The sequence below is a fragment of the Mustela nivalis genome (genome assembly GCF_964662115.1).
Source record: "Mustela nivalis genome assembly, chromosome: 6".
Taxonomy (NCBI): domain Eukaryota; kingdom Metazoa; phylum Chordata; class Mammalia; order Carnivora; family Mustelidae; genus Mustela; species Mustela nivalis.
The window spans coordinates 103219357-103505783 of NC_139025.1; the positions used below are offsets into that span (position 1 = coordinate 103219357).

The 286427-nt window shown below is 42.9% G+C and overlaps 5 protein-coding genes across 16 annotated transcripts; 2 read left to right on the forward strand and 3 right to left on the reverse strand.

Annotated features, from left to right (window-relative positions):
• Positions 1-11897: 11897 nt before the first annotated feature.
• CA12 (carbonic anhydrase 12) lies at positions 11898-67691 on the forward strand. 5 transcript variants are annotated; one of them, XM_082737280.1, is made up of 11 exons: positions 11898-12113; positions 17261-17281; positions 46216-46395; positions 47240-47382; positions 50546-50641; positions 51504-51567; positions 51747-51904; positions 53211-53337; positions 63383-63415; positions 64284-64371; positions 65131-67691. In XM_082737280.1, exons 1-11 carry the CDS (start codon positions 12029-12031, stop codon positions 65201-65203), a joined length of 1068 nt encoding a protein of 355 aa, XP_082593406.1. In that variant the 5' UTR covers positions 11898-12028; the 3' UTR covers positions 65204-67691. The 5 variants fall into 5 exon arrangements, with proteins under 5 accessions (XP_082593406.1, XP_082593407.1, XP_082593408.1 ...); XM_082737281.1 differs by having other exon boundaries at positions 11909-12113; positions 65134-67691; XM_082737282.1 differs by lacking the exon at positions 63383-63415 and having other exon boundaries at positions 11909-12113.
• A 350-nt stretch (positions 67692-68041) lies between these two features.
• On the reverse strand, positions 68042-117679 carry APH1B (aph-1 homolog B, gamma-secretase subunit). 6 transcript variants are annotated; one of them, XM_082737289.1, is made up of 7 exons: positions 116986-117679; positions 114976-115146; positions 108114-108184; positions 106690-106812; positions 93705-93832; positions 86062-86256; positions 68042-73190 (listed from the first exon to the last, which is right to left on the reverse strand). In XM_082737289.1, exons 1-6 carry the CDS (start codon positions 117096-117098, stop codon positions 86089-86091), a joined length of 774 nt encoding a protein of 257 aa, XP_082593415.1. In that variant the 5' UTR covers positions 117099-117679; the 3' UTR covers positions 68042-73190; positions 86062-86088. The 6 variants fall into 6 exon arrangements, 5 of the variants coding, with proteins under 5 accessions (XP_082593415.1, XP_082593414.1, XP_082593417.1 ...); XR_014313408.1 differs by lacking the exon at positions 68042-73190 and adding an exon at positions 87494-90338 and having other exon boundaries at positions 82523-87278; XM_082737288.1 differs by lacking the exon at positions 68042-73190 and adding an exon at positions 82523-84087.
• Positions 117680-122726: 5047 nt separating this feature from the next.
• Positions 122727-182586, reverse strand: RAB8B (RAB8B, member RAS oncogene family). Its single transcript, XM_082737293.1, has 8 exons — positions 182330-182586; positions 138345-138405; positions 135784-135844; positions 133382-133459; positions 132357-132446; positions 131095-131160; positions 128209-128259; positions 122727-127168 (listed from the first exon to the last, which is right to left on the reverse strand). The coding sequence occupies exons 1-8, from the start codon at positions 182451-182453 to the stop codon at positions 127076-127078; spliced, it is 624 nt and encodes a 207-aa protein (XP_082593419.1). The 5' UTR covers positions 182454-182586; the 3' UTR covers positions 122727-127075.
• Positions 182587-210253: 27667 nt separating this feature from the next.
• On the forward strand, positions 210254-214735 carry RPS27L (ribosomal protein S27 like). Its single transcript, XM_082737306.1, has 4 exons — positions 210254-211122; positions 212025-212133; positions 212848-212958; positions 214538-214735. Exons 1-4 carry the CDS (start codon positions 211117-211119, stop codon positions 214564-214566), a joined length of 255 nt encoding a protein of 84 aa, XP_082593432.1. The 5' UTR covers positions 210254-211116; the 3' UTR covers positions 214567-214735.
• A 9458-nt stretch (positions 214736-224193) lies between these two features.
• Positions 224194-240916, reverse strand: LACTB (lactamase beta). Of its 3 annotated transcripts, XM_082737242.1 has the most exons (6): positions 240489-240913; positions 239981-240047; positions 238323-238513; positions 237478-237829; positions 235675-235840; positions 224194-224979 (listed from the first exon to the last, which is right to left on the reverse strand). In XM_082737242.1, the coding sequence occupies exons 1-6, from the start codon at positions 240849-240851 to the stop codon at positions 224448-224450; spliced, it is 1671 nt and encodes a 556-aa protein (XP_082593368.1). In that variant the 5' UTR covers positions 240852-240913; the 3' UTR covers positions 224194-224447. The 3 variants fall into 3 exon arrangements, 2 of the variants coding, with proteins under 2 accessions (XP_082593368.1, XP_082593369.1); XM_082737243.1 differs by lacking the exon at positions 235675-235840 and having other exon boundaries at positions 240489-240916; XR_014313404.1 differs by lacking the exons at positions 224194-224979; positions 235675-235840 and adding an exon at positions 235918-236887 and having other exon boundaries at positions 237128-237829; positions 240489-240916.
• Positions 240917-286427: the final 45511 nt, after the last annotated feature.

Sequence of the window (286427 nt, forward strand, 5' to 3'; positions counted from 1 at the left end):
AAACTGAGAAATAAGTGATGTGGGAAACACACAAATTCATGGCCTGGGGTGGCCCAATCCATCACTGTGGCACCGAGATATAAGAAGGCACTCCTGCTCAGGCAGAAGAGAAGTGACAGTCACCATAATAATTGGCATTTTCGTAACAACAGGAAATTTGAGTGTTATTGCACATCAGATACCATGCTTGAGCTGACTGCACCTGTTAGTTCGTTCACAACCCTCTAAATACTATTTTTTTAAAAAGCGTCTATTTGTCTATTTGAGAAAGAGAGACGGAGCAAGCGTGAGTTGGGGGAGGGGTGGAGAGACAGCATCTTCGAGAAGTCTCCCTGCTGAGTACCGAGCCCTCTGCAGGACTCAATCTCATGACCCCGAAACAATGACCTGAGCCAAAACCAAGAGTCGAACGCTCAACCGACTGAGCTACCCAGGTGCTCCTAAAATACTATGATTATCTCCATTTTATTTGTTAGGAAACTGGAGCTCAGAAAAGTATGAGCCTCTGGTCCCAAGGTCATGGAGCTTCCGCAAACCCACATCTTCTGATTCCATGTATCAGATGCTATACCACAGGCTTCCTTTTCATGTAATTCTCAGCAGTCTCCCCTGAGATAGGCTTATTCTCTTCATTTTACAAATGAGGCACGTGAGCCGCAGAGCCCTACAATGACGGATCCTGCCTCTAATTCAGACCCAAGGGCCATGGTCTTTTCATAGCCACAGCTGCACATCTGGCCGTGCAACTCCTCATGCTACCGAGCTATCGTGCAAAGCCCTTCATGCTACCGATTCAAGCCCTGCCCAAAGGTCAGAGTTGCTGAAGGAGACGCAGGGACCAAGTGCAATGCATGGGCCTTTAGGGAGCACAAATCAAAGAAGTGGTTAGCAGAACCACGGAGAGGACCGCTGGGGAAACATGATGGTGAGGAATTACTCTAGATTCTTGCGAGTGGTAGTAACACTGTGATTATGTTTTCAATAAGGGCGTCCTTTCCAAGAGAGATGTGTGTCTAGATGACATCATATAGTGGTTGCCAAAGTGTGGGGCCTGGATCAGCGGCACCAGTATCATCCTGGAACTTGTCAGAAAGGCAGATTCTCAGTCTCACCCCAGACCTGCTGAATCAGAAACCCCGGCCGGGGTCTAGCAATCTGTGCTTGAACCAGCACTCTAGGGGGTTTTGATGCTCAGGAAAGATTAAGGACGCCGCTGAGTCTTGAATTTGTTTTAGACCAGCGCCAGGGGAGGGGTGCCGAGTTGGTGAAGGTGTAGAAGGAGCAGGGCTGGACACGAGTTGCCGATGGTTGAAGCTGGGTGATGGGTACATGGGGCTTCATTCTAACTATACTCTCTGGGTTTTTTGTTTGTTTGTGTTAAAGATTTACTTATTTATTTGAGAGAGAGAAAATGAGATAGAGAGAGCGTGACCAGGGGGAAGGGTAGAGAGAGAAGCAGACTCCCCACTGAGCAAGGAGCCCGATGCAGGGCTCGATCCAAGGACCCTGGGATCTTGACCTGAGCCAAAGGCAAATGCTTAACTGACTGAGCCACCCAGGCGCCTGTGCCCTCTGTTTGTATACCTATTTGGAAGCTTGCCCTAGGACAAAGTTTTAAAAAATCTGAATTGTTTTTCTGCAGTGACCCCTCCCACCCCACCCCACCTCCAACTGCTCTCTCTTTGCTCCTCTAGGTCCTTTTTCTCCAACTTTCTACTGTCTGGAGTGTTCCCTCTTGGCTTCAGAAATGGTAGCTACTCTTACTCTCCCTATTTGCCTTAAGTTTTCCAAATCTTAGAGGCTCCCTCTGCTCTGGTGCTGTCTCCTTTCCTCCCTGCTGATGTTTTTAAATGGCCCGTCTCTTCTCAGTCATTTCTCTCTTACGTGGCTCACTCTGTGTGTTTGCAGAACTGGATTTCTCCGAGGCATGGACCAGGACCACCTATCATCCAAGACCTTTTCTCTGCACTTGCCACTTGGGATCTTTCTGCTGCTTTTGTTGGCACTATTGACTCTTTCTTGGGTAGTGTGACAAAGAACCACAGGTTCAACATGGCGTCACTGAGGCCAAGTCTTGAAACAGGGACTTAACACCTAACCTAACTGTAGTTTCAACCTCTCCTAGAAAGATAGTCTTCAGTAGTCTGTCAGGGAGATGCAATCTGCCCTGTGGGTCCTCTTCATCCACCCCCAAGGGAAGATAAAGTACTCTGCAGGAGGAAACCCCTGCCCCCGCCCCTGAGGGAAGGTGTTCTTGCCTGGACCAATCCTTTCTTTTGTTAATAACCTCTTTGTCCCACTCTTTTCCCCATAAAAACCTTCCATTTGGTACAACTGCTCTGGGGAGCTCCCTTCCATTTGCAAGAAGGGATGCTGCCTGATTCTCTAATTGCTTAATGAAGCCACTTAGATCTTCAAATTTGCTCCAGGGAATTTTTGTTCTTCCACTCTGGTCTATTGCTTCTTTCATTTAAAAAAAAAAAAAAAGAAAAGAAAAAGAAAACATTTGCCTCTTGCAATGTTTTTAAAATTTAATTTGTGTAACACTCAATTTGTAACAGATTTGCTTAAAAAAAAAAAAGAATTAACCTCAAACAACACAGAAGTGTAACAAGTAAAATTGTCACCTTGTTTCTTGGGACACTGTTTTCAAAATTTTTACTTCCTGCCACCCTAGCTAATGCCTCCTCCAGGTCTGAGTTCCTCCCTCCCCTCTCTCTGCCTTAGGTTCCCCAGGACAGCTCGTCATCTATGGAACTGGAAGACCACAGCCCATTGCTTCTTCAGACTGAAAGATGGAGAAAGTTCAAGGGGGAGGAAGAAGTGAAATAGAGAAGAGAAGAGCAAAAGCAAAACCAGTGAGTAGGAGGAGGGTGGTGGGCAGCCTGGAAGTGGGACAAGGAATGAAGCATCTGTCCTGGATGTCTGACTCTGATGACTCCCCGAACTTTTCCCTTCACTGAGTGTCCTTGGTTCTGAGTCTTGGCTCTTGGGTCCTTCTAGGAGCTCTGAGGCCCAGAAGCTTCTTTAGAGGGCCAGTTGATGAAACACTGAGCACCACGTGAACTTAGAATGAAGATTCATGGTCATGCACTATGGCAGCTCCTGGCTGTGAACTTGGACCCCACCTTACGGGCTCACTTCCTGGCCAGTGCTATGTATACAATCACTTCCCCTTGTCCCCAAAGCCATCAAGCCACGGACTTACAATCTACCCACTGTCATATTTTTCTGAATCCCTCAAATTGTAACTTTGTTGCTCTTCCAGGAATTTCTTGACCCTCTTGAGGAAGTCCGTCAAGAAACTTGACTCCCTGTTTTAAATTGCTCGTCTTCCCAGGTTTCATGACTTCCTGAAACTTGTCTTAAGATGTCAGTGTATGGGGGGGGGGGGTGCCTGGGTGGCTCAGTGGGTTAAGCCGCTGCCTTCAGCTTGGGTCATGATCTCAGGGTCCTGGGATCGAGTCCTGCATCAGGTTCTCTGCTCAGCAGGGGAGGGAGCCTGCTTCCCTCTCTCTCTCTGCCTGCCTTTCTACCTATCTGTGATCTCTCTCTGTCAAATAAATAAATAAAATCTTAAAAAAAAAAAAAAAGATGTCAGTGTAGGGACACCTGGGTGGCTTGGTCAGTTGAGCGTCCGTCTGACTCTTGGTTTCAGCTCAGGTCCTGACCTCAGGGTCATGAGACTGAGTCCCACGTTGGGCTCCATGATCAGTACAGAGTCTGCTTTAAGCCCTCTCCCTCTCTCTACCCCTCCCTCCTGCTTGCTCTCTTTCTATCTGTCTTTTAAAAAAACAAATAAATCTTAAAAAAAAGATGTTGTTGATGTAAAAATTATTAAGATCATGTAGAAATGTAGAAAGGTGCTGTGATCCAATGCTAGTTTTTTAATTAAAAAGTTGTATATACAACTTAGCATATTTAATTGATGGTAACTGGATAAATATTTTTGTTGTCATGGACAAGAACAAGAATGGAATGTGCAGCTAGGATGGATTAGTGGACAATTCTTTTTCCTTTTATGAATTCCCTCTAAGCAATTGTTTTAAAGATTTTATTTATTTGAGAGAAAGTGAGAGCTAGAGAGAGAGAGCACGCACACAGAGGGAGAGGGAGAGAGATAAGCAGCCTCCCTGCTGAGTGGGGAGCCCAATGCGGGACTTGATCCTAGGGCCTGGGATCATGACCTGATCATGATGGGATCGTGACAACTGAGCCACCCAGATGTCCCCGTCTAAATAATTTTGTTCATAAAAATCATTTGGCCAATATGTTTCCCTGTTCTAGCTCGATGTTGAGAGTTCTGTTTCCTGTCCTGGCGGGGACTGCTTTGTCCAGCACCGGACTCTTGACTCTTCACAGAATCACCATGTTGCCCATCCCCCAGGTGGAAGACCACAGGTGTGTGTGTGTGTGTGTATGTGTGTGTGTATGCATTTATCTTACTCATGATCTCTTAATTTATTTCTTTCCCTTGAACTGTGTTAACATGGCTTTTCTCTCAGAGGTATAGAGACCTCTGAGATCTTTCTTATCACAGATCAGATGCCTTTGCTAAAGACAAACACCTTTACAGATGCAAGCATCAATATACTTTGTAATTATGGCGTATGGAATCCTCCCTAAATGTCTCAAAAGAATTTTACAAATTCTCACTGGAATTAAGTGGCATAGTCTCTGTTATAAAATGGACTGACTGAGGTATCTGAAGTATTTCTCTTTCCTGAGCCCCACCTCCAAGGGAAACAGAATTTGAAGGGAGAGAACCCCCAAGTTTCTGGGTTCTAGTTTTCTAATTCTCTGAACATCCTTTAAGGACTCTGTCTCTTGCCATCATTTCTACCCACCACGAAACCCTGTTGAGTCGAGAAAACACAGCTGTGTCTATCAAAAATAACTTTTGCAAGGGTGCCTTATGGGCACAGTCAGTTAAGTGTCTGACGCTTGGTTTCGGCTCAGGTCATGATCTCGGGGGTCAGGAGATCGAGCCCTGAGTCGGGCTTCATGCTCAGTGGGGAGTCTGCTTGTCCCTCTCTCTCCCCCTCTGCTCCTCCCTCTGCTCTCTGTCTCTCTTTCTCAAATAAATAAAATATTTGGAAAAAAACTAACATTTGCATGTCATTGTTAAAAAACTGAAATGCAGATGTACAGAATTTAGTTATAATTTATTCCACTGCAAAGTGAGCTTCAAACTCTTTTTTCTGTTTTCCCTAGCTCACCCTTTTATTACAAGAGGGTATAACTCAGGAACAGATGGAAGAACGGCACAGGGTGAGTCTGTGGAAGGGGTGCTGTGCCTCTCCAGGGCCCGCTGTTCCCCACATCTCCACGTGCTCACCAACCCAGAAGCTCTCCAAACCCCGTCTTTTTGGTTTTTTTAATGGAGGCTTCGTTACATGGGCCTGACTGATGAAATCATTGGCAACTGGTGACTGATTCAACCTCCAGCCCCTCTCCTCTCCCTTGAGCCCCACACTCTTAATTTCAAGGATGGGGGATGGGGAAGGCATAAAGGAGTGAGCTCCTTAGGTAAGACTTCTTTACTCTGTGAGCTCACCATGCAGCCTCTCCTCAGGGGAGTCTCTCTAGTTCACTGGCCGTGCTGTCCTGGGTGAGAGAACTCTGATGCCTTGGCTGCCTGTCCACTCTCCTGGTCACTGGGTACACCTGAGCCCTTTCTTGGGGCTTGAGAGGCAGCTGGATCCTTGCCACGGCTGGGCTCTGGCCAGATAAGCAACTCAACTTGAAAGGTTTGGAAGGAAGCTCCCTGGCCTCCGCCCGTCCATGCCTCGAAACCAGCAATGTTAACCGCACCAGGGTCCCAGCCCACTCAGCTCTCTGTCAGGCACTGGGGCCGAAGGAAGGTGGGGGTGGCTTGCCAGTTTTCTTTGAAAGGAAAGGAAATGAGGGATCAGGTTGTTGATTCCTGCGATTGTACCCAACAAGAGTATCTAAGCAAGGGGAAATTACCAGCTTATTATAATAGCATGCACTATCTCTGAGCTCAGGAATACCTCCCAGCTCCAAGATCTTAGTGCTCAGGCATTTCTTGTGATAAAGTAATTCAGAGTCTACTTGATTAAAAAGCATTATTGCCTCATTAGGAAGACTGGTTTGTTAGGGTAAAAGTGATACTCTTTGAGAGGCCAATGTGTAGAATTCGGAGAAAAGAGATGTCTGGAAATCATCATTCATTCTTCTCTTAGGGTTCATGGAAGTTGGTGTGGTTGCCCAAATGAGGGAAGTTGATGGGGTTGCCTAACCTAGGAACTATGGGTGAGACAGTCTCCCTTCAGCCATTCAAGGCCTTTCTTTCTTTCTTTCTTCCTTTTTTTAAAGATTTTATTTATTTATTTGACAGAGAGAGATCACAAGTAGGCAGAGAGGCAGGCAGAGAGAGAGAAGGGGGAAGCAGGCTCCCCGCCGAGCAGAGAGCCCGATGTGGGACTCGATCCCAGGACCCTGAGATCGTGTCCTGAGCCGAAGGCAGAAGCTTTAACCCACTGAGCCACCCAGGCGCCCCATCGAGGCCTTTCTATACCAGAGAACTACCATTAATATCACACTCCTTATGTGCCACTGGGCTAAGGTCTTTACAGGCCTAGCTTTTCATATTTATTTCTCCCTATTGCTCTTCGGGCAGTATACTTAGCCTAAGGCCCTCACCTCTTTAAAAAGGAAAATAGGAAATTGAAGCTCAGAGAGGTGAAGTGACTTGCCCAATTTCCCAGGAGTAGTGAGTGGTGGGGCTGATTTTCAAAACCCAGGTTCATGTGACGCCAAACGCTTTCCCCCTTGTCCCTGGTCCTTCCTAACTTCAGGCGGAAGTTGTCAGAATTGCTATCAGGGGGACTCACTGGAGGTTGGCACCGTGTGCTCTCTGGGATGTGCTCTGTGTCTGCTGGTTTGAAAGACAGCAGTGAGGGAGGACAGGGCTTCCCACTGAGAACAAGACCAGGATCTGGACCAAACCCCCGAGGTTAGAGAAGAGTGGGTCCAACCAGCAGCAGTGAAAAGAGATGTGAGAAAACTTACGCTATTGTAGTCTCATTATATCGCTTAAAGGGTCTCTTGTCAGCCAACAATGGTCTTCAGTTGACCTGGAAAAAGAAAACATATTGCACTGCTGTTTATTTTCACTCAAAATGCTAAGTTAACTGAGTCTCTGGGCAGAGAATTTTTTTTTTTTTGGCAGAAAATTTTAAATTATAGTCACTTTTTTTTTTATTATTAATCACGAAGAGGGCTTTATAAAAATCCTGATGGTGAGCCACAATTCCCCACACAGTGGAAGCAATCATGACAGGAGTCAGTGGACAAGTGGTTGGAACAGAGTCACAAGCTGCCATGGTAACTGGGGGCAGGGGCAGAATGAGAACTTACAGTCTCTTGTTGCAATCTGGTTTTTTGTTTCCTTCGATTGGTAAACCAAGGCTGAGATCAAAACCACCTTTGTTTCGAGCCCCCTCTCTCTCAGCAATATCTTGTATGTGTCAGGTCCTTTTATTTGGTTTTCCAAAGCACTTCCACATCTCCCGTCTCGCCGCACACTCACAACCCAGTGTGGGGTCGGACATTCTTATTTCAACTTAGAGATCCGAAAGCCGAGGCCGACGCTAGCCAGGAGGTTTGCTATGGGCCTAGAGATCGCTCCTGGCAGCGTCACAAGTTCAGCATTCTCTCCTGCAGGTCGCTCTGCCCGGCAGCTGATCCTGCCTGAAACCGAGCAGGGCACCCAGGGTTCACACAGAGGTGATGACTCCAGGCCACGGCTGTACAAGTGCAGGAGTGGATATGAATAAAGCTATAAAAGTGACTGCATTTTCAGACCTAGACATTTGCACGAGGATCAACGGAGCCATGCGAGACCTGTCACTATCTAGTCAAAGGAAATCCCTTGGCTTTTTCCATCTTTCTTCTTTTCCCTTCCCCTCTACTTCCCTTTCCTCCCTCCCCGCTCCCCCTGCTTTCCTCCATCCCCCTTTCCTTGGTCAAAGCAGAGTTCACTGACAAAACCAGGAACAATGCAGTCAGGCTCATGTTCTCACTGACTGGAGAACTGTGCAGAATCAGAGCTCTGTGGTCTCAGGCTCCTTGTCCCACACTTTGGCAGGTGTGCTCTGCATTGATCAGGGGGCAGAGGCTTTCAGTCACCCCATGGGGACTGGGGAGGAGGACACAGCCATGTCCCATGCTGAGCATGATTTCATAGAACTGGTGCACTGTGTCCCTCATCATCAAATAAATGATCTGAGCAACCTCATCTCAGCAGGTTCCAGAAGCAGAACAGCCCCATCTAAGGTATCTGCTAGGAGAGCTGTGAGAAGAGCTTTCCTGGGCAGCGGAGAGAGAATCATCTGGTTGAGGACTCAGTCAGTCTCTGCCACTCGAAAGCCTCACTCAAGGAAGGGACTGAACTTCTCCAAGCCTCAGATACCTGATCTGTAAAACGGCAAACCTAACAGCCTCCCCACAGGTTGTTGGAAGAATGAAGTCCCAAGCACAGTGTCAAGCAAACAGCAGGTACTCAATGAATGTTAGTTCTCTTCATACCAGTTCTTTCTTTAGGATTCCCAAATGAGTGACCCCATTTGAAGGGTTAATTCTTACCCTGAGAAATCACAGTCTCTCTACGGACTTTGTTATATCTGAAGGCCAAGGCTAGCTTGAGTGTGGGCAAGTGGGGCCAGCTTTGAGAAAGAGGAGCCCGGTATTAACTGTGCATTTCAAAGGTTTTATGAAGTCACAGAATCGAATTCTTACATTGGTGATGTCTCCCCTCACTGAACCGGGGCAGAGGGGATCCCTTCTGGCTATAAATCAACCTTGTATCACACTTATTCTGATCATAATTATATAATTGTTCATGAGACCGTTTTACATCTACACACTCTCCAAGAGCAAAGATGAAGCCTAGCACAGTGCCTGGCACACCCAGGGTGAATAATGAACAGAAAAGTTCCCACTTGCCTTATCTCCTTCCAGCCAGATCTCAGTTCTGTTAGTGACCCAAGAGCTGGGATGACAATCTGCACTTTAGAGATGAGGAAACTGAAGTTTCGAGAGGTGGTACCACTGTCAAGGCCATTCAGTAAGTAGTGGTGGGACAGGCCCTTCGGCCCAGACCTCCAGACACCACATCTTGGGCTCCTTTCCTCTGTACTCCTCTGCCCTTTGAGTCGTCAGCCTTGCCCTCTTGTTGAGGTGGTGGTGACACTGTATAGGAGTTCCTCTCCTTGGAGCCTTCTGTCTGGGCATGTCATTTGGTGGCCAGCTGCCACAGTTTGAGTGCTGAAGATCTCCTTTCCACCTTAGCCCATTGAACAATGGCTTAGTTATTGGTTGACGAGCGCCCCATCTGATGATGGCAAAGCGAGCCCAGACGTGTCTGGCTACACGGGCCTCAGGGAGCAGAGCCCCTGGCAGGAAAGATTCCCAGAGCTGGAACTTAAGTCGGTTAGGTTTGTGCTGTTTGTTAGGGGCAGGGGTGAGGGGGGTGCTTGACATTCAGCTTCAGTACTTTAGAAGATTGGCCATTCCATCCATTCCTGTTTGCTTTTCTACCCTTCTGATCCCCTGCAAAAACAAAAACAAACAAACAAACAAACAAAAAAACCAAAGCACTTAGGGCAATTGAGTCTCAGTTTATATCCTCAATTCTTTTTTTTTCCCTCAATTCTCTTTTAATTGCTATTCATTCTTTACTAATTAACCACATCTCTGATTCAGACAAGTAGTAAACATCCAACCCTCTCCTTTTCCCCAACAAACCCAGTTCACAATCTTGCCTTACTGTTCTATTACATCCATCCCCCCCTTTTATCTAATCTCCCCCATCTCTGGGGATTCTTTTTTTTTTTTTTTAAGATTTTATTTATTTATTTGACAGACAGCAATCACAAGTAGGCAGAGAGGCAGGCAGAGAGAGAGGAGGAAGCAGGCTCCCTGCTGAGCAGAGAGCCGATGCGGGACTCGATCCCAGGACCCTGAGATCATGACCTGAGCCAAAGGCAGAGGCTTTAACCCACTGAGCCACCCAGGCGCCCCTCTCTGCGGATTCTTGAAGAACACTTGGGGATGCATGTTCCAGGACAAATTGAACTTATGTTTACCAGACATAATGGGAAAACACGTGAACTGAGAGTAACCAAATGTGTGTACGTGGCCCAGTTTCCCTGTGTCTTGTCGTGAGCTGGGGATGAATGATTTCATCTGCTTGGGTTTAGTCAGTGCATCTCCAAAGCCGCAGGGGCTCTTCTCTATCTCTTGTGTCCTTTAAGTAAATTTCCTTAAGCCCTTGATGACAAATCAGGGGCAGGAATGTCTTAAGAGCCACAAGTGAACAGCTCTCTCACTGCTCTGGAGCTCATTCAAGGTTCTTTATCAAGAGTTGCAGGCAGAAAAGGTCATCCTTAAGCCTGCTGTGGTCTGGAAGTGCTGGTAACAAGATTGTCTTTGTAACTACTTCCTTAAAAAGACTTCGGAGCTCTTTATGAACACAAACAATCGCTGAGCTGATAGGGACAGAACAGTAGCACTCCTTCTAATGCGGATGGCATGTGCTTCCCGGTGACTCTCTCACGGAAGCTGCTCTATCCCTCCAAAACCTGCTTGGACAAGTGGTTTCCCTGGGCGCTGAGGCCGGCTTGAGAGTCCACGTAGGCTGAGAGTCAGCACAGACGGGAGAGAGCTGAGGCTGGTCAGGCTGCGGTGGCCAAGAGAATAGGGCAGGATGGGCCAAGTGGCAAAATCAGGGGTGATGTACCAGGGCTGGGTGAATACCCTTCCTCAGACCATGTGGTTGAGCAAGTCTATAGGCATGTCTATAGGTCAAGCAAGTCAAGCATGTCTTTAGGCAGCAAGGAGCCAAGAGAAGAGGCAAGGTCGCAGAGCAGGAAGGAAACCGGAGCCCAGCATGGGGAGCAGAGCAGACACTGGGAGGCCCAGGGAAGCCAGAAGCACAAGTGACAAGGATAATGGGAACAGTAAGTGGCAGTAACAGGTTTATCACTAGGTTAATAAAACCTCTGACTTAACAAGTGAACATGGACTGAATACAAAGGGGGATCAGAGCCACATGTATCTGACTCCATGTATGCTCCGTATACTTAATACACAAATGTGTGAAAACCGGGCAGAAATGAGCAACAGGTGATGATAATATGCACTGGAAGCCGAACCCAGACCCCAATGCAAAACGCCTAGCACAGTGCCTGACATATCCTAGGTACTCAATAAACAGGTCTTTTTCTTCCACTGCTAACCCTCCCCCAGCTTCCTAGAGAATGGACCGATATTGTGAAGCCACTTATGTGTTACTAGGGTCAGTCTAATTGCTTCGGAAAGCTGTTCACCGCGCACCCGCGCTGTGCTATTTACCTATTCTAAATGAATTTCTTTGTGTCCAAAGGAAAATGCAAGACCTTATCAGGCTGCACTGTACCATCTGCAGAGTTTGAGCTGGAACGCACCCTCTCTGCTCTCCTATCCAGTCCCTAACGTGGGCCTGGCACACGACTGAGGTGGGGGATCTGAAGGAGGTTCTTTTCCACGTGGCATTATATTTAGGGGGCTTGTCAGTAAGGGCTGCGACATACCAAGGCAGCGACCCCGGGAGCCAGGACGCACTCTTCCTGGGGTGGGGCGGGGAGGATAGGCGGCTCCCCCAGCCCTGCCCGCCGCTCCCACGGAGAGACCCGGGTTCCCAGGTGAGCGCGGTCCCGCGGAGCGCGGCTGAAGTCAGGCTACAACTCACCTCGCAACCGGGGCTCGGGACCTGCTGCGGGCAGGGCGTTCTCCACCCACCCCTCCCACCCCCCGCACACGGTGACATCATGTGTTTAGGGCTGAGTAGCTCTATAAAAGCGGCCCGCGCGGCGCCTGGCGCCCACAGAGCAGACGCGCTCGCACTGCGGGGCTGCGCACAAGGTCCCCAGCGCGGGAACAGACGCAGCGGGAACCCCGGCTGTGCGCTGGCCCTGACCCCGGCCCGGCCCGGCCCCTGCCCTGCCCTGCCCCACCACGCGCGATGTCCCGCAGCCTGCACGCCGCCGCCGCCGTCCTCCTGCTCCTCTGCTTACTGGAACAGCCGGCAGCCCCGGCCCCGCTCCACGGTAAAGTGTCCGCCTCCTCCTCCCTCGGTCCCGAGCGCGCGCAGCCATACCTGGCTGGAGGACTGCCTGCGGGGCTCACTAATGCAAAAGCAGAATCATTTCGGGGAAGCGTACTCTCCAGGGGCGTATTTTTGGACAAATTGGAAAAGGCGTTTTTGGAAAATTCGTTTTCCTTAGGCGGGCACGACCTGTTGCAGTGGGCGGAAGCTCGTTGTTTTGGGATGAAAGCATGCTCGTGCATTCTTGGAGCTCTCCCCAGGTCTGGAGGGGTGGTGGGGAGCTTCCTAAAGAGGAAGAGAAAAGGAACCAAGATTTAAAATGTGCCCCATCCACGATCCATGTGCAGGTGGTCGAGGAGTGAATGTGGCGTCGGAGCCGCCTGATTTAGCCCCAAGGCTTTGCAGGGCCCCAGCTGCAGCACCTTCCCACAGTGGTGGATGCTTTTCTTTACCATTTTTACCTACAAGTCAAGGGGATGATGCATCCCATTCTTAATCATTGTTTTTCTCCAGAAGGGCTCTACTATCTTGACCGTGAGTGTGTGTGCACTCAGAAGAGCATACACACCTCACTTCTGAGTGTAATTAGAGCTCTTAACCCTGACAGGCTGAGGGTGCCCAACGGGTTGGCAGGAGGAGGTGTGGGGACCTGAACTGGAGGCTCCGGTCATGGCAGTGAGTTTGGGTGCGTGGCCAAGGTTAAGGTTAGTTAATCCTTAGGAGCAATAAGAGGATGCCAAGCTTTTGCCTGCCTCTCCAACTGCTGGGGGAGCACTTTTCTGGGAGTAGGTAGTAACTTTTGTGGAAACTTCCCGGGTAACTAATGGTAGCTCCTGCCCTTGATGGAGTTTGTTTCAAGTTGTGAGGACATTTGTAGGTTCTACCATTCCTGAGTGGAGGTCCTGGGCTGAGGTTAGGCTGAAACATTTGTAGGAGAGCTGAAAGTGACTGTGATGGCTGGAAATGGATCTGCCCTTTCCAGACATGTGGTGTGGGAAATTGATCCTGCTCTGTAGCATGAAAACTCAGAGCCTCCCTCTTTCTCTGCTGGAGGTCACTGTGTCAATGAGGCTGGGTGGGAGGGAGGCGGGGAGCTGGCCTGTTGCAGTGTTGGCATTACTCTTAATTCAACTTAAATCCACTGGCTGGCAAGATTTGGTTGATATTATTTCCCTTGTCTGGTCCGGAAGAAAGAGAGGGTTGGGGGACACCTGAGTGGCTCAGTTTGTTAAGCACCAGACTCTTGATCTCAGCTCAGGTCTTGATTTCAGGATCATGAGTTCAAACCTTATGCTCAGCTCCATGCTGGCCTCCATGCTGGGCATGGAGCCTATTTAAAAAAAAAAAAAAAAAAATTTTTTTTTTGGTGGGAGAAAATGGTTATATGAAAGTGGAAATTAATTTTTAAAACTGTAGACTTTGACATATATTCCTCTTTTGAGAAAGCTGCACAGGAAGCTGAAGTTCTGCTAGAAATCTCTCTTGTAGTTACAAGGTGTTCAGAGACAGGCGAGAAACAGCCGTTCATTGGCTCTTTCCAGAAGGCCTGTTACTGCCTTCACTATGGGGCAGCTCCTCCCCCCTTCCCTCTCTTCCCCTGCCTTGTCATTCCCTCCCTCTCCTCCCTCTCTCCCTAGCCCCTGCCCTTGCTCCTGCCCTTTCTCATTCCCGCCCCTCCTTTGCCTTCCCACTCTCCCCATTCTCCAAGTTGGGATGGGGGACCTTGCAGGCAAAAAGCCACTTTCACCCCACACTGAGTAGCCAGCCTGCCTACCCCCAGGTTCTAAGAACACTGTTTTTATTCTGTTATTCCTCCTGGAGTTTTCTTGGCTGCTTAACTGCCTCAGGGGACAAGGTCAAAGCAAAGGTCACCGAGATGTAGCGTGTCAGTATTAACCCAAAGTGGGGAGTGGAGGGGGTTAAGCTAGGTAATGAGGCCAAAGTGTAGTCTGCCCTCCCTGAGCATTTAAACTCCCAACATTTGGCACCGGGGAATGTGTGAAAAAAATGACTGGAGTGGGGAGAAGGGAGCAAAAGAAGGTGAGGTCACATGTCTTCTGGAGAAAACCCTGGAATGCTTAGTTGCTGTGGGAAACATTTCAGTGATTTCTGTGGAGCCTGCTCTGCCTGAACCTGGTTGGAGAGCTGGGCAGTTTCTGGCTGCCCCCGTGACGGTTCCTCAGAGAAGGTTCTAGCATCCAGAGCAGGAAGCAGGCAGGGCCCTGAACCCCTGGCCTGGATCCTTGTCTGTCCCACTTCCTAGGTGAGCACTCAGACCTTCTCCCTGCCCGGTACAGAGTAGGCCTGCAGGTTCTAACAGGCATCATGCTGGGCCTCCCAGGTCTCCCACACAGAAGAGACAAAATGTCCCTCCTGGCAAAACCTGTGCCTTCAGGAAGCCTCCAAGGTGTAGCTGCATGGGCCTTGGCCTGGCCTGCCTCCTGCGTGTGGCCAGGACTCCTGCCCTAAACAGGAGGTGGGAACCGTGAGATGCTATTTCCAAATAAAACAAACACGCGTGCATATGCATATCCCTTAGGGAGTCTTCCTCTGGTCAGTTCTGAGCTGAAGAGAGACCAGGCTGGGTCCTGACCTTCATCTGATGGACCCCCCCCCCCGCCTTCCTTGGACAGAGCTGCTTCTCTCCAGCCTCCCGCTCCCGAGTCCTTCCAGACACTGTCATTTATACCCAAAGCACCAAGGCCTGAGGACCAGGTGGGCTTGCTCAGAGAGAGGAAGACAGGAAAGTTTACACCGGATGCTGCAACTTTTAAAGAATGCGTCCCCGGTCCTGTGTCACCACTGGAGGTCTCAGTCCCCGATGTCCACTCTGTGGCCCGGTCCCCGAGCTTCCTGCAGTATCACCTGGATGCCACACCTGAGGATGAGCCAAGACTGACAGGGGAGATGGCGTAGCAAGCTTTGGTAGGGAGAGCTCGGAAGAGGTGGAATAGTAAAGGCGATGATTTGATTCGGGGGCAGGTGCCGTTAAACTCCTGGCCCAGGCCGGACGGCTGGGAGGCAGCAGTCGTGTTTTTGGTGGCCGTGAGGACGGACTCCCGGATTACTTGTGAATGTTTGTGTGCTGAGCTTCCAAGTGCTCTGCCCAGCTAAGTGGCAATGGCCTGGATTCTTCTAGCTCTGAATTCCAGAACTAGTTCTGAAATCCAGAACATTTTCAGACAAAAATGCCTGGAGAGATTCAGAAAAGAGGTTGGAGCTTGGTTCCAAGGCAATGCCTTCCTTGTTCCTTTTCAGGGTCGTTTCAGCCAACGGGCTGGCAGTTCATTCCCTGGGGGGTTTGGTTCTGCCTGTCTTCATCTAATTGCTAATTCCGGTTCATCTTGGGACTCTTAACTCTCCTGGGGTGCATAGCAGGTTTTAGGGGGTTCTATGGACCTCTTGAAATTAATCATACATGAAATTTTGTGTGTCCAAGCCTATGGGCATTTTTGTGAGAAAGAGGTCTGGAAGTACTCACCAGATATTCAAAGGTGTTTGAACACCAGCCTCCTCACTCCTTGCACTACCCGAAAGATGGAGAAGGAGACTCAGAGAGTTCCCGAGTTTACTGGAGGGCCTGGCAAATGTGCAGAGACACTTCTTAGCAGACACTGGTCTTCCACTGCATGGCAGGGGACTTTCATTTGCTTATGGATAAAGCAAGGTGATGGCTGCAGGTGGCCCCTTGGGGACCTCGCTGCTTCTCTTCTGGGGAGGAGGTCAGTAATACCTCAACCTACACAAATCAGGGAAGAACCATACAGGCCTGTTTTATTGGGATCTGGAGATACTGTCCAAATTGAAAAAGGCTTCAAGGTGCCCTAGGGACCAGGAAACTAGCGAGGGGTTCCAGGGGTTCCAGGGGTTCTACAAGGCTTTATTAAAAAGCCTTGTAGAACCATCTGATGCTTTAAACCATGTCCAAGTGTAACTGGCTATTACCATTTTCAAAATTACCATTTTGAAAATTAAAAACAAAATTAATTAAAAGCACGGAGGCAAAGAAAGGAACCAGAACTACAGAAAACCATGAGATTAAACTAGCTTTGCGAAAGCAGCAAAATCCTCTTTTCGCTTTTAAAAATCACCATTGACTCGAATAGGAAATGCTCAGTTGTGGTTAAGGTTGAAGGTTGCTGGTCAGTTAGGTCTACTGCAAATCAGTTCCCAGGAGAGAAAGGGGAGGTGAGAACCTTCCACTTCTGACTGTACCCTGTGGTCCAGGCATCGTGGTGCCATGAGAAGCCAGGAGAGGCATTCGGAATTTGAAGAGTCCCTCTCACTGGGTGTGTCCTCTGAGACACCCTGAGTCTCAGGGTCTCTGTGAGGTGAAGAGGGAGGTTTCAGGCAGGGTACCAAGCATACAACCTGCAACATTTTTTTTTTCCTAAGTATGTTTGGATGTAGGAACGGGGGACTTGTGTGCGTGAAGGGTGTGCAGTGGGAGGTGGTAGGTGACTTCCGTGATATTCCTGGCAGAGCCTCTCCTACGCATTCTCTCCACCCCTGGAATTCTAACTCGGGGGAGGGTGGCAGCTTCCTCAAAGAAAAACTTTTCATTTGGAGGAAAGTTTTCTCCTCCTTACGGACTGATGTGAATGGCTCTCCAGGGTGTGTGTGTTTGGTGGAAGAAAGCAAGAGGCTTAACAGTGTTTCCAGTATGCTGACATCTGTGTGCAGAAATGGGCAGAAAAAATGTGATTACGTACGTGTGAGTAGTCACACTGTGAAAATGCTCCCAGCAGCTCATAAAACTGGCTCTCTCTTCTGGAAGCAGGGAGATTGAGTGGGAGGAAGAGCTTTTACTCCCTTTGGGAGTTTTTGGGTTTTGCAACTTGTGAATTTTTTTTTTTTTAAACACATATTCAGAAGATAAAATTTGGCTTCTCTAGGATCTGAAAGGCTTCTAATCAAGAAGCCCCCTCCTTCACTCGCGAGTCCCGGCTCCCAGTCACTGCCCCGTGCCCCCCTCTGGTGTGCAGTGGCTCTGGGAAGTGGCTGATCTGATGCAGACTCTGACAAAGTCTGCCATCTGGGCATCCGCCTCCTTTCCAGCCGCACCCATTTCAAAATCCAATCTATAGCATTTTCTCTCGCTGGCTCAAGCTCTGTGGTACTTACTTTATTTTGTTTTGTTCTTTGCAGGATCCAAGTGGAGCTATTTTGGTAAGTAGAGATCTTAAATACTTTTTTTTTTTTTTTTAAAGAGTGATTTACTTTAGAGAGCCCGAGCGGGGCGGGGGAGGGGCAGAGAGAAAGAGAATCTCAAGCAGACTCTGCATAGAGCACGTGCCTGACATGGGGTTCGATCTCATGACCCTGAGATCATGACCTGAGTCGAAATCGAGAGTTGCACCCTTCACCAACTGCGCCAGCCAGGCGTCCCCTTAGATACTTTTTGGAGGAGACCGTTGTATTTAATGAAAAAGCCCAAAATGCTGTGATCTGCGGAGGTTATCGCGGAGGTCGAGAATAGTGACTCTGATATCATGAAGAGAATAAGAAGGCTTCTTTAAAGAACTGTTTGCACAGGCTGTGTGTGGTTCTTTCTCCAAGCACAGGAGCCTGCCCTGTGCATTCAAACTGTGAATCCTAGCATTCGGCTTTCCAGAGTCCTGCAAGGATTTCTACCAAACCTCCCAGGTGACTGTGCCTAGGTTACTCCAGATTGCAGGGGCGTTGGGTGGGACAGAGATCTTCTCCTCCATATGACATTTATTCTACAATAAACAAAGAATAAAGGGCTCCTTTCTGGAAGTTTGGCTCAGGCCCCAGAATTTCAGCTGTCCGCGTGTCTAGAATTAACGTCTTGCTGCCATGTTCGTCAGTACGTGGAGTTCCGAGGTGGTGCGGGCCCATCCTTACTGGGACATCACGTATGCAGTGGGGTTTGGGGGGATTGGGTCAAGAACGACATTTGACATCTCGGGCAGACCAGCAAAATAAGCAGATTGCAATCAGTTCAGCTGGTGTGTGAAATGAACTGGGAACCTGGTCATCAACTGGTGTGGGAATGGGAGGTGGTGCCCTGGGTGCACGGACAAGTGCAAGGACATTCATGTCTTGTGAGGGGCAGTCAGGAGCACTGGGCAAGACAGACTGTTCCAGAAAGAGGAGGCTGGAACTGGCCTCCTTGACACAGGAGGAGGGATGACCAGCAGAGGAGTTGATCCCAGCAGAAGCAGAATCCACAGAAAGGTCTGACTTAGATTTTCAAAAGCTAGGCTTTGGCTGTTTATTAGCCCGGGAGGCACAGAAAATTCACTGCGCTAATTCACCAACCACCTACAGGCCAAGGTCTCCTCGGCTCCGGTGTTGCATGGCTCCATCGTTACTAATATCCCTTACGTACTTACTTGTGCAAGAAATGCCGCTACGTGGGTGGGTGATGAGAAGGGCTGTGCTCTGTAGTGGAAGAACTTGCAGCTCCCAGTTCAAAGCTGAAAATGGCAGGTAGGGTATAAAGGTTCAGTGCTCTGCTGGTTCCGAGGAAAGAGAGTGCTCGGGCTGGATGCCCAAGGAGGGCTTCCTGGAGGGGGAGGGCTTTCCTCTGGACCTTGGAGGATGGAGAGGGTTCAGTGGGGGTAGGAAGGAAGTGCTGATGGCCAAGATGATGATGGATCCCATGAGCTGAGGCAAGAAACAAGATGGTATTTGGGGGATGTGGCGCAACATCCACAGAAAATGTTCTAGGGAAGCGATTAACTCTAAGGTCAGAAAGAGACGTTGGGTCGAACAGGAGAAGACATGGGCAGGGGCAGGCTGGACCCTTCCCATTTTGTCCCAGAGATGAAGGGGCAGCGCAGGGAGTCATCTGTGTTTTAGGGAGAGTCACGTGGCAGAGAGGAATGGAGTGGGAAGGATGGGGGACAGGAAGAGCTCTGGCCTTTGCACAGTTCCTATTTGATGTCTTCCCATCCAGCTTGGGGATGGCAGGCAGATGGAAGGAGAGGCAGGACAAATACTTGACTCAGGAAGACTCAGCAGAGTCTGGACCATGTTGGGGGGTGACAGGAGCAGCGCAGAAGCATTGCTTTCTGACCGCTCACTCTGGCCGGCCCTCCCTCCCACATCCCCTGCACCACTGGAGCCGTGCTGAGGAAGCAGAGGGCAGAGTCTAATGGTGTGGGACATGCATAGGCTGAGTGCAGAGAAAATCTGGCTTTTGTTGAGTGCACTGAATGCACATGATGTGGGGTCAGCCCTCGGGGGGGCTGGGTGAAGGAGGACAGATGCAGGGAGGCCAGGGAGGCGGAGGCAGACAGGTCCAGGCTGGCAGCTGGCACCAGTGCTCAGAGTCATACAGGGAAACAGAGGGCCTGGCATAGGTGTTGGGGGGGAAACGGGTTCCAAGCCCTGAGGGCGGCACTGGCAAGTAGAGCCAGATGTCATGTGCTGGCTTTCCCAGGGTGCAGACCTCAGCTACTTTGCACGTAGATGCTGCTGAGTCATCCTGATCCAGAGGCCTCCCATGGCTTGGAACACAGGGTAGGACTTCCAGAAGCACATGGAAAGAGAACCGTACTCCTGTTTTCCCTCCACAAAGTCACCAGGCTGACTTCCTGGATGGCCTGCCTGGAGACAGGAGGACCTTCTGGTGGTCAAGCTGGGGCCCACCCTGCCCCTGTGCACCTCTCTGGGGTGGCTGAAGCAGCAGGTAACTGTGTCCTGGGTTTAGAATTGCTGAGCAGGCCATCCCCACCGGGAACCAGTCCCAAATCAGTCCTGCTGGGCCCCAGCAGCTCCTCCACCCTGAACCGGGGGGCAGTGACAAGTCAGGTTGCCCTGTGAGCAAATGATCAACTCCAGCTTGCCGAAGTGAAATCTCTGCTGTTAGAAGTCAAGGTCGCAGGTGCCCTCCTGCGGTGGGGGTGACGGGAAGGAGGTACAAGGTGGGTGCGGGCTATGTTTTGTTCCTTGGTGTGGGGGCTGTGTTCAGGTGGTGAGAAGTCATCAAGCTGTTCACTGTTCACTGATGACACACTGTTGGGTATGTCTGTTGTAGTCAATAAAAGAGTTAACAAATTCCAGCTGGCAGGGAGAGTCATCCTTACACTGGAAGGTTTTTTGGCCCTTCCCCACAAAAACCAAAAAAAAAAAAAAACAAAAAACAAAAAACCCTAGTGTGTACAAAACAACAGAGCAACCAAAAAGAATGACTGTGTTGGCATTAAGGACCTAAGAGCACGTCATGTGAGCAGAGAGTGGGCCCCGTGCTCCAATCCTGAGCACACCAGACGTTGCGTTGGGGCTCCCCAGATGTGAGCTCGCTCAGAAGCAGATGTCACTGTCTCTAGAGATCTGGGAGGAATAAGATAAGCCTTCGAAGGAGAGAGGATGGATGGGGAACAGGGAAGCCAGGCCCTCCTCCTGGAGACGTCCGCCTCTCCTGGAGTCCAGGGCCCTACCTGCAGGGTAGGTACCCCTCGGGGCCAGCCTCTCCATCCCCACGCAGGGAACTCAGGAATGATGGTGGCTTGGCCTGGGGATGCCAGACAGTGGGCTGCAGCCCCTCACAGGCCCTCCTGCCCAGCTTCTCTGCTGTGGTGGCAAGGTCCTGGGCTCCGGCAGGACTCCGCAGGACCCAGGCACTGCCGCTGCGTTCCTCGTGCTGCTCTCTCTCCTTCATCCCAGACCAGAGATTCCCGGTCTTAAAGGATTTCCTTTGAGAATCAGGAAGGGATCCCTCATGGAGCCAAACCCCTCTGGTTCTCCAGGCTCCTGCCTCCACCCACGTTCTGTCCCAAATCTGCTGGAATATTAGGTTGCCACAAACTTTCCCTGGCACGTGACATCCTTCCCAAACCCTAAGAACTAGATGTGAAACGTGGAGGGAGGCTGGTGGTGGTGGGGGGGGAAATCTCTCAACTTTCTATTCTGTAGTCGGGATAAAGGTGCCGCGTGGCCTCACACCCAAATGCAGTTCAGAAGGCAGACTTGGAGCTCAAGGGTGAACTTGAGACAGCAGTGAGGGGGCACGTGCAACTAAAAGGCTGATTTCATTAAGAATAGTTCTTGGGGTCGCCTGGGTGGCTCAGTGGGTTAAAGCTTCTGCCTTCGGGTGAGGTCATGATCCCAGGGTCCTGGGATCGAGCCCTACATCGGGCTCTCTGCTGAGTGGGAAGCCTGCTTCCTCCTCCCTCTCTCTCTGCCTGCTTCTCTGCCTACCTGTGATCTCTGTCAAATTAAAAAAAAAAAAAAAAAAAAAAGAACAGGTCTCGGCTTTACCCAAGGTAGAGATGGTCAGCCAACGGCAAACACTCCCGTGAGCTCTCCCCCAGTCCAGCTGCCGTCCTGAGGATGAATGTGAAGAGGCACAGAGAGCTCTGAGGACAGAGGCGAGAAAGGCCAGAACGTGTTTTTCATACCAGGGAGCTGAATCCCTATCCTTGTGTGTTGGGGGATTTCCCCTAAGGCTAGCAATCCAACCCACTATCATTTTTGTGATCTGTGCTGTAGTTCCAGTCACTGCTAATTGAAGTTGGGACATCCAGGCTCTGTTAGGATGTGGTGTGGTGTGGTGTGGTGTGGTGTGGTGTGGTATGGTTGGTCCACCAACTCAGAATTATTTCTCATCTCTTCCGAGCTGCAGAATTGAGGTTTGTGTGTTCTGGGGGCATCTTGGCCTGCATTTCAGTGTTCGCATCTGGCCTTCCCAGCAGGCTCAAACAACAGAGAAGCTAGGATTGGTTCCTAGAGGTAGGTATAGAGGCAGGGGAGTAAGGGGAGGCAGAACTGGAGAGTGCACAGAGCCCAGAACCAGGCAGACCTCCATGAATATCTGCGAGGCTGCTTTCTGGCTGAATGGCCTTAGGAAAGTAACTTAACCTGTTGGAACGTAACTTAACTCCCCTCTGAACTTCAGGGTTTTCACCTACCAAATGGAAGTTTGGCTCAGCAGCCTCAGTGTCCCCGGGGACTGGGATGCCCTTCCCGAACGAACTGGAAGAACTAGAAGTGAAACAGGTTGGGGGGATGCTGGGGAGAAAAGCCCAACCCCTTCACTCCTGCCCTTGAGCAGTCGCAAAGGCACCTTGTTTGATTTTGTTAGAAATGCGCATTCTTGGGCCCATCCCAGATCTACCACAAACAAAAAGCTGGGGCTGGGCGCCCCTGCAGTCTCTTTGCACAAGCCCACCAGGGGCTTCTGATGCCCCAGTCCAAGCCTGAGAAGCACCGGCCCGCTGTAGGGAGGATTAAGTAAGACAATGTGGGGAAAGAAGCTGGTGGTGCTTGGCACAGAGCAAGCACGTAATACAGCTAATCACCGTTTTCCACCCCTCTGCCCCCCGCCACATGGGGGTGGGATGGGGGTGGGGGGATTATAGTAGCTAATATGTGAGAAAATGCCTCGTAAGCTCTGTAGCCCCAGACAAATGTGAGCTGTGTTCGAAAGGGCTGGCTTCTTCATGCTTTACTGAATTGCCTGAGTTTTTAATAGCAAGGGGGTTACTGAACAAATAGGACATTTCCTTTGTAAGAAAGGGATTAAGCAAAAAATACAGACTCCTTACAGGCCAGGATGTTCTTTCTAGCCATGTCCTTCAGGCCACGGTGAAGTCAGACCTCATCTCCCTGGTGCTTTCTGGCCTCTAGGGACCAGTCCCTGAGACATCCTCAGCCTCTCAGTCCAGTCCCCGGGGAGCCTCACGGCTTATCCTTAATGGAGCCAGGATAGAGGCCCTGAACCTGGGAAGAAATCAGAGGTTGGACTGTTAGGATTTGGAGCTAAGTAAGCCCAGCCCCAGGCAGGAGCCCTCACCCACCAGAGGCAGAGTAAAGCCTTAGGACTGCAGGGTGAGAGTGGGCTGACCAGAGCAAGGAGCGGGTCCTGTCAGCCTCTGGCTTTGCTTAGACTTGCCCCTTCTGCTTCGTGCCCCCCCCCCCCGGGCATCCAGGTGAGGGCAGAGCACAGCCCTCCAGGAGCTGGTGAAAGCCCTTGGCAACCCATCCTCAGCACATAGAGAGATGAGCTCTGGGGTAAACTAGCTCCAAAGGAAGATTTAAGCCAAAAAGGCTTGACTTCAAAGCAGATGTGTGAAGGAGGCTCCAGGCAGGGACTGGAAAGTCTGGTTTTCCATGAAGAAGAGAATGGATCAGAGATTGTTCCAGCAATTTCCTGGGGAGGGAGGGAGGGCCCTCTTTTCTGCTCTGCTGCTGTCCTCCTGTGCAGTGGCCACCATAGGGGTGAAGGGTGCAGGTATCACTATGGAGCCCAGAAGCACAGCCAGACTTCCGGGGGCCACACCGGGTGGCCATGGACAAAGACGATAATTCATTGATTCTCAGATACACATTTTTTCCCTATATTTTAGTATCTCAAATAGGGGTAGATCATCAGTGGTGTCTGGAAGCAATGAAATAGGGTAGTTGATCCACGAATGCTCGCTGAGAAGCCCTCTGTCACAGGCCAAGAACACAAGGAAAGGAGCTGAAATGATTAATTTCCACAATTAAATAGTGAAAACAGTAAGAGCAAAGAGGTCGAAGACTAACGGCCAGTATGTACAGTGTCCAACACAGCACATAGCAATGATGGGGAACCATATTTGATTTTCAACTGTAACTTTTTCCAATTTTCAATTCATGTACACTTTTTGGTAGTGTTCAATAATATTACAAGTATATAAACAAAGTAATTTGGGTGCTCTGTATATGTGTATGTGTGTGTTTCAATAAAAGTTCTTCTTTAAGGACCAGGCAAGCTCCCTAAATCCCTGACAAGCACCGGATTTTATGCCAACCAGGAAGGAACAAATACAAGGACAGCACTTCCTTCTGTCTGTAAAGGTTGACTCAGAGCTGGTCTAGCCCTGCACAGTTTGTTAAGCTCCTCTTAACGTTTTAAACGGTGTTGCAATCATTAACTTGTGACCAGATCAGCGTGTGACTTCTGGGCAAACTGGATGAGACCCGTCTGGATCTTGGAAGGACACCTGGGCAGTCAGGGCAACGGGTTCATGCAGTCCCCCCACCTTCTGGGACAGCTGGCTCCGGAAGGCCTCCTTAGTTATGATGAAAGTGAGATTTACCTAAAGCAGGCAGCGCTGACATTGGCCAGTGATACAGCAGCCGCTCCCTGGTGGTAAAAAGATGAAAAGTATCACTCCTCTAAGGTCCCTTAGAAGAAGGGAAACCTGCAAGTGGAGTGGGGAAGGGAGGAAAGGTGACTGAAGGTTGTAGAACAAAGATACTCCGTAGCAAGTCTGAGGCAGTCATGCAAATGACTGTGTTTGCCTTTTAGTTTTGGCCACCAGGAACCCTAGGGCAAATTGATTTACTGTCTATTGTCCTATGACCCAGAGATCTAAAGAACCTTTCTCCTATTACCCTTCCAGGTTCTAGATTATTGTTCCTGCTCCTGAGCCAAATTGTTATAACAGATAGATTTGGGGAATTTTTAGCTAGAAGGGACCTTAGAAGAGTAATACTCTTCTTTTTCTACCACTCTTTTTTTCCACAGCCCTCTGTGGATACTGTTGTTTCAAAGATTTTCTATAACAAATTGATATGTTAGTGAAATAGTTAATTGTCCCCATTTGTTATTATTCAAAGACAGACACAGAAGCCCATCAAAGTTTTCAGTTAGCCCAAGGTAATGGGCTCACACTCATGCTACCATACTGATGAATCCTGAGGGCCGGGGACTGGACTAGATGCTGAAGAAAGGGTGCCTGAGGCTGGCATCTGTCATGCTGGGACTGGGAATCTGGGAGGACACCATGAATTGGATAGGGCCTTCCAGTACAGAAAGAAGCGGTACGGAAGAGACCCCACCTTGTGTTTGGGGAAACACTAGAGAAAGCTTCCTAGAGGAGGGGATATCTAAGCTGAGACCTGGAGGACAGATGAAAGCTCGCCAGGAGACGGGCAGGACGTGGAAGGGCACTGGGGGCTGAGGGACAAATTGTTCCGTGACCACCTAGGCTGGTATGTTCTGGGAACGACCAAGGAACTCGACATGAGGGGCTGGGGCAACAGGCTGGGGCCAGAGCGAGAGGAGCTCCTGAGCCGGCTGAGGAGGTGGGGGCCTCATTCTGGAGGCAGCTGGGGACTGCTGGAATGTTCTAAGTCGAAACCTGAGGGGATCAAATAAGCGTTTTAGAAGGAGGACGTTGGCTGCAGGGTGGAGAGTGAAAGGAGTGTGAAACGCTAGACAGAGGGAGTTCAGAAGGATGTGGGAGAGGGGCTTGGGGGTGCTGAACCAAGGGAGGGGCAGTGGGGGTCTTGACCTGTTGGTAATTCAGCTGGAAATGTTGACACCTCATAGAAATGTAGACGCAATGCAGCCTGCTTGTGGATGAGTGTCTGTCTGTTCCAACTGGCATCCAGACTGCCGTAATTGCCTAGGTGTGACCCCGGGATGGGGGGTAGGGTTGGAGGGGGCCGAAACTGACACAGCCAAATCCCAGCCCTATTTATGAATGAGGCAAGGGAAACTCAGGGTTCCGCAGTGGCCCAAACAGAGGATGAGGCGCCGAGCCAGGACCAGAGCCTGGGTCTCCGGAGTCCCATCGCACGTGCTTTCCTGGTCGTTCGGCAGATGCTTATTTCATAGCAGGTGTTGTGCGCCCTACACTACACATCATGACACTGTGTAAATGCCATTAAGGAAAGGCGAGGGTTTTTTTTTTTTTTTAAAGTAAATAATCGAATTTGCCAAGAACAAATTAGGCCAAATTAACTTGTTTTTCTTCCCCTCATTGGGACAAAAGGCTTAGTGGTTAAGAAAACACAATAGACTTAATACCTTTTGACACAGATAATAAACATTGGATACGGTTCCTTGTGCCACTCTCATGGGAAATGTAGATCAAAGACCAGTGTGGTTGCTAGGGAGAAAAAAATTAATAGATTCCAGCCCTTGTTACTGTTGGCAACACATGGATGTTACTCTGGTTGGGGTTCCTCTAGAGGTAACCCTGGATCTATTTCCTTCTCAGATTCTTTGGAAGAGGATGGGCAGCTACAGAAATGTGGTGGTGGGAGTCGGGATGGGAGTTGGAAGGAACCACCGTGGAGCCGGTCAGACAAGGGGGTCAGAGCGAGTGGGCTGGGCGGCGGGGGCAGAAGGAGCATCCCTGGGCGAGTGTGGCCGCTGCGGGACGAGGGCAGCCTGCAAAGACTGAAGGGATGTTGAATGCCAGGCTGCTGTGCTCTGCCGCTCTGGGTGCTGAGGGAAGGAGGGCATGTGTGTCACTCACACACAGACACACACTCGCACACACGCATGCCTGCGTCCGTAGTCATGTGCATGGCTGCATCCTGGGATACGTCTACATTCGCACACACGCCGACGGCCATCCCCTAGCCTGTGAACTGGGCTTCGCCTCTCAGCTGGCTTCTGACTTATGGCATGGGCGTTTCTATCCCCCTGCTCCAAGAGGTACTCCTCGGGTGAAACCTCCAAGGGACTCCTCAGTCCTTCCTCCTGGCAGCTCCCCAAGAGTCTCCCCGGCTGTTGGCAAACCTTTTGGTGATGCTGCCGCCAGTAAGGATGATGTTGGGAAATTTCCATCCCTGAGTGAGACTGAGCGTACAAATCACACTGAGTGTGCAAAGCTGCCTGGTCAGCAAACTTGTTACACCTTGGAGAAAACTCCGCTGTAGGAGCCTAACATTCTTCTTGCACATAACCGCTGTATGAAACACAGATACTTCTTCCATTAATAGCCAGGGGCTTGCTTCCCAGTGAGGATCAACTTGTCCAGTTACCACTGGACAATGGCGGTTTTCCTTTTTGTTTTGTTTTGTTGTGAGCATAAGCCCGCTGCAAGCAGGGCAGTGTTCCAGGGCCTCTGCTGGGTACAGGGGGGTGAGCAAGGAGCCCTTCCCAGCTTCAGGGAGAGTCATCCAGAAAAAGGATGTAGCTGCCCAGGGGCTGCTCAGGCAGATGCACAGACCCCAGCCCAGGGAAGGTGCTCAGGAAACATTTGTTGAGTGAATGTGGAAGAACGGTTTATCTCTCTGTTTATTTTTGACTCTGGGAGTCAGGGAAGGCACCAGGGAGAGGGTAACACTTGATCTGGAGTGATAGGGTTTCCGAGATGAAAGCAGGTAGAAAGCAATGCTGCATCACCATGCATATCTCATTCCAAGTACAGGGAGACCACAGGGAACCCTGGATCTGTTTTCCGGTGAGGTGAAGGGGAGTACTTGCTCTAAATGGTTGGCAAACAGCCCTCAAGAGAGAAATGAAGCATTGAGACAATTTAGCTCAGAAGGACGTGGGGCCCAGCATGTCTTGGGAGCCTATCACTTCTGGACAGCGTGCATTCCTCACCATGGGAACGGGGGAGGTGGGGGCCGCCGCTTTCCTTCTGTGAGCAAAGCTCAGGGCGACTGGGAGATGTGCCTGAGGTCGCACGGCTTGTAGGTGGCTGAGCTGTGATGGGCACCTTGGCTGGATGGCTCCTGAGCCCATGACCTTCCTGTTGTACTTTGTGCCTCTTGGGAGAGGAGATGGGAAGTAGCCTGCAGAAGGATTTCAGGTGAGAGAGACCCATGCAAAAGCCAGTTTTCTCACTAAAAAAGGAAAACTGGGGGAGTAGCTTTGCAAAACAGCAAGAGGGCAATAGGTCAGCTATCGGAAAGCACTTCCTCCTTGTGAAAGCTGGGAAGTGAACTGAGTCAACATCGGGTCCAGGTTTTGAGGCCAGTCACCCTTCGCTTTAGTTCAGGTTCCCCTGTGGGTGACTGTACAAAGTTCGAGTCTTTTATCAGATCCCTTTACTTCATTATTTCCAGAGTCCCCAGGGAATACTGACAAGGTCACAGATGCCTCCATCACTGTTCTTCCCCTCTGGCTCTGGACAGACACCCAGGGCGTACCTGTGGGTCACCACTCACCAGCCTGTAACTGCTGTCACTGCCCGGGCTCCGTGCCCGCTATGGCACTTTGGGAGCCGCCACAGTGGCAAGTGTGAAGGACTGGGGTCGGAGGCCATCCTTGCTGCTTACTGGCACTGTGACTTTGGGCATATATCATCCGACCTCTGTGCCTCTGTCATCTCCTCTATTTATTTATTTGACAGAGAAAGAGAGAGAGCGCACTAGCAGGGGAGAGGGAGAAGTAGGCTCCCCACTGAGCAGATGTGCGACCTGATCCCAGGACCCTGGGATCATGACCTGAGCCGAAGGTAGACACTTAGCCATCCACTGAGCCAAGCAGGCACCCCCTACCGCCTGTTTTTGTAGATAAAATTTTCTGGGCACGCAGCCATACTCACCATTCACACAGTTCCTGCGAGGCTGTGGCGACATGAGGCAAGGCTGGCAAGTAGTGACAGAAACCGTACAGCTCAGAAATCATAAAATACTGGCCATCTTGCCTTTTGCCAGAACATGGCAGCCGACCTCTGATACAGAATGACGCCTGGCACCTAGTGAGTGCTCCTTACATGGCAGCTTTAAAAAAACAAAAAAACTCATTAAGCCTTGGAATTGAGCAAAAAAATTCAGTTCGGACCCTGGGATGATAGTCAGTCTAAAAGAAAAATCTTCAACAGATGTGTCTGTGCACAGTACTCCCTGAGGGCAACGATCATTCCTTTGCCCATGGGTCCCCCACCATCACGTAGGCACCAGTCTTGCTCTCCTGGCCCAGAGTCCTCGTGTGCTCCCTCTTCCCTGTCTCCAGGCCTCTATTCCTCTTTCTGGCCCAGGATGATTCACAGTGAGAGCACCCAGTCCCTTCAAGAAAAATCTCCACGCTGTATGGTCTGGCCCTTCTTGCTTATGCCCAAATGAGGCAGTCCCAATAGTCCGTCCAGTCCAGGCCGCCTCAGCCTTCGCGCTACGAACATTCTGGGCAGGATAATTCTGTGTTGTGGGGGGCTGTCCTGCACATGACAGGATATACAGCCTCATCTCTGGCTTCTACCCCGTAGGTGCCAGTAGCACCTGCCAGCCAGGGCTCCAGAATCTCTCTAGACATGGCCAGATGACAATGTTGAGAATACGGACTTGAAGTCTGAAATACCATCACAAGTGGGACAACAACATTCCTGTCTAAGACACCTAAATACATATTTAGAAAAACAGTGTCCTGGGCATGGACGCAGACCTGTGAAAGATGCATCCAGTTTGTATCCCTGGATCACTAAATAGAACACTCAGCATCCCAGCCTGAAGCACCCTGTTTGGATGGTCTTGGCTGGGGCTACGGTTTCAGGGAGACCCTGGGTGGGGCCCTGCCTCACGTCCGTGTAGTGGAGAAGGCGGGTCAAAGTGCTCCACCCGGCAACATGGGGAGGGCCTCCCCGTGAACCCATTTCTGCTTCCTCCCCCAGAATCTGGAAGTTGCTTATGAACCCCATACCTGCCCTACCCCTCATCCAGGCCAGTTTTTCAGCTTCATCGGTTTGTACATCTGCCTCGACCTCAAGTGACAGGAAGAAAGCGCTGGTGGCTTGAAAAGAAGGGTTTATTCACCAATTCACTTATTCTTTCCACCTGCCCTGAACTTATTATTCTTGGTGGGCTGGTCCTGGGATTAGAGATAAGCATGACACAGCCCTGGCCTTCAACGGGTTGACAGCCAAGGGCCCAGCAGCCGTGTGAGCCAGCAATTACAGTGGGGCAAATTAAGTGCTGGTACACCAAGGCACTGGTGCTGTGGACACCAAGGGAGCACGAAAGGCCTCTGTTTGGGGGAGAGAGTGGCTGTCAGGCCTGCCTGAGGAGCGGATTCTTGAAAGACAAAGGAGCTAGGCAAGGAGTCTGTGGGAACGTTACTATGGATGGGCAGATGCAATTAGGGCAGAGCAGGGCTTTCCATGGTGGACCACAGAGGTCTGAAGAGGGAGTGAGAGCACATGGCACAGAGACACAATCAGGTGTCGGCTGCCTAGTGTTGGAGGAGTGGTGATGGGAGACTCTTACTGCTGGGTCTCTGGTGTTTCAGCAAGTCTGTGGGAAGAGGTGCATCTGATGGCTTTGGTTCCAGACTATCATTTCAAGGATGTTTACGTAGCAGATCATTTTATAGGCTAGAGGGGGTATCTCCCTGCAGGGCAGAGAGCAGATTTGTTTGCTGCCCAGTAAGATAAAGACAAGGTCTCCCTTGGGAGTAAAGTTGGGTGGGCTTGCCGATTGCCGCTCTAGAAGATTGGGATTTCCTAAACGGGGAGTTGCATGGCCATGATGCTGAGCAGTTGGCATGTGCAGGTGTCACCCAGCCCTCGCCGTGGCGCCCCGTGGAACCGGGCTTGGCAAACAGGCGCAAATGTTGCTCCGCTACTGCTGTGAGTAATAAACTGTCCTTTCTCTCCAACTCAGGAGTCTTGTGTCTTTGCAATGAAGCTGTGGCAGCATAACTTGTTAGCTTGGGTGAAATTTTAGCTCTCCGCCCCCCTCCACTCCCTGCCCACGGACCTCAGATTTTTGACAGGTGGCAGTGGGGAAAGCCAAGGTTGGAGGACGTGAGATCACAGCGGGCTGCACTGCAGATCTTGGGATAACTCTTAAAGCCTTGAGGAGCGACTGAAGACCTTTCAGCAAAGTAAAGTGCGAATGTGGTGTGCATTAGCGTGGAGAGGGGAGGGCTGTGGGGTAAGCCCAAAGAAACAGGGCCCGTGAGGGGCACAGATATGAGCTGTGGGTCTGAATAAAGGCTGTGCCAGTGGGGACACAGCAACGCCAAGTCTGAAAGAATCTTGATGTGACCCTTGACAGTACTTTTTCTGATGCGGAAGTCAATCCAGATAACTCATTCCATGCTTTTTGGAATCTCTTTAGACCTCTCATGCTGTGACGTTCCTGAAGCTCCTCATAGGTCCCTCAGTTTGGGTTTGTCCAGGAGTTTCTCATGAGATTCAGGTTGTACATTTTGGCATGAACATCACAGAAGTAATGTGTCCCTGCTTGTGCATTTCATCAGGAGGCACTTGATGGCATTGTTGGTGATCATTTTGATCATGTAGTTAAGATAATGCCTGGTAGCTTTCTCCATTTCATTGTTATCATGTTTCCCTTTTATAAATCATACATAATCTGTGGGAAGATCCTTTGAGCCTGGATGTACAAAATTTGAATACTGATTGAATTTGATTGGTTTGATTTGATTGATTGAATACTATATACCAGTATCGTATTAATCACTAAATTTCCTGACTTGGAGAATTGTACTGTGATTATGTAAGAAAGTGTTCTTGTTCTCAGGAGACAGCCATCTAAGTATTTAAGTACCAGAGAGCATGATGTCTAACACTTTTTCTCAAAAGAGAGCCCTGACTTAATGATGGTTCAACCTAAAATTTTTCGGTTTTAGGATGGTGTGAAAGTGACACACATTCAGTAGACACTAGACATGGAATTGTGAGTTTGGGTCTTTTCCTTAGCTAGTGATACCTGGTGTGATCCTCTCTGGGTAGAGGCAGTAACCCCAGCTCCCATGAGCCACCCCAACACGAGATAAACAACTGACATACTTATAACCATTCTTTATCCAGACAACCACTCTGTTTTTCAATTTCAGCACAGTACTCAACAGTTTACATGCGATATTCAACAGGCTTTGTGTTAGATAATTTTGCCCAGTTGTAGGCTAGTATAAAGCATGCTTAAGGTAGGCAAGGCTAACCTGTGATGTTCAGAAAGTTAGATGCATTTTCAAATTACATGGTATTTGCAATTTACAATAGGTTTATTGGGACATTATCCCATCACAGGCTGAGGAAGAACTGTAATGACAATAATAATGTACGTATAGATGTATATATTGAGAGAGTAATAAAGCAGGTGTGACAAAATGTTAACAGCTAGTGTTTTAGGTGAAGAGTATATGGGAATTGATTGTGCTTTTCTTCTAACTTTTTCTGTACGTTAAAAAATTTTCAGAATAAGCTTTTCAAAAAGACACATAAAACTAAAATCATTATTTCCCTGTGCCCAGCAATGGGATCAAAGGAGAAGATTCGATTCTAGGTTTTGGTGTGGTACATCCGTTGAGACAGAGAAACTCGAAGAAAGCGAGAGAAGTTTTGGAAGAAGGATGGTCAGAAAGGAAAAGATGGCAAGTTTGGTTGTTCTTTTTTAATCGTTTGTCTATCTGCCTCCCTCTGCAGCCATGTCTGGTTTCAGGAAGCCAAGGGCATCCAGTAGGGGCATCTAGAAGGCAGCAGTTCTGGAGCTCAGGAGGAAACTGGGTACGGCAGAGGTAGACGGAACCACGGGAAGGCTGACATTAGGGGACAGGGAGCTACAGGTAGTGGGAGAGGAAAGGTTTCAGAAACGGGGTGGTGGTGGACACTGGGGCCAAGGGCTGCAAGAAAAACAAGAACTGAAGAATCTGTTTGAATTCAGTGAGGCGTGGGCCTCAAGTCAGAGTCACAGAGCAGTGAGTCTGAATGGGAAGTAAAGAGGCACAAGCCAGCAGCTTAGGCAATTCTTGGAAGATGCTTGGTTGCAAAACAGAGGCGAGAGATCACAGTAAAAGCGAAAGGGGAGGTACTGGTTCTATTAACAGACATCAGAAGTCCACAGCTAAATTCCTTGTGGGGATCACATTCAGCTTAGATATCCAGCATTGTCCCTGACCTACTGTCTAGCCCCGAATGCAGTCATGGTGGGTTACCCCCAGCCTCACCCTTTTTTTTTTTAAATTTATTTAACAGACAGAGATCACAAGTAGGCGGAGAGGCAGGCAGAGAGAGAGGGGGAAGCAGGCTCCCTGCTGAGCAGAGGGCCCGATGCGGGGCTCGATCCCAGGACCCTGGGACCATGACCTGAGCTGAAGGCAAAGGCCTAACCCACTGAGCCACCCAGGCGCCCCCCAGCCTCACACTTTTTTTTTTTTTTTTAAAGATTTTATTTATTTTTTTTATTTGTCAGAGAGAGAGAGAGACGGAGAGAGAGCGAGCATAGGCAGACAGAGTGGTAGGCAGAGACAGAGAGAGAGAGAGAGAAGCAGGCTCCCTGCCGAGCAAGGAGCCCCATGTGGGACTCGATCCCAGGACGCTGGGATCATGACCTGAGCCGAAGGCAGCTGCTTAACCAACTGTGCCACCCAGGTGCCCCCCAGCCTCACACTTTTAACAAAGACGAGCAACCCTCCTCTGTCAGCTAGAGGAGAAGGCTATATCAATGATTCAAAGCACTTGAGACATTTCCAGACCTCTTCTTGCCAGGGAAAGAGCCAGGCACAGAGGCAGCTTCTGCCCACATCATTTGCTCTCCCACCAACTTCCTTCTACTGCCAGAAAACATTGCCACACCACCTTGTATGGAATACGCCTCTATTAGCATTATGACGTGAGGGTTCCCCTTCTCATTTGGGAGCCTGTTACAAATAATAGCCTCGTTGACCCCTAGACCCATGTTTCCAGGAAACCAGGCTGAGACTTCTTCATCTTGCCTTCACGCTGGCTCTAGTCATGGACCTTTTTTTTTTTTTTTTTTAAGATTTTATTTATTTGAGAGAGAGAGAGCGAGCGAGAGAGCGTGTGTGCACTCACACACATGTGATGGAGGGGCAGAGGGAGAAGCAGGCTCCTCGCTGAGCAGGGAGCCCGATGTGAGTCCTGATCCAGGATCCTGGGATCATGGCCTGAGCTGATGGCAGACGCCTAACCACCTGAGCCTACCAGGTGCCCCGTAGTCACAGGCTCTTCTAAAACGCACACAGGTGAAACACTGCTGCTTGATTCTAGTCAACAACTATTTTACAGACTAACAGGGCAATTTAACCAGAGTCAAATATTTAAACTATAGTAAGAAGCAATGATACAAATGGATAAACGAATGGTGCTATGTCCATACAAGGGGATAAGATTCAGCTATAAAAAGGAAGGAAGTACGGATGAACCATGAAAACACTGTACTATGTGAAAGATGCCAGACACAAAAGCTGCATATTGATTCCGCTGACATGAAATGTACAGAGCAGGCGAATCCATGGAGAAGACAGAAAGTAGATGAGTGGTTACCAGGGGTTGAGGGGAGGAGGGGCATGGGGACTGAGGTTGGGTTTTCCCTGTGGGGTGGTGAAAACGTTTTGGAGCTAAAGAGTGGTGATGGTTACCCACCTCTGTGAACACACCAAATGTCACTGGTGGTAGATTTATATTATATATATTTTACCACAAGAAAATATCGATTAATTAAAAATGTAAAAAGCAATCTTACCTTGGCGAGGGAGGGTAAAAGCTCTGGCTCTGACGTCAAGGCCTTTGATCTGAGGAGGGCTTTTCATCAGCTCTTCTCTTCTGTGGCTTCAGGTTAGAATCACCTGGACAGCTTTTTAAGGCTTCCTGTGTGTTGACCCCACCCAAGACCAATTAAACCAGATCTCAGGGGCTGGGCCGGAGGCAAACTTTAAAGCCCTCAGAGATGCTAGAGTAGGTCCAGAGTTAAGAAATACCATTCTAGGGGCGCCTGGGTGGCTCAGTGGGTTAAAGTCTCTGCCTTCGGCTCAGGTCATGATCCCAGGGTCCTGGGATTGAGCCCCACATCGGGCCCTCTCTGCTCAGCAGGGAGCCTGCTTCCTCCTCTCTCTGACTGCCTCTCTGCCTACTTGTAATCTCTGTCTGTCAAATAAATAAATAAAATTTAAAAAAAAATACCACTCTACACCAGCAGTTTTCAAAGTGTGGTCCCCAGACCAGCAGCATCACCTGGGAACTTGGTAAAAATGCAGAGTCTGGGGCTCCACCCCAAACCTGCCCAATCAGAAGCTGTGGGAGCAGGGCTCGGCAGTCTGTTTAACAAGCCCTCCAGGAGATTCTGATGCTCACTCACGTTTGACAACTGCTCTGAGGTTGGACTCAAGAAGAAATTAAGGAGAGCTTTCCTCAACTAGTGAGGGTTTACTGAGCATCTACTGTAATTTTGGTTCTGTGATAGGTGTGTAAATATGGAGACCTACCTCAGCTCTCCTTAAACATCTACTAGGTGGGGTTCTAGGAAAAGAAATTGTACATTAAAATGAGAGAAGTCTTTTTAGGGAAAAATTGTATCCCATTATATGTCTGTACATTTTGTTTATCTGTTCATGTGCTGATGAATGTGGACTTGGGGTATTTCCACCCTTTGGCAACTGGGAATAATGCTGCTGTGAATACTGATGTCCACGTATGTGCTTGAGTTCCTGATTTCAGTTCTTTTTGAGTATCTACCTAGGAATAGAATTGCTGATCGTATGGTAATTCTAACTTTTTAAGGAGCTACCACGCTGTTTTCCACATTGGCCGCATCATTTCACATTCCCACTGGTGACGTACACTTGGGGTGATGGAAACAGATCTGGAAACGGATAGTGGTGATGGTTGCAGAGCAGTGTGAATGTACTTAATGGCACGAATTCACTAAGAAATTGTTAAAATGTAAACTTTGTGTATATTTTACCATACTAAAAAAATTTTTAAAATGAACTGAGCCATAAAAACAGTTTGAGAAAAGGAAGTTATGTTCCTAATAACATTGAATAATTACCTCAAACACATGTTTCCAGAATTACACATCTAATAGTACATTAAAAAGATGATGTCTGCAGGCTTTTCTATTCAGAGATGCTTGAACATGGAGAAGAATATTTTTAATATTCTTTTTAAAGAGGGTGGAACAGGACATCTGGCTTGACTGTGGACTTTACAGTTTTACACCACGATTCATTTGTGAATGAGTCAAGGAAGACCGAAGGGAAGATCGTGGGTTGAGCATTGACCAGTAACTGGAGCCTGCCCAGATTTCATCACTGGGCTGAGGCTATTCCCAATGTAGCAACTTGTTTAACTTACTGGTTAGTTGCAGCTGTTGCTCAAGAACCATTTGTGGGACACTAGACTTTGCCAGGCTCTGGGGTAGGAGTCAGGGACCCAAGAGTGAGAGAGGCAAGCTGAAAGCCAAGTGCAGTATTCTCAGGCTCCAGGAGGAGCAGCATCACCTGGGGGCTTGATGACAGCCACTGGGTGCCCGAGGAGTGCCTGATTCAGGTGTGGGTTGGGGCCAAGAATCTGCATTGCTAATGAGCTCTTAGGTGACCAGGATGGTGGTGGTGATGATGATGATGATAATGCTTGCCCAGGGACTACGCTTTGGGAACCACTGGTCTCCTGGGGTAGGAAGATACAGAGTATTAACAACACAGTGTAGGTGTTGTTAGGAAAAGAGAAATACACAGAGGAGAGGGACAGTTTGTCCTGCTTTAGGGGGTGAGATGGGCAGGGAGAGGTATCTGCCCTTGGACCTCTCCTCTCCCTCACAACCCTAGCATTACTGGGGAGGGGAGTGCCTCCAGATTACTGGGGAGGGGAAAGGGCTTCTGAGGGCTAACAGAGAACTGAGCTGGTGGCCAGTCTTACAGCTCACCTCTTCCTCACAATCCCACCCCTCGCCCGAAATGGCTAAACCAGAAATGATCCCCAAACCCTGCTTCACCCCAATGTCAGCCCCTCCTCTCAAGCTGGCCCAAACACGAACTGAAATAACAAAGTGGAGAGTCTCACATAGAGTAAATATGAAAGCATCTTTAGAAAACTTCCCCTTATGGGGTGCCTGGGTGGCTTAGTTTGTTAGGCGACTGCCTTCAGCTCAGGTCATGATCCCAGGGTCCTGGGATCAAGCCCCACATTGGGCTCCCAGCTCAGCGGGGAGCCTGCTTCTCCCTCTACCACTCTCCTGCTTGTATTCCCTCTCTCTCTGTCAAATAAAATCTTAAAAAAAAAAAAGAAGAAGAAGAAGAAGAAGAAAACTTTCCCTTTTGTATTAACCTGTAGCATAAAATCCAAGAAAGCAGAATGGCCTTTAGCAATCTCCCTTTAAGCTTTGTAAATAACAAGTAACCCTGACTCTCTAGCCCCTGACTCACTGCATTGTCTCTGACTCATTTGCAACATTAACAAAGGAAAATGTCAGTTTGATTCCTTGGCCTCCACTTGTTTATAATAAAATCAAAAGACCTCTTCCATCAATCATTAACCCACACCCCTGCTAGCCTCCTTTCCTCCTGGACAGGATCCTGGTCTTTATGGCCATGCCTCTCCACTTGACCGGCAGGAAAACAGGCAGAATTGGCAGAATGTGGCCTTGTGCAGTGGGGACAGAACCCAGCCAGGTGGACTCTGCGGGAACTCGATTCTACTGATAGGCTGAATCCCCTGGACTTCTATGAGAAGCTGTGTCTTTTAATCAACTTCGGAAGTAAACTGCAGGAGCTATAAAGTATATATTAAACTTTTTTTTAAGACTTTATTTATTTATTTGACACAGAGAGAGAGATGATCACAAGTAGGCAGAGAGGCAGGCAGAGAGAGAGGAAGGGAAGCAGGCTCCCCGCCAAGCAGAGAGCCCAATGCAGGGCTCGATCTCAGGACCCTGGGATCATGACCTGAGCTGAAGGCAGAGGCTTAACCCTCTGAGCCACCCAGATGCCCCGATATTAAACATATTTTTAAACATGGCTTCCACATCCCAACAATAGCCTGAGGATGTGTGGTTTCAATATGGATTTAGAGGGGTCCTAAGGCTGCCTTCCCCTCTGAATGGGGTCCTGGGGCTTAGCTGTGTTCTGGGTGGCTCTAGGCACAGGACCGTGACTGGTGGCCCTCAGGGAAATAAATGTATCAGCCCCCTGAAAGGAGGACCTTTCTAACAGAGGAGTGTATGTGAGCAGATGATGCCGGGTGATTCTCTCTGCCTTGTCATAGGGCGATGCCCAGCTGGGGAAAGGGGAAGCCAGATGAATCCTCGGTTCTTTCTGAGTTGAAACATCACATGCATATAAAATACATAAGCTCTTTGCTGCAGCAAGGCCTCTAAACTTGCTATGCCCCGTCTCTGGAATGCCATTCCTCTGGTTTTGCTTATGGTTGGCTCAGTCCCATTCCTTAAGTCTTAGTTTTAATGGCACCTCCTCCAAGAAGCCTTCCTATAGCATCTGGTCCATAATGATCCTTCTGTTTTCTCCATCCTCATCCTTGCTTATTTCCTTCACAGCACTGATTGCAGACTGGAATAATTTTAGTTACGTATTGGTTTATTTCTTTGCAATTTATTGCCTGTCTCTTCCACTGGGATGTAAGCTGCATGAGGACAGAGACCAGATCTGTTTTGTTCCCCTAGCACATCTTCAGTGCCTAATACAGTGCCTGGCATTTGTTGAAGAAATGAATGAATGAACTTCCAAATTAAGCAGCATTCCAAGGAAGAGTATTTAGTCAACATCTGAGTATGCATTTTTAATGACAAATGTAATCCAATTCCCTAAATGTGTTTTCAAATTTTACACACTATCTGTCATCGCTTCCATTTAAATATACACGCTGGGACAAGGTCCATTTTTATTATACAGTCAGATCCCCTTAGAAAACAAACTTTGGGAGGCTAACCAAAAGCTCTTATTGGACTGAAACTTTGACTGTTGATCGAGAAAAAAGTGTGTCAACATTCAGAATATGTAAACCCTGACAGAGAGTATTTTCCGGTGGGGCAGGTTTTGGTCTGACGGTGTGTTCTGAGGCAGCTGTCTGCACACATTCATATGGACACAGGCAAGAGGGTACCTCAGAGAATGTGACCACAGGGAGAGGTCAGGGGCAACAGCAGATCTGAGGGACCGACTCAGGCCCAAAAAGACAAACCTCAAAATAGGATAACCACAAATGCGCTTTTGTGTGTGTCCAGACTCATCAGATAGGGTCCAAATTACAAACAATATTTTTATTGAAGTGTTAATTATTCTTGAGCACAGAGGATGTACAGTCGGTGAGAAAGTATGGCCAGTGGGAAACTAGCAGTTATTATTAGGTAGTTCTTGTCTTCTAAGGAGCTCTCTGTGCTTTTATGATTACAATGCATGTACCAGGTGTATAAGAAATCACTCAACTCATAAAAGTTTTTTACTTATCCCTATACCATGTCTGCAAACAGGTTAAAAGATAATAAAACGATCCTGCATTTTCTTGCATCAATGATTATTTGCCTGGGGCAGTAGTAAGTTTGTACCTATATTTGTAAAGAGTAAACACACCAGTACCGGGGAGGGATGAAAGCCGGGCCTGTAGACAGAGAGAAGCCAGGAGCCATACTAGCCAGTCCCAATACATGGACCTTCTCTGGACCCTGATTCTAATAAACCGTTCAACGAGTTTATGAGACAACTGGGGAAACCAGAACACTCACTGGATATTTGAGGACATTAAGAAATTACTGCCAATAGTTTTTAAGAAGTGAAAATCGTATTGTAGTTATTTTTCAAGACCTCTTATCCTTAGATAAGCATCCACAGATTTGCATTAACATAATCCAGTGGAGGAGGAGAGATAACACTAAACTCATTGTGGGTAGATAGATGGGTACATGGGGCCACTATATGATACTCTTTACTTTTTAAATTTTTAATTTAATTATTTTTTTAGAGAGAGGGGAGGAGGGGCAGAGGGAGAGGGATAAAGAGAATCTTAAGTAGGCTCCAAGCTGGGAGCCCAGTGTGGGCCTTGATCTGACCACCCTGAGATCATGACCTGAGCCCAAATCAAGATTCAGACACTTAACCAACTGAGCCACCCAGATGCCCCCATACTCTTTACTTTTGTACCTACTTTGAAATTTTCTGTAACTAAAATTTAAAAACAAGACACATAATATATTGGGGCACCTGGGTAGCTCAGCTGGTTGTGTCTGCCTTCAGCTCAGGATCATCTCAGGGTCTTGGGATTGAGCCCCACACTGGGCTCCCTGCTCAGTGGGGAGTCTCCTTCTCACTTTCCCTTGGACTCCCTACTGCTTGAGCTCTCTCTTGCTCTCTCTCTCAAATAAATAAACAAAATCTTAAAGAAAAAAAAACACAAGATGTTTTAAGAAAGTAGTGAAATATAAGTTCATTTTAAAAAAATCACATTGACTTTTTTAGGCTTATTGGTACACTTTGGTGCATTGTGGAATATGGAAAACCAGATGGCTTTGTCTTCCCATAGCCAATCCTCTCTGATCAGGTTCATAGGCCTATTGAGTTCCGGATTTCTTTTTTTTTTTTTTTCCCCTAAAGATTTTATTTATTTATTTGACAAAGTTCACAAGTAGGTAGAGAGGTAGGCAGAGAGAGAGAGGGAAGCAGGCTCCCTGCCAATGCGGGGCTTGATCCCAGGACCCTGGGATCGTGACCTGAGCTGAGGGCAGAGGCTTAACCCACCAAGCCACCCAGGCGTCCTAGTTCCTGGATTTCTGACTGGGATTTTACTTCCTGGGCCTCATTTCCAGGCAGGCTTCAGTGTTCTGCTTGATCCATATGATGAACATTCATTGAGTGCCTCACTCAATAGCCCAGAGTTAATTTCTGCCTCTGCTGGCTGAACCTTCCCCAGCCGGCTGTTTTCTCAGGGACACACTCTGTCCATAGGCTCCTCTTTCTCCGGGATCCAACCCTTCCTCTCTCTTTCCCTTTCCCTTCTGTATGGAAGTATGCTGAATTCTATCCCTTAAGAACAAATCCCTCCTTGTTACCCTCACCTTCCTATAACCACATGCACACATCCACACACTTCTCTCATCCCTTTACGTCTTGATTTCTGAAACTAGCTTAAGAAACCCTCCAAATCAATTTCTTAAGTGTTGCATAAGGGCCACAATGTCAGACATGTGGGAGGGATCTGACAAAAAGCTCTAGTCCCCCAAAGGACTTTGAAAGCTGCAGACAGAGTTCTAGTCTGGAGCAGGTTGAGGGGCTGGTCTGGAGACAGCGGTCATGCACTTGGCTTAAGGAAGCATTCCCGTCACTGTACTGCCGTGCAGACCCCCCAGCAGGCTGGCTAAGGAGTCCGTGGCAAGGAGAAAGCGCTGGAGTAGCTTTGGCAGGACTTGAGATGGACTTCAAGTGTGGACAAGATTTGGAAAGGAGAAGGGGAAAGAGGGCAGCATTTGAAGCCTTAAGAACATTTGTGAAGGTTGAGTTCACAGCGTGTTCTGAGGGTAGGGAAGCCGGGCTGACCATGGTGGCTGACTGGGAAGAGTCTGAAGGCCATCGAAGGCCTTCACCGGCTGAGGTGCTTCAGGGCATGAAAGATGGCTACTACCCCGCTCGGCTTTGTTGGGTGGGGAGGGCATGCTTCGGAGAAAGGGAGGGGCAGGGTGGGGCTGTGCCTCGAAGCAGGGTGACATCTGGTTAAACTTGGTCTCAACAAGAAAGGAGCCTGGCGGTGAATTTAGGAAAGGCTGAGGCAGGGACTCTGCAGGAAGCCTGCGTGGTATGACAAGACAAGGGCAGGTCCTGGGGTGGTAGAGGTGGTGATGATAACGGAAACGTGGGACTCCATGACCGAGTGAGGACAACTGGAGCCAACCTGGCTCTGAGATTATGAGCCTTGGAAGAAGGAGGGGCCGGGGGGCAGTGGTTCTCTGATGAGGCATCACGCCACCAAATTGAGATCTAGGCTGTAACACGTCAACTAACTGCAATATACGGACCTCACTAGAATCTTGAAGGTTACAAATAAACCATTACAAAGTGATGAGATAATTGGAGAACTGAATTCCAACGAGATTTGATAACCTTAAGGAATTGTTAACTTTTTAAGTGTGGTAATGGTAAGGTGGGTTCAAGAGTCGTTATGTTTTAGAGGTACGTACTGAAGTATGTACAGATGGAAATGATTTGGGTTTGTTTCAGGATTATCCAGGGATAGGGGAGAGTGGGTACGATACAAAAGAGGCTGATTTGTTTCTGCGGGTGGTTAGTTGTTGAAACTGGGGGATGTGGAGGTTCATTTTGTTGTTCTCTCTGCTGTTGTATGTATTTGAAATTTTCCAGGACAAAAAATTCTTGTCCTTGGATAATGCGGATCCGGTACCCTCAGAATTCCCAATCGGAGATCACAAGAGGCATTTTAAGCTAGGCCATGTTAATCTCCTGTCACATTTCAAAACAGAAGTTTGGCCCAACTCTGTTTTGCCTAAAGCAGAAAAACACGAGCTGGAAAGAAACAAGGCTTTGACTTTGCTTGGAAAAACAAACCGGGAGATAGACATGATCTCCTTTATCGGGATCATGTGAGGAATCCAATTAACTGAAAAGGCAAAGTCAAAACTGAGAAAAGTGGTGTGTTTACGGTAGCTGGAAATTAATGCCTCTTATGGAAGAATCAGTCCCAAGTGAGGTTTCCTGGCACCAGGGCACTTGGCATAAGTGTGAAAGTTGAGACCAAGTTGAAAAGCCACAGTCTGGGCTGTGGTTGCCTGCAAAAGGCCAGCGTTACTTTGTAGGCAGAGGCTAGGGGTGGGGGGTCGAAAGATGTCTCCTGACAACACCCTGATACTGCTTCCCTGGTGCCCACCCTCATGGCACCACATACCCCTCCCTCTCACTCACAAGCCACGAGGATGGGAGGCTGCTCTGACAAGGTCCCCAACCATGCAAGAAGGGGACCCTGGCTATCATGCTGGTGGTGGAGGGGGTTCCTATGAACTGCTATGAAGCCCCATACTTGGCAGGTCATCTCCCAGGCCACAGGGGAGTAAACCAGATTTCTTTCTCACTGACTGCTCCCAAACAGAACACATCCTCATGCAGGCAAATTAGGAAGCTAGGAAGGTAAATTTTGAACCTGAGCAAGTGACCTAAGTTTTCTTTTTTGATGAGAAAAAAAGTGATATGGGGTGGTTGGGAAACTAGGGGGATTAATAAAGTGGCATGTGTCCCTGGAGAGGAACAAGCAGACAATTAGCATCAGAATACGGCCCTGTAAACGGGTAAGGGCCTGCTCCGTGCCAGGCATCATGGGAGAAGGTAACATTGCCTTCAGGGAGAGCACGGGGGAGGGAGGACACAGGCCATGCCCCAGATCTCCTGGATAAATACTAACACAGGAGGCCATGGAGGCTCTGTGACCCAGGGAGGTTAACTCTGTAACTAAGCCAAGGCCTAATTAGGGCAAATCATTTAATCTCAGTGCTTCATCTATAATGGTGGGGAAGCCAGGCTGACCATGGTGGCTGACTGGGAAGGGTCTGAAGGCCACTGAAGGCCTTCACAGGCTGAGGTGCTTCAGGCCATGAAAGCCTGAATGCACCATCTATAATGGTGCAATTTTTACCTTGCTGATACTATAGAGTTGTAAGGGCCCAAACTACTACAAATAATGATAATAAAGCAGGAGTAGTAGAAAAGGCTTTTTAGATCCTGTTGCCGGTAAAGGGCTGTGGCTAGTGATCAAAGACAAGCGCCCCCTGGTGACGGCAGCTAACACTGCGGCAGCTTCCTGAGGTGGGTGGCTTGCGCGCCCTGGGAGAGGCAGTGCCCTGTGCTCTCAGTCCCACAGCCCCTTCCCAACAGGCACTTTGTCACATGCCCGGGAGCTAGCTGCCTTGGCATGAGCAGCTCTCTCCAAGTTGTTCAAACTTGCCTGATACAGAGGGTGGAGGCGCTTAGTCCTAGTAATCTCCATCCATCTCGGAGCTCAGAGCCAGAACGGAACTTCCCGAACACAGTGTTCAATTCTCTCATTTGAATGAAGGGTAAAGGAGACTCAGGCAGGGAATGTGACTTGCTCAAGGTCACTCACTGAGGTGGTGGGATGGCTGGTGCTGAAATCTTGTTTTCTGGACTCTTCTGGTCCAACATAACTGCTTCTCTTTCTGAAGAAGGTTTTGCCAACACTGGCTCTGTTGCCTTTTATATCCCTAGGCTTTCCTGTTCCCAAATACCCAATTTAGTGTCAGTTCCAATAAAGAGTATTTAGGGCACAATGAAAAAGAAAAATTCCTCCTGATAACCTTTTCCTAAGCTCTCTGTTCTGTAGGATCTTTTATTCTTTGGCAAAGTGTTTACCAAATGTCTGTTATTCATGTGGCCCTAATCACAATGTGAACTCACAGGGATCAAAATGAGATGTTCCTATCCCCAAAGAGCTCTTGGTTTAGTTAGCACCAGAATGCTCTCTTCATGAAACCTTTTGGAACCTCTGTTCTGGGAAGAGAAAGTCCTTCTAACCCAGTTACCTTTAGTCATGCATCCGAGGACAAATCATTTTATTGCTGTACCTCGCGAGTTTTTCCATTACTGCATGGCTGGCAGCTTCTGCCACCTTGTGGGTCCCTGTGGGTCCAAATGCCACTGTGAGCAGAAAAAAGGCTGGCAGCCTCACTCTAGAAGGCTTGTTCCTGGTATCTGCGCTCTTGCTGACCTGAGGGTTTGTGTGATACCTCAGGATTGCTCCCTCTCGGCTTCCTGCTGTCCCTAAGGAATTTGTTTTTGTTTTTGTTTTTTTAAAGATTTTATTTATTTATTTGACAGACAGAGATCACAAGTAGGCAGAGAGGCAGGCAGAGAGAGAGAGAGAGGAGGAAGCAGGCTCCCCGCTGAGCAGAGAGCCCCATGTGGGGCTCGATCCCAGGACCCTGAGACCATGACCTGAGCTGAAGGCAGAGGCTTAACCCACTGAGCCACCCAGGCGCCCCAGGAATTTGGTTTTGTCCTTAGCTGAGTAATGGTCTTACTTTGATGTCCTCCAGGCTCCCTCTCCCTCTGCCATCTTGGTGTAGTTGAACTGCTTTGAATCCAGGGCTCTGAGGTCTTAAAAATTAAAATACAGCTCAGTGAAGACCCTGACCGACATGGGCAAGTGAGAAAACTGGTGTCCAGTGAAAGGTTGGACAGGACATTTTGAAATCCTTTCAAGTTCTAACATTTCCAAGAAGGTATATCCAAAGGTTGAAAGCCTGAAAAATTAGTAGGGTTCAGACCTGTGCATGTCCAGACCTCGGATCAACTTCTCATAGCATTTTATATGAACCTGGACACCAAGTTTTTCTTCTGACTCTCCTTACTCTCAGATGAAGTCCCCTAGTTAGAGAACAAGGGGTAAGGAGCCAGGATTCTGTGAGGCCAGTGTATTGTGAAATAGTGCTGCTGTCTATGGATGGGGTCCCAGAAGAAGTAGTGTTCATTTCCTCTCTGCTTCAGTTACTGTCATTCCTGGTGCTGAAATACTGATGGACCCCAGATGGTAAAACTTGGGTCCCAACTCGGAGAGAGCCCACAGGGCACCATGGCTCTACCCTAACGAGCCATGACATGCTAATTATTTGCTTTTCTGGAGAAACCTCCGCCTGAAAATCCATTTAATTACCACAGGAGATAATCTTTTAAACACAGATTTACATTCTTTAAAGATTCTTTTCCCTGTGGGAGTGAGAAAGTTTATCTGAACATGGGGTTGGATTGTTTATTGCCATTTCCAGAGGAAGAACAATTACCCGGTAGTTAGCAAGAAGCCTGAGCCCTGGAGGATTTATTTTTTTAAGTCTCTTCCTGCTCACTGGTAGTTTGGCATTAGTTCCTAGTATTGTCACACTCTCTCAGTATAAACTTTGCACTTAGCTCTGTGATTCCAGCCATATAATTACTTGATATATTTTTAAATATTTTATTTATTTATTTCACAAGTAGGCAGAGAGGCAGGCAGAGAGAGGAAGGGAAGCAGGCTCCCTGCTGAGCAGAGAGCCCAATGCGGGACTCGATCCCAGGACCCTGAGATCATGACCTGAGCCGGAGGCAGAGGCTTAACCCACTGAGCCACCCAGGCACCTCAGTTACTTGATATTTTTCAAGCATCCCTAACAGGTGGGGTTTTATACTTGCTCTAGATGTGGGTATGTCAATGTCCTCCAGGGTTTCCTACTAGAAAGATCATACCTATAACTCCACTGACCCCAGAGACCTCCCTGGAGCTGTGGTCAATTTTTCCAGCCTGAAGCATCCCAGAGGATTCAAGTTTGGGCAAGCAGGGGCCCTGTTGCTGTGTTCAACTTGGTGGCCCCAAGACTGAGTAGTTCCTGCTCATAACAGGTGCTCCATAAACAGATGCAAAATTGTTGAAAATCAGTAGGTCTTCATGTGGAGAAGATATGTACTGTGTCAAAATATGAACAATGTAAAATTCAAATGGAGCTTGGTGGGCCCTAGTCCTTGGCATGGGGTCTTCTCGAGTCTTTTCCCCTTATCACTTTAAGAGCAAGTGAGCAGTAAGCTGAGCTCTCTGGGCCTTGAAGAATATCCCTCTGGGGATGAAGAGGAGAAAAGCAGTGGATCCTATTGAACACAGAATTAGAAAGGGAGGAAAGAACATTTGTGGGAAACCGACTAAACTTTGGGCTTGAATCTCCCCTTCCAGGTCCCGATGGGGAAAAGAGCTGGTCCAAGAAGTACCCGGCATGTGGGGGTATGCTACAGTCCCCAATAGACCTGCACAGTGACATTCTCCAGTATGACGCCAGCCTTGTGCCCCTGGGGTTCCAAGGCTACAATGTTTCTGACAACGAGCAGTTTATCCTGACCAACGACGGCCATTCAGGTGAGAGAGAGATCTCTGCGATCTGCAAGGGGATGTCCGAGCATCCTCAGCTCCTTGGCCTGCTCTCTTCCATCGGCAGGGATGCGGCTCCATGGATGTATCCAGGAGAAGGGGAGGGGGCAGCGGGTCCAGGGGAGCCCAGGGATGCCTGGACCATTCAGGAGATGCCGGGGGCTACTCTGCCAGGCCAGCACCTCTCAGAAGAAGCACATCTCTTGGGAGGGGGGAGGGGACAGGCCTGAGCCCATTGGTCCCTTGGCTCAAATACTCCAGGAGCCATGCAATTCATTGTGGGGTCCCCCAGGCTCTGGAGTCAGACAAACATGGATTTGAATCCTGGCTTGACTCCTAACTTAGTAGTCATGAGACTCTGGGTAAGAATATTAACCTCCTTGAGTTTTTGTCTGGAAAATGGGCATATTGATGTGTATTGTGAAGACTAGAGATTACGTATGTTGGGATCTGGAATATGGTAGATGCCTCATAAATAGTCATTTTTATTGTTATTGTTATATTCTACGGCTTGGCAGATACTTCATTAACTTCTTTCTTCATAGATGGGTGTGTAATACATGGAGGGAAAGAAAACACCCACCCGTTGGTCTAGTGTTCACGCTCCTGCTATCCTTTTCCCAGGGGAGCCAAGAAGGTGTTGGCGCTGCTAGAATTGGTTTAGGGAAATGGGGCCGTTCTCAGAAGAGCCCAAGTTTCTGATCCTCAGGCTGTGTCTCTCTGCTCGCTGAGTCCACCTGCCTCCTGTCTGGGCCCAGGCGGGTATTGCCTCCCTCACTGCTCTCAGGCAGTGCTCAGCGGGCCAGGGCTCTGAAGGCTCCACTCCCCACAGTGAGGCTGAACCTGACCCCGGACATGCACCTCCAGGGCCTCCGGTCCCGCTACACTGCCACACAGCTGCACCTGCATTGGGGGAACCAGAATGACCCGCACGGCTCCGAGCACACTGTCGGTGGGAAGCACTTTGCCGCAGAGGTGAGTGCGGCCACGGGGCTGGCAGAGGCTGCCTGGCGGTGGGTGGTCTGGCACCCTTCCACCTGGATGGTGGACAGGTAAGATCGGAGCACAAGCAGGGGCTGCCTTTAGGCTCACCACGCCCACGCCTGGCGCTGTCAACAGCACAGGAAGGTAGAGCCACTCTGGCCACCTGCAGCTCATTTGCGGTGTCCTGGTCCCCTTCCTCTCCTCAACACACAGAGTTTGTCTCTCTGCCGCTTACTGAACGATACTGCTCAGAAGGCAGTGCTCCCAGGAGGGCAGAGGGATGCACATACCCCTTTTCTAGACATTGCCTTTCTGCTTGCACAGATCAAGATCCCACCAGCTTGTCTGGCTGCCGTAGGTCATCCCAGACACATAATAGCATCTTGACTATGGTATCTGTGTGCTCCAGTACCACGGAGCCACCTATGGCCAAGGGCCAAACCTGTTAGAAGTGTGAGGTACACCAGTCAATGGAAAAACAGTGGATAACCCCGGTTATAAGGGTCTGATCAGTGTAATACCCCTTAGAGATCACAAGGTATCATCAACTGGGGCAGCTTCTTACCCTAGACTTGAGTTAGGATCTGAGAATATGCATCAGGAAGCCCATGCTATATACTATTTTGTATGTATCCCACTGCTGGATCATACTGGGCTAATTGCTCCTGCAGACTTCTCAGTCTTTCTTCACATGCCATGATGTTTGCATAGGCCTTTCCCTTCCCAGCTTTCCTTTCCCCTGGGCATGGGTGATGCTTGGAACCTTGGGACCCAGGGTTACTCTTCTACTTGGCCACAAGCCGAGGGATGGCTGGACATCAGTGCAGTGACAGACTCGACCAGGATAGTTTGGGAGGTGAGCACAGCACTGTGTTATGTCATGTCATCCTGCGGCACTGACCCAAAAGGCCACACGAAAACAGGAGGAGTGGAGCGTTGTGCCTGCCCCACAGGTGTGTAGGGGGGGACGCAGGGTGCTTGATTTGCTCCATTTCAGAGCTCCCAAGGGATAGAACTTGGGCCTATGGTTTTGAACATTTACAGGACAATAAATACAAGTTGGTAAAAGCTACTGATCAGCCAGGTAAATAATGACATGACCATTCTCTCTTCTTTACTGCTAAATTGCTAAATGTCTCAGGCTAATTATAGGTCGAGTTAAAAGTGTGGAGGGGCTATAATTCCGGCCCAATAGGATGGCACTCTTGGAGGTGCACGTACTTCAACCAGACCCATCTCTGACCCTCCAGGACTGCAATTTCTTTCAGGCTAATTGCAATGTGGAGGCTTCTACTTACCTATAGGGAATAAAGAAGGAGTTAGGGTGTAGGCGGGGAGAGTTTGGGCATTTAAAAATATTTCTAGTTAGTGTATTTTCTGCTCATTAAGCCACATCCATCACCATGGGCTTGGTGAAGGTGGACCATACATGTCTATAATAGGGAAAATACATCAAGGTGACCCCAAAGTGGCAGATTCTCTGTGGAGTGTCCCTGAAAGTGTAGCAGTTCTTCTGGATTGAGTCCTATAAAGAAGACTCTCTTAATTTCGGCAGGGAATTCTGTTCTGTCTGTGCTAGTCTTCACCTCCTCTTCATTTAATCTGAACACAGTAAGAAAAGTGGTGAAACAGACCATGAGCACAAAGGGCAGCTATAGAGATAAGGGTATAGGACCTTCAGAGGTTTAGCCATATAAAGGTCTCCATTTCTCAAAGCTGGGCCAAGCTTACATGGTATGAGCAACATGACAGTCTGTATCCTTCACGGGGAAAGATGGTAAAGTAAGAGTTCCTAAGAAATCTTAATAGAAGACTACTTAAAAGAAAAAACAATTTTGTATAGTTTTTAAAAATTAGAAAGGGTCATTTAAATTTGAAGAACATTGAGCTGTATTCAGTAAAATATGCTTGAATTCTATTTACAAACACAGAAGACAGAAAAAGAGATGAAGAAAAGGAAAAGAGAGAAAATCTCAATGTGTTATAGTCCCAAGAGGCAAAGAATCAACAAAAATGTGTATCATATATATAGATCTACCTACTAATACAATTTTTTGGAGGATAGGTGACACTACTTTTTGGATTAAAAATTAGGTTAAACATCATCAGAATATGTTATAACAATGTCTTAATACTTAGACTTTTAAATTTAAGATTTCTTGGGAAGTTCTCTTTTCCTCACTTTAATAATGACAAGTAATTCCTGCTTTGAAAAAAATGAGCTTAGAATTTCATTTTTTAAAATTTCATATTCAGGGAGTAACATTCTTGTTTTCTGCTATCTTAAAATACGGCTGATTAAATCTGTGTAAAACCCATGCTGTGATTTTTTTTTTTTCCACCTGTGGGATAAACAGGAGTCCTACTCTGGATACAGTTATAATAAGTTACCACTGGAGGTTTCCTGCCTCAGCCACTACTACTTCCAGATCAAATGCAGAGAGGCCAGGCTGAGGCTGGAACAGGCTACATGAGACTCTTTTCCCATAGGCTCCAGAATAAGTTGAAAAAAAAAAAAAAAAATCAGAGGGGGCGCCTGAGTGGCTCGGTTGGTTAAACATCTCTTAATTTCAGCCTAAGGTCATGAACTCAGGGTCTTGAGATTGAGCCCTATATCTGGCTCTGTGCTGGATGTAGAGCCTGCTTAAGATTCTCTCTTTCCCTCTCTCTTTGCCTCTCCTCCCCATCTCTCTCCCACACTAAAAAAAAAAGAGAGAGAGAGAGAGAGAAAAGGAAGGGAGGGAAGAAGAGAGGAAGGGAGGAAAGGAAGGAAGAAAGGAAGGGAAGGAGAAAAGGTAGAAAGAAAGAAAGACTGAAAAGAGAAGTCCTCCAAAGAACCCAAGCTTTTTTGTGGCTAGTAGAAAAACCCATTCATTCAATATCTGTTGTATACCTTGTACTTTCCAAGCACATATCAGACACGAATACAATGAGTGAATAAGATGGACAGTGTGCCTTGGTAGAGTTTTTGGTCTGGAGGACTAAGAGAAAAAGGAAAACTGGGGAGGCCATGAAGGAAAGGGTCTGAGAGGCCTGATCTACCTGGGGCAGGGGTAGAGGGGTTCTGTCCTCCCCACTGGATTGGAGTCTCCTGCGAAGTCAAGGGTTCTCAGGAGTCGTCCATCCCCTGTGAGCAGCTTTTCTTCCACTGCAGCTGCATATCGTCCACTATAACTCAGACCTGTACCCCAACGCCAGCAGCGCCAGTAACAAGTCAGAGGGCCTCGCCGTCCTAGCTGTTCTCATAGAGGTAAGATGTTTAAAGGGATTTTATGTGAAATTTGAAGCCAGGAGGATATCAGACTCAGCATTTGGTCCATGAATTCCTGTCTGTTGGATGTGTATGGCCCACTCTTGTTGGCCGTGTCTTGCCTCTAGAGATGGAGGTATTCCCCCATTCTCTTTTGGCCTAGAGGCGGCACTTTCTGTAGCTGGGCAGCAGAAATGGGCATGTCCTTTGCAACACTGGAAAAAATGAGCCCTCGTTCCTAGCCCTGTTGCATAAAGCTCAAAATAGCCCATTGGATAGGACCTGAGTGTAGGGGTTGGGATTGGGGATCATGCAATGCTGCCTCATCAGGTATCTGAATCCCTTATACAACTCCTGATATCCAAGTTCCATTCTTTACATGGACCCTGGAGTGAACTACTTCCTTAGTTCCAGAAAATGGGAATGTTTCCTGATTTGCTTGCATGTTTCACCCTAATAAGACAACATGTACCTCATTTCTCAACATGCTTGCTTGCCTGACTTGGCTTGTGTGAACTCAAGCTCCCTTAAGTTCTGGTTAGAGAACATGCTAGTTGTGGCTTTCCGGCTCACAGCCTGATGATCAGGAGCGCAAGCCACATTCCTTGCCCTGGGACACACAAGCCCCAGTGCCTTGAGTGCTCAGCACCTTGGATCCTGAGAAGCAAGAGGACAGGACCATCACCTCAAATCCCTAACAGCCCAGGGATCCTTCATAATTGTCCTGGTAAAGTGCATCCTCCAGAGAGGATCTTGGCAATGGGAACTATATGCCCCTAGCTAAGCCCTTCCCTGAGCAGCAGTCGAACCAGGCTCAGCCAACAGAATTGTACTAGTTCAGCCTGCCCTATCTCTGTTGCAGATAGGCTCCTTCAATCCGTCTTATGACAAGATCTTCAAGCACCTTCAAGATGTAAGATACAAAGGTAAGGGGTCTTTGGATGCATATTTGCCGTCTGTTGGAGAAGGAGGGAGTCACTCCCATGTGACCTGAAGAAAAATGAATGCAGCGAGCAGGTTCATATTCTAGGTTTGGTCATGGGCGCAGCAGCACCTTGGCCGTGGGGAGAAAGGCTGACACCATTTCTCCACCATGTCTCTCCAGGCCAAGAGGTGCTCATTCCAGGTTTCAGCATTGAAGAGCTACTCCCCGAGAGGCCCGATGAGTACTACCGCTACAAAGGGTCCCTGACCACACCCCCTTGCCACCCCACAGTGCTCTGGACAGTTTTCCGGAACGCTGTGCAAATTTCCCAGGAGCAGGTAACTGTCGTGCCCTTCTGAGTCACAGACCACGTGGTACCTTGGTCCCTGCCGTCACCCAGATCATCATCAATAACTTGGTTTCCTCACTTAGAGCTTCATTGACAGCTATGCCAAACCTCTGCAAATATCACAGGCACCTGGCAGCATAGCAGAAAGGACAGGCTGCGTTGCAGAGTGGAGTTATTGAGTCAAGCTAGGAAAATGAACCTGGGTACACAGTTCCTTACAAAAGAGTTATTAAGCTGCATTTCCTAACATTTCCCTCAGTGGCTGGATGGTGTTTGCTCTGTGGCGGGAGAAAGCACAGTTCCTTTATAGGGTGGAACAAAGATGGAGCCAGTTAGATGGTTTAACAAACCAGAAGGCTGGGGTTGCAGGAGTAAGTAAGCGACAGTCTCTGCCCTCAGGAAGCTCAAAGTCTAGTGCAAAACTGGGGGCACAGAGTCCTCAGCAATCATCTCTGACCCTCTCATTTTACAGGTGATGAAAGTGAGGGGTAAACAGATGAGGGAGCTTGTGGGATCGTCCACTGATTGGCCACAAAGCTAAGCCCCAAAGGCAGACCGGAGTTTCTGGTCACTGTCCATCCCTCTGCTCCCCAGAAATTCATCAAGAAGAAAACTGGCTGTCCCGGAGACATGGCCCAGACAGTGCCACACATGGGCTCCTGGTGCCCCCCGCCCCCCTGGCCCTCTCCCTGAGTCCAGGAAGGTACTCTCTGTTGCTCCTTCTTTATTACTATGAGCTACTGATCTGAGTAATGTAGATAAATGGCAACAGGTAGGCGGACAGGAATAAAGATGTGATGAATCAAGAGATGAAATGTTCAGGGAAATGGTAATACCCTAACCTAGAAACTGCCTTGGAAACTGATTATATAATCTATGTGGGTGTATGAAAATTCTGTGGAACCAGTCATCAGAGGGCCTGTGAAACTCTTGCCTCCTTCTTTTTGTTCCTTTAGATGAGACCATCAGAATAAGCGTTAGGTCCCTCCAATTTAGAGCTGGGTTCCAAATCGGGCCCATGAGAGGAACACTATTTCTGTGGGAGGTTGAGGAGTCCCTCCGCCACCCAGCAGCTAATAGCGCTAACCTTCCTCCAAGCATTGGGAGGAGAGGAAAGACCAGCTCACCCAGTGCCCAGTCAACCAGATACCTGCTGGCGAGGGGCACGGTTCTCTGGCTTTCCCATGGCTTTCTAATGTGCCTCCTGCCAAGCCCCAGAGCTCTCTTCACCATTGAGGTCAGGTAAGAGAGCATCACTCTGCCCACGGGGTATGTTTCTGCTGCTCCCCTTGCAGCTGCTGGCTTTGGAGACTGCTCTGTACTACACATACGTGGATGACCCATCCCCCAGAGAAATGGTGAACAACTTCCGGCGGGTCCAGGAGTTTGAGGAGAGGCAGGTGTACATCTCTTTCCGACAAGGTGAGAAGATGCGGTGTGTGTGTGGGGATTGTGGTGCCGAGACACCCATCGGTGACACCCTCCAGCTTTGTCACCGATGCCCTTAGGAATTGGGTTAAGAGCACTCTGGCTACCAAGGGAACAAGAGTGTGTAAGAAGCTACTGTGTGTGGGTTTACTGAGGCTGCCCTTCTGCTCTTGACTTCCCTGAGCCTTTGTGGGAAACACTAGCCAGAGATTCTAGGTGTCTGGACCAGAGCCCCCATTAAATCTGGAGTCTCCCACAGATGGGGACGAGAGGATGCTCTGCCTCCAGAGAACTACCCTGGAGAACTACCCTTCTTTTAAGACACATGATAGGACTGTTTTCATGAGACCAAACTCCTGACTTCTTACCCTAGGCTTTCTTGGCATTAAGGCCCATCTCTAGCCTGGCTGGGTGACTCATAGCACCGCCAGCATCACCAATGTCCGGGAAGGTCCTTTGTAAGGATTCACAGAGGGGCATAATCCACGTTTGCAGCCACAGCAGCTCATAGCCTAATATAGCAGGACCCGTCAGGCAAGAAAGCGTCTGCGTTCACTGCCCTTTGGTCTCATCTCCTTAAGCACAGGCACACAGGAGCTATACTGAATGAAGCGTGAAGTTTGGTTTAGTCCTAATACTATGAAAGCTCAGTTCTTCTTTTACATCTGTAACCCTAACTCCCCCGAAGGACATTGAACATCTTTATCTGTTCAGTATCTGTGTCAATACTTTTGGAAGCCGGGGGGTCCAGGGAAACAGGTAAGAGAACACTGTTGGGACCCACACTCTTCTTTGAAGCTCTAAGTTCACTTTCTCACTGTAGATTCTTGAGCCACTCTCGAGAAGGGAACCGCAAGTGGTCAGAAGCGGGGTAGGTCTGTGGAAGTTCCACTTTATCCTTGTACATCACTTGTCACTGAACTGGGCCAGGTGACCACATCTAAGCATGATCCCATTGACTCACCTGTCAGCTCTCACCAGGTCTCCTCTGTTGTACCTCTTTTGTTGTTGTTCCTTTCTTATTGTGTGAGATTATAATTACCATTGACTAAGCTTAGTTAAACATAGGAAGATTGTATTTCGAAGCCCTTGCCAAAAAGCTTTAGAAATGTGCCCTTCTGAACGGACCCATACCTATGGTCGGAATTAGATTCTTCTGTCAGTTACAGAATCGAGAACTGCCCAAGAATTTATCTTTTGTGCTCTCCTCTCCAGATGCCACTGGTTAAGGTAATTTCTCTCTTTTCCTCAGTTTCCTGGTCTGAAAACTGAATCTGTGAACAATGACCATTCCTAAAAATCAAGAATCTATATGATGATAACTGTCAACTTCTTTTCTAGGAAATGCTTCAAATGTACAGAATTATCCCTTCACGATCTCTTTTAGATATAAATTTCTCTTTTCCCGTTCTTCAAAATGGAATATGTAGTAGTCAAGGGTTAAATGGAAAACACTTCAACTCTTAGATAAAATAAAAACATAAAAACTCTACCTGGAGATAAAGGACTGGCCGACATATATAAGGTAGAATTTTGTTTGTGATTCAAAGATTGTAATCAGATCTCCTCTCTGGGCTGGTCTGTACAAGCCACTGGGGATACACTGGGTATTCCCCCTCCTATTGTCAAAAGACCTACTACGTTCAAGGCCTCTGTTTATTTCCTCCTGGCTATATGATATAAGCCAATCATGTCCCTTCTTGGGGGCTTGGTTTCTTCAGCCATAAAATGATAGGCTGGGCTAGGTGAGTTAACATTCTTTCAGTACTAACATGTTATATGATTCTAAGTGGACACTAACAACTGCTCATCCTCACTTTACATTGCAGGGACAGTGTTTGAGGACAGTTACAGAGGATCAGAAGAAACCATGCAGGAACTTGAGAATGACATCCCAAAGTAACCTCCTCTTATAATAATGGATTGTGGCACTGGGAATAATTAGCCATCTTCTTAGACCGTCTCAGGTCTAAGCTGGCGCTCATGGAGGGGGCAGTGTGGTCAGGCCAGTAGCAGAGCTATTTCAGTAGACTCTCCTAGTCTAGCTGCGGAGCTTGAGGGGCCTCTCAGCAGAAGCGTGGGGACTGACTCCAAGCTAAGGACATCAGGATCAAAGCCCAAATGCAGCTTTGCCACTGCCTTTCCCGAACGGTTCACCCAGAAATGTTGTTTCATGGAGCCCAGGCTGGGCCCAGCTCTCCCCTTGGAGTGAGACACCATGGCAGTCAAAGGCAAACCTGTTCATTTGGAGGCTGATTATAGAAACTTGGCCAGAAATGTCCCCTCCTGCTCACTTCTCAAAGACACAGGCAGCTAACAGGGCTGTTTCCCAAGGAACAATTGCGGGGTGGGCAGCCCCAAAGGAGTGAAGACCCAAATATCACCCCTCAGGGGGCACCTGCATTCATGAGGGGCCTCTCACACCAACTTGGAGGGGCCTCAGACTGTAACGGGATGAGCCCGTTTATGGGATGAGCCCGTTTGTCAGTGTGGACCTTGAGCAATTCAGACTCAAGTATTTATACACTCTTCCACTGAGGCATGCTTGTAATTAGGGTCTGATTTATTCAGGGTTTTCTCTGGAAGTTAGTAGGAACTACAGAGTTGGATTTTTTTTTTAAGATTTTATTTATTTATTTGACAGAGAGAGAGAGAGAGAGAGAGAGAGAGAGAGATCACAAGTAGGCAGAGAGGCAGGCAGAGAGAGAGGAGGAAGCAGGCTCCCTGCTGAACAGAGAGCCCGATGTGGGGCTCAAACCCAGGACCCTGGGATCATGACCTGAGCTGAAGACAGAGGCTTAACCCACTGAGCCACCCAGGCACCCCCAGAGTTGGACTGTTTTGCTAGGAGAAAAGTAATGTCAAGGAAATCCTCTGGGAGAAAAAGTGCAAGGACTTTGATATTAGGCTCTGAGGGTTAGCCAAATTGTAACAATTAGGAATGAATCATTTAGCTTGACCATGCTTTTTCCTCAACTGTGCTTAGAAAAGGCATGAAGAACTTGTCCTTAATTCTGTCCTTAAGAGGTAGTAGCCTGTCCTTCGGCCATCAAAAGGAATGAAATCTTGCCATTTCATTGCCATTTGCAACAACATGGATGGAACTAAAGAGTATTTTGCTAAGAGAAATAATTCAGAGAAAGACAAACACGGTATGATTTCACTCATATGTGGAGTTTAAGAAACAAACTAGTTGAACATAGGGGAAGGGAAGGAAAAACAAAATAAGATAAAAATAGAGAAGGATGCAAACTGTAAGAGACCCTTAACTATAGGAAACAAACGGAGGGTTGATGGAGAGGAGGTGGGTGGGTGACGGGGTAGTTGGAGGATGAGCCCTAAGGAGGGCACATAATGGAATGAGCACTGGGTGTTCTATGCAACTGATGAGTCACTAGATTCTATCCCTGAAAGTAATACTATACTATATGTTAACTAAACTGAATTTAAATAAAACATTTCTAAATATAATAACTAAAATGCTGAAAAAAAGAAAAAGAAAGAAGTAGTCTGTCCTTAAGGACAGACTTTAGTCTGTACTATGATTTGGCCCTAGTGCAGGGATTCTCAACCTTGGGGCTACTGACCTTTTGGACTGGATTATTCTCAGTGGAGGGCTGTACATTGTACGATGTACATTGTGTACATAATATATATACATTACTGTGGCATCAGCAGAATCCCTAGCCTCTCCCCTCCAGATGCCCATAATATACCCCCAATTCTGACTGCCAAAAATGCCTCCAGACATTGCCAATGTCTCCAGGGCAGGAGAGGCATAATTGAGAACCACTGCTCAGGGATTCCACAGAGCCTTTGCTAGGCTCCGACTGATTCTTTTTCCCCCATTCATATCACAGGATTCTGGAGTTTTCTATCAAATGCCCTGGTCTTTATTACAGCATGACATTTTCTTTTTTTAAATTGCCTTTTAAAAGATTATTTATTTACTTGTTTGAGAGAGAGGAGAGAGCACAAGCCAGGGAGGAGCAAAGGGATAGGGACAAGCAGACTCTGTGCTACTTACGGAGCCCCACACGGGGCTCAGTCCCATGACCCAGAGATCATGACCAGAGCTAAAATCATATTTGGACACTCAACCAACTGAGCTACCCAGGTACCCCTACAGCATGACCTTTTCAGTCTGGTGATGGTTACCCCTGAAACCAAAAGGTTGTTGGGTTATTAAGGAGAACAACCAAACTCAAGAAAAACCCTGTTCCCCATCTTCCTTTAGAATTTGAATATACCTTCTTTTTATACAATTGGGTACACCCAAGGCTAAGAGAAGTGGATGGCAGAGAACTATCCACCCTAAGGAGAACCATACAAACCACTTTATCAGGGATCCAGAGGCCTCTGAGGAAGCGACTTGCTTTATAATTTCCTTATCATTTTTCTCCTTTGCTTTTTTTTTTACCATTTTCCCCCCTCATATGTGTTGTTTCTTGTTTCTTTTGGTTAAAATGCCCACTCTTTGTGGAGAGGTGAAACTCACATGAGGCACTTTTTTTTTTTTTTTTCTTTTTTAGCTCTTAGAGAGTGCCTCTTCCAAGGGGCACAAATAGAAGCTTGAGCTAACGAGAGGACACAAGACTCATTGTCCTCAAGGAGGGATCCCAGAGAGGGGAACACATCTGTGAGTAGACCGGACCTCACAGAAGTCCGATCCCTCTGGGAGATGGCAGAGGAAGATTTACAGACCAGGGGCCTGATTCTTGGTTCCTTAAGTTGACCTCTTCCTAGCTAAACATACCAGACCTGAGTCCTGATGGTGATGGGTCATAAAGGAAGAGCCTAGCAAACCAAAATGTTCATGTTACCTAGCCCTATTTTTAATATGCCAGGGCAAGGGAAACTTGAGAGACAAGGGGAAGCCAGAGAGTTTCTATAATCATGTCTGTAGTGGGCTTGCTCTGAGCAACAGCATGTCACCGCTGCAGAGCCCAGAGCCAGAAGAGGCACACTTAGGAGCACTGGGCAGCAGACGGCGGGGCGGGGGTTGGCTTTCACCCATGGTACTTATGCGGAGTAACACAATGAGAAGCTGCTTGATGCTGCAGGACCTGGGTAGTTTTATAAAACCTTTATAAAAGAGGAAAGAAATCTTAGAAAGCTAAGATGGCTAATTATTTACATTCTGAGACTAGAATGTATGCTTTGTGGTTACTAACGTTATGTTTCTGAAAGTTCCTATTTCTAAATAAAATCTATTAGATGGAAGGTATCATCAACTCTACCAAGGTATCCAAATGAAAGACCGGAGGAGTTTCCACCTTCAACTTTCCCTGGATATGGGGGGTGAATAGTCGGGAGCAACCATCAAATGTGCCAACAAGTCCCTTTCATCTAGTGCAGTGTAATAGGTCATGTGTTTCCAGAACACGCCCCAAGTCAGGCCCTCTGGGGAACAGAAAACCCCAGCATGGATGTTCTCTGGCGCCTAAGCAAGCCTCTCGCACAGAGAAGACCAGGCAGGAAGTCAGCAAGCCGGACCCTCTTGGCGAGGTGGCCCTGGCTGTCTTCCCAGCACTTCCCGCCCAGCCCCCGTCCATGCCTTGTAGGGCCTCCCTTAGCATAGCACTGCTTTCACCTGTGCACACTTGATTCCCTGGGCCTGGGATGCCCCTCACCTCTTCCACCTGAAAAATCCTTTCAAGACCCAACTCTATTAATAACATTCCAGAAATCTTCCCTGTTTCCCTGAAGGTGCCTTAGAGTTTCCTTCAGTGCAAATGGAATAACTCGTTCATCTCTGTGACTGTTCTCAGCCTATCACAGGGTCATGACTTAGTGCCATGCAGAAAACTAGAATAAGTATGTCTAAATTATCCACACACACTACCAGCCCCCTAAGGACAGGGATGGTTGGCATCTTATTCTTGTGGCAGACATTGTGCCTGGTGCTCATGATGAGTTTGAAAGAATGTAAACCCTACCACTCCCCACCCCGGCTGCCTGCCTCTCTCCTCCCCAGGGTCTTCTCTGGAGAATGATTTGAATGTAAGCCTGGCCAGCTGGCTCATTTTAGTTGTAGGTCTCATTTTGCTTTGTTTTCAGTTTGCCAGCAGCATTCAAATCAATCCATTTGCCTAAGAAACATTAAAGATCAGAGCTTAGCTATCAAGTTTTAAAGTCCTGGGAGAGAGTTGCCGAGGGAAGTTGTGAAGCCTTTTTTCTGTTGCTCTGGCCTGAAAGGAATAAAAGGTGCCAGTCCTGGCAACTACCATTCCTTCGGCACAGATTGCCTGAGCCTGGCCACGAAAGGGACCTGAGAGTACTAAGCATTAGTACCTAAGCTCAGTAATCCACGCCTGCTGCTCCAGGATTTAGGCTCCTCAGAGCAATGTGGCTTTCTGTCCTGGGCCTGCAATCCTGCATTCTGGAAGGCAAAGCCCGAACCAGCTCCCTCATGTAATGGGGCGGTATCTCTTTGGCATATTTATTTGTAGAAATTATTTCTTTTTGGGTTCCCTAGTGTCAATAAGAAAAGCTCCCCAGTGAGGTATGTTCTCCAAAGACAGTTCTGTACTGTGGTCACGGGGGGCAGCTTCCCTGCTTTTCCTACCAAAGCCTCATCCAAAGATGGGACTAGCATCTCAGTTACTTAAGTCCCCAACTTGTATTAAACAGAATAATGAGAGTTTTTATCATCCAAAAGGGGATTTTATGTATTTAAATTATCAAATCCCTGCTAAACCAAAACTCCACTTGTCTCTTTTATAAGACTGGAGACAGCTAAAGGCATACACATATACATAAGATATAAATATACATATGTGTGACTATATAAGACATCACAACAGAACAATCCATACTTGAAAATCATATTTAGAAAGGAAAAGGATTATTTTCTGTTTGAATAAACAGAACTGCAAATAGACCTAAAAAATGCCAGGATTGTTCTAGGAGGGGCAAGCTGTATAAGTGCGGTGCTTGTTCCTTCCACTCGGCTGTTCTGTGGGTGCACGTGAGGCTTCAGAAGACCGCAGAAGCAGCTAACTGGCATCCCTGAGTCCAGCCAGACAGCAGTGGAAGCAGTAGCTTCTGAGCCAGCCAGAACAGGTAGCAAGGCTCCTGTGGCAAGCAGCTTTTCTGTCTTCTCCGGGGGTGTGCCTTCCTGGAAGAGGCCTGTGATAATCAAGATCTTCTGTATCTGCGCAGCTTCCTTCTTTGTCAGACTGCCCTGTCTTTGTTCGCCCTGGCTCGTACTGGAGCGCCTGATGGACTGCAGGGAGCTCTCCCACATCTGTGGGCCATGCAGCCCTTACCACCCAGCTCAGAAGCCCCTTCACTGTGTTCTCATGCAGTAGCTCTTGTGGGCCATTGCAGTCAATCAGCCTGTCTCGGTCTCTCCTGTCTCAGTTTCTTCAGTGGAAACTACTTGTCTTATTTGCTGATTAGAAACAAACCATTGCTTGTTTAATCTGCAGATGAATGTCACTGGCTGTGTGTCCCTCCCTCCATCCTCCTTGTGGCCTATGCTCTTTCCACAACATCCCCAAGGCTTGGCTGTGATGCAGGCTTAGGCTTCTCTCTCGGGGCTCTACTTCTTCAGTTGCCCCACCATCTATCCCTGTGCTCCCCGAGGTCTCCCTGACTTTCCCTCTCCTGTTAGTTAGTAGAATGGGACCCAAGCCTTGTGCACTGCATCGCTGTCTGCAGGACAGTCCTGCTTCCTTGATGGTTGGTGCTGTCTCAGTTGACATGGGGCACATCCCGACATCCTCCTGCCCTGGGCTTCTTCAGGGGGAGAATTCTGATGAGGTGATACCCTCATTGCCACTCCTCTTCCCTGTTCTTCGTTTGTTCAGTCAAGCTGCTTTGTTTTTGCAGCATCAAAGTCTTAGCTGACAAGCATCTGTCCCAGGCTCAGGGGCTTTCCTTGTCTTTGTGGCTGCCTGCTCATTTCATTATTTCCATAGAGAGGCAACTTAGACCCTCACAAGTAGTCATCCATGAGCCAGGAACTCTGCTTAGAGCCCTGGATTAAATTAGGCTGCTGTTTATAGCACCTAATACAGCCAAGGGCAGCCAGATTTCCCTCCAGATGAGCCACCAACCTGGGCCATGGGCACTTGGGAAAAGTCCCATTCCTGCGGCCTTGCTTCTGTAGACTTGGCTCTGCCCCCAAGCTCCCTGCGGGTAGCGCCTCCAGCCTGAAGTGTGGCTTCTTAGCTGTATGGGGGGTCTGTGTGGCTCTCTAGATGTTTGAGGTGACTGTGAAACTGACAACTTTAGAAACTGTCCAGGTTGGATGGCTTAGCCAAGTGGTTAGGCTTACTAGTGGTCTTATGTGGCGAGAACTAGTTTGGTACCACCAGCATCTGGAGCTTTAGGAACAAAGAACAAAAGAGTATTTCATCAAAAGGCTTGGAAAAGAAACCACAACGAGTTGCGGGGTTTTGGTGGTTGTTTTTAAAATCTTAGAAGCCTTGGTTGTCTCTAGGTACCTTAAAAAACCCCCAAATACCAAATTACAGCGTGCAGAGGCCACAGGCTATGCAGAGAACCCAGCATATGCTATGCAAACACCCGACACTCTCCCCAGGGGAGACTCCTATCCTGAGTGTCTCCCAAAGCCACACACTGGTCCTTGTGTTCAGGTTACAAGAAGAGGCCTGGGGCAGGGAATCAGGCCACGGGAGCCACTCTCTCTACCACTTGGGAGGCCATGGGCTGCTGATGGTGGCCAGCAAGAGCCAAGAGAACAGGCCACCCTGTACTCTGTGGATAGCTCCTCTCCACAGCTGCTCTGCTTATCCTTACAATAGCCTGGGGGCCCCCTGGGGAAGCCAGACCAGAGACTCCTCGTGCCAGCCTTGAGTGAGGGAGTCTGCACACTCCATATGAGATTGTGGAAGTGGACAGTAGGGAAAGGACACAGGACTGATGGCTCCAGAGGACCCAACTAGACTCTGGTCATGCAGCAGGAAAGGAGGGTGAGCATAAATCTCATTCCCAAATCTTGGGTCTGGTTCCCCAAGGGGTCAAGTACCCCCAGGTGTGAGTCCCTAGCCCTCTGCTGGTGTCTCACAACTGGTCAGGGCTCTCCCAGGGTCTGAGTCATCACAGTGGGCTCTGTGGGCACAGGCTCACTGGAGTGTCAGGCTGGGTGGCCACTATCTGCACAACCCTGGCTTCCAGCAGAACTGCACCCACACTACACAGGCACATACGTGCTAGAAGTTTCTACTGACGTCAGAAAACCACCAGACAAGAGGGAATGTGTAAGAGAGACTTTCTTTAGTTGGAGGACCTGCCTGGAAGAATAGGGAGTAGTTCTAAGAACCTGGAAGAAGTAGGCTGGGGTTACCCAGGGGGAGCCTCATGACGGGGCTCCTCTGTCTTACTCAAGAAGATAGGCTTACCCGTGACCTTCCCCCAAGGAGGCTGACTATGGGATTTTACCTCAGATATCTGGGCACTAGCTCAGCCCCACTGAGGACTCCTTACTCATCCCAATAATAACTCTCTGAGAAAAACACAATCGTCTGGTTCCACAAAGCAGAGAAGGGAGGCGGATATTGGGGAAGGGTTTCTCCAGCTTTCCCCATGGGGCCAAAGCAAAACCAGAACCAAATATGACCACAAGACTGGATAGGGAGGGGGCAAAAGTCTAGTGGCAGGCTCCAACTAAGCCCTGCCAGGCCCAGTCAGCCAGAACCTGGCCAGTTCCTTACCGATGAAGAGGGGTAGGGATCCGAGAGGCACTTAATAGCCTGCCCAAGTGGACTCTGATCCTTACCCTTCCTCAGCTTCCACTTTAGTCATGCTGTACTAAAAACTGAAGTCTTGCCCTAGCAAAGAGACTGCTGTGATAAAGAAGAACTGGAGATGGAGATCACAGTGTGAATTCCAAGGTGTGCAATTCCTTCTGTACCATCAGGCACCTGAGTTGAGAGTGAAATACTCCTAGAAAGTCTACATAAGCCCTGTACCTCCAACCAAACAAAAGGGGGGGCTTCGCTCAACACACTGGGCAAATTCACCATGGTTTGACTTTGTTAATTTTCAACCTTTTCCTCTCCCTTTGAAGTGCAAGACCTTACGTATGCAGGACTGAGTCTGGGTATGTGGCCTGCCGGCCTTGCATGCTGCAGCTGGGTGATTGCTACGATTCTTGGTGTGATTTGGGCCTGTGATATTTCCAAGCCCATCCTCCCTGCTTCTCTCTGCTCTCACTTTGGCTACTGGCCCTTTTCCTTGCTGTGGGTCCTACCTTCAAATCACTCAATGATTCAAAGATGAAATACCAATCAAATGCTTCCATAATGAAAGACTTAATCACTCTACAGCATGTGTACATTCAATGACCCGAAACAACACCTCTATTGGCCATACTGGGAAGCCATTGCCTAAGAACAGGACTACGCCCAGTGTGGAGGCTGGGTGACTACTTAGGCGATCTTGGCAGTGGGCTCCTGGTTGTTTTGGACTACTTAGGACTGTGCAATGGAGCTTGGGAGCAAAGTCAATAGAGACTTCCCAGTGGGCCTTAACTCCAGCAGGCCAAGACAGAGTAAGTTCTCATTCTGTAACCTAGGATTTCTCCAAGTATGGTCCAAGTACGTAGTTTATGAACCATGTACGCCAGCATCAGCTACAGCTGTTTCATAAAAATGCAGATTCCTGGGCTCTGTTCTAGACTGTATCAGTCTTTGATGCTCAAGCTCAAAAAATCATCTTCAGATGATCCTGGTGCAAGTTTGCAAACCCTTACTGAGGTATCACTACAGTCTGAAAATGGCCCTAAGTACTTCAGCCAGTTCTACGAAGCCAAAGACCAGAACCTGAGAACAGAGATGGGGAAATTACATCCTTCTGTGGCAGGTTCCACAGCTGTCACTTGACTTCACATCCAAGTGCCATGGGATGAGATGAACACGGCGGGGGAGGGGGGGGGGTAATGTAATGCCTGTTCACTGCCTCTTCCCCAGGCATCATCCTTTCAGTGGTCCTGGCTGGCGTTCTGGGCATCTGTGTTGTCCTGGCAGTGTCCATTTGGCTTTTCAGAAGAAAGAAGAGGTGAGCTGGTTTGGGTTCAAAATGGGAGCTGGGTAGCTTATTTGTCCACAAGGACTGATCTGTCTGGGAAGGCAGTCTGCAGAATGAATAGCCCCCATCACCTGTACCAAGGCTGATCCTAGGAGTGCTTTCTCCCAAACACCATCGCCTCCAACCTCCTTTGCATGAGATCCTGGGCCATTAGGCTTAGAGGTAGAGATGTGCCTGTGGCCGTGGCTAACACCTGAAGACAAGTCTCTTGATTTGGGGGTGGGGAGGTCCCATTTGCCTGAACACAAGCAGCAAGGCTGTCCTCTTTCTAACATCTTTATATCTGTTTTTTGTTTTTGTTTTTGTTTTTTTGCCTCTGAATCCAAAAAGGAAAATGAAGGGAAACTTGATGTATAACTCCCATTAGCTATTAATGCCCATTGCTCATGTTTTTATTGATGTTTTGTTTTTCTAAAACCATTTTATTTTTCTGGAGTGTATAAAAAATAGTTTCCAGGAATCCTGTTATAGAATCAAAGGTTTAAAGTTGGGGTGGTAATGAGACCTTCTTCAAAATGCAGGTCTATTATCATCAGGTGTTATAAGAGAACAGTTGGAAAATGACCAGATTCCTTTTCGGTTAATGCTTTATTTGGGGGTCATTCCTCCCAAGACCGACAGAACAGGGGAAGGGTCCTCATGAGAGGAATCTGACCCCATACCTAAGTCAGGCTGCTCTCTGCTTATCTCTTCTCTTTAACTGAGACTCGTGTGTTCTTCTTGTTCCAGTAGCAAAAAAAGTGACAACAAAGGAGTCATTTACAAACCAGCCATCAAGAAGGAGACTGAAGCCCATGCCTGAGGCCCCAGAACTTTCAGGCACATCCAAGGAAGGACTTTGCTTTGGACACTACATACTGTGGCTCCCTAAACATTTGAAATACCTAAGGGTTCTCTGAAGCCCAACCCACAAATGCCCCAGACCCATGGGGGGCCTGTAGGTGGGTACCCTGCCATCCTGATGCCACAGCCACTGCCAGGACGATCTGTGGATGGGAAAAACTCGCTAAAGAGGCAGGAGCTCTGAGCTGTCTGCTTCATCTGTGTGAGACCATTAAGTTGTTTAGATTCTGGGGGGTATAAACCAAGTCACCCACTGGGACTGTGATTGGGCAGAAAACATTTTCCTCCAGGGATTCCCTTTAGTGTGGTTTCCTTTTAATGTGGAAATTCTGCTTCTTGTCCAAGTTTTCAGACCAGAAGTATACTCTTTGCTTAGATTTTGCTTCTGAGACTCAGTTTCTTTCCTCAGGGAAGGTGGGGGGTTGTTGTCTTCCTCTGATTCCTTCTGCTGTGACAAAACTTATGGTCTGACCTTACAACTGGGAGGAAGAATGATACAGGAAGGTTCAAGGTATCAGAGACAAAAAGAAAACAAAAGATATTCTTTGAAACACAGTAGAGGCATATCCAAAGTCCTGTCCTTTGGATCAAAAGCACTGAATGGACTCGAGATAGAGAGACTGAGAAGACACATAAGGTCTGGAGGAACTCACTTTGGAGTCAAAACTGGAGTCAGAAGTTGTCTGTCAAGTCGCAAGCATGAGGACAACAGAATATTAAGCCCAAGCGCAACCTCCTGTTAGCAGCGCAATTATGCTTTGTACTTTACAGACTTGATAAATGATCAGGCTATTCCTTGAAAAGCATTGTTGCTTTCTCTATCCTAGAGTAGACATGAGTTCTGAGATGACCCAAACCGCTTTTGAATCTAGAGGAAATAGGCAGAAGCATAATGACTGAAGAGCTTTGTCTGTGGCCCAGATTTCATTTCGGCCACTTCTGTGGTGTCCCTACTGCCAATGTGGAATCGAGACATCCCTACTTCCCTGACTTGGAGGATGTTGAGTCACAGCTTGCTTGAAATCTGTTTCAAGATATGAAAGCAGGAATTTATCTGTGCAGGGTGGGGACATCATGGTATTTAGGGACCAATAATAACAGAATGTTACAAAGATACTTCATGGTCTTCTACCTGAGTCACAGTTTCTGTGAAGGCTTAACTCTTTCATCGATGCAAGGGCCCCATGAAGACCAGTTAGTTCCATGACTGAGGAGGAGCCTCCACTACCAACTTCCAAATTCTCTCATGGCCAGCACTTTGCAGTTCATGGAGAACTTTCTGATTCCTGGTCTCATTTTGACAGCACGGAATGTCCTATAAAAGCACAAGTTTCTTTATAACATCTTTTTCCTTCTACTCCTCCCTCTCACTCTGAGAACAGTCTTCTCCCTTCTCTACCATCATGACTTTTTATAGCTTTGTAGTGAGTTTGCTAAACCGAGTTACAGAAGGCCTAATGAACACTCAGACGTGTGTGTGCACGAGGTCTGGGTGGCATCCTCACCTTGCCTTTAGCATGCCTGATGCTGACCAAATGACAGCAGGGAGAAGCCTCATGACAGAGTGACGTGAATTAGATGATGCTTCCCTGGACTTGGCCCAAAGTTGCCCATCAGAAACCAACATAAATTACTCCAGAGCCCTGGGACTATCTACCTTTTATGGGCAATTCTTGCAAGAGAACAAAGAGATCATTGTACCTGACACAACGGCTATTCATAAGAAGGGAGACTAAGTAGGCCATGAAAGCAGTGGCATTTTCTCCTGCCCTGTGGCCAAGATAAAGCAAAGCCAGGGAGGCAGAAAGAAGGCTCCAAGAATCAACACTGTCAGCTTCCTTGCTAATCATTATGGGGCTCCTAGGGACCAAGCTTAGGAAGTGGGAAGCCTTTGCTCAGCTTCTCACTCATTCCACTGACATCAGTCGCCACTGAAGGAAACCAGCACTATGGTGTGTGAATTTCCTGTCTCACTCAAATCCCCTGGAGGGCCCAGGTGCTGTGCTGGGTGCACTACAGGTAGAGATCACAAAGACAAGGACCGTGTGGGAAAAGGACAGGGAAGGCCCTGGTTTCTTTGTTTCTTACTAATGGGACAGCTTGAGTCTTTTTGTTCTGTTTCTTTAGGATCATTTGATAAAAATAGTAAAAACTTACACCTATTTCCTTAATAGATATCCTAGGATTTTGCTGCATTGACTATTCATCCCATTTCAAGTTCAGACCTTAAGTTCTTCTCCCCTTCACTAAACTCTCTGAAGGCCTCCTGAGCACCACTGGGAAGCACTGGGGTCTGCAGCATTCCTCTGTCCCTGTGCCTTGGATGGACCATAGGCCACTGTGATGATGGTCTCTTTAGCACTTCTATATTTATTGTAAGAATGATTGTAATGAAGACATAAACTGTAAATATGAGAAATTATAAATAAAATGTTTTTCACAACAGACTGTTTTTTTGGGAGGTGAGGTTAAAGCATTGTTGTTGGCAAAGCACTTTGTAGTTCCTGGTCTATGGTGACAGGTAACTGATTAGAGCAAGTAATGTCATTTGTCTATAATGTCTTAGAACCTGGCTCCAAAGGAAAACACACTGATGGACTTAATCATTTTATTGAGGATGGAGGCCTATGGGGTATTCAGCTCTGGGGTCACATAATTGCTTAGTAAGCAGAGCTGGGAAGTCTAGAATAATCAGGGAAAGGCTCAGAGAGAAGGGGGTTTCTAAGCTGGGCCTCAAAGAAGAAGTCAGATTTGAACAGGATAGAAAGAGGGGGGCATTCCTAACAAGGGGGCATTTAGTAGGTTGAAGCCTCTCCTGGTTGCCTGTAACCTATTTTGGATTTTTTTTTTTTCTCCAAAACATGCTACCATCTTCCGTAGAATTTTGTAAATCCAAATCCAGATTTCACCTTCTGGTTTGGTAAAAAGGCAATCCTGTGGTGGTTACAAATAGGTACCATCATTGTTTGTTTACTTAGGAAAGCTTCCAATTTTCAATTCAGTTGCCCAAGGATGGAAACAGATGCACTGTCCAAAGGTAATTTTGCTCCAGCAGATGATAAAGCAGTGGGCCCAGCTTCAGAACAGAAACATTATAAACCCTCCAGGTTCTGACAGTCTCTTCAGTGAGGACGCAGGTATTTTTCAGCTTACCCCCTTTAGCATCCTTCAGAGGTGAAGACAGGTGGAGTGAGGCACCCCTAGAGTGCCTCTGTGACTCTCATTCCTTTACACCTGCTCCCATACCCCTGGGGCTGGGGCGGCGGCGGGTGAGTCTGGACTGAGCAACAGAAGTTTTCTCCCTCTCCTCTCTCCATAGCCTTGCTCCCCATTCCTTGAACTCGAGATTCTTTGGGGTTGATGACCAGGGACATGTCATGGCAAGAGCCATGGACTGGCGGGGGAGACTCAAGTCTTTCTTCAGGTTGGCCATTACCATCCTCATGTGAATCAAGCTATATGGACAATCTAGAGCATACAGTTCAATAGGATATATAATGATACAATGCGAGACACGTGAAAATTTAAAGGTATGGTAGCCACACACCCCAAAAAGGAAAGAATAATAGTGACATCAATTTTAGTAATATTTTATAAAGCCCAGTAGATCCAAAATTCTATAATTTCAACATGTAATGAATATTTTGAGATGAGATCATTTCATTCCTTTTTCTGTAGTAAGTCTCTGAAACCTAGTGTGTATTTTACAGTAATAGCACTGCATGATTCAGATGCTAAATTTTCTTTAAAAATATTTGATCTGTATTTAGATTTCACAAAATTACAGTGGAAAACGCAGATTCACATGCCCGAGTGGCTCCAAACACACTTAAAAGTTTTCCAAAGCCTGAAGCAATTAGCAATTATCAGCTTTTTTTTTTTTTTAAGATTTTATTTATTCACTTGTCAGAGAGAGTGACCACAGGCAGGCAGAAGGCAGGCAGAGGCAGGGGGAGAAGCAGGCTCCCTGCTGAGCAAGGAGCCCAACGTGGGACTCGATCACTGAGATCATGACCCGAGCTGAAGGCAAGGCAGCCGCTTAACCAACTGAGCCACCCAGGCGTCCCAACAATTATCAGCTTTTAAATTTAAATTGATTAAAGTAAAATAAATCAAATTTTTTCTCACTTTCATTAGACACAAGTGCTCAGTAGCCACATGTAGCCAGAGGCCAACACAGCCACTGTGCAGATATGGACTGCTGACCTTCTCCTTCGACATACCCTTCAGTAGGGTTAAACCTAGAGAACCTTCATGCAAAATCCACCTGAGAAGAAATCTTTGGGGACTGAGAGATGGGGGTGAGAGAGAGAGGATGGGGGAATCCAGGTAGGTGGATATGGAGGCTGGAAGAAAAGAACGCAGACAGAAAATCAGGCCAAGGTGAACAGACCAGAAGACCTTAGGCAGAGCTCCCCTTCTCTTTATGCCTTTTCTTGTAGCTCTATGGGGGTTCCCCAGCCCTTCGTGCCCTGGCTATGTCTCTTGGCCATGTCCTGGGGTCCCGGTGCTCAGTAGTGACTCGATTGAGAGCATTCTGGTGCCTTTGCAGGAGCATGAGCTAAAAGCATGAGGGTGCCTGGTTAACTTATTGGGGGACCTTGCTGCAGGACCCTGGCCCAGTGGCCAGGTTCTGACTGTCTCCCTAACACCTCTTCCTTGATATCCTCAGAGTCCAAACATTCCTGCTTTGTCTCCACTCTTCTGGAGCTAGGTGGCTGGAAGGGAGCAAATGCCTGAAACCTGAGTGTCTCTTGAACTGTCAACTGGGCTTAGTCCCTCGGTTTGGAAGGAGTTGCAAGTTGCCTCCCATCAGGGTGAGGGGAAAAGTTTTGAGACAAGAGGAAAGGAGATCTCTGTGGCTGCCAGCTGAGCTGCAGCGGGCACCTGGCGTCCATTCCACACCACATACAGCCTGGCAGACGTGCATGAACTACTCTGGTCCTCTGGCTCAGATTCAACTATGACAGGGTAGGGGAGAAGGTGTGAAGCCCAGACAGTGCTGGAAAGGAGAGGCCCTATGCTCTACCTGTGCCCTGTCATTTCAGAATGACTGGGCAGGGATAAGGACCTAAGTGCTTTGTGATACAGATTTATTCATCATAAAAACAAATTATTATGACCAGGTCAGCATAATGTTATGACTGCAGGTCAATCAGAGATTCAGTAAGCCTCCCACTTGTATGTTCTAGACTGCACCTTCACTCCATTATCCCACAACCCAGGGAAAGAGGAAACATTGCCTTTTTAAGTGGGAAACCAAACAAGGGCTCTTGCCCAGGGCTAAGTGAAGGTCACACGGCTCCTGTAGCTCACTGATCCTCAGTGACAGGATGGGGTCTGCCCTTTGCAGCTCCAGTGACATGGAAACATCGTAATAGAATTTACCGTGCTTATCTCAATCATGCCACCACCTCATGGCATTGAGACACTCAAGGGCTAAAGAGACACTCAAGGCATTGTGCCACTGATTTCTAGAAAGTCAACAACAACCTCCTGTCTCCAATCTGCCTGGTAATGTTAAACCCTGGCCTCTGTTCAGGAGAAGTCTGACTGAAGATTGTCAACTGCAAGTAGACAAAGGAGTCAGCTCTGCTCCTGGGATGTTATCCTCACCTCTTACTTCAGCAAACCAAATATGTCCCAAGGATACATTCATTGAACTTCTCTGTATTCCTAAGGCTGAACTGGAGAGAAGGAATAAATATATACATGCACATACTCTATAAATCCATTTGTATAAAATTCTAAAAAGTGCAAAATAAGCTGCAGTGATAGAAAGCATACTGGTGGTTGCCTAGGGATGAGGAGGTGGTAGAAGGTGAGGGTACCACAAATTCGCAGGTCAGGTATATGTTCATTAACCTGTTTGTGGTGATGGTTTCCCTACATAGGTCAACGCAGTTCAAATTTTACACCTTAAATACATGTCATTTATCTTATAACAATTATCCCTCAATAAAACTGTAAAAAAAAAAAAAGAAGAAGAAGAAGAAGAAAAAGAAAACCTCCTATACACAACCAAATGACACCTTGCCCTGTCCTGGCATTTCCTTTGAGAGCTTATCCTCCTGGTCCATCTAGAAGAAGTCTGCCAGAACTGGCACCTTCCCTGGGACCCACCCTGGAAGCCCAGGAAGGAGTGTGATGTCTATTCACATGGCCAGCTATGACCTCTTGATACTCTAAGTCAAAGTCATTATTTCTGCTTGAGTTCACTAGTTTCAAATATTAACTTTTAATTACCTGCAATGAAGACAACAAACACAGGGCTATGGGTTCAAGGACAGACTTAGACCTCTATAGGAGCTCTGTGTCAGTAATGAGAGTCTACTGGCTTCTCTGCAAGAGGCAAAGACTCTTCTGGTGAGGCAGGTAACATGACCAGTTAGTTCATCTGCTGAAACTAGTTTCCCAAGCTACCTAGACATCCAACAACAGACCTCGTGCATCTTAGTTTCTTTCCCTCCCAAACACCCAACAAATAACCACTTGAAAAGTTTTCCTTAATAAAGTACAATCTTCCTATGGAGAATAAGCATGGTCAGGAGCTTATCACTTCCTCTAGTCACTGGGTGAAATCAGAATTAATCTACTGTGATACTCTGACGTAGTAATATGTGTTTGGTATTTGCATCCAGTTCCTGGCACAGAGCTCCCAAATGTTGTTTATAATAAGCTCCTTTAAGCCATACCTAAGTTTATGCTAAATGTGATACTTGGAGGATAGGGGGCTGGATGCCACAGGGAACAGCCATGTGATTAGAGGGCTGGAACTTTCAGCCCTACCTCCTGACCTCCAGGAGAAGACTGGGAACTGAGTTCAATAGCCAATAACTTAATCAATCATGCCTATGTAACAGGGCCCCCACGGAAACCCTAAACAATAGGGTTTGGAGAGCTTCCAATAAATGGAGGGACTGAGAGGTTGATGCACCCAGAGAGGGCATGGAATCTCTGTGCCCTTTTCTCATACCTTGAACTATGTACCTCTTTACCTGGCTGTTCATCTGTATTCTTTACAATATCCTGTATAATAAACCAGTAAATATAAGTAAATGTTTCCCTGGGTTTTGTGAGCTGTTCTAGCATATCATCAGTCATGGGAACCCACAATTTATAGCTGGTTGGTCAGAAGTAGAGGTGACGACCTGGAACTTGCAATTGGTATCTGAAGTGGGGGCAGTCTTGTGGGATTGAGCTCTTAACTTGCGGAGTCTGTACTAACTTGGGGCAGTGAATGCCAGAAATGAGTTAAATCTACTATATGTAGAACATATAGTCAGTATCCACAGAGAACTGAATTGCGTGGTGTGGAAAAGCTCACACAACTGGTGTCAGAACAACATTTTCCTTTATCTCTCTTCTCTCATTCAAGGTAACTTCCAGTTGACCTCCTTTCTCATAACTCCTTAGTCAAAAGCAAAAATTTAATGAATAACTACTGTCTGCTGAGCACAGATTAAGTGATGGGGAGTCAAGCCTGATGCAGAGAGTTCCTATATTCAATGATAATTGGTATCACAATCTCACTTGGGGAAGGAAGCAGAAACCACTAACCACAGTATACAGAAGAGCAGCCGGCAAAGAATACTACATGTCTATCAACAGAAGAACGGCTAAACAAACTGTACATCCAAAAGATGGAATGCTTTTCATCAAGAAGTAGCAAATTACTGATATACAAAAATATGGATGAATCTCAGAAAAGTATGTTGGATGAAAGAAGTCAGACACAAAAGAGTACATTTATTATTCCATTTATATAAAGTTCAAAACAAGGAAATTAATCTACGGTGACAGAAGCAGTTGTCTCTGCGGAAGGTGGGGTCGATTGACTAGAACGGAGCACAAGGGACCCAGCTGGAGAAAGGTGGTGTTCTGTGTCTTGATAGGGTTGGTGGTTACATATGTGTATCCATTTGTCAAAACTCATCCCATGGGGGCTTAAGTGGGTAGTAGAAGAATCAATGAAACAAGATGGGATTGGGAGGGAGACAAACCATAAGTGACTCTTAATCTCACAAAACAAACTGAAGGTTGCTGGGGGGAGGGGGGTTGGGAGAAGGGGGGTGGGGTTATGGACATTGGGGAGGGTATGTGCTTTGGTGAGTGCTGTGAAGTGTGTAAACCTCGTGATTCACAGACCTGTACCCCTGGGGATAAAAATATATGTTTATAAAAAATAAAAAATATTTAAAAAAACCTCATCCCATGGTATACTTTAAATCTGTCCATTTTATTGTATGCAAATTATTCCTTGATTTATAAAAAAATATGCTGAAGGGTAATAGTGGACAAAGTGACTTGCTTTGAGTCTGATCAGGAACGATTTCACAAAGGGTAACATTTGAGCAGGACCTTGGAGGAGGAATAGGATGCTTTCTTTATGGTTGGAACTAACCAAAGCAAGTATGTGGAAGTATGAAAGTCCACCGTGTGTCATAATAGAGATCTTAGGGATGTGCTTGAGAATGTCTGGAGAGGGAAGACAGGGAATTGTAGGAGGCAGGAAAAAGTGGCTGCGATCAGATTGTGAAAGGCCTTGAACGATGTGCACTTTCTAATAAGGACAACAGAAATCATGGTGCCTAGGGTATAGTTTTATCTGATTATATAAACAACGTATGCTCATTTAAAAAAATTAATATATAGAGAGAGCCAAAAGTCCCCCATAATCCCGACTCCCAAGATAAGCATTGTTAACAATTCAGTTTCATCTTTCCAGCCTTTATGTACCTGTGTGTATATTTTAATACTCATTTTTCATCAAATGGGCCAATAGGATACATATTCTAAGCTCTACAAGGGCTAGGAACATGCCTACCTACTTTCACTCTCACATTCTCAATATCTAGCATGGTGTCTGGCCTAAGAAATATTTGGTGAATGAAAGAATGATCTTGCTTTTGTTTTCTAACATGTTCCAAATATCCTAATTCTTTTTTTTTTAAGATTTTATTTATTTGTCAGAAAAAGAAAGAGTACACACAAGCAGGGGGAGGGGCAGGCAGAGGGAAAAGCAAGCTCTCTGCTAAGCAAGGAACCCGGTGTGGGACTCAATTCCAGGACCCAGGATCATGATGTGAGCTGAAGGCAGACGCTTAACCAACTGAGCCACCCAGGCATCCCCATCCTCATTCTTTTTAATGGCTGTAAAGTATTCTGCTCCTCAAGGTCTATTATGTCCTGACAGACATTGTTGAAAATTTCTTACCCTTACAATACTACTGCAAGATGCTTTTGCACTTGAATATATTTCAATAGGATAAATTCCTGGAAAAAAAATTCCTGGTTCAAAATATGCATATCTCAAAATTTTGTAGATATGATGAATTATGCTAAATCTCTACCCAAAGGGCTGTACTAATTTGCTTTCTCACATGTTGCTTCTACCATATGTTCAACAATTCTTGATAATATCAATCTTTTTCATATTTGACAATCTGATCATTTAAAAATTATTTGCTTATTTTGTATTTCTTTTATTAATAATTTAGCATTTTATCTTATATTTATTGGCTATTACATTTTATCTGTGAATTATCTGTTTATCTCCATGTACCACTTCACTAATTATCTTTTTTTATTTATAGAAGTTTCTTATATATTATAGGTGGCAGCTCTTTGTAATATAAGCCAAAGATATTTTTCCCGGTCCTCTTTGTTTAGGATATCTTTTGAATTTTATGAAGTCAAATCTGTCCATTTTTTTCCCTTTGTGATTTATAATGAAGTGCTCAGAATACTCTATCCACCTTAAGATTATGAAACTACAGTTGACCCCTGGCCAACACAAGTTTGAACTGGGCTGGTCCACTGATAGGCAGACTTTTTTTCAATAAGCATATTGAAAAATTTTTGAGGACTTGCAACAATTTGAAAACACTTGTAGACAAACTGCATAGATGGGAATTATCAAAAAAATTAAGATGCTGGGTGAATCATGTATAAAATAGATATAAATACTAGTCTACTTTATCATTTACTTCCATAAAATATATACACATCTATTGTAAAAAGTTAAAATTTATCACAATTTATGCAGAGACTGTACTTGGCACCATTCAGTCAAGAGAAAGGTAAACAAATAAAGAGGCAGTATTAAACCTTCACTGCATGAAATTTACTGCAGTACATATTGTACTACCATAGTAATTTCACAGCCACCTCCTGCTGCTATTTAGATGAACTGAAGTGTGGCAAGTTTATCAGCTTAAAAATGTTGTGTGATGTTAATCATCACCGCATGACCAATTCACTTCTCCAGTAAAATTGCATCTCACAGTAAAAGGTGGGCTCTCCTGTTCTCACATATTTTCCATTATGCTCAGTGCAATACTATAAACTTTGAATAACACTAGGGGACCCTTATGGAGTGCCATTAGTGATGCTGGAAGTGCTCCCAAAATACAGAAAAAAGTCATGACATTACGAGGAAAAACTGCATTGCTTGATATGTACCATAGTTTGAGATTGCGGCTATGGTTGCCTGCCATTTCAAGGTAAATTAATCCAGTGTAAGGACAATGGTGGTGGTGGTGGGGAATTCATAAAGCTGTCACTGTGGCTATGCTAGCAGGTGCAAAATCCTTGCACTTTTTTGCAAAATACCTTTATTTTGTATTGAAAATGCGGCTTTTATGTGAGCGCAGCATTGCTATAAAAAAGACATTCCTACAGATTCTAAAATGATTTGAGAAAAAGCAGGCATTATATGATAACTTAGAGCAAAAGGAAGGTGAAGGATCTACAGCTGGAGAACTTAATGCCAGCAAAGAGGGGCTTGATAATTTTAGAAAGAGATTTGGCTGAAAAAGTGCCATGATAACAAGGGAAGCAACAGATGAGCTCCCACTCACCATTAAGAAAATCACTATTGAGAAAGAATACTTGCCTGAATGGGTTTGTAATGCAGACAAAAGTGCCCAATCCTAGAAGAAAAAGTCCCAAAGGACATTTCTTTCTTTCTTTTTTTAAGATTTTATTTATTTATTTATTTGAGAGAGAGAGAGAGAGAGAGCAAGCACAAGAGGGGCTGGGCAGAGGGAAAGAGGGAAGCAGACTCCCCATGGGCAGGGAGCCCAACATGGGACTGGATTGCAGGACCCAGAGATCATGACCTGAGCCAAAGGGAGCTGCTTGACTGACTGAACCACTCAGGTGTGCCCCAAAAGACATTCCTTAGTAAAGAACTGAGCACCAGGATTTAAGGCAAAAAGTAATAGGTTAACTACTGTTTTGTCCAAATGCAATCAGGTTTATGGATCAAGACAGTCCTTATCTATAACGCTACTAAGCCCCAAGCTTTGAAAGGAAAAGATAAATACCAGCTGCCAGTCTCTTGGTTGTATAAGAAGGCTTGGACAATGAGAAATCTTTTTCTGGATTGGTTCCATCAACGCCCCTGAAGTCAGAAAGTACCTTGCCAGTAAGTGATTGCCTTTTTTCTTTTTCTTTTTTTTTTTTTTTTTAAAGCTTGTTTGTTTACTTACTTATTTTTGGTAATCTCTAGACCCAACATGGAGCTTGAATTTATGACCCCAAGATAGTGATTTGCATGTTCTTCTGACTGAGCCAGTCAGGTGCCCCAGTAAATGACTGCCTTTTAAAGTACTTTTTTTGGGGTGGGGGGAAGGGAGGGGCAGAGGGAGAGAGAGAATTTTAAGCAGGCTCCATGCCCAGCACAGAGCCAGATAAGGGGCTCAATCTCAAGACCCTGAGATCATGACCTGAGCCAAAATCAAGAGTAAGACACTTAACTGACCAAGCCATCCAGGAGCCCCTAAAGTTCTTTTTTTTTTTTTTTTTTAGTTAATTAATTATTTATTTTCAGTGTAACAGAATTCATTGTTTATGCACCCCACCCAGTGCTCTATGCAATACGTGCTCTCCTTAATACCCACCACCTGGCTCCCCCAACCTCCCACTCCCCCACCCCTTCAAAACCCTCAGATTGTTTTTCAGAGTCCATAGTCTCTCATGGTTCATCTCCCCTTCCAGTTTCCCTCCGCTCCCTTCTCCTCTCCATCTCACCGTGTCCTCCATGCTATTTGTTATGCTCCACAAATAAGTGAAACCATATGATAATTGACTCTCTCTGCTTGACTTATTTCACTCAGCATAATCTCTTCCAGTCCCGTCCATGTTGATACAAAAGTTGGGTATTCATCCTTTCTGATGGAGGCATAATACTCCATAGTGTATATGGACCACATTTTCCTTATCCATTCGTCCGCTGAGGGCATCTTGGTTCTTTCCACAGTTTGGCGACTGTGGCCATTGCTGCTATAAACAGCAATATAAAGTTCTTTTGATAGTGAACAATTTTTCTGTCACCCAGAACCCCATGAGTTCAACACAGAAGGTGTCAAAGTGGATTACTTACCCCCAAACACAAAAAACATCTCTAATTTAGTCTCTAGACCAGGAGGTCATAAGATGTTTAAGGCTCATGACACATAGTATCTTATGGAAAGTACCGTTAACACTGTGGAAAAAAGCCCTGACAGGAAAAACATCATGAAAGTCTGAAAGGATCATACCATCAAAGATGCCACCATTGTTCGGGGGAAAAACCATGCAAGTATCAAGCCAGAAACAATAAATTCCTCCTAGAGAAAACTGCCCAGATGTTGCACATGACTTCACAGGATTTATGACAGAACCAACCAAAGAAATCATGAAGGAGGTTGTGGATATGGCAATAAAGGTGAGAGTTTCAAGATATAGATCTTGGAGAAACTCAAGAGCTCATACACATCACATCAGAGGAATGATCGGAAGATGACTTGATGGAGATGAGCGCTTCCGAACCAGTGCCAGACATCGAGGAAGGAGACATGGAAGAAGTAGTGCCAGAAAACAAGTTGATGTTAGACAATCTGGCAGAAGGGTTCTGATTATTCAACGCTCCTTTGATTTCTAGAACATGGACCCTTCTGTGATTCAGGCACTGAAACTAAAGCAAATGCTGAAAGAAGATTTTTACATAAATATACATGAGAGGGACGCCTGGGTGGCTCAGTGGGTTAAGCCGCTGCCTTCGGCTCCGGTCATGATCTCAGGGTCCTGGGATCGAGTCCCGCATCAGACTCTCTGCTCAGCAGGGAGCCTGCTTCCCTCTCTCTCTCTCTGCCTGCCTCTCCATCTACTTGTGATTTCTCTCTGTCAAATAAATAAATAAAATCTTAAAAATATATATATACACGAGAGATACTGGTCTGTAGTTTTGTTTTTATTTTTGTTTTCATTTATAATAAAATACCGTTGCCTGGTTTTTGTTTTTGTTTTTTTAACCAAGTAATGTTTGGTAACACTCATAGAATGAATTGGAAGTGTACCATCTCTTCTATTTTCTAGAATAGTTTGTGTAGAATTGGTATTATTTCTTCCTCTTTGGTAGAATTCTCTGATGAAGGCTTCTAGGAATTTCCCTCATGAAACTACAAATTCAATTTCTTTAATAGATATAGGGGATTTCTAGTTTAGCCCCCACATGTAAAGAGCTTGGAAGTTGTCACTCCCATCCTTACAAGAGAACACTAAACAAAATAAAAATCAATAATGTCTTGTACCTGTTAGAGAACTAAGTCCTCAGGACAAGCCATAACCCTGAAATCTGGAGACATAGGTGAATCTAGAGTCACAACTGAAATTTGGTTGCCTAGAGCAGAAGCCACTAGAGCCATAAATTGGTAGGGACACTTAAATGTTAATTTTGACAAGCTGCTGGAGTCTGATTGTGGAATAGTGTAACAGTCAGAAATTCCCAAGACTAGCACACAATCTTAGGAGGCTCATATTTTTGTAGGTTTTACCTCCAACACTACCAGAATCTCATAGTCAATCTTCCATGGTTCTGGCAGGGTAAGGTTAAGAGCAATCATTGTAAACTATGTCCAGTGTTCTCCATAACAAAGACCTCCTGTCCAGAGAAAAAGACCTTCTAAGAGCCTTAGCGTATCTAGGGGAAAGGGCATTTCTCCTACTCTAGCCCTCTTTGTCTTTCCTGTCTAAAAAGCTACGAGACATTTAGACTAAGGATGCAAGCTCACTAAAAAAATTGATAATTTTTTTTTAAGAGATAGAGAAAGCATCTGAATGCAGGGACAAGGGCGGGGGAGGGGTGCCCAGGGTCGGAGGAAGGGTGCGGAGACAGAGAGAAAACCCCAAGCAGGCCCCATGCTCAGTGAGGAGCCCATTGTGGGGCTTAATCTCAAAACACCAAGACCATGACCTGAGCTGAAATCAAAGAATCGGACATCCAAAGGACTAAGCTACTCAGGTGCTCCTAAGAAACTAAAATTAATCTTAAGATTATAGGACACATACTTTCTCTTACATCTCACTGCCACACCAATAGATTTCCAATATAATAATCAGGGATTATAGCTGAAAGAGCTGTAAGACACAGACCTTCTTTGATGAAGAGCATATAGGGAAGCCCAAAGTCCTGGTGGCAGACAAAACAAGGCCACTAGAGGAATCTGAAGCCTCTGGTACTGAGAGCTGCAACAAACATTAAATACAGTCCAACTCTTGCCTAGATTAACATAAAACTTATACTAAAAACCTATTTCAGTTCCTGTTACTCAGTATATGATGCTCAGCTTCTAATAAATAATTACAAGGCATGTTAACAAGAAAAAACATGCCTTACTGAATATCTGAAGGGATACTTAGGTTTTCAATTTCTTCTTCTTCTCTTTTTAAAAGATTTTATTTATTTATTTGACACAGAGAGAGAGAGATCACAAGTAGGCAGAGAGCAAGGGGGAAGCAGGCTCCCTGCCGAGCAGAGAGCCCTATGTGGGCTGCATCCCAGGACCTTGAGATCATGACCTGAGCCGAAGGCAGAGGCTTAATTCACTGAGCCACCCAGGCACTCCTTCAATTTCTACTTGAGTGAGCTTTTTTTTTTTAAGTGGTATGTCCATTGCATCTAAGTTTTAAATTTATTGGCATTAAGTTGTTTATAATATTCCATTTTTATTTAATAAATGTAGAATCTGTAATGCTAGTCATAATTTATGTGTACTTTTTTCCCTTACCAATCTGGCCAGAGATTTATCAATTTTATCAATTTTCTCAAAGAACCAGATTTTTGTTTTATTGAAATTCTCCATTGTTTTTCTGCTTTTTGATTTTTGCTCTTCTCTTCATTACTTCCTTTCTTTTACTTATTTCTAGCTTTAGTTTGTTTTCTCTAGTTTCTTTTTTTTTTTTTAAAAGATTTATTTATTTATTTGACAGACAGAGATCACAAGTAGGCAGAGAGGCAGACAGCGAGAGAGGAGGAAGCAGGCTCCCTGCTGAGCAGAGAACCCGATGTGGGGCTCGATCCCAGGACCCTGGGATCATGACCTGAGCGGAAAGCAGAGGCTTTAACCCACTGAGCCACCCAGGCGCCCCTGTTTTCTCTAGTTTCTTAATGAGAAAGCTTACGTTATTGATTTTAAATATTTTGAGGTATCTAATATAAACATTTAATGCTAAAAATTTCACTCTATTCCTTCTTCAGGTACTTTGCTTTGGCAACTATCCCCCCATCTCCTGCATCATCAATTTTTCCCTTTCCACTGAGTGACTGTCATCTTTATACAAACATGCTGTTATAATGATGTATTACTTGGGAGCTGGGGAGAAAAACACTTCTCTGTTTCCCCCCCATCCTCCTCAGGCTATCATCCCATTACCCTACTATATTTATAATGGTTCTCTGTACTTGATATGCTATGTCTATGTCCTTATAATCTACTCCACTTAGGTGTTCACCCCTACACTGAAATTCTACCTCTCCGTATGTAATGATCAATTCTTACTCCTCATTGTTCTCATTATTCAACAGCATTTGACATTCTTTCCCCTCTCAGGCCACCACACTCTCCTGATATTCCTTCCTTCCTCAGTGGACAACTCCACCTCCCCATTCCAACCTCTCAATTGGAGAGCCCCAGTGTTCAGTCCTCAATCACCTTTTCCTCTGGATCTACATCCATTACCCAGGGGCCTTTCATCTACTGCTAAAATTTCAAGTATCACGCACTCCAGCTAGTCTATATTATTTCATAATTGGTAACATACTAGATAATATTTATATATTTTAATCCAGGCAGTCAGATTATATGTTCCCAGAGGATAAAGACCTCTACTATCTCATTCTTTTCCATCCTTTTTTTTAACACTGATTAAACACTACAAACACTACAAACCCCATCTCTGATTTTGCTCAAACACTGAAAAATAAATGCTTTCACCACTAGGTAGAGAAGGATTTACAGTGATTACACTGACACAACAAGTACCCCCTATTCCTGAGTCTTAAAGCCAGGATCTGCTCAGGGCTCATCAACTATTATGGTCACCTTAGAAGGTGTCAAATCCTTAAAAATTCTTTTGCTGAGACTGAATCCATAAGTCAGTTGAGTGTTTGAGTGATTCATCTATTCAGCATTTTCAGTGAGGTGAGGATAAAATATATACTTCTTTCCACTGGAGGTTTCTCATGTGTTGAGGCTGGACACGGGGGAAGTCCTTGCTCCAACTAAATACCAAACAAACCAATTAAACTAGAGCCACAGTTTCAGTGGGGAAGAGCCAAAGAAGTTGTACACAAATCTGGCCTGTTACCTAAGAAATGCACACCTCTTCCACTGGCTTACAAGTGAGGACTAAAAAGCTCTTGGTCCCTGAGGATATTTCATCTAATAACACAGTCAAGATAAATCTAGAGCAGCCTCATTTCAAACCAGAGTGAACAGGCATCACATGGTTTGAGTTTCAGGCCATAATAATTGTCTATACAACCTGTCTGATGGTGAAAGAGAAGCTCAAACCCTTCACTGCACTGTCTCCACACCAAGGGGAGAAAAAACAAAAGGATTCTATAGGTTGCTCGGGATCAGTGGGTAAAAACTAAACTATTCTCCTTGTCAACCAACTGCCATCTCTAGTGACTATTATATGATATTTTATAAATTCCCTGTTTTACAATTACTTAGAACAGATTTTTCAAGGTGAGTTTCCAGGATCTTTGAGAATAATCTTCTACTTGGTTTGAGCCTCAAAGAACTTCTCTGCACTGTTTCTGAATACACAGAAATGAAACAGGCCTTATGAATTTTGAGGTAACAAAGATTTCTCTTTAAAAAGTCTCAGAGCTGACCAGTCATAAACAACAGAACATGCAGTCAAGTTTTGTAGGAGACAAAAAGTGTAACAACAGATACTGAAGAGTACACTGCTCCAAAGAAGAGGACACATGGGAGACGAGTAGTGCCAGACAACACTTTTATTGTTCACTGAAAAACACAGGTCTGAAAAGAGTCTATTGCATTGTGCACTGAATGCAAGGCCTGATATTACAAGTATATAGACACAACAGCATAACTTATATAAAATGATACATATTGTATACTTATATAAAATGATACATATAGTAGCCATTTCTCTAAACACTAGAATTTAATAGAAGTAATGCCTTTTATTATAGAAGAACTGTAAACACTGCAATCTTAAACAAAATGCTCTAAGCAAAGCATTTTAAAATTGTTTTGTTGTGATACCTACTTTTTCTACCTGGAGTTAGGACCCTGTAGGACCCAAGAAAAAGTTAACTAATGAGAGCTAGCACTTTCAAAGAGCTCTTCCCAGGGAGCTGGGGTGGGGGGGCTGCTGCCTAAGACAGGCCACCACCACCTGGGCCCCCCTGGAGCCCTCAGGCCCACAGTGACTGCTAACCCCTACCTCCGGGCTAGTCTGAGGTGATGCAAAGTGGGAGGAGTACACATAGGAGGAAGCTCCTGTCACAACTACTTATCCTGTACCCAACTTTACGGACAAGAACACCTAATATTTTTTATGTGAATTTGCCAATCTCAGCAAACACTGAAATGTGCTTTAAGAAAAAAAAAAAAATTAACAACGAGAACAAAAGCCATTCTCTATGCAATCTGTGGTTACCATCATTTCTTCCTTTCGGCCACGTTTTCATTAGATGCTCTAAAACAGGCTGCTACTATTATATTATGAGCCATGCAGGCCAGGATTGAGGTAACTAAACTTCTCCAGTTACAACAACTAACTTAAATGATTAAAAAAATAAATACAAATTTATTAGAGAGCAACAAAATCAATCTCTATTAATCACATGGCAAAATAGTCAAGGACTGCAGCAACATTCACATTCCAAGGTCAACTCTAACTTGACCCACATTTCCTTCCAAACTGAGAAAGCACTGTGTGGAGGAGAGCATAAACTATCAACAACACCTGCTGTCAAATACTATCAGGGCTCAGAAGGATCCTCATAGATAAAAAATGCAGAGGGGGAAAAAAAAAAGGCATCTCAGTTTATACACAGCAACAGAAGAAAACTATATTCTCCCTCTGGGCACCATTGGCATCAGGCAAAGCAGGGCTATTTGTAAAAAATAGTGCCTAAACTGACTATGGCAATGCTCACATTTTAACAGAAATCAGCAGTACAAAGTTCCTTTACGTATAGGGAGTCAAAGATTATTAAATAATTTCCTCAGACAAGAGTCTCACCAAAAGAAAAACTTCCTCTTGCCTGATAAGTTTTTATAAATGGGATTTTACAGTATCCCAGCTTCTTTACTTAATATTAAGTACAGAGGACATCCTCAGATCACAGTAATGAGTAATATTAATATTCTCATATTTTCAGTACTTTACAGATCAAATATTTTATTAGACTACCCATTTAAGAGATTTGTACGTCAATAGTGATAACCAACTATATATTTTTCTTGTTCTGTCCACCAAAGAACACCACGTTCCGAAAGGAATACAGCCAAGTTCCACAGGTATCTCGTTCCCCTGCACAGTAAATTTCACTCGTCAGTCTCTGTCCTTGACTCTTTCTATGACTCTTCTAGTCTAAGGAAAATTTTGTATAATGGTAGAAAACCACAAACTCTGGTGGAAGCATTGGTATTGGTGTTGTGAAGCATTGGCATTGGTGTTGTGAAGTAAACTTCAGGAGAGTAACTGTAACTGCTAGGGACTATTTACAGCCTTGCTGGAAATCCTATTTCTCTTGAATCACTAGATTAAGAAATTCTAGTTATTTAACCATGGGAAGGGATTTCACAGATAAAGGTCTAGTCCACGTGAGAGGTTCTGGCCCCTGAAATGATGTGCGGCCAGCTGAAAATACTGGCCACCTTTCCATTTTAAACATGTTCATTATTCCTCTCCACCACTGAAGTGTGAAGTTCTTCCATCTGTTATGGCACTGGTGAGCCCTCTCATTGCTGCTCCTATTTCTTTTGGCTGTTCTACTGTACATGTGGGATCCATTGAGCTTATCACCTAAACGTGTAGGGAATTTTCATTTCGCACCATCCATTCTCTAAGAGCCATCAGTGGGGAACAATTTCTAGTTAGTAAAGGCACAATTCATTGGCATTTCCTCTTTATAAAGGAAATTAAAAGGGTTGCCTAGAAGCTGAACAAACGCGTTGGGTATTCCTATAAAGGGAAGGTTATATCTGCTACTAAAGCCCAGAGACATTTGCTAAATCTAAAGATTATATGGATTTTGTAAAAGCACGAATTTGGCAGTTTCAGACATTTCCAATTTTACACTATATCACTTGTTGGCAGGGGATAGGGAGTGCTGGCTAGTATCACAGGAGCAAAATAAAAGTGTCAACATCACTCTACTTGCTTGTTTTCCTCATGCGTCTGATTCTTTCACCGCTCTAGTGAAGTCTGTCCCAGGGCACATCACTCAGCAATCAGCAAAACTGCTCAGAGATAGAACAGGCTTCACCTCAACCTGCCCTCCTATCCACACTTGGCTGGTAAACACGGCATTGGGACAGAGCTTGTGAAAAGCCTTAAACCCAGGAAAGACTTACAGAAGTTGCACAAAAATTCCTGGTTTATAATACTTACCCAGGAATCAGAAAATAATTGTTTTTTGATTAAACAAACTGAATCTATGCTCAAAAACCATGTAATATCTCAAAAAGCAAAATCCAGAGTAAAAACTACAGAAAAAATGCAGCTTGTTAATAGCTTACTCTAGCTAAATCATCATAGAAAGTCAGTGCGATTTACTATTGCATGTAGAAGCACAACCTGCCATGTTCTCATAAAATTGGGTGCTAGTAAAGAACACGAAAACAGTTAATAGGGATGAAAGCCCTTTAGCCTTTTGTGACTTCATGACTTAAAAAGACAAATACCAAGCAGGATTTGACATTCAAAGATTTACCTGCTCAGCACAAGCTGAGTTGAGAGACAGCTGAACACCTGACTTTTACTCATTTATGGTGTTCTCAGGAAGTTCCTATTTGGACACCGATGGTTCTTAAATTGGCTGCATTTCAGAGTCATCTGGGAAGCTTTTAAAAATTACCAAATGCCCAGAGGCACCTGGGTGGCTCAGTCAGTTTGGCGTCGGACTTTTAGTTTCAGCTCAGGTCAGGATCTCAGGGTCCTGAGACTGAGCCCCACATCAGGCTCCACGCTCAGCACAGAGTCTGCCTGTCCCTCTCCCTCTGCTCCTCCCTCTCCTCAAATAAATAAAATCTTAAAAATTACCGAATGTCCAGACCAATTAAATGTGGAAGGTGGAACCCAGGTACCAGTATTCACTACGCCTCCCCAGGTGACAGTCTAATGTGTTGCCGGGACATGCACACTCACTAATGTATCCCTTTCAGAGGGCTGTGGCATGAATGTCATATTTTATCTAGATGGTTTTGTTTTTTCTAAATTCCACCAGGAAAAGGAATTTTTAGAAAAAGGCACAGTTGTGCTTCCTCTAAAGATGCAGCTTACTGTTTGACAGGTGCCGGTTCTCAGAGGTTATCTGGAGCGCTGGTTGAAAAGGAGGAAGTCCTTGTCTTGGCAGAGTAGGCAGAGCTTCAGGCTTCGGCAGCTGCCTCCAGCAACAAAGAATGCCCAGATGCCCATGAGTACCATGATTAAATATGTGGATACCAGATTTATTCCGTAATGAGGACTTATGAAGGTCTGAAAAAAAAAAATCAGCTTGTATAATAACAGTATGCTCATTAAGCACGTAGAGTAACTGAAGATTAAGGAAAATATAGGATACTTTCAATAGCTGGGCTGTGTTTCACCAAACATATGATGTGTGTCACACACTGAGTACCACAAAGACACACAGAACTAACCTTGTCAACAGACACTAGCCCATAGATGTGTGCTTCACTATATTCAAATGTCAAGGCTAGAGGGTAACTAGAAGTCAGAATTAAATGGAAGACCCAATAGAAGATATATGTTATACAACCTGGGCCCAGTTTATAACAATTTCTGTGTTACCCAGCTCTTAATTTTCAAGAAAGTAAGACAAGTCCAAGTAACTTCAGGATGAATCCTTAGTATTCAAGGGAACAGCATCTCTTTTTCACCTGCACAGCTGAAGAGGGTTCCAAAAGTTCACTTAAAAAACTTTGAAGGAGTGCCAAGAGGTATTATGCTATGTAACACTGAAGATCCTAATGGAGCTTATATGCTAGTAAAAGAAATAAGTAAGGAATGCAGCAGCAAATAAATGAATCAAATAATTACACATTATGATGAATGCTAGACAGAATAATTATAATCATGATGGTGCTAGATAAGTAAGAACAAGGGGGTCTACTCAGGTTGCTCAGGGGTAGTCCTGAGTAAGTGTCATTTATACTGACATATAGTTGGAGATAACCAGCCTTGTGTAGAGTGAAGGTGGGAACCACAGGAGGGCAAAGAGCTTGGTGCAGCTGAGAACCTGGAAAGAGTAATATTAGTCATGTGTAGAGATGGAGGGGCAGCACATGAGATGAGGTCAAGAGAGGAAGGCAGGAACTAGTTATGCAGCATGTTGGTAAGGGGTGTGGACTTCATCCCCAGTGCAATATGGGGGGTGCGGTCACAGAAAGGGTCAAGGTAGGGGAGCTGAGTGACTTGATTTAGATGTTTAAAACTGCACAAAATGGATTAAAGGAGGCAATTGTGAAAGCAGGGAGACTCATTAAGAAGGCTGTGCACTGGGGCGCCTGGGTGGCTCAGTGGGTTAAGCCGCTGCCTTCGGCTCAGGTCATGATCTCAGGGTCCTGGGATTGAGTCCCGCATCGGGCTCTCTGCTCAGCAGGGAGCCTGCTTCCTTCTCTCTCTCTCCGCCTGCCTCTCAGTGTACTTGTAATTTCTCTCTGTCAAATAAATAAATAAAATCTTTAAAAAAAAAAAAAAGAAGGCTGTGCACTGACAAACTGTAAGAGACTCTTAATCTCAGGAAACTAACTGAGGGCTGATGGAGTGGAAGGTGGTCCGAGGGATAGAGCAGCTGAGTGATAGACAGTGGGGAGAGTTGGGTATTGTGTAAGACTGATGAATCACAGACCTATACCCCTGAAACAAATAATATGTTATATATTAATAATAAATAAGAAGAAGATTTTACACTGGTTGAGGAGAGTATAGGATGGTGACTTAGATCAGGGGCGATGGTAGTAGAGATGGAGAGAGTGGGTGATATGAACGGACAGGACTTGCTGATGGAAGGAATGTGAGGGAAAGAGAGAGGCCAAAGTGGCTTCCATGTTTGTGGCTTTTGGTAAATGGTAGTGCTACTTAATGGGATGACAAAGACTTGGGGAAAGATGACACTCAGAGTGATGGGTGAGAATCAAGTCCAATGAGGTTAAGCTAAGAGTAACATGCCTATGAGATTTCAAAGGACAGACGTCAGGAAAGCATTAGGCATGCGAATACGGGGCTGTGAGGAGAGACTTGTCCTAGGAAAGAAAGAGACTTGTGCTAAAAGCACAGACCACAGACAGTATTTAAAGCCATGACTCTGAATGCAGTTACCCAGGGAGCTATTACAGAGAGAGGGGAAAGGAGAAGTCAGGACAAAGCCATGAGAACATTTATAAATTTTTTGTGCTGTTTAGTATTGCAGAAGCAAATTCAAAGTATCGACAACATTCTATTCTCTTGACTCTTACTGAAAAAGAGTCAGCAAAGGGGTCTGAGAAGAGCAAAGAGTGAGGTAAGAGGAAAAGCAGGACATGTGTTATCGAAGTCAAAAGAGGAACATGTTTCACAGAGAGAGTGGTCAACTCTTTTAAAGGTTGCTGAGATGAAAACAAAAACCCCAATGTGTTTTCGAGAAATGGAGATTTCCTTTGATCTTCACAAGTGCAATTTTAGAAGGGTGGTTGAGCAGAACCAGGACTGGACTAGAAGTATGAGAGGTGAAAAAGTGGAGACAAATTAGTGGAGGTAACTCTGAGAAATTTAGCTGTGATGGGGAACAGAAAAAAAGAGAATGATGGCTAGATGGGGGAAAGGCAATAGTGGAGAGTTTTAAGATACATCTATATGATAATGACGAGAAGGATAACTGGTGATGAGGATGGAATCTGATAAAATCAGAGTGAGGTCCTTGTGGGAAATAACTGGATGCAGAGCCCGGGTAGAGGGACTGGTCTTAGAGAGAAGGAGAAATACTTCCTTTCCTGGGCCAGAGTAAGGTGGGGAGATGGGTTCCCAACTAGCCCAGAACTTACACTTAACAAAGGAGAGGAACTAACTGGGTCAACGTGTCACCATAGACCTCTGCCTATAAAAGCCTTCAAGGGGAGTGCTTCCATGGCTCATCACTGTTCTTACCCTCACCCTACCTGCACATGCTCCTGGTTAAGATACCGACCTTGCCTATCAGCTCTGACTAGGAAAATGGGCTGATTTTGCAGAGATGGCACCTTATGCAGAAAAAGTGCTTTTCTCAAGAGGCAACTGTGGACATTGAGCACATTGAGGCAGGCATTGAGCACTTTCTGGATTCTTTGGAAATCCACTGAATTTTAACTTACTTTATAGGGTGCTAAGTTCTTTTGTATTTCTCTTTAGTTTCTTTAAAATTTTTTCTTCTTTAAACAATTACAGAAGCAATATGTGATTGTTGTAGAAAATTAAAATATACAAATGAGTAAAATAAATTTTAAAATTGAAATTCAGATAGGTTAATATTCAGAAAACAAAAACTATAAATGATAAAGCAAAATTGACTAAACTACATCAGAATAAAGAACTTTTGCTCATAAAAAAGACAACATAAAGAGGATATAAAGTTAAACCACACTATAGGAGAAGCTATTTATAATAGGTACATCTGACAAAGACCTTTTTTAGAGAATACAGAAAGAACTCCTAGAAATCAAAAAGACAATGCAATAGGATTATAGGCAAAAGATTTAAAGAGGCACTTCATAAAAGAATTATCCAAATGGCCAATAAATATATGAAGACATGCATAATCTCATTAATCATTAGGGAAATGCAAAGTAAAACCACAATGTGCAGGCACATGGGTGGCTCAGTTGGTTAAGCGACTGCCTTTGGCTCAGATCATGATCCCAGAGACTGGGAATCAAGTCCGATATTGGGCTCCCTGCTCAGCAGGGAGTCTGCTTCTCCCTCTGCCCCTGCCCATCCATCATGTGTGCTCTCTCTCTCTGTCTCAAATAAATAAAATCTTTAAAAAAATAAATAAATAAAATAAAACCACAATGTGATACTACGATACACCCAGCAGGATGTGTAACAATAGAGAGAGTGACACACTAACTGTCGGTGATGAGGGTGAGGAACTGCCACTCACAAATTGATGGTGAGGATGGAAACTGATACAATTACTCTGAAAAACTGGGTGGTATGAACAGTTGACATATATACACCGCATGACCAGCAATTCCACTCCTAGGCAAATATCACATATATCCAAAAGAAATGTGTACATACATTCGTAAGAGACATATAGTAGAATGCTCAAAGCATTACTATTCACAACAGTTAGAAGCTGGAGACATCATTTCTGCTGTAGAATGGATAAAGCAAGGTACAGTTACAAAGTAGAATACTATACTGCAGAAAATGAACAATTAATGGGCGCCTGGGTGGCTCAGTGGGTTGGGCCGCTGCCTTCGGCTCAGGTCATGATATCAGGGTCCTGGGATCAAGTCCCGCATCAGGTTCTCTGCTCAGCAGAGAGCCTGCTTCCCTCTCTCTCTCTGCCTGCCTCTCTGCCTCCTTGTGATCTCTGCCTGTCAAATAAATAAATAAATAAATCTTTAAAAACAAAAAAAATGAAGAATTAATAGCTACCTATACATACAGATGAATCTCTCACAAACACGATGTTGATGAAAGGAGCCAGACACAAGAGCACAGACTAAATGGTTCTGTTTATATAAAATACCAAAAGCAAGACAAGCTGCACGTTACAAGTCAGGACCATGGCGGGAGGTTCGTGAGAGCTGATAATGTTTTTGTTTTCATTTGGGTTCAAGTTACATAGGTTACACTCATCAAGATGGATGCTTCTGATCTGTATACTTTTCTGTAGGTGTATTTAAATAAAACAATTACTTAGACATTCTCTGAAACCACTGTTAACATTTTGATATATCATCTTTCAAATTTCCTAGGTTCTTCTTATTTTGGCTTATTTTCCTGGTTTTTTTTAATCATTAGAGAGAGTATCAACTATTCAACATTCAACATTTATTGGATTGAAGAAACAAAGATTGATAAGATAAGGTCCCATCCTTGATGATGGAACTCTAGTTGGAGAGACATAAGAACTATATTAAAGATAAGAACACTCTCTGAGGATAAGTGTTATAACACAGCTATGTATTAAGGTCTAGTGACTGTGCTGAGTCTGGAATATGCACCTTTGCCAGGGAGGCTTGAACTAGCACTTTTCCAAACTGACTTAGGTTAAGGGGAGATAAGTCACTGCAGATAAAAGAGCATGCACAAGACATGCTGTTGGGTAGCCACAACAGATCAGTTTCGATGGAGTACATGATGTGATCTGTGGGCAGCAGCAAAAGGTAAGTTTTACACCAGTGCGGATGAAAAGAGGCTTGGGTCAAACAAAGAAGTCTGGGTTTTATTCCACAGGCATCTGCTACAGCTGATCATTTTTACCTCAATACATTTGGCTCCCAGGACACCTGGCTCCTGGTTTTCCTCCAGCCTCACTTGTGGCTCTTTCTCAGTCTCCTTTGCTGGCTCCTCCTTCCCCAGTCTCAAGATGGGAGTGTCCCAGGGCTCAGTCCTTGGGCCTCTTTTCTTGTCTGCTTGAATCTACTCCTTGTAATCACTTTTTCTGCCCTGGGTTATCCTCCCAAACTCCAGACATTTTCATCCAACTGCCTAACAAACATTTCCATTTGGATGTCCAATAGGCATCTCTATTACACTTATAATGTGCCCAGATAAACTCCCCTCACAAGCTTCCTCATCTCAACTGATGGTAACTCCATCCTTCTTACTGCCCAGGCCAAAACCCTGGAGGCACCATTGGCTCACTCCTCTTCTTTCTCTCCTGTGCCTTGCCTTATCCAGTCTGTCAGGAAATACTGTTGGCTCTACTTTCAAACATATGTCCTCAATTGGATCATTTCTCATTATATCCATTGCTATTTCACCCAAATTATCACCCTCCTCCTCTTGATGACTGTAATCTTTTCCCCTGCTACAGTTTACTCTTAACACAGCAAAGTGATCCTTTTAAAATCATGTCCCTCTCCTTAAACACCCTACGCTGACTTCCATTTCACTGAGAGTAAATGTCAAAGTCCACATTACCTAGATGTAGTTCTCACTTCCAACCTCTACTTCTCTCTCACCTTCAACTCTGTGACAGTATCTCCTACTAACTTTCCCCTGGCTCACTCTGCTCTGGCCACCCTCACTTCCAAAAAATATGCCAAGCAAGTTCTTTGATCTTTAGGACTTTGCTACTGGCTGTGCAGTCTAAGATGTTCTTTCTCCAGAGAGCTACATGACCATCTTCTTCCCTTCTTTCTTAAATGTCACCTTCACAATGAAGCCTACTCTGACCATCTAATTCAAAAATTTGTTATCTCCTGCCTCCCTACATGCTAGATTCCTTTTGGCCTATGCTACTGGCCACAGCACCTATCACTATAAAATTTATTATGCCTACTGCTTAAAGCCTCTCTCTCCCCACTAAACTGTAAAAACAGATCTTTGCTTTGTTCACTAAACTGCTTTGTTTACCTTGACCAGTGCCTGGAACACAGAAAGCACTCAGTAAATATTTGTTAAATGAATCAATAGCCAATTGGATCTATAAAAAGAACATCTGCTTTTTCATGTAATTTCTTTTCTGATTATAAAAGTATACATCATAGAAAATTTGGAACACGCCAAAAACTGTAAAGAAAAAAGAATCCACTTGGGGAGAAACATTATTAATATTTTAATGCAGTCTCTTTCTAGTCTTTTTTCCAATGAAGACTTGGCTTCTCATAGTTGCCATCATATCAAAGGTAACTTTAACATCCTGTACCACTGAAAAGTTTTAGGTAGGGGAAGCAGTGAGATTGCATTTCTTCCTTCCTTTCTATCTATCTATCTATCTAATCTTTTAAGTAATCTCTGTGCCCAGCGTGAGACTCCAACTCATGATCCTGAGATCAAGAGTCACATGCTCTGCTGACTGAGCCAACCAGGCACCCCTGTAAGATGGCACTTTAGATGGATCAGAGGTCAAGGAGCCCAGTATGAGAAAACCTGATATGAATTCTAAATGGATGGAGAAGAGAGAAACATGAGGCAGGACACCACCGGAAAGAACCTTTTCAATACTTTGAAGTGAGAAATCATAAGGGTCTGGACAAGGTCTGGGGATAATTCTGATATAAATATATGACAAATTACAATAAAAGTCAGACCCAAAGCATTAAATATTTCTTAAAAAGCATATCAAGTCAAGTTTTCTTTTTAAATTTTATTTAGAAAACTGGCATAATTTCACTGTGGAGGGGGTAACTGGGCACTCCTGTTATTGATCAGAATGAACAAAAATGGTACAAACTTTGTGAAGAGTATTTTAGCAATGGACATCAAGGACTTCAAATATACTCATACCATTTAATATTTTCATTCCTTGGAAGCTAAATATCATATTGAAAAACTTCCATGTACAAAGATGTTTAAGATAGCATTATAAAAAGCAAAGGTAGAAAAATAAATGATCAATCAATTAAGCAAACTGTAATATAATTTTTATATAATAATATAAGGCTATTAAAATTTACATATTAAAAGGGTTTATAATATCATGGAAATTGTTTAAGATGTGTTACCTAACATAAGCATAATACAAGACTACTTCAGGTTTGACTATACCCATAAAAGAAAGGTACAAAGAAAGAAATCTTTAATGAAATCAACCAACAAATTAATAGGTTTCTTTCTGTAGGAAGAGAGATGATTTATTTATCTACCTTTCACTCATTCACTCAGTCATCAACTTTTTGGAATTTCTTCATTTGACACTGAGTTTGTATTTCATTTAGTGTAGAACCTACCATTTTAGATATGGGGACTTGAGTTCCAAAAAACAATGTGAGGACAGTGGCAATACTCACCAGGGCAGACACCAGCAGATGTGTCAGCAGAACTACAAGAAGGGAAGACCACTTTTTCTTCTCACAGCCATCAAAAAATATGATACCCCAGAACACGTGCAGCAATATGATAACCAGCGTCATGAAAGCTGAAAGATAGTCATCCATTAATGTCCAGTCATACAGACAACACATACCAAAGCCCACTGACCACCTGCTCATGATACACAAGCTCTTGGGGTACACCACACCACACCACTGTGAGAGTTCAAACACCACCTGCCAGAACCAGGATACTGGCACATATTTGCTCAACTAGTAACTTGGAAAGCAAAACTTCTGAACACAGGGTCAGCTCTGCAGCAGCTTGTAATCGAGAATGTGAACCTATTAAACCAAAGGCAGCTTGGACTGACTTCCAAGAAGTTTTGCTAAGGAAGGGAATAAAACTAGCATAGTATCTAGTCAAATCTTTCCAAATTAGCCTTCTGCACTTTCCTGAATTAAGTGGATTATCTTCAATTTAAACAAATCTTCTCACCAAGCTGAAATTTCTCCTGTGTTCTTTCCTTTAAAAAAAATGCTAATGGAAGTATAAAAATATTAAAAATTGCAATAATTATCTTAGATTCTTCTTAGGCAACTCAAACTGAATCTGATCAGCACAACCAGGTTTTTCTGTGGAAGAGAGAGAGAGAGTGAGTGTGTGTGTGTGTGTGTGTGCGCGCGTGCACATTTCTTTTCTACCTTGGAAACATTATTTAAAATGGGCAATTTCCGCATATTCTGAAAGCTTTAATATGAAAAAAAGGGCATATCAATTTTCGTTTTCAGTCACATATTAAGATACAATTAACACCCACCAATCTGGCAAAAATTCAAGTCTGACAATTCTCTTTCACACTGCAGATAGGAAAACAATCTGGCATTACCCAGTAAAGTTGAGAATATGTATTCTCTATTTCATTCCAGCAATTCCACAGCTACATCTATACTCTGAAGAAATTGGTTCTTAGATCAAAAGATCACTAGTACCTGAGAACTTGTTAGGAATGCAAATTCTTGGGATCCACCCCAGACCTCCTGAATCAAACAATGAGCTTAACAACTAGTGTTTAAACAGCCCTCAGAGTGATTCCAAAGTAGTCAAATTTGAGAACTATTGCTCTGGAAAAACTAACACATTTGCACAATTAGATTTATATCAGCATTGTTTGTAATAACAAAAAATTTTCATCATTACCAAGAATGGATGACTTGTGTTGTATTCACACAATGGTATATGATCTATAATACAAATGATCTCAAGAATGTAATGCTGAGGGGGGGGGGGAACCATATTGAGGGAAGATGCCCATTATTTATACAAAGTCAAAAACATCCAAAAACAATATTAAAAGGATATAACTACTCTGATTGGAGGAAAGTGATGTGTTCTATCTAGTGACAGAGTGCCATCATTTCAGTCAGTGGTGGTAAATACTTTAAGTAGAGGAGGGATTTTAAAAATATATAACTTTGGGATGAGGGTAGACTAAAATTCAAATGACCTAAGGCACTTTCCTGCTAAAAAACATTTTGGATGACTTGATACTGTATCCAAAGTAAAGTCCAAATGTCTCAGATTATCATCCAAGGCCCTCTATAACCTAGAACCAAATTATTATTCTTTTTTTTTTTTTTAAGATTTTATTTATTTATTTGACAGAGAGAGATCACAAGTAGATGGAGAGGCAGGCAGAGAGAGAGAGAGGGAAGCAGGCTCCCTGCTGAGCAGAGAGCCCGATGCGGGACTCGACTCCAGGACCCTGAGATCATGACCTGAGCCGAAGGCAGTGGCTTAACCCACTGAGCCACCCAGGCGCCCCCCAAATTATTATTCTTAACTAATCTTCAAATACAGCCTACATGGCAGAAAGCCAGAAATCTTATACTCTCTGTCTCTGTGCTTTTACTTATTTTTTTAACTGACTGTCCTTCTGCCTGAATACTCATCATCCCCCTGCCATCTCACAACATCCAAATCTTACTTTAAGATCTAGCTTAATGCCATCTCCTTAGTGAGTTCTTTCTGACACCCACTCTTCACTTTTTTAAGAACCCTCGGCACACATTTGCTGAGCACCTGGATAGTCTGGCCTGAAGATTTTGTACTAGGGCTCGGGAGTTACACAATCTCGAGATGGAATGCAGGCTCCACAGTGTGGCTTTGGGCAAACTATGTAACCTCTTTCACCTTCTGTTTCCTTTATTTCTAAAACAGGGACAATAATACCTCAAAGGGCGGTTGCAGGGAAGAACAGTGTTTTGTAAACCTCGGCTTTTCAATAAATACTACTACTATGTACCACAGTCTCTGGATTCAAAGATGAGTATGGCAGGGCCTTTAGTGAGCTGTACCATCAGGCGGGAAAATGAGGCAGAGTAGCAGTAGTAGTGTGGGTAGTGTGCATTGTTTGAAAATGTACTCTTCTTCACTCTTACAGATTATTTCTTTCTCCGACCTTGTGTTACTTTTATGTTTATTTTCTTCCTCCTCTCTTTCCTCATTGCATACAACAAGTACTTATTTGGTATCCACTATGATAAACACTCTTTGGGGCACTGGGGCTATCACCGTGCACAATCACGGTGCACAAAACACAATCTCATGGAACTCTGCCTCATCCTTTCAGTTTATTGTTTTATTAACACAGTATCCAAAGGGGATCTCCCAGACATTTGTTGAAACACTGTAAGTTCTTACTTGACTGCTTATTTATTCTGCTGGCATTAATTTCTGGCTGGCTGCCATATCGTCCTAAGACTTTACTACTACAACATGCCATTTAGAATATTAGGATTCATTCTTTATTCCCTCTGCAACTGGTCAGAGGTCCAACAGAAACAGAGGCTTGAAGATCTATTCCGCCACACACAGGAGCTAGAGGTACATACAATTTTGTTACTTTTCTCCGGTAAATGGAATTAATTCCAATTAGAAATGAAGATTTGCTAATAGTATCTCTAGGAAACTATCTTTTAATTACTAAAACTCTCTCATTTCATGTTCCTAACTAAAAAATTCTAAAAGTCCTTCAGTAAATCTAACTCTATAAAATTTGCTTTGTTCTAATATTTGTAAAAGTAGAAAAAAACCCTCCAAATTCATTATAAAAAATCACAATTCATTTATATTCCAGAATAATAAAAGGAGCTTCCCTAATTTCTAATGTTTTGGAACATTAATCAGAAATCTGAACAAATCTGGGTTGCCTAGGTGGCTCAGTCAGTTAAACGTTTGACTTGATTTCAGCTCAGGTCATGATCTTAGGGTTGGGGGATCGAGCTCTGTGAGAGGCTCTGGGCATGTGGGGCCTGCTTAAGATTCTCTCTCCCTCACCCCATGCGCTCTCTCTAAAAGAGAAGAAAGAATGAAAGAGAGAAAGGGAGAAAGAAAGACAAGAAAGAAAGGAGGGGAGGAAGGAAGGGAGGAAGGGAAGGGAGCAAGGAAGGGAAGAGAAGGAAGGAGGGTGGAAGGGAGTTAAGAAAGAAATCTGAACAGAAAAAAAAAGAAATAAATCTGAACGAGTCTAACAAGTATTGTACATCTGTTTGTGAAATTATAGCTGTCAATTTGATAATGAACTTCTAACAATCTTTTAAGTCAAATCCTCTTGGTAAAGAATGTTTTATTTTAACCTATTTCTAAGCAAAATGTTTCAGAGTTATCTTTAAGAAGCTATAGTTAGTTGGGAACACCTGTGCGGCTCAGTCAGTTGAGTATCTGACTCTTGATTTCGAATTCAGATTCCTGGAATCAGAGTCCTGGGATACAGCCCTATATTGGCCTCTGCTCTCAGCATGGAGTCTGCAGTTAGAATTCTATCTCCTTCCCCTTCTGCTCCTCTCACTCCTGCTCTCTCTCTCTCTCAAAGCAATAAATAAGTCTTTAAAATTAAAAAAAAAAAAAAAAAGAGCCTACATTTACGATTTGGTTCTTTCTCCTTGAATATACTCCAAATGTTTTAACACAGAGACCGACAAACATCGTCATTTTCATGCTTGTCTCTCTCTTCCTTATTCCTAATACTTACTTTTCTGTCCTTGCAAAGATAACGGCCTAAGACAGCTACTGATTCTAACACCAGATCCTACCAGTACAGAAACTATCACCTGTCTTCCTCTGACAACTTAATAGAATCTCTAACTATGCCAGAGAGAGCCAAGGGTGGCTGCTAGGTGGTAGCAGCAACAGGTAGAGGAAGACTTTGCAAAGCCAATGGTTAGCCTCAACTGCCTAGAGACAGGATATGATTACTAATGAGCTTCTGGCTTCTTTTTCTGAGAAGAGTCTGGGCTGTCAAGGTTCTGTGCAGTGAAGGACGCTCCTCCATACCTCTTGGTTATAGAAACTCTGGATTCTTAAAGGATCTCCAATGGCCTAGCTACAGAACTAAATATTTTTGACAATGCCCTTCCCATAATAGGGATTTAACTTAAAATTTTTGCTTTAAAAAGCATGACAATTGGGGCGCCTGGGTGGCTCAGTGGGTTAAGCCGCTGCCTTCGGCTCAGGTCATGATCTCAGGGTCCTGGGATCGAGTCCCGCGTCGGGCTCTCTGCTCAGCAGGGAGCCTGCTTCCTTCTCTCTCTCTCTCTCTGCCTGCCTCTCAGTGTACTTGTAATTTCTCTCTGTCAAATAAATAAATAAAATCTTTAAAAAAAAAAAAAAGCATGACAATTTTGTGACCTTGTTATTATAATATAGAAGTATATATATATTACTAATCAAATAACATTCTCCAAGATTTAAAAAAGATACCTTGAAAACCATCTCATACTACATAGCAATAAGAAAGGTGTAATACTGTCTTCTAACAACAGTCAGATCATAAAGGAGGTATTCTGAAAGCAATCTGAATAATTATTGGTGTGTAAATAGCATTTATCATCTCATATTTATGAAAGTGCTTCTAAAGTATGTTTATGAGCTGAACAGATGGCCAAAAATATTATTTTAAGTCTCCCTAGCATATGTTAAGGAATGATGAAATTCTCTCTTCAGATTAGTTCATCAGTGTGGAGAGTCAGCACTGGGAGGCCTATTAGATGGTTTCTGATCTAATCTGTAAGCAATGAAAAAATAAATCCCACAGGATCCACTTCAAATCCAGTTAGAAGTTTACTTGATTACAACAGTCGCTGTGGGAAAGTTCCTTCTCAAACTGAACCCAAATCTGCCTTCTAACTCAATGATTCATAAGTGAGGCAATTTTTGCCCCCAGAGAGCATTTGTCAATATTTTTAGACATTTTTGGTTGCCACAACTGGCGGTGGGGTACTTCTGGCATCTAAAAGATAGAGGCCAGTGATGCTGTCAAATACCCTACACTATACAAAACACCCCTCCATCTCCTGCCAAAAACGAATTACCTGACCCCAAATGTCAATAATGCCAAAGACAAGCCCTGCTCCAACTGCTGCTTGTTGATCCTAGGAAGGCTTTTTGAAGAAACACAAGTCAACTCTTTTTTTCCCACATGTGGCACATTTAAAAAAAAAAAATTGAGAGCTACCCTACGACACAGCAATTGCACTATTGGGTATTTACCCTAAAAATAGAAATGTAGTGATCCGAAGGAGCATGTGCACCCGAATGTTTATAGCAGCAATGTCCACAATAGCCAAACTATGGAAAGAACCTAGATGTCCATCAATAGATGAATGGATGAAGAAGATGTAGGATACTATGCAGCCATCAAAAGAAATGAAATCTTGCCATTTGCAATGATGTGGATAGAACTAGAGGGTATTATGCTGAGTGAAATAAGTCAATCAGAGAAAGACAACTATCATATGATCTCCCTGATATGAGGAAGGGGAGATGCAACGTGGGGGGTTTGGAGTAGGAAAAGAATAAATGAAACAAGATGGGACCAGGAGGGAGACAAACCATAAGAGACTCTTAATCTCACAAAACAAACTGAGGGTTGCTGGAGGGAGGTGGGGAGGGAAAGGGTGGTGGGGTTATGGACATTGGGGAGGGTATGTGCTATGGTGAGTGCTGTGAAGTGTGTAAACCTGGCGATTCACAGATCTGTACCCCTGGGGCTAATAATATATTATATGTTAATAAAAAAATTAAAAAATGAAACTCTCTGTATTACTCAGCTATCATCACCAAAATGGTGTGTAACAAACCATGCCAACAGTTACATTCACTATAGCATGGGGTACCTGTCTGGCTCACTCAGTGGAGCATCTGACTCTTGATCTTGGGGTTGTGAGTTTGAGCCCCACATTGGGTGTAGAGTTTACTTAAAAAATCAAATCTTTAAAAAGAAAAAAAAGTTATTGGCTATTGCTGCCATTGGGAGCATTGGATTTATACCTAGGGTATAAATCTCTAATGGGGAACCCATCTTCTAGCAGTGTGCAGGGAGTGTGGGCTCTCAGGCTCCTACTGCTTTGTATTAATGCTGTGTTGGCTTTATGAAATTAACTAGGATGTTTCCATGTTTGTTTCTGGCCTAGAATAGTTTCATCTCCATCAGATTTATCTTTCCTTTAAGTGTTTGCTCCAAACAAGACCTCAAACCATGATGCCAATATAAAACAAAACCAAGCACAAAAGAACCTGGATGGAGATTAAATGAAAATTGGAGATAAGATCTGCACTTGGATTGGATGTGAGTTATAAGAAAAGGGGAGAATCAGGAACCGCTTCAAAGATTTTGGCCTATGCAACAGGAAGGGCATCAACTGAAAGGAGGAAGATTTCAGAGGTACATCATTTAAAGATGTTGTTCCACTGTCTTCTGTCTGCCAGAATTTCTGAAGAGAAGTCAACAGTCTTTCAAATCATTATTTCACTGAATATATAAGGAGAAAAAAATTCCCCTAGATATGGAAAAACAGCCTACCATCTGAAACCAGGACTTTAATCTCAAGATTGAAATATTCACTATTCAAAGTTAATATCTAAGTAATTCTTTGTGAATCAAAATATTCAACTTAATTTGTGGTGAAGAACTTTAGCATAATGAAAAAGCTGATAAAACCAAATAAATCTATTCTTTAAAATAAACTTTAAGGTTGGATTGATTCCTTAAAAAAGAACCATAAAGATTTCTGAACATTTATGTATACAATACAAAAAGTCTGGTCTCAGGAACTTGGCTAAAACATCCTCCAGGAATAGCAATGGAAAACCTCAGAGTACCTCAATGAAACACATTACAATGTGAATGATTTCCCCAGGAATTGTGCAATGCAGCAGCCCTGATGTGAACATTCTAGTTCTCTTTGGAAGAAATGAGGGGAGGTAGAGGAGTCAACTGGTACAAGTGGTATCAGCAGTGAAGAGCATCCTTGCTGATGAGAAGTAGGCACTGAACAGATGCAAATGCTCCCAAAAGAGCCACGGAGCTTCACAGCATCAAGCTGGGGTGGTTGAGGAATGCCAGACTAATCAATAAAGTTGAAAACAAGGTAGTTTTTCTCTCCCTTTCAAACTGTAAATATTAGATATAATGGATAAAATATATATTCCTATTGGACTGAATGAAAGAAGAAACTATGCTAGATGATATTCCAAAAATGTTACTTCTTTCTAGTGCAAATCATCCATACACAGTATCCTGCCCCTCACTACTAAGAAAAATATACCTGGGAGTTTCTCTAAGAAGAAAAAAAAAAAAAACTAAACCCAAAAAACAAAAAAATTAAAGGTAGCAGTAGATGAAGAAAATGACAGACTCACACATGAAGAAGAAATGAGAAGCAGAAGCCATCAGACTGCCTGAGCTGCACAGGGGCTGGCCACTCAGCCGTGTGATGAGAGAGACAGCAGTGTTTCGAAGAGTGGACAGGAACATATCTCAAAGAGCCACAGCCTGCGTCATTCCTTTAGCCAAACCCTGTGAAGCCATCCACTGAGCTGCCTGTTTGCACACTGCATGAAGGCAGCTACCTGCGCTCTGCACACATGGGAACATATCCCAGGCTGCTGGTCTCTAACAAGCCAAGATTTAGAGAAAGGACAAACCCAAAGCATAATTTTCCATTCTCAGTTACTGATAGAATGAAAACACATAATGAAAAAATATATTTTATGACAACACTGATGACATAGTACAGCATATGGAATATCCCTGTGTCATAAGCAGTGGCAGTTAGTTATGATAATTTATTATAAGAAATTAAGATTTTAATACATTCCAAAAAGAGTAAGAATTGCAGATTAAGCTCTATTGTTAAAAATTTTCCTTGTGTCATTAACAGATGTTATATTTTTTCCTACTACTTTAGAATTGTTGATGTAGTTATCAAAGAAACTTACAAAGAGCCTTCATTTAAAAGTCTAAACATGTAACCAACTTGACATACTACAAAGATTATACTTAAAATATTGCAGTAAAAAAATGAATGAATGAAAAAAGTAACTCACTGGGTTACAACACCAAGAATTTATTCTCATGCTCATTGGTCAGAGGGTTGACTGCACTTTGGCTGAATATGGCTGGGCTCAACCGGGCTGCACTGCTGTAGACTGCTGGTACGGCTGGGTTTTACTCCTCATTGCTGCTGCACACAGGTCTGCTCTATATATGTTCACTCTGGGGTCAAGGTCAAGTAGGCATTAACGATGTAGGACATGTTCTCATAAGTCCAAAAACGCAGGCACAACCATCCAAGTAGTAATTGAGCTTCTGATTTCCTTATGTTCCCTAATTAACTGAGTTCAATCTCAGGGGCAGGGAAGTACATCCTGGCCACCATGAGGCCATACAAGGGTGTGGATGTATAATTCTATAAAAGGGAATGACAAATTGGGAAAAATGGAATCTCCTATATTCCTCTTACTTTTATTTTCCCTCAAGTTCAACATTCCTCTTACTTTGATCAGTCACCATAAGATACTGCTTCTAGGTGTTTCACCATACTCACACTGTTCTTCTGTACCAATTTTAGTCCTTCAGTACTCCTGTTAAATCACAATGCTCAGAACTGAATATGATACTCCACATGGGGTCTGACCTATATTGATTTCTCCTAGTGAATGGCTAAAGAATTTAAAACCTTACCTAGAGAGGAGCACTGCCAAGAAAATATAAATGAAATGATTTGGGAAAGTTTTGGTTTTTCTTAAAGATTTGAGAGAAAGAGATGTACACCCGTGTTCAAGCACATCACAGACATGAGCAAGGTGAGGGGCAGAAGGAGCGGGAGATTTCCCTGCTGAGCATGAAGCCCAACAACGTGGGGCTTGATCTGCTGACCCTGAGATCATGACCTGCGCTGAAATCAAGAGTCAGACAGTCAACTGACTGAGTCATCCCAGTGCCCTGATTTGGGAAAGTTTTAAAAATAAAATACTAGCTTCCCTTCCCTACTGAGTAGTAGTTAAAGACATTTTTCTTCTAAAGCATAAGACAAGGAGGGGATGCCTGGGTGGCTCAGTTGGTAAGGTATTTGCCTTTGGCTCAGGTCAGGATCCCAGGGGCCTGGGATTGAGGCTTCTTACTCAGTGAGGAGCCTGTATCTCCCTCTGCCTCTGCTGCCCCCCCTACCTGTACTCTCTCTCTCTGACAAATAAATAAAAAATCCTAAAAAAAAAAAGCATGAGAGGCAATTCAGAGTGATAAACCCAGATTCCACATAAAGAAATTATCCTCTAAATTCTGTTTTTTAATTTCAAGAACCAAATTCTCTACCCTGATAAGAACCAAATTCTTTATCTTTAGGCCATTTTAAAGTTTATTAAATCACTTAAATATAAACTCTCTAAATTAATTTCAGTTAATTCATTACAATTCTGAGCTAGGTATTATTTTTGTTCTTCCTGAAAGATGAGGAAATTGAGGGTTAGACAGAAGTGCAGTGAACAATGTCTTTCTTAACTCTAGGCCAGTAGGAAAGACACCTCTTCCCTCCACCAGGAACATTCCTCCCTGACAACCTCCTTCTTTTGCTGGCCTAGCTATTATTCATCCTTTCAGTTTCTAGTCAAATAGCACTTCCTCCATAAGCTGTGCCTAGCTTTCATTTTATGAATCAATATTTGAGTCCATCTAGCAGTAAAGGACTCTAAAAGGTGCTGGGGTGAACAAAACACACACAGTCCTTGCACTTAAAAGGCTTAGCATCTGGCTGGAAAAACTTAAGTAACTACACAGCTAACCAATTAATTACAAGCGCAGGAAGCACTACAGAACAGAAGCACATTACCACCTGAGTGTGAGTTAGAGCTTGACTTCTGTGTGCTCACAGCTCTTCCTCCTCACAGCATTTAGCACACTTAATTATAATTAGCTGTTTGTCTTTAACCCACACTTTATTCCCCACTGTGAGTGGAAAGTACAGGCATTAACTAAACTGTACTGTCATAGCTTGGTATAACTTCTGTTTAACACAAATACTTAATATTAATGTGTGGAATGAGTGATTAAACAATCAAACGAACTTGACCAAAATACTAAATTAATGAACCAGAATAAGACTTGAATTTAGGACTCCAATTTCCATACTTTTGCCTTTATATAGCATTACTAAGAAATGGTAATGATTCCAAGAAAGTTAATATTACCCTGCTACACAACTACAAATAAAAAATAATTAACTTATACATACATATTATTGATAAACTATACCTACTTGTAACATGAAAATCTATGTACACACAAGTATCATACAGTGTCTCTCTGATACTAACATAAATATACTATAAGTAACCCCATAGACCTTATTTATTCTGATAACTAGTTAGGCATTTGTAATGAAATATGATAAACATATAAACTTGCAGATTTAACTGACAAGTTACAAATGAGCTCATGCCTAAATAAGTTGTAACAACATTAGCTATAATATATATAATAAACACAAATATATACAAATTTGGGATTATTATTTTAAAATGCAATGAAAAGTAACTTCTTAAATGTATAATTCAAAGTTCATGCTCCAAAGAATAATGCTATATAAACTCTTGCATATAATAAAACAAATGTTCTTTCACTCTATAAGTATATATTCATAGCATGATCAGCCGGCTATCCTAAAAGCTAAAGACATTAAAACATTTTATTTTCTTCTGAATATTGCATTTTCCCCTTGAATTTATAGAAATTGTAAATACAACCCCCAAACTGCTAGCACATCCTTCTTTTACTTTCCTCCAAAAGAATCACTTTAAGCTAGTCTTATGAAGGGGATTAGCACCATCTAGTGAAAGAAGCTAGCAGAAAAATAAATTCCATTAGGAGAATGCTACTGGAGCCAAAAGAAAATTGTACATGTAGCAGTATAATAGACCAATTTCAGAAATTATAGAAAACTGTAGCAGTAATACCCCTCCTGATTATGTTCTATTTATTTATATTGGACTCTAACAGATGTTAGCTATTAACATTACATTTGTTCTAAAAACCTAACACTCATTATTATAATTCATCAAAAAACTGTCAGAAATGTTCTAATTATGGAATGCTTAAAATGAAGAAAATTTGCTTTATTGGAAGCACCACTAAATAAGTCCAACCCATGAACTTGTAGTCAGATGTAATGGGCTGTGACTCAGTCCTTACAAAGAATAGTCCTTGGAAAGTCATTATACATTTTTGTACAAGGAAGATCATTTTGGTGGCTGAGTACATGCCAGATTCACATGAAAGTATGTTGAGGAAAGACTAACCGGTTGGGGGTTGACGGAAGTAATGCAGACAGGAGATACCAAGGCCTAGACTAAAATGAGGAACACGAGTCCAACGGGGTTAGGGATCACCATAGCAGCAGGATGACTATAAACTAATGCAGCAGTTTTTAAAATCTGGGCACAATTTCTTTACCTGATTCTCTTATTATCTTAAACTATACTAAAATAGTTACTCACTTGTGTTTAGTCTTATTTTCTCTATTAGAGGGTAAGCTCCTTGAGGACAGAAATTCCTTTAGTATAGATGTTAAATAAATAATAATTAATAGGATATGTGCGTGGGGGGCCACTTAATTTAATAATATAAATTGTGGAGATAACAAAAAACACAGCAGAATTTTCTTAAAACTACTTTTAAAAGAATCCTCTCAGAAATTTAAGAGAAATTTTATGTCAATTATGTACATTACAACTGTCAAATGCATGATCACTGCCTCATGATGATAATTTTTGCGTGGTGGATGAAAAGCAGTTTGAAATGAGTTGATCCTTTCCTACATTTTTGGATAAAAGGTCATTTCATGTATTATCATTTTTTCCTCTCAACTTATTTTTTCAAAGAATACAGCATGATTTATTCTTAAATGTTCAAAAGCAGGAAAACTATTAATTTTTTCAGATATATATATGAAGGTAAAAGTTTCATGTTTTACCTTCAAAACAAAGCATGTATATATGTTAAAATCCTAGCTTTCAAACCTGGTTAACCTAAGGAATTGATAACACAAAATCAGGGCAATAGTTACCTGTGGGGGAAAAACTATGAGAAACAAGGGACTCTAAGTTCTCTCTTAATGTTCTAGTTTTTAAGAAAAAGGGAAGATCAGTTGTTAAATGACACAGATATGTTTAAATGTACATTTTAGATGCATAACATTACTTTACATTAAATAAGAAACATTTTTCCCCTTCTCAATTTCAAAATTCAGTTATACTGCCTATCCCAAAAGTGGGCCAAGATGTCAAATTAAAGACTAAGGCTTTTACTGAAGATAAAGGCAAACCAATAAAAACAAAAAGGCATAAAACCTATAAAAATTCACTTATAATACATCAACTACACATTCAACATTATTAGTATAGCAAAATAAAAATAAATTTTATATATGCTAAATTCTACCCTAAAATTCTAAAATACTCTAACCAAAATTTTTATTTTCCTACATCCTTTACTTCTGCTATTTAATAGTATTTTCCCTTTACAAGTTATCCTATAAATTTAAATTGTGAATTCCTAAGGCAGAGAACTCAAATAAGGATGATTATTTAGACCAGAAGATTGAATATTCACATCTAATTGGCACATACCTGAATTTAGGAAGAACTGGGGAGAGTCTCCATGAATGCCCACTGTGCCTGGTCCCAAGGAGTCAGAAAGGGTATTTACAAAGGCAAATACTCCACTCATGATTCCAAAGCCTAAGCCAGAAACTAAAGAGGAAGAAACACGTTAGACCCTTTTCACGCCAAGATTTCTCTTCAAATCAAGTTTCCAAGGACTAGAGAACACTATTTTGACAGGCAAACGGTATATGTGCTGCTGGAGAAACAGTGGAAGGCTGGCGCAGGGAAAATTGTGCTTGGCGAAATGATAAACAGAAAAGGATGTAAATAGGGAAGTGAAGGGAAATGAACAGTGGAATATAGCAGAGAAATGAAAAAAGAAAAAGATCTAAAAAGGCACAGAAACAATAGGTGAGAGAGGACACAATGCTGCAGTTCTGGCTTTGGTTTATGATTACAGTCCGTAGAATTAAGTATGAGGGCTTGAAACTGGAACCAAGCTTGAGGGATGACTGTCTATAGTAGAAAGTAATTTCTGGGTCAAACTAGGTTGACTCAATTTAGGGATCTAGAACCAATCTTAAAACATAATTCTAAAAGAAAATCCTGCAGAGATATTAACTATATTAATATAGAAAGTCCTCCTATCAGAGCCAAAGTTAGGGTAACAACCCAACGGAGAAAATAGTAACAATACTTAAAAGCTTAACTAGAGTATTAAAAGCATATTAAAAACTTAACTAGAGTATATGCATATTAAAAGCCCAACTTTCAAACCTGGTCAACTATTTAATGAACATACAGGTCACCTGTAATTATTTCCCTTTACATAACAGTCCTGGAAAGCTAGAAAAACAAATAATGTGCACCAAAAGGTCAAGGCAATAATAAAATACTATTTAAAATCTACAAAGATGGTGTGCCTAGGGGGCTCAGTCTGTTAAGTCTCTGACTCTTGATTTTGGCTCAGGTCATGATCTCAGGGTCATGGGATTGGATCAAGCCCCACATTGCGCTCCATGTTCCGTGGGGAGTCTGCTAGAGATTTTCTCTTTCCCTCTTCCTCTCCCTCTGTTCCTCTCCCATGGCTACCTTGTGCAAGCACTCTCTCTCTCTCAAATGGGTAAATCTTTCTCCTAAAAAAACAAACCAGGGGTGCCTGGGTGGCTCAGTGGGTTAAAGCCTCTGCCTTCAGTTCAGGTCATGATCTCAGGGTCCTGGGATCGAGCCCCACATTGATCTGTTCTGCTCAGCAGTGAGCCTGCTTCCCCCTCCCTCTCTCTCTCTGTCTGCTTGTAATCTCTGTCAAAAAAACAAAAACAAAACAAAAACAAACAAACAAACAAAAAAAACAGAAAACACAAAACTACAAAGATATAAAAAATAAAAATGGCTTTTATGTCAAATCTGGCTTTTTCTCTTAATGACACCATGCAGTTCCAACTTACCATAGGCCAGCAATCGCATAGAAGGTGCTGTCTCATCTGGGTTTATAGTCTTCAAACCCTCGCTGGCTTTTCTAAAATAAAACCACACAATTTTTTAAAAGGAAAAGCAGTATATCAGGAAAATACACAAGGTATTTCAAAATCTACTTATTGAGGCTTCTGCTCAGGTTATACCTTAAATCTAAAATTCATTTAAAGAGTCTTAACTATAGAGAACAGATGGTTACCCCAGGGGAAGTGGCTGGGGGATGGGCTAAATAGGTGATAGGGATTAAGGAGTACACTTGTTGAGATGAGAACTGGTGATGTATGAAGTGCTGAATCACTGCGTTGCAGAAATGAAACTAATATTACCCTGTATGGTAACTGGAATAAAAGTAAAACCTAAAAATAGTAAACAAAATAAAACAAAATGCATTTAAACTAAACCCAGCAAATTTTCAATTAACTAATATCAACCAAAATTTCCAACCAATTTGCCTTTTATCTGACTTTTCACAAAGAAGGGGAAAAAATAAGAAAAATATAACTAAACAAGCCATCAGGGATTGAACTTATAAGAAAAAAAAAGCAATGGTTCTATTTTCTGAGCTCAGTAAATATTTAATTCAATGTCCTATCTATCACTCTGAATTTGTCCCCTCTTACGAAGTACTTAGACCTTCAATCCCACCAGGGTTATAGCTATTTTGCTACCCTTCCTTTTACCTTCCATTTTGTAGAACCTAAATTATACTCATCTTCCAAAGTCTCTTTTAGTAAGCACTTTCTCAAAGTCATCTCTACCAGTGACTGATAATCGCTAATCTCTCCTTACTCTTCAATCCTAGAATGCCCATGATCTGAGCTCTCATAGGGTTACTTAATCATATGATCTTCGGATGATAAAATATTCTACATATTTGTTTCATATCCCGATCAGGCTTCAGGGGGGAATTAATCAGAGAAGATGCTAGAAAGACAATAAATGAATACCTAAATGAAACATTAGAATACTGGTCACTAAGAAATAATCTTCAGTGATATCTGTGCTTCTGTTGGGAACAATTCTCAAACTTATCTTGAGTCCCTACTCCCATGCAGATGTATTAGGTAGGAATGCAAGGTGTAGCTGTCAGTTCTATTACTGTCACGATTACTAACATTTGTTGGCTAGAAACTCTGCAACAATGATCCTGACTCAAAGGATATTTACATTGTATTTACAAAAAGGTATATTTGTTAAAGCAATAAAGAAACCAAACATTTTAGATTGATTTTTCACCAAGGGCTGAAACAAAATGAGTTAGGTTAACTCTAAGAGTAGAAAATTTGATTAACCAGAAGATACGTATACTCTGGGCATTGTGTTAATTTAAATTTCAAGGTATTCGTATTCAATATAGCAGGCTTATTCATTACATAAATATAAATACCATTGGTTACTTTAAATTAAGGCAATGTAGAATTCAACCATAGTAGTAATAAGAATAATGAAAAGGACCTTTTTCTAGACTCAAAAGAAACAATTTGCCATTTCAGGGCACTCCATTTATAAGCATTATTTGGTAGCAAGGACATTAATCAAAACTTAAGTGGCTGTATCATCTTTCTCTGGAGCAGTAACCAACCAAAATGTTCAATTTTCCTAAATAAAATAACCTGTGACAGGAATGTTGTTATAGGCTAATTAAAGGGCACCAAGCCTCTGCCTTGGCTCAGGTCCGTGATCCCCGAGTACTGGAATCCAGCCCTGTGTCAGCAACGGGCTATCTGCTCAGCAGGGAGCCTGCTTCCCCCTCTCTCTCTGCCTGCCTCTCTGCCTACTTGTGATCTCTGTCAAATAAATAAAGAAAATCTTAAAAAAAAAAAGGCTAAAGCTGAGAGACATATATGATAGCAATCTCTATCAACAAGTAGACATAATGGCACAAAAGAATCAAATTTTAGAGGATTTGTTTTATATAAATTGCTCAATAATGAATAAAACATTTTTGCTATCTGGTATAGCAAGGTATCACAAATGTATTAAATATATAAATTCAAAAGTCTAATAAACTTCTTCATTCTATGTTGCAAGTTTATGACAGGAAAGGTCTATGGAAACAGTTCTCAACACTAATATTAGGAAATGGAAAAGTAGAAAACACCATTAGTTTCCATGGTCATGATGGATAGAACACATGATGTAAGGGACAGTGTTTTTCTTCTTATTTTTTAAAAAAACACAGAGTTTATTATTTGTTTCAGGGGTACAGGTCTGTGATTCATCAGTCTTACTCAATTCACTGCATTCACCATAGCACATACCCTCCCCAATGTCCATAACCCAGCCACCTCATCTCTCCCACCCACTTCTACTCCAGCAACTGTTTGTTTCCTGAGATTGAGTCTCTTAAGGGATGTCTGGGTGGCTCAGTGGGTTAAAGCTTCTGCCTTCGGCTCAGGTCATCATCCTGGGTCCTAGGATCGAGCCCCCCATCGGGCTCTCCGCTCAGCGGGGAGCCTGCTTCTCTCTCTCCCTCTGCCTGCCTCTTGCCTACTTGTGATCTCTGTCTGTCAAACAAATTTTAAAAAATCTTAAAAAAAAAAAAAAAAAGTGGGGCGCCTGGGTGGCTCAGTGGGTTGAGCCACTGCCTTCGGCTCGGGTCGTGATCTCAGGGTCCTGGGATCGAACCCCGCATCGGGCTCTCTGCTCAGCAGGGAGCCTGCTTCCTCCTCTCTCTCTCTGCCTGCCTCTCTGCCTACTTGGGATCTCTCTCTGTCAAATAAATAAATAAAATCTTTAAAAAAAAAAAAAAGTCTCTTAAGATTTGTCTCCCTCTCTGGTTTTGTCTTGATTTTTCCCTCCCTTCCCTGATGATCCTCTGTCTTGTTTCTCAAATTCCTCATATCAGTGAGATCATATGATAATTGCCTTTTTCTGATTGACTTATTTCACTTAGCATAATACCCTCCAGTTCCATCCATGTGATTGCAAATGGCAAGATTTCTCTTTTTGATGGCTGCATAATATTCCATTACACACACACACACACACACACATCTTCTTTATTCATTCATCCATTGATGGACATCCTTTCCATAGTTGGGCTATTGGGACAGTGTTTTTAATTTGACCATTTTACTGAAGGGGAAAATTCTGTTTACATTTATTACTATTTCCAAGAACAAAAAAGAAAAAGTTCAATTTTTGAAATATAAACTTTGTGTGGGCACCTGGGTGGTTCAGTTGGTTAACCGTCTGCCTTTGCTTAGGTTGTGCTTTCAGGGTCCTGGGATAGAGCCCCACCCTAGGCTCCCTGCTCAGCAGGGAGTATCTTCTGCTTCTCTCTCCCCCTTGGCTCTTCCCTACCTCTGACTCATGCTCTAATAAATAAATAAAATCTTAAAAAAAAAAAAAGAAATTGTAGTAATGATTATCTTAACATTTTTTCTATAAATGGAAGATGTTCTAAAATTAGGAAATATTTATGGTATCAGCATTATAAGACAAAACTGGATTAAATTACAAAAGTTCAAGTCAAAAAATGTTTAATGTATGTTTTAGGCAACATATGCAACCATAATTTGGATTTTTTATAGAAACTACTATAGGAAGGACTATCACTTGTGGCCACATGCCAGTTTCTCACAGTACCGCTCTTAGCTATGCTGAAAGGTACAATTCATTTATTCATTCTTCAAGATGAAGTACTTGTTCCCAAGGCCTGACCCATGAAATAAATCTATGAGACTGCAGTGATAAATATTTTGATTCAATTTCATTTATATAAAAAACTTTCATATTGTAATCTTGGCACCAAATTCAGATAGCAAAACTGTGATTGAAGTACTTTTTTTTTTAATAAACATATAATGTATTATTAGCCCCAGGGGTACAGGCCTGTGAATCGCCAGGTTTACACACTTTACAGCACTCACCATAGCACATACCCTTCTCAATGTCCATAACCCCACCACCCTCTCCCTCCTCACCTCTCCGCCTCCCTCAGTTTGTTTTGTGACATTAAGAGTCTCTTACGGTTTGTCTTGGAGCAGTACTTTAAAGTTGAAAACCTACTTTGGAAGTGGAGATAGATAATATATTAATTAAACCAAAGTTCCTATGTTTGAATGTAGTACAGCACGAGAGCAAGTTAAACATATTTATATGTTGGTCATGAATAAAGTATCATAATAATTCTCAAACTTGTTTTAACATATAACTACATGACAGCCACCATTTCTTAAAATTTGCTAGAAAAATATTTACAATAATGCAAAGGCTTGGTGAAGATGCATTTTGCAATGGGAAGTCAAGTCACCTATTAGTACAGGTTTGTCCTATTTTCTGTTTGTTAATTTCCAAAGGCCCTTTCAGAGGAATAATCATGGTTTCCAAAGAAGGCCAAAGAGGCTTCTCTGAACTTGGTGGCATGGGAGCCTTGACAGACAGCCTTTCCAGTATGTCCCCACTCCCTCACTGTCCTCATTAAAAATAGCAAGCTATGTTCAGCTTGTAGTCCTTTAGAACCATAGGACAGTGGCAATAAAAGGTTGCATGCCAGGTATAATCCATAAAGAAACAAGGTGGTAAAGACCAGCAGATTTAGTCATTCCAGGTAAGTCAGATTTTAGAACCTAATATCCTAGGGAATTGTTAAACCCATGTCCCTAAACTGTGAAAATCTATTCAAAATTAGGTCTGCTCCAAAAGTAGGATGAACATATGTGAAAATGCAAAACCAACATGAGCCAGTGATACTGCTGACAGGAAAAAAACAGTGCAACCTGAGACTGAGTTTAGAGTACAGTACCCAAGTAAGGGTGGGAAAGACCACTGCTCTCTGTATGACTTCGACCACAGAAGGGTACTGTGTTGGGTCCTAAGCACAGGTAAACTCCAGGCACTAACAAAAACAGGTGTCTATTGACAAAAAAGAGATGGAAAGGTTTAGAAGCCATATCTACATCTTCTGAGGGCCAGGTAAAGGAATGAGGTATGTGTAGCCTTGAAAGAGACAAGATGACAACAATGGAACAGAGATTTCATTTGGCTCTGTGGGGCAGAGATCAGAAAGAGGGAGATTTTGATTACCTGAATATATTGTACAGTTAAAAATAATTTTGGAATTAAAGTAATTGCTGTATATCACAAAACATTCAACCACAGCTGAATAGATGTTCCATCTATTAAGGATTATATTCTTGTGGAAGTTTAAATTGTTCCTACTTGGTTATTGCTCTTTGATAGTTTCAGAAACTAATGGAAATTTCATTTTTAAACTTTTTCTAAGATTTTTACTTCTAAGCAATGTCTTCCTGGCTTGCTATTTGTAATTAAAAGTGCTTCATTATTAAATTTCACTATTATTAAAAGCAACCAGTCAGGGGGCGCCTGAGTGGGTCAACTGGTTGAGAATCCAACTCTTCTTGATTTTAGCTCAGGTCATGATCTCACAGTCATGAGATCGAATCTCATGAGATCTCTGCTCATTGTGGATTCCTTTTGAGATTCCCCCTCTCCCTCCACCACCCTCTTCTCTAAAATAAAGAAATGAATCTTTAAAAAAAGAAAAAGGCAACAAGTAGGGGCAGCTGGTAGCTCAGTTGTTTAAGCCTCTGACTCTTGATTTCAGCTCAGATCATGAGCTCAGGGCTATGAGATGGAGCCCCACACGAAGCTCCACATTGAGCATGGAGCCTGCTTAAGATTCTCTCTCTCCCTCTGCCCCTCCCCACCCCCATACTTTAAATAAATAAATAGATAGATAAAATATTTCAAAGCAACAAGTAAAAAAATACAGAAGGCCTGGCATGTTGGCAAGAACAAATTATCAGAAGCCTATTACAAGAGATGTTTTTGAGACTCTGTCTTGATTGCATACATGAAATTTGTGGAATGCCTTAATTATCTCATTTGCAGAAATAAAAAGAGCACACTCATCACTTTATTAAGGCTTACTATGTAATCAAAGCCAACCTCATGACTGCCTGAAAGAAAATATGGTTTTAAGTTCAAGCTGTTTTCAAATCCACGGTTTCATGTGAGGTCCTCATGGATCCTACAGATGACCTACTTCCTGGCCTTAAAAAAGAACTCATAACCATGGTTTTTTAAATATATTTTTCTATTATAGACATGAAATCACATGAAACATCACAAAATAAACCCCTGTTCTCCCCTAATACAGCCAAAATAATAGTAGGCATAATCTCCATAAGAATTATTTATTTTCAGTGGTGGCAAAGAGAAGCACACATTAATTTTAAGCTGGAACAGTTTTTCTTGTTATTTCAGTGATTATTTCTCTAGCTTATTTTCCTGCAGGGCACTTATTATCTTCTAGCATACAGTGTATTTTCTTGTTCATTCAGTATTGGCTCTTTCCACCATAACCTCCATGAAGACAGAGGATGGTCTTTTAATCATCCTGTATCCCCAGTGCCTAGGACAGTGCCTGGCACTGAGTAAATTCTCAAGAAATGTTTTTTTGAATGAGTGAAGGAATAAATGTCCACAGGTTAAAATACTCAGTATTTGCAGGGCACCTGGGTGGTTCAGTCGGTTGGGCATCCAACCCTTGATTTCAGCTCTAGTCATGGTTGTGGGAACAAGCCCCAAGATGAGTGGGCTCCACTCATCTTGGGAGTCTGCTTGAGATTCTCCCTCTCTCCCCCACTCCGTCTGCCCCTCCCCACCACACAAATGCACTCTTTAAAATAAATAAATCTTTAAAAAAAATACTCAATATTTTCAGACTGGAAATGTACAAATCCTTGACTTACAACTCTATAGGAAGGCACAGACCCTCAATACCACACTATATTAAGGTTTCAAACTATTAAATCATAATTCAAGTATAAATAGGAAAAAAAGTAAAGCAAATATTTAACTTACTTTAAGAGTTTATAATACACAAACCGAAACATTTCTTGGATAAGGACTGAGACCAACACTCCCAAGATCAGCAGATATTTCTGTATTGGTCCATCTTTGTTGTCAGTGATGGTTCTTGCCATGAACCAAAAAAGGGAGGAAAACAGCAGAGACACCAACCAGAAAAAAGCTCTGAAAAATAGAGAAAGGTGTAAGTGAATAAGATTCATAATGATTTAAAAGTGAGAAAACCCTACTTAAGATGGAACAGATTTCCTGACTCTTTTATAAGAGGGGGAAAAAAGGTCTTCATAAGTAGATGCCCTGGATCATTTTTTTTTTTTTAAAGATTTTATTTATTTATTTGACAGAGAGAGATCACAAGTAGGCAGAGAGGCAGGCAGAGAGAGAGGAGGAAGCAGGCTCCCTGCTGAGCAGAGAGCCCAATGTGGGACTCGATCCCAGGACCCTGAGATCATGACCTGAGCCGAAGGCAGCGGCTTAACCCACTGAGCCACCCAGGCGCCCTGGATCATTTTTTTTTTAAACATTTATTTATTTAGGTTTTTTTTTTTTTTAATTTATTTGACAGATCACAAGTAGGCAGAGAGGCAGGCAGAGCGAGGAGGAAGCAGGCTCCCTGCTGAGCAGAGAGCCCGATGTGGGGCTTGATCCCAGGACCCTGAGATCATGACCTGAGCCAAGGGCAGAGGCTTTAACCCACTGAGCCACCCAGGCGCCCCCTAGATCCCTTTTTCTTAATCAATGGTTCATTTTCCCTGGTGAGATAAACATCCAGTCCAAGAGGAATGTGAGATTTTTTTCCTAGCAATCATTTTTTTCCAGTGGCTCTGCTCCTTCTAAAGTACATCTGCAAACTATCTGTCAAGGACTATCTAGCTAAAAACCTGGTTATTTGCTACTCTTCCTCATTAGTGCTTTGCCCATTCATATGCAAATACGTATCTTTCTCTCCCCCACCACCCTGCCCCCCCCCCCCAAAGTCTACATCTCTATTAACGGAGTGATTGGTATAAAATTCAGAGGTTGAAAACCTGTTGAAATCTAAGTCAGCTTTCCAGGCTTGGCTTCAACGACACACCAGAGGATTTTCATGACTATAACAAGCTTTACAAATTTTTTGCTCAAATCTCCATTGTTTTTTAAAATGACCTATCTGATGCGGCACTTTCAATACTGTTGTGAGAGGTGAAGCAGCTCAGAAAAGGTGGTTATCACTGGCCTACCACGGTTGTTTCTCCAAGTACTAAGTGAATCTCAAAGGGGGAGGGGAAGGAGGAGGGGCCCCGGAAGAGCGGCCAGACAGGTGAAAACCGGAATTATGACCACATTCGCCGCAAGAGTTCAGTATTTACCAAGCTCCTGCAAAGAGATGCACTGACAGGTGCTTCGGTGTTTTCACGGGTTGCCACGGGTTGCCACCCTTTGGCTCTACACCTGAATCACCTGGGGAGCTTAAAAAAAAAAAAAAATCCGTAGCCCGAATCCCACCCCCTAGACATCACGATTTGGCTGATCTGGGGTAGGGGTCCGGCACGGGTATGCTTTAAAGCACCTAAGCTCCGGGGGCTAATGTGCTCTTAACCCATTTGGGATTGATTACAGATGACTGTGAGAATCTGAGGGCAACTAGGGACCCCCTCCAGTAAAATAAAAGATGAAAAATTTGAACTTACCCACAAATTTTTCATACAATTTTAATGGCTGCACAACTCACCAGAACCCACCCACAGACCTACTCGGCAAAAACTCAGGAGCCATACATCAGGGTTTTCTGAGCTCCTTCCCCAAAGCCCGGCCTGTGGGGTCCTGGGGCTCTTTTTCTTTTCCCGCCGACCCTCGGAGGACGAAGAGTACCTGAGGAGCGGGATCTCGGCTCTCCCGGTCCCAACCCTTCTCCCCTCCAAAGCCCACAAGGTCGAGCCCCTTGACGGGGACGCCCGGGGTCGCCGCTACCTCCGGCAGGGGAGGAGAGCCCCAAGTCCGGGTTTCCCGGAGCAACCGCCTCACCCGATGATGAGGAAGATGACGCGCAACGGCTCGGTGGCGATGGTGAAGATGTAGAGGGCCAGCGCAGGCCCGAAGGCAATGAAGGCGCAGCCAAAGAACACGGCCGCCGTCATGGCGACCGCGGAAGCCGGCCGGGAGGCCTAACAGGGACGCAAGGTGCGCCGGGCGCTGACAGAGCTGAGCGCGGCGCGGGGGTGCGAGCAGGGAGCAGCGGAGGGGCTGGAGGAGACGCGGCGGAGGCGGGGCAAGGCGGAGGAGGCGGAGCAAGGCGGAGGAGGCGGGACAAGGCGGGACAAGGCGGAGGAGGCGGGACAAGGCGGAGGAGTTTGGAGGCGGGGCAGAGGAGGCTGGAGCGGGCGGGGCGGAGCGCAGCGCCGCAGAGGGGGGTTGGGGCGGGGCAGAGGGGGTTGGAGGCGGGGCGAAGGGAGCAAGGCAAAGGAGGTTGGAAGCCGGGTGTGAAGAGCTGGAAGCCGTGGGGCGGAGCGGAGCGCAGAGCCTGGGAGGGAGTGGGAGGAGGAGCGGAGGGAAGTGGAGAAGGGGCGGAGGGAACTGTGGGAGGGGCGGGGCGCGGTGGAGGAGGTAGGAGTGGGGGCGGGAGCCGCGGGGCGGGTTAGGGCGGAGCGGAGGTAGGGGTTGGGACGCAGCGGAAGGGGTTGGAAGCTGGGCGGAGCGGGGCGGAGGGCGCCGGGGGCTGGGGCCGGGCGGAGAAGGGGTATAACGACTGAGGCTGGAAGGCGGGGGCGGGGGCGGGGGCGGCCTCAGCGCCAAGCTTTCCGCTCCACTTGGCATCTATGGCCGCCCTGATGCAGAGGCTCTGTTCACTGGCGACTTTAGCTGAGGGCCACGATCCCCGCCATTACCAGCACCACTCGCTGGTGCACATTGATCAGGCCATCGGTGCCGGCTGGGAGGTCACTAGGAAGAGAGGAGATTCCTCAGCCCGCTTTGCAGCCAGAACGGAAAGATTCCAGATCCAATGAAGAAAAGCAGCTGCAGACAGAAGCGGGATTCCTGTTCTAAATAGAGTTGTCTTTTCTACTTTTTAAGTTTTTTTCTAAATAAACTTGTCCTTTTTAAGGCACATTTTGCTACTGGCACAGTTAGGGGGACTTTCTGCTCTGTTATATATAATACCCATATAGCGGTAACCCAGGCGATAACTCATAATAGTATAAGAATGAAATAGCAATAAGGGAAGCTGTCCTCAGGATTGTTTTTGTGTGTGTGTTTTGTCCGCACACCCCCAAGTCTTTGGAAAAGTTGTGCTTTTTTTTTAGAGAGGGGGGAGCAGGGGAGAGGAAGAGAGAATTGTAAGCAGTCTCCAGGCCCACTAAGGAGCCCCATCTTGCAACCTGACCTCATTCACTCCACAAAATCCTTCTTCATTTTGAAATGGGTTATACAGCACCTACTGAAACTCAGGCTGAGACAACAGTGCAAAATGATAGACTCACCATTATGTAGATTCTTTTGGTTCTATGCTGAATCAAAGTTATGAAATGCAGTTCCATCTCTTCAGCTCCATGCAGAAATACCTTCACAGAAGCATAATATACTCAGGTCCTTAGCATAAATTAAGATTTTTATCCGACAAACAACCATCTACATTTTTTCCTGTACATTTGATAAAACTTTAATTATCGGGTGCCTGGGTGGGTCGGTAGGTTAAGCGTCTGCTTTCAGCTCAGGTTATGATCCCAGGGTCCTAGGATCAAGTTCCACATGGGGCTCCCCACTCAGCAGGGAATCTGCTTCTTTCTCTCCCTCCGCCCTTCTCTGCTGATACACATGTGCTTATGCTCACTCTCTAATAAGTAAAATCTTTTTAAGAAAACATTTAATTATCATTGAATATTTTTAATAGACCCATGCTTTATTATTTGAGTTTGAAGCTAGAAAAAAAAATTGTTTTCTCCTGACAAATGCATACACTCAGCTCTGAGTGCTAACTCATCATATTCAGGCCTTGACTCCAAGAAACTAGAAGCTAAATCTATCTTCTGGGTTTGTTATACTTACTGCAATGACTTCAGAAAATGAGTTACTCTTTTAGCCTTATTTTAATGACTTGATTACCCCAACTGTAACTAGATTCATGTGTCTTGGTTAAAGCTGCTTCAAATATTTTGGAAGTAGGCAACTCAACACGCAGAACTATAAGTTGAGGGAATTTGTATTCATAGTATCTTGACCATATATCAATTCAATCTTAGTCCTCAATCCTAATTTAAAAAAATGGGAAGGTAGGGGCACCTGGGTGGCTCAGTGGGTTAAAGCATGTGCCTTCGGCTCAGGTAATGATCCCAGGGTCCTGGGATAGAGCCCTGCATTGGGCTCTCTGCTCAGTGGGAGGCCTGCTTCCTCCTCTCTCTTTGCCTGCATCTCTGCCTATGTGTGATCTCTGTCTGTCAAATAAATAAATAAGATCTGTAAAAAAAAGGGGGGGGTAATGCAAAATGTAATGAGTTTGGCCCCCCAATCAGTAAAGACATCTTTAATGAAGTCCTCTGGAATACAAAAGAAGCAAGCAGCTAGACCAAACTGACAAAGTCACCAGTAAAATAGTCCTCTTCAGCATTCATGGTTATTTACTAGAAAAACTAATTTTAAGTTTTCTCCAAATAATAGTACCTTACACTTACATAGGGCATTGCTGTTTAAAAAGCCCTTTTACATGGACTTCAACAATGCTGTTTATAAGAGAGAGGTTTGAGGCTAAGTAACAGTGCCATTGACTCCTCAAGTTCCTTTTGTTTGCTTGGTTGGTTTTTTAAAAGATTTTATTTTTTTCAGAGAGAGAGCACAAGCAAAGGGAGCGGCAGGCAGAGGGAGAAGCAGGCTCCCTGCTGAGTAGGGAGCCCAACTTGGGGCTCCATCCCAGGACCTGAGCCAAAGGCAGACACTTAACCAACTGAGCCACCAAGGCATCCCTACTCCTCAAGTTTTCAATTAAGAAGTAAATGGAAAACAAAATTTCCAAAATGACATAGCTTTCTTCAACATGTTAATTTTGATGATCGCTAAAGCTCACTGATTCTCTTCTAACACTTATTAAACACCTACTATGTGCCAGACTCCTTCCTGGATACTATAGATACAAAGCTAAAGTCTGGTCCCCATGCTTACAGGAACTTAGAGTCTAGTGGGAAGAGAATAAGAAGACAGTTAGAATCCAGTGTGTTGAAACTCTGGGCACACATGGGAGGGGGCTCCTAACCTGGATGGGTTGTGCCCAAAGTATTCCCAGAGAAACCCTTACTGAGTCCTGAAAGACATGGAAGAGTTAGCTAGAAAAAGGGTAGGAAGTCAGTAAAAGGTGCAGCATAAGTGAAGGATTGAGAAAGCATGGTGGTATGTTCGGGAAACTGCAGTTACTGGTGATGTGCAAAATGGGTATGAGTTAGGGTATGACAAGATCCCAGGCCACAGAGAAAAGATGTGGGGGTGGTAAAGCTCTTTGTTTGCCAGGCTAAAGAGTTTAGCTTTTACCCCAAGGTTGTGAGGTACCACGGAAGGATTAAATTTGGCAGTGACAGAAGATTCCTGTTGGTGCTGTGAAAACTGGCTTGGAGGAAACTAAGAGTAGAGACTGGGCAACTGGTTAGGAGAGGTTGCTGGGCAAAAGATGGAACACAGACAGGAGCAGAAACAATGGGCAAGTGGATAGATGAGGAAGAGATAACGGTGTTTGATCTATAAGACTTGGAGGCTACTTGTCGACCTAAGTAGATGATTGTGCTAACATCTACCATGAGGGAGAAAAGAGGAAAGAGAACAGCATTCTCCTCCTGGGTTTAAGGATTGTTGGTGGGAACTGCTGGGGAGCAAGAAAGATGGAAAGCAGAGTTAAGACACAGACATGTTGTTTGATGTACCTGTAGCAGATCCCAGGGGAGATGGCCAATAGGCAGATCAATTTGGAAATCTTCCTGTCTGCAAAGAGGGCGGGGCTAGAGATATAAACTTGAAAGCCGTATTAGTTCCTATTGCTGCTGTAACAAATAATCACAAATGTAGCACTTAAAAAAACACAAAGTTATTCTCTTAGGAGTTCTGGAGGCCAGAATTATGAAATGACTTTTCCAGTCTAAAGCCAGTGTCAGGGCCAGGCTGGTTCCTTCTGGAGGCTTTAGGAGAGAATCTCTTCCCCTTCCCTTTTCCAAATCCCAGAGGCTACTTACCTCCCTTAGCTCACAGGCCTGCATGCTCATACCTTCACTCCCTGTCATCTCATAGTTTCCTTCTGATTCCAACTCCTCCTGTGTCCCTCCCATAAAGACCCTTGGGATTACATATTACTCCACCCCAATAATCCAGAACAATCCCCCCCCTTTCAAAAGCCTTACCTTGACCACATCTGTTAAGTCCTTTTTGCTATGTAGAGTGACATTCACAGGTTCCAGGGATCAGGACATGAACATCCTTGGGGGCCATTATTCCCCCGATCACAGAAGTTATGAGCATTTAGAGCCATGAAAAAGGATGAAATTATTTTTGGAAAAGTGGACAATCAGGAGAATACTGTCGCAGAAGCTATGAGTACATTTCTGGGAGGAAGAGATATACTGATCAAATGCCACCAAGAGGTTAGCCAAGATAAGGATGAAAAATTGTCTGCGACTTCAGCAACTAGGCTACTGTCAGTGAAGTGGCTGGGGAGGAAGCCAGACTGGAGCAGGCTGAGAAATGAAGGAAAAACGAAAAAGTGAAGATGGTAACTGTAGGCAACTCTTTGAAGAAGCTTAGCTACAACAGGAAGAAGAGAAAAAAGGGCAATAGGGGAGAGAGACACAAGGCCAACATCTGTGGCATTAGGGTGCTTAGATGATGAGGGGCCAGGTGTAACATGGGATAAGAGTGTGAAGGTGGAAGAGAAAGAGCTTCAAGTTCTCTGAAGGGCAGAGGTGGGAGGATGAGTGCAGAAAAGAGGCAGCGGTGAGAAAGGCACAGAAGAGAAGGGATGCTTCTGCTCCAAGAGGAAGGAGTGAGGATGAGTGGCGTTGGGTGCTGGACCTTGGTAGGCCATAGGATAGAGAGGAAGAGATGGCTAACTGATGCTTTTCTCCGGGAAACAAGAACTGAAAGACTTATCAAGAGTAAAGGCAGAGAAATGGGAAACTTGAGAACAGTGAAGTTTCAAAATGGTGCTGGGGATGAACACGAAAGGCTATGACCAGGAATGTGCACAACCATTGTGGGAGAATAGTGACAGGGCTGGAGTCTCAATCTGTGGCATTTGGAAGTGAAAACCAAACAACAGAATCTAAACTTGACAGGACTAAGAAGGGAAGGATGATCAATTTAAGACTGCCATTCTGTAACAATTCTGTAACAGAATCACCTCAATGTATTCTGATCTAGGTAAGAGCAGGAGATCTGCCATTTTTCTGAGTCTCTCTCTCTCTCTCTCTTTTTAAAGATTTTATTTATTTGACAGAGAGACAGCAAGAGAGAGAGAGCACAAGCACGGGGACTGGGAGAGGGTGAAGCAGGCTCCTGCTGAGCAGGGAGCTAGATGCGGGCTCGATCCTAGGACCCTGGGATCATGACCTGAGCCAAAGGCAGACGCTTAATGACTGAGCCAGCCAGGTACTTCAATTTTTCTGAGTCTTTAAGCAATTCCAAGTCAGATAAGTTTGCTAAAATATCTCAAGCCTACCATGGTTTGAATCAAACACGTAGATTCTGAAGAATCTGAAGAAACTTTTTTTTTAATGTGCAATTCATTTCAGAGTCATGAGTTATTTTCATTATGTAGTTTTTATTTTAGACGAACATTACTGTAAAAAAAAGTTCACCTGGAATAAAATCCATTTAAAAACAAAACAAAACAAAACCACAGCATCAGTATCAGTATACAGTTAATGAATTGGCTTAAACAAGATTAACCACATGACAGGTTCACTTTATCTGCAGGAGCTTTTCACATTAAGCTGTTGAAGCAAAAATAAAATATGCTGAAACATATACAGAAGGATAAATCTATGGAAAAACTAGTATTTCCCATTGGGGGCATGATTTTAGCCAAATAGTTTATGGCATTTTGCACTAAAGGAACTGCAGTGTCAGCTGCAAAAAACAAAATATAACCCATCTGTAAGGCCATAGGAATGAATTATAATAATTAAGTTCACATTTTTAAAAAGGTAAGAAAATGAAACCAGAAGTTCTATTAGTTCTTGGCAATAAAAAATGCAATCGCGTATGGCACAAGCATTTCAAAAAATGAAGTAAAATTTGAAAATATCCCTAAAATAATTATTTGCTGATATTCACTTCTGTAAATTTCAGTCATTTAGAATTTTTTCAGACTGAACAGGACTCGTATTAATTTTATTAGTCTTAAAAAAAAGAAGACTGATTCTCTGTAAAATTGTGCTGGGATTTAAAATTTTATTAGCATATTCCCTCTAGGTCCCTCTAGGACAAGAAATTTCTCTTCTCTCTCTCTCTCTCTCTCTTTTTTTTTTTTTTTTGGACATTCCATTTCCCTCCCTTCTTTGCATATAACAAGAAGGGAAAAGGAATGTCTTTTCTGTTAGAAGAAAAATTCTAAAAAACCTGATGGCAGAAATGAGTGCTTAAAATCTGAGATAAGTAAACCAACATAATGAAATGCTGTATTAAAATTTGAAGCTTAAAAGCTCATCTTTAAAGATTAAGTACTAAATTTATAAAGAAAGCTAAGTCATGAACTAGAAAAAAAAATCTGCTTAAATGCATCACTTACTGTTCACAGGAAAAACTTTATAAGTCAATACAGATTCTCAGCATTCAGAATCTGTAAAATGGAATTATAATCTCTTACTTAGAAATTTCTGCAAACGTTCATCTATATTGCACAGCTAAATTTCTTAAGGGAGACAGGGAGATCATACCTTGTTTGCACTAGTGGCTATGACATGTATGCTCTATTCTAGAGTAAGCTATCTCCTACCTTTTCCAATGATGTCTTTAGTCCAAAACAAAACATATAATCTAAATGGTGTTGGAGGCTTCAAGGCTGGCTCACTGGTTTTCTACCAGGTATTAGAATACTAGTTAGCTAAATGAGGTATAATGAAAAAATAGTCCTTCAAAGTAAAGAGTATAGTCTTCTGAACATTTATAACAAAGACTGCACAAAATGTTCATGTAAATAGTAAGAAACCCTGCAGCACCTCCTAACCGATGCACAGGTGGATTATTTTCTCATAATCTGTACGAAGTAAAACATAGCTAAAATAAATTCCCAGTGAAACGTTTTACAATCAACTGGTTTACATGCTACTGAGTTACAGCACATTTTCAGTGTCTGAAATCCTCAGACTCTACTTGAAAAGGTCTAGTCCAATCATTGTCAAGAATCAGCACACTGATAGTCACGTGCAGCCCCCGAACCACAAATACTGCTGCCAACGCCTTTCTGTACCTTGTCCGTAAGACCACAAACATGTTAACACAAACTAGCTTTCTTCAGTTTCAGCAGGGAACAGACAATTATCTGTCACTAAATTCATCTACACATAGAAAAAATAATGCACTATATGTACATTATTAAGCAAAGTGGAATATTTATTGGGTCATTTTACCATGCAGAAAGTGAACTTCCTATGGTCTTAGCTCAAATTATATACAATTTAGCAAAGCTAAACATAAGAAAATAGCAAGGACGATTTATTTCTATATAACAGAGGATCTACCTCCAAATTGCTGCTACTTCAAAGAGCACTTTTAGACTCATCTAACTTTTACAGGCTCTTTCAAAGGGAAGATCGTGGAGACTAACTATTAACCCACATCAGACAAAAGAAGAGAGAAGGAATGAAACAAAAGCAAAGCATTGTGTTTAAAAAGAAAAAACAAAAAAACAAAAGCTAACCACAGAATATGTCAGTTTTGGTTTGCAGACAACCCCTGAGATATAAACCAAAGTGTTAAGACACCAAATAGTCAGAGGTAAATTACTAGGAGAATTACATTCATACATGGTGTCCTAGCACTTGCCTTTTAGAAAGTATTTCGTTACCATTCAGAAAGCTTAACTGCTTGGATCTTTTTCAGAAAATTAGTAAATAAGAAATGGTTCTAAGAAATTATTTTTTCTTTCCAAAAATTGAGCTAATTTTAATATGGTAGATGTACAATCAACTTTCAATCAAGCAACTACTGATTAGACTGGGACATAACCAGGTGCCTGTAGGCCTATAGGTAAATACAAGCAAACAAAATCAAGAAGGCTGAGATCTGCCAACATGAAGTTTAGTGTATCCATCAAAAATAGCTCTGGTATATTTGCAGCTGCTAAGCTGTACACAAGTTTTCAAACAATAGTAAAGGTCTGATGGGTCCAAGCATTCCAATTAGTTATGTCTTGATCTGAAGCAATCCATTTGCTTGAATCCATTGCTTGAACAAGCAATCCATTTCCATTTTCATCTCCACTCTCAACTCTCAAGCATGATGGTAACCTTCATGAAACAAAAAAAGCCTAACAGGAAGGATAATTATTGGCAGAATTCATTTCCCTAATCACCTATTCATTACTCCCTGCTGTATTATGACATCGAAGGCTAGAATAACAACAACATGATCTGAATTTGGCACATAAGTTAACGCTAAATAGCTTTTTATTTTTTTCTTATGTGAAGGTTTCATCTACAAAAGGTATCCCAGTACCACTGTCTGGTTAGAAAGGCAGCTGAGCTTTTGGCTGGTTTTGGCCCAAATGACTGGACCGAGTTCTATAACAATAAACCCAAACAGATGGAACCAGGTTCTACACATTCAATAACAGATGTTTTAAAATGGAAAGCCTTGCTCCTATTTTCTCTAACGAAAAGGCAAGACTTTTCCTAGAGGCTGTACTAGGTCTAATTACCTTTGTTTAAAGAAGAAGGAGGAGGAGGAGGAGGAGGAGGAGGAGAGGGAGAAGAAGAAGAAGGGAGCTCAAGTAAAAACAGAACAAAAAATCATTCTGTTTACCATTACAAAGAGCTACCTCTGTTACACTTGATATCAACAAGTTAATCTATCTCCCTATAGGTAAGCTTTCTACAAACAAAAATCTAAATCCAATACTTGTTAACTTTTGCAGACAGGGATCACAGTAGAGACTGGGTATTACAAACGAAACCAGCAAGTTAAAGAGTGAACTTAAGAAAAAATACATTGCATGGATTATGATGCTGATATGACAGAACGACAATAAGATGCTAAAATAAGATCTAAATGGTACATCTCTCTGCCTATGTAAAATTTCAGCTCAAGAAGTTCACAATTAGAAACAGACAACAATGTTCAAATACGTTATGTTTTTGATTACTGAGTGGTTACAAGAGGTCAAACATAGGAGAGAACAGTAAATATAACCCCCAGGAAACGCAATATTAAGGTGATTTCCAAATGTAGCTTCTAGTGATCAGAGAGGTAATCAATTGAAAAAGTGACTTATTCAGCTACCCAAACTTTCCAACAAAAAGGTCAGGAATGAAGCAAAATTCTAAATAACCTGAAGAAATAAAGGAATTATGGCCTCTGATGAATAGAAGGACATTTTAAATGAATTTTTAAGATCACTTTTATCAGAATTTAATGATTCTTATTTAAGGAAATCACAAATTAGAGCCCTTAAAAAAATTCTATCTGGCCACACGACCCAGACTAAACTTCTTTTAATTTTAGTATGTTAACCTGCTTTAAATGTTTTACTTTTCCAAACATCCCCAGGTGCACAAATTTGTCTAGAACTTATAATGAGGCAAAAGTGTGCAAATATGAGTCTGAAACTGTTCTGTAGCAGGGATAGGCTAACACTGATGTGCAAAGTGAAAAAGAAAAGATAGCAGCTTCTGGGACAAACCAAAGGAAAAACAAGTTAAGTCCTGCATTTGTCTCCACTTCATTGCTTCCATGTTTGAAAAAAGGAGCCTGTTAACTTGATAGGCCATGAGGCTGGAATCCACATGGCATTCTGTGTCGAGAAGTCTAGGTTCAGTGGTGCTCTCAGCAGCAGCCAGGCGGTGTGATTCTGAGGCTGGCTGACCTGTGCTTTCAGAGAAGCAGGAAAGGGTCCTTTAGGTGTGCTGCAGTCTCTCAGAAACTGAGTTCATCAAAGTAGCGAACAACGGAAGAAACTGGTCTTCTTTGATCGGTTCTCTGTTATTTTCACTGGTCCACCTGACCCTGATGAATTGCTGTCATTCTAAAAAAGGGAAGAAAGGGAAGATGAAGTTACCAAGGAAATAAAAGTTTCATGGTTTGATCCTGATTATCTAAAATGTACAAATGTCAAACTATGCCACATATGTGTCTTTGGTAGAGTATTTTATTAGAAAGGGGACTTGTCAGGCTCTGATGTTGTCCATATCTTTGGAAGTTGTGGATTAAAATGAGAAACATAACATATTTTAGGCTAGCACCTTTAAATTAATAATGTATTAGATGGGAAGCTCCCATTTCCAGTTCAGAAAAATAGCCACTGGAGTGTAAAGTTTCAAGGGTAATGATGGAAACAATGTTAGGATATTGGTATAGGCAATCCTCTAGAGGTAAGAACAGTTGCTAATGAAAAGTATGCAGTTATATTAAGGATTCTGGCGAAAACAAACTTTCAAGGTGCTCTTAACAATTCATCACTGACATCATTTCTAATTAAAGTGAACTTTAGCGGGGCGCCTGGGTGGCTCAGTGGGTTAAGCCGCTGCCTTCGGCTCGGGTCATGATCTCAGGGTCCTGGGATCGAGCCCTGCATCGGGCTCTCTGCTCCACAGGGAGCCTGCTTCCCTCTCTCTCTCTCTCTCTGCCTGCCTCTCTGCCTACTTGTGATCTCTGTCTGTCAAATAAATAAAATCTTTAAAAAAAAAAAGTTAAAAAAAAAAGTGAACTTTAGCAACTTTAAGATCATCATTACATGTACGTATAAATACCTGTCATGTTAAAACTAAACTAGAAAATTTCTTGGCAAAAATGTAATTTGTGTCATTATTATTTTAATTATGCTGGTCAAAATTCCATTAAGGACCACCTACAGAATTAGATGAAAGAATGGAAGCAGCCACCGTTCATAAGAAACAGAAATAAGAATCAAAATTCAATCAGGTGAATATGTGAGTCAGGAAAAAAATGAGTCACTGTGACTATGTTACAAACAGCCCTATCCTTTTAATCAAATAAATAAACAGCAAAAATAAGAAAAACAAACTTAACAAATAGCATAATGAAAGTAAAAAAAGTGATACGAACCATTTTTCTGTTGAGTTTTGTCATTATATCTCGTGCAAGTGTAAAAAATGCCTAAAGGTAAAACCAAAAATTTTATTAATGTATGTTTATATTTTATAAAATAGAAATGTAGAATGTTATCATTATTTCATTATAAAATATTATTTGACACTTTTTAATTGAGAAAAGAACATAACTGTAATGATAGTATATACCTGAATATTGTATCTTATTTTTCAATGATATCATGAACACTTTCCAGTATTATAAAACTGTCAATCATGGGCCACCTGGGTGGCTCAGTAGGTTGAGCATCTGACTCTTGGTTTCAGATCAGGTTGTGATCTTGGGGTCGTGGGACTGAGCTCTGTGCTCAGCATGGAGTCTGCTGGAGATTACCTCCCTCTCCTTTTCCCTCTTGCTCTGCTCCTCCCCCTGCTCGTGTATGTATGCTCTTTCTCTTGCTAAAATAAATAAATTAAATTAAATTAAAACCCTGTCATTCATTCACTCATCAAATATTTTCTGCACATAATACCTAGCACAAGTTCCTGATGCGACCCTTGCTGAGTAATAGGAACCTTCCTCAGTGCAACAAAAGCACCTGTGGGGGCAGAGGCTCTAGGTCACTGCAGGTCCTCAGAGCAGGGTGCAGTGTCTTGTCTTGGAGATGCTGAATATGTCTAATAATTGAATAAATTATGCTAGAGCTCTAGAATCTGTTTCCACAAAAATCTCTACCTTTTATCCCCAATATCCTCTCTTTCAAATTGCTTTCACTCTTGTACCTGAGAATTGTATCATCTTCTATGTCTTAGCTCAGCTCAATTCCCTACCGTGGAATTAAGTTCAAACAGAAAGAGGAAAAATCTGAGTAATCTCAGTGACATTTTGTGCCTAGTGTGCTGTAACCCAAATGAAGTATTTTTTTAAACCTATCATTTCTACTTTGTTTCTACAGAGCCAAGACTTTTTTTTTTTAAGACTTTATTTTTAAGTAATCTCTACACCCAATATGGGGCTTGAACTCACAACTCCAAGATCAAAAGACACATGCTCCACTGACTGAGCCAGCCAGGTGCCTCTCTACAGAGCCAAGACTCTTAAAGAATCTTTGGTTGTCTGCATGCTAAACTCACAACTGTCGGTCTCTTTATTCCCAACCACCCTATTGCCCCCAAAGATGTTCAGGAGAAGGTTTATGTCCAACCAAGTCAAAGAGAAACAGCATGATAACCACTCTCCTCACTTATTACCAATGTTGCACTGTCACACTGGTTACCTGTGAGTCTAAGTTTTGAAGGAAGCTCATCCCAGTTTCTAGGAAAAGCTAGCAACACTAAATTAAAACTCTGGGAAAGCTACTAATTTCTGCCAAATACCTGGTCAGAATAAACAGCTCGGGCAACTCCCAGCTCTGTACTGGCATAGCTCACAGCTCTCTGTAAGCCTCAGAGTGCAGCCACAAACAGAGACCTAAGCCTGCTCCATTAAGCCAGGGTACAGAGTTCACTTTGTGGAAGAAACCCTACCTGGGCCATCTCAGGGCACAAATTTTCTCCTGTTTCTACTTAAGAGGTTCCCCTCTTTCTGATGGAAGGAAATCCTTTAGTGGCAGCAGAAGGAAGCATTTTTCTGCTCCTCTATGCTTGTGTAAAGAAATCAACAGAAGCTTCCTGTTTCCTAACACCCATTAGCCAACCAGAAACAATTAGTGGTAGTTATTAAAAACACGAAGAAAAAGTTCTGACCGTGTCCCTTAGCTAATAAAGTCACTTAAATCTGAATTTTAAGCCATAATGGTTATGGTGGATGGTGGTAGTCTAAGAAATGAAATGTCTATAAAACCATCAGTATTACTATTCATTCAGATGCACGTATTAACACACACTTATCATTTTTACAAGTCTTAAGAATGTTATTAATGGGGCGCCTGGGTGGCTCAGTTGGTTAACCAACTGCCTTTGGCTCAGGTCATAATTCTGGAGTCCTGGGATCGAGTCCCGCATCGGGCTCCCTGCTCAGTGGGGAGTCTGCTTCTTCTTCCAACCCTCTCCCCTCTCATGCGCTCTCTCTCTCACTCTCAATCTCAAATAAATTCTAAAAAATTATTAATTAATTTATTTGTCAGAAAGAGAGAGAGCACAAGCAGGGGAAGCAGCAGGCAGAGGGAAACGCAGGTTCCCCGATGAGCAAGGAGCCCAGTGCAGGACTCGATCCCAGGACTCCAGGATCACCACCTGAGCTCAAGGCAGATATTTAACCAATAGAGCCACCCAGGCTTCCCTAAAAAATGTTTTTAAAAAAGAAAATATTATCAACCACTGCCCTTGGTAAAGAAAATTTATTCTTAGAAGACTCTAGATGATTTTTCTTTAACAACTTACTGAAAATTTATTAAAACTACTCTCTGATAAACACATTTATTTCTACCAAATGCTGTTGTGTTACAATGTATCATGCTCAATCTAAGGAAATCTGTTCAATAATCAGTTTAATTCTCTCTTGAGAGAGTACAGACATGAAAGTAATTAAGATTCTCCTGCTACAGGCTACTATAGGATGACACGAACCATGATAAATGAGCAGAAAACACTGTGCTTGTTCGGCGAGTGCAGGATTTCTGGCTTCCTAAACAAAGGGCAAAGCTGAGCTTGAACGGAACTTCTACCTTCTGCTCAGTGAATCTTAATCAAGCAATCTCATACAGCCCATGTGGGGGCTGGTTGCTAGAAATTCAACAACCTGGGTCCCCATAAAAATCAGAAGCACAAAAATTCACAAAATGGAGGGGGAGCTCACAGAAGGCATTCACTAAGAAAATGACAACTTTGGAGAGTTGCTTGAACATAAGCATCTAAGCTCTAACGTTACCCCATAACAGGTCACCGAACATTTCGTTCTTACCTCTTCTACGTTTGTACTGGATTTTGCACTTGTCTCCAAGAATTTAATCCCGTAGTCAATAGCTAACTGAAAGGCAAACAGAAACATTTAAATTTTGTTCATGTTGCTTCAACATATAAAGCATTTCCTTTTTCTAGGTTGTTCAAAGTCCCAACGGTAGAGGATCTAGTTGAAAACTCTTGTGGTTCTCAAATTTCTTTGCTTTCTTCTATGTGTTTGAATGTAGATAGCTAGCTTAATCATCATAAGTAAAATGGCAGTGCTTCCACTCAAGACATGACTTAAATTATTCTTTTGTTCTATTATGCTTTAGTTCTCTAATATGCTTACAAGAAAAAGCGTGAGACAGATACTTGCTCCTACCATTAATTTGGGATTCATTGACCCCTTTCACCTGCTCCCAAAGTACAACTCTCTAACAGTTACTATTCTGACTTTTAATTATTTTTTAATAAATGGTACATAAAGAATGAAAGCTTAAAAAACTAAGTACTCACTGCTTTCGTTTTTATTTGGTTTCTATTTCCATCTACTCCCAAAAAGTTCCCAGTTTATTTAAAATAGCAAGATTAAATGAATGTTCTTACAGAAAAATAGTTTGCAGTCAGATTTAAAAACAAAATACGTTTTGCATGCATCACTAAAAAAAGACCAAAGCAAAATTCTAAGACTTAAAAACTGAAGACTCTAAGTTAATTTAGAAAATATTATAGAAATAAATATGTATATGTAATAAATTCTTGCTTTTTTTTGCAGGGTACAAAATAGAAAACACCATAAATGACATCCATAGCTTGATGAATTAAAAGTAGTTTAATCAAAATGACCTAAATCTAATATGGTGTAAAACAGTTTTAGGCAAAAAATAATGAATTGGAATGTGATTACTGGTTAAGCTTCACCTATCTGATCGCTTTTAATTGAAGAGAATGATTTATTTGCCCTTTAAAACTGGGCATTTTCACACGGATATGGAAGAAATAGCCTGAACTCTCAGCTGCAGGAATCTGAAAAAGGACCAATTTGTATCTCCCAGAAAACAGCAAATTCTTCAGGAATGAGTCATGACTACACAATATATGGAGCTGGATCTCGAATACTAATTCATACTATTCAAGTATGGATTACATCTCTTTGTTGTTTTTTTTAAAGGATTAAAATACAGATATTCTTCAAACTGAAATCAATAATTAAGTAATACTAAGAAAATAACTGCTTTGTGTGAATAGATTCTAATCTTTACGCATTCTGTTCAAATTTACCTTCTCTCCTCTTTCTTTTGACACTTGTCTTTTGTCATTCATATCACATTTGTTACCCAGGATCATTCTTTCAACATCCGAGGAGGCATGCTATGGGGAGAAAATAGTACGTTGTAAAAACAGCCAGAGCAAAACACAGCTATTCAACAGACAAATCCTAACCTGTCAGAAACATATCCATAAATTTAATAATAAGAAAAATAATCTTTCGCTCCACACAAAGCCTGATGCAGGGAAAAATTTAAAAGATGGGAGGAGGGAAAAGGTACAGCATAAGAGCCTATGTGAACTTTTTCCCCAAAGGCTTACAGTCATTCTTGTGCCTTTTTTGGTACATGAACAAACAGAAGTAGAACTTCTGGTTATCCAACAACAAAACTTCCAAATACTAGTTTGGGTCAAAAAAGGAAAAAAGTAAGTACTGAGTAAGCCAATGAGGATAGTATTCTGGATTCTTAACTACTTAAAATATGAAATCTTGTCAGTTATTATTAATGTGTACAAAATGATTTTAAAGTCAGATTTCTTTCTGAAATGTTAAAGACATTAAAAAAAAGTCTTAATACCAGTCAATCTGGAATTAAACCAAATTTAAAATATCTAATGATAAAGAAAAGGTTAGAAGGGAAAAATGCTAAGTTGATGGAACAGGGAGATGTCTTTGCCAGTCAGACAGCAAGAGGCAGGGAGTCAGACTTTAAAGCTAGAGGAGCACAAGCAAGTCTCTTCTTTCTGGCCTCAGTTTTCAACATGGGTAAAATGGGAACTTGGATTAAATTATTTTCAAGATCCGACCCAAGTTTAAAATTTAGTGAGACTGCTCTGCTGTGTGTAGTTCCCTATTGGATACAGCGGTTCGACCTATGGCACCAGAGATCACTCTGGCTGTGCTCCTCAGAGCAAGGGGGCCTCAGCTGCCCCTGGTGTACTTCTCAGCAGCTTAGCTGCCTCTTCCAGAGAAAGGAGTCCTCCACAAGCACCCAGAAGGACTCCTCTCTTGTATCATCATTCTCCTTCATACATACCTCTTCAATGTTTCTTATCCAATTTTTAATATTGTCAAAGGACTTTTCATTTGTGATGTCATAGACCAGCATAATTCCCTGTAAGAAAAACCTTTATTGAGTACGTCATACATTTAAAGTTATAGAATACAGTGTCAGTGTACTCCTACCCTCCAGAAATCTTTGCTTTGTCCTTTGTCTTTTTAATTAAGAGATTTATAATAAAAATTTTAAAGTACAAAGAAGGAAAAACAAATTCTTCCACTGTCTCACTGTGTGAATAGTATGTAAACATTTTTTTTACAGTTTACTTTTAATGAATTAGTGATTATGGTGAGGGTGATACACTCTTTCTACCTGACTGCACATTGTAAGAATCAGTACCAAATGGAGCTAAAGGAGTGTTTCAGTTAAAACAGAGATAGTGACTAGAGAAAAAGGTAATCACTTCTGTTGTGTACTTTATTATTGCAAGTAGAAATGTCTTGCTTCTTACTCCTATACTAAGATCGTAACTATACTGCTTTAAAATTATTTCTTTTGGGGGCACCTGGGTGGCTCAGTGGGTTAAACCTCTGCCTTTGGCTCAGGTCATAATCTCAGGGTCCTGGGATCGAACCCCACATTGGGCTCTCTGCTCAGCGGGGAGCCTGCTTCCCCCTCTCTCTCTGCCTGCCTCTCTGCCTACTTGTGTGATCTCTCTCTGTCAAATAAATAAATAAAATCTTTTAAAAAATAAAGTAAAAAAAAAAGTTATTTCTTTTTATACTTAAAAAATAAAATCATTTCTTCAAATATGGGCTGATCAAAATATCACTATCCGTCTACATAAATTGCAGACACTTAAAACGTAATACATTTGTTATACAGGTTTAATGAAAGGCATGTCATTGTATTTTTGCGTGTCATCCTTGCGCAGGGGCCATGCTAATCTTCTCTGTATCGTTCCAATTTTAGTATATGTGCTGCCGAAGCGAGCACCATGTCATTGTATTTTTAAAGATCCTCATGTCTGGTTTTTTTTTTAAAGACTTTATTTATTTGACAGAGAGAGAGAGAGATCACAAGTAGGCAGAGCAGCAGGCAGAGGTCGGGGGGAAGCAAGCTCCCTGGTGAGCAGAAAGCCCGATGCGGGGCTCGATCCCAGGACCTGAGACCATGACCTGAGCCAAAGGCAGAGGCTTAACCCACTGAGCAACCCAGGCACCCCATGTCTGGTATTTCTAAACAGTTTATCTCCTAAATTTATCAACTGACACTTACATGGTAGCGATTCCAAAATCTGTATCACCAGACCACCCTCCTGTATTAAGTGCTAGATCTACCCATCTGTCTGTCCATTCAACAAATATTTAGTGAGCCCCCACTATGTGCCTGATCTTATACTTTGCGTTACCAGTAGTGGACAAGATAGACAAGGCCCCTTCCTCTTATGGCCAGCTAGCAAAGAAAACAATAAACCAATAATTACACAATTAGCTACAACTTTGGCAGTTGCTATGAAGTAGTATGGGGAATTTTGAGTACAGATGTGGCTAATCTGGCTAAGGGATGAGGTGGTCAGGGAAGGTTTCCCTGAGAAAATGACAGTAAAGCCAAGACCTGAGGTCTGAGTAGACTTGAACTGGGCCATAGGGCTGAGGCTGCGGTGAAGAGGGAAAGCCCACAGTGCCTGGCACACAGCAGAAATGTTAAGTACCCTGCTGACGAGAATGGCCCAGAACCCACTGGACTGAGTGAAAGAGGCAGCCTGGTAAGAGTTCATAGATCCAATGACAAAACGGCACAAGACGAAGCCGAAGAAAACACGGTCAGATGTGTTTTGGAGACCAATGACCAGATAGCAGCTCCCAAATGTCCCGTGTGGTCACCAAAAACTCAACTAAGTAAAACACAAGGCTGTCTTTGTCCCCTCCAAATCCTGTCTTCCTCCTTATACCCTTGTTTTGATAAAGGGTGATACAACCCTGCCAGCCAGCCCAAGCAGACCCTGAGACTTACCTCCTCACAGCCAGGGTCACTAAAACCTGTTATAGGCCCGAAAACCACACGATCTCCCGATTCTGACCCCTTAACTCCTAAGCCCGGTCTTATTCCTATTCTCGTCTATTAGTCTGAATTACCGTCATTGCCTTTAACTGGTCTCCCAGCTTCCACTAAGATATACAACTGCTCAGAATGTGTGGAGGAGTTCCAAAACATCTATAAACTAATAACCTGATGAGTATTACGAAGACCAGTGTCAAAGCATGCAGTTACTGAACAGAGAGCATAGAAAAACCCTTTAAATGTCTTGTTTTCACATCCCAAAACCTATCTCCCGCATTATGCTAGACTGTAGCTTGGATCCTAAAACCCTGAGAAATGAATATGCATGTTTTACTCTCACCTGAAGAGTTATAAAAACTCTCAAACACACTCACCATGGCTCCTCTATAGTATGCCGTTGTGATGGTTCGAAATCTTTCCTGACCTGCTGTGTCCCTAAAATTTGAAACAAAGGAGAAAGTGGTTTTAGAATTGTCACCAGCATTGCTGAGGAGAGACCTTAAGCTGTAGAGAGAATTCTGGGCAGCTCACAAAGGCAATGGTTTCAAGGGCAAGGCGAACGAGCTGCATAGGGAACATGCTGTGTGTCTGTGAGCTGGAGGCGGAGGTGGCCACAGAGGCCTGTCAGGAGCTCACAATGACTTTGATGGGAAACTTGGACCTTGATGATAAAAGCAGCAACGAGAAAATACATGGCCCTGCTAGGAACTGGCATGTTCTATTAGTCAAATACATGTGGGAGAGAACAGAGAATAGTTCTAAATTCTTGGACCCCTGCAAGTTGTTATAATCCTTTTTGTAAATGCCCGCTGATTAAGAAATTTTGCTCTCTGATTTCTGTACAGAGTCTGATTTCTGTACAAAGCAAGCAATGGGGTTGCACTTACTACTGTGTGAATTCTGCTCAGCAGAGCACACTAAAATGGATCTCCTCAAGAACTTTGTCAGCTGTAGAGCCTGGGATTAAATGGGAGCCTGGAGTTTCACACAGAATGGCTGAAAATGTTTCTGAACACTTTAAGATATGAACAAACCTCAAGACTATTACACGTTCATGTATTCTTGCTTTCTGGTTGGTGGCATTCTCTTAAAATTCATTCTGAAAAATTCAAAATTTCTCATACTTTGCTTGAAGTGATCCCTATAAAGGGAGTCAAATTTCCTTGATATCTGGGAAAATCAGTATTTCTAAATTTGCTATGCACCACCAGAACTAATTCTCTCCCTGTGCTACTAAGGCAAACGAAACTGTACAACTTAATTCCACAAAAGAGAGGCATTTGTGGAAATACACGTTGGTATACCAACCCAAATAAGAGATGGAGGCCCAAGGGAAATACAGCAAATTAAAAACATTAATACCTTAATGTTTATTTATACCTTAGAAAATACATTTGTCTGTGCTCATGTGAGACCCACTATAGCCCAGTGTAGCAGTAAAACACTTATCCTCATTCTGTAGAAGAGGCAACAGGCTCCTCTGGGCTATGGTCTACCACTGAACCGTTAAATGGCTCAGCCCCTTGAATGAATCTCAAGCATCCTTGGTCTCAGAGGTTTAGGGCAAGGCCAGGCTTCCCACCACAGTCATCTTCTGCCATTCTCTCACTGATCAGGATTAGATACCCAGAGCACCTGCTTGGTATATGGCAAACACACCATGCGGAAAACAGAAGCCAAGCATCTTGGAGCCAGTTAACCATATTTTGGTCTCACACACTACTGGATTTAGAATCAGCTCTGCAGTGAGGACAGAGGAGAAACCCCTGCCATACTAAATACAGGTCGTGAAGACTGAATGGAGTCTGCTGCTAAGAATGCTCTGATATTATATTTGGTTCTAATTAGCTGACTACCCACAGGCTCCTAGTAACAACTCTTATTCAATTCTTATTCATGGTCAGGACCGTTCAGCATTGAGTCAGAAATTCTCTTTGCTTCTCCCTTAGACTTTTTCTTTAGATCTTCAAAATATTTGGTCTCTTACTAAATATCAATAGATGAAAAGGGCAACCTACGGTAACCTTCACTATGTTTCCCAATGAATATACCAGGAACTATTATCCTGGGCTGATATGTAAAGCTGTCAAGATGCTCCAGATCTGGGGAGTTGTCTCAGCTTTATCAGTAACCCAGACAGAATTCCTCAGATGGACTTAACCACTCTTAAGTCCTAGGTTCTTCCTCTTTAAAGAAGGACCAGTGGATTTCAACATGATGCTCTAGTTATACCCTGGTTCTGAGATTCAAAGAAGAATGGCCTAAGGAAAAAGCTGATATATATTATTTTACTATTTTCCTGCCTGCTTCTTAATCTAGCCTGCTCTGAATTTCTAAGCTTTGACTACTGCTGTCATCATCACACATTAGATGGGTTCAGTGGTCCTCATTTTTTTTTTTTTTAATTTAAAGAGAAGCCACATGAAAGCAAATAATAAAATGTTAGATCTGCAGGGGCTCTTGGATATCTTCAGGCTCACCAACCAATTAACCAATGAGGAAAAACAGGACCTAAAAAGGGAAGCAATTGGCCCAAGCCCTCAGCTGAAAGGCAGAACCTAGAATCTAGATCTGTACTTAAAAAGAACCTGCTTAGGGCTCCTACCATGTGACAACTTTTGCCTTATCTGATTTCAAAGCTGCAACAAGTACAGTGAAAAAGTGTGTACACTCTTTAGATTTTCTTTCCTTCCTACAAAATTAGTGTCTGGGAAAAATGAGTTCTCAGATCTCTTCCAGGTTTAAGACCATTCCTTACCTTCCCATTCTTGGTGGAGATACCTTTCAATACTCACCCACTCCCCCTTGGTTGTGGTAAAGAAAAGATGTTTTAGCTCTCACAGTTTACCACTAACTTACCACAATTCACATTTTAATTCCCACTTTCCATTCCAATTAAGGTAGAAACTCTGTGTATAATTTTTTTTTAACTTACCATATCTGAAGCTTAATTTTCTTTCCATCCAGTTCTATCGTTCTGATTTTAAAATCAATTCCTGCCAGAAAAAGAAAAAGAAATGCTAAATTTCTCCAACTATAATCCAAGTCTTATTAGGAAAAGGACAAAGATTTCTATTGAAAAAGAAAGCTCTCCAACGCACTGGAAAATGTGAACACAGAGAGGGTGTGAATGGTATGTTTCCTCTGAATACAGGCTGAAGAAAGGAATGCTAATTACTCTGCGAAGAATTCCCACACATGTTAAATGCAATGTATTATATGCCTCATTATTTTGATACAAATGGATCACATCCCTCGAAGTGACATAATTTAGATAGACTGAGAACATGCCATATTCTCGGCTTCCTGAAATATACACAAACAATGATTCCTACCCTTCCTGCCCCAGTCTTCCCTAAAAAATGCCATGAGACCTCTTTAGAATGTCTTCCTCCATTTCCTGCCATGTATTCTTTAAAACCTACAAGTGGCTAAGGAGAAAAACAAAACCCTAAGGCCCCAAACTTGCCTATTTAGCTCAGGGACGGGAAAACCTACATATTTATTTTATACAGCTACCAAGTATCCTATGTACAATTTAATAAACATTTCCTGCTGCTTACAGGCTGGAGTTGAAATAGCTGAACTGTAGGATTACCTGGAGAACTTTAAAAACTATTTATGACTAGGTCTGTTCCTTTCCCCAAATTCTGAGATTCTGACTTCGTTGGTCAAGGGTAGGATCTGGGGCACCAGGGTGGCTCAGCATGTTAAACATCTGCCTTCGGCTCAGGTCATGATCTCAGGGTCCTGGGATTGAGACCCACATCGGGCTTCCTGCTCAACAGAGAGCCTGCTTCTTTCCCCCTCTATCCCCTGCTTATGTGCTCACTCTCTCTATCTCAAATAAAGGATGAAAATCTTTAAAAAGGAAAAAAAAAAAAAAGGTGGGGTAGGATCTATGCATTGGTAATTTTTAAAAGCTCTCCAGGTGATTCTAACCTGTAAGTAGCACTCAGATGGGCCAGACAGGTTCCATGTAAAAGACGTTTGGGGGCCCTGGCAGTTAAAAGTCCAACCCTCTCTTACCCATCCACCCCCCCCAACCCTGCACTATGGTAGTTCGAAACTTATTAGAAATTTCAATTACAAAGAACCACAAAGTCCTTGACAAATATCAGAATGCTCCACACTTATCAGGAATAAGCTGCTACTCTTTGAAGGGACAAGTTAATGAATACAACCTGGATGCAGTTTGCTAAATCTTTATCATCTGGCCACTCAGCTTTCAGATTTTTCTATTCTTTTGCATTCTGTTCAGAACCCCTTAAAAGCAGTTTCCATGACATTTCAAGAAAACGTGTCAATTATGTATCTTCTAAATTGACTTAAACATTAAATGCAGTTATGCTGGGAGGAGAAAAGCCTTCAACAGCTATGTTACTACAATGTTTCTACATATAAATATTGAGAGTACCCAAAAAAACTGCCACTTGGAGGCTCACTAAAATCTCAGTCATTCTCTATTCCTTTAAAACATTTAGGAAACTTTCTCCCGATCCAGCCTTTTGTTTTCTGTACTTGTTAGAAGAATCACCTTTCTGTAATCTGAGGAGGTTCTACCATTATCTGTAATACTTCACCATCTTTTCACTATTCAGAGGTGTTCAGTGTTGAGAAGAGTTGGGACGAGTGGTATTTAGCTTCTGTTTACACTGCTGTCAGGAGCCAGCTGATAGACAAATGCACAGAGCAGAGCCAAATTAGCACAACTAGAATTTCACTAATAATAGAAAATGTCGTTTATATTATTATTGAAAAGCAATAGACCTGAAAGTCCAAAGACCTAGACTATAGGTTGGGTTCTGTCACTGACACCTTTTGGGAGGTTCTTAACTGCTCTGAACCTCTGTATCTTCATCCAGAAAAAAAGGGTGAGGGGACTTAATTAAATAACATGTTTGAATGTGCTCTGGGAACTCTGAAATTCCGTATCAATGTAAGATATTACATATTCAGATGCTATTATCCTATAGCTCTTGTCACCTGGCGCATGAATTATGGTAACAGATTCCCAGGACTCGGTGCCAGCCTCTCTCCCTGGTCTAACTCCTCTCCATGCCACTGTGAGGATAACTGTCAACCATCTCTGAGGTAATGGCACCTCACTATTAAGGTGTGGGATCAATTTCCTCTGCCTGGCAATACAGCCTTTGTGAGGCACTGCTCTCCTGACCCTGCCACCCTCAGAGCCTCTCTCCAACTGCCCCCCACCTCCTCCCCTCTGCACATGCCTGGCTACCTCATGCAGCAGCCTTCCCTGAAGATGACACTCCACCCATGGGTCCTCCCCCATTTCCTCCCTCAGCTCTTTCCTTGGTCACGTCCATCCCTGACATGACAAGTCCTGGCTTAATCCTGTGTTATTTGGTTTTGTTACCATATTGCTCTGAATTACTCTCAAATCAAGCAAAGGGTCCATCCTCTCTTTGATAGTTTGACTGCATTCAGAAACACATATACAGTAGATAATAAAAGGTTAAATACTCTCATCTAAGTAATAAGTAAGTAAAGGTCACATTCTACTAAGTATGGGGAGAACTAAGAACAACTTGAAAGTTCAAAGTTTTCTTAGCATAATGTAGTAACAATAGTAAGGATGCTAAGAAATCTATTACAATATGAAAATCAAGATCTTATAATTAGTTTGACAATAACAGCAGTAGACTACAGGTAGATTAATATTCACTTTAAAGATAACTTCCTGAGACTACTCCAGAATTAGAATAACCAGCCATAATACAGTAATGTAATTATATCAATTAGGATGCTCTCTGCTGCAAATAATAGAAACCTCAAATCAAACTAGCTTAAGGTAATTTGTTGACTCATATAATAAGCCCAGTGATGAGTTGAGGTTCAGGGATGGCTCAGTCCAGTAGTTCCAGCTCATTTCTCTGTACCTCCTTTGGCTCTGCCCTCTTGGGAGTGTCAGTTTCATCCCCTGACTGGTAATGGTTCCTGACCACAAGAGCAATGCCGAGAAGAAAAGAGATCATCTTCCTGTGCCTCTCACTTCAAAGTGAGGAAATGTTTCCCCAAAGCCTCCAGCGACCTTTCCTTCATGTTTCACTTCTAGAACTATAGCCATGAGAATGTCATGTTCTAGAGGCTAATGCTGAGTTCCGGAACCAACCTCTGCCACCGGCAGTCACCAAGATTGGATTAAGCTAAACTCCTCCCTAAATTTAGATTGATCAAGACCCATCCCTGCAGCTGGGTCACTTCCCTGACCCCAGGATGGCTAAAAATAGGAGAGAATGGAAAAGCTGTTGAATTGATCACGATATCTGTTAGAATGATACTCCAATCTATTAATTAGTAAAATTTTGTGTTCACAGCTATAGGAAATGGACAAATCATAACAGCCTGATGTGTAGGTTACCAGGTTTGATAATAACTCTAGTACTTCATCTAGCGTTCAGCCACTAACAGACAATATGAAGGAAAAAAATGACAATGAGCAACCCAGGTAGTTGCCACGACATCTCTGCACTAATCCACGATCTTCACAGCCTGCAAGTCCCTGAGACTATAGTTCCAAAGCACTGGCCTGTATCCTAGCCTCAGGTGATGAGAGACTGCAAAGAAGGAGGGGGCTATCAGATCAACAGCAGCAAGAACCGCAGCTCATTCTGGCAGGAAGGGAGCAACTTTTTTTTTTTTTTTTAATTTAAAAAGACCATACGATCTCAAAAATACAGCTTCTGAAGGGCATTACGCTTAGAGTAAAAAAAAGCCCTTCATATTTCAACAGTCTTTTAGAAAGCATCATTTCTTGGCAGCACATAATACAATAATTCATGTTCAAAATGACGACCCTGAGTCATCCCAACTCATGAGCAATCCCTCGGCCTGCCCAGCTGGCAACACAGCCCAACATCTACTCTCAGGAGACAAGACTCCAACACTGCTTCCATGTTTACTAGAATAAGCCCGACCATTAACTTCTTGATGGCTTTAAAGCAGTGCCAGTTTTGTCATTAATATTTATCTAGTCAATAGAATAGGAAATCTACATGGTAAGAAAACATTCCCAAGGGACTCAAAGTCATTTTCATTTTGAATTTAAATACATGCACACAGACACACAAGAGTTTTTGTTGTTTTTTTTTTTCCCCTTCCCCTGAACTGATTCTCATGCTAAGCAGTTACTCATCACTGATACATACTATACTCTGTAAGGAGGGAGAGAAGCCAGAAAGAATTCTAGGCTTGGAAAGAAACTTAGAGGTTCTTTAGTTTAGTCCGCCCTGTGTGCCCAAGCAAACTGAGGCTCAAGGAGCCACAGCAACTTACCCAGATTCACAAAGACTAACTCAAAAGAGTCTAAAATCAAACTTGTCATTTAAAGATCCTTCCAAAGGCCTTCCAAAGAGATGTGTGCAAGAATGTCCGTATCTCCCTGGGGAGGCCTGCTCTTTAAGGGTCAATAGCAAAAGGTTAGCAACAACGGAAATGGCCCCCAGTGAGAGAACACCTTGGTATACAGGGGATATCCAGGAACAGTGACCAAGAGTCACATGTATCAACATGATTGAATCTAAAAACATAATATGAAGTGAAAAAAGCCAACTGCAAAATTTCCCAGAGTCAAACCATTCCTATATAATTTCAAAAGTACCCAAAACTATAGAACGTATCATTTATACATACATCCATGTGTAATTAAAGTATAAAAACATATGAGAATGACCCAACAAAATCCATATAGCTGTTACCTGTGAAGAGAAATGGTAGAAGAGGTGATTAAAGAGAGTCTCAGAGGGACTTCAATTCAATCATTTATTATTTCTAAAACTGCATGGTGGTATCTGAATGTGGGAGTGTTTTATAGTAGGTATACTCTGTATGCCTGAAATTCTTACTAATTTTTAAGAAGCAATAAGTAGTTATTTGAAAAAAAGTGGTATCTGAAGATATTCATTAATGATAACAGAAAAATCTAACCAAATTTAGACATGAAAGGCAACTTTAAAAACATAGTGGGAGCTAGCAGTCGTGGAGGGAGTGGGTGGCAGGCACTACTCCATACCGTGCTACTCAGTATACAGAGGGCCTGTGAGCCTTGGTGACCAGGTGTGGGCGATAGCGAGACTGGATCAAGTTCAGAAAGTGAGGGGGCAGATTAGGGGCTTGGGGTAGCAAGGAGTGTTGGCTGCTCCGATTTTATGCAGGGAGTTCAGAGGCATTTCCTTCCCAGCCTGGAGGAAAAAGAAGGTTCTGTTTGGGCTAAGAATAATGAAAGAATACACATTTGGTCACTGTTGGGAGTGGCACTCTAGGAGAAGAACAAAGGAAATCTGATTTTCCATTCCAGTGGGAGAAGGAAGAGGATATCCTCCCTCCACCCTCAGAACTCGGGTAGGGAGCTGTGCCCCGTACCTCTGAGGAGTAGGTAAAGTTGTACTTGAGGCCTCTGCATTGTCCAGGGTGACCCACATTAACAAGAGCCGGTAGAGACCTGGCAGCGAGGCTCTAGGGAGATGTGGCCTGAGCTCGCCTAAAACATTGCTTGCTTATCAGATATTTCTCAGAAACCAGCAGTGTGGTTGGAAGCAGCCAAGAAGAGAGGGCCTGGCCTGCAGAACAGAGGGAAGGAACCTTTGAACTTGACCCACGTCCATAATTAACAGACCTAGTAGGGCAAAGAAGGTTGGAATGAGCAGTACTGGGCCCCCTTTCATTCCACAAATTAGATATAATTTAACACAGGGAGGGAACAGAATGACAAAATTATTTTACACTGATGTCAATTAGTCAGCCAACAGATGTTTATTTACTAACAACCTTTTCTGTTTCCAGAGGTTGTTCTGGGTTTGTGCGGGAGTGTGGAAAGAGTATGAAGAAGGACATCGGCTCCAGGCCTCAACAACTCTGGAGCCAGCTAGTTGTCCTGACCGTCAGGCTTGCAGTGATCTGGATGCATTTTTGCCCTGTGGGTCCTGTAGCTTAGAACACACAGAGCTCTCTCTTCTACCTTACAAGTCTTGGGTTACTTGGTGAAGTAGGCTGACCCAGGACAATCCGAGAGGGGAGGGCAGGGAGAGAAACAGCAGAGACCTTTTACTGACATGTTTCACACCTGGTTCCCACTCAAGTGCATTTATAATCAGTCCACTTGGGCTGCAGCCAAAATATCCATGGGGGAAAAAAGTCAAATTTCTGGGACACTTAGCATTTCAGTGAATGATAGCAATGCAAAATTCTAATGCTGGGATTACTCATGGAGCCATGTATCAACAGCAAAAAACACAGGGTATCTGTCCCCTCTGACCCACTTTAAGAAGCAGAAGTCCAACACTGCACTTTCACAATTAAAAGGGGAAAAATATACTTTGCTTCAAAAGTACGTTTAGAAACATCTGTGATCCCAAACTATGAGAATATGGGTTATGTGGTTGGTCTATTTACATGTCAGAGGTATTCCAGAAATAGAAAAAACTGTCTAAATATTGAAATCTACTTCAGAGAAATGTTACCTTCACTTCCTTACTTGAGATTTTTATTATTAATGATGAAGATGCAGTATAGATGGATACTGCTATTTTGCAACTTTGACAACTTCATTTTGCTTAGGCTTTTTTTTTTTTTTTTGGTGAACTTTTAAACACCGAGGTTTACTTTTAAATGTGGACTTTTAGGGGCACCTGGGTGGCTCAGTGGGTTAAGCCCCTGCCTTCGGCTCAGGTCGTGATCCCAGGGTCCTAGGATCGAGCCCCACATCGGGCTCTCTGCTCAGCAGGGAGCCTGCTTCTCTCTCTCTCTCTCTCTCTCTCTGCCTGCCTCTCTCTCCGTCTATTTGTGATCTCTCTCTGTCAAATAAATAAATAAAATTTTAAAAAACCCATCTTAAAAAAAAAATAATGTAACTTAGATCGGGGCCCCAGGGTAGCTCAGTCGGTTAAGTGTCTGACTCTTGATTTCAGCTCAGGTCATGATCTCTGGGTCCTGAGATCGCCTGCTTCAGGCTTTGTGATGGGGGTGGAGCCTGCTTAAGATTCTCTCTTCTACCTCCCACTGCAGGCCCTACACCCTCAACCCCCCAACTCCCACCCCCACCCCCGCCTCCAAAAAAATAAAAAAGAAAAGAAAAGAATGAAAGAGAGGAGTTCAAGGCATTGTTCTTTTGTAAATACACATTCTGTAAGTTCATAAAAGCATGTTCACCAAGTACCAATTTTGCCGCCTATATTCAGAATCATTTAATTTTTTGTTTTGTTTATATTCAAATTTATAATGTGGTTTCCTTTCTGAAAATCAGAAAGTTTAAAGTTTAGCAGAAAAAAAAACATTAAAAGTAAGCTCTGAAGGCATTTAACAACAGTTTAAATGAACATAGTGGTCTGTGAATATAATCTGCCCTTTTAAAAAGACACCTACTATACCAAAAAGAAGAAAGAAGTTTTCAGATTTCTTTAGTTCCTCTATTCTGTGAATAGGAAGCAATAACTTAAACCTCATTTATGGTATAAATCAATAGCGACACACAGTACTCCTTCCTACAGAAAAAGCTACACATCTTCACATTGTTTTAAAAGTTTCTACATGTCAGGACACCTGGGTGGCTCAGTCTGTTAAGCATGGGTTAATGCCTTTGGCTCAGGTCATGATCCCAGGGCCCTGGGACCCAGCCTTCATAGGCCTCCTTGCTCAGTGGACAGCCTGCTGCTCCCTCTGCTTATGCTTTCTCTCTGACAAATAAATAAAATCTAAAACAAAAAAAAGTTTCTACTTGTTGCCGAATTAAAGTCACCTCTTGGAATTCTTGGCGTTAAGACAGCTGTACCTATACAATCTAATCATACCAACAAAAGATAAACTCATAAACTAATTTTAGAAATAAGGACGAATTTACCTTTTTGAGCCATAAATGTACGTGCAGCAGATACAAAAACAGTGCAGATAAGAACAGTTTTAAGTAAGGTCTCAAAGGGCTTTATAGATTAAATTATAAAGATCTAATTAACCCTTAAAATGTCTTTGGGAAATAAAAGGTAAAAAACCAACTCATTATGTACCAAATGATAACTGCTAAAAATAAGCTATGTGTTGAATGACAAAAAGTTTTCAATGCTAGAACTACAAAAATATCAAGAGGAAAAAAAAACAACCTGGAAATAGCAAATGAGGTGCAAAAAGACAGCTATCACTCAGATGAAGTATGCAGGAACACCTAGGAAGGACAAGAATTTTAAATCTGATTAAGGGGCCAGCAGAGATTATCCAGCATTCAGTTCACCACTTGAGAATGGCCAAATGAATGCATGACAAGTCCCTTTTGCAAATCTTGCATTTTCAAAAGGAAATGTGTTTTAAGTGTTACTCAATCTGGAAGTAGCAATGTGCTTGAAGTTGTTAAAATGTGGGTTTTAGAGGTCTTCAATGAACAGATGTTTTACATTCAAAAAACCTCTTTTCATAAAGAGCCTAATACATGAATTAAGCTTTCTTGAAAAATAAAAGTTCAGAATACCTCGGAGATTTCCATTCCTTTCCCCATTATTAATTCATGACCATCTCAAGAACCAAACTGCTCCCAAATAAATGAAAGCAGCCATATCTCCTCTGCTCCAGCCACTGTTTCTGAGAAAGTGTACCTCTGTAGCAGGCAACCCCCACCAGTCTGAGTCACTATCACTTTCCTAAACCTGGAATTTCCTTGTTTGTCTCTGACAACTCAGGGTCAGTCAGGTCTGTTTCATTTAGGGTGAGGGAATACTGTGGTTATTCAGAAAATGAAAACAGAAAAGCAAATCCCCGATTTGACACACTGTTGCTGTGGGAAAACTCTACCGCCAAATCACTGGAATTATCACTGGAAAAAATTACAACTACATTCCAATGATGTTGCACCAAAAATGCAGTAAAACTGATCCTTTGGCTCTTTCCAAGTATTGACTGTATAATATTTTCCATTCACTTGGAGGCAAACGAAAGTTAAAAAGAAAACAATACATTAAAATAATATAACTAAGTAACAACATTATGTGTTGCAACTAACTAAAAACAAATGACTATTTTTTTTCCCTTTGAGAATGAGTTCTTAAGAAAAACAAAAAAGATTTTATCGATGTAATATATCAGTTAACAACTAGGGCTGAAATAAACTTTAGCTATAATTTTGTTATTTTTCAGGAAAATTTCCAAATCACTTATTTACAAAAGATTTCAGCTTATATTGGTCCAAAACGCAAAATGAGTAATTTTCCTCACCAAGTTAATACAAACCAACTTTTCTTTTTTAATGGGGGAACAAGTGGGTAAGCGTCTATACCAAATTACGGCAGGCTGAAGAATCATCAAAAGTCATAATCTCTTTCCTGCAACACCTACCTCACCCCTTCCCACCTTCTTCTCCCACTGATTGTTCTCAAGATAAAAGAAAAGTGATCAGAGATTATAAAGTAAAAAAACATAACTGCAAACTCATAATGCTGAGTCTAGTTAGCAAAAAAGCCTTTTCTTTTTTTTTTTTTTTTAAAGATGTTATTTATTTATTTGACAGAGAGAAATCACAAGTAGATGGAGAGGCAGGCAGAGAGAGAGAGAGGGAAGCAGGCTCTCCACTGAGCAGAGAGCCTGATGCGGGACTCGATCCCAGGACTCTGAGATCATGACCTGAGCCGAAGGCAGCGGCTTAACCCACTGAGCCACCCAGGTGCCCCCAAAAGCCTTTTCTTGATCAAAACCAGCATCAATGCCACAAAAGTATAGTAAAATTAAGCAGCATTTACAGCTCACTGTAGCCAGGGTGACAGATGGGTAATTATAATAAGCTACTGCTAATGAGTAAGGTTAAAACAAACAGATGGGAGTATATGCAAGTAAAAGGATGACACAAAGATCAATAAAAATGGAAGGAACAGAATATAGTTTTTCCCAGTCAAAGATGAAAAACTTCTACAAATGATTATATCACCCGGATTTGTAAACACACTCCCTCACAATACCAAAGTTTAAAGTTCACAGCACTATAACCTTACATGCAAAGGAAGACTTCCATGGGCCCACTATGCTATCATATATATATGATAGCATAGTGGGCTATATATATATATATATATATATATATATATATATATATATAATTATATATTATATATATATATATAAATGGCTATCCACCTCTACATACTTAAGACATTTTACTTACTTTAGAGAGTGATAAACATTCTGCCACCTATTACTTTTTTGGGTTGGCTTTTAACAGAATACAATGATACCAACACCCAGTACCAACTGGGTTGGTAAATCCAGATCCTCTCTTACTCACGTTTCAGATCTACAGGATGCAGTCTGGACTGATGAAGGACAGAATACATCATATTTTCTTTTGTTTCCCTCTTCCCCCACCTATTGCCACTTTAACTTTCAAATACAAAAGAATGAGGGGTGTCTGGGTGGCTCAGTCAGTTAACCGTCTGACTCTTGGTTTCAGCTCAGGTCATGATCTCACAGCTGTGGAATCAAAACCTGCAGGAGGCTCTGGGCTCAGCACACAGTCCGCTTCAGATTCTTTTCTCCCTCCTCCTCTCCCTCCTGCTCATACTCTTTCTCTCGTTCTCAAATAAATAAATAATCGTTTTGGGGGGCGCCTGGGTGGCTCAGTGGGTTAAGGCCTCTGCCTTCGGCTCAGGTCATGATCCCAGGGTCCTGGGATTGAGCCCCACATCGGGCTCTCTGCTCAGCAGGGAGCCTGCTTCCCTTCCTCTCTCTCTCTCTCTCTCTCTCTCCGCCTGCCTCTCTGCCTACTTGTGATCTCTGTCAAATAAATAAAATCTTTTTAAAAAATTCGTTTTTTAAAAAGACAAAGAATGATAACTCTATCAAAGCATAAAATGAGTTGGCTATCAAAATATGCTACCCTCAGACTTCCCATTTGATCATTAAGCTCCCTATTTCCAAATCCCAGTATTTGGGGTTAGGAGGAAAGAAAATCTAAACAATATGGTCAAGAGATCATTTCTAAAAAGCTATCCTGATATCTGAATGGCTCAGAGAATCACCCAGTACCACATGAAATAATTTTCCTAAAATCGACAAAAAAATTTCAAATTATACTTTATCAGCTTATTTTTATTAAACCAATTTCAAAGCGGAACACCCCATTCAAGGCTCTCCACCCCCATCCCCAATAACTAAAAAAAGGACCCAGGCATCAGAGCAAGAAAACTAACTGCACAGTTTCCACTCTGTAGCCCTCAATCTTGAATAAAAGAATTATTCACTTATGTTTGTCTTTACCCACTTCTTCCAAAATAGACTACTCTTTCGCAATCCTGGAGGAACGCATTAAGGATCACTGAATGTTAGCACCTGTCTTTCTCAGGCAAGTTTTTCAAAGTTACCAATACAAAATATGTTTTTTAACAGGTCATAAGCAGGAGGTTGCCCCAAATGACAGGCATGCAAGTAAGATATAGAAGACGGTTGGCAGTCTTCAGCCTGATCTTGGGTCCTGGAGGGCAATGACCCTTACTTCCCACTACAGAATACCGAAGAGTGAGTGATTTCTTCTTTTTCTTCTTCTTCTTCTTTTTTTAAGTAGGCTCCCCACCCAGCATGGAGCCCTCTGTGGACTCAAACTCACGACTGTGAAATCAAAAACTGAACTGAGATCAAGAGTCAGATGGAGGCTCAATCCACTGAACCACCAAGCACCCCTGAGTGTACACTTTCTTGAAAATAACACACACACCTCCCACATCCCCACCCTCTACTTCCCAAGACTAGAGTAGCCACTAAAGGCTGAGTCTTTTTCACCATGAAGGAATATTTTTAAAGTATATATAGATATATTATATATTAAGAGTACTATATTTTAATATATTAAAAGTAACCCTTGGTCATTGTGAACATATAAAGAAACTTGGAAAGCAGTTACATTATAACATTACAAAAGGAACAAGATATAAATGAATAGGTCTATAACATTCAGTAATTTGAAAAGAAAAAAGATTCCACATGCTATAGCTGAAGTAGTACTCACTAGGACTATACTTCAAATTCTAGATTAAATAAGTAAAATGAGTATATGCCATTTCTCTGGGGGGGAAAGGTATTTTAAAAAGCACACCAAATAACTAATTCACATACTCCATCTGAAAGCTGGAGACTAAAGACTGTAACCATTATCTACCAAGGAGACTGGACAAATCTGTCCCTCTTTCCCTAATTTCTCCAGTTTCAGTTTATTTGCTGTCACCTGCAAAAGAACGTATGGGAAGACAAAGAAAGGGATAAGGAAATGTGAGCTTGCTTTCACGTGATGTGTCTTTGTGGCATCTGCAGAAACAAAGCCAAGAAGAAAGACATCTGAAGATTTCATTTTTCCATGCTATCCTTGTCCTTAATTAACACAGATAATTTTGAGTCTGCCATACTATAATTTATTAATCATATTCAATTAATCTAATCAGCTGTAAAACAGGAGAGGGCAACAGAGCTAGCATTAATAAAAGTGAGCTCATTGGACTTTAAAAGCTGCTCAGTTGAGGCTCAAGGCAAATTCCCATACACACACACACACACACACACACACACACACACAAGGGCAAAAGTGGCCTTGGTGAATAATCTGCTTTGTATATATTTTTTAAAAGATTTTATTTATTTATTTGACAGACAGAGATCACAAGTAGGCAGAGAGGCAGGCAGAGAGAGAGGGGGGAAGCAGGCTCCCTGCTGAGCAGAGAGCCCAATGCGGGGCTTGATCCCAGGACCCTAGCTAGGATCATGACCTGAGCTGAAGGTAGAGGCTTTAACCCACGGAGCCACCCAGGCGTCCCTGCTTTGTGTATTTTTAACTCATCTTTCTACTCATGAGGCCCCACATTACACTGTGGTTTAGAAAAAAAAAAGGCAGGTGTATACAGATTATTTTAAAGTAAATACAGGGATATAGTGGATAGAGAATTCCAGCCTTTGGGTGTATGGCATATAGACTGAGCCAGACTGTTGTCATATATAAAAAGTTGAGAAAAAGCTAAACATAATCCACTTGACCACTGAGGTGGAAATTTTACATCTGCAAATGAAAAGGTGGTATTTGCCAACATCTACCCAGTGTTTGGCAGAGCCAAAAGTACCCCGGCAGCACCCTAACTGTAACCCTCAGTTATCACTATAAAAAGCAAAAACAGAACTCCCCACTCACATGATCACTTTACAGACACACTGTCATTTCAAGGATGTCCTCAGGCAAGCCTGGGGCAGGATTTCCACATCTGGTGGTTACAATGTGAGTACACCCAGTTTGGGCAGCATTGCCATTAGATCAGGAAATGCGTACGACAAAGGACTTAAGAAATAAGAAACATGATACACAATGACTATGTATTTCTAACCCCAAACAGTCTGTCAGCAGATTGAGGAGCATGAGGGAAAATGTCACTGGCCATTTTGATAAAAGAAGAGATCATAACCACTGGAGTGCAATTCTTTGCATGAATTTCTGAAAGTAACAGAAGAAAGAAAAAAAAAAAAAAAACCCTGTACATTCAGAAAACCTGATATTTAATCTACTTCAGATAAGCCTTTATGGGCCTCAAGGCTAGAGTCCACATTTGGATATTACGATACAAAGGGCAGAGAAATGTCAGATTTGGCCCTTTTTCAACTGTGCAACCAATTCCAATTCTATGTATGAGTACAGTCTATTACTCAAATTACAAAACAGAAAACTGATTAGCTACACAAAGATCCACGAAGGAGTGTTCAACCACATATGACACACAGTGAAGTTTAGCTTAGTCAAATGGAAATCAAGTTAATTAATGAAAGGACAAATTTCAATATGTAATTTTTTTTAAGACTATTTATTTATTTATTTGACAGGCAGAGATCACAAGTAGGCAGAGAGGCAGGCAGAGAGAGAGGAGAAAGCAGGCTCCCTGCTGAGCAGGAAGCCCGATGTGGGGCTCGATCCCAGGACTCTGGGATCATGACCTGAGCCGAAGGCAGCGGCCTTAACCCACTGAGCCACCCAGGTGCCCCTCAATATGTAATTTGATAATAAGTCTTGAGCCTGACATGAGCTTGACTCTTTGCAGGCCCTGAGCAATACAGAGATGAAGTTACAGGCCTGAAAGAGTTCCTAGGCCATGACTGGTCATTACACTCTCTTACCGGAAAATCCTATGCTTCACTTCTGTCTTTTGTAAAAGGTAACATTCTAAGGCCTGCTCCTCAGGAGCAGGAACCAACGACAGATGATGAACCCACAGAATACACGATTTCCTAAGATAGGGAATTGCCTGCTTCAATTCTGTCACTTCCATAAGCAAGCGTGTAATTATCTCCCCAAAGGCTGAAAGTAAACAAGTGGCATTTGTCTATCACAAATGGCAAACACGGTAAGGCAAGTTTTCACTGTTTAGAAACCAATTTGACTTAAGGTTTCAAGACAATTTAAAAGAAAAAGGAGGGGGCACCTGGTTGGCTCAGTCAGCAGAGTGGGCGACTCTTGACCTAGGGGCGGTGAGTCTGAATCCCATGCTGGGCAGGGAGATGACTTAAATAAATAAAAAAGTAAACTTTAAAAGGAAAAAAAGGTACTCACTATACCATCACCTTCACATTCCCTGCCAATACTCCAGTATAGATACTATCGTCTTGGTCAAGTTTGAAATTTTGTCTGAACTCTAAGAACTTTAAACACGAGCTGAAAATCATAATGAGCAAACATAATATTCACAAGGAATGGTAATATTAAAAACTCTGCCAGTATTAATTTATATTGGCAAAGGCTAGGGAGCTCAGCAAACCTCTGCAGATCTGCTGTAATCTTGAGTTCCTGACTCCAAAGTCCTTTGTCTGATATGCACCATGAGATCACATTAAACAGCCACCATTTACTATGAACTTACTATGTGCCAAGTATAACTCCAGGAAATAGCTACCATTCCCTCCATTTCACCCAGAAGGAAGCTGAGGCTCAAAGAGGTCATGTAACTTGTCTAAGATGACAAGCTCTGGCCAGCTCCCTTCATTGGGCCATCCACTATGCTAAGGATGAGAATTCTGTGGCTCAAGTGGTGAGAACAGGGGGTTCACCTTCCAGAGGCCCTCCCCACCACGTGCTACTAACTCAGATTACAAAGGACTGGGGAGGAGCCAGTTTCCAACAGAGAACTGAAAGCTGAACCCATTTCCAGGTCTTCTCCGTATCAGGAAAGAAAAAACAGGTCCACTCTGAGGAGACCTGAACATCAGATATTCAATCTTTGAGTCCTTGGAGTATGCACAGTGCAGTCACTGCATTAAAAATTCTTATTCTGGATTAATCTGAAATAGATCTGATCATCCTGGCATCTTCCAAACTGGAAAAGACACCATCACTGCAAGTCTATTTTGAATTAAATTAAATCTTTCCCCCAAGGCAAGGTACCAAATAAGGGGAGTTCAGAAGGAAAGAGAAGAGGCAATTGTCTGCTCTTATGACTGAAATCCATCTCATGTTAGTCTCTAAGACAGGGTCTGTGACACGTATGCTGCCCTAGGGAACGTGCTCGTGGTTCTGCAGGAAAGCTAGGAAGAACCAAAAAAGTTTGGGATGCCTGGGGTATTATCAGTGGTCAAATGTACTTCCTGGCCACTTGGAGGATAACTTTTAAATGCACATTAATGTCTTCCAACATGAGAGGAATGCTTTACATAACTCGTCTCTATCTAATTGTGGTTGGACTTCCAACTCTGAGTTTATAATGAGAAAGAAACTATGATGAAAATAACTACAAGTGTTCATAAAAATTTTAACAGCCATAGACAGTTCTGTGACATCACTGAAGCGCCAAGCTCAGTGCTCTTTTCACTACATCACACTGCTTCATCAGGAGACAGTTGGATAATGAAATGGGTTATTTTAAACCTATTTCTGAGGCTGCACCACAGGAGAAAAAAAGAAAAAAAAAACACTGTAAAAGATAGAATAAAAACTTATTTTTTGGAGCAGTGTATACGTTATAGTCCAATCAGGAAAAAGAAACCACTTCCAAGTATTTACTACATAAAGAATTTAATGCAGGGAATTGATGACAACAAGCCATGAAGTTGCTGAGAACCAGAGGAAATGGTCAAGGGTTTAGCAACAGCAGGAAGCCAGTACCAGGGCTAAGCTGGAAAGGCAAAAGGAGAAGGTGTTGCCCAATAAGAGGGTGGTCCTGTCCAGTGAAAACGGGAGTCCCAGAGAAACAGTAGCTTCCTCTCCTAAAGAAGCTACCTGAGGCACAAAGGCAAAAGGAGAAATACCCTAGTGTCTCCTTGTTTCCTCCCCTCACATCTCCTGACAGTGTCTCTGTCTAAACCCAGTCTGAAGCCACCTAACCCAGGAGCCTGGGCAGGCAAAGAGGGAGGAATAGAGCTGAAGGAAAGCTAACCAAGGATATGGTTAACCCTTAGCTGCATGAATGAAATGTGTTACTATTACATGCCAGAGACCTGGGAGCCAAGTAACAGCAAGTTGAATGATAATCAAACATGATTTCCTGTTACCATGAGATAATGTTATTAATTATTTTCAATAAGTGCTTTGAGGAAAAAATTGCCACCATTAATCTGTGAGCCTGGTGCAGAGGGCAAGCACCTGCATCGATCTGCAACCATGCCCTGGTGTTCAAGGAGAAACCCTCAGGGAACCCATCTAGGAATGCGGCAGGACCCCCAGCTGGAGGGGGAGGCAGCCCTGGCTATTGCGATCTTGCAGACAGTCAACTGGGCAGTTGGGGATAGGATGACCTGGGGAACTCTGAGTGTCATACGCTGGCAAGCCAGGAGTTAGGCCTGTTCCAAAAAGGAAGTCTGTCACTGAGTCAGCAATGTTGCCAAGCCCCAAGCCCAAGCAGTCCCAATATAGCTCAAGGGTGCCTTTGGACAGGGTGACTCCAAGCTTCCTACTTATAATAATTCCATCTCAGGACTGGCTTCCAGCACTGCACTTACAGGGAAGCCTCATCTCTATTTATAATCCCTCCCTTCTCCCAAAGTAGACTGTAAGCACCCTCAGGATGTGGGTTACCTTTTCAGCTTATGAAATGCTAAAATTATCCATCCACCTTAAAATATAGATCTCCACCCAACATACCCAGCCTTCTCACAATTCCTCAGAACACACGCTCAGAAGTGCCTCCTTCATGCTCCACTCTGATATTCCCCACCTCTAAGCATTTGTCTGGATTCCCCCACTGTCTGGAATATTCTCCATCCTTCCCATTGGAATGCTGACAACGGCTCAAGACTCAGTAACTCTACTTTCTCTGTCTTCCAGCTATTGTAACTGACTCTGCTCACTCTCTGCCCCAAATTCCTAGAGAATTTAGAATAAGTACCATTGGAGATGGCATTTAATTATTCTTTTTATTTCACAGGACACGTTTCGCCTTCCCAACTAGATTTAGGCAGACAAACGAGACATACAGCAGAGTAAGATGTTTACAGGGTGAATGAGAGGTAAGTCCTTATGAGGCAGGACCCTCAACCTCTACTCAATAGCAATTCTTTCGGAACCTCCCTCTTTTTTGCTGAGTACACTACAGGTACTCAAAAAATACTCCTTGACATTGATTAATAACTTCTGAATACAATCAGGTTCACACATCTCCAAACTAATCCTCTTGGAATGCCATCTTAATGACTGACAAATTAAGTTACATATTTGGATAATTTTAGGTGCTAAAGAAAAGACAAACACACACACATACACTGAAATATTTTCATTATTGTTAAAAGAACGAATCACAACATAATATAGATGTCTTTTCATTTTAGAATGGGAAAAAAGACAACAAGGCAGTCTCTTCTAGAGATACAGGATTGAATTAAAAGTTCTGTTACCAGAATGCCTGTGTGGCTCAGTAGGTTAAGTGGCTGACTTTGGCTCAGGTCATGATCCCAGCATCCTGGAATCAAATCCCACTTCTGGCTCCTGACTCGGCAGGGAACGTGCTTCTTCTTCCCCTGCCTCTGCCTGCCACTCTGCCTGCCTGGGCTCACTCACACACACACAAACTCTCTCTCTCTCTCTCTCACACACACACACACACACACACACAGAGATAAATAAATAAATAAATGTATCTTTAAAAAAAATTTTTAAAGTTCTGTTAACATTGTCTTAATTCTAATTCTTAAAGTAACATGTTAATTTAGATAGGTTTAGGGGCATAGGTGATTTTTAAAAATCCACATGCAAGTAAATAAAAACCAATTCTGTAATTAAATCAGAAGGAACAATAATACAAGTGCTACCACCAGAGGGAAGAAAGAATTGGATATTTTATCTTGGTTAGAGAGTTTTACTTTCTCCCCCAACCACAATTTTCTTCAAACTCTGGCAACAATCACAAAACCGTATGTCACAGAAGTCTCTGCTGTATAAGAACTTCTGCCATTGCTCCACCAGCCAGAATGGCTTCCAGGGGCCACTTAGAGAAGAGAAAGCAGGACACCAAAAGAGGAGAGAGACAACAGGCTCATTACCCGAAAGACCCTAACAAAAACAGAGCAAGTCAAACCATCAGCCAAAGCCCTCCATCAATAAAAGCCTTGACAGTTAAAAGGCCCAGTTTTCTTTCATGGGAAAAAGGGGTTTTATCCAATTAAACAGCCTCCAGATAATTGCTGTTCCAAAAAAAAAAAAAAAATTCCTGTTTTTTAACTCTTCAGTGACAAATGCAACCAGAGCAGTGGCTTCCTAGCCTTTTTTTTTTTTTTTTCCCCAGAGAGAGTGTGGGCAGAAGGGGGCCAGAGGAGGGGGCCAAAGGGAGAGGAGAAGGAGAGAATCTCAAGCCCACTACATGCTGAGCCCAGAGCCTATGTGGTATTAGATCTCACAGCACTGAGCTCACCACCGAAGCCAGAATCCTGAGCTGGCTGCCTTAACCAACTGTGCCAGCCAGGCGCCTCAGATTTCTAGCCTTTTTGACCCACAATTGAGAAATACTTTTTTTTGAGAAATACTTTTTACATCACAGCACGTTACACATATATGCATACGTGTGCATGTTACACATGTTATATAACTGAAACAAAAGTTTCAAAAACGGCAGCTGACTTTCATCCCTTGTTATTTTTATACATACAAGGGACTCTTATATTTTCTGTTCTCTTGTGTTCTGGTCTATTCTCTTCCCCTCCATTAAAAAATAAAAAAAAGTTGGTCTGGACACACTAAACTGACTTCATGACCCAATAATGGTTACAACCCATACTGAAAAATGCTGGCCTAAAGATCATTCTGGAAGTCAACCAAAGGTCACATGCTCTTTATTTCTTTCTTTTTAAGATTTTATTTATTTATTTGACAGAGAGAGAGAGAGATCACAAGTAGGCAAAGAGGCAGGGCTGAGCAGAAAACCCGATGCAGGACTCTATCCCTGGACCCTGAGATCAGGACCTGAGCCAAAGGCAGAGGCCCCAGCCACTGAGCCACCCAGGTGCCCTCTTTCTTACTTTTTAAAAAAATCCATTGCTGATAAGGAGAGGCCACTCTAGCTTCACTTTTTAATGACAGAAAGAGAAAAAAACAAAGACAACTTCAGGGCCCACTAAGGACTGAAAAATGTGTTAAATGTAAGAAGCCATTAAAAAGAGAGTGTATGTGTGTTCTTTCTGTTTTGTGGTTAAAGAAACATACAAAGGAGCAGGGAGCCAAGCAATCCTTAAAGGAGAAAAAGGAGAATTCTAATAATGGAAATACTGCCTGGGCCATATGCCCAATTTTTTGAGCATAACTTTGCCAGAGGTTTTGCTTCCTCCATCACCTGAGATGCTTCAAATCCATCGGCCTCAGGCCAAGAAGCAAAAGAGAGAAAGGCCCATCACAAAAAAGTAGAAGAGTTCAATCCTGATTGGTAATTGACCTCATTCCAATTGAATGGAATGGGACTGAACCTTTTAAATGGGGAAATGATTGACTACAAAATCATGGACTTCGGTTTAAATCAGTCCAGAATGGCTACAGCACAAATTGTACCAAAGAACAAAATGTCAAGCAAAACGAGCATCAGATTAGATAACTCTGTATAATGGAATCAACTAATACCCCTCAAGAATCTCTCCTGCGACCCCTTGCCCCCTCAATAGATAATGATGTTGACAACTATAATGAGATAGGTCATCACTAATAAAAACAGCTATCACTTCTCAAGAGTCCACTTAGTGCCAGGCACTGTGCTAGGCAAACTTACTGTATTTTATCACTACTCTCATAACAAGCCTGCCCGGGGGGCTAATGTGTCCATATTACACAAGAGGAAAATGAGTTCTGGATGGAGGAAGGCAAATGTCCAAATCAAGGCATGGAGGAGAGATGCGTATGCAAGAGGAAGGGCCCTGGAACTGAATTATGCAGACACCAGTCTTCAACTTCCAGATTCCCTGAGACCCAGCTGCTGGTTTGGGGCAAACGTGGTATTTGGTTGTATTTGGTCATAAACAGCAACAGCAGGTATCTGCCCTGTTTGGGATAAGGAAACTATAGAAAAGGCAGTTGTGATGACTGACTCTGTGACAGTGAGACATAAGTTACAAGGACAGAAGAGCTTTAGATACCCTGTTCAATTTGAAAGAACTTAATTATTAAACAAGAAAAATACATATAAATACTATGTATTTCATTAAAAATATTTTTCCGCGACGCCTGGGTGGTTCAGTTCGTTGAGCAGCTGCCTTCGGCTCAGGTCATGATCCTAGCGTCCTGGGATCGAGTCCCACCATCGGGCTCCTTGTTCCATAGGGAGCCCGCTTCTCCCTCTACCACTCTGTCGGCCTGTGCGCTTGCGCTCTCGCTCTCTCTCTCTCTCTCTGACAAAAAAATAAATAAATAAAATCTTAAAAAAAAATAAAAATAAAAATAAAAATATTTTTCCTTTAGGAAAAAAATAAAAAACAATAAACAACCCACCCCTACACACAGTTGTTAAATTAGGAGGGAAAAACCAGGAAGGTGAACTCTCAAAAGCAGAAACTCGCATCTCAAGGGTTACACAAGAAAAGAGAAATGAACCGCTGAACTGAAATGGGAGGCAGGAGATCCCGCCTGGGGCCACATCCATTGTCAGATGCACAAGCTTTGGAAAAAGAGTCAGAAACTGAGCACACCCATTTCTAAGGAATTCAACACCACTGCAGAATTCCTATTTCAAACTGAAATTAAGCTCTTGGGGAGTTACATCAGACAGACCCTTTACCTCCCAGGCTGTAACACTGTGGAAAGAATGACCAGTCTGAATTTTTAAGCACTGGAAATTTCTACATTTGACAAAGTTGATGCAGAAAAGGAAGCCACTTTTTATTTTGTTCTTAAGAGCAGATGAGACATAGAGATAAGAATAAGTGGAAAATGTAGAAAGTTACTTGGAAGACAAAATTTACTCATTCAAGTTTTCATACTCACAAACAAAAGCAGTTGAGAAGAACTCATGTAAGAATTGCCCTTAACCAGAGAAAACTGTTTTATTTTTTCATGGGTTTCTTTTTTCTTTTTTTTTTCTTTTCTTTTCTTTTTTTTTTTAGTGTCCATATTACAATTTAAATTTACACCTTAACCTTTTATCATTATTTTTAAAGTGAAAGCTGCATCATCTAAAGTCATAAATGCACAGCCTACTGAATTTAAAAGAGACACACGTCACAGTTTTAAGCATAAATTGAGGGACTAAATGAACCGGAAATTCTTTAGGCAGTACAGTGGCTTTTCTGGGCATTTGGCATTATTTGGAGGACCATGATTTATTAAATCCAGCAACCTAATTAATATCATGATTGCTCCCATAACTTCACCTCTGCCTCCCTTCCCACATGCCACTTGTTTTGGGTAGTGAAATAGTGCCTACAAGACATTTATCCTCATCGGATTTTACTTGAAGAAAGAAGTCAGAAAGCAATTATCTAGTACAACTTAGTTACAATGGCAGGTACCGCTAGAAGCAGAAGATGAATAATTTTTAAATCTGTGCCTTAAAGGTTAAATGATCTCTAGTTTTGAAGAGATGTAAGTTAGAACCTAGAGAGTTTCCTTTTGATTTCAAAGGGGAGAAAGGGAAGAAAAAGGAAGGGAGGCAAGAAGAGTGGGGAGGGAGGGACAGAGGACAGAGGGAAGACTTAGATGCTAAAACATGCTTTATGTTTCTGCCAGAATCTTACAAAAACCTAACATAAACCTCATAGTTAACTACTCACAGTGGCATGTGCTTTTAATTATATTCTGAAAATGTGCAAGCAAGCAAGGCAAAATTATATCATGGTTCTCATTTACATTTATCATTCCTTCTCTATGGGAATATATAATCACATACAGACATCTGTGGGTGATTATATGTGAAGACGGGCCTTTCAAGATCAAGTTTAAGAGTTCTGGTGTCTTTCTTCCTATTCATACACCAATTGGGAGGCAATTCACTAGAGCTGTTTTAGTGAATAGGGAAATGTGAGGAAGTCCACGGGGAAGGCTATCTTCCCACCATGTAGAAAAATTTTGAAATAATTTAATAATAACAAAAAAAATTGTAATAATTTCCCTGATCCCCACCCCCCTCCTTCACCCAGTAAAGCTCAGAGATGACTTTTCTTTGCCCTATTTGTAAGAATCACTTTGTACTTTACAACATTTTTCTTTGTAAGGATTCCCTAATTTTTTTCTGGAGTCAAAAGTAGTGCTAAATCACTTCTGAGGCTCAATCAGAATTTCCCCTCCCCTAGTTGAAAGTGACATTTTCTAATATAAAAAATTTCCAAGCAAAATGGGGTTTGACTAGAATAAGTATGAGTCAACGATGAACATGAACTGAAACAGAAAAGGGGCTGGTGAAATCCCTCCCTTAACTTATCTCACAACCTGGGGGTTTAAAAATGACAAACACGGTAACCTATCCAACAGCAACCTGGGTACCAAGCTTTTGTTGCTGTCTGGGTTTTTTTTTTTTTTTGCTGTGAACTACTTCTGCATGCACTGCTTGTTACACACCAAGGATGTTTTTATACCAACTCAGGCAGGGCCACAATGTATTGCGCTGGGAAGACAGGGCTCCTAGGGATGCCGTTAATAGGGGAATTTCACCTCCGGACAGGATATATATGAGGGATATGGTCAGTCAATATGAAGCAATATGAAGGAAAATGTGGTGCTTGGCAAAAAAATCACCAAAACCGTAACTGGATTTAAGTGGAGGTTAATTTTGAACTCTACCACTCTCACTTTTACTTTTAAGAAGATATTTAGGGGTGCCTGGGGGCACAGTTGGTTAAGCGTCTGACTCTTGGCTTCGGATCAGGTCATGATCTCAGGGTCATAGCGCTGAGCCCCTCATCAGGTTCTGCACTCAGGGGGATGTCTGCCTGAGTTTTTCTCTCCCTCACCCTCGCCCCTCCCTGCATGCTCTCTCGCTTTATCTCTCTCTCAAATAAATCTTAGAAAGAAAAAAAAAAAGACAGGGCACCTAGTTGGCTCAGTCACTGGGGGTCTGCCTTGGGCTTGGGTCATGATCCTGGGATCCTGGGATCAAGACCCACATCGGGCTCCCTACTCTGCAGAAAGTCTGCTTTTCCCTCTCCCACTCTCCCTGCTTGTGGTCCCTTTCTTGCTGTGTCTCCATCAAATAAATAAATAATATTTTTAAAAGACATATTTTAAGGAAGTATTTGCCAAACACAGTATCAAGAAGTTTTATAAAGAAAATTTCAAATTAAGCCTCTCCCTAAGGTCTTACACATTCTTCCCTGTTCAAATAGCCAACAGAGTTAAGATACTACAGGGTAAAATCAGCATGTCAGTGAGAGATACAGTGAGTATATACAGCCTGGAACAGAGCACAGTTATAATATTCCAGTAGGTGAGACAATAATCTCCCAACTTCACAACACATAAAGAGGCAAGAGCTTCACTGTAGTGTCATCATTTCCCCACAATCTCAGCAATTTCTATACTTCTGATGTACAAAGGATATTGAATTACTGGTCCCCAGTCAAAAAAGAAAAGGTAGGCTGGAGAAGCCAAAGGAGATTTTAAAGTAAAACACCTAAGCCAATGAAAGTAGAGTTGATCATTGTCTTTTACTTGGGCTTTTGCAGATAAGACACCCATCTCCAACAAACCACAGAGTGCTCCCCCAACCTCTGTTTCTGCTTTTATCCTCTAATACTGCAAGGGCTCCAGTGGGTCACCACGCAGCAGTATCTTTTGGCAAAAGAACTTTCCTTAGGTTGAGTTAAGGCCTGGCCCTTCAGAGTTAATTAGAACCATACCACATAGTACTGTTAGTATGCTGCGAGAAAATGCCTGTGGCATGATGTTAAGCTTTCATTCTCCCCAAGAGACAAGTCAATTTCTCATCTTTTATTTACATACCAGTTACTCATGATAGAAAACCAGCAGAGCTTAAAAAAAGGCAGCCACGATCTGGCCCAGTGGTCACTGACTGCAGCTGTGGCTGCCACCACTGCCAGTGCCCCTGGCTACCCTCCTCCAGCCTTTCTTTAATAAAAAAGGGGTGCCCAAAGAGGTAGTGGCAAGCTCTTCCTTCTCCTGCCAAGGTCCTCTATGTCAGAAATCCTGCCATTTTCTCCAAGTTGAAAATGATCTCAGTGCTTCTGTGGGAAATGGTGAGACACCATTCCAACCTCACCAGGTCAAGGACCTAAAGGTGGAAGGTGTTTTGCACTGAAGGTTGCCTCAAACATATACTAAGGAGGCCTGGCCACTGTCCCATTTCTCATCTAGGTATGCTTTTGCATAATTCAAACTCAGTAACCAAAGATCTGAGAGGGGGACAGTGGGTAGAAGCAGACAAAGTGGGAAGAAAAAGCTAATTCACTTTTTAAAAATTGTCTTAAAGAAAACTGAAAGTGACAGGCTCATATATGGCTCATAGATGGCTTACTCACAGACACAGAGAAAGCCTAGTTATCTAGATCAGGCCCGAGTTCACAGAGCGCTGATAAACTCTAGAGAAGGCTAGAGGCCAAGAAACTGGCCTATCACCTAGGGGAAAGAAAATATTCAGGACCTCTTCTGTTGAAATGAAATCTAAATCAACGTTACAACAAAGATTTCACAGGTTTCACAGAAGATGTCAAATGTGTAATTTCTCACTTTAACCACCACAACCACAGCAGACCTTGATCCAATGCTTGAGATAACTAGAGCGACAGTCTAAGATGGTTTTGTCTTTAAAAGATAAATGGGCAGGGGCGTCTGGGTGTCTCAGTCAGTTGAGTATCCAACTCTTGATCTCAGCTCAGGTCTTGATCTCAGGGTCGTGGGGTCAACCCCAGGTTGGTAAAGATAAATGGGCAATAATTCTCAACATGTTTTAGTAAGCAACTATGATTTTAATTTCAGAGTCATAAAAAAAAAAAGTCTGAACTAAAACTTTTTTAAAAGATCCTTTCCCCCTGAAGATGTGAGCTTTACCTAATCCCTTCATCACTATCATCCTAGGACTCCAGTTCCGTGATAATTCTTTTGCTCAAAAGAATTATCACGGAACTGGAGTCCTAGGATGATTTGTCCAATTATGAGCCAACTACAACATCTAGCAATGCAAACAACATAGAGAAAAAATAAGCTTCTGTCCTAAAGAAAGTTATCGTGGGAGTGGGGAGGTGGGGATGCAGAGGAGGCCAGTTCTACTTGAACACAGGAAGAACATGGAAGATGTCATGCAAAAGTCCAAAGTGCTACAGGGTACAAAGTACCTCTGAGGAAAGAGAAAGCATCTTCCAGTGGGGGGAGGGCGGGGACAAGGCTCTGACATGGTGTCCCATGAAAGGAACATCCTGAGGAGCATCAGGAAGGAAAGGTGGACCCTGATATGAGGAAGTGGAGATGCAACATGGGGGGTTAAGTGGGTAGGAGAAGAATAAATGAAACAAGATGGGATTGGGAGGGAGACAAACCATAAATGACTCTTAATCTCACAAAACAAACTGAGGGTTGCTGGGGGAGGGAGGTTGGGAGAAGGGGGGTGGGGTTATGGACATGGGGGAGGGTATGTGCTATGGTGACTGCTGTGAAGTGTGTAAACCTGGCGATTCACAGACCTGTACCCCTGGGGATAAAAAGATATTATATGTTTATAAAAAATAAAAAAATAAAAATAAATAAAGTCAGAAAACCTGCTTATGCATTACAAAAAAAAAACCACCCAAAAACAAAAACAAAAAAGGAAAGGTAGGACGTCAACAGGCAGATAAGAAGTGTGTTCATGAAACAACCCATTCAGGGTAGAGCAGTGATTCCTAGACTTTTGAACTTTGTGAACTGGTAAAATTTGTGAACTGGAAAGAAAAAAAGATGGTGGTGGTAGGGGGAATGGAAAAGTTGAAAGAAGGGCTCTACTAAACTAGGAACTGTTATCCCATAAAATTTGCCTGGAGAGAAAACTGAGCTAGAAATAGCATTTTCTCCCTCAGAGAAACAAAATTGCAAGAATTTCATTGCAATTTATCTTTTTAATTTGCAAAAGATAACGAGATAAATAATGACCATCTATTATCAACAGCATTTTACAAGTAAAACAACATTTGAATTCCAAAAACGTAGGATGTACGTCTTTTCGGGAACTGAAAAATGGCATTCTTTCTCACAAAAGGACAGCTAGGAAACCTATACTGGTCAAGTGAAAGCTTGGCCACAGCCTGCTGGTACACCAGTTTAGGAGGCCCTGGGTTTGAGTGTAGGACTCCCATAAGAAACAGAAGGAAATACAAGCTGACACCTCACTACAGGGAATGTTGAAGGACAGACTGAGAAAGATGCATTCAATTAGGCAAAGTGAAAAATAAGACTTTTAAGAGGAGAGGTAAGGGATTATTAGTATGATTAATATCTAGAGCTATGCTCTACAGTGAAATTGATCTAAGTGCACAGGTAGAATGGGAGGCAGAGGTATTGTCCAAACGAGTCTGGAAGTGTCCAAGCCACCTGGGGGGCACTGCAAAGTCCAGGCATGGAGGGCCTTATATGAGGGTGGTAGAAGAAATAATGGAAAGGGGTTGGAAACAACTTATATGCAAGATTTTTGAGCCTAGATAAATGAAAACAAGACAAAACAAAGCTGATGGTAGTGTTAACTGACACATGAAAATTCATGAAAGGGTACGAGATAGGAAGAGGAAATGACTTCATTTTGGGGTGGAACAGGTAGCACAGCAGGTTGGGAGAGGCTGGGGATGTAATGAGATATGAAGCTGGGGAGTCCTACCTGGAAGACTTAGAAGGGGGCAAGCCTACCACCTTCATCACTTGGGGATTTTTTAACTCTACAAGCCAAGCACTGTACTAGGCGGTAGGGACAGGTGAAAAACAACAGAGCCGCTACCTGCACTCACAGAGAGACCATGTGGCAGGAAGACAGAACTTCGTGCAGTAATCACACAGATGAGCATGATTACAAATTAAAGTGCCTAAATTCTAAGAAAAAAAAAGGAAAAAAATCGAGAACAGACACTTGGACAATGACTTCAACTAAAAGGCAAAATGAGGCTACCAATGGAAACAGAAGGCACAGTTAGAAGAGTAGGAAGCAAACTGGAGCAGACAATTCCTGGAAGCTGGTAGAAGAATGAGCTTCAAGGAGCAAGTAATAAACAGTGTCAAATGCTGCTGAGAAGCCAAGGGGGTCAAGCTTGGAGAAAGGCCCACTGGCCTGTTCAATTAGGATGACAGGATGACCTAGACACAGTGTTGAAGCTGGTGGAGCAGATTTCAAGGTGTTAATGCATGACGATACAGAAAAAAGTGCAGGGGACAAGACCTCTCTCTCTCTCTCTTTTTTAAATTAACATATAATGTACTATTTGTTTCAGGGGTACAGGTGTATGAATCATCAGTCTTACACAATTCAGAGCACTCACCATAGCACATACCGTCCCCAATGTCCACCCCCCCAACCCCCACGCACAAGACGTCTCTTTAAAGGAGTCAAACAACAATGGAAAGGAGAGAGAGAGATGGGTGACTTGAGAAAGTCATGCATTTATGAGATCTCCTTATTAGAATGGGGACAATTTCAACAGAGGAAGAGAAAGAAAAAAACAGGATGTAAGAGAGAAAGTGATAATGGGGGGGGGGGCAGTCCCAAGAGAGAGGGAAGGTATTACAAGAAATCAACCAGCAGGTCAACACTGCCTCTTTGGAGAGAAGGGGAAAGGAAGCGAGGGAAGATTACCCAAAAATTAGAGATGGCAAGAAAAAAGGTTGAGGACACTCCTGTTTGGGGGTGGTGGGATCTTTCCTGGAAACTACAAAAGAGATGTGAGGTAGCCATGGGCAGCTGGGACTTGGGGAGAGGGCATCGGCCATCAATTGGACATTCACTCAGCAAACATTCCCTGAGGGCCTTCCATGTGCAAGAGAGTGTGCACATATGCCTGATCATAAATGAAGTTAGCAGGCATTTGCTCTCTGGGTAAAAGAGAAATAGGTTGATTTTCTCGCTCTTGCATCTAGAAAAAGACCATAAGCAGTAACAGGTGATAATTACACATCCTTTGAAGCGGATGGATGTGCTAATGGATGAGACATCACTATTGCCAGAGCCCAAGATCCATTCCTCAGAAGGAAATGGATGGTGTTAGTTGACTTACTTCACAAACAAATCCTGTGTGCCTGAGCATCAGAAAAATGAGCTCTGAAGGGGCATATCACAGTTGCTGTCCTCCAGAAGGTCACAGTCAGAAGTGATGATCTGAATGCTTCTGCTCTTTCCACCATCTGGCACATTTCATTGCCTGGAGCATTAGCCGAACCCACCATCACAACCTTTACGCTTTATTATAGGGTAAGCCTCTGGCCATCTAGAGGTTGTTAACAAGATACTCTTCTGGACGCAACATTACGTTATGGAATGGACTAGAATAGCATGGTTTTTCAGTGCCATTAAGCCTCAAAATGAACTTTCTAAATTATTTATTTATTTATTTAAAGATTTTCTTTATTTATTTGACAGACAGAGATCACAAGTAGGCAGAGAGGCAGGCAGAGAGAGGAGGGGAAGCAGGCTCCCTGCCGAGCAGCAAGCCCGACGCGGGGCTCAATCCCAGGACCCAGAGATCATGACCTGAGCCGAAGGCAGCGGCCCAACCCACTGAGTCACCCAGGCGCCCCAAACTTTTTTTTTTTAAAGGATTTTCTTTTTAAGTAATCTCTATACCTAAGGAGGAGCTCAAACTTGCAACCCCAAGATCAAGAGTCACATGAGCTCCACTGACTGAGCCAGCCAGGTGCCCCCAAAATGAACTTTCTTAAAACCATGGCAGCTTTTAAAATTACAAACCATATGCACATCACTCTGCCTATGTTCTTTCAACTAGAGTCAGAATAAAATCTATGCTCCTGGGGCACCTGAGTGACTCAGTGGGTTAAAGCCTCTGCCTTCGGCTCAGGTCATGATCCCAGGGTCCTGGGATGGAGCCCTGCATCGGGCTCTCTGCTCAGCGGGGAGCCTGCTTCCTCCTCTCTCTCTGTCTGCCTCTCTGCCTACTTGTGATCTCTGTCTGTCAAATAAATAAATAAATAAAATCTTAAAAAAAAAAATCTATGCTCCTTACTTTAGCCCTCGAGGCCCTTCATCATGTGGACCCTGCCACCTCCTGTACCAGCCTTATATGTATATTTTTAATGTTTGAAAACACTTTTAAGGGGCGCCTGGGTGGCTCATGGGTTAAGCCTCTGCCTTCGGCTCAGTCATGATCTCAGGGTCCTGGGATCCAGTGCTGCATCGGGCTCTCTGCTCAGCAGGGAGCCTGATTCCCTCTCTCTCTCTGCCTCTTTGCCTACTTGTGATCTCTCTCTCTCTGTCAAATAAGTAAATAAAATCTTTAAAAACAAACAAACAAAAAAACACTTTTAAACTAGCCAAGAGCATCTCACCTCACCTTCCTGCTCCAAAGCAAGTACTGTACAAAACCAAACCCAATTTCAAATTTATGCTTACCATGTCCATGTAATCATTTGTTAAGTACTAACTATCACAAGGGGGAAAAATCATGCTTTACACTCATACTGACACATTTATTCCCCTAATTCTCTTGATGAGATAGTTCAATGATTAAAAAAAATTAATGGCATGTATCGCTATTGTAAAAATGTGATTAATGACTTTTTTGAGATTAAAGCATCATCATCTTGATTATTTGGTAAAGAAAAGCCTATCAACTAACTTTCAAGTTGGGTAATTTACTCCATTAAAATCAGCTACGGTGTTTCAAGATTTAATGTATTGTTCAAATTCATGTATGCAAACAAACTCATTAAAATTCAGGAGACTTCACTCAGAAACTCGCTGTACTTAAAATTCAGGGCCCTAACAGAGGACATTGAGCTGGAATATTTAAATTGAAACATTTGTCCCTCCTAGACAGGGTACTGAGCACTGTGTCTTGTTTTTGTTTTTGTTCTCACCCCAAGGAAGAATTCAAGATGCCCTGGGAGTCTGCAGTAGCCAGAAGGCTGCACAAAATTTATTCCTTACATTACACTGACATGTTGCCCCTGAGGTCAAGGGCTGCTCCTGGACACCTTCTTAAAGCCAGCCAGTGAAGGGACAATTCCCTTCACTTTGAGAAGAAGGTTCAAGACAAATATTTCTAATTCTGGCTTTGTAAAATCCATGTGGGCCACAACTTTCAGAATGAATTTTCTAGAAAACCGAAGCACACCCCATAAAGTAACCAAAATGTTCCCATTCATAATTTTTATGGAATTCACTCTAACAAGTGCCTCTTAAATTACCTGGAGAAAACAAAACCCCTCACCAACTACTGAGCCGTGCTGCACACTAGCCCCTGTGCTAAGCACTGTACTATAGCACTGTCACTACAGCACCTCACAGCCATCCTCTTGGCAAAAGGAAAACTGATACCAAGGAGGTCAAAAGACTTGGTGATATCGCCCAGCTGGTCAGGACACCTAGCACCACACTGCATCCTTGAAGATAACTAAATTTTTTTTTTTTTTTTTAATATTTCTGAGTCACTGGTGGTGTAGAAAAGCACAGTGGTTAAAAACAGTTTCTGGAATAAGACTGCCTGGATTCAGATCTGGGTTGGTTTCACTAGTCACCAGCTACGTGCCCTTGAGAAGTTGTTCAACCATTTTGTGACTCCATACCTCTTCTAGAAAATGGGAATAACAGAATGTACCTAAGAGGTAGTCTCATGAACGAATTGGATCAATCCATGAAAAATGGTAAGCCATGTAAAATGCCCAGAACTGTACCTAGTATATATAGTAAGCACTCAATAAACGTTAGCTCTTTTAAAAGCAAGTGCTCTAACAATGAAGTCCCAGGGATTGCCAAGGTCCTCCCTCACAGCTGTCTGGGCCTACCTCAGTGAACTGGGAATGAGTTCACTCCCGCACATGCCTTTTCATGTGTGTGTCCCATGTGCCGAAGATAATATACACATGATGGTGCATTTGATTCTCAAAATAAAATGAAACCAAAATCCTGAAATGGAGTTACTATCCTTCCTTTATCAATAAAGAAAATGCTTAAATCATTTGTCCAAGGCTCTCAAACAGGACTTGAACTTGAACTTGTCTCAGAAGCCCAAGTTCTTTTATCCATACCATGTTATTTTGTGTTAAGTCTATTTTTCCTTTTGTCAGTGAATCCTCTGGTTATTGCTCAGGATCTATTTTTTCTAGAAGGGTCTTTAGAGTGTATTGCTCACAACACTCTGATTTTGCTTTGAAGAAATGGAAGCCCAGGAAGTTTACTACTGAGCTGCCCACACTCCTATAATGAGTATCCCTGCTGCAAGTGGCATACTGCCACTTTTTCCTCTTAGATGTTGGTGGCCTGCCTCTCAGAGGACCTCAGCTCTGCTCCTAATCTCTCAGAGAAACAAATGACCACTGTAAAAATCCAGAATGCAAAGCTAAAATGAGAGACCAAGGGCCTCCCCTAGCAGGCAACTTCATGAGCTTTAGCAGATGGGACTTTGTTTTATCAGGTTTAGCTGCTCCGGCCTTTCTGCTTTTTGGCTCACAGCAACATTCTGGAAACTCAGGGCTAGCAAACCAATCAGGTGTTAGTCCAGTCTACAATGCCCTGCGATTCTGAGGAAAACTGCCAAATAGGGCTTTACAAACAAAACCCAGAGCAGAGATGATTTCACCCTGCAGAAAAGAACAGGACAGGCTAGCACAAAGTTTAAACTTAATTTGCCAAAGGAAAGAAGCTTACAATTAAAGCAGCTATTCCTAGCACATTACAGTCTAAGGCCAACAACATACAAGTGTAACAACCAATGGCCCCATGTGGAGAGGCAGTGCTGCCTTGCCATTACAATTAGTTCCCTTTTCATGAGCGAGTTGGATTCATAATTAAACTCTGTCCCTTCCTGCCTCCACTCTGCTGTGCACATATTTGACTGCTTCCTAAGGGAGGGGGTTAGAGGCCAGGAGACAACCCCAAGCCACAGGTCCACTGATCTCCCAGGGTCAACAGGCAAGGTGAAGCATGTTGGCGTGAGCTGTATAAGAGCTTCTCTGGGGAGAAGGTGATTTCATCTTTCCATGCAACACACTTCTCAAGTCACTTTACATGGTTGTTACTCTAGCCTCAGTGCCAGTATAGTCCCTCCCATGGAAAACTCCAGAACCTGTTCTGGGAAGAGCAGGTTGATGTAGACAAAAGTATGGTCAGGGCTCCTCTAAGATTTACTTGTTGGATCAAGTCAATTACTCTCTCAGGACCTGAGCTTCCAGAACAGGGAGATAGCAATGTCTAGCCATAGATTTCATTACTGAGGAGTTTAAACAGAAATATAAGTGAAAGCACTTGGTGAACATAAGGGTCCAAGTGACGTAGAAGGCAACAGACACTGTCTGCTAATCTAATTCTCAGTGACTCCTGCCCTTCTCAGGACAGAGTCCAGACTCTTGAGCAGGTCTGAAAGCCCATTACAACCTGCCCTTTAATTACCTTCAACTTCACCTCCCATTTCACTTGAGGCTTCAGCTAAACAGGATGTCTTGAGTTCCTCCAGAGGGCTGTGCTGTCTGGTGCACCTGCGGGAGGAGCCCTCCGTCCCCCCACACTCTCTCATTCTACCCAACTAAGTCCTCCTCCAGGTTCTGATTTTAGCTTAAATGCCATTTCCTCCTAGAAACTTTCCTCTACCTCACCTCCAAGCTTTCACAACCTTTTTTTTTTTTTTTACCCCTTTGGAGTCCTCTTCATCATTGTGTTAAATTGCCTGGATACTTGTTACTCTTTCCCCTCTCAAAATTTTGTGGATGAAACAATGTTGCTGAATGAGTGAATTTAGAGAAAATGAAAAAGACTTAGTGTCTTACATTGGGAAATGACTATCAAAATCTCTGCAGTTCCCACTCTGCACTTCACAAGCAACCTTGTCCCACCCCTAGCCTCTCTTTTTAACTGGTAAGAAAGTAAAGATCATGAGAAGGAGCTAAAAGGTTTGACCAAAAGCATTCTGTTAATCAAGGACTCTAGAGATGTGCTTGGACCCTATATCTCTGGTTCAATCCCTGAATTTTCTACAGATGTTGGCTATGTTTATACTATATGTATTTTCATAGCAAGAGAAGTAAAAGCAGAGGAAATGTAAGAGAAAGGAGACTTGAAATCCAAAACCTGCTGCTTAAGGTCTGGCTGTGCGTGACCTAGAGCCATTTCCATGTCTCCACGCCTCTGTCCCTTATCTGTCAAATGGAAGTTCAGTACCAGCAAACCTAAGCAGCAAAAAGCTTCTTATCTTTTTGGATTATTTTTCACCTACCTCACCATGTTTTATGTAAAGAAAATGAGATAAGTTGAAAATACTTTATGCATCTCTTCTCAAAGAAGTATTTTTCCAACTTCTCATGTGATTATATTTTTGGTGACATTCAGCTTTATTATTCAAACCAAAGCATTTTTTAGAAGAGGGAGGGGCAGAGGGAGAGGGTGAGAGAGAATCTTAAGCAGGGTCCTGGCTCAGTGTAGAATCTGAGATGGGGCTCAATCTCATGACCCTGAGGTCACAACCTGAGCAGAAACCAGGAGCCAGACACTTAATCAACTGAGTCACCCTGGCGCCCTGAACCCAAGCATTTTTTTGAGCACAGGATTCAAATTCATTAAGCAATCTCTTTAGGACTACAAAACGTTTGATTTACAAGATCAACACAGGCTTGGCTGGAATTAACTAGGGCTACTATTTCTTCCTTCTGACTTCATGACATCAAGACACTAGTGTTCACCTGCAGAAAGAACCCTTGCCCATAGTGGTTAACTGAAGAAATAAAGGACAAACCCTCTTTCTTTACACACACTACTTGATTTCATAGATTCATAGAATGCTGCAGCCAGAAGAGAGTATGAAAACCATCGAAGCCTGTATCTGCTTTTCACAATGAGAAAACAGGCCCAGTCTCACTCCTTGGGAAGTGCTTAAACAGGGCTGATTGCAGACACACACCAATTGTTTTTCACAGTATTACATATTTGGCAATAATAGATGATTTGAACAAAAAATTGTGGTAAATCATATTCTAGATCACAATACAAATTTCAGATGTAATGGTATTTGTCAAAGCTGAAGGTTGAAGGGCAAAGATAGAGACACAACTGATATTATGTACGCATGTTTTAAAATTTGATTATGATGGAATTTTCTGGAAGTAAGAGATTTTGCCAGTCCCACCAATTTTTTCATGCTTCTGTAAGACTGGAAATTTTCAAAACAATAGTAAGTAGACAAAATGGGAAATTCACTCAAATTATTTTTTGGTGGACAACAACCTCATCTGTCACTGTTTGTTACTGTTTGTGACTGAAACAAGCACCAAATTTTTACTAACTAGTTCTAAACAATGTAGACAGCAATGAAGTCAAAAGTCACTACTAATCCTCACACCCTTTTATTTATTTCTTTTCTTAAAGATTTTTAAGTAATCTCTCCCCAGTGTGGGGCTCAAACTTACAACCCCGAGATCAAGAGTTACACACTCCATCGGCTGAGCCAACCAGGTGCCCCAGTCCTCACACTCTCACAGGCAGAGGTTTCTAACTCCTTTCCCAATAGTTTCTCCAACTACTAAGAAAAGCAAAAGAGACTGAAGGAGTAGCCAAAGACATGGACAGGGGTGGAGGGTAGAATATTATTTTCATTCTTGGGTAACTTTTTTTTTTTTTAAGATTTTATTTATTTATTTGACAGAGAGAGATCACAAGTAGGCAGAGAGGCAGGCAGAGAGAGATGGGGAAGCAGGCCCCCCGCTAAGCAGAGAGCCCGACTCCCAGGACCCCAAGATCACAACCCAAGCTGAAGGCAGAGGCTCAACCCAATGAGCCACCCAGGCGCCCCTGTTATTTTCATTCTTTCCCCCTTCCCAATCCAACCCTTCTCCCCCAAAAAACTGATAAGGGTGAAGTATTAGTGGAGTCTGAACTGAGACAGTAGTCTGAATCATTCCAAAACTGAAAGAGTTAACTCTCAATAAAAAATTGTTTTCCATTCCATCGCAAGATTTTATTCAGAGACCTTTAGAAAAGAAAAAGTAAAAAATTCCTTGTTGAAAACCATAAAGTTACCCCATCCAAATTCACAGGCAACATACAAATTACAGTAGGGTTAGTCACTGACTGCTCACAATACAAACCCTTTTATTTATTTTTTTGTGATGGAGCTTGTGTATTTTTGTGTATGAGATTGGAATATTTGGTAATACCTATTTCAGAAAAATTTTGCATAGGGCCATAAGAAACAGACTCTTACAATTCAACTTTTAAATAGATCACCCGATATTTCATGTCAAAACATGACTGGGTATTTTAGAGAGTGTCCCTCTACTTCGTATATCAGGAAAACATTGATAAGTTATTAAAATAATCACTGCCAAGTTCTTTGCCAAAATATGCAAAATCACAACATGATGTGGGGAAGTCGTGCCAGTCCTAGCTCTGCCAGAAGAAAGCTATGCAACACGACATATTGCTTAATTGCTTTGCAGTTGGTTTTCCTCAATCGTGATGAGGTGGGATTCCATCCCTAACCGGACTTTTGCAAACCAAGCGCTTTAAAGTCCTGCAATGCTGTCACTGGGTGCAACTAGAGCTGTCCTAGCCTCTCTCTTAGGGACAGCAAGCCTAAATTTGATGAACGTGAGGACATAGAGAGCTTTAGCATTTTCTCCCGGGAATTGAGAATTAACATTCAGGGCTGAGGAAGATGAGAGCTACTTGGAAAATGTCCAATGGTTCAGCAAAAGGTAAATACCAAAGCACCCAATCACACTGATGCAGAATGCTATAGGTACGACAACGAGAAAAGAGATATTTCATCACTGCCAAGTAACAGGTCTGCTGCAGAGAACAGTTTCCAATTGCCCCACCACTTTATGTGGCTTCTCAAAGGAAGTCTCAAGTAACTTAGCAAATTTAAAGGAAAAAAAAAAAAAAGCGGACATTTTTTCCTCTAAAGACAATCAGGTACCTACTTTCTTTAAGGTTCCTATTAATTCAACACAAAATAAGAAAAATCCCCAAACACAAAATGAACAGAGGATAAGGACACATCTCCAGATACAACACATCTAATTATCATCCCCGGACAGTATTTTTAATACTGAAATTTAGCCCTCACATGATGGACAGCAAAACCTATTCCCTTGCAAGAAGAGATGGCCGATGTGTAGGGCAAAGCCACCCGCCCTCTGCCGCCCTTTCCCTCCCTCAGCAAGGCAGAGGTCAGGGACCCGTCAGCCCCTGGTCTCCCCCGGGGTCTCCCAAGCTCGGTGGTCTACACCACACAGCGCAGAGGGTGGCTGCCACCACTCCTGCCCATGCTCACATTCATGCTGAAGTCTGTTTCATCCCAGCTTTGCATATTTCTCAACATACTCTGCCCAATATTGAAATACTGAAATGGGTCTTCAAAGAAAGCCACTTCATGACAGTAAAGCCCTTCATCTAAGCCATAAAGTGGTCATTTTTTTCTACCTTATGTAATTTTAGAATGGTAATAAGAGCAGAAAACATAATTGGAAACATTCATTTTACTCTAGACCCTGTGCCATTCTAGTGAGATACACAAGAAGTTCTATACAATAAATGTTTATATTCATCTCTTTAAAAACAGAATTTGGCTTTATTCAACCCAAATGCCCAGCCCAGTTCCAATCCACTCACTACCCTGTCACTCAAACAAGCACTGGGCAGAATACAGACACAAACAGAGCTCCATCTGCTAATTAAAACTGGGCATGAAACTGTTAACAGGCATCTGTTGCATTGTTTGAAGCTAATGGGCAGAGACAAAGCTGAAATGGCTCTTCTAAAGCAAACCCAGTGATTTCACTCATTTTCTATTTGGTATTTATGTCAGTGGGGGATTGGAAGCCGCGTGTCAAACAGCTTATTATGAAGACTGAAAGATAAGTGATATCTTACCTATTCTAAAACATCCCTTTAAAACAGATAATAGAAAGATATATAACACTTTATACTGGGGAAAATACCATTCTTGTGGTAAGAATTCCAATTAAGCATTCTGATTGTATCTCAGACATAATCTAATTATAATACTATGAAAGAGAATAATAACCAAAATTCAAGCAATGCTTTATAGCTCATATAGGGCTTTCACAATTTATCCACCAAGCCATTCATTCATCCAGCTGATGAAAAAAAAAAAAAAAGTCATTTAACATGGGCCTTGGAGACTTAAAAGGTAAATAAGGCTTGATTTCTGCCCTAGGGAATTCACAGCAACACTGAAAAGTTGGTATAATATTAGACTCTATTAGAGATGAAGGAACTAAGGCTCTAGAAGGACAAGTGACTCACCAAGGCCAGAAAACTAGGAATGGCAGATGCCAGGACGTAAACTGACTGCAGACCCACTACTCCCCTTAATTCACCATGCTCTCTCCCTAACACCAGACGTGAAACAGTCCACTTCAATGTCTACTTACATTTCAGAAGCTCCTATTATGTTAGGCTCCACAGTATTAACCGCCACCTGAAATCTACTTCCCCATCCCCACTCCAAGCCTCTCCTCATTCTGCATGAAATCTCTTTCCTGCAGAATCCTCCCACTTCTAATACACACAAGAGAGCTGGTCCCCAGAATGGCTCCACGTGCGGGCAGGCAGGCAGGCCTCAACAAGACCCAGCCTCAGGCCGTGCCAGCAGCTCCCCGGAGGTCTTCTGCTTCTGGTTCCATGGTTCTTTTCAAATGCAGTTATCGGATTTAACTCAAAAATCAACTGCTAATTTTTTTCTGGTCTTCAAAGGCTAGGCTTATTTCCCTTGAAGACAATATCCAAACCTATTTCCCCACAGCTTTCTCAGTGGGTCCAAAACAAAGCTTCCCCCTGATTTGCTGCCAGGCAGAACAGCTGGCAAAACTCTTTTTTGTAAAGTACGCTTAGTCTTAAAACATATCCATATTGTGTCCAAGACTCAGTTTCCCCACACCCACTCTTTATTTGCTGAATGGCTTTTCTCCCTCACTAGAACAGGAATTGAGGAGGTTAGGTTTAACCCTTTATTATCAAGCATTAAGCTCTACTTTTTCTGAAACAGTATTGTCAGGAAAGCTACGGCTTGGATGGAAAATCTCCTGACAGCTTCGAGAGAACACAATGACATTAAAATTAGGCTTTATGTACAAAATGTTCAATTTGAAGTTGCGTGTTCCTTGCATATTTCTGTGTGAAAGGCTGAAACCAAGGAAAACAAGTATGAAAATTAAAATCCACTTACTCTACATATTTGGCTGATGCTTAGTCAAATGTTGATGACATTTTGGATAAAAATGTAAATATGACAAAGTTTGTTTTTCAGTCAGTAATTCTTGATAACAGCCTTGAATTGTTACCCACCCAAAAAAGTTTTTTAATTTTAGGTTAGGGTCGACAAACTTTTTCTGTAAAGGAACAGTGAGTACATATTTTTAAGCTCTGTAGGACACATATGGTCTCTGTTGCATAGTCCTTGTTTTACATTTTAATAACCACTTAGAAATGTTAGCAAGCATTCTTCGCTTGTCAATGGGCACAAAAACTACAGGCCACATTTGGCCCCAGGGCCATTCTTTGCCAACCCCTGATTTTAGGAAAAGTGAATCCAAGAAAAAAATGCAACGTTACAGAATAAAATATCTAAAAGTGCTCTGATGAGACCAGGCGGCAACAATTAACCAGCATACTGCTATTAACATGATTTCATTAGCTATTTTGCACGTGGAAGGAATTTTAATGACAGGATGCACTTTGATCTCCCAACCTGTAACTAGGGACACAAAAGAAACAGGCAAAAGAGGGCTATCATATGCAGAGTTATCCTAGGAGAAATCCTCACAGAAAAGTGTAAGTGCAAAACCTAATTCCTCCCCGGGGAAAGGTGGCGACTTGGATTTATGGAGACGATCAGACTGACAGACTGATCAGAAATAGCAGCAGTGAGAAGTCACGCAGACTTGAATTAGGGGCTTCATGGGAAGTTCTGCTACAACCAGCTGTGTGATCTTGACACTGTCAATTCAACCTTAGCTTTCCTACTTACAAAATTGGGGCAGGGCTAGAAAGTTGATAATCTCCAACTCTTCTACTGTCAAACTATGAAACCACTCAGGAAATACCCTGACAGGAAGAGGGGGGAGGGGTGGGGAGAGACAGCAAAGGAATGACGCTCACACTGTCCAGTTAAAGGACAGGGCTGGGTTTTCTCTTCTGTTCTAGCAGCACCTTGCACAGTACAGGCCATTCCAAGGTGTCTGTATGGCCTCCTATCAACAGTAAACTGTACCCACGTCACACAGGAAATATAATGCACAGGTGACTGTATTACTGTTTCCTAGTTGTCTTAACATCACATCTTACAGACATTTAAAACATTAATTATGATTATGCAGGAGGCTTGGGGGAGCTCATCAAAAAACTTTTTTCAGGGGCGCCTTGGTGGTTCAGTCGATTGAGCTTCTGCCTTAGGCTCAGATCATGATCCCAGGACCCTGGGATCCAGTCCTCCATCAGTCTCCCTGCTCAGTGGGGAGTCAGCTTCTCCCTCTCCCTCTATCCTCTATCTATCTTCTCCCTCCCCCTCTATCCCTCCCACCACTATCCCCCCACACCCACCCCACTGGTGTTCTCTCTCACTCTGCTGTCTCTCTCTCTCTCAAATAGATAAATAAATCTTAACAGAAAGAAAGAAACAGAAAAACTTCTTTTAGTTCTCAAACCTCTGAACTGGAAGGCTGGTTGGTCATAGGCACTGGGCCTGTAATTTCTTTCTTTTTTTTTTTTTTTTAAATTATTTTTGTTTTGGAAACATGTATTTTTCATGTTAAGAGGTTATGTATTTTTTTTTAAGATTTTATTTATTTATTTGACAGACAGAGATTACAAATAGGCAGAGAGGGAGAAGAGGAAGCAGGCTCCCCGCTGAGCAGAGAGCCAGATGTGGGGCTCGATCCCAGGACTCTTAGATCATGACCTGAGCCGAAGGCAGAGGCTTTAACCCACTGAGCCACCCAGGCACCCCTGGGCCTATAATTTCAAATGGGTATACCCTCCCTACTCAGTAGTTAACGAGTATTATCCTACTGATAAACTGAAAGATTCGCAAAGGGTCAGGTGGAAGACAATGCACCTTCCACCAACCCCAAAAGCAGAAAGGAAATGAGGAGAGCTGGGATCTCAGAGAAGGTAGCAGAACCTTAAAGAAGTAAGAAGAAAGTACTTGTGAGAGAGCCATTATCTGTAATCAAAATGATTGTCTCCTTCCTTTCATGATGGCCTAACCACTATCAAAGACCATCTAAAGACAGCAAATGCCTTTTTAAACAATGACTTGAACTTTGACAAAGCAGTATCAAAACTAAACACGTATCTGCATGGGACACAAGCACACATGCATATCTACCAAATCACACACACACAAACCTCAGGTATTAAGAAATGAGTTTTTCCTGTGATGTTGACCTTATCAAGTTTAGTCAGCAAGGCTGTGGCAGACCCTGTCAAAAATCCAGTCAGAAAAGCCCAGAACTTATACACCTAGGTATCTCAAAAAATAATTATGACTGGGACTCTTAAGTCCCAACTCTTACCTCAACAATTTCAGATGACCAGTGGATGGGGGAGAGGGGGGGCAGGGAGTGGATATTGCTGCTAAAGATGTGGACACTCCATGCCTACGTGTGCGGTTAGTGAAGAATGTGTAGAACTTTGTTCATGAGCATGTTGTTAATATTCACCTTCTTTTCCCAGCTTAATTTCAAATGCAAAGCATTAGGTTTCAGGTAAAAAAAATTTTCTGCTGTTTGAAGGCAGTGTGATACCACTTCCTGTCAGGCTCTGTGGCTCCTTTCCCCTCTGAGGGCTCTTTCCCCTCCTCCATGTCAACTGAAAATGCAGCTCATAGCCTCTTTTAACCACATCCACCTCACAGAAAATATGAAGACCAAGATCACATTTGAGACTCATTCCGACTAATGTCTGCCTTCTGTTCAACACAGTTTCAGAACACAGCTTCATAGCTGCAACCCTTTACAGAACCAATTTCAATTAAAAAAAAAATCCACACAAAAAAGATTCTAAGCCAACTGCAAGAAAAGTATTTTTTTTAAAGATTTTATTTATTTATTTGACATAGAGAGATCACAAGTAGGCAGAGGCAGGCAGGGGGTGACTGGGGGGGGGGGAGCAGGCCCCCCACTGAGCAGCGAGCCTGATGTGGGACTCGATTCCATAACTCTGGGACCATGACCTGAGCCAAAGGTAGAGGCCCGACCCACTGAGCCACCCAGGCGCCCCAAGAAAAGTAATTGTTAAAAGCTACTATCACAAAAGGAAGCAGATACCCTTACAGGAAATATGGGACAAAAATTAAGGCAAAAGGGGTGGGGGCTAATAAAGCTATTTCAAATGACTGAAAGTCAACCAAGGAGCTTAAGAGAAACCACATCATTGAGACTCACTCACTTTTGACACAGGAGAATGCTTCTGGGAGGGTCACACACAGAGAGAAACGACAAAAGGCTACCCACTCAACTTGTTAGAAATTGTCCTTTGCCATCTGGACTGCACTACGCATTCAACAATGTAAAAGGTTTATTCGGGGTTTTGAAATTAGTACCAGCATCCAAAACTAACGTCCTTTAGTTGCTGTGACAGCTCCCACCAAATCTCTTAGGAATATACTTGAGACATGACATTTAAAATCTGCTTCCTCAGAAAAGAAAAAGTCCCACTCAAGAATGACTGCCAAGAACTTGCAACTCAAACTTCCCTAAGCCCAGACAGCATAACACCGGGGAGGTTTCAGAGCACTCAGTCTGTAAGAAGGAGGCCAGAACAAACAAACCAACCATAGACTTCCCTAGTTCTCAATTTTAAGAGCGCTCCATACCTAAATATTCTTTTTTTTAAAATGGTAAATTATCCTTAAGACACACAGTATTCAAATACAATTGCTACCATAGCACCATAATAATCCCAAAAATTCACAGTGAAATATGCTATAAGAACCATGTGAAAGGTGCTTAAGTGAGCTACTATTAGAAACTACAAACATCACCCAGACAACTGAAAGATAAGATTCTTAAGGTATTTAATTAACTGCAGCTATTTAACAAAGAAAGTGATGTTAAGGTCACTTGCATAGGCAGTTTAAAACCAGCCTTGATTTGCTCTTCTGTTTATGGTAAGTTACTTATCTCCTTACCTGAACACAAAGTCAGCCAGGACAAAAGTAGAAAAGATAGCTCCCCGCCAAGATCAGGTAAAACGATTAATCAATTCAAAGTAATTGGGGGTACACTGTTGTGTTGTGATTCATTCAGCAAGTAATAATTAAAACCAAGGCAAAACGCATAGGGAGTCAGGCAGAATGTAAGATCAATTCCTCCGCTGAGAAGTTATTAAACATTCAAGCCCAAGAATTTACAAAGTTGAGAAGTGTTGCTTCTCAGGATATGGTAGTAAAGGAGTGAACCGTATTTTCCTGATCACACCATTCCCAAAAGTCGCCAATTCTCCTAACACCAGTTAATGCTCACAGAACACTTCACACTCTGTAGGCATTATTCCACCATTAGTCACGTTTTGATCTTTTTCCTGCACTTGAGCCAAAGGAAAGGGAGAGAGAAAATGGTAACCAGGGTTCCCAGGTACTGGAGAAAGTCCCGTGCCCCACGTTTTCCACTTCCTCTCCCTTTCCCATTTTCTCTGTCTTCTCTGCTTAACCTCTGGACTGTATATTATTCTGCTTCTCCTTTTCCTTTCTATCTCACACCCAGCTTTCCTTTACTTTCTCCACCACCTGTCCTCGCTCTGACCTCTGAACTCTTCTCCCCATCCTGCAATATTTGTTCTGCACCCCCTCCATGACAAGAGATCCAGACCTCTTGTGGCCAGTGCCCCTCATCCCTCACCTCCAGATAGCTCATTCCTCTGAATTCCCTTCCGATTGTTGGGTTCTCGCCTCTTGTCCCTTGTGTCCTCTGTTCTTTTACTTCACGTCCCTCCCATTCCTCCCGAAGCTTCATTTCCCCCTTCGCATTTCCTTCCTCTTTCCTGTCTTTTAATCCATTTCACACCCACTATCCCCTTCTCTATGAGATTTCGTGTCTCCCGCCCCCCACTTTGTCCCGCTAAGACCCTTCCTTGTCACTCCCCCAACCCTCTCACTTCCCCCAATCCCCCTAGTCCTTGTTGCTCTGGTACCCCTTCCCCTTTCTTTGCCCCCAAGTTCCCTCTTCACCGCCCCCCCCCCAACCTCACGTCCCCGCCCGCCCCTCTCCCTCACTCCTTCACTCTCTCCTACTGCCCTAGCCACCCTGCCGTCCCCGGGGTCCCCTCCCTGGGGCTCCCAAGCTCTCCTCCAGCCCTCTCCCCGGCCCGCTTGCACCCGCCCCCCATGTCTCTCACTCCCCGTCCCCAGCCGCGGCCCCTCCCTCACCGATGGTGGAGATGAAGGTGGTGTTGAAGGCGTCCTCGGAGAAGCGGAATAGGAGGCAAGTCTTGCCCACCCCCGAGTCGCCGATCAGCAGCAGCTTGAACAGATAATCGTACGTCTTCGCCATCTTCTCGCTCCGGCCCTCTGACCGCGGAGCGAGAGAAGCGGCGGAGAGAGGCGGGGAGGGGGCCGCGGACGAGGGGGCGTGTCCGCCTCGCCACCGCCGCTCGCCCCGCCCTGCGACCCGCCCCTTCCCTTGAAGAAGGCCTGCGCGCCCCGCCCCGTGCGGCCAATCGGCAGGGGCTTCGTCATCATCGCCCGCGTCCCGGGGTTAGATGGGACTTGTAGTTCCTTGGAGGAGCCTCGGGCGTGCCCGGCACCGGCTGTCCGAGCAACCCCAGGGGATAAAAGAAGATCCGCTGGGTGCTGGGGGAGTGGGTGATTAGACGTTTCCACCCCGGCCGGGAAGGAAGGCTCGATTTCGAACTCTGCGTGTCTTGCCGCCGGAACTCAACTTCACGGTTTCTTTGTGTGTGGGCGCCTTTCAATTCCAGACCTCTGAATCTGAGTCCCAGGACTACCGCATCTCTTCCGCCCGGACCCGGAGCAGAGATGCTTTCTTTGCTTCACGCGGCTGTGGCGCAGCCTGTGGATTATCTGCAGGGTGCGTTATCTGGCTTCGCCTGCAGTTCCTGCCCGGCACCACCTCTGTGCCCCCTTCCTCAGCCCCTCAGTTACAGATCTCGAAAAGAATGAGTGCCGTTCTAACTTGAACCCCAGTCATGTTCTCTTCACGCCATACAGACCAGAGGCAAATAGGATTGGTATTTTAGAGGATCTGTTATGCAGACCACTCCCCTCCCCCCAATAAGACGGTGGATAAAAATCTGGGATTTTTAAATATTAAAACTTGCGCTACAAGACTGTGTCCTATAAAGTGGCATGCATTATGTGAGGCAGGAACTATGACTGTGGGAATCTAAAGAACAAGATCTGGATTTTGGTTCGGCGGCTTAACTGCTCCCTCTCATAAAACTGCGACCCAGTTTTCTCATCTGTAAAATGGGTATAAAGCAAGCTACTTCCTAAGGTTGTAGAGAAAATGAAATGAGATGCTTAAAATGAAAGCACTTTGAAATCCATAGGCATTGTAGAAATGTTAGTGGTGAAGGTTACCTTCTTAAACCCTCTGGAGCCTCTCAATGGATGACAAGGCGGGGGAGGGTGCATTCTGTTATACTCACTTTACAACTTTATTTACTGGTTTAGACTATTCTTTGTTTTGTGGATATAGTGGTCAGCCCTTTTTCATTTGCTAGTGACAGAAACCCATCCAGATCAAGTTCTCTTAGAAGGGAGGAGGTTTCCTGGTTCAAATAAAGCCAAAGGGCAAGGAATGGCCACACACGTCTAGAACCAGAAGCTCTATCCAGTCATGGCTCTGTCTCTCATCTCTTCTCCCTTCTCAGTTTTAATTTTTAATATGCCAAATATCTATTGATAAGACCCACATGAACAAAAGCTCTTCAGGGTCCTCAATAATTTTTAAGAGGACAAAGGGGTCCTGAAGTCAAAATATTTGAGAACCACCAGCCTAGGCATTTACCTTAGATCTAAGTAAAAACTTTCTGAAAGGTTGGAGGAGGGTATTAAGGGAGGCAATGGGCTCAACCATTAGTGGAACAAGGAAAAAACTTGGGACAATTAGTTAAACAAGACAAGCTTTCTGAAACACATCTTGAGTGCCTTGTGACTTCATGTATGGTGCCAGTGATATTCCATTCTTGGTCTTGTTGTGTCAGAATATTCATTTGGTCTTAGTACTGGCTTTCATCTTTTATGTGGAAAGAAGAGGAAATGTGTGATTTACTCACACTTATTGATAACACAGTACCCAGAGAGTTGCTGCTAATCTAATAACTAATTCCTAAAGCCCACAGATGGGAACAAAGCTCCTAAGGATGTCAATGTCATTTTCTGTCCCCTCAAGAGAAGGGCCCCTTCCTCTGCCTCTTTGCCCCAGCCAAATCTTGGACAAGTCTGTGAATTTGGCCTCAACTGGGGCTGAACAACCATGAACAGTTCAGTTCTATACCTTCACCTTCATTCTGGAAAAGAAGGGAGAAAAAATTTTCCAAGACCAGTGAAACCTTTCTTTTATAAAATGTGTATTGGGGCACCTGGGTGGCTCAGTGTTAGGTTAATGCCTCTGCCTTCCGCTCAGGTCATGATCCCAGCATCCTGGGATCAAGCCCTGCATCAGGCTCTCTGCTCGGAAGGGAGCCTGCTTCCCCCCGCACCCCCCACCTACTTGTGATCTCTGTCTGTCAAAAAAAAAAAAAAAATTAAAATGTGTATTTATTAAAATAAATTTCAGTCCCACTATCTGCATGCAACTGTTGGCATTCGTTTTCAGAATGAGTAAGAACACACTGATGTGGTACAGAACTTCAGAAAGAAGTTAGTTAGGAATTTTAAAGTCCCTAAATTTCCTTAGGGGAATTTTGTTAATTGATGGGAATTTAAAGGAAAAAACCCAACTCTGTCTTATTTTCACTTCCCTGGTTTTTCTTTGCTACCAAGTGTATATAACTTTGGGACTTTCTAGGCGGTAAGTCTGTGCATCATAGTTTAAGAATTTTGATATATGGACACTATTTCAAGAAGAATCCAAATTTTTCCCTTTATAGATTATTTTTATATTTAAATATTGTGTGAATATTGTATAAAAATATTGTATAAATATTTTTATAGTTATACAGCAATGTTCTTAGAATACAGATTTGGTGGTAGTAACAATACTACTAAGTCAAGGTACTTTGCTCAAAGGATTGGACAATAAATATATCTGTAGAGCTGAGGGTATCACATGGAACAGGTTGCTGGTTGCCACCTTCTTTTCTTTCTCCAAATGGCATTGGAGGACCCTCTTTCTAAAAATCCGTGCTACTGTGCTCTGAGGAAACCACATCAATGTTTTTTGCCAGTTGCCCAAACCTATCTTTGAAATGCTACATCACTACCGAGCACTAGGAAGACTAACACATTGAATCTGATTGCGTAAATGATTATTGAAGCCTTTGATAAGGTTAACGTGGGTATAGCAGCTTGACTTACAGAAATCTGGATGTCCAAGGAGCTCACCCTCTGTGATTTTTGTCAGGTCAGCACGCTTTCTTCCTGCTTTTGGAAAGCTCCTCCTTTCCCTCTGATGGCTGTGAATCATGGTACTTCACTCCTCCAGCCAAAGAGATGGACATAAGACCAGGCTGGCTCAATCTGAGTTCTTCCCTGTGAATCTTCTAATGAGGTGGGGTAAAGATGCTGAAAGGAGGTCTGAATGGTAGGAGGTCTGTGTGAGTTTCAGACTGGTTTTGATCAGAGATTTAGTTCATTTTCCTGTTTTTTCTTTCCCTGTCCTCCTCGGCACGTTTACTCTGTCCTTGAGCTGCCTTGCCTTTGCCCATGTTGCACAATGCCAAGGGATTATTCACTTCTTACAGTTTACTCATTTGGGGATCAAAGACACCCCCTCCCAAGAATCTATACATATTCTTGAGGGTTGGTGTGTTCGCTAGGAAAATTTTCAAATTAATTCAAGCATTCTTCAACTGTTTTAAATTGGTCTGTAAAATTTGCGTGTAAGGAAAGCTACCTTTCTTAACTGCTTACATGAAATTAAATTTGGCTGAGACCCCTACGTGTCAAGGGCTGGCAAAACTGGTATCTATCATTACTGGGGCTTTTCTCTTAACTGCACCGTATAAGAATCAGGAGCTTACATGGTCCTGAAAAATTAGGGGCAAAGCAGCTCCTGGTCATCAGCCTGCACCCGTCAGTGTTGACACTTCTGTCTAAATACTCTTGCATTCTGGTCCTCTGCCATCTGTTGAGCACAGCTGCCCCGGTGGGCTACAAAGATGTCCTTTATGGTGATTATTTTCACTGACTGATGACTCAGCCATCGAATAAAGTTCTCTGTTATCCAATACTTTGTGTACTTCTTTGTCTTCTCCCTTAAAACTTGAGCTCTTTGAGGGAAAGGACATTGCTAATATCTCACTGTGCCCCCAGCATGCCTAGCATGATGCCGTAATTGAGCAGGTACTCAATTAAGTTGTCAAATAAATGAATAAACTATCTGGATCTGACTATCATGCCAGTTTTCTAATTTTTTAACTAGCTGGGACACCTTTAGTTTATTATTCGCTGTAAGACCTAGGTATTTTTGACCTCACAAATACCTTTCTGGTTGTATGCTATCTTGTATTAATGTTATTCATTCTGTAAGTATACTATACATTGTTGTGTTTAAGAGGTCAGTGTGATTATATCTTACTTCTCTAGCTTGTCAAGATCATATTGAATGATAATCCCTCAAAAATACCAATTTCTCTTATCACCTGTGTGTTATCCAAAAACATGCTATTTGTTTAGTGATATTCCAGTAGGATAACTCTATAATCACCTTCATCAGAGAGAGACAAACTGTACTCCTCCCACCCACTGATCTTTTCTGAGTAATCACAGGATGAATAATGTCCACTCAAACAAATATCCATTAAGCTCACTATGAAACCAGCTCAGCAAGACCACTTGGAAAATACTAAGTGATCTATCATGTGGTTCCTGCCCTCAGTTTGCTTCCCAGTTAATTGAGAGGAGAATCCACAAGTGAAAAGTACAATGATAAATGGAAGACAAGCATTTGGTTGTATACACTTCATTTATCCGGATGGGTCAAGTATTCATTCTGATTGGTTGGCTTTTAATTCAGACTGGTCAGGCATCCATTTTGATTGGTTGGGTGTCCATTTTTATTATTTGGGCATACATTCTGATTGGTCAGGCTTCCAACCTGATTGATCAAATGCTCATGCCAAATAGATTATTAAATATTATGCATACCATGACTAGACGCAAAAGTTAGATAAAAATGATATAATACCAAAAATTGCTGCCTGAAAGTACGGTATCTGCTTGATTAACACATTTCAACAAACCTAGCTTCTTAGAACAGAGTCAGTAGGTGTATAACAGAGGTGTAGGGGGGATGAGTTAATGAACATGACTGAGTGGGAGGCCATATTCTAAGGGCATAGGCCTTAGAATATGGGCGAGGACCATGGTTATGCCCAGATGAAAGTAAAACTCTTTCTTGAGTGTCAGGAGTGAATACCTAATCATCTAGAATGCAGAGGAAGCCACCCGCGTTGCCACAATTCTGAGTGGGTCCATTTCTGGGTGGGGTCCAGCTGACAGAAAGGGGAAGTCAGGCTTAGCCTGCATAGAGAATTGGGATCAATATTGTACTCAACTAGAGGGTGGGCTTTAAAGAATCCATTCAAAAACCTCTTACAGGGGCACCTGGGTGGCTCAGTGGGTTAAAGCCTCTGCCTTCGACTTGGGTCATGATCTCAGGGTCCTGGGATTGAGTCCTGCATCGGGCTCTCTGCTTGGCGGGGAGCCTGCTTCCTCCTCTCTCTGCCTTCCTCTCTGCCTACTTCTGATCTGTCTCTGTCAAGGGAATGGATAAAATCTTTAAAAAAACAAAAACAAAAACAAAAAAACCTCTTACATTATTTCTTTCTCTGATATAAAGTTTCTGACAATAAAATATTTTACAAAATTGATAAAATATTTAGTCCATTCCTTTCACTAATCTAGACATTGCTATGCAAGATTTTGTGTCAAATAAGACATATACAGGGACGCCTGGGTGGCTCAGTTGGTTGAGCAGCTGCCTTCGGCTCAGGTCATGCAGCATCCTGGGATCGAGTCCCACATCGGGCTCCTTGCTCCGCAGGGAGTCTGCTTCTCCCTCTGACTCTGCCTTCCACTCTGTCTGCCTGTGCTCGCTCTCACTCTCTCTCTCTCTGACAAATAAATAAATAAAATCTTAAAAAAAAAAATAAGACATATACACTAAATCTTGTGCATTTGGGTAGAGTTCCTTGTAAGCTTGAGTAATTTAAAAAAGCATTTTAGGACCAACTTTAAAATGGACTCTGATTCGATGGCAAAATGAAGATACACTGAAACTCACAATCAGTATCATGACAGATCCGAGATGCTTATGGCAATAAATAATAGAACACTGCATGGCTTAAATAATGGAAATAGTTACTGAATCACATACTGAAATAATTAGATATAAAACTAATGACAGGTGAGTCATCCAGCAGCTCAAATGACGTGTCTGGGACCTGGGTTTTTTCTCTCTCATCTTCCTAGCAATGCTTCCTCAAAGTAACACATATTTCAACAGGCCAGCCCAATGTGGTTGCAAGATGTCGTCTTGAAACTCCCCAAACTCCTTGCTTCCACATTCAACAAAGCAGAATGTAGAGAATCCTCATCCTCAAAAGTTTTTTAAAAATCCCCTAAAATCAAGTTCCCTGGGACCTGACTGCTCTGCCAGGGAACAATCCTAGCGTCCAAGAGACTGGCCTAGACAAACCGGGGGGTGGGGCTGAGCAGAGGGTCAAGCTCAACGTAAGTCATGGGCTCCGTGAGAAACAGAGGAAACAGGAGACAAGACTACAGAAGCAACAAATGAATACTACCAACTGTTTCAGTGTCAAATGCACATTGATATGTGCACTGAGTACTGTTAAGTGATTGGTTATGATGGGATTTCTAGAGAAGTAATGGAGCTGAAATCCAGAAAAATTCTGACTTGTTCTCTTAAACAGGACAATTGATTTTGAGCCAGAAAAAAGAGGCAAGAAGCAAATAAATGTTTGCCTAAAGAGGGGATAGGTGATCCAAATCTAGATTAACATAGGCACTTAGCCACCTGGCCCCTCTCTACTCTTTCTCAACTCAAAGCAAGCAGCAAAGGTTAACCATTTTGCCAGCCTTGACCTTTCTTTTTTCTTTTTTAAAAGATTATTGTATTTATTTGAGAGAGAGAGACTGGCGGGGGGGGGGGGGGGGACAGAGGGAGAGAGAGAATCTCAACCAAACTCCCTGTTGAGCAAGGAGCCTGACAGTGGCTCACTCTCACAACCCTGAGGTCATGACCTGAGCTGAAATCAAGAGTCGGGCACTCAATCTACTGAGCCACCCAGGCATCTCAGGCTCGAACTTTCTAAGTTCTGGGGTTTTGTAATGGAAAGAGGATTGAACTAAGCACCAGGTGACTTGAGTTCTGTTCCCAGCTCTGCCACTGACTAGCTCTGCTCTGTGACCTTAAACAAGGACAACAACCTTTCTATGCCTCAATTTCCTCATCTGTAAAGTGAGGGGGGGATGGGTTAGATAATCCCTTTCTGTCTGTGGAATACTTTGGCTCTTGAATCCAAACCCCATAACAGGTGACCTTCCCAGGCTGACCAAACACCCTGGTGAATCAAGGGGATTTATCAACAGCCTCAAGGCCTAGCAGGTCTCTTGGAGGCCAGGCAGGGCGTGGTGCTGGGAAAGGAGCCCAAGATACCTAGTTCCTTGTTCCAAAGAGAATTTAGTTCGCCCTATGACTCAGTTACCGGTACTTCTCTCTTTCCAAGGAGTACAACGTTTCAGTCCTCTCTGTGATAGCAACAACAATTTATGACAGTGCCAATCTAAAAGTTTAGGAGAAAAATGAGACTCTGCTTTGTATTTTCAGCCATATCCAGTCATATTCCTGCCTCCAATTCCTACCAATATGGATAATCATTTCCTGAACAACCTTACACATAGACTTCCTTTTTTTCCCCTAATTTAACAGCAGCAAGTCTTCTTAAACGAAGTTAATTAGGGAACATGTCGAACGCTCCAGAACCTATGACAGAACACCCGATCTCTCCTGGAATTCCTTGCTATCACTGTTCAGACAGAACTGAAGCAGTTAATATTAAATCAAGCAGAAGTCTTTGATTACTCATTTTTAAGATTTACAATTATCAGTGATGGTTGCAATACAACAGAATGCTTTAGAAATAAGGATGAATAGGTGATTCTTTGGGGCCAGGATGAATATTCAGATTAAGAAAAACTGCTAATGAAATCCTAATCACATAGTAATTTCCCACGTATTACTCTCTGAAACTCAAGTAGCTATATGGCCTAATTAGGCCTGTTTGGGAGATTATCACAACATCTTATTTCTGCAATGAATGGCATCATTCAGCGTTTAATATTCATTGAGGCTTTTATGAAACAGAGAGGTTTCCATATGTCTCTAGAGCAAAACATTTGTGTTTGCCATCTGCTACTCAAGAGTAGTTTTGTAGAAAAAGAATGCAAATTGCTTGGTTCTTTAATTGCTTTGGGGTTAGGCTACACTATAGTTGGGACTGTGGAACACCCAATTCACCGCTAGGAGCCTACAGTTGTTTACTTAGCTACCAACTTACAGAATTCTTTACGACCAAACAGCAGGAAAAGAAAGCAAAGCCTGAAACTATCTTTGTCCTTTAAACTCAAGGCAAAGTCCATTACGAAGTGATTGTAACACTATTTTTAAGTAAGCATTAAGGAGACACTATCTAGAACACTGGACTTTGAGGCTGGTATAGCAAATATCAGTTCTCTTTTCTTAATCCTGAAACCAAAGGAATAAATGACTCAATACTTGTTAAAAAAAAAAAAAATCAAAGGATTACCTTGAACTCAGTATCAGAATAGAAAAAAAAAAAAAAAAGGAATTTACTCTTAGTTACCCAGGAGATAATTACTTGGGCTTTGGACTCTGTGCTGTTTGTTTCACTTTTCCCCCTTCTCATTAGTTTCTTGAATTGTGGATAATTCTCTGCTCAGTAACATCTCCCTAGCCTATGGAGATGCACCATTAGTTTTGTTTAATCAAGAATAACCTCAACCAAGAATTTAACCCAAAGTGGAAACCCTGGAGCTTAGTGAAAATCTGTAGATCTCAATTACTGATGCTCTTTGGAGCCCTCCTCACAATAGAATTTCATTCACTGGAGTTATTGGCATATGGAATGTAAGAAATTGACAAATGAAAGGGACCTAATTTGGCCACTGACTGACTATTTCTAAAACTATTTTCTGTTTTAAGATTCTATAAAACCAATGAATATATGAGATCATTTGTTGTTTCCAGAGTTTGTGCCTCGGAGTACCCAGTGTTCATCAGCTGGTGAAGTCAGAAGGATGGGTTTCATGGCCAAATGCTTTCAAGAGATGCTGCTCTCACAGTGTTTTGATGATATGGTTTCTTTGAGTCCTTAATATGCTGATGTGCTCTGTGACTGACTCTTCAAACTGGCTGCAAAGCGCGGCCTTCCTCACACTTGTGCTCTGAGGCACTTTTTGATGGAACACCTTCTGGGACCTGTGTTTAGCAAAATATATGTTGGTTTAGATTGCATCTAAACCCTTAGTACCAGATATGAAGAGTGAATAACGTAAATTCCTACTGTCATGATGAAAATAAGCTTGTTTACAGGAAGCTGACAAACTGAACTAGTTTCTCCTGAATCCCAGGGCAGGGCTCCCTCCTGTCATTTCTCAGGACTGCACCCACCCACTGAGAGACTGGCCAGGGGGCAGGGCTGATGGGATGGCTCCTTTCTCCCACCCTGGGACAGCTGCCTTGCCCCCAAGTCCTGGGGGACAGACATGGTTCTGAATGGAAATGAAAATCGCCTTATGTCCAGAAGGAAATTTACCCAGTATTCAAAAAATGCAAAAAACTAGATTCTTAAATGAACATTCTGGAGGCTGAGTTTTTCAGGAAAAAAAAAAAGGCTACTGTCAAGTAATTCAGCTAACATTTGCTTTTTTTCTTTTGTATTATTCTGTATTTTGAGTGAGTTATGGGACATGTTAGAGGGTCACATAACAGCCAGGCTAATTTTCTACAGTGACATCTAAAGTTCTGTAAAATAATCTGTATAATAAAATGCTCTTAAAGATAAATTATTTAAATTTCTTGAGGGTATAAATTATATTCATATTGTGTCCCTAATGACTAACACAGGGTTTGGCATATACTAGGTGCATAGCGATAAATATGTTTGCATTTATTAGTAAATTATAATCTGATGATTAGACTTTAATAAAATAACAGCTACAATACATTAATGGTACTAATGACATCCTACCTTTACAAAAATCTCAAAGATAAATTCCTTGACCTGGTGAAGGTTTAAAAGCAGAAGCTAGTTAACACTCTTTATTTGTAATCTTCTATGTAATGTGGCTTTTCTTTCAGGGAATAATAAGTGGGATCACTTCTGTTTTACTTTTAAATACATGCACATAGACTTAGAAATGGAATAAATCAGTAGACACCAAGTCCTATCTTCCAGCTATTGTCGAATTCCCCTGTCAGCTACTTGGCCTGTATTAAATATTGCCAGAGATAACACATGTAATAATAAGCCTGAACCCTGGAAGGCCTGAGTCATCAGAGAAGGATTAAGTCAGTGTTGGCAAATTATAATTTGTGTTCTATATTTTCATTCATTTAATAAAAATCTTTTTTTTAGCACCTACAATACATAAAGCGATCCATAGGTACTATAAGGGGAACAAAGATGAAATTGGTAAAGACCATCCCTCAAGAAGCCTGCATGAGAGATGGGGCACATGTGAACATAATTACAATGCTGGGTAAAATTATGATAAGCCAGTAATGCACTGTTGTGTTAATTTGCAGTTGTTTCCTAATTAGTTTATTTTTCTTTCAAAACTGGTAGTCTATAGTTCAGCAGATTTCCCAGTGTATTAGAATGCCCCATTCCCAGATTATTCTAGATAAAGAGCATCCTGGACATCAAGCTTTATGGTCATCAGCATCATCTGAGAGCTATGCTTCTTATTTGAGAGACGGACAGGACCATCCCAGCAAGATCTTTTGACCGGCCTTAAGTCACTTACTTGGACATATAATTCACTTGAATGGTTGGTTAAGGGGGATCAATCACAATGCCATGGGCGTCGGAACTGGTGGGGAGGCTGAGGGCATGCCTGCAATGCCTGCAGGAAGGTGGGTACTTTCGGTGGTAATGCCATAACAGTTGGATCATCTAGTAATAGATGGGTCAAGTTGTCAAGTGACAACCAGAAATGAGGTCAACATAAGCACCATGAATTGTCCCTGGCTCACAGAGTGGCTCTGTCTGAACAAAGTGTATCTGTGGGGGAGAAGTCTGGGAGAGCCAGAGGACAATCTGTCTGTCCACACCCCAGAAGTGACCACTACCCGATGGTTTGAATTAACTCCTTATTTCTGACTGGGGCTGTGTTTTTACCTCCGTTAAAAAAATTTTAAGGAATTTATTTATGTAACCAACATCCAAACATCATTATGGAAATAGGTCTTTCACACGTTAGGAACGATGATGTCAGAGAAGGCTGAACTAAAGCCTTTATCTGAGCCAAGAATCCAGAATCCAATGCTCTTACCATTGAAATACACAACAACAACAACAAACTATCATCAAAGTATACATCGTATACATTCTACTCTTTATCTCTTTTGCCTTGAGAATTGAAGACTAAAAATATTTTTTTATGAGCAGACAGTTTTCTTTTAATTAAATGTTGTAGATCGTTAAATGAAATCGAAATATGAGTTAACAAAGAAACTCATAATTTTAACTTTTCTGTATGTCAAGCCAAGACTGAGATCATGACTCTGATTCTGAGGGAAATCAGGCAGATGGAGGGATTGGTTTGGTCCCATAGCTCTTTGCAATCTTGGCTGACCCAAGAGCAGGGCAGCACACACCCAGGGCCCGGGAAGTCACTGCTCTTCTTCTTTCTACTTGGTCATTTTGGGGAGGCAACAAAAAAGTCACCCAAGCCAGGATTACCACCTAGAGCTTTGGTATCTGGGTTCTCAAGGGAGCACAACCTCTCCAGTAAAATATTTGATTATGGAGTTTATTCATTTGATTTCTGGCCCTATACCTACTGGAGACTATGCCTACTGCCCAGAATAAATTATTTGTGGGAGGAGAGCAAGCAAAACACTTGAAGTAGTTCATGCCCGTGTGTTTTATAGTTGAGGTAGCAATTTCTTATGGTATCCAGATTTGTGCAGACTCCAATATTAACTCACACTTTTGGTTTCTTTATTATTTAGCCAGATATTACTTGCTCTTATGTCTAAGCAAGACGGGCCCCTCCCCTGGGGCCAGTTCTTTAAAGAGCTCTACTCTTGCCCTCTTCTGGTCACTACTCCCCACTGGGTGAAGAATCCACAGGCTAGGTGGGTGTATTCATTCAGAGCCATGCTCACTTTCTAGAACCTACTCTAGGTACCTAGACCTCAGAATTCCCTGCCAAAAACCCTGCTTCCAGGAATGGTAGGGGCCTCTTTTCCTCACTGTGCCATTGGTGTGGCCCCATAGGCATAAGCAATGGTCAAAAGGGGGTGCTAACATGGCCAGAGCTTGAACACATGGTCTGGCATCCTCACTGTTTGTGTATGAGGCCCTTAGTGATCATGTCCTGCCTGGAGGTGGCAAAGCAGGGCATCAGGGCAGACTGGGACTGCTCTCCCTGAATCACCACATTCTGGTAGGGAGTTCTGCAGAACCAAAATATTCTAAATTTCTTATCATTCTTTAGGCCATTATAAACATGTATCTGTCAAGGGAGGAAATTTGTTATCTTCGCTTACAATTTTTAAATATTTAGACACAAGATATGTGGGCCTGTTTTCAGTTTGTTGGTTTGTTTGTTTTTTTAGGATTTTATTTATTTATTTGACAGAGAGATAGAGAGAGAACACAAGCAGAGGGAGCAGCAGAGACAGAGGGAAAAGCAGACTCCCCACTGAGCAGAGAGCCAGATGCAGGACTCAATCCCAGGACCCTGAGATCATGACCAGAATTGAAGGCAGACCTTAGCTGACTGAGCCACCCAGGCACCCCATTTTCACTCTTTTCTTTGTGTTTGTTATTTCTTGTTATTGTTTGTTTTCACTTTTTTTTTCACCTCAACCCCCACAAATAATGGGACTAGGCCTGCTCTCGGAATAGGTTTGATTCTGAGTTTGTTTAAAATCATAATACAAAGGATCGGTAACAGAGGGTTCAAACATGGGTGGTGTGTGGGCTGCTTCGTCAGCAGGTCAGATGTAGCATTACTCAAAAGCAATGTTCCAACTATGTCCCCGTGTCCTGGCCCAGCTCCCTGGCCTGATGGGAGAAATTGTGCGTGTGCATGTGTGTGCATGTTCTCACATATCTAACATCCAGTGGGACCAGAAGAATATGACTTGGCTGTCTTCAAATAATTCAAGCCCCACACTGCTGCTCTGCTCTAGATTGCTGCCATTTCCCTGCCAAGAAGCTCTTCCCAGTTGACTTCCTTAAGCTGCTTGGAATTAAGAGCTGGGCACCGTGAAGGCCTCTTTCCAGGCAAAAAGGAATGAACTAGAAAAAAGAATTGGGCCAAGCTTCCTTGATTGAACCACTTCACTTCAGCAAATCCCTAAGCCTTTCTGTCTCTTTTGTCAGGAGTAAAAAAAGCAGACTAACTCAGTCCTACCTCAGAGGGCCATGAGTGGCAGGTTTAATTAATGATGATTGTGACGGGCTTTGTAATGTAAAGTCGTACATAAATGAAAAGGAGCACTATAGCTATTTTTTCCAAAGTCTGGAGTGCATCCTGCTTTACACTGCCATGGTGAAGCTACACACTTCAGGGGGGACAGAGAGGCGCAGCTGGGCTTGAATTACCTGAAAAGAAAGCAGGGTTGGCAATGGGAGTGGAGCACAGGGCAAAGAATCAGTGCACATCTCAGATTCCTGGATAGCAGGCAGCACCAAGACCCACTGGGCCCAGCTGGTGGCAGGTGATAGACCAGTTTCTGCAATCAAAGTCCCGAAATAGGTGTATCCATTTATTTCTGGGACCATTCTAGAAAGATTCTTGAGATCTAAAGGGTCACATTGAATAAAGAGCTCTTTCCAAAGATCTCCCCTCCCCCTCTTCCTCTTCTCCCTGCCTTGGTTTGCTGGCTGACAGCTCACATTAGAGGTGTTTACTGAAAATATGCAACAAGGATCAAGCCATCGAGGACGCATTTCTTCCTTTAAAGTTATGGTCTTATTTATAAGGGTGACATTCCATGGTTTCCTTACGACATAACTGCATGATTTACCAGAAGTCACCCTAGTCTTGCTAAGCAGCACACTTCAGAATTGTTACTTTGGTTAAATGGTTAATTGTTACTTTGGTTAAATTTGGTTACTTTGGTTAACATGGGATTCTGTCTTTCTTCTACAATTCATCTAACAATATTCATGTGCAACGAATCATAACTTTTAAAAAGATTTTATTTATTTGAGAGAGAGAGAGAGTGAGAGTGAGCATGAGAGGGAGTGGGTCAGAGGGAGAAGCAGACTTCCTGCTGAGCAGGGAACCCGATGCAGGACTCAATCCTGGGACTCTGGGATCATGACCAGAGTTGAAGGCAGTCGCTTAACAAATTGAGCCACTGAGGTACCCTAAATCACTACTTTTATACAGTAAATAAACATGATTGCCCCTTCCCTTAATCTCCTCTAGACTTCATGTTTCTAGGATGGTGTATCATACATTGAAATTATGTTTATACAGCCCTTTCCTTATTATTAGATGACCTTAAACTCCTTGAAAATCCCAAGAGGGTCTTAGTCATCTTTACATCCTTTCTGACATCAGTGCCTTCTTTATAGGATACACAAAAATTCACTTAATCAAATACAGTGAAAAATGAAAAGACCTAAGGAGTAATGAAAATGATGGAAAACTAGGGGGCTCCTTCCTTCCTTCCTCTTTCTTTCTTAGGGTGCTTCATTTTCAAATAATTTTTTTTAAAGTAGGCACCGTGCCAAAATGGAGCCCAGTGCGAGGCTTGAACTCATGACCCTGAGATCAAGACCTGAGCTGAGATTAAGAGTCAGATGCTTAATGGACTGAGCCAGCCAAGCACCCCTCAAATAACTTTTTTTAGAAAGAAAGATGGGGGGAGAGGGGTAAAGGGAAAGGGAGATGGAGACTCGGGGCTCAATCCCATGACCCCTTAGACTATGACCCAAGCCAAAACCAAGAGCTGGATGCTTAAGTGACTGAGCCACTCAGGTGCCCTACCCTCAAATAATTTTTTTTAAAAAGATTTCTTATCTGAATTTCTAAGTATATTATATTGGTTAAGATCAAAATTCTTGAGCTTCAGCCAAACCTAGGTTTACATCTTAGTTCTGCAAGTTAGCATTCATGAGGTCTTGGGAATGGTACTTAACAAGCTCTGTGCCTTAGTTTCCTTATCTATGAAATGGGAATACCACTACTATTTATCTCCTACAGATGATGTAAAGATTATCTGAGGTAAATCCATGTAAAGTGCTTAGCACAGTACCTGACAAGAAATAAGTGTTCAGATAATATCACTGTCATCACCACTGGAGATTATAGGGTCAGAAGTCTTGGTTGCTTGCAGAGCCTTCAAGGATAGCCGTCAGATTTAACTGCTTACCCAAGAGTTCCTCTCAATGCCGGCTTAGAAATATGAAGCAGGAACCTGCTTAGGTTAGAAACTCCAAATCTTCTGCTCCTAGCCCCTGCTTGCAGATTTTATTCTTTAGAGACTTGAAGTATGGGTAAGATAGTTCTCATTCAGACATAACATGAGGACTGTTTTAAAAGGCACTTGGCTGGGGGTGCCTGGGTGGCTCAGTGGGTTAAAGCCTCTGCCTTCGGCTTGGGTCATGATCTCAGGGTCCTGGGATCGAGCCCCACATCGGGCTCTCCACTCCGTGGGTAGCCTGCTTCCTCCTTTCTCTCTGCCTGCCTCTCTGCCTACTTGTGATCTCTGTCAAATAAATAAGTAAAATCTTTAAAAAAAAAAAAAAAGGCACTTGGCTGGTTGTAAAAATACATTGCCAGGCAGTGTGGATCCTTATAAGTGGGCTCATTTCCAATGTACTTGGGATGTCTTTAAAATGGTATCCCATTGGGGGTGTCTGAGTGGCTCATTTGGTTAACCTGAGGGTGGAACCTGCTTAAGGTTCTCTCTTCCCCTCTCCCTCTGCCCCTTCACTGCCATCTCTCTCTCTAAAAAAAGGTGTGTGTGTGTGTGTGTGTGTGTGTGTGTGTGTGTGCCTGGGTGGCTCAGTTGGTTGGGCATCGGACTCTTGATTTTGGCTCAGGTCATGATCTCGGGTCGTGGGATCAAGCCCTGCATCAGGTTCCATGCTCAGCCTGGAATCTGCTGGTCTCTTTCCTTTGTTCTTCCCATGTTTTTGTTCTCTATCTCTAAAATAATTATATTTTTAAAAATAGTGTCTCTCGGGGCACCTGGGTGGCTCAGTTGGTTGAGCATCTGACTTTGGCTCGGGTCATGATCTCAGCGTCCTGGGATCAAGCCCCACATCAGGTTCTCTGCTTGGTGGGGAGACTGCATCTCCCTCTTATTCTCCCTCTGTGCTCTCCCTTTCTCTCTCTCTCTCAAATAAAGAAATAAAATCTTTAAAAAAAATGGTATCTCTCCTCGAACGTGGTCTCTAGATTTGATTATTCTACATGAAAAAAATGTTACTGCATATGTATTCATTGCTGAATACAAACTTCAATACTGAAGTTTGTGGAGAAAGTGTTTTTAGTCAACAGATCTCATCTAGCAAATAACCTCTTGCTTCAGGGAGAAGACAGAGCAATAGCAAGGCAGCCTGAGGAGAGGACTTAGACCACCAGCTGCCTTGCTAAAGGCAGTAGTGACAATGGTTTGGAGAGAGTAGACAACCTTATGGAGTCTCTGTCCAACCTATGCCTCCTTTCCTAAGAGCTCCCCCCACTCTCTTCCACTGGGGTAGGCCCTAGGAGTCACTATAATTCCAAGTGCCCAGAGACTACTGGAACCCACACTCCTGACCCAAGCTGAGACAACCAGCTTCCCTCGCCAGCGCATCTGGAACTGGGACCCAGGTCTTCTGGTTGGTCACTACTGGCCCTGGGATGAGGAAAGCATATAATGAGGGACTAGCATGGCCACTGTCACTATGTGTCCTGAGAAGCAGAAAAACTGGGGTTTGGGAGAGCGGGTTAAAAGAGTGGCAGGGAGACAGAGAGATGAAAAACCAGGTCGCCCCTAAGAGGAAAAAGGAGGTGGCAAGATAAGAATTGTCTTCCCTCCCAGGGCCTCTGAGGGTTTTGTTCTGGCCCCCCACCCCCACCCCGAGGCCCTGCTGCCCTTCCTGCCCTGGCCTACCTCCAGCACTCTTTCCATTTGAGTGCAGGCAAGCTGAAGATATATCTGTTACGTGAAACCCAAGGAGGCTTGGCTGCAGAGTGGGTGGCAGAGAGAGAGAGAGAGGCTAAGTCAGAGACTCTGGCTGCACAGGCAGGGTCTGCCTGCTGCTGCCCACCCGGGAGAGCCCATCGCACTGGCTGCCCAAACCGGACACGCACACCAGCCATGTTTGCTGATGACAGAAATGGATGGGACAGATTCACGGCTACTCCTGAAATACATTTTTGTCACTTCCTGATACCCTTTCTTGTGTAGTAGGGAAGAAAGTGGCATCTGAAAAGCCCACCCAGAATGTTTTAACCCTGAATATGTCTGCAGGGGTTTGTGTAACTGCAGCTGTCGTTGGTCATGCATGTTTCAGGGAAAAAACAAAACAAAACAAAACAAACACCGGATAGGCACTGATCGCTTTAACGTTCTGTCAGTCCCCATTCTGGGCCACTGGACATTTGCCCGTAGCTTTGGCTCTGCCCCAGATTCAGTGGCAAATCCTTCCTCTAGCTGAAGGTTTCAAGGAGCCTTGGTACAGAAGTTCAGGGGACAATGTCAGGTCACTCTGGGACTTATCCGGCTTCATCAAATGCTCTGGTTCTGGATTCTGGGCTTCAGCCTCATCCCGGGATTGAGTCACTTTGATTCTGTGTTGTAGGACCTGACTCCTGGATGCCATAGGCTTCAGTCTCTGCCGCCATAACCCTGCCAGGACCCTGGCCCCTTCAAAATCAGCACTCCCGTGTGCATACAGCTATTCTTCCTTGGTAACCCACTGGAAACACAGATCAAGCTGAGACCCTATTACCCGCAATCTGTCCTGTGTGACCCACACTGCCACTCTGGGTTAATCACACAGTTATTGCCAACACCTCCCCCAGCTCTACTACCCCCACTTTCAGCAATCATATTTGCTTCACTTATGGGACACCTTCCTTTTCGTGCCTGAATCTCTCTAAATCACCCTGTCAACTGCTAGCACTCTGCGGGTCCCTACGGTCCTGCGGTCCTGCTTGCCTGGAAGACCTCCTTCCTCTAACTTCAACTGGGCACCGATCACGGTGCCTAGCACGTAGCAGGGTGACTGGGAAGCAGTGTGGTGGAAGGAGCATGGGTATCTTGAGGAGATTTAGGTTCAAATCCCTGCTCCCCCACTTACACAAGGATCTTAGTTCCTCCAGAACGCCAAAGGATTGTTGTAATGATTATGTGAAATACTGTGTTTGGCAAGATTTCGTGGTTATTTGATAAAACACATTGGCTTTTCTTTCCTGCACTTATACTTTTTAACAGCTTTATTGATATTCACATATCATACAACCCACTGACAAAGAGTGCAGTTCACTGGTTTTTAGAATATTCACTGGATGTAGATCTCTTAAAATGCAATTAGAGCATGAGAAATATGAGGTTTAGTAACACTTGAAAAGACTTAGGGTGTTAGTCAACTACAAGGTTATGTAAATCAACAGTGGGATGCCATCACATTGCCAAAAAAGCATATGGGATATGGGGCTGAACTGATACACATGTGATGATCAGAACAAGGCAAGTACCAAGTTCCCTGTGATTCAGAGCTGGCAATGTGTTTGGTCACTGGGCCTATTTTAAGAGGGATGTGGGCAAATTGGAGCATGTCCAAAGAAATATAAAAAGGGTGATGAGAAACTGTGAATACTATGATATGCATCCTAGAGAAGTAAATTCTAAGAAGGGGTGAAACCTTGTCCTCAATTAGCTCAAGGCTGTTGGTTGGAAAATGAATGACATGGGTTTTTTATGTCCCCTTCCTAGGCCAGAAATTCAATAGGTGAATTTAAAAGCAAGCCGACTTCGACATGATAGAAGGAACAATTAAAGCTGTTGAAAAGAGAAATGCATTGTCCCTTCCTAAGCTGAAATTCCATATTTAATATATTACTACATTATTAGCAAGCCTGAGAGCAATGGCTTGTAGAGCTCTTGTTCTGAGTAATGGGCTGTGTTCAGGTGGATAAAACGATCAAGTCGGTCAACTCTTCTTTATTCAAGGCCAAACATCCAGTTTGTGGGTTTGTCTAATAGCCCATTCTTTCTCCTGTTTTTAAAAAAGATTTATTTAGGGGCACCTGGGTGGCTCAGTGGGTTAAAGCCTCTGCCTTCAGCACGGGTCGGGATCCCAGGGTCCTGGGATTGAGCGCCACGTCAGGCTCTCTGCTCAGCGGGGAGCCTGCTTGCCTTCCTCTCTCTCTCTGCCTGACTCTCTGCCTAATTGTGATCTCTGTCAAATAAATAAATAAAATCTTAAAAAAGATTTATTTACTTATTTCACAGAGAAAGAGAGCATGCAGCGGGGAGGAGCAGAGGGCGAGGGAGAGAGAAACTGAAGCATGACTTGGGGCTCAATCCCACAACCCCGAGATCATGATCTAAGCTGAAGCCAAGAGTTGGTCACTTAACCCACTATGCCACCCAGGTGCCCCTCCCATTTTTCATTCCTGCTTTTGATGTAAGAGAAAAGGATATGCCAAAGCGTCAATATGGATATTTTATTAGCAGTTTGATTACTGGAAATATTCCTAAAATAAGACTCTGGCATTATCTGATCAAGAGGATTGTGTCCCTCTCTTCTCCACTCTGTATGAAGTCCTTTCACTTTAGTACTTGAAATTGACCATGGTGCAAACATTTATGAAGTCAGCAAACACTATAGATCAGCAATCCAACTCTCCCCTAGCTCCTTGTGTCCCACTGCTTTAGAGTCTATGCTACATAAGGACCACAAAGCTGGCACAATTCTACTAGATTTTTGGACTAAGTATCTCTATGAAAAATATATGTAGAGCCAATGGTATTTAACTTTCACCTAGTGGCAATCTGGAACTTAAATAGTTTAATACAGTTAACTAGTTTCAGAAGAATGGATTTTTTTAGGGGAAAATATTTGGAGATTAGACTCAGTCTTATATGTATTTTTCCTTTTAAAAAACTCACAATAACCCCTGTCTGTATACTTGGAGTCTATTATGCACAGCTGCTTAGGGAGTGACTGAATAACAGACTAGAGAGACAGAGCCAGGACTAAGGCCTTTGGAAAAGGGAAGATAAAACTCTCTACTGGCCAGTGCTTGTCCTGCATGACAAGTGGCTCCTTGTGCCACCTATTGGACTTTGAAAGAACAATCTCTTCGTTTTTTATTCAAAGGTAAGACTCCAGGGGCGCCTGGGTGGCTTGGCTGATAAGCATCTGATGATCCCAGGGTCCTGGGATAGAGCCCCTCATGGGGCTCCCTCCTCAGTGGGAAGCCTGCTTCTCCCTCTCCCACTTCCCCTGCTTGTACTCCCTCTCTTGCTGTGTCTCTTTCTGTCAAATAAATAAAAAAATCTTTAAAAAAAAAAAAAAAAGAGGTAAGACTCCAGCAAGTCTTTTCTGCAGATGGAACAAATTCATGATCTTCCCTAAGTCAGAACTATTCTATAAACCTTGCATTTTACAAGTCACCACGAAGGAAATCACCAGCAGCCCAAGATTCCCAGAGCCAACTGTTTTCTTTATCATCAACAAGCTCTAGGCATTACAGCTGGCACTTACTGAACATCTGTAGAATACTATGCCCTTTATAAGCAGTATCTCATTATGCATTCATATAACCTTATGAAATAGACATGCATATTATTTTCATTTAACAGATGGGGAAAGAGCTTACAAAGGTTAAGTGGTTATTAGACTTAAAAGATTTCTGTGCTCCCAGGTAACAGGGCTTACATTTTTTCCACTTTGTATATAGCAGACATTCTACAAATCGTAAATACGTTGTAAAATGTGAATAAATAGAGCACCGTTCTTCTAAATACTCTGAGCCTGCTGACCTACTAGCCTTTTAATCAGCTTTTATCTAATGGGAAAACAGAATGATTTTCATTTATTTTGCTTGAACATGTTTTCCAAGGGAAGAGCTCACTATAATATCCCATTAACCCTATAATGACTTAGACTTGTTTTTCCAGTTTTAGAAACAAGTAAACTGGGACTTAGCCAGGACTCTGTGGTCCTTCAGTCTTTCCATCACATTAACTGGAGGCAGAGGGAAAATAAAAGGCATGCCTCGAGAAGGACCTAGAAAGTTCTCACAGGAAAAGCAAAGTTCTGGATAAATCAGAGGCAGACTAGTTAGTTCTCAAAGAAAGACCATAACACCAGTTACACTGAGTATGGGGCTCAGGGGACAGATTTCTGCACCTGCTCTCCTACTTAGGCAAGTTGGGGAATGAACACATCCTGATTTTAAGAAGCCAACGGACTTTTAGGGAAGAGAACCCAAAGAAACATGGACATAAGGATCATGAATTTGTAGTACAAGAACATGCAAAGAAAAACCACCGGAGACAGCAGTGGTTATTGAGAAAGGATTAATGTAGGTGGTAAGTGCTGCAGTAAAGGGAGCAATTGCATTTGCATACATTTTTGCTGACCTCAGCATCTTTGTAAAATGTCTTCACTGGATGCTGTGGAGAGACGAGAAAGTTTGAAAGAGCACCTGACCTCTGGCCTCTGAATAGCTCACTGTCTTCCCTAGAGACTCAGGCAGGCTCTGAGAGCGTTTATAGGAAGCAGCAGCTGGAGAGACCAGGAGACCTGCCACCTGATCCTCAAGGCAGGCAGTGCAGTGCTGGGACACCCCATCTGGCTACCTGCTCTGGACAAGCTGAACAGCAATGGTTTTTACCCCCCCCCACCCCTTTCAGGAGGAGTTGCCTATAGTTCTTGTGGGCTTTGCTTTTTTTTTTTTTTTTTTTAAGATTTTATTTATTTATTTGACAGACAGAGATCACAGGCAGGCAGAGAGGCAGGCAGAGAGAGGGAAGCACGCTCCCCGCTGAGCAGAGAGCCTGACTCAGGGCTTGATCCCAGGACTCTGGGATCATGACCCGAGCCGAAGGCAGAGGCTTAAACCACTGCGCCACCCAGGCGCCCCTGGGCTTTGCTTTTGAAACAGTTGAGCGCTCTGAGGAACTGAGAATAGAAACTCTCAATCTTGCCTCCCGTAGAATCACCTGGGGAGTTTTAGAAAATACTGCAGCCTGGGGCGCCTGGATGGCTCAGTAGGTTGAGCATCCAACTCTTGATTGGGGTCAGGTCATGATCTCAGGGTTGTGAGACTGAGCCCCACGTCAGGCTCCGTGGTAAGTTTGGAGCCTGCTTAAGATTCTCTCTCTCTCTCTCCTTTTGCCCCTCCCTGCCCCATTCCCCCTATAAACAAACAAACCCTACCACCTGGGTACCACCCCTAAATGCTTTAAAACTAACCTAGAATGCTCCTCTAGGGATTCTAATGTGTAACCAAGTTTGAGTATCATTGACTTAAAGGTTTCCTCAACATAGTAAGAGAGAATAAGATTTGCTGAAATGGACAAAACATCCTGGAGAAGGGAGGGGGGGTTCCCTGTTCCAATTTAGAGAATCATCTTTGATTTGTTACTTGGAGTCGTGGAATCTAGGTTCTGGCTTCCTTATAGTCACACAGAAACGTAAGAAGACTCCAGAGAGAATGCTGCGAATGCTGGGATGGTAAATCTAGGGCAGTGTTTCTTTCTTTCTATTTTTTCTTTTCTTTTTTTTTTTAAAAGATTTTATTTATTTATTTGACAGAGAGAAATCACAAGTAGATGGAGAGGCAGGCAGAGAGAGAGAGAGGGAAGCAGGCTCCCTGCTGAGCAGAGAGCCCGATGCGGGACTCGATCCCAGGACCCTGAGATCATGACCTGAGCCGAAGGCAGTGGCTTAACCCACTGAGCCACCCAGGCGCCCCCTTTCTATTTTTTCTTAAAGCCTTCTTTGTTTTTTTAAGATTTATTTATTTGAGAGAATGAGAGAGAGAGAGAGCAGAAGAGAGCACAGCACAGGGAGGGGAAGGAGAGGGAGAAGCAGGCTCCCTGGCTGAGCAAAGAGCCGGGTGTGGAATTTGGTCCCAGGACTCTGGGATCATGACCTGAGCCGAAGACGCTTAACAGACTGAGCCACCCAGGCACCCCTAGGACAGTGTTTCTCACACTGAGATGTGAATGCTATTGCCAGAGGCTCTTGTTAAAACGTAGATTGTGACTCAGGAGGTCTGGAGTCTGCATTTCCAACAAGTTCCTAGGTGGTCCCAATGCTGTCTGTAATGTGGCAAAAGATCTTCATGGCTAGGACTCTAGGCTGTCTCAAGATTCCCATTTTCATCTCAAGCCACAACCTGTTACACATGAAGGATTCTGTAGTCAGGGATAATGGACATCCCTGCAGTGACCTGGTTGGGTTGATGGCTGAAGGGCAGACAGAGCCCATCTACAAATCTACAAAGCCTTGCAGGCTAAAGAGGAGCACATCCTGGCAGGGGATCCTCATGTCAGGATACTGGCAGATCGCAAACGGCCCACTCAAAAGAGATGACGGAAGAAAGCTTCACGTAGGTATATTTACAAGGCTGAGCACAGTTAACAGAAATCAACAAAAAACCATGTAATACCACCCCTTAAGCAAAAGAACCAAAAGGGGAGGAAGTACTGCCTGGAATCCCTTACGAGCTGTAGGAAAGGGACACCAGAAGCAACTGTTTCCTTCAGAGTAACATGACCATAGGGAAGAAAACGGCCCACCAAGGATAGAACCAGGGGAGTAAATACCCCAATATTTCTCCTCACCCACTTTGTGATTTCCTACTGATGCACCTCATTGGGCCAACTCAATTAGAAACCAGAGGACAAGAGAACTCAGCAGATGCAGCCCGTCGAGATCAGCCTCGTGGGCACAGAGAAGGATGAAGGACAGATGGAGAGCAGATCAGGTGAGGGACACATGGAGAAAACCCAGCACAGTCTCCAAGAATGAGGTGACATTTTCCACCAGGCCAGCCTGCTTCGTGTGTCCAGGCTATTTTAACAAAACACTATAGACCGAGTGACTTAAATACAGACATTTATTTCTCACAGTTCTGGAGGGTGGCAAGTCCAAGATCAATAGTGTGGGCCCATTTGGAGCCCACTTCCTAACTCACAGATAGAAGTCTTATCACTGTATCCTTAAAGGGTAGAAGGAGTGAGGGAGCACGCTGGGGCCTTTTCCATAATGGCACTAATTTCACTCATGAGGGCTCTACCCTGAGGATCTAACCACCTCTCAAAAGCCTCACTGCTCAATACCATCACCCTGGGGGGTTAAGAGTCAACATATGGATTTCAGGGGGCACAAACATCCAGCCTAAAGTACCACCCCAGTTGGCTCAGCTTCAGTCAGAAATTACGTTGGCATGGAAAAGAAAAAAACAGGACAACAGCGTTTACACCTGAGACTCTTACCCCTTATAGATGGGACTTTACCTGAGCGTGTCAGACATCTTCATGAGTGGCAGATGGATTTCAACCTGACAACGCAGCTTTTGGGACAAAGGTTGTGACCTTGCGGAGAACTAGGGAGCAGAGAAGAGGCAGGCTTTCAGCAGTTGCCGTTGATTTCAGGAACGTGAGAATAAGCCACACATGCTTTGATTCTTGACAACAAACAAGTGAACCACAGAGGAAGAGAAAAAGAATGCAGCCTTGTTATAGAGTTTGCTGATGACACAGATTTCTCTGAGTCTCTCAGAACAATACTTAGGCAGGAGTGCGAAAAGTTATCTTTGGGGCTCCACCCCACACCCTGAATTTCTTACAACTAAATTTCCGACCACCTTTCTGGGAGAAGAAAGGCACAAGCCTGCGGTAGGCATGCCAGCCCAGAGGCAAATAGGTCTCTGAGCTATTTAGTACAGGTTTGAGTTAGCCTGAAATTTAGCACCAGTTAATCTCCTGGCTTAGCTGGAACACCTGTAAGCTTTCCCAATGTCTGAAGTTGATGAAGGCGGAAGGGAGCAGAGATGGCTGCACACTTCGCAGGTGAAGGCGGCTGGTGCACAACTGGAGATAACAATGTACCTTCTCACACGTGGCCAGATAGAACAGCGGGGAAGTTCTCAGCAGCACACAGAACTCCCGCGGGCACTTCATGGTTCGTGGGGGCGCCAGTGGAAGATCCTTCTGCAAGATCCTTCCACGAGATCCCTGAAAGCGGGCTGTCAATGGCAAAGTGACTCCAGGTCCGTTTTTCCGCCAGCATTGCAAGGACCTGAGGACACTGTAGGTGACACTGAGCTTTGGAGGAGGAGGCAGAGTTATAGAGCCCAGGTCTCCCTGACCTTCAGTTTTATTCCTTCTGCTGGTATAGCGTCCTAGAAGTTGAGCGTTTCGACACCGCCCCGGGCATCAGTAAGGAACTGAAGCAGTAATTAAGCGTGATCATTGGAAAGTGTTCTGAGACTACGCATCAAGTACCAAGAAGTTAAAGGATAAATATCATAACAAAAGAATGCGCAGAAAGTTTAGCGGATGCTAAGGTGGCAAAGGCTTGTCAAAACACAAATGCAAAAAAGGAAACACCAATAGGTCTGAAATATATGTATGTGAAATTTAAAAATTCTGTATAGTTTTTAAATCACCCCATAAATTAATAGGATACAGTTAATAGGAAATAACAAGTTGGGAAAAAATATTTGCAGCATATGTGATTACGGGTTAATGGCCTTAATATGAAAGAATACATAACTGGGGGCTGGTGCCTGACTGGCTAATTCGGTAGAGTATGTGACTCTTAATCTTAGGGTCTTGATTTTAAGCCCCACATTGGGCGTGGAGCCTACCTAATTAAAAAAAAAAACCAACGAGGATACATAAGGAAGTAATGGATGATCATCTCAATAGAAATATGCTGGGCACTAATAAGTTCATGAAAAATATTAATTAAAATAACAGTAAAATATGATAAAATACCATACAGTTCTTCAGGATTGACTGACGTCAGGAACAACATAATATCACTATTGTCAAAGGTACAAAGAAAGAGGGCATTCTCAAACTTTTACAACTGAAAGATAAGAGTGCCTGGGTGGCTCAGTGGATTGGGTGTGTGCCTTCTGCCCCAGTCATTATTCTGGACTCCTTGCATGGAGTCCCTCATCAGACTTCTTGCTCAGAAGGGAGCTTTTTTCCTCCCTTTGCCTGCTGCTAGCCCTGCTTGTGCTTGCTCTCTCCACCACCCCCTCATCTCTGACAAATAAATACAATTTAAAACAACAACAACAACAATTAGAATGTAAATTGGTTTGATTTTTCTGGAGTGTAATTTGTCAGTTTATATTATAAAACCTAAAATATACATAACTTTTGACTCAGGAATTTATCTTTTTTTAAAGATTTTTTTTTTTTTTTTAGAGGGAGAATTTATCTCTTTTTAAAGAGTGAGAGCGCGAGAGAGAGCTAGCACAAGCAGAGAAGAGGGCAGTGGAAGAGGAAGAAGCATTCTTTCCACTGAGCAGGGTGCCTGATGCAGGATTCAATCCCAGAACCCTGGGATCATGACCTGAGTGGAAGGCAGACCTTTTACCGACTGAGCCCCCTCTAGGAATTTATCTTAAGGAAATAATCAAGGGTGTGCCTAGAGACTTACTGACAAGAGTATTTACTACAGTATTATTTTTAAAATGACAAATCCTTGAGAGAGGCAGTATTGAATGGTCAGACTTGACAGAGTTGGGGACTGGCTACATGGGTTTTCATTATTGCATTTGTTTCCAACTGTAACAAATTACCACAAATTTAGCAGCTTAAAACAACATAAATTTCTCATCTCACAGTTCTACAGTTCAAAGTCTGACCTGGGTTCTTCTGGGTTACAACTGAGGGGCTGGAAGGATGGTGTTTCTTCAGGAAACTCCAGGTCAGAGTCCATTTCTAGCTTCTACAGGCTGCCCACATTCTATGGCTCTGGCCCCACTTCTTCCATCTTCACATCCAGCAACACAGCATCTCTCAGACCTTTCTTTCATCCCTGAATCTTTTTCTCTAAGTCTTCATTTTCTGTCTTTCTCTTCCACTTTTAAGGACCCTTCTGATTACTTTGAGATCACCCTTGTGATCTGGGCCTACCCAGATAATACTTCTAATTAGCTAATTAACAACTCTAATTCCAGTTGCCATGAATAGGTCCTGGGGATTAGGCCATTGAAGTCTTTGGAGGGGGGTCATTATTCTGACACACTATTGTATTATTCCATATGCTTATCTTCAAAATATTTAATATTTTGTCATATTTAAAATACAAAATATTAAAAAACCCAAACCCAATGTCCACTTTAGTGTACAGATGAAAGGAGGATATATATTCATAGAATGAATTCTATGTGCTCATTAAAAGTCATAATCTAGGAAAATACATAATAACATGGTTCATTAGAAGTAGTGGGGGGGGGATCAAGTCTACAAAAGAATATGTACAAGATGATATATAAAACCCAAACTCCCAACAAACCTATATGCAAGTAAATAAAAAATGTTTGGAAGGTTATAGGTTAAATTGTCAAAAGTGTTTAATTTTCTTCATTTTTTTCTGCATTTCCCAAAATGTGTGAAATAAAAGGTGATGGAGAATGTTATCTAGGACATTTTTCTGGTCAAGCATTTCCTTGGTTTCCTAGCTTTTATTATCTTTTTAAAATTAAGATCTAATGTATTATTTGTTTCAGGGGTGCAGGTCTGTGATTCATCAGTCTTACACAATTCACAGGGCTCACCATAGCACATACCCTCCCCAGGGTCCATCACCCAGCCTCTCCATCTCTCCCATTCCCCTCCATTCCAGCAAATCTCAGTTTGTTTTCTGAGATTAAGAGTCTCTTACGCTTTGTCTAAAGGTTTTATTTATTTATTTGTCAGAGAGAGCCTGGTTTCCTAGCCTTTGATCATATTCCCTCACACCCATCCCTCAAGCTCGTCCTCATCAAAAATATTTTCAAGTGTGGCTCTCCGTGCCTTTTTTTTCAGGTCAGAGTTGTCTGCTCTGTAAAGTATAATTCTCAGAGGCATGAAAGAGTCGAGCGGTGAACTAAGCTCGGTAGCGAATCCGGTGCTTAAAACTTTCTCAGGGCGATGCAAACCCAAGGCAGAGCCGCCTTCCCCGAACTTAACCGGTCCCTTGAAAGCTGGATGTACAAGTATACAAAACTTTCATAATTTCGCGGACACGGATTAATAGTTTTGATTAATGCTACAGTTTCAACAAACGAGCGGACACCTGCGGCTCCGCAGAACCGTCGCAGAGCTGGGGGTCCGCCGGCCGGGACCGTGGAGGCGCCGCCCGACGGGGCCCCCCGGGTTCCGCTACGCCTCCGGGCTGGGGTGGCCAAGGGCAATCCGTTCTCCGCAACCTAAGCCCCAGGCGGCTTCCCAGTCCGGCCACACCGCCTAAGCCTCGCCTCCGGCACCACTTGTCCGAGGCAGAGCCCAGGGGCCAGCGGCCCTCTCCCGGGAGCCCCGTAGCCGCGCGCGGTTCAAGCTTTCGTAACTACGCGACGCCCATGTACCCCCGTGGCCAGGAATCTCCGGCCCCGGCCGAGGCTGACCCCACCACCGAGAGGAGCGCCTAGAGCGACGGGCCCGCCCGCCCCGCCTCCTCTATCCCGGAAGTTGATGCCGCTCTCCAGATCGCGTGCAGCTCGCTAGAGGTGTCGCCTTAGAGATCTGGACTGGCCGGGATTGCGAAAGGTTCAACATGCCTGTGAGTTGTTTACTTTCTGGCTTTCCGTTTGTGTCGGGCTTCTGTGTCGGGAGGGTCCCGGGGGTGGGTGAGCCCGGCGCCTCGGCGGGCCGGGGGAGAGGTCTCTGTCGAACACGGCTCGGTAGCTACGAGCCGCGCAGCTCCTCCGCGCGTGGCGGGCTTGTTGGGACTTGCCCGGGCAGCGCGGCGTGTCGGGCCCTATTCTGGGCGTGGAGCGGAGAGGACCCGGGGCCGCCCTGGGCTCAAGTTTGGACTCATTGACTAGGAGGGGGCAGCTCCTCGGGTGACACCCAAAATATCAATTTGGGGTTTTGGTGGGCGCCCGTGAGACTGCAGTCTTTGGAGTCTTTTTGCTTTTCTTGCGCTGGTTGGTTCTCGCCCCCTCTCGGAAGCGGTTTTCGGCTGGTTTCCTTTTTAAAAAACTGTTTTCGCAGTTGCCTGGCACGTTAACTCCGTCAGGACAGTCACGCTTCGGCCACGCAGAGTTCCTGTCAGATCAGATGTTGAACCCCGGGGGCAGGGGGCAGAAATCACCCCAGCGCTGGCACTCTCGGGTCGGCCTCAGCGATTTCTGCCCTCGGCTGGCGCAGGGCTGGGGTCAAGTTCTTAGCACCACAGTGTGTTTATCGGAGACTAGTACTCCGCTGAATAAAGAAGAGCGGGATTAACCGTACCATATGCTGCTTGATCGTCATAGAGTTCCTTTACCGGGACTTGGAGAACACGAGCATTGTAAAAAGTACTGATTAAAGTTGCTGAACAGGCTGAATAAATAACATCTGGCGTGTTGCATCTGCCGAGTGTGACTGGTATTCCTTGTTTTGCATGTATCTTTCGCATACGGTTAAATCGGCCAGAACTGTGGATTCCTTCTAGCGATAATAATATGCTTTTTTATTCAGTTGGCTAGAGATTTACTACACCCGTCCTTGGAAGAGGAGAAGAAAAAACATAAAAAGAAACGGCTAGTGCAAAGCCCAAATTCCTATTTTATGGATGTAAAATGCCCAGGTAAAATTTCAAATCTTAATTCCTTTCCCAAGGAAAATTTCTAAAGGGATTGGTAGTGTGGTGTGTTATGTTTAGATAGCTACAAATGTTAGGACTTTGTGTTGAGTAGAAGTGGGATCACAGAATTGGAAATGTCAAAAGGGACATTTTCCTAAGGAACTACCCAAACCATTGTAGAAACTTCGTGGGTGGGAGGGGGTGGTGGTTGAGACTCCAAAGGGGAGGTGACATTCGACTTACTAAGTCATTAAACTGTTCTGATCATCAGTTTTTTCATGATGCGGTGAAAAGTATGTTGATGCTTTACTGTTAAGCTGTGCTGCCCAGTGTGTGGCCATTAGCTGTATGTAGCTACTGAGCACTTGAAATGTGGCTTGTCCCAGTGGGAAATACTTTTTAAGTATAAAATATACACTGGATTTTTAATACCAATTTTTAATATCACACACATAAAAACCATATTGCTTACATGCTGAAATGGTAATAATACTTTGGAAATACTGAGTTCAATAAAATACATTATTAACTTCACCTGTTGGCTCTTTTAAAACTTTTTTCTTAATGTGATGACTGGAAAAGTTTAAGTTAAATATGTGGCTTGCTATTGCACAGCACTCAAGTTCTTCATCTTTTACAAGGTCTTTGCTAGAACTCTGGTGAACAATAGGCTTTATTTTCTTCTCCTTCTCACTTTTAACATTGCCCTTTTTCTAGGTTGCTACAAGATTACCACGGTTTTCAGCCATGCTCAGACGGTGGTTCTTTGTGTAGGCTGTTCAACAGTGCTGTGCCAGCCAACGGGAGGAAAGGCCAGACTCACAGAGGGTATTCACTTGGCATTTTCTAACCCATTGCTGAGGTTTTATTATTATAAATATCTGCCTTTATTAAAAGCCAGTTTAAAAGAAATCTTAAATTCATTAGTACCAAAAGAATTTTATCTTTAGTTGTATGCTTTCAGTAAAGAGTGCTCTGCTCAGATGGGTAAGTTTATGCCTTTAATTTCGCAAAGCATTGAACTATTGTTTTTCTTAGTTTGGAACACCTAATTCTCTGTAGTTATTTAGTTTGCTTAATTTGGAATATTAAATGTAAGCCCAAATGGAGCAAAAGAATAAGTACATACAATAGGACATAATGGATTTTCAGACCCATAAATTTTTAATTTTTTTGTTTTTGTTTTTGTTTTTTTAAGATTTTATTTATTTATTTGACAGAGAGAGATCACAATTAGGCAGAGAGGCAGAGAGAGACGGGGGAAGCAGGCTCCCTGCTGAGCAGAGAGCCTGATGTGGGGCTCGATCCCAGGACCCTGGGATCATGACCTGAGCCGAAAGCAGAGGCTTTAACCCACTGAGCCACCCAGGTGCCCCCAAACCCATAAATTTTTAAAATTCTCTTGTAAATATTTTGCTTTATATGTATTTCACACATTTGGATAAAGAGTTTTTATCATTGCTAGCTAGGCAACAGATAACTAAGGTATCAATCAAAATGCCAGCAGTTTGTCAGAGCATCTACTTAATTGTTAAATAAAATTCCCATTTTATTTTTTAAAAAGATTTTATTTTTAAGTAATCTCTACACTCAATGCGAGGCTCAAACTTAAAACCCCAAGATCAGGAGTCGCATGCACTACAGACTGAGCCAGCTAGGTGCCTCTAAAAATCCCATTTTAATTCCTCTTTCACTTTTGTGCATTAAGAAAAAAATAGTAATTATGTATATTGTTTTCCATAGTGGTACTTATAGATTTATAATGATTCATAATGATACTTGAAGTTTGCTTGTGAATTTTAGGGGTGTTGTAAATTCCATGTTGTTCTCACCAGAAGAGTTATAAGTAGATTTGGCAGTGAATCCAAGATCTGTTTTGTGTGTCCTGGTGAGATGTAAGTACAGAGTTGGCATATGATATTTAAGTGCAGCATTGCTCTCAAAAGCATACTTGCAAGATGTTTTCAGCCTTTGTGTCTTGGAGTTTTGTGCCCATGGATGACTAATAGGGTATTAGAGTTTTCCTAATAGATTTGAAGAGAATTCTAATCAAAATCAGTTTCTTAGGAAAGTAATTCAGAATAATTCCTAAAAATTAAGATTACATTTCCTGACAGCTTGCATTAAAGTTTTAACTGTTGAATTTAGGCTCATGGTTTATAGACTCTAATACAGCGTTTGAGAAGCAGGAATAACAGTTATAGTCACATCAGAATACATTCAAATATACAAGACTTATTATAGTAAATTTCTGGCATAAAAGGATAAATAACCTGTATGTGAATATTGTTCTAATATTCCTAAAACTTCGTTTTGTTTTTTTACCGAAAACATACTTTTTGTCATTAAAAATATAGCAGAGATGGTGTACACTTGTGTTTACCATGTTCTCATGATTCCTTTGCAGGGTGTTCATTTAGAAGAAAGCAACACTAATGATCCACACAACCTCTTGAATTTGTGTTCTATCGCAGAAAGCCTTATCAGTTCAGTAATTCCAGTTAATCTACCAAGATAATGTAATTATGTTTAATTTTGTAAGGTTTACAACAGTGATCTCCTATTTTGGTGTCAGTTTTTCAATAAAGTTTTGATTATGGGCAAATTCCCCTTTTTATCTTTAGTGTGTGTGAATATGCTATATGTTTATATATACTGTGTGTGTGGATTCGTTGTAAGCATTTTAAAAAGTGTATTCTGATCTGTCTCATTTCAGGAGTAGAAACTATAAATATTTGATTATCAGACCTTTTCCAAATTGCTGTGAATGGGTTAAATAATTAAAAAATGGAAAGAAGTCCATTATTTGGTAATTCTAAATACAGTTTTGCCATTGTAACTATGGAAACACATGTCCAGAAGTACATATTTAATGCAGTTAACAATCAGTATAATGACACAGTAATTACAGTGTAATGCCTTGGATTTATGTGGCCTTAACATATTGCATAATTTAGTAGATAACTGCAGCTGGGGTCTGAATGGTAGGAAGCACCTTTTGGGGTAGGCAACTTGAGAGGAGGCATTGGGAGTAGCCAGGATATACTGGCTGAGAATGGCAGATGACATGGAATTCTCTGGTCCAGACACATGAGCACTCCTGACTACAGATGTGTGTTGAGTGGCTCTGGTGTACTTGTTTTTTATCACAGCAATGTCCCCAAACCCAGCTTCACAAAGATATGACATCATCAAAAGGAACGTGGTACCATGTAATGTAACAGAACTACCTGGGACTGGAATTAGGCGTCGTATACAAAAGATATCAAGTATCAGTGTTTTTGCTATGGTGCCCCAACTCACTTTAGCTTGCATAGTTTAGGAACCTTGGCCCCAAGAAGGACCAGTGGGGATGGCAGGTTATGGATATGGAAAGGAGCAAAACCTATGATAACTTAGAGGGCAAATAACCTGAAAATTTCCTTGGAAAGGTTACTGAAAGGATTGCACTTGGAAGAAAATAGCTAAGGATTAAGTTACAGAGATACTTGGCACTGGGAAGTGAATGGTGTATTGAGCTTTTTTCCATTATTAATCTAAACAGTATTACTGGGCTTGAAAAATAATAGTACACAAGGACTTATAAACTTCGAAATCTGCCACATACTTTGTTATTTACTGATTGTTTTTCTTTAATACTATTATCTATATTGACTTTGTTTTTTAATGTAAACATTTTTTTTAAGTTTTTAAGTATAATGCCTAACGTGGGGTTTGACCTTAAAACCCTTAGATCAAGAGTCGCATGCTCCACCAGCCAAGCCAGCCAGGCACCCCAGGTGTAAACATCTTTTATTTATTTATGTATTTATTTATTTATTTGACAGAGATCACAAGCAGGCAGAGAGGCAGGCAGAGAGAGAGAGAGAGAGGAGGAATCAGGCTCCCTGTTGGCAGAGAGCCCAATGCGGGGCTTGATCCCAGGACCCTGAGATCATGACCTGAGCCGAAGGCAGAGGCCCTAACCCACTGAGCCACCCAGGCGCCTCTGTAAACATCTTTTTAAAGGAAAACTTCTATGTCTATAAGTAGAAAATCCGGTTACATAAAGATAACTGAAAATGAAAATGGAATTCTTGGCTTCTGGCCTGATCAGATGACAAATGGTTTTCTTACCTGGTGTTCCTGGAAATCATCAGTAAAGATTCTTCTTGTTCTTGATCTTGTTCTTATTCCTGCTCTTGTTCTTATTCATATAATGTAGGTGTCATAAAATTCAACCTTTTACAATGTAAAATGCAGTGGTTTTTAGTATATTCACAGGTTGTGTAAACCATCACTACTGTAATCCCAAACTGTTTTCGTTACTTCATACGGAAACTCCATATTCATTAGCATTCTCTCCCCTTTCCTCTTCCCAGCTCCTAGCAACCACTAATAGGCTTTCTGTCTCCATCAGTTTGCCTATTCTGGACATTTTATGTAAATGGGGTCATGTATAATATGTGTCCTTTTGTGTCTGGCTTCTTTGACTTAGCATAATATTTAAGATGGCCATCACACTTCATTCCTTTTTATGACTGAATAATATCTGTCATAAGAATATACATTTTATTTACCCATCAGTTGATGGACAGTGAGTTTTCACTTTCTGGCTACTTCAAACATGTATGTACACTTTTTTCTTAACTTTTTTTAAATTTATTTGACACACAGATCACAAGTAGGCAGAGAGACAGAGAGAAGGGGAAACAGACTCTCTGCTGAGCAGAGAGCCTGATGTGGGGCTCAATCCCAGGGCCCTGAGATCATGACCTGAGCTGAAGGCAGAGTCTTAATCCACTGAGCCACCCAGGCACCCCCCCAAACACTTTTATGTAGACATTTTAAATTCTCTTGGGTAATATACCTAGAAGTAGAATTGCGAGGTTATAATAATCCTGTGTTTAACTTTTTGAGGAATTGCCTATTTTCCAAAGAGGCTGCACCATCTTACATTCTGACTAGTAATACACAAGGGTTACAATTTTTCCACTTCGTCACCAAAGGTTTTTTTTTTTATTTTATTTATTTGACAGACAGAGGTCACAAGTAGGCAGAGAGAGAGGGAGAAGCAGGCTTCCTGCTGAGCAGAGAGCCCGATGCGGGGTTCGATCCCAGGACCCTGAAATCACGACCCGAGTGGAAGATAGAGGTTTAACCCACTGAGCCACCCAGGTGCCCCTCTACCAACAGTTGGTCTTGTCAGTCTTTTGGATCATAGCCATTTTGGTATGGGTGAAGAGCTATTTCACTTTGATTTTGATTTTCCTTTCCCTGATGATTAATTATGTTGATTATCTTTTTATGTGTTTACTGGCTATTCATATTTCTTCTCTGGAGAAATGTCTACTCAGATCCTTTGCCCATTTTTAATAGGGTTGGGTTTTATTGAATCATAAGAATTCTTATATATTCAAAAAAAGAATTATTATATATTCTAGATACAACACATATATATGATTTTTCTCTTTTTTTAAGTTCAAAATGGCTAAAAATCAAGGTGTTGGTGTGGCTATGCTCCTTCTGGGGGCTCTAGGAGAAGATCTATTTCCTTTCTCAGTTTATAGAAGCTGCCTGCATCCCTTGGTCTGTGGACCACATCGTCCTACCTCTAGTGTCTTCACATCTCTTCTGACTCTATCTTCCTCCTATTACTTTTTTTTTAAAGATTTACTTATTTTTGAGAGAGAGATTGCACGTGTGAGCAGGGGGAGGGGCAGGAGAAGAGGGCGAGAAATCCTTCAGACTCCCCACTCAGCACAGAGCCTGACCTGGGGGTCAACCCCAGGACCTTGAGATCACGACCTGAGCCAAAATACAGTCAGAAGCCCAACCAACTAAGCCACCCAGGTACCCCTACTTTCCTCTTACAAGGATGCTTGTGATTACATTGGGCTTACCCAGAAAATCCAGGATCTTCACTTTAATGACATCTGCAGTGTTCCTTTTGCTAAGTAAGGTAACCTATTCACAGGTTCTGGGGATTAGGACATCTGTAGGGGGCCACTGTTCTGCCTATCACAGAAAACCAAATTTTAAAATGCTATCCCAGATTTGAAAACAGAGATTCTGAAAATATGAGGTTATTCATTCTTTAATCCATTCCAATGGCTAATGGTTGTATGACCTCCAGCAAGATAAGAATAATTTCTACTTGGGCGCCTGGGCAGCTCAGTTGGTTAAGTGACTGCCTTCGGCTCAGGTCATGACTCTAGAGTCCCAGGATTGAATCTGCTTCGGGCTCCCGCTGGGCAGGGAGTCTACTTCTCCCTCTGACCTTCCCCTTCTTGTTCTCTCTCTCCCTCTCAAATAAATAAATAAAATCATAAAGAATAATTTCTACTTAATATGGTTGTTTTGAAGATAAAATTAGATAATATACAAAGTGCTTAGCACAATGTGTAACACATAATAAGCACTTTGTTAATAACATTTTTTTTAAATAAAAAAGGATACCATTAAAAATCAAGTACTTCCAAGTTTTCTTTTTCTCTCCCAAATTATTTACCCATCTCGCTACCACACAATTATTTTATAAAAGAGATTTTACTTTTAAGTAGTCTCTACACTCAACATGGGGCTCAAGCTCACATCACTGAGATCAAGAGACACACACTCTACCAACTGAGCCAACTAGATACTTGTGAGCACAGTTACGTTAACTACTGCTACAAAGCAAGCCACCCCCAGATTTAATGACTTAAACTAATGGTGATTTATTTTTTCTCATGATTCTGTGGGTTGGTTTCACTTGGGCTCACTCAAGCAGCCGCATTGAGCAAGAGGCTTACTGGACTGTAAGGTCTACACGGCTTTAGTCACAGGTCTGGCAGTGGGTGCTGGCTGTCAGCTAGGGCATCTCGGTTCTCCTTTGTGTGGCCTCCGATGCCCCAGTAAACTAATCGGGCTTTTTTTTTTTTTTTAAACAAGGTTTTGGGGCAATATTCTCAGGGGAGAAGCTGGAAGCTGGAAGGGCTCTTAAAGACTACGTCTAGAACTTACACAACATCATTTCCACCACATTCTATAGGTCAAAGCAAGTCACAAGGCCAGCCTAGATTGAAGAGAGTAGAGAAATAGATTCCATCTTAGGCTCGGAAGAAAGGTAAAAGCACATTACAAAGGAGTACACACAATGGAACAAGGGGAATTTATGGCCATTGGAAAACTACCACACTTTGGGAGAACTTCGAGGTTACTCATTTCCTGATCCATTAACATGTCCACAATAAATACTTAAAGAAATGCTGTATTCATTTCCCCTATTCCAGATGAGCACAGAATATAGGTGGGAAATCCACATTAGAAGAAATCAAAATGGCTAATGAGCATATGAAAACAGTCTAACTTTACCAATAGGTAAATGCAAGTAGAAACAATCAGGTACCATTTCCCATTCACCGTATAGTCCAAAATTAAAAGTTACTGTTGGCATACAACAACAGAATTATGTTCAACCACAAAAAATTGTCCCTACTCAAATATTTTTGACCTAAAAAAACAATTTCATATGGTTCAACCAAAAAAAGGATGTTCCTTACAGCAATGCCTATTAAAAAAAATTGTCAATAAGAAAACAGTATGAAATAGTCATAAACGTAGTATTTTATGGCAGCTAAAATACACTGACCAGACCACAAAATAATGTTAAACTTTAAAAGGGAATGTAGAAAGCATGTATACTATGATGCTATTTGTATGGCTGTAAATAATACAAATTAATACTATTATTAAATATGGATACATACAGGGCTATGAGAGAATTAAACAGGGAATTGGAAGGGTATATGCCAACTCCTGATAGCCGTTGCCTAAAAGGCAAAAGGGACTGGAACTTTGGGTGGCAGTGAAAGGGGTCTTAAGCTTTATCTCTTATGTTATATTTATTATTTTTTAATGAAGAAATGTAACTAAATGTTAACATTTTAGGGTATTGAGACTATATTGAGCATCTGCCATGTGAATCTTTTGTGCTTTCTGGCATTTTCTTTTTAATTTCACAAAATAAAAGAACAGTCTGATACAGGAAGGTAAAGCAAATCATTTGTAGCTAATGACAGCCTTGGCAACTTGTAAATTACAGGGGTAAAAAAACAAAACAAAACAACCCCCCCCCAAAAATCCAAACACAAGAAACTTGTGCCACGTTCTTTCCCCTAATATTAAGGATCAGCCACATCGAGATACTACTTTGAGAGATATGTGAATTTATCAGTACAATTTCTCACAATATTAAGTGAGAAAAGAAGTTATCACGGCAGAAATACCTGAAACAGGAATTCCTAATCTAGGGTCTGTAAATCCCTGACATTTGCATATCATCTTATTTTCTGAAAAAGTTCCCATCTCTTCTCAGAGCTTCAAGAATCCTAAAAAAGATGAAAAACAATGAAGGCAAGTGCCTTGTTCATAATACACATTCACTAAATTCATGGGGATCTTCACACTCTGTGGACTCTCCCACACCTATAATTTAGTCACAGTGCACTTCTCCCCAACACCTAGATCATGCTCTTGCCTCATCCTTTTCTCCCAATTTAAAGATCCCCTCTCTGGAGCTTCCAAGCAGTTCACTCTGTGGTCTACACAAAAGTTCAAAGTTTACACTGCTATCACATGATCAAATTAGAACCATGGTTCTTTCACTATCAGAAACATTTTTATTTTTAGTCAAAACATATTTTAAAATTTAAATATTAAATTTAATCTAATAAATTAAAGGGAGGAATGACCTTTTTATGTTTATAAAAAATGGCACAGATGAGGGGTGCCTGGGTGGTTCAGTGGGTTGAGGCCTCTGCCTTTGGCTAAGGTCATGATCTCAGGGTTCTGGGATCAAGCCCTACATCAGGCTCTCTGCTCAGTGGGGAGCCTGCTTCCTCCTCTCTTTCTCTCTCTCTGCCTGCCTCTCCAGTACTTGAGATCTCTGTCAAATAAATAAATAAAATCTTTAATAAAAAAAATGGCACAGATAGAAAACTTTGACAAATACAAATAGAAGACATAGAGATCAGAAGCCAGAAAGAAATCAGAGGAGATGAAGCAGATCTGTTTTAGGGAGCTGCTTTCTCTACACTTCAACCAACTCAGAATTGCCCATCCATCTACCTTTATAGATCAAAGCAGAAAGTGAAGAACAGGTTTAGGGTTCAGAAATGTAGAAAACCCCTCCTTTAGTAGAGTGTAGAAAAACTTTGGTTTCTTCTTGAATTTTCCTGAATTCAGTGTAATCTCCACTACACTCATCCAAGGCTGTTACAACAAAATTTCCTCAGATGTCAACACTCTAGCAAGCCATCTGTGGAGCCAGTCTCGTACACTGAATCAGCGCAGGTCTGTGTGATCACGAGAATTTCATGTAAGTGATGGTGTATGACTTTCAAGGCTAAATTACAGAAGACATTGTGATATTTGCCTTGTTCTCTCTTCAATTACTCAATTTGGAGGAAGTTATAGGACAGTCATTAAGTCAGCAATGGAGGCCTCTTACCTATAGCCCTTGGGTGAACCATATTAAAATAAGATCTTCCAGCCTTTAGATGACTGACACTCTGTCTGAAAATCTTGGAGAGACCTTGAGTTAGAGCAATTCAGCTAAGCTGCTTCCAAACTTATGAAACACATAAATTGTGAGATGGGATAATTTGTTACACAATAGATTACTGATGCACACTATACCAAATGAAAGAAGCCAGACACAAAGGGCCACATATTGTAGGATTCTGTTGATACAAAATGTCCATAATAGGCAAATCCAAAGAGACAGAAAGTAGGCTGGTGGTTTCCAGAGTCTTGAAGGAGAAAGGCACAGGAAGCAAGACTAATGGGTAGAATATTGGTTTTTTTGGAATGGATATACACCTTGTGGCTATACTAAAAACTACTGAGTTGTACACTTTAAGGTATATGAGTTTTGAATTATATCTGAAATATGTATTTTTTACATTACAGATTTGTTACCTGGAAGTAGAGTGAGGTTCTAACCAAAACCTAAAATATGGGAGTGATTTTGGAACAGAGCAGTGGTTAGAAGTTGGAGTGAAGTCTTTTGAAGTCTTACTGAAAGCCCCAGGAGCCTTGAAGAAACTGTTCAGAAGTATGATGGCCTTTCCAGAGGCTGAAGGTGTGGACTTAAATGAGAGTAAGGAAGATCTTACTGGAAATTGGAGGAAAAGGAATTTTGTAGTGTTAGAAAGTTTAGCAACACTGTTGCCTGCAGGGACAGGAAAAGTAAAACTTGTGCCCAATGAACTGGGTGATCCAGCTGAGATATCCAGTGTTGAATGTGTCTCCTAGCTTCTTCCTACTGCTTATATCAAAATACACGAGAGATATAAGCTAAAGGAAGGACTACTAGACAAAAAGAATACTGGATGGTTTAGAAAATTCCCAGAATCTCCGGATGGTGAATGAAACCAAAATGGCTTCAGGGCAAAGATAAAATTGAGGGCACTTCCAGGAAAACATTTTCTAAAATGAAGCTGAAGGGGTGCTTGGGTGGCCCAGTTGGTTAAACATCTGACTCAGGTCATGATCTCAGGGTGGTGAGATCAGCCCCACGTTGGGCTCCAAGCTCAGTGAGGAGGCTGCTTAAGTTTCTCTCTCCCACTGCCCTTCCCTGTACTCACACATGTTTGCTTTCTATAAAATAAATAAATATTTTAAAAAAATTTAAATGAAACCAAGGGTCTGACTAAAATCATTTGACTGCTGAAAAGAACCAAGATGATATCTCAGAGAGCTATATAAACAACAGGGTTTATTAGAAACAACATTTTTTCTCCAATTGTCCCAGCAGAATCCTAAATTACAGAAGGGCCTTCTTTGAAGACATTTGGTGGTATGCCTTTTGTTTACTAACATGGCCCCCAATGGGATCTGTAGAATACTTACCAAGTTTAAACAAATTGTATGGGCAGGAACACTACTCAAACTGAAAGGAGAGACAGAATACAAAAGAGGCCTTTGAACCTCCAAATTTATATAAGCAGAAAGCAGGCTGGGAAAACCACTCAGCTACAAACACCTGCTACCTTTCATGAAAAAATAATAAGTCAGAGGGTAGAACTGTGAGCCGGAGAATATAGCCCAAGAGCCAAGAATTATCCCCAGGCCCTGAGTACCAACCAAGGAGCTGCCAACCTGTGTTTGGTTGGATTTCAGAATTGCAAGAATGTGTCTTCCATTTCCCCCCATAGGGTCCATAGCAGTAACTGCATTATGTTGTGCCATTGTATGCTGCCTGCTGTATATTGCCCATGTGGGAGCAGGTAACTTGTCTTTAGTTCACAGGTCTTCAGATAAAGAGGAACTATACTTAGGGAACTACCCCCAGGAACCTCATCTACACCTAGACTTCCGTGATAGTTTTGAGCTGATACTATAATGGAATGGAATTTCTGGAAAACTTGGGAGGAGGTAGGAAGGACATTAATCACTAGGGACCAGAGGTCAGACCATGGTAGATGACCCTCAATGACCCCCACCTCCTGATATTCATACCCGGTGTAATCCCTCCAAGATTGTTACCAGGGTTGGTCTGTGAAAGCTAGAGAATACAGCAAATGTGATGGTATGTAATCTCTGAGGCTAGGTTATCAAAAACATTGGCTTCTGCCTGGCTCATGGCTCTCCTTCCTGGCCTGCCTCCCTTTCTCAATGTCTCTTGAATCACTCGCTCTGGGAAAAGCCAATTAACGTGACACTGAGGTACTGAAGCAGTCCTACAGATAGGCCCACATGGAGGGAAACTGAGACCTCTTGCTACTCACAAGCCAGAGGACTGATACTTGCCACCAGTCAAGTGAGTAAGCCACTTTAGAAGCATGTCCTCCAGCCTCAGAGAAGCCTTTAGACGATCACAACATCTTGTCTGCAACCTCATTAGAGAATGGTATCAGATTCACCTAGTCAAGCTACTGAGCCTTGGAAACCACGAGATAATTTTTTGTTCTTTGAAGCTGCAATACATAACTAATATACATTTCTCATTAACTTGTTTCTGCTGTCATATTAAAATAGTAATATTTAAAGTTCCCTGTTGAATGAGATTTTCTTAATATTACACATTCAAAAAATCTATTTTTAGCAGAATATTTTATTTCAAGAATTAACACTTTTTTTGAAAAGTAAAAATAATATAGTTACTTCCCTGAGTATAAAGAACTAATCCTACAATAAAAGACAATTACAAAATTAAGCAATTAGAAGTACATAATTCTCTGCATTCAATTATACTCTATTACAAATCTATTTTTAAAAATCTCATGTATTTTGGGATTTGAATGTTTCGAACAACAGCAAGAACAAGAACAAAACAGCTCCTTTTGCACCTGTTAAGATACGTCAGCTCTGTCTTTATCAAATTCCAGAGCAATCTTTAAAGCAGTGCTATTGAGGCCAACAGACTGCATGTTACATATGATAGAAACGACTATTCCTCTTGGGGGAACCTTATTATTTATAGGTTCTGCATCCAGTTCTTCGGGAAGGACCAGCAGGACACTGCTGGCGCCCACCGCACCTCCGGTGTGTGAGGCATAATGCCGCTGCTTTCTACAAGAACCGTATGTTTGCTTCTTTTCCACAACGCCCCACGCCATTGCGTATTTACCCTCTTTATCCCAGGACATCTCTGTGTTAGGGACTGGTGTCCAAATCATAACCATTGTTTCTGGCTTGAGATATCCAGGTAAAAGATTTTCATGGGAGTTCTTAAAGAGCCCGACTTGGTAACCATACAGCATTGCATTCCCAAATTTCAGAAGGTCACCCACTGTAGACAGAAATCCACCACCAGCCCATTTATAGGAGTTATCCACGTATGGTGTGTTGACAAGACGTCTCTTTTTATTGTAAACATAAAATCTAAAATGAGATAAGAATGGTCATTAAAAACTTAATAGTCTATTATGAACTTTACATATGAGGACGAATAGGAAGATATGTACATGAGACAGGTTGTTTCAATGTACTGATCATACATTCTGAGAAAATATTCATTTCAGTCTGATTCAGATTCTAATAAAACATCGATAATTGAGTAATTAAAGTATAGAAAGCGGTTGTTGTTGTTTTTTTATCTACTGGCATGGCTTGCCCATTTTGAGTGTATCAAACTTTCAATCCCTATAAAAATGAATTAATATTACATATGATACATTTGCCTGGTGCATATGTGGAAACACTACTGTCTGGTAGATATTTATAGTCCTTGGGCTCAGTGAGTCATATGTTGCATGTGAGTTTTATAACGAAAAGAGTACACACTGAGACGCTTAAGATTAATATTTGTAAGGACACTATACCTCCTGGTTAAAAATGCCATAGGAATACGATGTGTCATGATGTGACGTGGGACTTTCTTGGTGTACTGAGAGAAGCTGGAGCTTGCAAACCTGTTTGAACCACAGCATACCCTTTCTAGCTAGTAAAATATGCTGGTTTTATCTGATTAACACTTGAAAATTCTTACTCCGTGCCAGACATTGTTCTAAGAACTGTATCAGTATGAACTAATGTATTCTTGTAACAAGGTTCACAGGTAAGTACCACTATAATTCCTATTTCACAGATAGAAAACTGAGGCACAGACAGTAGAAATAACTTGTCCCAGACTACACAGCTTGTAAGTGGCAGACCTGGATTTGAACCCAGGTGGTCTGCTGCCTCTCTGCTTCCGCATCCTAATTTGGGAAGCAGTGACAAAAATATTTTCTTTGCAGAGATGGGAAAACATGTATCAATCACGTTACATATTTCTGGTAGCTACCAAATAAAGGACAGCTGTTACTTACTCATGCATTCGACAATTACTGGTAGAGCACTTCCTGTGTGGGAGGCACTGCTTGAAATGCTAGAATAAAGTGTTAAACAAGAGAGACAAACTGCCTGACTTCATAAGGTGTCTATTCTAGTATTATGTAAATGAAATGAAATCACAAAATAATTAAACCAAAAATGAAATGTAGCTTAAGAGAATCCTTTCTTTCAAGATTCTTAATAAAATGTGTCCTGAGGTTTTCAGAGTGCTGTCTCATCCGTAAGGATCTTCATCTTCATCCCACCATGGCTGTTCGTAAGCACTGTCAGACTGAATCTCACCATCACTTTCACCCACTGTATGGGTAAGGTCTCAAACTCAGACATTTCTTCCTAGAACTAAGGTTACCCAATCCAGCCAACTCTCCAACTGAGCCTGCTCTGTGCCCTCATTGTGACCCCCATCTATTCCCCTTAACTCTTCCCAATTTCCTAGGTCTTCTAGTTCCTAATTTCACTGAACTTTCTGTTCTAGCCTGAACAGTTTCAGCTGTGGTCTCACTAGCACCTTTGGGTTCCCCACTCTTCCAACCCAACCTGACAGAACACCAATCTGCCAATCCTGAATAAATCTACGTACCCCTTTCTTTGGTTCTTTATCTGGGGAGAAAAGCTGCAGATATTCACATCACAAAGCTGACTGGTATCGATTCACACTTGGTAAGGGTCTTCACTGCTGCTACCAAATCTCATTCTTTTCCTGGTTATTCCTCACAACAGCTAGTCCCAATCTCTTCCAGTCCTCAGCCCCACCTCTGGCCAGCCGGCAGACGACTATATCCTTTGTTTTACTGTGAAGATTCCAGAGTACTTTAGACAACTTAGATGGCCTCAAACTCCCATCTTTACCTTAAAATGCATTTATGGGGGTGCCTAGGTGGCTCAGTGGGTTGGGCCTCTGCCTTTGGCTCAGTTCATGATCTCAGGGTCCTGGGATCTAGCCCCGCATCAAACTCTCTGCACAGTGGGGAGCCTGCTTCCTACTCTCTCTTTCTGCCTGCCTCTCTGTCTACTTGTGATCTCAGTCTGTCGAATAAATAAAGAAAAATCTTTAAAGAAAAAAAAATGCATTTACATTATCATGCATTCTTTTTTCCTTCTCTCCAGTCACTTAAGAAAATTTCCCATTGTTTTTATGACTAATTCTACTACCTGAATCCCTGACTGCCTTTTTGCCTGTACAACCTTGTTTCGCCAGTTATACTTCATAGATTATTTTATCTCCTTCCAGTCCATTCTGGAATGGACTGTGGAAGCCTTATATTTTGTCTTACCCTTCTTCCATCTGTTTGAAACCTTCCAATGATTACCAGTGTAATTACAAAACCTGAACTTCTTATGATGGCCTACAATACAATCCACAGTCCTCAACAGAAGCATTACCAACTCCTTAAGGGAAATTTTTGGAGGCCTTTTTTTTAGATGTCACAATTACTAGAAAGCTCTTACTAACATTTAGTGGGCAGGGGGCTCAAGGGTCCTAATGTCTTACGACGTGTGGAAAAGTCCCACACAGTAGTGTATATTCTCCCTTATGGTGGAAGACCTTCAATTATCCTACTGGTAATCATTTAAGTAAAGATTCTGTTTATAATGAGCTGAGATTAGAATCCTCTCCATTTTATTTATAAACACAAAGTAGTCTTTGGACATTTTTATTCTACATTAACTTTCTTGAAAGTAACCATGGTGAAAACCGAAGAAAGACTGCACTGGATTTCGCTCACAGCTTTAGCCAGAGGTAGCCACCAAAGGCACCAATATGACACACCTATATTGGTCTGCATTTACAGTTGTTACATTTATGATGCTTTTATGTGTTAGGTTGTATCTGACTTTATCATGTCTTCTAATGTTGTGAGTAAACCTTATATATCAAAATATCTATAATTATAAATTATAATTTTTATTTATTTTACATATTTAAAAAAATGGTTTTATTTATTTATTTTACAGAGAAAGTAAGATACAGAGACAGAACATGAGCAGGAGGCAAAGGTAGAAGGAGAAGCAGACTCCCTGCTAAGCAGGGAATAGGGCTCGATTCCAGGACCTGCGATCATGACCTGAGCTGAAGGTAGACGCTTAACTGACTGAGCCACCCTGATGCCCCTTATTTTTTATTTTAGTTAAAATAAAATGGGTTAAGTGGGTTAAGCCGCTGCCTTCGGCTCAGGTCATGATCTCAGGGTCCTGGGATCGAGTCCCATATCAGGCTCTCTGCTCAGCAGGGAGCCTGCTTCCTCCTTCTCTCTGCCTGTCTCTCTGCCTACTTGTGATCTCTCTCTGTCAAATAAATAAATAAAATCTTAAAAAAAAAAAAGAGTAGTGAGTATATGGGGGTGCCTGGGTGGCTCAGTCGTTGAGCATTGGCCTTTGGCTCAGGTCATTATCCCAGGGTCCTGGGATTGAGCCCCACATCAGGCTTCCTGCTCAGTGGGAAGCCTACTGTTCCCTCTCCTACACCCCCTGCTTGTGTTCCCTGTCAAGTAAAATCTCTAAAAAAGAAAAAAAAAGGAGTAGTGAGTATAGGTTATAGATCATATAACCAAATAGATCATTTCAGGAAACTAAAGGAGGTATAAAATACTTGTTCAAATAAGGGGGGGGGATGTCTAATGGCATTGAAAGTCACTGTCCAATGCAATTTAGACCCTACTTACTTCCATGTTCTCATCACTTACAACATCTTGCCTTGCTTCTTTTTATGTCAGACTTATTTCTGTATTTGCAACAAGGCAATTTAGATTTCCTTATCAGTCATGTCTAAAATGTATTTTAAATAGATCCCCTACATTCTCTTCCTATTACTCTATATAACATTGCTTTGTTTTATTTTCTTCATATCAGTATCTGAAATTCTTAGTCTACATGTTTGTCTCTTCCCATAGAATGTAAGAGTCATAAGGGCTGGAGCCTTACCAGTATTGCTCCTTGATGATTCCCCTACCTAGAACAGTACCTGCCACCCACTAAGTGCTCATTAAACATGTTTAGGGGTGCCTGGTGCAGGCATCTGACTTCAGTTCAGGTCATGATCTTAGGGTCCTGGGATCAAGCCCAGTGGTGGCAGGTTCTGCACTCAGTGGGGAGTCCCTTTACCCTCTCCCTTTGCCTCTCCCCCAGCTTGTGCTCTCTCTCTCTCTTAAGTAAATAAACTTTTTAAAAAAAATTTAAAAAAACAAAAAAAAATATTCAATACATGAAAGCATCATTTGTTGGCCAAATAGTTAATGGAGACAACTTGCAAGGCACTGGAGAGACTAAAGGAGGTAAAAAATACTCTGTAGCTGCTTTCAAGGCACTATGAGACTTGTCAGACAGTTCTAAACTCAAAGCACTATATGAATCACCTGGGGATCCTGTTAAAATGAAGATTCTGATTTAGTTGGTCTGGGAAGGGGTCACAAAATCCTGCAATTTTAACAAGCTCCCAGGTAATGTCAATACTGTTGGAGCCTGGACCACATTTCAAGGAACAGGTTGTAAGGTGACTACCAAGATGGATGGGAGGAGTCCTGAGCACTAGTGAGAGTGAGCCTTGTTCAAATGGCTGATTACAAAGGCCAAGCTGGGGAGCAAAGCAGTTCCATTTGGCTATAGCAGAGAGCTTGTGGGGTAAGTGGTAGAAGGTGATGCTGGAAGAGCGGAGAGGGGACAGGTCACAAAGGACTTTCTGTGCCATGCTAGAAGCTTTGACTTTGACTCCTTCACTTCAGTTTAAAAAATGCTCTGTTTTCTGTATCCTAAGGGAAAAACAACTTTTAAAAAAATTTATTTATTTGTCAGGGAGAGAGAGAGAGAACACAAGCAGGCAGGGTGGCAGGTAGAGGTAGAGAGAGAAGCAGGCTCCCCACTGATCGAGAAGCCCGATGTGGGACTCGATCCTAGGACCCTGGGATCAGGACCTGAGCTGAAGACAGCAGCTTAACCAACTGAGCCACCCAGGTGTCCCAGGAAAAACAACTTTTATCTTTTTATCCTTGTTATATCTTCCAGCTGCCAGTCCTTTCTCCCTCATCATTTACTGCCAAACTACACAGAACAGCTCAGACCTTCTGTTTTCCAGGCACTCACCCTCTCTAGTCCTACTCAACTCCTTAAAATCTGGCTTCTGGTCCACCATCACTAAACAGCTTTCTTCTGGATTTTCAAGGTTCTTCTAATTCTCTTGTATAGTCGATATCCTATTTGCCTCCTGCAGCACTGTTAACCAGCACTTCCTTGATACCCAATCTTGGCTAGTCTGTAGCTCTGAGCTCTCTCTTCTAGATCTCAAACCTATGATTTCCTACATCCCCTTAATCACTGCAGCCCCATGTGCCCAGGTCTTCCCTTCTAAAGAGAAAATTTAGGTCTGCATTAGATTCTCTACTAGCATTAGTAATTCTCAAATCTGGTTTTGGAGAAGGGCAGGACAGTTGTTTTTCAGAATCACCTGTGGGCCTCCTCTCTCAACATGTACCCTTCCCTCAAAATTCATAACTTTGGAGGTCTGTGGGCATATATAATTTGAAAACTTACTCCTTTCTTCCTTCGAGAATCTTCCATGTCCCCTAAAAGTCCAAGTCATAATACTGGGTGAACCAAGGGTGGCCAAAGGCATGTGCTTTGAAGATTAAAAAGAAAAAAAGAAGCCCACAGAGAATCTAAATATGCTCTCATGAAAACCAATGACTAAGGGGCCCCTGTGTGGCTCAGTGGGTTAAAGCCTCTGCCTTCAGCTCAGGTCATGATCTCAGGGTCCTGGGATGGAGCCCTGCATCAGGCTCCCTGCTCAGAGGGGAGCCTGCTTCCTCCCTCTCCCTCTGCCTGTCTCTCTGCCTGCTTGTGATCTCTGTCAAATAAATAAATAAAATCTTAAAAAAAAAAACAACAACAAAACAAAACCAATGACTTAATGTGTGTGCTCTTCTCATTTCTCAAAATAAACTTTTTTTTTTTTTTTAAAGTAGGCTCCATGCTGGGAGCCTTGGACTCATGACCCCAAGATCAAGACCTGAGCTGAGACAGAGTCAGAGGCCCAACTGACTAAGCCATCCAGGCACGCCTCAAAACAAACATGTCTAAAACTAATCTCTTCCAAATGTTCTTCTCTTACTTCTCCTCTCTATTATCTAAAACCTTGGTTGAGGGGCACCTGGGTGGCTCAGTTGGTTAAGTGTTTGCCTTTGGCTTGGGTCATGATCCCAGGTCCTGGGATCTGGTCCCACATTCGGCTCTTTGCTCAGCCGGAAGCAAGCTTCTCTCTCAGCCTGCTGCTCCCTCTGTTTATGCTCAGTCTCTCTCTCCCTCTGGCAATATGTAAATAAAATCTTAAAAATTACAACCTTTGTTGTCTCTCTTGCCCTCAACTCTCATATCCATCAGGATACTAAATCCTATTATTTAATCTTCGCTTTGTGACTTACCTTTTCCCTTTCCTTCATTCCTATGACCTCTCCTATATTTTAGGTCCTCATTACTTTCTTCCTGAACTCTGATTACACTTTTTTTTTTTTTTTTGAGAGGGAGAGCGAATCTTCAGCAGGCTATACGCCCAATGCACAGCCCTATGATAGGCTCAATCTCACAACCCTGAGATCACGACCTGAACCAAAATCAAGAGTTGGGAGCTTACTGACTGAGCCACCCAGGTGCTCCATTCTGATTATACTTCTAATTCCAGCCAACTGAATCTAAAAGAAACCACATAATAAAAATATATTTTCCTGCTGACAAATAAATATATTTCTTACAGTGAACTCTGAGCCTGCAAACTAGGAGAGAACTACCTGTATATTTTCACTAATAATCAGCTTTGTATAACTTTAACAGTAAAGCATTCCAAACCACTTATGTCAAGGCTGGAAATCAGGATTCTTAGTCATTCTTCCCTTAAGGAATAAAAATGTGGAGAATTCTAGACTTCAGTCTAGAACTCTATACTTTTAAGTAAACAAATTCTAGGCTTTAATCTCTTGATTCCTTTTCAGAGGACAATTAATGGCTTTTCATGGAAATAATTTTGTTCAACTAAAAGATAAGTTTACTATTTCAAATTGTTAAGGAATTTCTGCTGTAAAAAGGATGCAATATAGATATGAGTTCTTGAGTAAGTTACTGAGACATCTCTGTAACTGCAAAACTGCCAGATAACAAAGAGCCTCTTATTTATTTAAGAATCTCTAGATTCTGCACTAGAGCACTGAATAACTACAGATATCTACAACTACAAACTTAGAAATTCAGAATACTTTTATTTCTGCAATGCTCCTTAAATGGCTTCAGTAATAATTACATACTGGTTTGTGTTTTATTGTTATGAGAAGTTTAAAAACCCACAGAATTTAAAATGCATATAATAAAAACCAATCCCAATTTAACATTTAGCATTAACATTTGAAACCTATTACTATAGAGTCTATCAGCTTATGGCATAGAAAAGAGCTTCATGAAAAACAGTGCTTAGGATGCCTGGGTGGCTCAGTTGGTTAAGCATCTGCGTTCAGCTTGGGTCATGATTTAATGGTCCTGAGATCAAGCCCCCATCAGGCTCCCTATTCAGTGGGAGCCTGCTTCTCCCACTCCCCCTGCTTTTGCACTCTCTCTCTGTCAAATAAATAAAATCTTTTAAAAAATGCTTAATTTTAGAAAACACTTTCACAAATAAAAATAATAATAATAATCACAAAGGTAATAATAGAAAGTAAAGACCTTATCTATAGTGCCAAAATACAGCAAACACTTCAGAAAATATGCATTGTATTTGCTTTTGGTCCCATCCAATTATAAAAGATATTTTTGTTGCAAGTATTGTGCTAAAATCAGGGAATATGAACAGAGTCTAAAAATAAGCTAATGCATTGATTAGGGATTCCCCTATCAACAGAATGTCTTTCAGTGTCAAGAACAATCAGTCCACTCCCCATGGGCATTTGCTTCAAGGGTTATTTTAGTTTACTTGCCTAGACAGAACATACTTGTTATATAGAATCAATATATCTATTTGTGTATACTAAGTCAATATTCCTAGTCTTCCATTTAAGAAAGTTCCAGTTTTATTCAGGACAATGTACCCTGCTAAAAACTAATTACTCTGTATCTCTTACAGCTAAGTGTGGCCTGTTGCTAAAATTCTGGCCAAAGAAATATAAGTAGTATTTTGGGGTAGGATTCTAGGGAAATATCTTAAAAAGGTGACAGACACTAGGACTGATTGTTTTGAACACACACATACACACACACACACACATACACACGAGCAAAAAGATGCTAAGTATTTACTCTTGGGTTACAATAACTCTAAAAAGCCTAGGTTAGGATAATATATTTATATTTAATTTATAATTATTATGAAGGAGTGAGTAAACACTAACAAAGCTGCAAACTTTTGCTGGAAATTTTATTTCCTGCAAAATGACAAACATAAATGAATAGAAACATATGCATTTACTAAGCTTTACTTTAAGTTTTTTTTTTTTTAAATACTTGTCTTTGAAGTTTCCTTTTACTCCCTGAACTCCCTTAAAAAGCTGGTGCCTTTAAGTTCTTTTAAAATAATTATTAACAAAAAAAGAATCAAAGTAGAGTTTTAGAGTCCCAAGGAGATACTGCATCAAGTAAAATAAAGGTGAAGTGAGTGGACAGACCATTTTCACAGGTAACATTCTTTCTTTTTTTAGTGCCCTTTTCAGCAGCCCATTTAATATAACTAATATGAATCAACTACCCCTTTAGCACCATTCGATACTTCCAAATCTAACAAACTCAGAGCTGATAGGAACCTTTAACAGAAGAAAAGAAAACCCACTGTCTTTTTTTTTTTTTTCTTCAAAGAATGGGCAATAGAATGAAATTAACTCACCATCATATGCCATATTTTGATGTTTTTGCAAGTCATAAATTACTCATTAGGAAAAAAGCAAACTGCTTTGCAGTTCTGTACATTCAAAGAGTCTTAATTTTCAGTTTAGAAAACAGCTCAGTGATGATACCTAATGTTCTTCTCTCCCTTACATATAAGTGTAAGCATTCATTATCAAACACCTAGATTTAAATCAAAATAAAATCATGCATCCTGGGGCGCCTGGGGGCCTCAGTGGGTTAAAGCCTCTGACTTAGGCTCAGGTCATGATCTTAGGGTCCTGCGATAGAGCCCCATGTCGGGCTCTCTGCTCAGCAGGGAGTCTGCTTCCCCCCTCTCTCTCTGCCTGCTTTTCTGCCTACTTGTGATCTGTCTGTCAAATAAATAAATAAGGTCTTAAAAAAAAATAATGTGTTGTATGACAATGGAATATAAAAATCTAAAAAAAATGATTAAAAAAAATCATGCATCCACACCATCTTTACTAAAGAATTTTTTTTTTATACTCAATTGACAATCTCCAGTATTTGTCAGTTTTTCTTATGCTTTCCAGTACAATGTAATATTGGATCCCAAAATAATAAACACTAATTGAAGTGGTTGAGAACTACAGGCCATTTTAAAATTAAAATTCATTGCTTGCTGCTAACCTAATTTCTTCTAAGTCCAAAAAAACCTCCTTCAGGCTGATTTGCAATGCATATTTAATCCTTTTAAATATACTCGTAATTTAAAAATGGTAATTTAACTAAATATAACAAAAGACTGAACAAACCTAATATAGGGATAAGATAAAGCTAAAATAATCCCACAATTTCATCTATTTCAAGTACCATTAAGCCATCTGCAAAGCATGTACTAAGAAAAATATGCAAAGTAAAAGTAACAGTTGATTTGTTAAAAACCTTACCTTTCTAGTGAACCAAATAATAATGAGTAAAATGGAAAACATAGCCATAAAACTCATATTAGTCATTAGTCTCAAAATTCTCTCCCAATGCCCCTTTTACAAGTCATAATTTAGAAAAAATTATGATCAAATTTAATTTAATATATTTCAAAGAAATGACTTAAACTTTTACAGGGAGAAAACCCAGCAGGTACCACTTCAACAAAGCAATTAAATCACCACCACCAATAATGGGACAAAACGACTTCATGTGACTTCTGAGAGACATGACAACAAAATGTAATGTATGATCCTGGACTACATCCTGAAGCAGAAATTTTTTTTCTCTCCCTTTTCTTTTGCTATAAAGGACATTAGTGGAAGAACTGGCAAAATTTGAATAGGGTCTATAGAATTGATATAATTACTGTGCTGATATTAGTTTCCTGAATGTCCTTTTTTTTAAAAAAAAACACATATTTAATTATTTATGGGTGAAAGGTCTGTCTGCAACTTATTTCCAAATGGTTGAGAAAAAATAACAGATAAAGCAAATGTGGTAAAAGGATAACATTTGGGGATTCTGGGTGAAGGGTATATGGGAATTCTTTGTATTTAGTTTTATAATTTATCTTTAAGTGTTAAATCATTTCAAAATTTTAAAAAGTTAAAAACAATAACAGATAAACAAAATATTAGTTACAACATAAAAAAAGGGATGATGGGAGAACAAATTATAGATAAATACACATGATAGGAGCAATTTTGGTTTAATTATGCATGAGTTTAAATTATTATTGCTCTCTCTCATCCAAGGATCCTGGAATACTCTGCAGCAAATACATTCAATTTCCCTTACTTTATAGATGGAAAAACAGACATGTAGAAAAGCTCTCAAAATGTGGTGAGTATGATTTTTGGAATGAAGACAATGAAAGTCTGACTTTTAATGAACAGCACAGTGTTAAAATGTGATATAGTGAGACACACCAAAGGTATCATTTACCTTGCTCTATTGTAAATCACTGGCTCATTTTCTTCCTGTACAGTTGTCAGCATATCCAAGTCATGGAATATTTTCTGCATATAGTCCAAATATTTATATCCTGAAGCTCTTTCTACTATGGCTGCCAGTAGGGTATAGCCAAAAGTTGAATACAAAAACTGACTACCTTGAGACATCATTGCAAAGGGGGGAAGAAAAGAAAATGGTTCATTATTATTTAAAAACATGTAAAATATTTCCCACTGAAAATTGACATACCTTTATCTTTTTACTTCAGCATTCAGAAATAGATCACAGATGATATAGTAACAAATTTAGTCAACTTTGCAATGACCCTGCTTATTCCATGATTTAATGATGATCAGAATATGACTCTACTCCTTTCCATGATAATGAAATAAGCAAATCAATCCTATCTCAAAACTAAATTAAAATCCTTCAAAAAGGTACTAAAACAGGAAGGGAAAGAAAAGCAAATTTGATTTCTTGAGTTGATGATTTTGTTCTTAATATATCTTAAACTCATTGTTCAAGGCATAAATTAGTTGTGCACATTCCTATTTTAATAAAGTATATGTAAGTATAAAAACAATTTCAAATAAATATTAAAATACAAATACATACTCAAATACAGCTACTGTTTCAAATAAATACCTTTGTATCATTTGGGATTCTAGAAACATAGAGTGTATGATCTGTACTAATAACTGGAACCTTATATTTTTAAGACAAAATCCATAAATATATTTCTTTGCCCTTTTTAATTATATCTATATCTATTCATCGTAAAAAAAAACAACTTTTAAAATGAAAATGGAGGGGCCTGTGGGTGGCTCAGTCATTAAGTATCTGCCTTTGGCTCAGGTCATGGTCCCAGGGTGATGGGATGGAGCCTGACATAGGGCTCTCTGCACTGCGGGGAAGCCTGTTTTCCCTCTCCCACTCCCCCTGCTTGTGTTCCCTCTCTCGTTGTGTCTCTGTCAAACAAAACAAAACAAAACAAAACATAAAATCTTAAAAAAAAAAAAAAAGAATACAAGTACATAGACCTATGGTAAATTGAAAGACATTAAGTGGTTTTGATAGGCATTGTATCAAAAAATATATTTAAAATATTATTTTTATAGATCAGTTTTTTGGGAAATAAAATTAGTTGACGAAAACCAATTTGTTTAAGGAACAAAGGCACAAAAAAAGTTGAGAAATTTAAATACTAAATTGAGGGGCGCCTGGGTGGCTCAGTGGGTTGAGCTTCTGCCTTCAGCTCAGGTCATGATCCCAGGGGCCTGGGATCGAGTCCCGCATTGGGCTCTCTGCTCAGCAGGGAGCCTGCTTCTTCTCATCTCTCTCTCTGTCTGTCTCTCTACCTATTTGTGATCTCTCTCTCTGTCAAATAAATAAATAAAATCTTTAAAAAGTAAATAAATAAATAAATAAATAAATAAATAAATACTAAATTGATCACTAACTAAATACTGACATATTAGCAATATTTTATCATGCCCCCTTTGGTCCAGATTTTATTTGAAGAACAATTATTACATTTCCCCATAATTTTCCACAAATAGCTTGATCCGGAAAAATCCACTAAATGAATTTGAGGCTCTAAATCTAAACAACTAGCTACCTGGATGCTAGGCTTCGTCAAGAATTAGACACGAAGGCACACACTGGGCTGACAACAAAACCCATGCTACAACCATCAACCACATCCAATGCCCTCAGGATGGGATCATTTCCGATTTTCTGAAAATTAATACTTCAGTAATGGTGACTTTGTTAAGAGAAGGAATTAACACTCACCAGGTTTAAAGAACAAAGGGTCATTTTTAAATAATCTTAGTGATTCAATTGAATTCTCAAACTTTTCTTTCAAATACAATTCGCCTTGTTCAAAATCATTCTTTTTCTTGCCAGGTTTTAAGTTCCGGCCTTTGGCATCAGTATCTTGCTCTATCTTAGCTTTAACAAAATCATTCTTTTCACTGCATTTGCCTCCTTTTTCTTTGAACTCTTTTTCTTGGTCAGATTCTACTGTCCCTTTTATCATCTTCAAGGCTTTGTAAGCTTTCTCTTCTTTCACCTTTTTCATGTCCTTTTCATAATGACGAATTCCACTTAAATGGGAAATCAGTAATCTTGTTGTGACAGAAACCTAATCATAAAAACATGGAAATTCAATTACAATATTAAACTGTAAAATAAAAAGTTAGCAGGGGCGCCTGGGTGGCTCAGTGGGTTAAGTGTCTGCCTTTGGCTTCGGTCACGATCCTCAAGTCCCTGGATGGGGCCCCACGTCAGGCTCTCTGCTCAGCTGGAAGACTGCTTCTCCCTCTCCCCATCTCTCCCTGTTTTTGTTCTCTTTCTCTCTCTCTTTCAAATAAGTTAATAAAATCTTTAAAAAAATAAGAAATTAGTGGCCTTGGAATAATGCCTCAGTAATATTTTCCATTTTAAACTGTTACTGAAAAACATGTCATATGCACATCTTCAGCTTTAAGTTTCAGAAAAATACCCAATAGATTATCACTTGAATTAAGAAACCCCTTTAATCCATTAACAATAGTTAAAAACAAACCAAAGAATCTTATGAAACCTTTTAAACAATTTAACATGTGGTTAGTAAAATGAACTGTGAGTTTCATTACCTTTTCACCTTCATATTCTTTTTCTGGGAATTCAGGAACATAATGTTGTACTGGCATATCAAGATCCAGTTTCCCAGCTTCCCACAGTTTGGCAAGAGCAACCATGGTGAGGCTTTTGCTGATACTGGCAATTCTCATAACGGTCTCTGGCTTGCATGGTACACGGTTCTCAACATCAGCATAACCTAAGCCTTTAGAAAAAGAAAAGCAAAAATTCACTAATAACAGGCTTCATGGTCAAAGAAGTCCTCAAAAACTGAAATAATTCTATCTTAGAACAACCCATGTATTTATCTAAAGAAAAAGATACTTCACTTTATAAGCTAATTAAGAGTGGGTGAAAGTCTTAGTAATGCTGGCAACAGTAAGCCTAACAACTTAATCTTATAACTAAATTGAAATTGCACTCTGTGCACAATAGTAATTTTCCATCTGGTTCAGATATTAATTTTTCTTAGTTTATCTAGACAATTTAGTCATCCCACATTTAACATAAGTTATTCTATGTTCTTTAAAAAAAAAACATCATTGTTCTTCAGGTTATGTTTACTTTGATTCTTGAGTTTCCACTAGATTCCTTAGAATAACCACCCAATAAAAGGTAATGTGAAAAGGTGTCCTGCAAACCCAATCTTGGTAACCATCAGTTTACCTCAGCTGCAAACCAGAAAAAAAAAAGTACTAGTAATTCAAACCTCCTAGAGACTTTTTTTTTAAAGTCTGGTTTCATCTTCTGGAGGCTGAAAGTGTGAAAATCTAAGCGATAAGACCTGAGATCTAAAAAGAATGAAAAGATACGTAATAATTATTTTTAAACTATAAATATAGATTATGCTGAAAAATATTTGCAGGGAAAAAAAGCCCTCACCCATAAAGCTGACATTTATGTAATTTTTGATTACAGCATTTCCCATAAATTGGGTATGCTGACTAGGCTATACTTGGGGGAAGAATCATTTTTCTTTAAATTCAAAACATTATTGCTCTTAAACCTTCTAAAAGTACTAATTCCTTTACATGATGTCTGAAACACTTCCTAAAAGTAGGGTTCCTAAAAACCTGGGATGACCAGTTGGACCAATTTATGTGCAATGGGTAAGTAAATCAAATTATAAAATACACTTTGATAAAATTATCATAAAATGATTAGAAATCTCTTTCCCAAAGCTTCTAGCTTTTGTTCGAAAAAAATAGCTAACACCTCTGCCCTCTAAAGGAGATCGTAAACTCCTTTAGACAAGGAATCATGAATGGCCCTAGTTCTTGGTACAGTGGATTTTACAGAATAGGGGACTCAATAACCTGTTAATGAAACTGTTAATTAAAAAAGAAAACAAACTTCTGACGTTTTATCCAGAAGAAAGAGTTACCTACAAATATGCAGGTAACAGATTGCTCTATATACAAGTTTCAGAACAATAAATCCAGCCTTAGAAACAAGCCATCTTTAAGACTTCAAGAGTCACATTTAAGACTGTGAGAAAGCCCGATTCTTTACTGTTAGACATGTTTTGTCTACAGTAAGTACGGCTTTATGAAAACTGAACATTTCATGGGATCTACTCCTAGCAGTAAATTTCACTTCATTTCATGAAATCAAAATTTCATTCATCAGCTGGCACAAAACAAGCCAGTAAGTAACGGTTTTCTGAGCCCACCTTCTGACCAGACTTCTTTTCCATCTACAGAGACTCCAACCACTATGCCGGGGGCGCCCACCTCATCCTAAAAGCGAAGGGGAAAGGACACAGTTCAAACACAAGCCGAAACGCCTCGCACAGCGCACCCCGCGCAGCTCCAGGGCCTTCCCGAGGCCCCGCCCCTCCGTCAGGGCCCTGCCCCTCGGCCCGGGCCCCGCCCACCTCGGCTCCGCCAGCCCCGGCTCTAACGGTGAGGGGCGTGCCTGGTCTGCACTGAGGGCGTAGGGGAGGTTCCCGGGGCGGGCGGTGTGACCTCCGCCCCGACTTGGGCAACCCGCAGAAGCTTCTGACCACGGCCGGGGAGCCAGGGAACGGGAAGTCCTTCTCGGAAGCCGGCCGCGGGCATTCCACCGCTTGGGATGGGGTCCGCTCGGGCCCGGGAGATGATCACCAAGGGGCTTCATTCCGAGGGGTCGCGGGCGGTGGAGCGCCGGTTTCCCGGCCGCCTACGCCCGCGTCTCCGCACCTTGATCCGGTGCAGCAGGTCGCGGCTGCTGTCGATGGCTCTGGCGAAGCGCCGGGATGGGGGCGGCATCGGGGTCTGTGCAGACCACGGAGCGAGGGGCTGCTCCTGTGGCGGCAGCGGTTCGGCCTGGGGCGATCCCTCGGGGTCGGGGGCCGCCGGGGACTGCGCGGGGGCCGCGCCCCTCAGCCCGCCCGCCAGCTTCACCCCGAGTGCCAGCCCCAGCCCCAGCCCGAGGCCACCGACCCAGCCGGGGCCGAGCGGCGGCAGCCCGGCGCGCTGGTGGGCTCCGCGCCTTCCGCAGCCCCAGGCCCAACCCCCGGGGGTCGCGGCCCGGGCCGTCAAGGCTGACAGGAGCCGGTACATGGCGTCCACCGAGAGCCGGCAGCTTCAGAGCTCTCGCAGGCCGGCGGGCGGGGGAGGCGCGGCGAGGGGAGGGGACTAGATAGAAGGGAGGGGGCGGTACCGCGCGCAGACCTTAGCAGTCGACGCCGGATGCCGGAGCGTCGATCGCATCGAGCCTTTCCTCCTCTTTTCCCTTTCTCTGCGTTGTCTGAGTGTTTCTTCATCTTACCCCACACAGCTTTTCTTCCCTCTGCCTCTGCTCCGGTCAAGTGTCACCTCCTCAGAGAAGCCCTCCCAGTTGGCATCTAAATGGGAGTACTCGCCACACCTTTTTGACCCGTCAGCGCGCACACCTCCTTAATAACACTTAACACTTCGTTTCATTGAACTTACCAGACTGTGCCCTCCTTAGAGAGTCGTGATTTTTACTTCTGGATCATCAGCTCTTGGAACAGCGCTGGCAAACAGCAGCCGCTGAGTAGGCATCTTCTTGGCCCCTAGGACTCACTCCCTCTTGCCATTTCCTTTCTTTGTGCCTCATTTCAGCTCCTTCAATTTCCCTAAGGCCCTTTTAAAATCTCTTACTTCTGAAAAAAAAAAAAAAAATCTCTTACTTCTGGAGGTCCAGAGCCACGCCACATCAAACATTAAGTTACATGTGGACTTATTAAAAACAATTTTTCTTTTTGCTGAAAACATTAAAAAATTGTTTTGCACTTGAACATTTTTAAGACAAAATTAATATAATTTATAATTAGCTATGATTTCTGACATCTGTAGACGATCAGAAAGTCTTGTGAAATAAGATATCTAACGTCAAATTGCTGCAATATGTAAAATGTGTACAATCCTAACTGAACAATTAATGGCAATGTTAATTTTGAAGATAATTAAACATTTATCCATTCCTTGTACCCCCCCCCCCCACCCCACAGACACATTTTTTGAAAGCTTCTAGTCCTTAAGTACAGGAGCAATATACTCAATGTTTATAATGACCCTGTGTTCCCTTGCAGGTGGAATGCATACATAGAGAGTTCACAGATTTGAATTGACAAGATATTATCAGGAGAAGAAGCTGTAAACATCTTAATTGTTTAATTATTTAAAAGGTAATAATGGTAACCACACCTAGTCAGGAGATACTGGTGCTAAATATAAGTGTTGGGGCCGCTAACAAAGCTGCCAACCGGAAGAAATTGGGGTATCCTAAGATTCGGGAGTTTGGCACTGAAACTCACAGAGGTTTCTGGAGCACCACCTGCAGTTAGAGTGGACAGGTGCATTCTGTCAAGATGGTATTGTTAGTTCCCATCCTGGGAACCCCACTACTCCAAGCACATGACAGCAAGAGGAAAGTGTAAAAGACATAGCTAGTCATGGTTACAATGGGTGCTCACTTTATCATGCTTTTAAAAATTGTACATATATATTTTATGTACTCTTCTGTACCTCTCGTTGGATGAAAAATAGAACAGAAGCACAGAGCCATGCAGAGAGCAAGAACTAAGTTTCTGGTAGCCTTCCAACAGTTTAGAACCAGGAAGAGGCCACCCAAAGTATGGCTTCTGTGAAGGTACTGAAGAATAAATGCTCTCCGTGCAAGCCAAATACCTAGGAGGCAACCAAACCAAGCAGTTGGCAGATGTATGGCTGTGGGTCAGGAGGCCAGAACTCCACTGTTTTAGCTTGCTTTGGACAGGGAGGCATAGAAACCAGATAGAAGAAAAGTAAACAACTACACAGAGAGGGGAGGAGGGAAGAAAGGAATAGAGGAGAAGGACAAGAAAGAAAAGGACAAAGGAAATAAATTTTCACTAAAATAAACCCTCAATCCAACTTTCTAAAACATTTGAAGGAAAATACTTCTAAGAAATACTGGCAACAAAATCAAGAATCAAAAAGTGAAATCATGGGTAACCCTCTTGGGTCTCCTCCCTCTTTGGCAACTTTATACTGTCAATAAACTTTGTTTTGCTGCCCATCAAAAAAACAAAAAAGAATGAAATCACCTCAAACAAATGAAAGCAGTAGAACAATCTATAGGAAAAGAGAAAAAAAAAAGAGGCCATTCTCTGGTTTTAAAAAAGCCCCAAGAAACCCCCCCAAAACACAGTGGGTTGACAGAAAACAAAGTATGTTCTTTCAAAGAATCCTTTGTTTTGTATTCACAAAACAAACCAGGGATTATGAAAAATCTAGGAATAAATGAAACAACATAAGGACGTAAAAAGGAAATTATCAGAAATTGTGGAAATAAAAAATCATGGGAGATTTAAAAAGAGCATCTTTTCTGAAATTGGACGTATGAATTTGGTGGGCTGTCTCTATGTGAGGTCAGCTTTCGTTTTCCCTTAACATTTACTTTTGCAGGCTAACCTTCTCCAGCGGCTCTAATCGTTCTTTATATCTGAAGGTTTCCAGGCTCCAGACTGGCTCTAAGAACTTGTTAGACAGAGTGCTTGAAGGTCCACCAGTAAAGTAAGCCCATCACCTCCCCTCCTCTGGACAGTTAGTATTTTTACCAGTTGAATCACAACATTGGTTCAGAATGAATATGTGGACAGTAATCAAGTCTTTTTTTTTTTTCTTTTTACATAAACAATATAGTCAAACCCATCTTCCCTTCTATATCATGTATTTGCAAGATTGATTAGCCTTCCTCTTATCTGTTTTGGCTAAGTATTTCCATTGGTATTATTATTGTTGTTGTTTGAGAGAGAGAAAGAGAAAGTGATATTTTAGAGAGTGAGCGCAGGTGCACAGGGGAGGGGTAGAGAGAGAAGAGAGAATCCTTAAGCCTGCTCCCTGTGCCCAGCAAGGAGCCCGACGAGGGGCTCAATCTCAGGCCCCTGAGATCATGACCTGAGCTGAAATCAAGAGTTGGACACTTAACTGACTGGGCCATCCCAGTGCCTCTCCATTGGTGTTATTTTTAGCCTAAATTCTGAGATAGTCTATATTATAAACCTTTTAACTTTCTTATCATCTGCAAAGAACATGTTTTGTTTGCATATGTCTTGTTCAAATATTGAATATGTCTTATCTTGTTCAAATACTCAATATGACTGGACCTCCTACAGAACATATAGTATACCAATAGAAACTTTTCTCTAGGGGATTGGAGATCCAGTAGCCAGTTCTCTTTATATGGTTGTTCAAACCAGAGCCCATTATTGCCATCTGAGACATGCTAGTGTGTGATGTCCCTGAATATACTTCTGTTTCTTCTGTTTTCCTCTTCAAAATGTTTCCCATTGCACTTTTTTTAAAAAAAGATTTTTATTTATTTGACAGAGATCACAAGTAGGCAGAGAGGCAGGCAGAGAGAGAGGGGAAGCAGGCTCCCCGCTGAGCAGAGAGCCCACTGCAGGTCTCTATCCCAGGAGCCTGAGATCATGACCTGAACCAAAAGCAGAGCCTTTAACTCACTGAGCCACCCAGGTGCCTCTCCCATTGCACTTTTAATCTCAGGTTCTTTAAAGGCTGTCGCAGAACCCTACCCTTAAATTATCCAACACATATATATGGATATCTGCTCCTTTTCAGATGAAGTTGGTGCTGAGGTTACTAGGCTTACTCAAAAAAGGCACAAGCCGGGGCACCTGGGTGGCTCAGTGGGTTGGGCCGCTGCCTTCGGCTCGGGTCATGATCTCAGGGTCCTGGGATCGAGTCCCGCATCGGGCTCTCTGCTCAGCAGGGAGCCTGCTTCCCTCTCTCTCTCTCTCTCTGCCTGCCTCTCCATCTACTTGTGATTTCTCTCTGTCAAAATAAATAAATTAAAAAAAAAAAGGCACAAGCCCAGCCCTCCTACAGATTATGAGGTTGGAGGATAATATACTCATGAGTCCTATGAACACACAAGTACATGTAGAATTCTGGCTGTAATAAGTGCTGTGAAGGAGAGATGCATCCTGTGTTGAGAGGTTATGATGGTGAGATTTTATATCGTCTGGAAGATTTTTCTGTTGATGTAAAATTAGATCTAAGACCTTAAGGATAAATGGGAATTAACTTGGTCAGAGTACAGACTGAAAGAGAAAGTATTCCATGCAGAGGAATCAGCAAGAACAAAGACCCTGAGGTAGGAGGGAGGAGGTTTCATTTGAGGAATTCAAAGGTCATGGTGGCCATGAAGAACAAAGGGGACTGGAGTGGGAGATGAGGCTGAGAACTGGCATTCAAGACCCTATCTCCCTCTCCTATTTCTTTGGAAAAAAGACTCCTCTCCTAGAGTTGCTTCTTGCCCCAAGCCCTGTTCTATGATATCTCAGTATAGTTTATAAGCTGTACATATCTAGTATTGCTATTTGTTTTCTTGGGATAATCTCAAAATTTCTTCATCACTCATACTCTGTGCTTTGGTGTGGAGATACCAGAGGTCATAAATATTACTGTTAGTCAGCTTCCTGCCCCCCCTTCCAACCACAAGAATTCAGAGCACTTCCTCTTTCATGTTGCTACTTTCTGTGTTACAGTTGTCACTCCATACTTCTAACGTTTTGTTTGGGTGGTTTATTCTTTGATCCCTTAAAACGTAGTTGAGGGTACACCGACTTTGGATGGAAGCCTGGAAGTACTTATTAATTGTTAAAGAAATGCTTATAAGGTATGGCCCAGCAAGATCATTTTGAGGTTATATAGAACAGAGCTGTGATTTTCAAAGCATGGCATTTGGACCACTATCATTTGCATGACCCGAGTACTTGCTAGAAATGCAAATGTTCAGGTTTTGCCCAGATCTACTAAATCGGACACTCTAAGAGGGGTGCCCAGCAATCTGTGACTTTTTTTTTTTTTTTTTTTGAGAGAGAGAGAGAGAGAGTAGGAGCTCAGTGGGGAGTCTACTCAGGATTGTCTCTCTCCCTCTCCCTCTGCCCCTACCCAGTTGCTCACTCACTTGTGCACACATTCAGTCTCTCTCAAATAAATGAATAAATCTTAAAAAACAAAACAAAACAAAACAAAAAAAAACGGCTATATGAGAAATCCTTGCGGTGATGGACCTTTTCTCTATCTTGACTGAATTGATTCTCTGCATCCAGGTTGTGATATTATACTATAGTTTTGCAAGATGTTACCATGGGTAAACTGGGAAGAGGGTACACAAGATCCATCTTATTTCTTGGAACTGGGTGTGAATCTACAATTATCTCAAAGTTTGAAAGAGTTTATTTAAAAATAAAAGATGTAGTATGAACTGGGATGAATATTCTGAAACTGAAATACAGTCATGTGTATCCCCTACTTAAATGCTTTAAAGCTCCCTCAACCACCAGCAGAAAGTCCAGACCCCTGTGGTTCATCATGTGGCAGAATAACCTATTAGAAAAACTTTTTTTTTTTTTTAACCTTTTCAGAACTGGATTTACCATAAAGGAATGAACCACATCTCCTTTCTTGTCAAGAGGGCAGTGAGGCCTCTTGAGTTCTGAAGGTCTGGGCTTTCCTTACCCCCTGGAGGTAGTTAACAGCTGAGGCTGGTTGCCGAGAGGTCTCTACCCACCCAAGTGTGTGCAAGTAGGTGTGGTCTTTCCCGGCTATCTACTCTGCTGGGCCGAATCCCTTCCCAACTGGGTAGAAAGGAACTTTAGTGACATCTCTGTCTGATCCGAAACATTTTCAGCCACAATTTGCTATGAAAGTAGTGTCATGGGGTGCCTGAGTGGCTCAGTTGTCAAGCGTCTGCCTTCGATTCAGGTCATGATCCCAGCATCCTGGGATTGAGCCCCACATTGGGCCTGCTTCTCCCTCTCCCATTCCCCTGGTTGTATTCCTTCTCTACTATCTCTGTCAAATAAATAAATAAAATCTTAAAAAAAAAAAAAGGAGTGTAATATCAAGGGAATAGTCAGTTGCTCTAGGTACTATTTCCTTTGCCAAGTGCAGTTCAACGCCTTCTCTCCAGGAGCTGGGCAGGCTGCCTCTTGCATGGATGCCATGGCAGAGGTTGAAAGGGGCCTTCTGCTTGCTTGCTTTCATCTCTCTTTCCCTTCCTTCCAGTCCCTTGCCCTCACAATCACCTCCAGGAGCATTTGTGGGGCAGCGAGCCCACAGGAGAATAGTGGTCAGTGCAAGCTCCGAGTGTGGCCCTGAGTCTGGGCCAGGCAGCTGGCAGAGCCTTAGAGAGCCTGCCCCTAAAAGGCATGGTTGCCTGTGTACGTGGAGTGGGAGCCTCCCGAACCTTTGCAAAGCTCAGGGAAGACCTCCCAGGACCATGCTAGATGCTGATGGGGTTAAGTGTCCAGAGAGGATTCCCACCTGCAAGCAGCCTCCATGGACCTGGGGACCCCCATAGAACACCGCAGCAGCAACAGCCATAGATGAGGGCCAGCAACACGACCCCACAACTTTCTGGGGTTCTTGTTTAATACTAAGGAGGTATAAGAGGTTTCCCCCCCACAAAGAAGGTCAATATAGTGCTTTTTACCAACCTTGATGGGTGGAGCTTCGCTAAATTTGATTTGATTTATGCAGATGAAAAGATAAGGTGTTATTTGTACCCTCAGCCCCAGGGACACTGCCCTTTTTTTTTTTTTTTTTTAAAGATTTTGTTTATTTATTTGAGAGAAAGAGAGCACAAGCCAGGGCCAGAGTGGGGGAGGGGCATGGGGGAGGGAAAAGCAGACTCCTAGCTGAGCTGGGAGCCCAAAGTGGGTCTTGATCCCAGGACCCCGAGAACATGACCTGAGCCAAAGGCAGACACTTAACCGACTGAGCCACCTGGGTGCTCCAGACGCTGCCATTTAAATGAGAGGAATAATTCATTGTGTTCTTCAGCCCTGAATCTAGGTGTCATTCCTTTGGGTCCCTTCAAAACCCTTCCTTTCTTTGAGAGAATTTCTTATGAATGCCAGCTCCCTAAGCAATAACAATGATAATAGCAAAATCTTACACAGTGCTATCCGGTGCCAGGCACAGGTCTAAGCTCTTTACACATCATTTCATCTAAACATCATGCCAACTCCCCCAGGCAGCTGGTGTTCTCATCCTTGTCATCTTAGGCGGAAATGGGGTACAGGGAAGTGAAGTAATTTGCCCGCAGCCTCACACCTGGCAGGTGGTAGTGTCAGGAATTTATTTTCCCAGTTTCCCTTCACTTGGGGGCAGGTGTGTAAAGTAGCTCGGCCAATCAGAGGTGCTCACTTTGGGAAGCTGGTAATGCCATCAAGGGCGTTTCCTTGGACCAGATTCTCGTCCAGTGTCCAGTGTCTCACTGGGCATCAGGGCCTGGACTATGCGCCAGGCTGCGCAGCTGCTCTCATGTTCCCAGCCTTGGGGAGTGCCCCCCTGTTAACTCCCTGAGTGTCTCCTGCACATTTGCTCTCAGGCATAATTAAAAATAGCGCCCTTTCCCTCTTAAATGGGGCGAGAAAATATACAGTCATCCCACCCAGTATGTCTCAGGAAAATTCCTCTCCTACTCTGGGCTATAGGGTTCTCTGTAATTGGCAGCTTACAATATGCTCCCTCCTTTCCTACCTCCCTCATCTCCCACTTCTCACCAGGGCTCTTGACTCAGTTCTCTGAAAACAGGTTGCTAGATGGCTCCAGGCCTTTGCACAGACTTTTCTCCCTGGCATGTTCTCACCACCAGTGTTCCCAGAGCGAACCCCACCCTGGAAGATGTCAGCTGCTCCTTCCTGCCTCCATCTTGTCCTATATTCCCCTCTGTGGCACTTAACCCTGTGGTACAACTTGACCTAACTTTTTGGATTTGCCAATGATCCGTGAGTTCCTTCAGAGTCCAGACTGTTTCATCTGGGTTTAGCCCTAGTGCCTGGCACATGGTAAGCTTTCAACAGGTATGCATTGAAAATCTATATGAATGAGTGTAAAGTCATACTTTTTATAGAAACATAGGTGCAGTCTGCTGCTAGAGTTTCTGAAGGTTTTCATTTGTTTGTCTTGATTTTGAGCTTGAGAGAATCCTATCGGAGCACTGGAAAATGGATTTCATATTGGGACAAGACCTTAACAGCACTGGGCTATCTCAACCCCTTAGGGAGGAGAGCTCACCATTATTAGACTTTATTATGTGCTGGCTACTTTACACACATTTGTTCATTTCATAGTGGGCATTATCTCCCAGATAAGTAAGAAAACTGAGGCTAAGAGAGGCTAAGTTGCTTACAGAAATAAAATCAAATGGAACAACTGAAACTAGGGTTTGCTCTGAGGTCCACCCATTTCCCTGTTTTGCTCCCTGGGGATTTGTACAAAGTGATTCAGACAAGGGAGTACGCATTTGATGTGGAGACTTACAGGGAAAGAAGGCTACACCCTCCATTTCCTGTCCAACATTTCTGCACACTGTCTTTTCAGCCTGTTTCTTTGGGTCTATCTTCAAATGGAGACAAAATAGCCTGTGGTATTACTGTAGGACTGTAAAGCTGAAAGCCATATTAGAGGTTTTCTAGTATGGTGGTTTGCATGGGATGGGGCTTTTGGAAAGGCACTGAGGTTCCCCCCCCCCTTTTTTTTTTTTGCTTATCCTAACTGGAGGAGGGGGGAAAAGGGTCCCTGACATTCAGTAGAAGGGGGCTCAGGATGATTCTGAAAGACCTTCAGACTGTGGGAGAGTTGTGCTGGCAAAGATTTCCTCCCTGACCAAACTCTGGCCCGCCTCCTCTGAGCCCTCTTCTTGATCCAGCTTCAGCCTTCGCTGTAAAAAAAACATGAACGGACACTAACAGTTTCTAGTGAGCCTGCCTGACCAAACTCAAGGCTGCCCAAAGCATTTACAGTATGTTTCAGTCAACACCTGAAGACAGGCCTCTGTCTCCCAGGTCCTGTGGGTGGGTAGAAACCTAACTTGGGCAAGTAGCAGCTAACTAACCCAGATGGCTTTCACATGGACAAGCATCTCACCCAGGTTTTAGTAACATGCCTTTCCCTGACCCTGTTCATTCTGGCCCATTGCTGCTCCCTCATTCTTCCTTTGAAATACTCCCATCACCTATGCAGGAATCAGAATGGCCCTCAGCTCTTTCCCCCACTGCCGGTAGTTCCTGAGGAGAATCTGTTTTCATCCACATTAACTGATGCCCTGCTGTGTCTACATTTAACAGTGCACAGTGGATTGTTCATCCCCAAATCCTACCCTTCAGAAACAGAGATCCTTGTTTTCAAAACAAGGTCTTACGGGTGTGTTCCCTTTATGATAATTCATGGAGATGTATACTCCTAATTTGTGCATGTTTCTCTTTTTATTTTACATTTTAATGGAAAAGTTCATGTATAAAAAAATAAGAAAAAATGATAATGAAGGATAAGTTAAGAAATAATCGTTGAAATAGTGTTAAGTGGAGAAAGTAAAACAGTCTGATTTTCAATGGCAAAAACACAAACATTGTATAAAGACAGGAGAACATGGAGGAAGGGGAATTTGTGGGATTGTAGGGATTTTTAGAAGTATGTTCTTTAATGGTGTACTTACAGGACACTTTGTTGAGATGTAATTGAAATATAATAAATTATATTTATATTTTATAAATATATGTATAATATATATAATATAAATTACAAATATATATAATATATAATATAAATTATATTTATATTTAAATATAATAAATTACATGTATATAAAATATCAACTTTGATAAGTTTTGACATATGTATTATGTGAAACCATGACCAAAATCAAGATAATGAACATATCCATCACTCTCTTAATAATCCTTTCCTCCCTTTCTACTTATTCCCCATCCACTCCCCAAACAATTACTATCTATTTTCTGTCACTCTAGATTAGTTTGCATTTCTTAGAATTTAATATATATGAAATAATACTATATATATGTGTGTGCATATATACACACACACACATATATATATATATACATACGTATATATATATGTTCTTTTGGGGGCTTTTCTTCTTTTATACAGCACAATTATTTTGAAATTAATATGTCCTAATTCATGTGTTAATATTTCCTTCCCTTTAACTTATAGGTGGCATTGCATTGTATGGATATACCACAATTTGTTTATGTACTTATTGGTTGGTAGAGCTTTTGAATTGTTTCCACTTTTTGATTACTACCAATAAAGGTGCTATGGCCCTTCAAGTTTTGTGTGAACATACATTTTCATTTCTCTTGGGCATATACCTAGGAGTGGAATTGCTACGTCAGATGATAACCATATATTTAATCTTTTGAGAAACTGCCAAATTGTTTCTCAAAGTAGCTGCATCATTTCACTGTCCCACCAGCACTTATGAGAATCGTCATTTCTCCAAATCCCTCCCAACACTGTCTTTTTGAGAGTAGCCATCCTTGCAGGTGGAAGTAGAATCTGATATGACTCTGCTTTGCATTTCTCTGATAGCTGGTGATGTTGAGGTTATTGGTCATTTGTATACCTTCTTTGGAGAAATGTTTATTCAGATCCTTTGCCCATTTAAATAACATTCTCGAAATGAGAAAATTAGGGAAATGGAGAACAGATTAGTGATTACAAGTAGTTATGGCCTAGGCCAGGTGAAGTAGAGAAGGGAGGTGGGTATGCTTATAAAAAGGCAACATGAAGGATACTGGCAATGATGGAATTGTTCTGTATCTTGACTGTGGTAAATGCATGAACATACAGTATGTGGGATTAAACTACACTAAATAGAACTAAACATAACTAAATAGACACACACACACACACACACACACACAAATGAGTGTAAGTAAAGCTGGGGAGGCTGATTTGGATTGGTAGATTGCAATTATATCAATATCCTGGTTGTCATATTATACTATAGTTTTTCAAGATGGTGACACTGGGGGAAACCGGGTAAAGGGTACATAGGATTTCTCTATATTAATTATCATTGTATGTGGGTCTACAATTATCTCAGAAAAGAAAAAGTTTAGTTTAAAACATGCAATTAAAAAGAATGCTTACGGTCAATTCTTCAACGAAACAGAGTAATTCTTAATGTGTACGCACCTGACAACAGAGGGTCAAATAAAGTGAGGCAAAAACTGATAGAACTGCAAGGAGAAATAGATGAATCCACTGTTGTAGTTAGACTCTTCAACTCCCCTCCATCAGAAATGGACAGGCCCTGCAGGCAGAACATCGTTAAAGACACAGTGGAACTCATTAACACCATCAACAAACTGGACATAATGGACATCTATTGTCCATTTCATCCAATAAGAGCAGAAAACATGTTCTTCCCAAGCTTACATGGAACATTCACCAAGGCAGACCATCTTCTGGGACATAAAACACAAAACACTCCTTAACAAATTTAAAAGAAGAGAAATCATACATCTGTTCTCAGACTCCAATGGAATTAAAATAGAAATTAGTAACAGGACAAAAATTTTAAAAATTTAAAACATTTAAAAAAAAAAGTAGTAACAGAGAATAGCTAGAAAAATTCCCAAATACTTGGAAACTAAACAACACATTTTTTTGGAAAAGATTTTATTTATTTGAGAGAGAGACAGCAAGCACTAGTGGGAGTTCAGCAGAGGGAGAGGGGGAAGCAGCCTGATATGGGGCTCTATCCCAGGAGTTCGGGGATCATGACCTGAGCTGAAGGCAGAAGCTTAATGGACTGAGCCACCCAGAAGCTCCCACATTTATTTTTTTTCCTAGTAAATAATAACTGAATTATCTTACAGAATTTATATATCATTTAAAATCCTTCCAAAAGTAGGAATATTCTTTATATGGTCTGGAATGAACTTATATTCAGATTCCGAATTCACTTATTCAGCAAATATATATTAGTCCTATTATAGAGAGGTCCTATGACAGAAGCAGGGAATACAAAGATAAGTAAGACATTGGCTTACCTTCAAAGTATTTATATTTTATGGAGTACAAAAATAAATGGAAATAAAAGGGAAAAATCCACAATGTAAGAGACACTGGAGAGACAGACACATTGAAGATTCATCCCACTTACAGCCACTTCTGTAACTACATGTTACACCATCTCTCCAGCCTAAACAATACACTTCTAAATAACACATAGAACAAATAAGAAACCTCAAGGTGACTAAGTTAAAAATTATTGAACTAAGGTGCCTGGGTTACTCAGTTAAGTGTCCAACTCTTGATTTCGGCTCAGGTCACGATCTCAGGGTCTTGAGATTGAGCCCCACATCTGGCTCTGTGCTGGGCACAGAGTCTGCTTGAGATTCTCTCTCTCTGCCCCTTGCCTTCCTCTCTCTCTCAAAAAAAAAAAAAAAATCGAACTAAATGAAAATGAAAACACAGCTTATCAAAATTTGTGGGATGCAACAAAGTCAATGCTTAAATGGAAATGTATACCACTGGATGTATATATTAAATAAGAAAAAAAGACCTAAAATCAACCATTTAAATGTCTGTCTTAGAAAACTAGAAAAAGAAAAGCAAATTAAATGCAAAGCAAGCAGAAGAAATAAAAATTAGAGCAGAAATAAATAAAATTGAAAATAGAAAATCAATAGGGAAAAGCAATGAAATTGCTGAACTTCCGTCTAGGATAACTAAAGAAAAGAAGAGTAGAAAAGAAGAGGAAAGGGAAGGGATGAGAAGGGAAAGGAAGGAAAGGGGAGGGGAGGAGAGAGGGAAGGGAGGGGAAGGGGAATTAAAGGGAAGGGGAGGGGAGCGGAGAGGAGATGAGAGAAGAGGAGAGATAAATTATTAATATCAGAAGTGAAAGGGGAACATCACCATAAATCCCACAGATATTAAAAGCATAATGAGGGAATAGTATGAACAACGCCATGCCTACAAATCTGACAACCCAGATGAAATGGACCCATTGCCTGAAAGATACAATCTGCCAAAATGCACACAAGAAAAAACAGACAATCTGAGTAGGCTTATACATATTAAAGAAATGAAATCAATAATTAATAACCTTCCAAAACAGAAAACACCAGGCTCAGATAGGTTCACTGTTGAATGTGAATAAACATTTAAAGAAGAAATTAAACCACTTCTCTACAATCTCTTTCAGAGATTAGAAGCAGAGGGAATACTACCTAACTTATTCTATAAGGCCAGAATGACTCTAATACCAAAACCAGACAAAGATATTACAAGAAAAGAAACTACTGGGGCACCTGGGTGGCTCAGTCATTAAGTGACTGCCTTCAGCTCAGGTTGTGATCCCAGAGCCCTGGGATCGAGCCCTGGGATGGAGCCCCTTATTGGCTCCCTTCTCTGCGGGGAGTCTGCTTCTCCCTCTTCCACTCCTGCTGCTTGTGTTCCCTCTCTTCCTGCCTCTCTTTGTCAAACAAATAAAATAAAATCTTTTAAGAAAGAAAAGAAACTATAGACCAATACCTCTCATGAACAAAGATGCAAAACTCTTCAACAAAATATTAGCAAATTGAATCCAACAATGTATAAAAAGAATTATAGGCCATATGCCATGGCCAAGTAGGATTTATCCCAAGTATGCAAAGATGGTTCAACATTCAAATATCAATGAATATAATCCATCACATCAGCAGGCTAAAGAAGAAAAATCACACAATCATTTTAGATGCAGAAAAGCATTTGACAAAATCAATACCCTTCATGATTTTTAAAATGTCTTAGTTAACTAGGAATAGAGAATTTCCTCAGCTTGATAAAGAATATCTACAAACCCCCCTACATCTAACATCATACTTAATGGTGAGAAACTTTCCCACTACAATCAGGAACAAGGCAAAGATGTCCCCTCTCAGCACTGATTTTCCATATTGTACTGGAAGTCCTAACTCTAATGGAATAAGACAAGAAAGCATATATAATATAATATAATATAATATAATATAATATAATATAATATAATATAATATGGATTGGGAAGGAAGAAATAAAACTTTTGTCTTTTGATGAAATGATCATCTATGTAAAAAATCTGTAAGAACTGACAAAAAGTTCCTGGAACTAATAAGTCATTACAGCAAGGTTTTAGGATACAAGGCGAATATAGAAAAGCTAATTGCTTCCCTGGTATACCAACAATGCTCAGGTGGAATTTGAAATGAAAAACAACAACATTTGCAGTAGCACCCCCCAAATGAAATACTTAGGTATAATCTAACAAAATATGAACAAGATCTATATGAGGAAAACTACAAAAATTCTGATGAATGAAATCAAAGAACTAACTAAATAAGTGGAGAGATATTCCATATTCATGGATGAAAGGACTCAATATTATCAAGATATTAGTTCTTTACAACTTGATCTATAGATTCATTACAATCCCAATTAAAACCCCAGCAAGTTATTTTGTGGATACCAATACAATGATTCTAAAATTTATATGGATAGGCAAGAGCCCAAAACGGCCAACACAATATTGAAGGAGAAGGACAAAATTGGAGTATTGACATTACTCAACTTCAAGACTCCATTTAAAGCTACAGTAATTGAGTACTGGCAAAATAACAGATAAATAGATCAGTGGAACAGAATAGAGAGTCCAAAAATAGACCCACATAATTATAGTCAACTGGCAATTTTTTAAAAGATTTACTTATTTATTTTAGAGAGAGTGCATGCATGAGTAGGGGGGAGGGGCAAAGGGAGAAGGAGACCCGGGCTCAGTGGGGATCTCAAAACAGGGCTCCATCCCAGGACCCTGAGATCTTGATGTGAGCTGAAATCAAGAGTCAGATGCTTAACCGACTGAGCCACCCAGGTGCCCCTATAGTCAACTGGTCTTTGACAAAGGAGCAAAGGCAACACAATGGAGAAAAGTTAGCCTTTCAACAAATGGTGCTGGAACAACCTGACATTCTCATGCCAAAAAAACAAAACAAAACAAAAGATACTAGGTACAGATATTAGGCTCTTCACAAAAATTAACTTAAAATGGTTCCACACCTAAGTTAAAAATGCTAAACTATATAACTCCTGAATGATAATATAGGGGAAAATCTAGATGACTTTGGGTTTGGTCGTGACTTTATAAATATCACACCAAAGACTGCATGATTCATGAAAAAAGTTGATAAGCTTGACATCATTGAAATAAAAAAATTTCTGCTCTGCAAAAGATACTATCAAGTAATGAGAAGATAAGCCACAAACTAGGAGAAATACTTGCAAAGAATATTACCAGATAAAAAACTGTTGGGGTGGGGTGCTTGGGTGGCTTAATCAGTTAAGCATCTCTCTTTGGCTCAGGTCACGATACCAGGGTCCTGGGATCCAGCCCCATGTCAGGCTCCCTGCTTCTCCCTCTGCTGCTCACCCTATTTGTGCTCGGTCTCTGTCAAGTAAATAAATTAAAAATTTTTTTAATTAAAAAAAAAATGTTGGGGTGCCTTGTGGCTCAGATGGTTAAGTGTGTTCCACTCTTGATTTTGGCCCAAGTTATGATCTCAGGGTTGTGAGATCAAGCCCTTTGTCAGGCTCTGCTGGGCATGTAGTTTACTTAAGTTTCTCTCTCTCCCTCTCCTCTGCCCCCTCCCTACACACTCCCTTCCCTGCCATGCTTGTGCGCATGCTCTCCTCTCAAAACAAAATGAAAAACTGTTTACCAAAAATATACAAAAAACCTCTTGAAACTCAACAATAAGAAAGCAAACAACTGAATCAAAAATGTGCCAAAGACTTTAGCGACACCTCACCAAAGGAAATACTAAGATGGCAAACAAGCGTATGAAAGAGTGCTCCACATCATATGTCATCAGGAAAATTCAAGTTAAAATAACAATGAGATACCACACACCTATGTGAATGGTCAAAATCCACAATACTCCAACACCGAATGTTGGCAAGGGTATGGAGCAACAGGAACTCTCATTCATTGCTAACTAAGTAAGTGGAGAGGTATGCAGAATGGTACAGCCACTTTGGAAAGACAGGTTAGCAATTTCTTACAAAGCTAAACATATTTTACTGTACAATCCAGCATCTCTCTTCTTGGCATCTAGCCAAAGTTGAAAACATGTCTACACAAAAACCTGCACATGGATATTTATAGAGCTTTATTCATAATTGTCAAAACTAAGAAGCAATTAAGATGTTCTTTGGTAGGTGAATGGATAAACTGTGGCCCATCAAGACAAAGGAATACTGTTCAGCAGTGAAAGAAATAAGTTATTAAGCCAGAAAAGACATTAATGCATATGGAAACTTAATGCATATGACTGAGTAAAAGAAGCCACTTAGAAAAGGCTACATATTATATGATTCCAACTATACCATATTCTGGGAAAGGCAAAACTAGAGAAAGTAAAAAGATCAGTGCTTGTCAGGGATTAGTGGAGAGGGAGGGATACATAGGTGAAAAACAGAGGATTTTTAGGGCAGTGAAACTACTCTGTATGATACTATAATGCTCATTAAAATTTGGCCAAACGCATAGAATGTACAACACTGAGCATCAACACTAACATAAAGAGTGGAATTCAGGTGATAATTATGTGTCAGTTTGGGTTCATCATTTGTAACACATGTACTGCTCTGGTGGGGGATGTTTATGATGGAGGAGGCCATGCATGGGTGGGAGCATGGGATATATGGGAAATCTCTGTACCTTCTGCTCAATATTGTGGCTATCCTAAAATTGCTCTAACAGTCTATTTTAGAAAACCTAGGGTACAAATGAAATTGTGATGAGTTCTGAAGTGGGTTAAAATCCCTTCTCTGGCACTAACTGTATATTAGAAAATTCAATCTCACCACCTGCAGAATGTTTTCATGTCTTTTCCCAAATGTGATTATTGCACAACTTCCAAGTTTCATCTCCTGCATGTAGAGTTCTTTGATTAAATGAGCCCTAAATGTTCTCTCCTTTACCTCAATCTTTTGTTTTGCAATTACTTCTCATGTTGTTTATTCTGATTTAGTTTGCAAACCACTGAAGGCATAACTTTGTCTTAGACAGGTTTGTGTCCCTCCTATACAAATCTCAGGACCTGTGTTGTGGTCTCTTGGGTCTGATTTTACGTGTTGAGTCCTGAAGACCTCCCACCTCAGTTTCTTCATCTGTAAGTCAAGCCTAATCATAATGACATTGAAAGCTTGTTGCGATGAGAAAATGTACTTCAACTTGTCAAAAAAGATGAAATACAGGAGCGCCTGGGTAGCACAGTTGGTTAAGCATCCGACCTTTCATTTTGGCTCAGGTCCTGATCTCAAGGTCGTGAAACTGGTCCCATGTTGGCTCGGTGGTCAGGGCAGAGTTGGCTTGACTCTTTCTCCCTCAACCTTGGCCCCACCTCCCCACTCTCCCTCCCTATCTCTCTCTCTCTCAAACATATAAATGAATCTTTTAAAAAAGATGAAATATAAACTTTAATGAGGTGACTGGCTGATTAGGAGTCAAAATTAGAACAGTTTATTCCCCTCTAATATTATTTTTAGTGAAAATACAAAAACGAGAGGTCAACTACCAAAGTCACCGGCTCTTTTCCTGTTGCATGGGAACTACTCTTCCAGTTTATACTTGGATGGTTTGTCTTTCTCCCACCTCTCTTTCCCTCCACTTGTCAACCTAATTGTTTGGTCACTGCCTCAGTGATTAAAGACAAAATAGGAATTCAATTCTATGCCTCTCCTGGATTGGGACTGATGGGAAGTTAACAAACAGCCCCATCTTGAAATGTCATAATGACCTTTTTAAGGAAGGGAATTGAGTCACACATGCATGCGTTCTCACTGCAGTAATAAGAATTTTAAACTCTTGGGAACTGGAAGCAAACCCTGCACCCCCCCCACCCCCCAGTCTGCGGCCTATCTCTACAGATCAGCCAGGAGTTGGAAACTCTGCTCCATTTGTTCCTGTGGCTCTGTGTCTCCTGATATAGCCACAGGGAACCTGATGGGAATCCCCACTTTGCTGCTGGTCAGCTTGTGCTCAGAAGGGGTCCAGTGGAGGGTCTTTCAGGCAGGTGATTTCTCCTGTAGCCTTAATAACAACTAGCCTCAGACAGAGATTAGCTCTGGGGAAAGTAGATTTTTCCCCCCCAGATCCAAAAAGCAAAGAATGAGGTAACAGACTGCCGCAGGCATCTATTTTAGCCTCAGAGCTCTGAACAATTTGCAGTTGCAGATGTTAAAATAACCAGAATCCACGGAGAATAGAACAGATGACATTATTCCGCCCGCCTCTGCAGCTCGGGGGGCCTCCTGCAATTCACAGCATTTGATGACTCATGTGGGGAGCAACCCTGCATATGCTCCCAGCCCACAGACAATTCACTTCAGCTTAGAAAATCTTTTACAGAGAATCACTGCAGGGCCAGACTTCTGCTCTGGGGATATACAAAGATGAATAAGCTCCAGGGACCCTCGGGAGCTCACAGCAGAGAAGACAGGTGGGGAAGTGCTGCACATGGCCCAGCAGGCTCTGTCCTGCACACGGGTGCCCGGGGAGGACGAGTGGGCTGAAACCCAGCCTGGGCTCCCATTGCCAAGCCACGTGCCTGGGCCTGGAGGAAGGGGTGCCTTTTTCTAACACACACAAAGGAGCAATGTATGTTCCTGGCAGCCCTGGACTGAGTTAAAGACCTAGAACTTAATCACACAGGAACATAAGTGCTCTGATAGAGACAGGGATCAGTAACTGTGACAAGGGAGGAGAGAGAAAGGAATTAAGGAGAGAGACAGAGAGGGAGGAACATTTCCAGAAGGTCTTGGAGGAGAACAGGAAGAGTAGGAATTCACCCCATAGAATTGGTGAAAGAAAAGCCAACAGGCAGGAGAAACAGAGTGAGTGAAGATGCAGAAGCTTGACAATATAAGACCTGTTTCTGGAACAGAGAGTGGTTCAACCTGGCACATGGAGGTGAGGCCAGAGGGTGGGCAGTGTTCCAAATCATACTGAGGACGCTGAGCCTCAGCCAGTAGGCTGGCTGGTGGTTCTCCATTCCGCGGGTTCATTAATCTCCATTCTATAGGTTAGGAAATGATGATTGAAGGAAGTAATTTGTTTATAATCATGTGACCATCAAGGGGCATAGAGAAGGGATTTCAACTCAGGCCCTTCTAGTGCCAAAGTCTATGCTCTATTTCCCAGAGCTCACTTAACAGCCCACACAGAACGAATAACTATCAGTGACCGGTGTTTTCCTTACAGAGAAGAGCCAGTGGTTCCTGAGGCCAGGCCAGGCTTCCTAGTGGAAGGACCTTAAGGGAAGCTGAAGTCAGTTGTCTGTGTTTCCCACTATGTTTCGGAAATTCATTCAGAATGTTCCATGAGAATAAAATCTTAACAAAAGGGGGGGGTGGTGCCTGAGTGGCTCAGTCGTTAAGTGTTTACCTTCAGCTCAGGTCGTGATCCCAGGGTCCTGGGATCGAGCCCTGAATCCGGCTGCCTGCTCAGCGGGAAGCCTGCTTCTACCTCTCCCACTCCCCCCTCCTTGTGTTCCCTGTCTCTCTCTGTCAAATAAATAAATACAATCTTAAAAAAGAAAAAGAAAAAGAAAAAGAAATGTTCTATGAGAACCTGTGTGTGTGCCAGGCTTACAGGAAGGACCTAAGCGTACAATAGTGAGCAGACTGACCCCGGCTCTCATGGAACCTAGAGACTAGTAGGGAAGATGGATTTTTGTCAAATAATCACACTCATAGATGTGTAATTAATAATGAAGGTAATTGCTCTTAAGGAAAGAAACATGGTTAATGAAAACTTAAAATAAGGAGACTTGTCCTAGATTGGGGGTCCTCAAGGGACCCTTCCTCAGGAAGTGCCGTCTGAACTGTGATCATCAGGTGGATGGAGGGGAGCAGAGGAGGAAGCCGTGAGGTTCATATGACCACAGGCAGAGAGGGTTGAACAGGAGGAGGGATCAGGATGAGGCAGCAGAGGCAGGCAGGGGCCAAGAGAAGCGTTTTGAATTTCAGCCTAAGAGTGAAGGGTCAGACTTGGGTGCTGAAACCATCATTCAAGTTTGAGCACGAATAACAGATTTTAGGTGAGGAGAGGGCGGAACTGGTGCAGAGAGAGCACTTAGGAGAAGACTCTCCAGGTAACAAAGGCCAGACACGAATGTGACTTGGCCACTGTGGTGGCCATGGAGAAGAAAAGTGATTGGCTGGTTCTTTGTGGAAATTTGGAGGTAAAATCCATGAGGGCATGGTGAGAGTTTGAATATGAAGGCAAAGAGCGGAAGATTTCAAAGAGGAAATGATGCTTAATGGTTTACATAAACTCCATCTAGCTGCCCTACTGTTTACATTCAATTGCAGTGAAAGACTGTTGAAAGGACAAAATGCCGGCTCTTGTGTATTTTATGAGAGGCCTGATGAGAACAGCTGTCTTGCATGTGAGAGGGCTGCACATCCTCGTGAACCTCAGACATGACCATGGTGGTGGCCTCCCGAAGAAGTTTACATACCCCAGTTCAAGCCCTTGGGTGGCCAACATGGTTACCACTTTTCCCGTCAGAACCCCCTAGGAGTCTCCATCGTAGGGGGAGGGGCTGTCTCTAAACAGAACCATCAGCCAGAGCCTGCTGACCTCACAGTGAGAGGCTTACAATAAATCGGAGCATTCTGGGAATCCAACCCCAAGAATGCTGGCCCCCTTCCCCACTTGTGACTGTCTTTCGAACTTTAGGATTTGGCAGTTGTTCAAACCAAATAACTCCGGGGTGCAAAAGGCAGTGGAGTCCAAAACAATCTCTGCCACATTGTTTCACATTAAATGTCTCAGAATCCTTGCCCTTTTCCCTTTTCAGTTAGAGTTATCCTCTGGTATAATGAGAATTTCCATAAACATTTTTTTTCTCAATATGCTTTCCGCTAACGAGGCATTTGGTTGCTTCACTGGGAGAGAATTTCTGATTTCAAACTTGAGTGTCTGGTCCTAAGTATTCTGGTGGCACCACCTGGACGTCCCGATTAAAGTGTAAAGTGAAGGTCACTTGTTAAAGACAGTGGGTACCTTTGGAGCAAACATGTTGTCATGTTCTACTATCCAAGAATCAGAGACCAGCCTCCCAGCTCAGCAGAGAGGCAGTGGGGGACAGGACTGTGTCCCCTGGGATGAACCCTGAAGGCTCCCAAACAGGGACCACGGCCAGTGGGCTTGGATCGGGGCCATTACTTGTGTTCAATTACACGTCAGGAGAAGGGGAAGAAATAAGAAAAGCAAATTAATACTTAATAACCAGTGCACCCAACACATAACTAAGGCTCTAAAATGTTATAGCTGGGATCTATGCACACCTGAGCCCTGATTCCCACCAAACCCCCTACTTCATCATCAGCATCTGTGATTCTCAACCTGCCCTTTGAATCATGCGGACTAGGGTTAGGGGTGGAGATGAGAGTGTTAAAAAACAAACTAAGGCCTTTGGTAATGATTTCATGCATTACTGCACAATATGTAAGTCACCCAACTCACTCTATTTGGGGCCTCCATCTTACCTGATGGCCTAAAAGGCAAGCTGTGGCCACTTCTGTTCTGTCATTTCTTCTGCCTGTCCAGCACACTCCTTCCCCCAAAAGGCACACACCTCTGTTTCCTATTTGAGCTCGGTCCCTGTATCTTGTGTTAGCATTGAAACCTTGTACTGTTAAGAACATGAACATTCACTTATCCCTCTGGCTCTCTCCTTTCTGGCCTCCTCTAATTCTGGCATCTCTGAACCAGATCTTGGTTCTGACCTGCTTGGTCAGTGCCTACCCCCGGCCTTGGGGAATGTGGGGCAGATACTTAGATTCACATAAGCAATTTGTGAACTGGAAACTAATACATTCCTCATTTTACAGCTGGGGAAATAAACCTCAACCAGGAAGGTTAAGTGATCCATGTGATACCAACCGGATCTGGACTTCACTGCTTTTGAGTCTGTAATCCAAATAATCTATTATTCTAGTTTTAGCTGTAAAACAGGAAAAAAAAATTATGACCCACTTACTTGGATGGTGAGGATTAAAGAGATAGAGATGTAAAATTAGTGAGACTGGCATACATAAGACTCGGGTCATTGGGAGCCAACTGAATAAACTGTGGGCGTGAAACATTACGCACCAAATACCCAATATTTTGTATTAGTCAGCCCTGGCTTCCATAACAGAATGTCATAGACTGGATGGCTTAAACAATAGAAATTTGTTTTTTCATAGTTCTGGAATCTGAAGTCTGAGATCAATGTAGCCGCAAGGTCAGGATCTTGTGACGACCCTCTCCCTGCCTTGATCACATGGTGAGCACGAGGATACCAACCCTGTAGTATCAGATCCTCACCCCTGTGACCTCGGTTAATCGTAATTATGGCCTTACAAGCCCTATCTCCAAGGACAGTCACATTGGGGATTTAAACCTCAACTTACAAATTTTGGGGGACAGAATTTAGTCCATAGCAGGTTCCTCTAGGACTCACTAAAACTTGGAAATCACACAAAGTCTTTCTTTTCTTGCACATTCCTTCCTAGTAACTCATGGATTTGCTCAACCTTCTTTCCTGTAGTAGGGTGGAGGGAGGGGTACCTTTTGTTTAGATTCTACCCTTAGGCTCCAGGAAAGGTTATCCAAACAGATTTTAATTGTTTCTTTCAAAGGTTTTTCCTGGCCTCGGGTTACTTAGTCACACAAATATATCAGGGATTCCCAGAGAAAGTCACCTGAATTCTTAGAGGCTGGCTTCTACCCTGGATTCAATGATTTGTTCCCTTGTTCACTCAGCCAATCTTTCCATGTTAAGGAAAGAGAAAAATTAAACTGCACGGCAACTTTTCATATCCCCAGAGTCATTTTACGCTTTAGGTAAAGAGGATGTTGGAAATCAGTCCCAAGTGCAGGCCGGAAGGACTCATCCCAATGATAGCATTGGCCTCCAAAAGCATCCTCTGTAGGGCAAGGGCAAGCTTCATTCTGTAAGGTCGTACCTTCCCATTTGTGTCCTAAGAGGCTTTTTCTTATTAAGTTGTTAGAAGCTGTTAGAACCTGGGCTCACTGAGAAAATCTGAAGAGGCTCTTACTATGATACTCACAAGAAGCTTAAGTGAAGCTCTATCAGCAGGCACTCCTGTGAGAGGGAAGCTAGAACACATAACTATGTCAGGGACTTCAATCACACTTAGGAAAATCACAGTTGGGAAATTTCCAGAATGGGTGGGGACCTCTCTCAGAGATCTGTACTATCAGAATGCAGTTAAGGGGTAAGGACTCAGGAAAGAAGCCCCAAGGTCCTTCCACTTCAGAGGATCCACTCAGGCTTCAACTGACCGACCAGAGGGTAAACCCTGTCTCTGTGGTCTACCATTTTGTTGCCAAGTCCCCCTAGTCAGTCTCCTTTTTCCTGAGCATAAGCCTAGGATGGAGTGCCTCCTTAAATTTGCGTTAAATGAAAAAAAAAAAAAAAAAAAGAAAGAAAGAAAGAAAGAAAGAAAAAGAAAAAAATGGTGTTAAATGTGACTCCTTAATTTTGAACCCCAAGTGCCTTGCTCCTCTCACCCTAGCCCCGCTGTGGATAATCACATCTGCCTCGCAGGGCTTTGTGAAGATGAAATTATGGAATGTATGGAAGTGCCTGGCAGGAGGTGTACATCGACTAAATGCTAACTTTCTTTCTTGTTCTTCTTCTAAAAATTGTTGGGCTGGCAGGAAGGGCTACCAAAGATGGCGAAAGTTCCCGCCACAAGACCTGAGCTCGGACAGGAGAACAAAGGCCCAAGCAGGAACCTGAGACCCCCGCCCCGGGCTCCTGTGGACCAATGGGATCCCGATGAGCAGGCGGGATATCCAAATAAGGGAAACTTGCCAAAAGACCCCTGAGCTTTCCCCAAGACCCCTTAAAAGCCCCCTCCTCCCTGCCTTGGGCGCGACTTCCGCCACTCTGCTTTCCAGAGTGGCGGAACCTCGCCCGAGGGTGCCCACCTCCTCCCGGCGCAACTTTCCTGGCTCCCCTTCTCCTGAGCCCTGAAACTTCGCCGGAGAGTGTTTTTAATAAATCTTGCCTTGCACCCACTTTGCCTGGTGTTGTGTTTATCTCGCCGGAAAAAACTTTACATTTGGTGCCGAAACCCGGGAAGGAGATTGGGCCCCCACACAGTGGGGAGGCTCTCTCCTTTCCCTGGCTGAACCGGACCTGCCCTTCCGAACGCCACTTCCGAAGCTGTGGTGAGTTTCCCCGATTCCGCGCCTCCTTCCGGAAAGCCCTGCCCTAATCGCGGCCGCGTCAGGGTGGACCCCTCCGGTCACCAGGTGACCTCCGTGACTCCGAGAGGCTGGGAGACGTCCTAACCTCTACGGCAGTCGGCACAGTTTTTCCGCAACCCAGTGGTGGACGAGGGGACGCCTTCCTCCAGCCCTCGGGTTGCCCGGCAACGAATCGTGGGGACCTCCCAATCCAAATTCGACCCTAAAACATCCCGGGGGTGTTTTAGGCCTGCTGGCCAATCTTAAAACCCTGGAACTGGACCAGGACCTGCGAAAACGACGTTACTGTACTGTCGCTTGGCCACAATACCGATTAGACAATCAGTCCCAATGGCCTCCGGAAGGCACGTTTAACTATCAGACTTTCATGGACCTAAATAACCTCGGCAGACACCAAGGCAGATGGGCCAAGGTCCCTTATGTCCAGCTTTCTGGACCTGCACTCTCGCCCCTTCCTCTGCTCTCACTGCTCCATCTCTCAGGTCCTCTTGGCCAGCTCCCCTCCCCCTCCACTGCCACCCACTGCTCCCAAAGACTTGGACCTCTCCTCCCCGTCTCCTCTCTCTGAACCCCCAGAGAGCTTCACCCACCCACTGACGAGAGGGCCTCTGGTTCCTCCTCCTCCTCCTCTTTACCGCGATCCTTCACCCCAAGGTCCCTTAAATTCAGGATTTCTGAACCGGCGCTCTCATCTACCCCTCCTTCTCCCCCTCCCCACTCCTATCCGAACTCCTGACAAATTTATCCGCAGTAAACGGGAAACTCCAATCAAAGTTTACTGAAGGTCAAATAGGCTCTTGTTATTTGTTAAAGTCTGCTAGCAAAGAGATGACTAGAACTGCTGGTTAATTGTGTGTCTCGGAGTTTTAATGGGTCATTCTTAAGGTAGCATTCAAAGTCTTTGGTAACCTTTAACAGAATGGGATAAAATACCTGAGCGCTGGTTGCCAGAACTAGGTTTACACTTTTGAAATCTGTTGGTAAACACCTTTTGTGTTTAATTGAATTCTGTTGTAACAGCCGCAGGGCTACTGTTTGAGCTAGATCCTTTCGTAAAGAATGGAAGGGGAGACTGATCACCTCCCATTAGCCAGGGATACCCAAAGGGGAGGGTGTCCAATCTGTTTGAATCTGAAGAGTGCCTGACTGCATGAATGTGTCTGTGTGGCTCCAGCCGCACTAGGGCTCCAAAGCCCCCCCCGCTGAGTTAGTCTGCCCCCCAAGGGAGGTTGCTGGAGTTGAGGAAGTTTGAGTTCATGCGCCCTTCTCTCTACAGGACCTTTCCCAAATTGAGAAACATTTGGGCTCCTTTTTGGCCAGTCCTGATAACTATATTAAAGAATTCCAATATCTAGCCCAAGCCTATGACCTCATCTGGCATGATTTACATGTGGTCCAGACCACCACCCTCACCATAGAGGAGAGGGAACGCATCCAGGCTGCTGCCCGGGAGCACGCAGATCAGGTCCAGCTCACTGATGCTGGAGCCCGGGCGGTCCCAGCTGTAGAACCAGGTTGGGATTATCAGGATGGCCAAGATGGCCACTGGCGCCGCGACCGCATGGTCCAGTGTCTCATAGCAGGCATGTGGCCAGCCTCTAATAAGGCCGTTAATTACGACAAGATTAGGGATATTGTCCAGGCCCCTACAACAACCCCACCATGTTTCTTAACCAGTTGACCTAACCTTTAACCCAGTACACTCGCTTGGACCCTGCCTCTCCTGTGGGGGCCACGGTACTGGCTACTCATTTTATCTCTCAATTGGCACCAGATATATAGGGAAAGTTAAAGAAGGCTGAGGAGGACCCTCAGACCCCCATTTCTGACTTGGTGAAAATGGCATTTAAGGTCTTTAATTCCCGTGAGGAGGCGGCTGAGCTTAAACGACAAGCCAGACTCCAGCAAAAGGTTCAGTTGCAGACCCAAGCCTTGGTAGCAGCCCTGCGGCCGGCCGGCTCCAGGAGCCAGCAGAGAGGGGCAACCAATCGCACCCCGCTGGGGGGCCTGTTTCAAATGCAGGGCCGAGGGACATTGGGCTTGCCAGTGCCCCAATCCAAAGCCGCCAACTCGGCCTTGCCCTCAATGCCATTTGATGGGCCACTGGAAATCCGACTGCCCTAACCTCGGGGTATCTTCGGCGCCTCAACGTGGGGGACCCCCCGAGATAGTAAGTCTGGCCTTTCAACTGCTTGGATTGGAGGACGACTGACGAAGCCCAGACTCAGCCACCCCTCTCACCCAGGCCGAGCCCAGGGTTATGCTCCAGGTAATGGGTAAGTCCATCTCTTTTTTGCCGGACACGGGGGCTACCTACTCTGTTCTGCCTTCCTACTCGGGACTTACTCGAACCTCACAAATTACTGTTATGGGGATCGATGGGACCTCCTCCAATCCTAGGGTGACCCTTCCCCTTACCTGTAGCCTGGATGGGTTTCCCTTCCCCCACTCGTTCCTATGATTCCTTCCTGCCTGGTCCCTCCACGGGGTAGGGACATTCTCCAGAAACTAAGGGCAACTATCTGCCTCTCCCCTTCCTCCCCTCTATCCACCTCAACCCGTCTCATCCTACACCTCTCCACTCCCTCGACCCTCACTCCAGATGACCTACCTACTGTAGACCCTCAGGTGTGGGACACCTCAGAACCCATCATTGCTTCCCACCTTACCCCGGTTAAAGTACAGCTTAAGGATAACTCTAAGTTTCCCTCAAGCTCAGTTCCCTATTTCCTTAGCCCACCGCCAGGGCCTGAAACTATCATAGAACGGCTTTAACGTCAGGGACTCCTGATCCCCATCATTTCCCCCTGTAACACCCCATCCTCCCAGTACGCAAGCCCTCAGGGGCTTATCGACTGGTACAAGACCTTAGGCTTATCAACGAGGTCATGGTCCCCCTCCACCCAGTCATTCCTAACCCTACTGTCTCGCGTTCCCCCAAACACCTCTCACTTTACTGTACTGGAGCTAAAGGACGCTTTTTTCACCGTCCCCTTGCACCCTGATTCCTATTTTCTTTTTGCCTTCACCTGGGAGGATCCTGACACGCATGCTTCTGGACAACTAACTTGGACTGTTCTACCCCAGGGGTTCAGGGACAGCCCTCACATTTTCGGCCAGGCCTACAGACTTAACAGCAGTGCGTCCTTAAGGCCAGTACTCTACTACATATGTGGATGACCTCCCTCTCGGTCTCCCAAGACAACACCTCCACCCTACTTAACTTTTTGGGGGCCAAGGGATATCAAGTACCCCCCTCTAAGGCCCTCAACATGACCTTAGGGCAGCCCATCACGGTCTACTCTCCTGCCGACTCACAGATCTCCTTAGCCACCGATACCTGGCCCATCTGTCCCTTGTCTCCAGCTATTCCATCTGCTATTCCTAGAAAACCCGCATCTCTCTCTCTCTCTACCTCCCCCCGCTTAAACCCTGCAACTTTACTGCCTATACCCTTGCCAGATAAGGGGTGGATCTACATCCAGGACAGGATTGCCCTGCCAGGCAATCTGGTGCACACCTTGATTACTGATATCCACCAATCCCTCCATAGTGGCCCATAGGCTCTCCACTAATTTCTTCAACCATTGTTCTATCATCCTTCCTTATCTAAGGTAATCGAAGTTGTCCACAGGGCTTGCAAAACCTGTTCCGCCGTGAATTCACAAGGAGGAATCCGCAGACCAGGGCCTAACCAACAGCTCTGAGGGCATCAGCTGGGGGAAGACTGACAACTGGACTTCACTCCCATGCCTCGCCATAAAATACATTCACAGGCTGGATCGAAGCATACCTCATGGCCTGGGAAACAGCGGACGTAGTGGCTACAATACTCATCGAGCGCATCATCCCGAGGTTCGGATTGCCCCAGACCCTCCAGTCGGACAACGGACCTGCCTTCATCTCCAGTGTAACCCAACAGGTAGCTGAGAGCCTCAACATAACCTGGAAACTTCACATCCCATACCACCCACAGTCATCGGTAAGGTAGAAAAGGCCAACGGGCTGCTCAAAGCCCAACTCACCAAACCTACCCTAGAAACCCGTCTTTCCTGGCCTACACTTCTGCCTATGGCTCTCACCAGACTCCTGGCTACGCCCCGCGGGTCTTCAGGCTTAAGCCCATTTGAATTACTATACGGCCGCCCTTTCTTAGAAATCATAGCCCTCCAGCCATTTCCCCGCCTCTTTTATCCTATCTACCTTACCTCACTCTACAAAAATATCATTGTAGGAGGGACTCTACCCTTAGTCATCACCTAAAATCTGACTAATAATAACTGCCATTCATTGAGCTCCTACATGCCAAGCATTATGCTAAGAATGATCATTTATTGAGTTCTTTCTAGGTGTCAAGAGCTTTATAAGCATGATTCTAAACAGTCCATTCAATGAGGTAGAGATTGTAATCACCTCCAATCTACAGATGAGGAGTCTGAAGCGAGAGGCTGGATAATTTAAGTTCCTCTCTCTAGGGTGGAACTAGCACTCAGGAACTGGGATCCAGCGCCAGTCCTGAGAACAAAGTTAGGAAATAAGGCAGTTCTTGAAAGGGGAGAGAGAAGAATCAAAGAGTGAAATGCTTTTTAACATTTTCTTTTAGGAACCAAAAATGGCTGCAAACTTTCATCTCTAAGTGAATCCCTATAATAATACTGTGAGATAGGTAGATACACTCCTATTTTATGGAGGAACTTGAAGAAGTAAAATTTCTTGTCTAGGGGCACCTAAAATTTTTCAGCAGGTGGACACATGTCCGTGTGGGTTTTCCACTGATAACGAAGACATTGTCAGCATCTCTGGGCTCATGAATATTGTACCACTCTCAGCCACTACTCAAGGGCTAATTTTCTGCTCATACTTGTCTTTTTTGAGTCAGGAATGCTTCACAGTGCTGCAGAGACAGGGATGTATTACCTGGGTTTTGTGACTCTGTACATATTCAATAAGTTTTGTATCTGTGGCCGTGTAACTGTTAAAAGCACAAGGAGTGTATATGTAATTCTATACTATCATATATTTAAATAGCATTCAAATAAAATTAATTTTGGCAAGCCTAGAGGTCTATAAGATACTGCCCTTTAAAGGTATATAACCGTGAACCCCAAATAACTCAAATCAACATCAGTTTAAAGATGTTTTGCTAGGGATGCCTGGATGGCACAATCAGTTAAGCATCTGACTCTTGGTTTCAGCTGAGGTTGTGATTTCAGTGTCATGAGACTGAGCCCTGCGTCAAGCCCCATGTCGAGCCCCATATTGGGCTCAGGCTTAGCACCTAGTCTCTTTGAGATTCTCTCTCCCTTTTCCTCTGCTCCCCCCACCTCCTTCTCTCTCCCTACCTCTATTTAAAAAAAAGAAAGAAAAAAAAAAAAAAAAAAGAAAGAAACTACCATTTGTCGAATTTTGGTGTAATACCAAAGAAGAATGTCCATAACTACCTGAAAGTCTATTAAAATACTCTTTCCTTTCCAATAACATATATGTGTGAGGTCATATTTTGCTCATAAATTCAACCAAAACAATGTATCAAAATGGGCTGAATACATAAGCAAATATGAGAATGCAGCTGTCTTCTGGCTAGCCAGACACTAAATGGATTTGCAAAAATGTAAAATAATGCTACTCTTCTCACTAAAATTTTATTTTGCAAAATATATCTTCATTAAAAATGTTATGTTAACATATGAGTTATTATTGTCATTAAAAATAAATTAGTAAACAAATCCCAATTTTAATACGTAATACATAAATACTGATTGATACAACTCATAAGCAAAAGGTCTTTAGGGGATGGGGTAGGGAGAGGGTGATGGAGTTGTGGACATTGGGGAAGGTATGTGCTATGGTGAGTGCTGTGAAGTGTGCAAACCTGGCGATTCACAGACCTGTAACCCTGGGGCTAATAATGCATTATATGTTAATAAAAAATTTTTTTTAAAAATTTAAAAAGCTCTTTGGGATTCTCAATAATTTTTAAGAGCGTAAATGGATTCTGAAACCCAAATCCCTGTGTGGGCCTTTGTCCCTATATGCCCTGGAAGGGAAACGCTGCTCACCTTTTTTTGGGTATCTTCTCTTGACAGGGCTTTCATGTACTTGTTATGTCTGTACCCCATGAGCTGTTTGGCAACTTTGCATAACCACCAGTTTTCTGGTTGAATGACTGGGAAAGTTTTCCTCATTCTATCACAATGTTATGTGATGTCTTTGGCCTCTACTTCTTGACACTACATATATCTCTATTCTTTTTTCCTCTAGTTGTGATAATTCACACAGCATTTTTGGCCCCAATATGATCTAACGCAGTGTCTGTGGAGACACTGAAATCGTGTGGCCCAGAACCTGCAGACATTAATATTATTTTAAATAGGCATCAAATGACAGGATAAAATCTGAAAGTCCTCACAGAGCATTCACAGACACCTGAAGGGGGAGTCTGTAGCTCCCAGCTGGTGAACCCCCTGCTAGCTGGCCCAAGCACAGTGGCCAGAGCCCTGTGTTGAATGAACCTCAGAGATACTGGAAATGCTGCTGTTCTTAGCACCAATTACATAGTTACTTAGTAGTTTCTTAAAAGCTGTGCCTAAATACCATCTTAAGAACTGTTCTTATTTCTATGCCCTGGGACTCAGTTTGAAATGCTTTCCTCTCAGCCTCCTGGGTCACCAATGCACCAAGTTCTACGTCCAAGTCTGCACTTAGTTCTTCCTCCCGCAGTTTCCATCAGACACATCATATGCCTTGTCTCTCTCACAGATGCCTCCTTGTGTGCGTACAGATGTCCTGAGTCATCTTCCTTCAACCATTCCATACCCTGGCTTCCCCACCTTGCTGTTAAGCTCTCCAACAGTGTTTCCCAGGTACACTAAACCAAAACCTTCCTTTCCTCCCCAAAAGTCAATCAATATTTCCTCCATAATCCCTATACTCCACAGTTGCATGCAGACCCTCATGGGAGTCTGGTCATGTCCTCTTATGTCAAACGGTTCTCAAGTGTTCGGTTCCAGCTCTTCCACTTACTAGCTGGGTGAACTGGGCAAGTCACTTAGCTCTCTGAGTCTCAGTGTCCCCATCTGTAAAGTGGTCACAATACCACAGGCACTGCCTCTTGTATGGAGTTGTTATGGAACTAAATGTGATCATCTGAAGGGTGTGAAAGTAGTTTGAAAACTGTAAAGTGCTAGTCAAAGGCAGGTTGGTAGAAAGACAGACACTGACAAAGTTAATAGCCACTTTATGATTTCTCTCATTGAGGCTGGACAAGAATGTCATCTCAGCACAATTGAGGTACTGAAGATTTAAGAACAAGAGATTCTTTTTTTTTAAGATTTTATTTATTTATTTGACAGACAGAGATCACAAGTAGGCAGAGAGGCAGGAAGAGAGAGATGGGGAAGCAGGCTCCCTGGTGAGCAGAGAGCCCGATGCGGGACTCGATCCCAGGACCCTGGGATTGTGACCTGAGCTGAAGGCAGAGGCTTTAACCCATTGAGCCACCCAGGTGGTTAAAGCCCCAGAACATTAGATTCTGAAAGAGAAGATTTCTTCCCCTCACATAGTATCTGCTTCTTATAATTGCAGTATATCGTGTTTGAATGTTGTAGTGCTTGATGACATTTTTTGGCAACCTGTTACTGATGGAAATGAGAAATCATTTGCCTCTCCAAACAGATTGTAACCGCCTCCTTGTTCCAAAAAGAGGTGCTCTGTAGAGTAACTAGGTTCAATTTAGAAATAGAATATCTGCACCCTGAAAGGCCAGGTTTCTTTTTATAATGTAACCATATTTAAGACTAGTTGGAAATAAAGAAATAAAAATAACCCAGAATCCTACTCTCTGAGTACATCTTTTTGTATACTTGCCCATTACTGCCCAGTTATCACCCATAAGCACAGACAGCTTAAGATAGCTGTAATTATAATGTACACACCATTTAGTATTCTACGTTTTTTTCCTCCTTCAACATTGTAGCAAACATTTCTCCCCATTTGTACATAGTCTCCATGTTTATTACTATAATGGCAAAATAGTATTCCATGAACTTGATCCCCTTTGGGTTAATCATAATCCCCTTCTGGTCAGGATTTAGGTTGTTTCAGGTCTTTCTTTTACTACTATTCATGATGCACAATGGATAGCTTCCTAAACATAGCTTTTTGCCTTACTGAAAGATAAACTCTCAAGGGTAGAATTATTCTATTCAAAGGGTATGAAAAATCTTTAGTTTTTATATTTGCACTGCTTTCCAAAAGGATTTACCAAATTACAGTGCTATTAGGTGTATTTGACTTTTAAAAAATTCATTGCAAACATTCCACAATTGATCAATTTGTTGTAAAATTTTATGGAGTAGGTGTAAAATGCTCTCTTAGAGTTGATTTGTTTTTATCTCTATAAAGGAAAGACAGCTTCCAAGGGCTACTTTTTAGAGGAGAAAGTTTGGGCACCAAGAAGAGAAATCCAGGCAACAGACAGTATCTTCATTTAACAGTTTGTCTACTGCAAGAAGGCAGAGCGTGAGCTGGTCCCTGGTCTCTGTTTCAGAGGATGAGAACAACCAGACCTGCCCTGGAACCCACAGGGCACCCAGGCCTAGAGTATGCAGCAGAGGAAGAGCCCTGCAGTAGTCTAGACATATTTGCTGGAACTCACCAATAGAGACTTTCAGTTTTGCTGAACTTCAAAACCAGCAATGCAAGTTGTAACTATTCCAGGAAGGGATATTACATTGGCAACATGAAAGTTGATCATCACCCAACTACTGGCATCTAGACCCAGTCAGAAGGAATTTTCAGGCAAACAGAATCTGGTGTGATGTTTATTGCTACTTGGAGGGAGCCAGGCCTCTTTGCTTTGCTAGTTGGACAAATTCTGAGGGGAACTTGGGTGGCAAAAGCCCACTCTAGTTTTCTCAGTTTCATGTTCCCCATTTGCTAGATGCTTTGCCTGAAAGAAGTGCTATGAGATGTGTGAACTGGAATCTTGGAAATAACTCTGAGAGTTTCAGAAGCTACAATTTTAATTATGAAAGCTGGTTCCATTAAAGAAAAATCAGCCAACACCAAAGAAATACAAACAATTATAAGAACACATTATGAGAAACTATATACCAACAAATTAGGCAATCTGGAAGAAATGGATGCATTCCTAGAGACGTATAAACTACCAAAACTGAAACAGGAAGAAAGAGAAAACTTGAACAGATCCATAACCAGCAAGTATATTGAAGCAGACATCAAAAATCTCCCAAAAACAAGAGCCCAGGGCCAGATGGCTTCCCAGAGTAATTCTACCAAACATTTGAGGAAGAACTAATACCTATTCTTCTGAAGCTGTTTCAAAAAATCAGAATGGAAGGAAAACGCCCAAACTCTTTCTATGAGGTCAGAATTACCTTGATTCCAAAACAAGACAAAGACCCCACCAAAAAGGAGAATTACAGACCAATATCCCTGATGAACAGGGATGCAAAAATTCTCACCAAAAAACTAGCCAATAGGATCCAACAATACAGTAAAAGGATTATTCACTGCAACCAAGTGGGATTTATTCTTGGCTGCAAGGTTGGTTCAACATCCGCAAATCAATCAATGTGATACATGACATCAATAAAAGAAAGGACAAGAACCATATAATCCTCTCAACAGATGCTGAAAAAGTATTTGAAAAGGTACAGCATCCTTCCTTTATTAAAACTCTGCACAGTGTAGTGACAGTGGGAATGTACCTCAGTATCATAAAAGCCATATACAAGAAGCCCACAGTGAGTATCATTCGCCACTGGGAAAAACTAAGAGCTTTCCCTCTAAGGTCAGGAACATGACAGGGACATCTACTATCATCACTGTTGTTCAACATAGTACTAGAAGTCCTCAGCAATCAGACAGCAAAAAGAAATAAAAGGCATCTGAATTGGCAAAGAAGAAATCAAACTTTTACTCTTTGCAGATGACAAAATACTTTATGTGGAAAACCTGAAAGACTCCACCCAAAATTGCTAGAACTCATATAGGAATTCAGAAAAGTGGCAGGATATAAAGTCAATGCACACAAACTAGTTACATTTCTATACACCAACAATGAGAAAAAAAAAAGAGAAATTAAGGAGTTGATCCCATTTATACTTGTACCAAAAACCATAAGATACTTAGAAATAAACCTAACCAAAGAGGCAAAGGATCTGTATTCAGAAAACTACAGAACACTCATGAAAGAAATTGAGGAAGACACAAAGAAATGGAAAAACATTCCATACTCATGGATTGAAAGAACAAATATTGTTAAAACATCTATGCTACCTAGAGCAATGTAGACATTCAGTGTAACCCCTATAAAATACCATCAACTTTTTAAACAAAATTGGAACAAATAATCCTAAAATTTGTATGGATCCAGAAAAGACCCGAATAGCCAAAGGAATGTTGAAAAAGAAAACCAAAGTTGGTGGCATCACAATTCCAGGCTTCAAGCTCTATTACAAAGCTGTCATCATCAAGACAGTATGGTACTGGCACACAAACAAAACAAAACAAAACACACATAGATCAATGGAACGGAATAGAGAGCCCGGAAATAGACCCTCAACTCTATGGTCACCTAATCTTCGACAAAGCAGGAAAGAACATCCAATGGAAAACAGTCAGTCTCTTGAACAAATGGTGTTGGGAAAAGTGGACAGCCACATGCAGAAGAATGAAACTGGACCATTTTCTTACACCACACAGAAAAATAGACTCAAAATGGATGAAAGACCTAAATGTGACACAGGAATCCATCAAAATCATTGAGGAGAATACAGGCAGCAACCTCTTTGACCTCAGCCACAGCAACTTCTTGTGAGACACGTCTCCAAAGGCAAGGGAAGCAAGGGCAAAAATGAACTACTGGGACTTCATCAAGATAAAAAAAGGAAAGAGCTGACAAAACCAAAAGACAACCGAAAGAATGGGAAAAGCTATTTTAAATGTCTTATCAGATAAAGGGCTAGTATCCAAAATCTATAAAGAACTTAACAAACTCAACACCCAAAGAACAAATAATTGAATTAAGAAATGGGCAGAAAACATGAACAGACATTTCTGCAAAGAAGACATCCAAATGACCAACAGACGCATGAAAAAGTGCTCAGCAACATTCGGCATCAGGGAAATACAAATCAAAACCACAATGAGATACCACTTCACAGCAGTCAGAATGGCTAAAATTAACAAGTCAGGAAACACCAGATGTAGGCAAGGATGCAGAGAAAGGGGAACCCTCCTACACTGTTGGTAGGAATGCAAGCTGGTGCAGCCACTCTGAAAACAGTATGGAAGTTCCTCAAAAAATTGAAAATAGAGCTACCCTACAACACAGCAATTGCACTACTAGGTATTTACCCCAGAGATACAAGCGTAGTGATCCAAAGGGGCACCTGCTCTTCAGTGTTTATAGCAGCAATGTCCATAATAGTCAACATCCATCAACAGATGAATGGATAAAGAAGATGTGGAATTTATACACATACACATAACAGAATATTACTCAGCCATCCAGAAAATGAAATCTTCCCATTTGCAATGACATGGATGGAACTAGAGAATATTACCCTAAGTGAAATGAGTCAATCAGAGAAAGATAATTATATGATTTCACTCATATGTGGAATTTAAGAAACAAGACAGAGGAGCATAGGGGAAAGGAGGGGGAAAATAAAACAAGACAAAATCAGAGAGGGAGACGAACCATAAGAGACTTTTTTCATAAGAGACTCTTAATCATAGGAAACAAATGGAGGGTTGCTGGAGGGGTGGGGGTGGGGTATGGAGTAACTGGGTGATGGACATTAAGGAGGGCATGAGATGTAAGAAGCACTGGGTACTATATAGGACTGATGAATCACTGACCTCTACCTCTGAAACAAATTATACATGATATGTTAATTAATTGAAATTTAAAGAAAAATTTAAAGAAAAATCAGACACCCCTTTTCACTATTTCATATTCTGGTTCAGATATTCTTTTTAATTTTTAATTTTTTTTTTTTTAAAGAGAGGGAGAGAAAGAGGTCGGGGAGGGAGCAGCAGACAGAGAGGGAGAGAGACAATCTTAAGCCCATGCTGGGCATGGAGCCCAAGGTGGGGCTCAATCTCAGGACCCTGACATCATGACCTGAGTTAATATCAAGGGTTGGACACTCAACCGACTGAGCCACGCAGGAGCCCTGGTTCAGATATTCTTTTTAATTTTTTTTTTTTTAGATTTTTAAAAAACTATTGTTTTTCTGATTTAAATTCAGGTTAGTTAACAAAGAGTGTATTTTTGGTTATAGGGAGAGAATTTAGTGATTCATCAGTTGCATATAACACCCAGTGCTCATTACATCAAGTGCCCTCCTTAGTGCCCATCACCCAGTTACCCTATTCCCCAGTCACTTACCTGGTTTTCAGATTTTTTTTTTTTTTAAGATTTTATTTATTTATTTGAGAGAGAGGGACAGAGCATGCGCAGGGGCAGGGGAGAAGGAGAAGCAGGCTCCCCACTGAGCAGGGATCCTGACATGGGGCTCCACCCCAGGACCCTGAGATCATAACCCAAGCAGAAGACAGATACTTAACCAACTGAGCCCCCCAGGTGCCCTGTTTTTACATTCTTTTTTTTTTTTTTTAAAGATTTTATTTATTTATTTGACAGAGAGAGACATACAGAGAGACATAGAGGCAACACAAGTAGTGAGAATGGGAGAGGGAGAAGGAGGCTTCCTGCTGAGCAGGGAGACAGAACCCAGGACTCTGGGTTCCTGACCTGAGCTGAAGGCAGATGCTTAACCTAGGTGCCACCCAGGTGCCCCCATTTTCACATATTCTTAATAAAACACAGAAAATGACTTGAGCCTTAATTTTGAAAAATTCAAAAGTAGAAGCAAAATATAAAAGGGAACGCTCTATTAGAAAGAATTTTCTTTTTTGTCTTATTTTATTATTCTTAAATATTTTTATTTATTTGAGAGAGAGAAAGCGAGAGCGAGCACAAGCAGGAGGAGGGGCTGAGGCAGAGGGAGAAGCAAACTCCCCACTGAGCAGAGAGCCCAACACGGGACTTTATCCCAGGACCCTGGAATCATGACCTGAACTAAAGGCAGACGTTTCACTGACTGAGGCATGATGGTGCCCCAGAAAATGCATTTTTTCATTGTTAAAAATGTTAATGTAAGCAGAGGTGACTTCAGGCTTGTACACATGTTTACTTGTTCCCTATCCTGGCTGGTCTTTTACAGATCTAACTTTTTGTTTCTGGTTAGTAGGTAGAATGTAGAGTGGAAAAAAATCTTATCTCATCTTAAAAACAATTGTATGAAGCAGATATTACTGTTGTTTTCATTTTACAGATGAAGACACAGACTCAAAGAAGCCAAGAGCCTGATCTCCAAGGTCACACGGCTCAGAGCGCATCTCTGCTCTCCTCTTCCAGCCCTTCTACTTGGGCTAAGAGTTCACTCTTCCTGTATCTGAAATTGAGCAAAGGTTGATCTTCTACCCAGGTGCTAGAAGGGGTCTAGGAAAAGACAGTGATGAGGATCCTGAGAAGCCCTTGGATGGAGAACGTGCGAACAGCAGGTGGCAGCAGTGTCCTTGGAGTCGTGGTTATCCCCCAGTGCCTGGAAAGCAAGGATAAGCGCGCACAGAGCGGTGGCAGGTGGGAGGGCGTGGATCTGATGCCTGACTTCTGTTCTCTGACTGTCTCCCACCCTCCATCCACCTCCTCCGGAGCCAACTGGACTATCTGACACCTAGGATGTCTGACAGAGAAAGAGTTTCCCTTTCTCTGCAGTAGCTATCCCTGAGGAACCTGTGCAGAAGATTGGGGAAAATGACCCAGAAGTCATTTACACTGGAAAGTCTCCATCTAGATAATTAATGTCATGTACAGTTGTGTGATCATGGCATGTTGCCCTCTCTGTTCCTTGATATCCGGTTCTGTAAAATGGGGATCATAATGGCCACCTGCATCTCAGGGCCATTGAGATGATTGAAGAAACATGATCTATGCAAAGCCTTTAGAATAGCTACTCGTCAGTACTATCTTTTGTAGAGGGCTTTATCATTTGCAGTGGGCTTTCATACCTATCATCTCAGCCCATCCTCCCTCCATATTTTGAGATGCAGATATTATGTCCATTTAACAGAGAAGGACTCTTTGGTTGAGTCAGAAGAAATAAAACTTAACGTGAACTTTGAGGTCAGACGGAGGAAGTCAGATTCCCCTGAGGCATGGGCACACATGCAAGTTAATCCGTGGATCAGAGCCTCGGTTTCTTTGCAAAATGGTGAGAATCCTACCTATCTTGTGTGCTTGTTGTGAGGATTAAATAAAACAATGTACATGAAGCTGTGTGGTGTAGTTCCTCTTACATCAGGAACACTTAACATTATTAAACATTATTAAAACTACATCTTAAAAATCAAACATACAGAAAAGTCATATGGAAGGCAAATTACTCATGGTCCCACCACTCAGAAATAACTCTGTTATTACTGTGGTGTGTTTTTTCCCTCGGCGTTTACGTGTAATGTGGCTGAGATCGCATCACATGTGTAGAAATAACCTGACCAAAGTGCGGCCCCCAAGAAGGGGCAGAGCTGAGCTGGTGCACCAGACAGGCTGGCTCTAGGCTGGCACTGTCCTATGTAACCTCTTCTCTTCCCTGTCTCTACAGAGTTAAAGGCTTACATGACTTTTGAGAAACTGAGGGAAAAATGTTGAACTGCTTCAAGTCTGAAAATACATACTCACATTCAAAAGCATGTAAAGGAACCAGAAGCAGCCTAAACAATCCTATTGTATAGTTAAAGGCTGGAATTTTGCCTGGAAAAAGGGTTTCGTGTGGGAAAATTTTTAAAATTTCTGCCCATTTCTATTTAGTCAACATTTTAGTCATTAAAATATTACTGTTCAGGCTGTTGTAATTGCAATGAGTAAATTTGGTAAAACCGGTAAACTAGTCATCTGACAGATTGATTAAATTGACAAACTGCATGATTGATCATTCAGCAGACTAGGTTCTGGGGTGCACTGATCTTTGGCTAATTGGCTTGCGTCTATTGGACATGAAGTTCAATATATAAACTTGTTGAGTAAACGAATACATGTAGGAATGAATGCACTGAATCTTGCTATAAACAAGATGATGTTTTTGGGGCGCCTGGGTGGCTCAGTGGGTTAAGCCTCTGCCTTCGGCTCAGGTCATGATCCCAGGGGCCTGGGATCGAGTCCCGCATTGGGCTCTCTGCTCAGCAGGGAGCCTGCTTCTCCTCATCTCTCTCTCTGTCTGTCTCTCTGCCTATTTGTGATCTCTCTCTCTGTCAAATAAATAAATAAAATCTTAAAAAAAAAAAAAACAAGATGATGTTTCTTTCTAAAATTCAACAACTTTTCAATCTACAGATTCAAAACAATCCCTCTCAAACCACCAAGAGCATTTTTTACAAAACTAGAGCAAATAATACTAAAATTTGTATGGAACCACAGAAGAGCCTGAATAGCCAAAGAAACCTTAGAAAGAAGAACAAAGCTGGAGGTATCATAACTCCAGACTTCAAGCTATACTACCGGCTGTAGTAATCAAAACGGTACGGTATTGGCAAAGAAAGAGACACAGATCAATAGAGCAGAGAGACCCCAAATATAAACCCACAATTACATGGTCAATTAATTTATGACAAAGGAGATGAGAATATAAATGGGGAAAAGACATTCTTTTTTTTAAGATTTTATTTATCAGAGCAAGAGCAAGCACAAGCAGGCAGAGGGAGAAGCAGGCTCCTTGCGGAGCACGGAGCCAGATGCGGGGCTCGATCCCAGGACCTTGGGATCATGACCTGAGTGGAAGGCAGTGGCTTAACCAGCTGAGCCACTCAGGTGCCCCAAGACAGTCTTTTCAATAAACAATGCTGGGAAAACTGGACAGCTACAAGCAAAAGAATGAAACAGGACCACTTTCTTATACCATACACAAAAATATACTCAAGATGGATTAAAGATCTAAATGTGAGACCTGACACTGTAAAAATCCTGGAAGAGAACACAGGCAGTAATTTCTCTAACATTGGCTGTAGCAAATTTCCTAAATACATCTCCTGAGGTAAGGGAAACAAAACAATGAACTATTGGGACTATATCAAAATAAAAAGCTTTTGCATAGCCAAGGAAACCATCAACAAAACAAAGACAACCTACTGAATGGGAGAAGATATTTGCTAATGATTTTTCTGAGAAGAAGTCAAATACCCAAAATATATAAAGAACTTACACAACTCAACACCAAAAAGCAATCCTATTAAAAGATGGGCACAGGGGACGCCTGGGTGGCTCAGTTGGATGAGCAGCTGCCTTCGGCTCAGGTCATGATCCCAGCGTCCTGGGATCGAGTCCCACATCAGGCTCCTTGCTCTGCAGGGGGTCTGCTTCTCCCTCTGACTCTGCCTGCCATTCTGTCTGCCTGTGCTCGCTCTTGCTCTCTCTCTCTCTCTGACAAATAAATAAATAAAATCTTAAAAAAAAAAAAAAGATGGGCACAGGATCTGAATAGACATTTTTCTAAAGAAGACATACACATGGCCAACAGACACACGAAAAGATGCTCAACATCATTAATCATCAGGGAAATAAAAATCAAAACCACAGCGAGATCTCACCTTACACCAGTTAAAATGGTTAAAATAAAAAAGATAAGAAATAACAAGTGTTGGTGTGGATGTGGAAAGGAACTCATGTGTACTGTTTTGGGGAATGTAAATTGGTGCAGCTATTGTGGAAAACAGAATGGAAATTCCTCAAAAAATTACAAATAGAACTATCATATGATCTGATAATTCCACTACTGGGTATTTATTCAGGGAAACCAGAAACACGGACTCAAAGAGATGTGTGCACCCCTATGATATAGCACTATTTACAATAGCCAAGACATGGAAGCAGCCCAAGTGTCCATCAAGAGATGAATGGATAAGGAAAATGTAGTGTGTATGTATATATATATATAGATATATAGATAGGTAGATATAGATATAGACATAGATATAGATATAGATATACAATGGAATATTACACAGCCATAAAAGGATAAGATCACGCCATTTGAGACAACATGGATGGACCTAAAGGGTATCATGCTAAGTGAAATATGTAAGACTGAGAAAGACAAATACCAACGATTCTACTCATAAGTAAAATCTAAGTTTAAAAAAAGCCAAATGAATAAACAAATAAAAAGCAGAATCAGAGAACAAACTGATGGTTCCCAGAGGGGAGGGTGCCGAGGGTTGGGCAAAATGGGTGAAGGGGAGTGGGAGGCACAGTTTTCCAGTTATGGAATGAATAAGGAATCCATAGGCCCGGCATCAGGAACACAGTCAATGATCCCGTAACAGTGATGTGATGGGACGGATGGTACTGCACCTGTGGTGAGCAGAGCATACCATACCACATTATGGAATCACCGTGTGGTACACCTGAAACTAATGTAACACTGTGTGTCCACTAGACTCATATCAAAGAGGGAGCGAGAGAGAGGGATCAGATTTGTGGTTACCAGAGGCAGAAGAAGGAGAGAGAGAAGTAGGACGGGGGTCAGAAGGTACAAACTCCCAGTGATCAGTAAGGTAGTACTGGAGATATCCTGTCCAACACGAGGACGAGAACTAACACTGCCCATATGAGTGACAGGGAAGTTGTTAAGAGAATCAATCCTTAGAGTTCTCATCATAAGGAGGACATTCTTTTTTCCCTTTTCCTTCTCTTCTTATTATATCTATATGAGATGGTGGAGGCTAGCCGAACCTACTGTGGTCCTCATGTCACAATATATGAGAATCACACCATCACGCTGTATGCCTTAAATATATTCAGTGATGTATGTCGATTATTTCTCTATAAAACCAGAAAACAAAAATAAGATAAAATAAAATAACACACACATGCATACACACGCACTCAATAATTTTACATGATGTCAGCATTTTAAGAGACTTGCAAGTTTCGTGAGACAGAAATTCGGGTTCTAGAATCACGTTCAGTATACCCCTACTCCAAATTCATGCTTGGGGCCTGGATGGCTGCTTAGCGATGGCCAGTGCATCCCGGTGGTTCAGGGTCAAAGCCCACACACTTTGGAGTCAGAAGAACCAGGTTCCAACTTCACTCAGCTCTCCCACTTACCAGCTCCAGAACGCTGGCCAGCTGGTTCACCCTTGAACTGTTTCCTCATCGATCAAATGGGCATAGTTCTGATGTCTGCCCCCTCCCTTGTTTCTGGCATCACTGTCAAAATCAAACAAAATATGTAAATGTTTGCTGGGAGCGGGGGAGTGCTAGATGAATGTGAGTTCATTATTGTGACGCCATTAGACCTCAGCACATGACGCCAAAGGGCACATGTTGGTGACGAAGGGGTAGGGGTTGCTCTGGGGAAGGATAGCCTGGTCTATTCCTGAGGACGGCCACTCCCCCGCTTTGCTCTTCGGCCTCTGCCCTTCTGGTCACTGACACCAGAGGCAGAGAGACCTACGGACCTCTTAAACTGCCCCATGTAGGTCACCTGCCAGGAAAGAGTAGACAAACAGCAGCGGCCTCAGAACCAGCGCCTCCTGCCTGAACACGTTGGCCTGAGGTTGTCGGTGCAGAGCCACTGAAGGCAGGGTGAGGAGAGCAGCCTGGCCTCTCCCACAGTCACTCCCAGGCCCATGAGGCCCAGCTGCAGATATCCCCCTGGTCTGGCCTCTCCCTCTCAGCCATGCACAGCTCTGAAGCTAGCCTCCCAGTGTTTGGATGTTTGGAGCCAGTGTCTGCAGGCCACCTTTGCTGACTCGCAGGAAGAAAGCTATCGTCAATGAAAGCTAGCTGCAGAGGGCTGGGGACAGGACAGAACACAGCTGCATGGGACAAGACAGCCTGGGAACACCAAAGACAGAAAACTGGTGAGAGACTGGGGAGAAGGCTGGAGAGCACTGTTTCTTTTCTCCTCCTTTTTCTCAAGTGTAAGGGTGAATAACGGGAGGGGAAGGGCATTTTTCAAGTTGAGAACCAGCAACCAGTGTCAGCGTCCAGAGCTTATATGGGTGTCTGTCCTGCACTGTCAGGAGTCCTACCACCACTCAGTGATGCTGCAGGCCAGCTGGTCCAGGGCCAGACACCTCCCTACAGCTCCTGGCCTCACACCCAGGCCATGGGACCTGTGCAGGTCTCCCGCCACTAACCAAGCAGTAACGTGTCACCTCCTCACTCTGGCTGACTTTCTCTTTCATGACTTAGATTAGCCCTGCTAGAGACTAAGCCTAGCAGTTCACTATACCTATATGTCAGGTACTTCTTTCCAGAAAGCTTCACTTCCGCCATCTAAAACTCACACACTGGAACAGCCCTACAGGGTTTTAAGCAGTTGTGTACAGATGGACTATTGCATGGAAAGGTTCTGAGCGTCTCAACGCATTTATTATCTCATATCAGCTGGGGCCTCCATCTTACCCCTCAGAGATCCGGTTTAAGTCAGCCCGAACCCCAATTCCAGGACCTGTGACGAGGGCTGGTTTTAGACGGTAACAGGCCCCAGGGCCTTTCAATTAATTATGGAATTCACATTCCACACCGTATCAAACACATTGGAATATACCCATCTTTCACATTAAATATAACATTTTTGGATAGCAAAAAAAATCAAAATGAGTTTTGCTTTTGAAATTATGTAGCTACTAGTCATCCATTTACTATATGATCGTGAGTTCTGAGCCGTCATCACATATGCACAGGAAATTTTACGAAGTGAGGAAAGTCAAACCATAGCATTATTTCCAAATATGAAGGATTACAAATACAAAATTTTAAAATGCAATTGACAGAATCGTAAGTTTTATAGATGTTTAATTAAAATGCTCTACTTTCAATTTTATACTTTTCTCCTTGTTTCAGATCCAGTCATTGTTTTTCTCATCTCACAAGTTTTCACAGGCCTTTGAAAACGGCTCCTCTGCCAGAGGCCCTGTGCCAGTGGGGCCTGCGCACCAGACAGCCCTGTCTGAGGTTGCTAAAAGCCCTTCCTAAGATTCTGGCCTGTCCCTCACCTCCTTTCTAGTCTCTTTCTGCTCCCTTACTCCTGCACATCTGCTCATTCTTCAGCTTTAGCTTGTACCCATACTGGTTACAAGGCTCAGTTCCTTCCCTGTTTCCTATAAAAGACCACCAAAAGGTACTTTTGGTGGAATCTGGATCAGGGCTGGTCACCAGGAAGACCGAGGACAATCGGGAGCTTAGAACTTTCAGCCTCAACCCCCTTTCTCTGGAGAGGACAGGGGGCTAGAAATGGTGTTAATAAACAACCATGCCCACATGATGAAGCCTCCATAACAATCCCAACAATACTGGGTTGGGGGCTTCTGTGTGGCTGAGCACACCTGCATGCTGGGATGGTGGCTGACTTCACCTGCACAGGCTTGGCAGGTCCTGGGCTCCGGACGCTTCCGGATCTTGTCCTACGTAGCTCTTCATCTGCCTGTTCAATTCATCACCTTTACTCTGTCCTTTGTAATAAACTGGTAAGACCTAACTGTTTCCCTGATTTCTGTGAGCCATTCTAGGGAATTATTGACACCAAGGAGGGGATCATGGGAACTCTGACTACAAGCCGGTTGCTGAGAAGTACCCGTGACAGCCTTGACTTGTGATTGGCTCCTGAAGTGGGGGCAGTCTCTCTTGTGGGATTGAGCCCTGAACCTGTGAGATCTGATGCCAACTCAGGTACACAGTGTCAGGACTGAACTGAACCACAGGACGCCTGGGCCGGTGAGGTGTGAGCGTTGGGGAAATGCCTGAAGTGTGGAAAAGCCACACATCTGGTGTCAGAAGTGTTACGAGTATGGTAGTACTTTGATTTCATGATTCTGGGCAAATTCAAAGTTTCTTCACATCAGGAAAAGATTGAGGATTCTTTGTTTAAAGGTATTTCATAACATCTAACACATTATACTATGAAAACAGGGAGATGGAAAAATTCACCGGTGCAGGCGGAATGGAAGCCTGCTGTTTTCCATTAACTCCCTCCAGTTCATGTCCTGAAGGTGGAGCTGACTTTTAAATTGCTCCCCGGCAATCCAGAGTGTGGCTCCAACACTCCCATGCTGCTACTGCTCTGTGAATTCTCACAGTACTCGGCTGAGACCTTCTAAGGTAATAAGGGAAAATGGAGCTTCAAGGCTCATACTGGTGAGAACAACAGAATCCCTCCAGCAAATCCAGGAAAATGTAGAATTCCAGAAAGCCACGGGAAATCACAACTTTCAGACTGGAATCAAACTTCATCAACTCTCCTAACTGGGAGGTGACGTCTAGCTTAAAAATCCTTGTGCTGCCAGCTCAACCCAAGTCCACTTTCCTTGAAGCTGAGCAGCTGCAAAACTGGAAGTTGGGGAGAGAGCACTTGTGGGGATGTGGGGGACAAAGTACAATCCCTTCTTGACGGAGAAGCTTGAGGGTGGAGTGGGGAGACAATGGAAGAAAT

Excerpts from the sequence above, each read along its gene's own strand:
- RAB8B (XM_082737293.1), bottom strand. The coding sequence starts at position 182,453 with ATGGCGAAGACGTACGATTATCTGTTCAAGCTGCTGCTGATCGGCGAC. Across the intron at positions 138,406-182,329 it reads CACCTTCATCTCCACCATCG|GAATTGATTTTAAAATCAGA; the intron begins GTGAGGGAGGGG and ends TTTTTCTGGCAG. Across the intron at positions 135,845-138,344 it reads AAAATTAAGCTTCAGATATG|GGACACAGCAGGTCAGGAAA; the intron begins GTAAGTTAAAAA and ends TTCAAATTTTAG.
- CA12 (XM_082737280.1), top strand. The coding sequence starts at position 12,029 with ATGTCCCGCAGCCTGCACGCCGCCGCCGCCGTCCTCCTGCTCCTCTGC. Across the intron at positions 17,282-46,215 it reads ATCCAAGTGGAGCTATTTTG|GTCCCGATGGGGAAAAGAGC; the intron begins GTAAGTAGAGAT and ends CTCCCCTTCCAG. Across the intron at positions 53,338-63,382 it reads GTACATCTCTTTCCGACAAG|TGCAAGACCTTACGTATGCA; the intron begins GTGAGAAGATGC and ends CTCCCTTTGAAG.
- RPS27L (XM_082737306.1), top strand. Across the intron at positions 212,134-212,847 it reads TATGGATGTAAAATGCCCAG|GTTGCTACAAGATTACCACG; the intron begins GTAAAATTTCAA and ends CCCTTTTTCTAG. Across the intron at positions 212,959-214,537 it reads AAAGGCCAGACTCACAGAGG|GGTGTTCATTTAGAAGAAAG; the intron begins GTATTCACTTGG and ends ATTCCTTTGCAG.
- APH1B (XM_082737289.1), bottom strand. The coding sequence starts at position 117,098 with ATGACGGCGGCCGTGTTCTTTGGCTGCGCCTTCATTGCCTTCGGGCCT. Across the intron at positions 93,833-106,689 it reads CCAGTTCTTCCTAAATTCAG|CTTTCATGACGCTGGTTATC; the intron begins GTATGTGCCAAT and ends ACTATCTTTCAG. Across the intron at positions 86,257-93,704 it reads ATCTGCTGGTGTCTGCCCTG|ACCTTCATAAGTCCTCATTA; the intron begins GTGAGTATTGCC and ends TTTTTTTTTCAG.
- LACTB (XM_082737242.1), bottom strand. The coding sequence starts at position 240,851 with ATGTACCGGCTCCTGTCAGCCTTGACGGCCCGGGCCGCGACCCCCGGG. Across the intron at positions 238,514-239,980 it reads AAAAGAAGTCTGGTCAGAAG|GCTTAGGTTATGCTGATGTT; the intron begins GTGGGCTCAGAA and ends CTTTTTCTAAAG. Across the intron at positions 237,830-238,322 it reads AAGAATATGAAGGTGAAAAG|GTTTCTGTCACAACAAGATT; the intron begins GTAATGAAACTC and ends TTTTATGATTAG.